The 261,193-nt window shown below is 38.6% G+C and overlaps 2 protein-coding genes, 1 non-coding gene and 3 pseudogenes across 3 annotated transcripts; 2 read left to right on the top strand and 4 right to left on the bottom strand.

The window, feature by feature from the left end:
- Nucleotides 1-5,596: 5,596 nt before the first annotated feature.
- On the top strand, nt 5,597-52,607 carry GTF2A1 (general transcription factor IIA subunit 1). The gene is made up of 9 exons (XM_012476897.3): nt 5,597-6,058; nt 10,207-10,308; nt 22,663-22,867; nt 25,045-25,109; nt 32,207-32,282; nt 33,454-33,587; nt 36,362-36,682; nt 42,323-42,412; nt 47,695-52,607. The coding sequence occupies exons 1-9, from the start codon at nt 6,029-6,031 to the stop codon at nt 47,800-47,802; spliced, it is 1,131 nt and encodes a 376-aa protein (XP_012332320.1). The 5' UTR covers nt 5,597-6,028; the 3' UTR covers nt 47,803-52,607.
- Nucleotides 24,282-24,425, top strand: LOC135274471 (small nucleolar RNA SNORA79). Its single transcript, XR_010342294.1, has one exon. It is a non-coding gene; the product is annotated as a small nucleolar RNA SNORA79 (small nucleolar RNA).
- A 9,066-nt stretch (nt 52,608-61,673) lies between the features above and the next one.
- Nucleotides 61,674-63,727, bottom strand: LOC105734110 (60 kDa heat shock protein, mitochondrial-like; annotated as a pseudogene).
- A 36,386-nt stretch (nt 63,728-100,113) lies between these two features.
- On the bottom strand, nt 100,114-260,835 carry TSHR (thyroid stimulating hormone receptor). Its single transcript, XM_012476909.3, has 10 exons — nt 260,619-260,835; nt 169,965-170,036; nt 166,091-166,165; nt 148,582-148,656; nt 145,091-145,165; nt 143,615-143,692; nt 139,533-139,601; nt 128,756-128,833; nt 107,027-107,215; nt 100,114-103,945 (listed from the first exon to the last, which is right to left on the bottom strand). Exons 1-10 carry the CDS (start codon nt 260,786-260,788, stop codon nt 102,532-102,534), a joined length of 2,295 nt encoding a protein of 764 aa, XP_012332332.2. The 5' UTR covers nt 260,789-260,835; the 3' UTR covers nt 100,114-102,531.
- Nucleotides 185,558-186,422, bottom strand: LOC105734089 (nicotinamide/nicotinic acid mononucleotide adenylyltransferase 1-like; annotated as a pseudogene).
- On the bottom strand, nt 231,628-233,227 carry LOC105734161 (G protein-coupled receptor associated sorting protein 3-like; annotated as a pseudogene).
- Nucleotides 260,836-261,193: the final 358 nt, after the last annotated feature.

Genomic DNA, 261,193 nt, shown 5'->3' with positions numbered 1-261,193 from the left:
TTGTATTTTTAGTAGAGACAGGGTTTTGCCATATTGGCCAGGCTGGTCTCAAACTCCTGACCTCGGGTGATCCACCCACCTCAACCTCCCAAAGTGCTGGGATTACAGGTGTGAGCCATTGTGCCTGGCCATATTTCCTTAAAAAAAAACAACAAAAAAAAAAGCAAGCAAATCTATTACAAACATTTTTGTATTTCCTCTTTTTTTAAATGGAGGCAAAGAATACTTTTCTGTACCTTGCTTTCATTCAGCATTATATTCCAAAGATCATTCTATAGTGGGTATATATATTCCTTATTTCTTCTTCCAGCTGCATAGTACTACCCTGTGTGCATGTACTATAGTATAGTCAACCAACCTCCTTATATGGACATGTGGGACATGGATATATTACATAATCTCCTTATATAAAATATTTACTTTTTTGGGGGTGGGATGATGGGTGTTAATGCAGTCCCACAATGAATAGTCTGAGGCATACATCTTTTTTTTTTTTTTTTTTTTTTTTTTTTTTTTTTTTTTTTTGCTACTATATCTGTGGGACAGAGTCCTAGATTCGGCATTGCTAGTTCAGTGGGCAAATCCATACATAACTTTTACTACATATAGTTGGGTACATGTGTAACTAAGTAATTTGATATATGTAATCAATAAATCAGCTTTCAGCTTAAGGAATCATCTCATTACATTAACACACAAAAATTATGCTGTATACTTAGAACCAGCTCAAGTCTGGCTGCTCATGGCTCAGAGGCGGAAAACATGAGAAGCGAGGTGTAGTGAAAGGAAAGCAACTGTATTCAAACATTAGCGGTTGGTGGATGGACAGGCTCGTGCATTTAACAGATCACTCCAACTTTCTGGGCTGAGTGAAGGGGTTTAAGAAGCAAAAAGGTGTGGGAAATATACAAGAGTAGTGCAGGAAGGTGTAGGTCTGTGTCCGTTCTGACGGCCATCTTCAGTAATTGCCCTGTTTGAAGGCCCGGTTTGAGTCATCCTGACTTAAGCTGGTAGTACTGGGCTAATGGTTCCTAATTCCCTTTGAGCAGGAGGATTCAGCAGCTGGGTCTCTCTCTCTGGTTTGTTTCAAAATTGGCCACTGGAATTTGTAAGCAAGCACATCATTAGATAAGTGAGCCCTGTTATCAGAGGAGGCTGGTGGGAAAGGGAGAAACAAAGTTTCAAAGTATGTTTCAAGGCTGAAAGCAAGAAAGAAAAAAAAAAAAAGTTTTAAAATGCATTGTGAGGCAGGGATACTGTTACATATTCACCACTTGGGGTATCAAAATTTGGTAAACTTCTTGTTGATAAAGAAGCTATCCATTGACCACTGGCATCATTAATTTTTTTTTTTTTTTTGAGATACGGTCTCGCTGTGTCACCTAGGCTGGAGTGCAGTGGTGCAGTCTTGGCTCACTACAGCCTCTCCGTCATCCTGGGTTCAAGTGATTCTCCTGCCTCAACCTCTTGAGTAGCTGGGATTACAGACATGCACCAGCACGCCCAACTAATTTTCATATTTTTTGCACAGATGGGGTTTCACCATGTTGGCCAGGCTGGTCTCGAATTTTTGACCCCAAGTGATCCATGCACCTGAGCCTCCAAAGTGCTGGGATTACAGACGTGAGCCACCGTGCCTGGATGTTATTGTTTTTTTGAGACAGTCTGTCTCCAGCTCTGGTGCCCAGGCTGGAGTGCAGTGCCACAATCTTGGTTCACTGCAACCTCTGCCTCTCATGTCTCAGCCTCCCAAGTAGCTGGGATTACAGGCACATGCTACCATACCTGACTAATTTTTGGCATTTTTAGTAGACGCAGGGTTTCGCCATGTTGGCCAGGCTGGTCTGGAGTGACCTCCTGGCCTCAAGTGACCTGCCTGCCTCAGCCTCCCAAAGTGCTGGGATTACAGGCATGAACCACAGCACCCAGCCATCATCATAAAAATCCCATGGTAGTGTTCTACAAAGTGAGTTAAGAACATCTTTCCCCAGCTTTGATAATACTGGTGTAGCTGTTACAGTTACCATTAATAAAACAGCCACCAAATACCTGTCAAAGCACTTCCTGGTGGTGGTGATTATTTCACCTTATTGATACAGAATCATGGCACAATGTTACATAGGAATTTAGTGGCAAGAGTCAAACCCGATTCCACCAAAACTCCAGACCAAATTAATTTCTTTTTGGTGAAAACTACAAACTGGTCTACACTTTGTTCTACAGAAAATAACTCAGAGCTTGTTGGTGTTTTAAGACATGAAGTAGCAATTTCAAACTAAGTTATAACAGAAGATAATTTAAAAAGATTAAAAAAAAAATCTCTTCCTCACGTGTATAGAACTAATTTGGGTGGTAATTTCTTCTTATAGTCACCACCAAAAATTTGTGCACGTGAAAATTGGCAGTTTCTTTGTAAATGCCAAAAACATAGATGAAATCTGAATGCAGTATAATTGTTTTTGGTAGGATTGAAATATCTACGCTCTCAATAGCTTAAATGAATGCTTATGACTATGCACTACATTTTAAAATAGGGGCTTTTAGATTAGTAAATCTGCTGGGTACGGTGGCTTATACCTGTAATCTCAGCACAGGCTGAGGCAGGTGGATCACCTGAGGTCAGGAGTTCAAGACCAGCCTGGCCAACATGGTGAAACCCCGTCTCTACCAAAACTACAAAAATTGGCTGGGCTTAGTGGCGTTCGTCTGTAATCCCAGCTACGTGGAGGGCTGAGGCAGGAGAATCACTTGGACATGAGGCGGAGGCTGCAGTAGGCAGAGACTGTGCCATTGCACTCCAGCCTTGATGACAGAGTGAGACTCCATTTTAAGAAAAAAAAAGAAATGATTAGTAAGCTTGAGGCATCTTTCTTCTTCAATTTTGTGTCCTTCCAAAATGCCCACTACTACCGAGCATATGAGGACATAAATGTGCCTCAAAACTGTTTTTTTTCTCTTTCTTCACTATTTAAGAAAATGAAGTTTGATAGGAAGTCATGAGATTTTAGTTTAAGCCAATTTCCACAATCTTTTTAGACTTTTCTTTCTTGGCATTGTTGCTAGAATAGTCATTTGGACTGCAAAACATTTAAATGTTTGGACATAAAAGGTTTGGTGTCATTTTGTTGATGGTATAGCGAAACTTATACATTGATTTTTTTTTTTCTTTTCTTCGCCTGTTTTACAGTTATCTAGTGTTTAGGCTGCATATTAAAAGAAAGATGCAACATTTTATCTCCCAATATAAATCATTTTGAAGTTAAAAAACACACAACACAAACATTCATCACAAAGAGAGTACTATTATGTATCTCTCTAAGTACATGGCTTTTAAAAAGTATGAGATCACAAATAGCAAATCCTATACAGTAGAAACCTCATTCAAGTTGTAGGAGACCAAGAATAAAAAGTTCAGATAGAAATAATTTAAATATGATGCTAAATGTAGCCTTACTTAGGAGAAGTTTTCTCTCACAAATTTTCAGTTTTGTGAATTAAAGGGCTGCAGCTTCCAAGTATTCAGTCCAACAATTTTGGTGCAAGATCAGAAAACATTTCTCTCTGAAACTAAACTGGATGGCACACGTATGTTACAATGAAGGCATGTAACACCTATTGAGGGCCTGGAAAACCAATATATTGGAATGGAATCCATGATGGCTGGATGCCAGACATACCATCTAATGCAAGTGCCTGGGTAAATATTAACCAAGTGCTTAGGTCTTTTTGTAATCTAGGTGTAAAGAGAGAAGCTAACTCAGAGCTTCCAGGGAGTCTGATGGTCTTAAGGAGGCCAGGATTGGGTTTTCTGCCACTTTAATCCAGTAACTACATTCCACTATTTCACAGATTAGTTCTGTGAAGAGCAAATCTCATAGCTTCTCTTCCATGTCCGGTCTGCAGTGGTTTTAACCTTAATTGATGGCAAAACTACTCAACCATTTAGTCAAGAATACGAAGTGGTAGGGGAAAAAACTAGGTGGAAGGTGAGGGATTCCATGTACAAAGCGTTTGGGAGTACGTATATATAGGGAGGTAACAAGAAGTCCTCTCAATATGCAGTAAAATTTACCAGGAATGGTACTGTTCAGTGTAACTTTACAATTTGGGCTGTCATCTGAATATTAAATAAATCACAAATGTTGATAGAATCACAATTTTACATTGCTAAGAACACTGATTTCCTGTGATTTTTTTTTTCTTTAAGCGTCCCAGACCATGCAGCTGTGCAGGTAACGGGAAGCAACTAAGTGTTAAGAAAGGAATGGACTTGGCGTGAAAATAAATCCCAAGGTTCATAGATATTCTCCACACCCATTCACAATCTCCCATTTTCTGCGTATTAAAGGCCCCTGCTTTCTCTAATCCCTTTCTTCAGGTCTTGGCAGGCTGCATTTTTTTTTTCCTCTTTGGTAAGACGCCTTTGATATTCTTCAAATCTAGTTTCACCAGCAAAGAATTTTTAACATTTAGTTTTGCTTTGTCTTTGGAAGACAAACTCCTTCACTCATCCAGATGACATTTCTCATCCCTCAAAATTCCAGGGACTCTGTTCTGCTTGTAATGTCGATATAAAGGCAGGATTTGTTTGGGCAGAGGAGGTCAAAAGCTTATTGGATTGCACTTCAAGATATGGGCACAGCTGCCTTGCTCTCTTATAGCTAGAGGCCAAGCGATTTGGGTCAAGAGCATGCGTTTCAGTGTGATCAGTCACTACACGTTGGCCATGTGGAGTAGTGGTATTCTGGCAGTATTTTTTAAAACCAGGGAAAGTCACTGTGCTGTTATAATCCAAAGGCTGGTGGGTGGGGTTTTCTCCCCTACTCCCTGCCCCGCATTTCCACCACCGTGACAAATTATTTAAAGTACGTGGGCTAGTAGGGAACTAATCTCTGGGTAACTTAAGTAAGCCTTGTCTTCGTAGCGGACCCCGTGTGGAAACAAACCAAATCAGAGGTTACTAACTCTGGAATGTGAAAGTGGGACCCAATCGGCTTTTACTCCCATTGGGAAATCCTACACATTCTGCGCGCGAAAAACCCACCCTCGGCGAGGCGCGAACGCTCCGAGGCTCACAGTCAAAGCCTCGCTGACAAATCAAGAGATGACTCCGCATTTAAAACCGTCCCGAATCGGAACCCGCTAGAGGCCGGAAGCCGCACCACGTGACCAATTCTCCGCGGCCATTCCTAGCGAGGCAGTCTCCACCGCTTCTGTCTCATTTCCTAGCTCCTCCAGCGCGGGATCGGGCGGAAACGTGCGACAGGAGGCGGTGACCTAGCTTTGGACTGGAATGTCACTAGAACTCGCACCTTTTCCAGCAACGCTTTGCAAGTTCTTCACCGCAAAGAACTGCGGCAGACTTCCGCCTGGGTGCCAACCACGTGATCACGCGAGAGTTGGAGAGGCGTAGGTCCGACTTCACTACTTCACTCCCCGGGCTCCGCCGGTCCAGCACCCTCTACCGCGCGTGACGACGCGGCTCGCGGCGGCCTCCGCCCCGGCGCGCCTGCGCACGCGGCTCTCGCGGTGTCTCGCGCTCAGCCCCGCCCACCTCTGCCCCCGCCCTTTCCGCCCCTCCCTCCCCCATCACCCTGTCTCTCGGCGGCGGCGGCGGCTGCGGCGGTCGCGCAGCTTGTTGGCTCGCTATATAAAGGAGAGAAGCGGGCGGACCGGACGGCTGGAGCTGCAGCCGGTGGCGGCAGCGGCGGCGCAGGGAGCGGTGACCGGTGGTGGTTTCCCTCCTTGGCGCAGGGTGGGGAGCGGGCAACGCCCCCGGACCCCTAAAGGGTCGTGGCTTTTTTTTTTAAAAGGCGATTCTCGAGGTTTTTAGCTGCTGGAGGAGTGCCCCCCTCCTCCTCCTCTCTCCGCTCTCCCCTACTCCTTCAGGATTGATTTTGTTTAAAATTTTTTCCCCAATCTTGCGGTGACTTGGGTCACCCTCGGGTGTTTTAGTATTTTTTTTTTTGGTTTTGTTTTTATCTTGTTTTCTTGGGGTTGCCCCCTCTTGTTTGTGTTGTGTGTGGAAATGGCGAACTCGGCAAATACAAACACCGTGGTAAGGACGTGGTTCGGTGGCCGGCGGGGGCTTCGTTCAGGCGGCAGCAACGGCCGGACCGGGCGGGGGCGGCGACGGCGGCGACTCCCGGCCTCGACTTTTCAGCCGCCCGCGCGGCCGCCGCCGCTTCCCGCCTCGGGCGGATCGGGCCGGGGCGGCGGGCGTGGGGGGGCGCCGAGGGCTCGCGGCGCGGGGAGGGCGGGGGCGCCGGCGGGGCCTGGGGCCGCCGCGGGCCGGGTCGGGCCGCGGAGGCGGTTGGGCCCGGACGGGCGCGCAGCCCCGGCCCCAGAACCCGGCCGCCGGGAGGGAGGGCGGGAGGGGAGCCGCCGCTTCCCCCCGAGGGGCCCGTCCGCGCTAGCTAGACGATGGCTCCCCGAGCGGCTTCAGAACAAAAACCGTGTCTGGGGAATCGGGCGAAACCCCGAGACCCACCGTGATCCACTTTAATGCAGTGGAGGATTAATGGCTACTTTGGGGGTTATTTAGGTTTTTTTCTGGCAGTTGTGCTTTGGGAACCTTCACTGGGGCCATTTTATGTTTAAAAAAAGGACGAAGGTTGTTTGAAAAGCACTTATCTCAGTTCCTTCCGAATGGGTAAAATGGCGAAGGGGAAGCAACCCCCCCCATCGTATCTTCGACTAGCAAAAGCACCAAAACAAACAAAAAAAGCCTACAGTGGTCCAAGTGTCCCTGCTTTCGCCTTGAAATTTGCCTACTTCTTCCCGTTGGTCCCTTTTTGGTTACTTGCGATCACGTAGGTTTGCAAAAAGCAGTCACATAAATAACCTTTTCAGTCACCAACGCAATGTGATCACTAGTCCCCCAACTCTTATTTTTATGATGACAATAAAACACGTTTTTTGCCCGGTCCCAAATGCCGCAGACCAGCCCGCGGCCGCCCGACACCGTACCGTTGGCGACTCGGGTCGATCCATCATGGCTGCGGCCGCTTACCCTGCTTTTCAGTCCCTGAGCTTTGTGGTCCTCCTCCCTTTGGCTGCCCTGTTTATATAGAGCCATTGCCGCTCTCTAATATAGACTCTGCCAGGATGGGTAGGTGCTTTTCAGGCCTACGTCACCGCCTCTCCATTTAAACACCAGATCCGGCTTTAAATAGTGAGAGCTGCTGAGAGCGGGGCTGGGAGGTGCGTGCTCCCGAGGCGAGAGCCAGGCGCGTGCAGAGCTCAGTTTATTTCTAGGTCCTTTTTTCACGCTGTAATTTCGCTGCTGTCGGGGGCTGCTTTCAGAGCCCCAAGTTTTTGTTTTGTTCCTAGCAGCAGCTAGGATTTACCTTCTGTTAGGGGGAAATATCCGAATCGCTGTCCGTTTTTATTTTATTTACAATTTTCAAAATGTATTATTGAAAACAAAGAATTTTTGATCAGATAGTCTAGTCATTTTCCTGTGTGCATTATTTTCAGGAATTTAAAAACCTGCTTTCTACAAAGTGTTAGCTGCAGAGGACTTGGTTTTGGTTGTATTTTGTTCAAGTATTCAGGAAACAGGTTAGAAATACAGCTCCTAATATTTCATTATGTTTTTCTATAGTAAATCTAAAAGACGTGAGGCCTTTCAGAGGAATAAAGTGCCTGAAGCTTCGGTATAGGACCATTTATGTGTAGGGGAATTGTAAGTAATTAGAGGGAAGAGACTTAGTGCAAACTGGATTTTAAAAAATTGTTAAGTAGAACTTTATCGCCTTGGATATTAACATGGTATCCAGTATAAAAATTATTCCAATTTATTTTTCAGCATTGCATCAGGGAATTAACATTTTTGAAGGAAACTTCCTAAGAAATCACTTAATAATGCCACTAGTGGCCCTCTGATTAACCAATTTTCAAGTTTGAAATATCTGTTTTTTTAAAAATCAGGACAAACCTAAACTGTTTCGTGAAAAACAAACTTTGACTCAATAGAGTGAAGAATTTTAGGTAATAGTTTAGAAATTGCTTATTTCAAATACTGCCTATGTGCCCACATAGTTTTTCGAAAATTAGTGTCTTGAGTGCTTTACAAATTGTGAACAATTCTAAATTATTCATTAGGCGTATACTTTGTGAAGAATACACGTTTCCCTTCTTTCAACTATAGTGCTTATGAAGCTGTTAAGTGATCAAGTTGTGAGTTGATTAAGGCACAAAAATAAAATCTTAAAGAATGATTCATTAAGTAGAGAGTACCAGAATAAAGCAGATTTATACCTATAAATGTCTGGATCTCCAAGCAAAAGGTTTTTAGAGGTAACTGACTTCAGGAACACCACATCACCATCTAGTTTATTGAAAAGCATTATGTATTGTCAATTTGAGATTTATGCTCCCAATTTAAAATACATTGCCCTTCTAATGCCTTGAGGAGTCATTATTGATTAAAAAACAAAACACTTTATAGAGATACTTTTGTAATTCAGCAGTTAAATCAGTTTAGTTAAGATGATGTCCATAGTCACATATACTTTCTTCTTATGTAGAATCAGAATGAATGTTAAAGCAGGGATGATAGAAATGTTCGTTTTGCAGATGAATAATTTAAGCTTCAAGAGGCAGATTGGGCAAAATAAAGAGGTTAGTGAGTGGAACAGTAAAGCAAGAACCCAGATATTTGAATTGGTTTTCTTTTAATGAGAAGGAGTGAATAGTTTTTAATGGTTGAGGTAAATTGTACTGACAAATTCATTATTTGTATTTTGTTTGTTTTGTTTTTTGGAGACAGGGTCTGGCCCTGTCACCCAGGCTGGAGTGCAATGGCGCAGTCTCGGCTCACTGCACCCTCTCCCTCCTGGGCTCAAGCCATCCACCTCAACCTCCCAAATAGCTGGGACTATATAGGCACGTGCCACCACTCCTGGCTAATTTTTTTTGTACATACAGGGTTTTTCACCATATTGTCCAGGCTAGTCTCGAACTCCTGAGCTCAAGCAGTCCTCCCAAAAAGCTGAATTGCTGGTGTTAACCATTGCACCTTCCCTCATTATTTCTAGTTTTGACAAGGCAAGGACACATTTTCTTAGCAGTTCCCCTGTGATCATAGTGTTGCTGATAGAGATGGTAGTGAAACATATTTCTGTTTGAAGTTTGCTTATGAGAACAAACCCTTGATTTTATTTGGTAGCCATTAACTTTTACCTTAAGCAAGGTATGAAACACAGAGCATCTAAAAAACTTGTTAACCATAACTCTGTAATAATGGGTAGGATTTATAACCGGGCAACTCTGGTTTTGTCAAGGCAATTCTAGTTTTGTCATCTGACGTGACTTCCTTTTTTCTAACAGGTTAAAAATAGGATGTGGGGAACAAAAAAAAAAAAAGGATGTGGATTGGGCTAATTGTTCTATCTCCCACCTTGTAGTTTTTTAAAAAATATTTTATACTCTTTGAAAGTTATTTCACATCTGTTCTCATTTTGCTCATTTTACCATTCAGCCGTCTAGAAGCCAGCTCCTTTACTTCCCCACTCTGCCTTCAAGTAATACCAACAATGCAAATTGTAATTATAATAAACATTTAGAGGATTCGTGTTCATTATAATGTTCCATTGCATTACCTGGGCAGTAGTAGAGGAGAAATCCTGGGAAGGAAATCTGTGTACCTTGTTCCTTGGGACTTTCAGACCTCTTATTGCGAGTGTATGAATAGTTTCATGATATAGCTTGAAAGGACAGATTGGGTCACTCAACAGAAGTTAGGTGATTTTTAAACCTGAATGTTCGTTAGGTTGCAGATTATTACCAGGTAGATGACTGCCATACATAAAGTTCTCCGAAGTCTAAGATTTAGTTGTGAGGTAGTGAGATACAGCAGAGTTCAAACCAAGCATGGAATAGTAGAAGCTAGACATAAGCAACCCATACAGCTATTTTTGAACATTACATTAGGTATTTTGACTACAACATAGGAAATTATAATTGGAAATTGTGTGGACCTTATAGTCGTAGGGACCTTCTGTGTATGAATTCCGTTAATCTTAAAATTTTTATCAAATCTAGTTTATGGCAAATGAGGTCTATTAGGGTAGTCATATCTTGAAAGTCATATATAGATAGTTGGCAAAATGACTTGTATTTGTTTTGAATTTGTGAAAATATGTTATACATTATAACCTGTGAAAAACTGTCTTTTTCAAGTCTTTTATTTTTCCTTTAAAGCCTAAATTATACAGATCTGTGATTGAAGATGTCATTAATGATGTGAGAGACATCTTTCTGGATGATGGAGTGGATGAACAAGTACTGATGGAACTAAAAACTGTGAGTTTGTCTTTTTTTAAATATTCCTACCTTTCCCTCCCAACATTCTCTTTGACTAGAAATGAATCTGTAATTTTTCTATAGGATGAATGTTTAACTTTGTTGAAGGAGGCAGTATAGTTTAGTGACGTGCTGGTTTTAAATTCCAACTCTACCATGCATTCTTCCTCTGACCTTAGGCAAGCTACTTTTATATTTCAGTTTCCTTATGTGTAAGATGGAAATTGGTAGTATTTATCTTATAGGTTTGTTTTGAGGGTTAAATGGAATAACCATATAAAATCTTAGCACAATGTCTGATAGTGGCATTAGCTGTTATTATTGGACAGTTAGTATTCTACATTTTATGGTCTGATTACTTGACATGCCTGTAAGAATTTTTTGCTCTCTTTTTGCTTTCTTTCTTTTTTTTTTTTTTTGACACAGGGTCTGGCTCTGTTGCCCAGGCTGGAGTGTAGTGGTGCCATCTGGGCTTACTGCAACCTCCCACTCCCAGGCTCAAATCATCCTCCCATCTCTGGGACTACAGGCACATGCCACCATGCCTGGCTAATTTTTGTATTTTTGGTGGAGATGGTTTTCAGCATATTGCCGAGGCTGCTTTCCAACTCCTGGCTGCAAGTGATCCTCCTGCCTCAGCCTCCCAAAGTGCTAGGATTATGGGTGTGAGCCACGGCACGTGGCCTTAATCTTGCGTTTTTTTTTTGTTTTTTTTTTGAGACGGAGTCTCGTTCTGTTGCCAGCCTGGAGTGCAGTACCACCATCTTGGCTCACTGCAACCTCCGCCTCCTGGATTCAAATGATTCTTGTACCTCAGCTTCCAGAGTAGCTGGGACCACAGGCACGCACCACCACACCCAGCTAATTTTTGTATTTTTGATAGAGACGCGGTTTCACAGTGTTAGCCCAGGATGGTCTTGATCTCCTGACCTTGTGATCCGTCCACCTTGGCCTCCCAAAGTGCTGGGATTACAGAAGTCTTAATATACCTGTATTCTAAAGTGTGTTTAAGTTGTAGGGATTAAGTGCTTGATAAAATAGTTTTAGTTTCTTGGCCAGGCATGGTATCTCAAACCTGTAATCCCAGCACTTTGGGAGGCCAAGCCTGGCCAAAATAGTGAAACCTTGTCTCTACTTAAAAAAAAAAAAAAAGAATTTTAGGTTCTTGAAGTAGACCCTTTACACAGGCTAAATGTTTTAAATACATTTTTTTTTTTTTTTTTGAGACGGAGTTTTGCTGTTGTCACCCAGACTGGAGTGCAATGGCGCGATCTCGGCTCACGGCAACCTCCGCCTCCTGGGTTCAAGCAATTCTGCCTCAGCCTCCCGAGTAGCTGGGACTACAGGCGCGTGCCACCATACCCAGCTAATTTTTGTATTTTTAGTAGAGACGGGGTTTCACCTTGTTGACCAAGATGGTCTTGATCTCTTGACCTCGTGATCCACCCACCTTGGCCTCCCAAAGTGCTGTGATTATAGGCGTGAGCCACCACTCCCGGCCTAAATATATTCTACTTTAAGAGCGGATTTTCTGTATTTTGGATTTAAGCAGAAATATTTAGATTTTTTTTTTTATTAGCAGTTGTGTTTTCCTTGTGTTGTAATGACTCATAAAATTGTGGAATGTTTTTGTCCTGTTGATTAGAATAGTGTTTCTCAAAGTATATTTCATGGAGTCCTGGGCTCTCCCCTTGGGTTCTTTCAAGGGGTCCATAAGGTTGACTGAATGCTCAAGTCTGGAAAATCATAGTTTGCCTGTCATTCTTCCAACTAAAAATTGTATTCTGTGAGAAAAGTGACGCGTTCAATTCATAACTCAAGTGCACAAGTGCTTTTCCTTGAGATAACTGTAAATAGGCAGCAGAAATGCTTAATGTTAAAAAGATATGGACTCATTATTGATATTAAGATATTCTGTAATGAAGTGTGTTTACATTTGAAAGATCTGAATTCACTGAATTTGTATTTTCCAAATGTCCAATGCATAATGTTGGGAAACTCATTCAAAATGCAAGATAAATTAATGGACTTTCAGAGTATGAAAAGTTCATAGTTATATGGTTTCATATTCTGCATTGTACCTATCACTTAAACTAGAAACTGTCACTTAAAAATATCTTTGCTTTTCCCAACTACTTAACTGTAAGTAGGCAGATTTTCTTTGTTTACCTCAACCAAAACAACAAAGTGAAAACAGAGGCAGATATGAGAATCTGGCTATTTTCCTTTAAGTCATTTGTCATTCTCACTCAATTTTATTTACTAAAATATGGCTATTTTCAGAAAAAAATGTTATTTATGTTAACATATAATGGATCCATTATTTCTAAACAAATTAGTAAACATTAAAAAAACTTTGTTATAATTTCTATTGCTGTAAGTGTAGGTACATGCAATTCACTTACAGAAAAGCTCTTTGAGAGTCTCAGTGATTTTTGAAAGCAATAAAGGGTCCTGAGATGAAAGAGTTTTATAACTGCTGGTTTAGAAGTTGAATGCTAAGCGCTCCTTTAACTCTACGTACAAATATGTAATCACAGTTAATAATTGTTAAGGAACTTATGTTGTGGTCTCATTTATCCTTTCAACATAGGTGTGAAGGCTGCAACTTGGCAACCAGTTTATTTTATTTTATTTTTATTTTTTAGTAGAGATGGGGTTTCACCATGTTGGCCAATATGGTCTCGATTTCTTGACCTTGTGATTCACCTGCCTCGGCCTCTCAAAGTGCTGGGATTACAGGCATGAGCCACCGCGCCCAGCCCAGTTTATTTTAAATAAAGCAAATCTCACCTTGATTGTGGTGATGAAGTAGGTCTTAGTGTATTTATTAATAGGTATCTACAGGAGACTTCTCTAGAATTTTCAATAAGAATATTCCTGTGTGAGGTAGGAAAAATATATAGGTGTGAAACAGATGATCAAGTATTTATTTACCTTGAGAAGAATGTGTAAGGGTTACTAATAGTGAAGAGTAGGTATCTAAAAATACAAGTGTAAGAGTACTAACTCTGAGACATGAGTTGGCAGAAGAACAATATAAATTGTTCAAGTGGCATGAAATAACTGAAGGATGTGAATAATAAGAAAACAAGCTTATTTTGATTTCTTAGTGTAACGTGGAATGAGTTTTTTGAAATTTATGTTACACTCTTATAATGGTTGTCCTTGTAGTTTGTGACCTTGTATAGAAGATGCAGCATTTTTAGGTGTAGAAAATCAGTTCTAAAGATGTTAAGTAATTTTCTCTAGGTCAAAGTCTAGTGGTTAGTTTAGATTATTATCTACTCTTGGTTTTCACAATGAAAATCTGGAGAATTGATTTTCCTTACTGTTAACAGTAGAATCAAGACATTCTCTTAAAGAGAATGAGCTATCTTTGAGACCTCCATTTTTATTATATATAATTTTTTTAGTATGTATTTTACAGGTAACACACTGATTTTTAGTTTAACGGTTTTTTAATGACAAAAAAATGTGACCTATTCAACTTTGAATCCGCAGCCTTTACCACAATTTCTAGCATATGTGGTTGGCATTCAGTAAGTATTTGATTGAACTGTTTGATAACAAATATGGCAACTGAATCTTAACTGAACAAAATAGTGTAATATTCTTGTTGTTTTTAAATGGGCCATAATCTTCTATTTGGGTTATATTGGAGTTAAAAATAAAATGGTTAGACTAAAATGAGTTTGTTTTAATTTTAATTCTCTGGACTGAATTTCTTCAGGATCTCATTAGAATTTCTAGAATATGCCCTAGATTTAATAGTTAGCCAGCCAGCATTGTCCAATAGAACTTTCTGCATTGATGAAAGTATTCTATAGCTGTGCTCTTCGGTATGGTATCAACTAGCCACATGTGCTTATTAAGTACTCAGAATGTGGTTGGTAAAACTGAGAAACTGAATTTTTTATTAATCTAAACTTAAATCACTGCATATGGCTGCTTGCTGCCATATTGGACTGGTCAGGTTTAGACATCGTTGCTTAGTAAAACAAACTTTAATTTTGTATTTTATGGTTTAGAAAGACTGTCATTAGCTCTAGCCCCTCTCCCTACATTTTGGGGCTGTTTTACAAACTTATCAAGAGCTTGTATAAGGCTCTAAAGGAGGCAGTGGTGAATTAGATTGAGAACAAAGATGAGTGATGAGAATCCATGTAATTTGAGGGTTAATGAAGTAATGCAGAAAGGGAGATGATAAAAATATTTCAACCCCATCTTTGAGGTTATCTCTTTAACCACTGTGGGCCTACTTTAATGTGTGAACTATAAGAGGTAGAAAAAACACCATAAAATACAACCCTGGTTTTCAGTAAATCTGTATTGGAATGTAAATGTGTTTTGGATTGGTGAGTGACTATGGGTGGGAATGATACTGTAGAAATTCTCAACAACTCTCTAGAATTCAGCCTGATTTGTAGATTATCCAACCTACCTAAGTCCAAACATCAAGTACTGTGGGAGATATAAAACATTTCCTCTCTTTTTAATAAAACAAATAAAATGAGAAGAGTTGCCTCAATTGGAAGTATATCCGAAATTCATTTTATCTGCCTCTGGTTCAGATCTCTCAGCATTGGCTCTATTGACATTTTGCAGTGATTAATTCTTTGTTGCAGGGACTGTCGTATTGATTGTAGGATGTTAGCAGCATAACTGGCCTCTGCCCACTAGATGCCAGTAGCTCCCTTCAGTTGTAACGAAAGATGTCTCTAGACGTTGCCAGATGTTGCTGGGGGGCAGAATCACCTCTGGTTGAGAACCACTATTCTAAATATATTCTAGTTATGTATAGAAAGTACTTGATATACTCTAATCATATGTAAATACTTGGACCATAAGTTGAATAATAATCTATTTCATTTCGTTTACTCTTAGGAAAAGCTCTGTTTCTCCAGCATTATTTCTTGGGAGCCCAGAAATGTAATATATTTTATCTCCAGGATCTAGATGTTTTGTGAAAGTAGAAGAATCCTTCAGAATTTGTAGCCCACCATGTTGCCAGGGAGCAGTAGATCTCATCACATTTTATAGATGAGAAAGGAGACGGGGAATGTGCTTTGACAAGGTCATTTGGCTAATAAGCGATAGAGACATGAACCTAGCCCTTTTGCCTCCATGTAACATATATGGAACTTAGCAGTAAGAAGGAAGATAACAGAATTTTGACTAGAGCTTGGGTGGTTGTTGTGTGGCACCTGAGATGGTTTTGAGGGTCAGTGACCTGCTCTGATAGTAGCAATTTAGAGATTAGGAATTTGGACGAGTACTGGGATTAAAGTGAGGCAAGTGAGGGTCCTAGGGTGCAGAATGCAAAGAGACACTCACTCTCAGGGTCTAGCCCTGAGTGGGACCTTCAAGTCAGACCTCTTGGGTTGTGTCTCTATTCTGTCTGCCATTGGTTAGTGATCTTGGATGAGCTACCTAACTTCTTCAGGTTCTTTTTCTATAAAAAGGAGATAATAATGTCTATCTTACAGGATTTTTTGAAAAACTAGTCTGTAAATATATTTAGAAAGTACACAGAATTCAATAAATTTTAGTTACTGGTCTAGTTAACATGATATACAAAGTACATTTGAATCATTTTTGGAATAGAAGATGAATTTTCTCCATCTAATTTCAGATACCTGGCAAAGATTACTATTCCTGATTGTTTTCCTGGGTGTGGTGGCTCATGCCTGTAATCCCAGCACTTTGGGAGGCTGAGGCAGGTGGATCACTTGGGGTCAGGAGTTTGAGAACAGCCTGGCCAACATGGTGAAACCCTGTCTCTACTAAAAAATACAAAAATTAGCTGGGCATTGTGGCGCGTGCTTGTAATCCCAGCTACTTGGGAGGCTGAGGCAGGAGAATTGCTTGAATCCAGGAGGCGGAGGTTGCAGTGCGATTGTGCCATTGCACTCCAGCCTGGGCAACAAAGTGACACTCTGTCTCAAAAAAACAAAAAAAGTGTATTAGTATGATTACTGTTGCCAAAATAGTGTTTCATTGTTTATTTTAAACAGTTGATGTCTAATAATTTGATAAATAAAATTCAGACTGTGTGAAAATGAAATTGTAGAGAAACTATTAACATTCAATTAATTTGAACTTTATGTTAATTGACATTATAAGCTTAATACAAAATACTTATATGATACGCTTTATGTATGTCTGACATTACCTAGAACCAGTATTACAGTACTTGGTAAATACTGATTCTCAATAGGTTGCTTTACCCTCCTCTCCCAAAGCTGTTGGAAATGTATGAGGCTATGTTCAACATCTCATGAGGACTAGTAGACACTTTTGGCATTTATTACAGGAATCAGGAATGTTGCAATTCCTGCATATTTCTTGTGGGACCATTCCATATGATAAAGAATTATCCTGCCTAAAATGTTAGTAGCATCCTTATATAGGAACAGTATTCTAGAAGACGATGGTTTGTTTTCCCTTCTTTGAAATTAGATCTTGAATAAGATAGTTGCTACCCAGATGTTCATACTTTGATAGAAACAGTAGACTCTGTGTGGTAAGTTAGAAATATCTCCAATGCATGGAAGCAATGAGTGATGACTTTTATTTGAGGCTATTGTGACTTTGACATTCGTCTTGTGCAGGGAATTGTGGGAGAAAACTGCTGATCACAAGGAATAGTCTATTAAGGTTATTTATGTATGCTATATTCAGGGACCTGCAAGTAACTTGGTACTGTGAAAAATAGAGTACAAGTTATAGTAACAATTGGTATATGGTAACATACTATACTAAAAAGCTTGGTCTTTAGAGTGAGGATTATCTGGGTACTAGTTAAAATGCAGATTATTGGATTTTCCAGATAGTCTGACTTGATAGGGGTAGTAAAAAGAGACCTAGGAATCGTTTGCAAATAAGTATTCCAGGTTGTTAGAGATAATGTATTAGTTTGTTTTCACACTGCTGATAAAGACATAAACATGCCGCTGTTAAAGACATAGTCAAAACTAGGAACAAAAAAAGGTTTAGTTGGACTTGCAGTTCTGCATGGCTGGGGAGTCCTCAGAATCATGGTGGGAGGCAAAAGGCTCTTCTTACTTGGTGGTGGCAAGAGAAAAATGAGGAAGAAGCAAAAGTGGAAACTTCAGACAAATCCATGACATCTCATGAGACTTACACAAGAATAGCACGGGAAAGACGGGCCTCCATGATTCAATTACCTCCCACAGGGTCCCTCCCACAACATACGGGAATTCTGGGAGATACAAGTCAAGTTGAGATTTCAGTGGGGAAACAGCCAAACCGTATCATTCCGCTCCTGGCCCCCTCTAAATCTCATGTCCACACATTTCAAAACCAATCATACCTTCCCAGCAGTCCCCTAGAGTCTTAACTCTTTTCAGCATTAACATAAAAGTCTAAAGTGTCATCTGAAACAAGGCAAGTCCCTTCTGCCTATGAACCTGTAAAATCAAAAGCAAGCTAGTTACTTCCTAGCTATAGTGGGGGTACAGGTATTGGGTAAATACAGCCATTCCAAATGGGAGTAATTGGCCAAAACAAAGGGGTACAGGGCCCATGCAAGTCCGAAATCCAGCGGGGCAGTCATATGTTAAAACTCCAGAACAATCTCCTTTAATTCCAGGTCTCACAGCCAGGTCAGGCTGATGCAAGAGGTGAGTTTCCATGGTCTTGGGCAACTCTGCCCCTGTGGCTTTGCAGGGTACAGTCTCGCTCCTGGCTGCTTTCACAGGCTGTCATTGAGTGTGGCTTTTCCAGGAGCACAGTGCAAGTTGTCGGTGGGTCTGCCATTCTGGAATCTAGAGGACTGTGGCCCTCTTCTCACAGCTGCACTAGGCAGTGCCCCCATAGGGACTCAGTGTGGAGGCTTTGACCCCAAATTTCTCTGTTCTCCATGAGGGCCCTACCCTGCAGCAAACTTTTGCCTGGACATCCAGGCATTTCCATATATCTTCTGAAATCTAGATGGAGGTTCCCAAACCTCAATTCTTGACTTGTGCACCCACAGGGTCAACACCACATGGAAGCTGCCAAGGCTTGGGGCTTCCACCTTCTAAAGCCACAGCCTGAGCTCTACATTGGCCCCTTTCAGCCCCTTTCAGCTGGAGCGGCTGGGACACCAGGCACCAAGTCCCTAGGCTGCACACAGCATGGGGACACTGGGCCTGGCCAATGAAACCACTTTTTCCTCCTGGGCCCCTGGGCTTGTGATGGAAGGGGCTGCCATGAAGGCCTCTGACATGGCCTGGAGACATTTGCCACATGGTCTTGGGGATTAACATTTGCTGCTTATACAAATTTCTCTAGCCTGCTTGAATTTCTCCTCAAAAAATGACCTTTTCTTTTCTACCACATCATCAGGGTACAAATTTTCTGAACTTTATGCTCTATTTCCCTTTTAAAACAGAATAGCACCCAACTCACCTTTTGAATGCTTTGCTGCTTAGAAATTTCTTCTGCCAGATACCCTAAATCATGTGTCTCAAGTTCAGAGTTCCACAAATCTCTAGGACGGGCAAAATGCTGCCAGTCTCTGCTAAAACATAGTAAGGGTCACCTTTGCTCCAGTTCCTAACAAGTTCCCCATCTTCATCGGAGACCACCTCAGCCTGGACCTTACTGTTCATATCACTATCAGCATTTCCATCAAAGCCATTCAACAAGTCTCTAGTAAGTTCCAAACTTTCCCACATTGTCCTGTCTTCTTCTGAACCCTCCAGACCATTCAAACCTCTGCCTGTTACACAGTTCCAAAGTCGCTTCCACATTTTCAGGTATCTTTTCAGCAACGCCCTACTCTAGTGGTACCCATTTACTATATTAGTTTGTTTTCATGCTGCTGATAAAGACATAATACCCAAAACTGGGAACAAAAAAAAGGTTTCATTGGACTTACAGTTCCACATGGCTGGGGAGGCCTCAGAATCATGGTGGGAGGTAAAGGCTCTTCTTACATATCGGCAGCAAGAGAAAATGAGGAAGCAAAAGCGAAAACCCCTGATAAACCCATCAGATCTCATAAGACTTATTCACTATCAAGAGAATATCACCGGAAAAACTGGCCCCCATGATTCGGTTACCTCCTGCTGGGTCCCTCCTACAGCAAGTGGAAATTCTGGGAGATGGAATTCAAGTTGAGATTTCAGGTAGATAGATAGATTACTTTGCTTTGGTTCCAGTTTTTAAGCAGAGGATGTCATATTTATAATTTTTTAAAAATTCACCTTGATAACAGTGTAGAACAGTGTTTTTCAAACTTCTTGACTAGGACCCTCCTTAAGAATTAATGGTATTTAACATTTTGAATAAATATATGCACAAGTGTGTGTGTATAAGGAAAATCTGCAGAACTGTTCTTTCTTAGTGCAGTACAGTCTGACATTTTCCTTCAGTTCTATTTTATTTATAAAAAACATTGGTAGGGGAGAGAGGGAGGGAGGAAGGGAACAGAGGGACAGAGAAGGGGATGGAAGAGGAGAGAAAGGAGAGAGGGCTACAAAGAAAATTTTAAATTGACTTCTTTATGAATCACTAGTGGGCTGCAGTCCTCAGTTTGAAAAGCAGTGGTTTACATTTTAAAGCAGTTCTCACTTTAACATACATCAAACAGTTTGTTAAACTAAATTGCTGGTTTTACCCCCAGAGCTGCTGATTCAGTATTTTTAACAAGTACCCAGGTGATGCTGATGTTGGGTCTACAACCGCATTTTGAGGATCACTGGTTTATAGAGGATAGATTGGAAGGGCAAGTTTCCACTGGAATGTCTGCTCTGTAAGGTTGAGGGTTTTTATGAGGTTTGTTTACTGTATCTTCTCAATCCCTGTAACGGTATTTGTCATATAGGACATAATTATTTGTGGACTGCATGACTTGATGCAGGAAACTCAAGAGCTCAGTCACTACATCACTACTGTTTGCAGTACTGTTGGGCAGAAAGGACCAGGGCCATACGATAGAGATGTATTGAAAAAGTGAATCAGAGTAGACAGTAATGGTGGGCTGTTGGGGTGGATTTTGATTCCTAGGTCATTTACATGAGACTCTAGGTGAGTCATAGTGCCCAGTACTTAGCCACACACGATGTGTATTCATTAATATTTGCCATTATCATAGGAGCTTCATTGAGGTGCGTAATGGGTCCAGATTGCTGTGGGTAAACTGGTTGGAGATGATAAAAGTGAAACATAAAATTTAGAAAATTATGATTTAAAATACTTTTTAAACAAAGCATTAATCAATAGAACTTATTTTTTCACCTTGATTTTTGACTTACAAGAAACTAGGGTTTGCTTTGTTTTGGAAGAGAGGAGAAGATGTAGAAAGTTTGGATGATAACAGAGTGTTTGGAAGCTTTACTATATATAATACGTTAGTCATAATGTGTTTTATTTAGCATATGAGTATCTATTTTGATGGTGTGCTGTGCTAGATGCCCACTTTACAGAGATGAATCAGACACAACATGGGCTCTTAAAAAGTAGTTCTTGTTACTACGAGAAGCTTGCTGTCTTCCGTCTGGGATTAGACTTAAATTTATTCACTGGAAGTGAGTTCAGAAGTACTTTAACTCAGTTGGCTCCCCTTTTAGCTGAAGATGCCTAGGAAAGATAAATGATTTGGTTACATAAATGGCCAAACCAGGACTAACTGGGTTCCTGACTTCTGGTATAAGGCTCTGTTAAACAGTTAATGCCACCACCGTTGCCACCAATAATAATATATTTGGATCACTAACTTTATGTAAGACTCTGATAATTGTTTTACATGGATATGTCATTTAATCCTCTCAGCAACCAGTGAGATAGATATTGTTACCATCTAAGAATAGACTTCAGGTAAGTCTAAATACTGGGCCTGCCAGTAGGATTCTCTAGGAAATTGACCTTAACATATGCTTTTTCAGTAAGTCATTAGAGATTTAGTGGAATTGTTAACTAGCATCAAGACAACAAATCTAGAATGTCTGGAATGATTGGAAAGGTCAGGAGATTATAAAAAGTTTCTTACGAGTATGACCAGGCATGGTGGCTTACACCTGTAATCTCAGCTTTTTGGGAGGCTGAGGTGGGCAGATTGCTTGAGCCCAGGAGTTCAAGACCAGCCCAGGCAACATAGTGAGACCTTGTCTCTGTTTCTAAAATTAAAAATAAAATAAAATTAAAAAAACTCTGTGAGTATGGCAAAGGGGACTTCTGGAAGGACTGATAGAGGCCTCAGGTCAATTAGACAATATCCCAAAAGCAAATCCTGGAGGAAAAAACAAAGTAGATGTAGATCCTTGTGTGCAGAATGACTGAATGAAGTTTCATCCGTATTTTCAGGGAATAGTTTGTGACTTTTTGGGCAGCTTCTTGTAAGGTTGAGGCTCCAGATTGAACACTAAAGCTGGTAGAGAGGAAATGTTAGGTAGAGGAATGAAATCGTTGAACATCTTTTTGTTTTTGTCCATTATGATTTTTCTCGTCATAGAACCTAAGGTGAGATGAGAAAATAGAAATGGCTAAACATAAAAGGATTGCCAATTCTTGGCTTAATGGAAGAAGGAAGGAAATTTCAAGAAGTGTGGAAAGTTGGGATAACCAACCAAATTACCTTTGGGCATTGCTGGTTCTTTTTCTTTGTGTAGGTTTGGACAGATGGAAAGTTGGGCTTTTCTACTTCAGGCAATTGCCTCTTTGTTTCCATTGTTCTAAATGAATTTATGATTTGTATGTTATTTAAGAATTTATGTTTTGCATGTTGAGGCAGAACAGTTTATATTTTGTATTTTTATCAGGAAAAAGTTGTATATGAAAATAGTTTAGTAATGATTTTGATATTATAAAGGATAATCTTTGATTACTAAAGAAGTTGCTTATGTGAAACTCATTGCTCAATAATAGCTGATGATTAAGGATTTACTATAGAAAGTTTGGATGGGGGGATGGGGAGGGATAGCAGGGGGCGGGGGATACGGGAGAGATAGCATTAAGAGAAATACCTAATGTAGATGACGGGGTGATGGATGCAGCAAACCACCATGGCACGTGTATACCTTTGTAACAAACCTGCACGTTCTGCACATGTACCCCAGAACTTAAAGTATAATAAATAAATTTTTTTAAAAAAAGTAATAAAAGAAAATATTAAAAGAAACAAAATTCTCCAGTACTCTGATGTGGCAAAAATAAGGTTTGATGCTTTAAAATTTTGTTTTTGCTATTGTTTACATTTGGGTTAGAATTATAGATTGGTTGTATTTTTGTGTCTGTATAAGTTTTTAAAATGGAATAATTTTATAAATAGATTAATAAAATTGTGTGTTTGTCTGTCCAAAGTTATTTTATCTTCCACTTAGAAATCTTTAATGTTCTTTGCCTTAGTTATGGGAAAATAAACTAATGCAGTCCAGGGCAGTAGATGGATTTCATTCAGAAGAGCAGCAGCTTCTACTGCAAGTTCAACAGCAGCATCAACCCCAGCAGCAGCAGCATCACCACCATCACCACCATCAGCAAGCTCAGCCTCAGCAGACGGTACCTCAGCAAGCACAGACCCAGCAGGTCCTTATTCCTGCATCACAGCAAGGTGAGACTGGATTTGTTTTCCTACTTACGACTTGAAAATTAAGTTTGTCATTTTGAAAGAAGAGAAGTATTCTGCATTTCTTGGATCTTGTTTTTTAAGAGGGTCATGGAGAACCTAAGAATAAACAATAACAACAGAAAACCCTATGTCGATTTCGGGCTTTTTTCCCTTTTCTCTTGGCTGAGGGGTGTATGTATGTAAATGTATATAAATTTGTATAAAATATAGGTTCTATCATCTGTGGAGTAATGGTAGACAAGTAATTTATTAACTGAAAGCTTAAGATGACATTCAGAGAAGTTGTATTAATACTTTGTTTTGAAAAGGCTGTGTAATGATGGATTTCCTAAATTAAGTTAAATCTAAAAGGTTTATTTTTTAGATTTAAGGGCTTTATTATTTTATATGGTAAAATAGTTGTTTGCTTTCTTTAGAAAACATGTTGTTTCAAAGACATGTTTCAGATTAGTTTTTAAAATATATCTTAAACTCTGGGGTCTTGTATACTTTGGCAGTCTGAAAATTCAATTCCATAGTAATTTATGTCAGCCCAAATGTATTGAATTAGATTTACTTTAAGTGAAGAGTGGATATATAACATATCTTAATTTATATTACTTGGTTTAAAGCTAAGAAAAAGCAAATACTGGCCAGGCACGGTGACTTATGTCTGTAATCCCAGCACCTTGGGAGGCTGGATCATAAGGTCAGGAGTTTGAGACCAATCTGACCAACATGGTGAAACCCTGTCTCTACCAAAAATACAAAAATTAGCTGGGCATGGTGGCACACATCCATAATCCCAGCTACACAGGAGGCTGAGGCAGGAGAATCACTTGAACCCAGGAGATGGAGGTTGCAGTGAGCTGAGACTGCGCCACTGCACTCCAGCCTGTCTGACAAGAGCAAGGCTCCGTCTTAAAAAAAAAAAAGAGCAGATATTTATAGACTGTGTCCATAGTGCTTTATACTCTGCAAGTCATTTTATAGATGCTCTTTTATTGGCACCTTATGCGGGCTTTGTAAAATACCCCTTGGCTCAATTTCACAGCTCAGGAAAATCTGAGCCCAGAAAAGGCTAAGAAACTTGCTTTGTATTTTCTCTCATTTATAAAACTTGTATTTTCTCTCAGTTAAAGCTTTGCATTTTCTCTCAGTTATAAAACTTGCTGAGTGTTCTAATTCAGTGCATCTGGTTTTATGGGAGAGGAGACTAGAAGTAAACGGAAAGTTTATTTTAATGTAATCGTTTAGTTACTCATTTGCTTATATACATATGTGTCTTAAAATTAATAATGATAAACAGTAGAAACATGTATTTGGGTTATTTTACTGTTGATATAGAGTAGTACTTTTCATGCCTGATTTTAAATGTATACTTTATATCAAATAATTTTGTTCTTTTAATATTTTTTGATGACTGTTCCTCCTGTTGCCTTCAGATCTGGCATTAGGATTTTAGGTCATCATAAATTAAAATTTGATTTTATTCACTCAGAGAATATTAGGATAATGGGATTATCCATCTGTTCTCTGAAATTTGCAGAATCAAACATTTCGTTCCGTTTACACTTAAGTAACATTGCCATTATTTCTGATTTTTTTTTTTCCAACTTGGGCTGGTTCACCACTCCTCAGACAATCTGGTGGTCCCCTGCTTCTAGGAGGTCACCATATTGATGCCGAACTTAGTTGGACACCTGATGGGCATAGTACACTACAGCCCAGAACTCCTGGGCTCAAGTGATCCTCTCACTTCAGCCTCCCGAGTAGCTGGGACGATAGGTGTGTGCCCCCACATCCGGCTGATTTGTAGTTTTTAAACAGCTGATGAAAGTAGCATGAGTCTGTCAACTGTCATATTGGGAGAAAAGGACTGTGTAGATTTCAAAAAATTCCTGACCTCAGGTGATCCGCCCACCTTGGCCTCCCAAAGTGCTGTAATTACAAGTATGAGCCACCACATCTGGCCTTAAATATTTTTTAATTATTAGGTAGGTATATCACAGCTATTATTTGTCGTAGAATTTATAACGTCCTGAGATCAAATGATTGAAAGCATTTGAGTACAGAAAACATGGAAAACATGAAAAAAAATTTTATCATTGTATGTAAAGTGTTCTTGTGATTATGAAATAGCCTCATGGTTCCTTGTTTGCATGTGTGCTTTTTTGTAGCCACAGCACCACAAGTTATTGTTCCAGATTCTAAGTTGATACAGCATATGAATGCATCAAACATGGTAAGAGTCAGAATATAGCGCTTTGATTGGCTGTACTTAATTCTAACACAAATTGTGATTATGCCTGTGTATGTCATTATATATTAACAACTTGAAGTTTATTGAAGCAGTTTATTGAGCAAAACAGCTGTTTTAGTTTCCTGAATATTGGATATGAAGTTTATGGCTTGGTACTTAGACATTAAGGTTCATAAACTTGTGGAGTTCTTTGTTTAAACATACCAAAAGAATGGTCCTTTGTGAGAGTTACTCCATTCCTTACTATTTCTGAAAAAGTTTTACAGGACCTCCCAAACCTATAATGCCAAGTATGGTTCTGTTTCAGGAGACCTAGTAATTGCAAAAGGTCAGGAAGGCTAAGAATTGTGAACTTTTAAAAAATGAAGATGAATTGTTTGGATAGTTCAGTATAACTGTTTTTAAAATCAAGAGTTTAAAAATGTTGCTCTGATTTAACTATAGTATAGTTTAGCAAGGCATTATAGTGTGTAAATTACCAAAGAATACATTTTAACCAGTTGTGTTACATTAGAATTTTTATATTTCTGAAGACTATCCACTAAACTTCACAAATCCTCACTCATATTTTCAAATTACATTTCAGACATACAATATTTTTCATCAAATATAGTATAGTTTAACTGTAAAAATGAAAGAACCTCTTCTGATCCTTAGAAAATGTTTACCTATATCCTGGAAGTTATATTTCTTTAAATAAAACATTAAATACAGTCAGATTAGAGTAGTTCAGTACTACCTTATGAATGGTTTTTCTTTGTTTAAAATATACAGACTGTTAATTTCATAAAGTGGTGATTCACCTCTGACATTTCATTCTTCAGCCAAAACTTTTCTTTAAAGGTGAAAGAATCAGTATTTGTAAAAAGATCTTTTAGCCTATGTAACTAGTTAGTACTAGGAATGAGTTTGTTTCTTTTTTTTTCTTTTTTTTTGGTTTAAGTTTTTTTTTTTTGAGGTGGAGTCTTGCTCTGTCACCCAGGCTGGAGTGTAGTGGTGCAATCTCAGCTCATTGCAACCTCCGCCTCCCAGGTTCAAGTGATCCTCCCACCTGAATAGCTGGGAGTACAGGTGTGTGCCACCATACCCGGCTAATTTTTTGTATTTTTTAGTAGAGATGGGGTTTCACCATGTTGGCCAGGCAGGTCTTGAACTCCTGACCTCAAGTGATCCACCTACCTCAGCCTCCCACAGTGTTAAGGTTACAGGCGTGAGCTACCACACTCAACCTCAAGAATTTTTTTCTTTTAAGTCCTCTCAGCAAGGCAGTTTACTTCTGTAGAAGGATGCAGCGTATGGATGGAGTAATGGCGGCTACATGCTTGGACAAGTGGGGAATAGGTACTTATGCCTGACGGGGGTCGTCCCTGCTGCTGTGTCATCCCCTATTGTTTAGGGTTAGATCACACAAGCTAGAATAATCCCAATTGGCTATTTTAAAAAGATAAAATAGATAAAATATTTTTAAAAGATAAAATAGAGTAGGAGCTGGAATGGCAGGGTGGGTGTTTTGGCAAGAAGGATGGTTTTGGGCTTGTCAGAGCAGGTAGCCAGGGGTGATCAGGTGACCGAGATGAGTCAGGATGGAACTGGGGTTGGGGGGAGCAGATGTGAACTACTGATTAGAACCGGTGAAAAAAGTTGTTTACTGGAATTACAAGGTACTTAAACTTTAAAATAGAGTATTAAAGAATAAGAAAGCTAAACATGCTGAAATACTGATTCTTTGAAGAGAAACTTGGGATTCACTATAACAATCCTCCATGTTGAATTTTTACAGTTTCCCCCCGCCCCCCCCAAACTTCTTTAACATGTCTTGGCTTAGTTCTGTTTGTTCTTCTAAAAGAAGTAATCTATCTGAATAGGGTGGAGGAGGGGTTGGGGATATTTTAGTAAGAGTTGTGTCTACTAGACTCTGCACAAGTCCTTGGCTGCATGGTGTGACACAACATCTAACAAGAAGTATAATTATCTAATATCATATCTAGGGCTATTCTGTTTTCTTAGGCCATTTGGCTAGTGGGTCCTAATTGTTCAACTGTTCCTTTGACAGCATCTTTAGTATAGTTAACAAACCACTGTTGGTTGTAAAACATGTAGTTTATCTAATTTCCAATTTTTTTTATTAGTTGTTACCTACCAGAACAACATTGACTTAAATCTTGCAGCTATGTGATCTTGGGCTTTAAATTTATGTGGTACTCCTCAAAGAACTCCAGTTGCTTCTAAATAGACATAAGAATCAAAAGACCTATAAGGAGCTTCTCTTATTTGCCGTTGTAATTTCTTTTTCTTTGGTTGATGAAATGCCAGGGTAGAAGGGGGATAATCAGTTGGACTAGAGTGCGAGTGCCGCTCCAGTTATTTGGCGGAGTGTCCAGTAAAGGTCCTCTACATTACCACCATCCATCCGCTCGGGGATGAGTTAGGGTGGACTGATGCGCCAGCTCTTGGAAGTGCCTGACTTCACTGCATCCTGTTAAGTTTCCAAGGAACAGTAAGTTCGCCCCCATGTCGTGACAGACACTGTTGAACTTTGCCTCGGGAGATGGAGGCTGTATGGCCCTCGAGTTGACCCATGGGGTGTTGAACCTCAGGAAATAGCAGTGAAGGAACTTGGCACAATTTGTTATTCCAGTCATTGGAATTCTGAGAAAGTGCTACTATGCATCCCATGTCCACTCGATATGGGGATCATTCAAGTGGAAAGGGGACAACCTGGGCCTCTGGCCTGCTGTGCACACAAGCGTAACAGTCACAGGAATTAAACTTAATCCATTCTTCCCAGGGGTTTGCATCCTTATATCCTGTTTCAGTGGCTGTGGTTTGCCTTAGGTCATCTACCATTGAGACTTTTGGTTTTGTCATTGTATCTAGGAGGAGTGGTTGATAAAGAGGTTGAAGGAGCAATAAAATGCATTTCAAAAATTTCTTAAGGATTCTTTCCTGAAATGTCAGCTCCTCTACCATAAATACGACTTAATGAAGGGGAAGAGTTTCCAGATGTTGCAGTAACAACAGTAAGTGGTATAGGATTGCATTGGTTATATTGACTGCTAGAAGGAGTAATTCCTTTGGTGAAGTGGATATATAGTTTTGAGGACTGACAAAGACCTGTGGAAGCAGTCTGTCTTAAACCTTTAGTGTTCCATATGACGTTAGACTAAGCAGAACATAGAGATTCTGTTTTAGAGGAACAAGAGTCTGATTCCTACCAATTACAAATGCGGCTACTATTATTCTTTGGATTACTAGTATCCTTAGAGGAACTATCTTCCTAATGTGAGGAAGTATAAGAGGGACAGAGACATTCTTCCGGAAGCAGCAAGCTGTCCTTGGTTATGCACATCTCTACAAGGCATAACTAATCACACATTAAAGCAACATCTTGAGGTGAGCCAGATCTAATTACATTATAACAAGATGGGGAGTGAAGGGAAGAAAAGAAAAAAAATAGACTAAGTTTTTCCCAGCTTTAACTTGGTGGGGTCTGATCCTGGGACAATAGCCCATGATTCTAATGGTGATGGCACTTTCTTGACTCAAGTGTGAAAGCGCCATGATTCTAATGGTGATGTCGCTTTCTCTTCTGCTGTATGAATGGCAGTCTTGGTGGCTAGCAGCACAAGGTAGGGCGGTCTCCAGGCTGGTGCAGGTATACTGGAAACTTCAGGATGGCATCTTGGTCCTGACCACCAAGGAAATACTTTACCGGATCCCCGCAGTGTCTTGTTCTTGGTCTGTGCACTGAGTTGCTTAGTTGCCACAGTATTCGTAGGCCCCCACCACCCCTGCATTGCTGAGAGGCCGGGCTTGTTTGTCACATCGGGTAGGTCTCAACACTTTACCCACGAGGCTGCTGCAAACTGAAGCAGCAGGATACATCTCCTCATGAGAGAGGGTCCGAGACTGCCCAGAGGAGAACAGTGATTCTCGGACAAGCCCCTAGAATTGTTTTAAGTAAAATTTTGGTGCTGCAAAAGAAATAGCACTTGAAGATAAGTCCTCTGAGTAAGGTAGTTTACTTCTATAGAAGGGTGCAGTGTACAGGTGGAGCAATGGCGGCCGTACCAAGATTTTTTTTTTAAACCAAAAAACAGTATATGGAAAGATCAGCTCTACTTTGTGAGTGATAGTGAATCACAAAGCTCATTTGTGATTATAAGCTAGATAAGAAGGGCTCACCCACTAGACAAATGACTTCCTCCTGCACATTACCAGTCTCACAAATTCATACCTTGGCAAAATTGAAAGTTTCTACATGATGGTAGAAATTGCAGTTTTTAAATTCACAAATATAAGGATCTCTATTTGTACTTGTAGTTACAGTTACTAGAATCAATTCATTTACATGAAAATCAAAAAATTTCATGCCTGTTATTCTCACAAGATTTTTTATTAGAAAAAACTCCATTTTAAGTCTAAAGCCCCAGTTTTTTTTTAAACCTCCACCTTTAAAAATCAGTGGCCCATCTCTTACTGGTTAAGTCTCCTTTACTCTTAAAGCATATGTATTTAAACAAATCGTAGGTCAGTTATTCAGGAGAATTGATTTAACATTTCTGATTGATTTGCATTCTACTTTGTTGTTTTTAGTCAGTGTTTCCTTCATGTATTTCTAAAGCGTAATCAGTATAGGCTCTGTACCAATAAAAGCGTTCTAGGTTTTTGTGGGTTTACATTATTATTTCTGATTCAGAAATACTCAGCAAAAACATTTTTATTCTCTCTCATGGTTTACATTAGAAATGAACATATAATTCATAAAAATGTGAGATAGTAATAATATAGTAGAAGGCTGTTTCAGGGAACTTAAACCATTGTTTTTGGTTCTTTTTTGTGAAATGATTGGTGTAATGCATTATTCATGTTTGGGCTGTTTTGTGGAATACAAGAAGAAATTTTTTTTTTTTTTTTTTTTTTTGAGACGGAGTTTCACTCTTGCTGCCCAGGCTGGAGTGCAGTGGCACCATCTCGGCTCACTGCAACCTCCACCTCCTGGGTTCAAGCAATTCTCCTGCCTCAGCCTCCTGAGTAGCTAGGACTACAGGCGCGCGCCACCATGCCCAGCTAATTTTTGTATTTTTAGTAGAGACGGGGTTTCACCATGTTGACCAGGATGGTCTCGATCTCTTGACCTTGTGATCCACCCGCCTCGGCCTCCCAAAGTGCTGGGATTATAGGCGTGAGCCACCGTGCCCGGCCCAAGAAGAAATTTTAATAGTTATTAAGTATAAAGTGGTTTGCGTATGGTACATGACTCAGCAAATATCTGTTAGGCAACTTGAATTTGTGGAGGGTGTGCAGGTAGTTATTGGATCATGTATACTATATAGAAAGTACTATAGGTACTACTATGTCAGTTTGCTGGTAGAGGGAGAATTGTTATCTTACAAAATATGAATTATAGGCACTTAATATTTCTAAATAATATTTCTTTTTTTTCTTTTTAAATAATACTGCTTAATAGTATGTGGTTGTTAATATTTTCCTTAAACTTAGATAACCTTTAATTTGCTTATATAGACAAGATTTATCTTAAATTAGGTAATTGAGTATCCAGCTTAAACATGGATCAACCTGGTGGACTATAGTTAAATTCTGGAGATATCATGGGACTTTCAGACCCAAGATGTAGAAATCACTTACATTTGTCAAGTGGTAACAAGTGTATTTTCTTGGAAAGCTATATACCTAGAGCCCAGGCTAGACAGTAGAATTATTAACCCAGTTTAATAATTTTCCAAGTTTGTTGTCTTCCTCTGGCACTAGCATTTCCAAGGCAGTTGTATTTCTTTAAGCTTATCCAGATACGTGTAGTTCTAAAAATGTATAGGTTAGATTGAATGTGTGAATGATTGGTACCTAAAGAAGATTGAAAAGAGAGGGGAAAAAAAACTACCTAAATGTGTAGCTATAGTGGGATACAGGAAAATGCTTAAAACACAGAATAAAAAACCAGAGAATGGTGTAATTCTTTGTGGGAGGGCAGGAGGAGAAAACTCTCCAGAAGCAGGAAGTCAAGAATTTATCCTGGATTTAAAGAAACTCAGAATATAATGCCATCTATATCTTTATAACTTAGGTGTCACATACAAACTTCATTTTTAAATGTAGAAATTAAAGTTTGTGACTATTACCCAGGCTGGGTGTAATGGCGCAGTCTTGGCTCACTGTAACCTCCACCTTCCAGGCTCAAGCCATCCTCTCACCTCGGCCTCCCAAGCAGCTGGGACTACAGGTGTGCACCACCTTGCTCAGCTAATTTTTGTATTTTTTGTAGAGACAAGGTTTTGCCATATTGCCCAGGCTGGTCTCAAACTCCTGAGCTCAAGCAATCTGCCCACCTAGGCCTCCTAAATTACTGGAATTACAGGTGTGAGCCACTGCACCTGGTGTGACTTTTCTTAAGCTTTAAAGAGTTTTTTGTATTAATCTGTCATTAAGAAATGTTTCACCTAGAATATAATGCCAATATGTCCCTTTTTTCTTTGCTAATATGACATCTTAGAAGAATTGTCAGCTATACTCCCAGTGAAGTCTTCTGATACAATGTTCTCTGTAGATATCTGTTGATTTTACTAGAAATTTTAGAAGTTAAGAATTCTAGAAAGAAGGCAATTATACTTTTACCTCAAGGAAATATGGGGATAAGGGAACAATGAGAAAGAAAGCAACGATGAAATAGTTATTTCATATATTATACAGTATTGTTAATGTGAGTATTGTCTAAAAATGTATAGGTTAGATTGAGTATAGGAAGGGTAGTTACCTTAAAGAGTATTGATAGGGCAAGAAGGGAAAAAAAGCTACAGTACCTGTGAGGTTTCCTTAGAGCACCTTCTCTAGGGGAAATAAAACCCAATTGTTTTATTTAATTGCTTAAAATAATTTAATAGGTCATTTAGACTAGGTTGGTCTTTCTTGTACCATTTTATAAAATGGGATTTAGTTCTTACTAGATTTTTTAAAATTTTGGTATATTCTAAACAAAAATCATATACTAATAAAATATGCTTAACAGTATTATATATGTATGTGGTTTTGATATTTTTTTTTTGTCCCCCCTCTCCCCCCAGAGTGCTGCTGCTACAGCTGCTACCTTAGCACTCCCTGCAGGTGTGACTCCTGTTCAGCAGATATTAACAAATTCAGGTAATTAGGAATGATGGAACCATTTTAAAATATAATTTAGAAAATTGTACTCTCTAGCCCTTAGGTTTTATCTTCTTTGAAAGATGGAAAATACTAATATTTCTTTGACCATTTGGTTTAGATTATTAAAATAACTTTATTTGAGGGCTGTAACACAACTGTAATCATTGTTGAGGATACAGTAAAGAAGATGAAAATAGTACTTGAACCTTTGATCTGTACATAAGAACCCTATTATTGAAATATGATTATATAAAAATGCTTACTTAGGTTTTTACTAAACACATTTAACGTGCCAAGTGAGTATTAAACTTACTTGAACTTGTGATATCAAACTAATTACTAGAGTATATTAAGAGAAAATTTATTATATGCTGTTATTATACATAGTATCTCTTTATTGACAAAAGACCAATGTCTAGCTCGTGTGTTTTGTCATGTTAGTGTTTGAAAAATTTATTTTCATGGATTTTAAGTGTCTCCTGTAATCTTGATTATATAGTTACTATTTATTTTCTGTTCTATATATGTATGTTATTTTTGTTAATTTGTAAATTTGTGAAATTAGGGGCTTGTCTTGCTACATATTTTAATAAGATGTAATTTGCTTTTTAATCAATTCAGGATTCTGGGTCATCTAAAGGAACATATTGGGGGAATTTGATTCTGTGTGAATTGTATGACAATGATGATAACTGGTTCAGCAAACTTTTATTGCTTTTACCAATTTTGAAGCAAAGTATTGTGGTGCTTTGTTCAGTTCAAGATATGACATGAACTATTAAGCTTTTGTTCCTTTAAAGCTTTAAAAATGAACAGCTCCGGATGTGTCTGATCTTACTGCTCTTTCTTGACTCCTAAGGTTAGCAGAGATAATGTAAGCTTTTAGTCAAGTCTTATAATCTCTTGTTAAAACATTGTTGGAAATAGCTGAATGAGGATGTCAATATGAAAAATAAAACATTTTAAGGATGTATTTGAACATGGTGAGAAGTCAGAGAAGGGAAGGATCATAGCATACTGTGTATGGACAATAGCCTTTAATCAAATTGTTAGTTTTCCTACTTGATAATTCTTGTGCCTTTGGTGGTTTGAAATTAAATAGGAATTCATTTCTTTTGAGATGGTCACTGCTGAAATGATAACTTGGAATACATGCTTTTTGCTTTAGGCCAGCTTCTTCAGGTGGTCAGAGCAGCCAATGGTGCCCAGTATATCTTTCAGCCTCAGCAGTCAGTGGTTCTACAACAACAGGTTATACCACAAATGCAGCCTGGTGGAGTACAAGCTCCTGTTATACAGCAGGTAAAATAATCTTCTATTATGATTGGTAGGCGGTTCTGTTTTCTTCTATATATATTCCATGGGTAGTTCCCCTTCCCTTATATGCATGATTTCTTAGACTCTTCTTCAGTACTACAGACCCTGTTGTTTCAAATTTCTCCTGTATACAGCTTAATCTAGATTAAACATCTATTAAACAACAATTATTGTTGTGTCTGCCCATCCTTCATCATTCCCTTGAAGGTGGCAGCACTCTCCTTCCAGCCTCCTGAGCTGGTCATTCGGCTTTTATTCAATAAGCAGTTACTGAGTCTCAGGGTATTCATAAGGGTCAAGGAATTTAGGAGTGAATGAGGCAGACGTGGCTGTAGTTTGATGATGGTTATTCTGTATTCTGGAAATAGGTGTGTGGAATCTTCCTTTTCCTTATCTCTAATATCCAAGGTATCTGGCCCTTCCAATTCTTACTAATAGTTTTTCTTTCTTTCTTTTTTTTTAACTACAGTTTTGCCATGTTTTTGCAGTCCCTTACTATGTTTGACACTGTTTTTTCCTCAGACTCTCTTGTCATTTCCTTAGTTCATACTGTCCATAGTTTGTCACTAAAATACTATATTGTCTCTGCCTCTTATCTTGTGCCCTCCTAACCTGACTGATTTATAGTCATCTTTCTGTTTTTTATTTCTTTCTTTCTCTTTCTTTCTTCTTTCTTTTCTTTTCCTTTCCTTTCCTTTCTTTCTTCTTTCTTTTCCTTTTCTTTCTTTCTTTTTTTGTTTTCTTTCTTTCCTTTTTTTTTTTTTTTTTTTTTTGAGATAGAGTCTGTCTCTGTCGCCCAGGCTGGAGTGCAATGGCGCAATCTCAGCTCACTGCCACCTCTGCCTCCTGGGTTCAAGCATTATCCTGCCTCAGTCTTCCAAGTAGCTGGGATTACAGGCATGCACTACTGTGCCCAGCTAATTTTTGTATTTTTAATAGAGACGAAGTTTCACCATGTTGGCTAGGCTGGCCCTGAACTCCTGACTTCAGGTAATCTACCTGCCTCGGCCTCCCAAAGTGCTAGGATTATAGGCGTGAGCCACCGTGCCTGGCCTGTCTTTCTAAAAAAACCTTTTAACAACTTCCCATTGCTTTCTGGAAGAAGCCTTAAGAACTCAATGTTAATAAGATCTTTTTGTGGATCTTGTTTCTTTGTACTTTTCAAGTTTATTTCTTGCCGTGCTCCCAGGTATATTCTTTAGCTGCATTTACATCAAAATAAACACTTGGATCTACTTGCTTTATATTCTTGTGCTGTGAGCACTAAAATGAAAGAGGGATGGTGGTTTTCTTGAGGAACTTATGTACTTTATATGTTTATGTGTCGCCTCTTTTTTAAATGTCAATGAAATAGTATGATGATAGGGACAAGATTAGAGCAGTATTATTAATCCAGTTTATTTGCATCTTTCCAAAATGACATACTGCTGTCACTTCTGGGTTTCACTTGTTGTTACTCTTCTCCTAAGAATGCTGTCTGGCAACTCCCTGCACGTCCCCCAAACAAATAAAACAGAAAAACCCAGCTAATCTTCTTAGAGCATCGGTCCCCCAGCTTTTTGATACCAGGGACTGATTGTGTAGAAGGCAACTTTTCCACATATGGGGCAGCGGGGATGGTTTCAGGGTGAAACTTTTACTTCAGATCATCAAGCACAAGGAGTGCATAACCTCTATCCTCGCATGTGCAGTTCACAGTAGAGTTTGTGCTCCTATGAGAATCTCATGCTGCCGCTGATCTGACAGGAGGCAGAGCTCAGATGGTAATGCTTGCTCACCTCCTGCTGTGCAGCTGGTTTCTAACGGGTTGGGAACTGCTGCCATAAATCACAAACAGAAACTCAAGTATTATTTGCTAATGATATAAGTAATATTTGATCATGCCTTGTCCCCCAGGTAGAATTTCGTACCCTCTCTTGTGTTCCCATAACACCGTGTCATGTTTGTACTACGTCTCCTGTCTTTTTGAGTTGTTAGTGCTTTGTTTGCCTATTGTACCTTTTTTTTTGTCTTTTGTACTGTTACACCATGTGTAAGTGTTTCAAAGGAAATACTATGTCTTATGTTTGCATTCCTTGAACCTAATGGCAGATAACAAGCATCCAGTCCTCCTTCTTTATTATAATATATAGAATTAATATTTGTTAATAAGTTGTGGCTTACTTTAGAATTTTAGATGCAGAACCTGGGAAGGAACTTAAGAAATTGTCTGATCTGGTGGTTTTTAGAAAAATAATTAGCTTTTACCTCACACTGAGTTAGAATATTAGGGGTATGGCCAAGGTATTAGTACTTTTTAAGCTACCAGGTGGTTCTTATTTGAAGCCAGGGTTAAGAATGATTGATCCTAGTCTAACATTGAAATGACAGAGGCCAAAAGGAATTAAATGACTTGCCTCTGCTATATCTATGTTTGACCTTAGACAAAAGTAGACCCAGGTTTTCAGATTCTCAGTCCAGTGTTCCTCATATAAAGGCAGTGTACAACTCTTGGCCTGGTATCTGGCATGTACATACTACGTGCTGAATAAATGAGGTGAAGTAATTATCTTTAGAAAATCCTTATTTTCCAGAAGTTTGATAAAATAGAAATTTAGTGGGTCAGTACACTAGTTAAACATCGCTTTTGTACTTTGGTAGTTTTAACTGTGTATGCAATATGGCTATTTCTGGTGATTCTTCAGCATGTGGTCCTATTTCTATATACCATACTTGATCCTCTTAACTAGTTACTATTATGTGGTTTTCTTTTGCTTTAGGTACTGGCTCCTCTTCCTGGAGGGATTTCACCACAGACAGGTGTCATCATTCAGCCTCAGCAAATCTTATTTACAGGAAATAAGACTCAAGTTATACCCACGACAGTGGCAGCACCTACACCAGCCCAAGCACAGATAACTGCAACTGGCCAGCAGCAACCGCAGGCCCAGCCTGCTCAAACGCAAGCTCCATTGGTCTTACAAGTTGATGGAACTGGGGATACGTCATCTGAAGAAGATGAAGATGAAGAAGAAGACTATGATGATGATGAGGAGGAAGACAAAGAGAAAGATGGAGCTGAAGATGGGCAGGTGGAAGAAGTACGTTTCTAGTAAAATACTTAAAATGATAATCTACTCAATCATTTCCTTTTTTTTTTAGTTGGTGCCAAACTGATAAATTATATCCTGTATTTTCAGAGACTGTTAGGTGCTATGCAACATGAGATTTTAAAGATAAAGATGTTTTAACTTTAGTAAGGTTTTTGTATTCTGACTATATTTATTTCATGATTTCATATAGCTGGTAATAAAGATGTATACCAAATTAAATTGTATTAATATGTGTAGTAAAGAGTGCAAGTACTCTGGCTTGTGCATTTATAATGTAGCTTAAACATAAGACACTGATAGAAAAATAGATGTGGTTAATCTTTTGCTTCAGTAATTTAAAAAGCATGGCAACATTTGGGGAGAGCAAACTCAAGAAGAACTAAATGTCACAAATTTATTAAATATTTAAAACTTTATGGTGCACATTTTGTACCAGTTGCTTAAAAACCTATGTACCCTTAACGTCTGTGTTCTTCTAGAAGCATATAAATACGCCTTTGTTTTCCCCACTATTCTAGCTTACTTACTAGTCTCCAAAAAAAATTTGTCCCACCACAGTTTTCATTGTTAATTGCCTTGTTTGGCCTAAAATGCAGTCTTCTTGTTTCTTAGTACAAAGTTCTAAATTATCTAAGTAACTTAAAAAAAAAGGTTATTATTGAATATTGAATAGACACAAATTAATAGAAATGTTTCAAGATATAAATAATCCTGGTACCCACCATCTAGTTAAAACAAAATCTACTTTTATTTAACGTGCTTTAGGTGCCTTTCCCTAATCCCATCTTCTTTCCTAGGCCAGCAAAGTACCTTTGCTCATACATTTTGTATTGATCATTAATTGCTTTTTAATTTTACCATATATGTTTATGTTCCTAAATAGCACATTTAGTTTTACATGTTTAAAACATAAATGAAGTAATTATGTATTCTTCTGCAAGTGGTTTTTTCCCCTCAAAATGATATTCCTGAGGTTTATCCAAGTTGTTGCATATAGCTATAATTATTTTCATTGAAGGATATACCATAATCTTATTTGTCAGTGTTTCTTATCCAATGGACATCAGGATTGTTTCTAATTGGTTACTGTTACAAACAGTTATAAAATATTGTAGTGTATGTCTTCTGGGGTCACAAATGCAAGAGGTTCTCTAAATTTTATACCTTAACAGTGAAGTTCTGGCTCCCAAGGCATGCACATCTGCAACTTTACAATAAAATACCAGATCATTTCTGCCATTCATTACATAATTGTGCAGATGTCCATACATCCTTATCAATACCTGATAGTGTCAGGCTTCCTAATTTTTACTGGTCTGGTAGGTAGAAAATAGTATTTCATTTTGGTTTTAGTTTGCATTTCCTCACTTACTAAGGAGTAAAGGCTCTTTTTGTGTATTTATTTCATATCTGTATTTTACTGTGTGGAAGTGTTTATTCAGGTCTGCCCATTCTCCCCCGCTAAATTCTTTTTAGTTTCAATGCTACTCTAAGTAACATGTTTTTATTACACTTTCTAGTTGTTTATTGGTAGTATGGAAATGTAGAGTGCTTTTAATATTCATCCTTGAACCAGCCACCTTCCTAATGTCTTTTGTTAGTCCTCATAATATATCTGTAGATTCTTTTGTATCTTCTGTGTAGATATTAACATCTTATATGAAGAGTGGCAGTTTTTTTATGGCTTGTTGACTAAGCCTTCCAGAACAATATTGATTAGAAATGGTTATAGCAGGTACCCTTCTCTTATTCTTAAACTGAAAAATAATCTTTTCCATGCTTCACAGTTAAGTCTAATGTTTGTTGTGGTTTTTTTTTTTTAATGGATATCTTTATCAGATTAAGTAAATTCTCTTCTTTGCATTTCTTTGTTTTTTTAAACTGTAAGCTAATGTTGCATTTAATTCAACACTTTTTCTGCAATGATTGATTATACAATTTCTTACTGTAATATTATTTATAATGAGTTTCATTAATGGATTTTCTATTTGTAAACCAATCTTGTATTTCTGGGATAGCACAACTTGATCATTTTATATTTCTCTTTTTATAAATTACTGAATTCACTTTGTTCAGGACTTTTTTGTAGATATTCGTGAGTGATAGATACTGTCTTTGATTTTCTGTTCTCGTACTCTTCTTACCAGGTTTTCAGGTTATGGTAGCTTTGTAAAACGAATTTGGGGACATGTTTTCTCTATTTTGAGCTTTTTTTTTTTTTTTAAAGATTGTATTTAATTTTTTGTTGTTATTGTTAAAACATGCCACTACAGATACCTGGGTCTAGTAATCTCATGCTCTTCAAGTATTTTGTTTCTGTTTGAGACAGTTTTGGTAAGTTTTATTTTTCTAGGACTCTTTATATATTTATCTAAATTTTCAAGTTGATTAACATAAAGTTAATCATGATACTATCTTTTTGATGCCAGAATCATTTGTTGTCATTTCCCTTTTTCTTCATTCCTAATATAATTATTGTGCCATCTGTTTCTTTTTTTCTTGTTCAATCTTGCCAGGGGTGTGTTGTTTTCAGAGTAAACTTTTAGCTTTATTCTCTCTAGTGTGTTTTTTCCTATTCTATTAATTTCTATTACGACTTAACTGTTTTGTTTGTAAAGAATATGATCTGTGTGATGCGTGAATCCTTTGAAATTGCTTGAGACTTGCTTGATTTGGTCAGTTTTTGTATATGCTTTGAAAATAATTTTCTTTTCTGCACTTGTTTGGTACTTGTATGTGTTTGTTAGATTTACATTGTCAATAGGTTTGCTCAGATGCTCTTTTATGTATCTTTGATATTTTTTGTGTGCTTGATCCATTTTTTACTACCGAGTGAGATATGTTCACATCTCCTACTATGGTAGTTTATATGTTTCTTTTGTTCTTCTGCTATTTTTCTTTTTATATTTTGAGCCTCAAAATGGGTGCATGTAAGTTTAACATTCATTGTTTTTTCTCAGTGCATTGAACCATTTGTGATCATATAATGTCTTGCTTTATTGCTAGTAATTTTTTTTAACCATAAAGAGTGTTTGTGTGATACTAATAGAGGTGTACCAGTTTTGTTGTGGCTAGAATTTGCCTAGTACAGCTATTTTCATTCTTCTACTTTTCAAACATTTTGGATCTGTAAGCTTTAGGTTTATCTTTTTATATTACTATTTACGCTTTTTTTTTTTTTTTTTTTTTTTTTTGTAAAACTTTTATGTAAGCCAAGACTGTTGAGTAGGGACAGAATAGTCTTCAACAAATGATGCTTGGACAATTGAATATCCACATGCAAAAGAGTTAAGTTGGACCCCTACGGCATACCATATACAAAAATTAACTGAACATGGATTAGAGACCTATATCTAGGAGCAAAATTGTAAAACTCTTAGAAGAAAACATAGGGGTAAATCTTCATAGTTTTGGCAACAGTTTCTTAGACATGACATCCAGAGTACAAGCAATCAAAGAAAAAGTGGACTTCGTAGATTAAAAAGATGTTTTTTGTTTTTGTTTTTGGAGACAGAATCTCTGTTGCCCAGGCTGGAGTGCAGTGGTATGATCATGGCTCACTGCAGCCTCAGCATCTTGACCTCCTGGGCTGGAGCGATCCTTCTCCCCAGCCTCCTGAGTAGCTGGGAGCAAATGTTTGCAAATCATGTATTTTCTAAGGATGTACTATCCAGAATATATAAAGAACTCTTAAACAGTGTAACAACAAAAAGCCCAATTTAAAAGCTGGCAAAGGACTTGAGTAGACATTTCTCCAAAGGAGATACACAAATAGCCAACAGGCATCTGAAAAGATGCTCAGCATCAAATGAAAACCACAGTGAGATAACCACTTCACATCTACTAGGAGAGCTGTACTCAAATAAAACAAGAAAGAAAAAATAAATGCTGGTGAGGATTTGGAGAAATTGGAACCCTTCTTGTACATTGTTCGTGGAAATGTAAAATGGTACAGCTGCTGTGGAAAACAGTTTGATGGTCCTCAAAAGTTAAGTATGGAATTATCCATATGACCCAGCAGTTCCACTCTTAAGTATATACACAAGAGAACTGAAAACATGTTTTTCAACAAAAACCTGTATGTGATTGTTCATAGCAGCCCTATTTATGATATCCAAAATGGTATAAACAACCCACATGTTCATCAGCTGATAAATGCACTGATAACAATGGAACATTATTTAGCCATAAAAAGGAAGTATTCATATGTGCTACAACATGGATGAACCTTGAAAACATGCTGTGTGAAAGACGTCAGCCACACAAGGCCACATATATGATTCCATTTATATGAAATACCCAGAATAGGCAAATCCATACAGACAGCAGACTATTGATTGCCAGGGGACAGGGAGAATGGGGAGTGACAGCTTAATGGCAAAGAGTGATGAAATGTTCTGGAATTAGGTAGTGGTGAGTGTTAATACACATTATAAATGTTCATTACACCTGAATTGTACATTTACAAATGTTAAAATGTTGAATTTTATGTTACATAAAGTTTACCTCAAATTTTTTTTCACTTCACATTGATGATACCTATTTTAAATTAAAGAATATCTATACATCCCCACCTGTGTGTAAGTAGGCATAGGCCTAGATATAATCTTTTTTTTTTTGGAGATAAGAGTCTCAGGTTGTTGTCCAGGCTGGAGTGCAGTGGTGTGATCAAGGCTCATTATAGCTTTGACCTCCTGGGGTCAAGTAATCCTCCTACCTCATCCTCCTAAGTAGGTGGGACTATAGGCATATGCCACCATATCTTGCTAATTTTTTAATTTTCTGTAGAGATGGCATCTCACTATATTTTTCTGGCTGGTCTCAAACTCCTGGCTTGAAGTGATTGTCCCACCTAGGCCTCCCAAAGTGCTAGAATTACAAGCATGAGCCACTATGCCTTCTCATAATACCATCTTGATTATTGTTGTACTTTTGTTTTGTCTTCTCTTTCTCTGTTTATTAGAAATCAGTTACATCTTTTATCTTCTTTCACAATTGGAGCAAAGTTTAGCATGTTTGGTTATTTTATGCCCTAGTTACGTTTTATCTTGGCCCTTAATTCTCTTTAATGCTGAGATTTCCTACTCCCTACCTTTAAGAAAAAAAAAAAGGTCTGAATCTTAATTCTGCTTCATGCCTCTACCATAACCATCATAATGCTAAACATGCTGATTTGTATTCAGAGTCCAAGTTCTTTAATGTAACGACAATAGGGCAAACTGCTAGCCTATTGCATTGCCCTTCTTTTCTCCTCGAACTTCTCTACTGTTTTTCGTTTTATATTGTTTGTAGTACATAGTGCCATTAGCTCTTTTAAACCTTCATATTAGGTCCTCTTCTAGGCATCTTAAACAGTTATTATGGAGAATTATCTTTTACTGTTTTTAAAGAATAAAAAAACATCTTTTCAGACTTATAAGCTATATAGCTAAACTATTTTAATTATATTTAATTTCTTACATTTAAGTAATACTGGCAAACTGTTAACAGCTGATTTGACTATTCATGGCATACATATATGCATTTGGCATTTGGTTCTCAAAGAACATCAAGGTTATTATATTTCTTTTCAGTGAATATTAGGCCTTCTAATAGTAATACATAAATAAACTCTCCTTTTATTTGTAGGAGCCTCTCAATAGTGAAGATGATGTGAGTGATGAGGAAGGACAGGAACTTTTTGACACAGAAAATGTCGTCGTATGCCAGTATGATAAGGTAAGGATGTTATCTTCAGATTGCTGACGTTATTTGTGTTGTAATTTCTTCCCTACATCATTCTCTCTGCCTTATTGAGGCATTTGGGCAGCTGATTCATGTCTCTTAAATTCATTATGAACAGTACGAAAACACAGTTGTAGTTATGTGGATCATTTTAGTAGAATGAAAGTAATTTCTTAGCTCTACATTTGAAAAATAAGTTATGAATGAAATGAAAAGAGCTATGATCTTTTTTTCTATTTAGACTTTCAACTTGTAAGCAGAGTAAACAGCCACTTTGAGGTTGTCCTTTATGGTAATGGCTAACTCAATGAGATAATTCTATTTTCTGTTTAGCCTCAACTGTCTCAAAACTAGAAGGATTCAATTGAATCTCTATAACTATTTTTATTACTAAGGAGAAGACTAAGGCAATGAACAGTACTAAAAAAACAGTTAAGTTTTTACTGAAAATTACTAAAAATATTATTTAATTTTGCTGTATTTTGCTAACATTAAGGAATTTTTAAACCAGATATCGAAACAAATAAAAAGAAAAATAAAAAAATAAACCAGATACTGTGAAAACTAGCTATTTTATATTCTTAATTCCTAAACAGAGTGCTTCTTTCCAAGTATTTTTATTATATTTATTTGTATTATTTTTGAGATTTTTGTTTTCCAGACATTTAAATTGGAATACAGTTTGTTTTTACTGCAATCATTAAACTTATAATACATGCACATATTACATTGCATTTATAATTTTAGTAGTGGTCTTTACCAAATGCTGAAAATTCTAACAGAAGCTTATTTATTCAACAAACATTTATAGAGTGTGGAAATGCACCAGACACTATTTTCTAGGCACTGGAGATGTAGTTATGAACATGTAAAATTTATGCCCTGCATAAAGTTTCTTTATAGATGAAGAAAATCTTAACTCTGTTGATTTTATAGAAATGAATGTGATAAGTAGCTGTGTTTACTGCAAACAGATCTATAGGGAGAATGCCAATACTATGAATCTTATTTGCTAATAAAAAAGTGGAGTTAGGACAGTTTTATACCAGTAAAGTTATAGAATAAAGTCAGTAAGGTCATTGAGAGTTTCACAGCATTCATTTTTGTGCATTATGACTTCTGAGAGACTGTTCTTAATACCATATACCATGTGCATTATAACAAATGTAGTTTCCTGTTAGATACACATAGAGCAAGAGTATGAGGTTAAAACAAAAGATACCAATAAATCCTTATTGTTAAGAAGTCTCAAGGGATCTCCTTGCAACCAGATTATCCAGAACAGAATTTCATGTTGAGATGTCAGATTTATCAGGCAAGAGAGGATCTTTGTTTTAGCCTGACTGAAGAATATACTTCTAAGTGTCTTTCTGCTTTAAGAGAATGGTTGTATACTCCTTTGGCATAAACTGTACTCATAATATTTTAAATGTTAAAATTGGTTTGTTTTGCTCCCAGAGACATTACTTTAGTGTTTTAAATTAGTAAGTGGAAAATAGCTCTAAATAGTGTGCTGAATGATAAATAATTATAAAGTTTGCAGAGGTCTAATTTTAAGAATCAAGTGAGTTGCTTTAAAGATTGGAGGAGGGTGATGGCTTGATGTCATTAGCCAATAGAAAAGAATAGCAATGTTCTATAACTGCATAAAATGAAGTTGGATATTGTTTGAGCCACCTTGAATTTTAGGAATGTAGTTTTAAAGCCTAAACTGTAGAATGTCAACAATGAGTCAATTTTAGAAGAGATCATAGAAGGACTAATAAAGTTTGTATTGCCAATCAAATCAAAATCTTGGTTAAATGCTAATAATATGGCAGAGTTCTTGCTTACAAGTGGGTAGATAAGGGCTGATACAGCATTTGACGAAAATAGCATCAGATATAGGTAATCTTTCATTGCTAATTAGGAAATTTAAGAGGACTTTCTCCTGGCTTTAAGAACATTCCTTCATTAAGGGATTAGGACCAGTAAATGAATTGCTTTTTAAGTTGTAACAATGTACTTCTATTAGTATAAAAATATTTACCATTTGTTACTCAGTATGACTTGTGTTGATTGTATGGATTAATTGGCCCATGAAACTTTCCTACATTTATTTTTTGTAAATTGTGCTGTCCTATGACAGAATGCAGTCAGCTTCTTTACTTGTGTCTGTAGAATCCCTATTTCCTGGCTACTTATCACTTGTTTTTGTCTAGCTAAGCCCAGTGTCTTTCTGATTGCAGTCACTTGGTTCATGCTGGAAGTACATTTGTGTACACATTTGTAGGATAAATAATACTTTATAGGAAATCAAATGAAAGGGGAGACAGTGGTCTTTTCATGCAACAAATACTTACTGAGTCTCTATGATGTCTCTTGGCACTAATTCTTGTAGCTTGAGATACACTAGTGATCAAAACAGAACAGTCCCTGCCATTAGGAAGCTTACTGCAGTCAGGGGAGATAGATGCTAAAATATAATAAATTGGGATTGATTTATTTATTTAAAACATAATAAAAGATCAGTATATTATGTTAGAAGCTGATAATTGATATGGAAGAATAAAGAACAGGGAAAGAGGACAGGTTTGGTTTCAGTTTTATATACTTCTCCCTGTATATATAGTTCTCCCTATATACATACTTCTTCTGCTAACTCTCTTGGACAGAGTTAGCCCTGTCATCTGGTGGCAGAGTCTGTTGTATGTGAGTAACAATGAGGAGGCCTGTGTGGCTGGACTGGAATGAGGGAATAGGAGAGTACAGTAGTAGATAGAGAGGTAAGGGAAGGCTGATGGTATGGATTATATAAGGACATGGCTCTTAATCTGAGTCAGAAAGTTATTGAAAGGTTTCAGTGAGACAAATGGTATGATCTGATTTAAATTTTGAAAGGATTACTTTTCTTTCGTTGTAGAGAGCAGAATGTAAGAAGGAAGCAAAGGTTGCTGAAACAAGCATACTATTTAGGGGGATATTATAATAATTCACATGGGAGATAATGGTGACTCAGCCTATGGTGATGGTATTAAAGTTGGTGAGAAGTGGTTGGATCTTGGATTTGTTTTGAAGGAAGAGTCTCAACAGGATTTCCTGATTCTGAGATGTGTAGTAGAAAAGAAAAAGGAATCAAGAATGACTCACAAGATTTTTTGATGAGGATTCTGAAAGAAGAATGGTGATACGATCAATTCAGATGGGGAAAAAAAGCTGCATGTGGAGCTGGTTTGGGAGAAGACATCAGTTGGGTGTTGAACATGCCAAGTCCGGTATGCTTGATAGACATTCGAGTCATCAATCTTAAGATGCTACATTTAGCATTTACTTACTGTATTTAGACCAGAGAGATAATTAGTTCTTAATCCAACAGTCTTTGCCCTACCTGCTGTTTTAACTTTATTGTACTTTGTTTTGCTTTAATAAGAAAAGTTTGAATTCAGAAGAGCATGAGAGTGGTTTCCAAATAAGATGAAGGTTGAGTGATTTTTTTTGTTCTCTCTGTGTGTGTGTGTGTGTGTGTGTGTGTGTATGTGTGTGTGTGTGTGTTTGTTTTTTTGAAGTCTCAAAAGGCAGAGCTAGGATCAATGAATGAAAGTTGGAGAAGCAGATTTCAGTAAGGATAACTATGGAAGATTTTACAATAGAGCTGTTCCCCAAAGGAATAACTTAATTTGAAATTCTTTGCTCACTATTTCTAATTGTATTCAAGCAGACACTGCACAACCATTTGCTAGGAATATGTCATGGAGAATGTTTGCACTGGGAGGTTAGGCCATGGAATTTTAGGAATGAGATCTCAGAAAATATCTGTACCTGGACGGGACTGGTGGCTCACGCCTATAATCCTAGCACTTTGGGAGGCCGAGGTGGGCGGATCACCTGAGGTCAGGACTTCAAGACCAGCCTGGCCAACCTGGTGAAACCCATCTCCACAAAAGTACAAAAATTAGCCAGGCATGATGGTGGGTACCTGTAATCCCATCTACTCAGAAGGCTGAGGCAGGAGAATTGCTCGAACCTGGGAGGGGGAGGTTGCAATGAGCCGAGATCATGCCATTGCACTCCATCCTGGGCAACGGAGTGAGACTCTGTCTTAAAAAAAAAAATCTGCACCTGTCTAGCATTTCTACATTATTATATGAAACAGACTGATTTAGTAAAAAGAGTATTGGACCAAGACTTGAAAATCATGATTATCACTTAGTAGCAATGTACCCTTAGTCAAACCATTGAACCTTATCCAGGCTGTCATTTCTTCTTCTGAAAATGAAAGTCTGAACTAGTTGATTTTTTTTTTTTAGGTACCTTTAAATCATAGAATAGGGAGAACCATGGGGCCTTCTTTGCAGAAGATGTGGAACTTGAACTGAACATTAAATAATTAGTGCAAATTATTGGGAAAAGGAAGAAAGGTCACTTCAGTTCATTAAGTTTTACAATTCCTCTCCCCCACCAAATCCATGGCATTACAAACAACTAAGGACTATAAGTGAAGGCAAAGATGGGAGTTCCCAGAGCCTGCCCTTCAGCTCTTTTTGTTTAACTGTGGATGTACGTAGTTTTTTAAATCTGCTGTGTGACTGGATGATCAGCATCCTTTAGATGTATTTTTAAAATACTGCTATGTATAAGGTTCCATGTTAGGGCTTGAGATCACTATAAGGAGTTTTATTTTGGTAGAAGAAATGAGTCCATAATTATATTACCTACAAATAATGTAAAAAATGTCAATGAGAATACCATTGGAAAATAATAGTTTTAGCTGGTAAGATTTGGGAAGGCTTTGTGGAGGATACAGTCTATTTGAGGTAGAACTTGAAAATACATATGCAGACCTGATAGAGGGATAAGACATTTTGTAAAGAAACATTTTTTTCACTACTTTAATGAACACAAGTAGTGAAAGCTATGAAATAATACTAATTACAGGTACATTTATTTGTTTATTTTAAACCCACCTAATGAGTGAATTTTTTGTGGGGTGTTTTTTTGGTGAAATTAAACTTTATTAAGATACCAATTTTGAGGCCGTGTACCGTGGCTCACACCTGTAATTCCAGCACTTTGGGAGGCTGAGGCAGAAGGATCTCATGAGGCCAGGAGCTTGAGCCCAGCCTGCACTACATAGGGAGACTCTGTCTCTACAAAAACAAAAGAAACCAATTTGCAAATACAGTACTGTAAATACTGTTTTGTGGGTGTGTGTGGTGGGTGTGTATGGATTTTTTGTTACTTGTTTTCCCTGTTTTCTGATTGTATCTCTTAATTCTTTTAATTTTGTTTTTGTTTAGATACACAGAAGTAAAAACAAATGGAAGTTTCATCTCAAGGATGGCATTATGAATCTTAATGGAAGAGATTATATATTTTCCAAAGCCATTGGGGATGCAGAATGGTGAAGAGTTGCTTTTTTTCTTTTATAAATGAAAGAAACTTAAAAAAAATTTAAAGTGGACAGTTTGAAACTTGGGCATATGCCAACCAAAACTTCCATTTCTGCATGTCAGAAAATTGCAGTAGAAGCAAAGCTACTGGAACAAAGATAGACCTTGACAACATAGACACTACTTACTGGCAAGCCATGGAACTGTAGCACCTGGGGTTGTTGGGTGGGAGGGTTGGGGTTTTGTGTAGGTAAACCATAATTGTTGATTTTAAATACAGGTACCTGCCACCGGTAATTAGCATGTAAAGCTTTGTCTATATTCCTTCCTCCAACTTGGGTTCAGTCAGAAGATACTTGTTGGAATGAACTGACGAAACTTCCCTTTTGATAGATTGAACTGAAATTGCTTATTGTATGTGGGTATGTTTGGTAAAAGTTGTGTGTGAGCTTTTTACAAAAGGGTAAGAATTATGATGTTGAATTTTAATTCACTTGTATAAGAAAACAATTTAAAACTCTCATATTAGGTCTTAAATATTTTTACTTGCTATTCTCCCTCAGTGATATATACCTCTTCCTTTCCAGCTTTATGAAACATCTATTTAAGATTTAAAGGAAATTATCAGCGATCATAGTTTGGAGATAAAATTTGACCCAGGAATGGATATTTATTTTAATTAGATTTTCCTATTTATTAAATGTAATTAAAGACTTGGGTCTTGTTTGAGTTGAGTGGAATTGAAATAACAACTTTAATTTCCTTACAAAAAAATTTATTTGTTTTAGTGCCACACCTTAAAAAGAAACCCCAGACTAGCTCCTCAGGAATATAGTTTTATTTTGCAAGCGTATATTCTAGCTGAAATTGTATACATATGAATATACGTAGATTTTTCCTGTTGGGCTGAAGTGTGTGCTTATAAATGTGTTTAGTCTTTAAACTAAACATTCAGATAACAGTCTGTTCATTGATGAAAGTATAGGGCAGGTGGTGAGGACCTGGATTTTTATTAAACAATTTAGTAATTATAAAAGTTTCTTGTGTTTACTAGTAAAGAATTTTAAAAATCTATTATTCTAATTCAACAAGTTTTTAAAATCAACTTTGTAATTTGAGGGGAAAATTTTGGGGGAAGAGGTGGGTGGGCCTTTAAGTTACCTCTCTTTTATCTGGTGGCCCTTCCAGGCCATTGAGAAAATAAAGACGTTGGCTCCAGTTTGCACATTGGGAAGAAAGCATAGAAATTTGACTTGTATATTAAAAATAATAGAAATGTAATATGTATATTAAGAATGCGTAGGTCTGTATTCTGTAAGAGGCTCTGAAGAACAGTATGGCACTGCTGTGTTCAGTGTGAATTCGCTGTCTGGGAGAACTGCAGGAATGCTTGTCTTCACCATTGTGTTCTTATAACGAATTCAACTTTCCATGGTTTATCTTGACAAAATTTACATGTGTTTAGATTACTTGTATATTGATATATTTTTTTAGTCTTCAATTTTTGTCTTCCTTTTGCCTTTGTGTTTTCAGAAGTAACCCATCAACACTTTTTAAAGTACATTAACAAAGAAGAAACTGTGAGCTGTTATATAGTGTTTCTTTTTTAACACAGATCTTTAAACTTTAAAAAAAGGCAAAAATTGTTTTTCTACTTCCCACCCAGATTACCACCTTGATCTCTTTAACTTATGTTCTAAACTTTGATGTAAATGGTGGTGTCTAGCATGCTAGTAGTTAGATTTTATTTAGATACCATAAATGGTAATACAGTTTTTATTTTGACTGTATTAATTTAGTTTTTTGAGGGGAAGTTTGTTTATTCTGTGACTCTCAAAGCACACAGAAGTTTTAAAATATATATTATTATTAATAAGACTGAGAGAAGAGGAAATGGGAGGGAGTAACATCACAGAAGTCCTGTTGTTCAACTGTTTTTCAATACAGTTGCTAGTAGGTTTGTATTTACTCAATAAAGAAGTTGGTGACTGAACTACCTATAAAAATTCAGCAGTGCTGCAGTGTTGCTTAAGTGAAACCCTTTGGCTATCTAGTAGTTTTTATGCTACTGAAACTTGGATTACTGTATGATACTCAGCTCATCTTGGGGCCTCTATGTAGACAAGCATTCATATTCATAGTAGCATTGTATACTAGCCTGTTTTTATAACTTTATTTTTCAAACATGAACAACCACTGCTTTCATAGTGGTTATTTTGTTATTTTTGAAGCAGGAAATAACCATTTGTATTTGCACCTGTATATTGCATATTAATTATGGTATACTTGGCAGATGCTTTTCTTTTACCTGTGAAAATTCTGAAAGCTGGTCCAAGCTACATTGTGTACCAAATTGTGCTCTTATATATTATTTGCATCGTGTTCCTTTTTAATCAAATAGCATGTTTTAGTTTTATTATAGTAGCTTTTGCTGTAAGAATGTCACTTGCTTATCTTTTACTGTACTTGAATTCTTAATCATGCTTTTAACATTACATTTAACAAATCATTTCATATTAAGTTCCATTAAAATGTCATTCCTTTGAAAAGGCAAGGGATTCCCACTTCCAGAATTTTAAAATGAAAGTAGCATGTGTATCTAAAGGCAGAAAATAGTTTGGACTTGGTATTATGAAAATAAGTAATGGTTTCTGGAGATGATTTGTTTAGATTTGCACAGATGGTGATGGCACCTTTTACTTAAAAAACATTTATCAACAGTGCTAAGGAAAATTTACACAAAATTACAAGATAAAACATGGAAATGTGTGCCTTTCAGTATACAAACTCTTGCTTGGTGGTCATTTAGGTAATCAGACCATTTGAATGCCTGAGAGCATATTTAATTTCTGTGGAGTGCCACATATGGCTAAAACAACTCTTTGATGTGCAATTAATTTCTAGAGTAAAATGTCTGTTATATGAGGGGGATCTTTTTATTGGGATTTTGTATTTTTTACATGTTCACATTTCTTTCTGTTAATTAAAATGCCATCATAATGTCACATTTACACTGTTGCCTCTTTTAAAAGCAAACCCACTCTGATGTTATTCTAAGATTACATCAAGACTTTAGCAGTGTGTACTAATTAAATTGTGTTCTTGATGAGCATAATAGATTCTGATTTTAGAAAATAAGATAGCATATAGCTTTTATATGAATTATTTTCTTTTGCTATAATGAAAATCAAAGATTTTTTTTTCCTGGCTTTTATGGAGGAATGAAAAGAGTTGTCTCCCTCTAAGAGTAATTTTTGATTCTCATAGCAATAATGTCACCATTATTATCAGAGGGTAAATATGCCTTGTATAGGAAAATAGACATAGTTTCCTCTTGGGCGTTCTCTTTATGACTTAGCATTTCTTCCACCTGAGAAAATACCTATATTTTCAGATTATTTCATCTTGAACTTTTTTTTTTGAGCTTTTGTGCAATGCAATAGTTTATTGATCCATCTTTGTACATTTTCATTTTATTTCATGTCTTTCACCTACCTGTCTGACTCAGCCATAGCAGATTTTGAATTCTTTGATTAAAAAAATAGTTGCTTTATTTGTTTCCTCATGAGTTTATGTTAAATAGTTTTGCATTTTAGTCCTCTATTATGCTATGAAATTATTATGAAGTTTATATTCTTCCCTTTTTAAGCCTGCCTTACTCTGTCTTTTGTCATTGTCTATGGTTTAATGAAGAACACACCAAACTAACATTTTTGTTTATTTTGAGGAACAAAAAAAGTTTTCTCTTTTAAGGGAAAAACCATATTGAATTAGTAACTACTCTTTCAGTCAAGGTTCCTTAATCAGTCCAGTCTGCATCAGGGCTATGATTTGCGGGGGAGGGGGGTGGGGGGGCAGGGCTAATCCTTTTTGCTGTTCTGAGCTACTATTGTCAACTGCTGTTGTACATACTGTTATGTGTAATGGCGTAAATATATTTATTATGTTTGTAAAATTCATTGCAGATCAAGGTTGCTCTTCTGTGATATATGGGATATTATGTTTTAAAGACCATCTTGGAATACAATTAGAGAACTTAGTATTTTGATGTACTAAGACCTATTTTAAGTTTAATATTCTACCTTTGCAAAAACTTTAATTAAAGATGTTATTTAAAAAAAGTAATGTTGCTTGCTTTGCTTACCTAGTATATGACATTATTACAGATAATTGAATAAAATACAATTTAGAAAGGAAAATGCTTTACATTGTTAATGAGAATTCCACTTAACAACAACAAAAAGATATTAAATTCTGTACCTTAAAGATCAGTAGGTTGGGATATTAATTTGAATTAGTGAACTGTGTTACAAATTATTAATAGTAGCTTTAAAAAAGTTGTATTTTCCAGGCACTCAGGAATTTAGGTTGGGCAAATTCACACTAACAAATTATAACTAGAAATTGGTATAATTATAACATTGCTTTTTAAAATAAAGATTACTCCTTGTGGAATATTAATAACTAACATTGTATTAAATGAGTATTTCTACTCCAAAGTATAGATTACTTAGGATAAAAAACATTGTTATTTCTCTGTTTAGTCAAACCATTTCCTCTTAGTTCAGAGTTTATAAATAATTGCATATTAGGAGAATTGGATTATTGAGGATTGTATTGCATATTGAATATATTTTGTGTTATTTTAGAAGGTATTAAATAGCAGGTATTTTAATTTTATAGTTAGTTCAGCTGAATCATTAAGAAGCTCGCCTTTTTGTCTTTTTTTAATCCTGTTACAGACTAGAAAACATGCAAATTTTAACTATTAACATAATCATAATAAAGATATCTTATTTATTGCCAGCAAATCTTGTATTTTGCAGTTTAATTCAAGCTCCTACTTTGATGAAGCTTAAGCTTTTGGCTTCAGTTTCACCATCTATAAAATGACAAGATGTTGAGGATGAAGTGAGGTGTGATGCATGTAGACTTAGGTTGGTGCCTAGTACGCGGGTCAGCACTCATATATCACAATTATTTGCTTAATTTCATAATTATTTGCATAATTTAAAATTACTCGAGGACTTGAAAAAAAATTAATGGTCAAAAATAGCAAAAACGAATTGAGAGCCGGTGAAAGAGTTCATTACAACTGAACAAGCCTGGGAGGATAAGTTGGTGAAACAATACATCTGGCTACAGCAGAAAGTGCCAGAGGGAAGAAAATTGAGCGCTGAGTATAGGAGAAGGATAATCAAACAATGGGAGGGCTTTTAAGCTTCCCTTCCCCCCACTAAAAAAAAACAACCTAAATTGTATGTCTCAATAAGTTGAATTTTCTCAAAGTTAAAGCTATAATACTATATTTTAAAAATTGACTTTTCCAAATGTTAATGGAGTCTGTCCAGTTCATTTAAGGAGAAAAGCAGAGTTGTCAAACATTGAAGCTATGGTTACATCACTCTGATTCTCAAAATGTCTCCTCCACTTTGTAAAAGAGCACATTGACTTTTTTGATGCTCCATGCTAGTGATGCATAGGTTAGGGTGGCATTGCTGAGTGGGGCAAATAGGGCCGGAAAATTTCACCCAGGTTAGTTGCAAGAGTTGAAGAGAGTAAAGCTCTTTAGAGCTGTTTACTTTCAGCAGGGATGCAGAAGGGACATTTGTTGTTTTGGCTTCTTAGTGTCAGAATACCCTTCCTATTTTGCTTCATGCCGAGCAGGATGGAGTGCAATAAATATCCTTCTTTATGGAAGTAGAATAGCAAGTGAGAAGTCACCTGCCTCTGCAGCCAGAAACAGGGACCAAAATCTGTGAGGTGGTCAGACTGATGCTTGCACTCAGGATTTTGAGTCTTAACAGCATGAGACAAAGTTGCAGGATCAGTCAGAAGTCCTGTATACGTTCAGGTCTGGTGGTGTGATAGTGACTGGGGCAAGAGTGCTATTGGCAACCTCCTAAGCAGACTTTTGCCGCATACTACTGCTATTGCACCCTTCCAATCAATTCCTTTTCTGCTTGAAATAATCAGAGTGCGTTTCTATTGTTTGCAACCAAGAAAGAAAAGCATTTATGCAAAGTATGTCTTAAGAATCACCTTTCCTTTGTAAGAGTCTTTTACGTTCACAATTACCCCTTCTTCCCATTAGACATGTAGTATTCAAAAATCTTCAGTGAATTACCAAAGCAGTGATACTTGTAATATCAGCATCACAATTGTGGTTGGCTGATTATCTTTGAACATGAAAGAGTTTGTTACATTTAAGCCCATTACATACTGTGTCATTCATGTATTCTGCAAATACTTGAGTACCTACTATGTGTACCATGACAACTAGATCCATATTTTAAACCCAGCACAGTCTTGATGAAGTGCCTGGTTGGTAGAATTGGCAGAGTCCCTTCAAGATTCTTCATCCCTTGTATAGCCTCTCTCTGGAGGCCAATCTGGGGCTCAGTGGATGAGGCCACTGGAGGTCCATTTGTAGGAGATGAAAGAGCACAGAGATTCTGAAAGTCCTTGACATCTCCCTGAACTTGTTCTAGCACAAGTCTGCTTTGATGTACTTTCCAAGACTTCCTCTCCTTCTTGGTGTGAAATATACAAGGACCCTGTGCTCTATCTTGAGATGGCACTCAGTTTATAAGTTCTCCATTATAAAGAGTGTGTATGCTATATATACTCAGTGTTATTTTCATGTTCTTAAAGCCTCATTTTTGACATCCTCCATGTATTCTGGAGCCTTTCCATAGAATTCACCTGTCACAACCAAGAGACTATGTGGGGAGTCCCTGTTCTCAAGGAGGGCATTACAGGTGGAAGAAGGACACTGAAAGATTTTACAGACACAGTTTTTGTGGAGCAGAGAGAAGTGTTGGGAAATACTGGTTTTGGAGTATGCAGCAAGCATGAAGAAAAGAATGGGGAATCGGAATAAATACTTCTTGAGTGCAAAATACATTGCCTGGTTTTTCAAATACAGTAGGCTTGAGGGTGGTTATTTTTATCTTCATTTTACAGATGAGTTGATGGAGCTTTGTGGAGGCCAAGTGATTGGCCTAAGACCACACAGCGAGACCATTATTTGAAGATAGGGCAGATTAGCAGAGTGAGGTCAAGATACTGCATCCCTAGCTTAGAATGAGACGGGTCTTTCCGTCACCTCAGTTTCCAGGAACAAATGGTTTCCCTCTTAGCTAAACCTGTTAATAAGAGGCTGTGGCCTTGCAGCAACCTGGTCTCTTGTTTCTGTTCAGAGGAGATATTCTGGGGACAGTTCTTCACTCTCCACTGTCTGAACTCACCACTCTGAAAGAGAGACAAATAAAAACACTGTCCGGGACCATGACAACAAAGTCCTTCTGAAGAGTCATTCAGTGAAGACCTGGGGATTGGCAAAGTGGTCAGTTCTGTTTTTGTTCTCTCCTAATAGTTCAATGAGTTAAAGGAAAAGAGTGTTTTCCGGGGGAAAAAAATCAATATTTTTGTTTGCCTGAAGGAGAACTGTCTAACCTCACCTCATATCACTTCTATTCTGGTGAATCTGATGGTGAAAGTTTATTCCTAAGGGAGCTCCCTAATGCAATTAAAGTGGCTGTGGTTTCTGTGGTCCCATGACAGGGTGCATCAGAAATATAGGAACTTCGAGACGATTGCCCTGTGGTTATTATTATAATCTGAATGTTTCTACCCCCCAAATTCATATGCTTCAATTCTAACCCAAGGTGATGGTGCAGATTCATATGCTGCAATTCTAACCCAAGGTGATGGTGCAAATTCAAATGCTGCAATTCTAACCCAAAGGGGTATTTTTGGGCAGTGAGGACGTAATGCATGTATGAAGAAACTCAGCTAGCTAGCCCCTTCCACCGTATGAGAGTGCAACAGGGAACAGACTCTCACCAGACACCAAATCTGCTGGCTCCTTGATCTTGGACTTCTCAACCTCCAGAACTGTGAGAAATAAATGCTAATTGTTTAGAAACTACCTACTTCATGGTATTTTGTTACAGCAACCCGAACAGACTAATACAGTTATAGAAAAACCTCACTTTAATTTAAATACGTGAGCATGGGAGCCCACATTGCTGGATGGCGTTGTGGTAAAGCTGTCAAATCCTGCTCTTGGCATATTTTGCAGTAGTGTTGTGTCCAGGGAGGGGAGCAGTCAGTCCTGGAGGCTGGGCAAGAAGGAGGTGAACTGCTGGCCGAGAATATAAACATAATTATAATTAAATTGATTAAATTTGTGCCAACAATCCTAAACTATGTCAATGATAAAGCACCCTCCCATGAGAAATAATTTTTTGTTCTAATTGGTCTAGTTGCTATAGTTAGTGTTGAGAATTTCTTTCCTTTTTTTTTTTTTTTTTTGGGATGGAGTCTCACCCGGTCACCAGGCTGGAGAGCCGTGGTGTGATCTCAGCTCATTGCAACCTCCACCTCCTGGATTCAAGCGATTCTCCTGCCTCAGCCTCCTGAGTTGCTGGGACTACAGGTATGCACCACCACACCAAGCTAATTTTTGTATTTTTAGTAGAGACAGGGTTTCACTATGTTGGCCAGGATGGTCTTGATCTCTTGACCTTGTGATCTGCCCACCTCAGCCTCCCAAGGTTACAGGCATGAGCCACCACACCCAGTCTTCCATTTTTTTTTTTTTTACTGTGATAAAATATACCTAAAAGTTACTATTTTAGCTATTTTTAAGTGTACAGTTCAGTGGCATGAAACACATTAGTTTTAATAAAATATTTGTTGGCTTCAATTTTTTTTTTTTTTTTTTACATTTCACATATATGAAATAAACCAATCACAAAAAGATAAATGCTATATAATTCCACTTAAATGAGGTTATCTACAGTGGTCAAATTCTTAGAAACAAAAAGTAGAATGGTGGTTACCCAGGCTGGAGAAAGCAGGAAATGAGGAGTTGTTCAATGGATATAGAGACTGAGTTTTGCAAGAGGAAAAAGTTCTGGAGATCTGTTGTACATCTATGTGAATCTTTTTAACATTATTAAACTGTGCAGTTGAAATTGACTAAGATGGTAAATTGTGTGTGTGTGTGTGTGTGTAGTAAAAGAAACGTGTAGACTATGACGTTCAATCATTTGTTTGGTAAATGCAAATTTTAGTCCATACATGAAATGCATTCATTTCATTTTATGATTATTACTGAAAGTAATTGTGTCATTTAAGATAGGAAGAAGTGTTAAGAAATGAAATGTTCTGGATGTCAAATATGCTAGAAACTGGAAATCAGAGGAATCAGAAAGTCAGAATTAGATCCTGTTCTTTTTATTTTTCTGAGACAGAGTCTCTCTCTGTCACCCAGGCTGCAGTGCAGTGGAACCATCTAGGCTCACTGAAACCTCCATCTCCTGGGTTCAAGTGATTCTCCTGCCTTAGCTTCCCGAGTAGCTGGAATTACAGGTATCCACCACCACACTCAGCTAATTTTTGTATTTTCAGTAGAGACAGGGTTTCACCATGTTGGCCAGGCTGGTCTTGAACTCCTGACCTCAAGTGATCCGCCTGCCTCAGCCTCCCAAAGTGCTGGGATTACAGGCGTGAGCCACCATACCTGGCCAGATCCTATTCTTTAATTATTTGAAAACAAGCACTTTATTAAATACATAGTGGCATGGTGGAGAAAGCATGGGCTTCAGAATTGGTTAGACTTGAATTTGAATTCAGACTCCACTCTCTCCTCGGCAGACCTTGGACAAGGCATTTAGGCCCTTTGTCTGTTAAGCAAGAATAACAATATCTCCCTTGTAAGGGTGTTTTTGCCATGGATAAGGAGTGTAGAGCACACAGCACAGGTTTAAGCACAGAGCAGGCGTGACACAGGCTAGTTCATTAGTTTCCTATGGTTGCCATAACAAATGACGACAAACTGGGTGGCTTAAAACAACAGAATACATTTTGACTCTTTGTCTTCTCTTCACTACTGGGTTCTGAAAACTGGTTAGACTTTAGAAGCTCCTCAATTTCAGTATTTTCTTGGCCCTAAGTCTTAGCAACAGAAATAAAGTTTATGAACAGGAATGGCTTCACTGCATGTGAAGAGGCCTTTCTTTCTGATGAACCCTGGACTTAAAGGAAGACTTGGGGGAAAGATGAGAATTCTGGAGGGAGATATTGTCCCCAGGCGAGGAAGTTTAAAGGGAAGGAATATATCCCTGACAGGTTATAAGCATATTTAAGAAAAGGATGAATTAGAATGAGAAGCTAGGTGGCCCTGCTAAGTGGAGAGATAAGGGCTTCACCTCTCTCGTCTGGTTTTGGCTGAACATTTTGCTACCTTTTGCTTAGGTTTTCTTTTGAGCTTTAAAGTACCCATTGTGAATTGTTCTGACTCTCACCTTGGTAGAAAACATTTTGTTTTGCAACCATCCAGGCACAACCAACCCTACTGATATCATTGCTTTTTTCTTTTCATAAAGGAGTAGAAAAAGGAAGCCAGCCACAGCTCTGTGTTTTGGCATTAGATTTCAATTTGCCTCTCATCTCGACCTGGACATCGGGAAAGAGGAGTGGGGTTGGCGGAAAGGGAGGAAGGGTCATAGCCATTACCAGTGCCATTGATGATCTGATCTGGAACAAAGGATCTTTTTTTCAGTGTGGCTCTGAGGTGGGAGAAAGAAAAATTACCCTCCATTGATCACCAGCCCCGCTCCTTGTAGCTTACTGAGGAGTGAAAGAAAGGGAGCTGTGGTGGGACCTCTCAAATAGCACATATCTGCTCTGAAACAGGGAGTAGACTTGTAGCTGTCCTCTCTGAAGCTCAGTTTTCAAACTGCACTCCAGAATGGCAAAGCCAAATGCCATAGCTGTTTCTTGGTGTTGCTTTAGTCTTTCCCTTGGCAGAGAGGAGCAGAAAGGTTACCTGTGTGAAGCACCTACCCATAGTCAGGACTCTTAGTTGCATGGTATAGGAACTCAATACAATCTGGCTTGAGCAAAACCAGAAATGTAGTGACTCATTGAACTGGGATACTAGCTTCAAGCAAGCCTAGAAACCGGGTTTAACTGAAGTTAGCAAGGTGCTCTTTCTAGCTTCATCTCTTAGCCCAGCCTCACTTGAAGTTTAATCTCACGTTTGTCTACCCTTGACAGACTCTTTCTATTTCAAAAGAAGATGGTGGCTACCTGTGGCCCTGCATACATATCCTTAAAGTTTGTGAGCCAAGAGAATTTCTTATTTTAGCTTTCTATTTTGTGACTTTTGTTGAAGTGCACCAAATTGGTCTGGCTTGGACCTGTGCACAATCCTTGGACTAATCACTGTATCCAAAAGAATGTAGGTTCATAATTGTTTTAGTCCATTATCACACTGCTGTAAAGAAATACCTGATGCTGGGCAATTGATCAAGAAAATAGATTTAATTGACCCACAGTTCTGCATAGCTGGGGAGGCTTCAGGAAACTTACAATCAAGCAAGGTGCGTCTTACTGTGGCGGAGAAGGAGAGAACAAGAGCAAAGAGGGAAAGGCCACACTTACTTTATTTTATTATTTATTTTAGTCTTAATTTCTGAGGTATATGTGCAGGATGTGTAGGTTTGTTATATAAGTAAAAGTGTGCCATGGTGGTTTGCTGCACCTATCAACCCATTACCTCGGTATTAAGCCCAGCATGTATTAGCTCTTCTCCCTAATGCTCTCCCCTCTGCCCTCTCACAACAGGCCCCAGTGAGTGTTGTTCCCCTCCCCGTGTCCATGTGTTCTCATTGTTCAGCTCCCACTTTTTTTTTTTTTTTTTGAGACGGAGTTTCGCTCTTGTTACCCAGGCTGGAGTGCAATGGCGCGATCTCGGCTCACCGCAACCTCCGCCTCCTGGGTTCAGGCAATTCTCCTGCCTCAGCCTCCTGAGTAGCTGGGATTACAGGCACGTGCCACAGTGCCCAGCTAATTTTTTGTATTTTTAGTAGAGACAGGGTTTCACCATGTCAACCAGGATGGTCTCGATCTCTTGACCTCGTGATCCACCTGCCTTGGCCTCCCAAAGTGCTAGGATTACAGGCGTGAGCCACCGTGCCCGGCCTCAGCTCCCACTTTTAAGTGAGAATATTCGGAGTTTGGTTTTCTGTCCCTGCATCAGTTTGCTGAGGATAATGACTTTCAGCTTCATCTATGTACCTGCAAAGGACATGATCTCATTCCTTTTTGTGGCCGCATAATAATATTCTATGGTATATATGCACCACATTTGCTTTACCCAGTCTATTATTGATAGGCATTTGGGTTGATTGTGGCATGCTTTTAAACCACCAGATTTCATGAGAACTCACTCACTGTCACGAGAACAGTAAGGGGACAATCTGCCCCCATGATCCAATCACCTCCCACCAAGCCCCTTTCCTGACATGTGGGGATTACAAGTACACCTGAGATTTGGGTGGGGACGCACAGCCAAACCGTATCAAGAACTGTCCCAAGTTGGTTCACATGCTACCTCTTCCCAAAGACAGCAAGGTACACACCATTGTTGTCAGCTTGGCGAGGACCACAGCAGGGAAGGAACGCATCCTCAAGCAAAAGTAGTTACAGTTTCTTTTATTCACTCATTCATTTATTTGCTAATCCAGTGTATCCAAATTACCGAGAGCCTACAATGTGACCCTATTCCAGGTGCTAGGGATATGCTAGAGCATAACAGACCAAGTCTCTGCTCTCTCAGAGCTTACATTCTAATTGGGAAAGACAGATGATTAGTAAATAAAATTTTAAAATTAAATAAGTAGATAAATATGTAAATGATAAGTTCCATTGAGACCAGAGAGGGACAATGAAATACACAGTGTCCAAGGGAGTGAGTACTACTGTAGGAAATGTGACTGAGGAAGTCTTTTCCGAGGAGATAACACTTGAGCTGAAACTTGAAGGATGAGGAGGAGCCCGACTTTGCTAAACTCTGAGTAAGTGTGTTCCAGGAAGAGGAAATAGCAGCTGCAAAGTCCTTTGGGTGAGAAAGAGCTTGATTATTTTGTTCACTGATGCACCTTCAGAGTCTAAAACATGACCTGGCACATAGCTGATGCTCACTGTGTATTTCTGGAATTAACGAACTGAAGGGAGGCCAGGATGGCTGCAGTATTGTAAACTAGAGGGAGAGTGATAGGAGATGTGGGTGGAGAAGCAGGAAAGAGCTGGAAATTAGGGCTTGTAGGTTTTGGTGATAAAGACGTTGGATTATCTTCCAAGAGCTTAAAGCTCTCCTAAAGATAGAGGATTTACTTCAATTTTTTGTTTTTTAAAAAATCACTATTTCCAAAAGGAGGAAGGTGGGGTATAGTATCAGTCAGAAACAATAGCGACTACAATGACCTTCTGAGTTCAGGCCCAGCAGTTGGCATATTCTTATCCATGTGTGTCATCCTCACCTCAGCTGGAGAACAGAGGCTATTCCCTGCAGCAGGAGTGGAACACATTGCTAATTAAAACAAGCAGTGGATGGTCTTTTATTCTCCAAGAAGACAAGGAGAGGGTAGCATAATTCATATAGTGAGAGTGATGAGTCTTTTTTTAACTGTAAACAAATTTTTATTACACAAAGGTTGTCACATAATTGGGTATTTCCCTACTTTGTACATAATTATTCTCACTCTCCACAGAAAAGCTGCTTAACTTCTTATCTGGTGGTGGCAAGCACTAGAATCCTGATTTTAACAGAATAGTAGTGAAAATGCCTCAGTGATTTAAGCTGAAAGCAGTACATTAGTACACGGCTCTTGTACCCAGTATCAGGAATGTACAAATGTCTCTTTATTCAAAAATACAAAATAAACTATCTGTAGGCATGGACAACGACAGCAATAAACCATTATATAGTTTGTCAGCTGAAACCAGTAACTGATGGTTCTAGTGGTTTCTTGAACATCAGTCAGCCTTTTCTTCATTTTCTCCAACTGACTTCTCTGAAGTTATTGGTGAGGAACACTGCCTTGGGCTTCCTGTCACAGTTCATTAATAAAGGTAACGCACTATTCTAGGAGTTAGAACATGCCACCTCCCATACCACCCCAGGGTCCTTCTCTTCTTTAGGAATTTCTGTGACTACAACTTCTGCTGTAGTTAACCGAAAGACCACACCAGCAGCATCCAATAAAGCAGTTCTCACAGCCTTTGTTGGGTCAATAATTCCTTTTTCCACCATATTCACAAAATCTCCGACCATAGCGTCGCAACCAACTTCTGAGGAACTTTGTATAATTTTCTCAACTATCAAAGATCCTTCAACACCTGCATTCTTAGCAAAGGTCATTGCTGGAATTTTGAGTGTTCTTTAATAATTTCTCTACCAATTTTTTGAACTTCATTAGCTGGAGTCGATGAGTCCAAGACTGGAATGCACCAAAGCAGGGCACAACCCCCTCCCAAAACAATGCCTTCTTCAGCAGCAGCTCTTGCAGCATTAAGGGCATCTGTAACTCTGTCTTTCTTTTCATTCACTTCAGCATCACTTGTCCCACCAACCTTCAGCACAGCTACACCATCTGAAAGTTTTGCCAGCTGTTCATTCAGTTTTTCCTTTTCATATTCACTAGTTGTGACATCTAACTGCTCAATGACTTCTTGAATACGTTTTTCAATTTGAGCCTTGTCACCTTTTCCTTTTAAGCACATGGCATCATCTTTGGTCAGAATGACCTCTCCGGCTGGGCGTGGTGGCTCACGCCTGTAATCCCAGCACTTTGGGAGGCCGAGGCAGGTGGATCATGAGGTCAAGAGATCGAGACCATCCTGGCCAACATGGTGAAAACCCATCACTACTAAAAATACAAAAATTAGCTGGGTGTGGTGGCGTGCGCCTGTAGTCCTAGCTACCTGGGGGACTGAGGCAGGAGAATTGCTTGAATATGGGAGGCGGAGGTTGCAGTGAGCCAAGATTGTGCCACTGCACTCCAGCCTGGAGCCTGGCGACGGAGCGAGACTGTCTCAAAAAAGAAAAAAAAAAAAAATGACCTCTCCAGCTTTTCCTAAGTTATGAGGCTAAACATCTTCAAGATTTAGGGTCAGCCCTTCCTCTCCAAACACTGCACCACGAATAGCAATAGCCACATCTTTAAGCTGGTTCTTTCTATTGTCACCATACCCTGGAGCCTTAACTACCACAACCTGAAGACCAACCTTTAGCCTATTCAAGACGAGTGTACTTAGAGCTTCTGCATCAACATCTTCAGTGATTATGACCAAAGACGTATGGTGAGCATTGGCAATTTCAAAAGCAGGTACAAGGGACTAGACACTAGAAATTTTCTTTTCACTCAATAGAACATAGGCATCCTGGAATTCACATTTCTGACCTTTTGATGTGTTAATAAAGTATGGAGAAATATAGCCTCAACCAAACTTCATGCCTCCAATAATTTCTAGTTCATCATTCAGTGTTTTTTCATCCTTTACTGTGACGACACGCTTTCTTCCAACCTTTTTCGTTGCATCAGCGATGATATTGCCAATTCTCTTTGTCTCCGTTTGCAGAAATTGTAGCCACCTGGGCAACAGGTTTAGCCTGCCTTTTAAGTTCCGCAATTACAGCATCAACAGCTAACATCACACCTGTCCTGATTTCCACAGGATTAGCACCTGTGCTAATCTTCTCACAGGCTTCTTTGGCAATAGAGCATGCCAGTACAGTAGCAGTGGTAGTGTCATCCCCAGCCGCTTCATTTGTGTTATTGGCCACATTTGAACAAGTTTATCGCCAATATTTTTATATTTATTCTATACGTCAATTGACTTTGCAACAGTCACACCATCTTTTGTTACTGTAGGATTTCCCCAGCTCTATTCAATAATTACTCTTCTTCCCTTTGGCCCCATTAACAGCTACGGAATCGACTAAAAGGTCTACACCTTGAAGCACTAAGGCTCAGGCATCTGCACCAAATTTTACATCTTTGGCATAAGCCCGAGTGAGAGGAGGAGCCAGCACCCTGGACACCAGTCTCAGCTGGCAAAAGACTGTGGGTAACCGAAGCATTTCTGCGGGGCAGCGGCAGGGTACGGCGCGGTGAGGCAGGTCGTCAGCGGTGAGTGAGGGCGAGTAATGAGCCTTTATACTGCTCTCTTCTCCTTTAAGACATTGATGAGTGATGGAACTACTTCTAGAGATGTCATCCTGTAAAGACTGATGTCACAGCTTCTCCTGTGTTCAGGGTTAGGGCTAGGAAATAGGGGGAAATAGTTGGCCCTTTATTTTCAAAGCATGTTAGTGACTTTCTTTTGTTAGAATGTAAGTTTCAGAAAGTTCAGGGTAAGGGGTGGAGAGAAGAAACTGCTCTGTATGAAAATGACTAGAGACTGTGGGAACTTGAAGGCTGGGTGCAGAAGGAAGATAAATAGAGAGCTGGTTTTGAGCCACATGATGGAAGTGTAAGGGTACCCAAAGAGAAAAAACAGCCAGGGAGAACATTCCATGATCAAAGATGGTTGAGGGACTCTTGAGGACAGCAATGTCTAAAATTCAAATTTAGACCATGTGAAAGTGCACCCCAGCCCCCATCACCATAAGTCTCCTTTTTTTTCTTAAAAACCTTCAAAATATGGTTTGATATATTCAGAAGGCTGTCACTGTGGTGGTTTTGGGAAATTAAAAGAAAAAGGAGTTGCCGTATGTGTTGGGTTAGTGAGGATGAAGAGAAGGCAAAACTGCAGGAGGCAAGATGGGAGTGGGATTGAAGGGTCCGCGGATCACAGAAATCTGAGCAGGTCACCAGGAGAAGCATAAGGTCCCGGTTACCTTCGGAGCCATTTGGGGTGGGAGCCAGCATGCTGTATTCCTTGCTGTATTTGGGTGGGGGCTGAAACTATCTTAGTTTAGATATCGAGGATTACATTCCTGTAATCCCAGCACCTTGGGAGGCTGAGGCTGGTGGATTGCTTGAGCCCAGGAGTTCAAGACAAGTCTGAGCAACATAGGAAGACCCCATCTGTATAAAAAATACAAAAATTAGCCAGGTGTGGTGACATGTGCCTGTAGTCCCAGCTACTTGGGAGGCTGAGGCAAGAGTGTCACTTGAGCCCAGGAGGTCAAGGCTGCAGTGAGCCATGATTGAACCACTGCACTCCAGCCTGGGCAACAGAGCAAGACCCTGTCTCAAAAAAGAGGAATAAGGAGGAGAAGAAGAAGGAGAGGAAGGGGAAGGGGAGGAGGAATTGTGGCCTATTGCTGTAGGTGTACAAAGGTGGCTGACAAACACTTGGGTTAGCCCACAGTTCACAAGTGAGGAAGCTGAGGCCCATTAGGGTTGAACAACCTGCATCCTGACACAAAGAGGAAACAGAGGTCCCACATTTGGGTTCTGATTGGGGCAGTGGTTCTCAGTGGAGACGCCTTTTCTAACTGGAGACTCCTTCCCCTGCCCAGTCTGGCCTGTGTCTGCTGCTATGAACTTTTGTCACCAGGAGCTTGGGATGGGAGAATGCAGGGAAACCTTGGGCTGTGTCACAACCTGTCCTATTCACTATAGTTTTGCAGCTACCAGAGTAATGGTTTAGAAAATCATAGCAGATCGTATGATCAATTTTTAAATTCTATCAGTTTAAATAATAGATGGTTAAATTTTATGAACAATGATTTTCTTCCCAGTTATCTTTTTTATTTCCTTTTACATGCTATAGACCATAAAAACTGGATAGATAAGAAAAAACTTCCAGTTTGACTCATTTCTTTGAACTTCCAAGCAAAATATTTTTGATGAATACATTATAGTATTTTTTCCTCCCATAATATATAATAATTCTAGTGAACCTAAGAAGATTCTCTTTTTTTTTAATCATTAAGACAAGGTATTTGGGAAGAGACTCAGGGCTTCAGATGTGACTTGGGTTAACATGCCCACTTTTATCTGCTTTGATCACCTCATGTCTTACAGATTATAAGAGCTTTCAGCTGATTGTAGTGGTTTCTATTTTGATTAATTAAAAAAAAAGAGCTTTCAGCTCAGAGGGGTGATGTGCTGTAGAGACAGCCAGAGGCTGTCTATGAGCCTTTAAAAATTCGAGTACAATCTCAAAAGGCATCAGGGTAGAAAGAATGTGTGATGTTGCAAGATGAGCCTTTGCAATTAATGGCTGTTAGTGGACAGAGTGTTCAGAACTCAACTGCACACTTTGGATACTGATAACAGAGCAGACTGTACTAGGGTAAATTGCACCCCCTGCCCCACCTCCCCACTTACTACCTCCTGCCTCAACCATTCCCCCAGGCCTTTTCTGGTACAGAAAAAGAATACAGACACACACACACACACACACACACACACACACACACACACACACAGAATTGAATGTGGAAAAAACAGAAAGATAATCCACTAAACCTCAGGCACATTGTAAAAATAAAAAGTCAAAACAAAACAAAACAACCAAAACCCAAACTGCCCATGACTCAATTTCCTTATCTGTAAAATGAAATTAACAATTATACCTACTTTGTAAGATTTCATAAGGATTAAATGAGATAATATACGCAAAACTTTAGAACAGTATAGAGTGCATATTATGTGGTATATGTTTTAACTATTACTGCCATTTTTCTGTACTGGTATGTGGAATTTTCTGGTCCCTTTTCACTAAGAAGTTAATCTTGACAGGGTGACTGAGTCAGGAGATTTATTTTTTGTACACTATGCCTGAGGTTCAGTACTATTACTAAGTCAGGTGAAGATTGGAACCAGGCAGTCTTTAGGGTGGGTGCATTTGGTCTTTATGCTGTTCTTCAAGGAAGCATGCACCTGCCCAGGACTCCAACAAGGCAAAAAGCCACCCATAAGAACCCAAAGTTTCAAGCATAGGTATAGAATCTAAACTTACATTAAGCATGGACTCAAGAATCTAGAAGCTGAAAAGTAGTAATAAAAATTCAATCCCAGAAAAATACAAAGGATGGAGCAGAAGCAGAGCAAACATTTTTAATACTGGGGTACTTGGAACTCCCACAGAAAAAGTCAGAACTGGAGTTTCTCACTGGAAAAATTACAGATTACATAAGGAAGCAGTTTACTAAGAGGGAGCATCGGAAACAGGAGGAGAATTAACACCCTAAAACTTAAGATAATAGAATAATCCTCAAAAAGAGGGTTAGTATGTTTAAAATGATTAAACAGATAAATGAACTTCGGTACTCACAGGGAAATAACAGAATACTGAGAAAAGGACAGGCATATTTGAAAATAAAACAAATAGAATTTATAGGCCTTGTGAATGATTAATTGTGTGTGTCAATTTGACTGGGCCAAGGAATGCCCAGAAATCATGTCACCATGATTTCTAGGTGTGTCTGTGTGGGTGTTTCTGGGAGAGATTAGCATTTAAACCAGTAGACAAAGTAAAGAAGATTTGCTCTCTCCCATGTGGTCAGGGATTATTCAATCAATTGAGGGCTCATATAGAATAAAGAGACAGCCGGGTGTGGTGGCTCACGCCTGTAATCCCAGCATTATGGGAGGCCGAGGCTGGTGGATCACAAGGTCAGGAGTTTGAGACTAGCCTGGCCAACATGGTGAAACCCTGTCTCTACTAAAAATACAAAAATCCGGGTGTGATGGTACATGCCTGTAGTCCCAGCTACTCGGGAGGCTGAGGCAGGAGAATCCCTTGAATCCGGGAGGTGGAGGTTGCAGTGAGCCGAGATCATGCCACTGCACTCCAGCCTGGGCGACAGAGTGACACTCCATCTTAAAAGAAAAGGAAAAGAATAAAGAGACTGAGAGAGGAAGGGCGAATTAAATTCTCTCTCTCATCTTGAGTTAAAATATCCATCTTCTGTGCCTGAACATCAAAGCTCCTGGTTCGTGAGCCTTCAGACTCAGGGAATTATACCGTTGGTTTATCCAGTTCTCAAGCTCTGGACTCAGACTCAATTCCACCATTATCTTTCCTGGTCCTCCAGCTTGCAGAAAACAAATTGTGAGACTTCTCAGTCACCATAATTGCATGAATCAATTTTCATAATAAACCTCCTATTATCTCTCTTTCCCTTTTTCTGCCTATATATATAATTGATCCAGTGGCTGAACCAATTTACATTTCCCCCAACAGTGTATAAGTGTAGCTTTTCTCCACAGCTTCACCATCTGCTATTTTTTGACTTCTTAACAAAAGCCATTCTGAGTGCTGTGAGGTGGTATCTCATTGTGGTTTTGATTTGCATTTCTCTGCTGATTAGTGATGATGAGCACTTTAGCCTCTTGTGAATCTTTTGAGAAAAGTCTGTTCATGTCCTTTGCCCACATTTTAATGGGTTTTTTTTTTTTTGCTTGTTCAATTAAGTTCCATATGTGTATATATATGTATATGTATATTCTATTAGTTTTGATTCTCTGAGAACCCTGACTAATAAAGACCTGAAAATCTACATCTTTAAAATCATCAACAACAACAAAACTAATGGGGTAAGCCACAGATTACTCAAAACTGAAAAAATTAGTGAACTGAGAGTAGTCCTGAGGAAATTACCTAAAATACAGCACATAATAAGTAAAGACATAAAAAACAGGAGAGGTTGCTGCATGGTGATTGTAGTGAGGAAGGCAATCATACATTAATTAGGAGTTTCCATAGAAAAAAATGAAAGAAAGCCTATATTTGAAGAGGTGTTAATAATGATTTTTCTTTTTACTTTTTCAACTTTTATTTTAGCATCATCAGGTTCATGTATAGGATTGTTACAAAGGTATTATATTGTGTGATGCTGAGGTTTGTGGTATGACTGAAGCCACTACCCTGGTAATGAGCAGAGTATCCAATAGGTAGTTTTTCAACCCATGCCCCTATCCTTTTCTCCCCATTCTAGTAATCTCCAGTGTCTGTCGTTCCCATTTTATGTCTGTGTGTACCAATGCTTAGCTCCCACTTATAAGTGGAAAAACATGGTATTTGATTTTCTGTTTCTGCATTAGTTCACAGGATTTTATTCTTTTTTATCACTGCATTGTATATGTGCCACATTTTCTTAATCCAGTCCACGTTGATGGGCACCTGGGTTGATTCCATGTTTTTTCTATTGTGTGTAGTGCTGCAGTGAACATACAGGTGCATGTGTCCTTTTGGTAGAACGATTTATTTCCCTTTGAGTATATACCAAGTAATGGGATTGCTAGGTTTATCGGTAGCTCAACTTTTAGTTCTTTGAGAAATCTCCAAACCACTCTCCACAGTGGCTGAGCCAACTTACATTCCCTCCAACAGTGTATAAATGTTCCTTTTTTTCCCCACAGCTTCGCCAACATCTGTTATTTTTAGACTTTTTAACAAAAGCCATTCTGACTATTGTAAGATGGTATCTCATTGTGGTTTTGATTTGCATTTCTCTGATAATTAATGATGAACATTTTAAAATATGTTTCTTGGCTGCTTGTAAATCTTCTTTTGAGAAGTTTCTGTTCATGTCCTTGCCCACATTTTAAAGAGGTTATTTGTTTTTTGTTTGTTCAGTTGTTTAAGTTCCTTATAGATTCTGGATATTTGACCTTGGTTAGATGCATAATTTGCAAATATCTTCTCCCATTCAGTAGGTTGTTTGCTTATGTATTTGGTAGTTCCTCTTGTTGTGCAGAAGTTATTTAGTTTAATTAAGTCTCATTAACATTTGTTTTTGTTGCAATTGCTTTTGGAGACTTAGCCACACACTTCGTCAAAACCAATGTCGACAAGGGTATTTCCTAGGTTTTCTTGTAGGATTTTTTATAGGATTTTGAGGTCTTACATTTAAATCTTTAATCCATCTTGAGTTAATTTTTGTATATAGTGATAGGTAGGGGTCTAGTTTCATTCTTCTGCATATTGATAGCCAGTTATCCCAGCACTATTTATTGAAAGAGAGTCTTTTCCTCATTGCTTATTTTTGTTGAGTTTGTTGGAGATCAGGTGGTTGTAAGTGTGTGGGTTTATTTCTGGGTTCTCTATTCTGTTTCATTGGTTTATGTGCCATGCTGTTTTGGTTATGTATCCTTGTAGTATAGTTTGAAGTCAAGTAATGTGATGCCTCTGGTTTTGTTCTTTTTGCTTAGGATTGCTTTGGCTATTCAGGCTCTTTTTTGGTTCCATATAAATTTTAGGATAGCTTTTTCTAATTTTGAGAAAAATGATATTGGTAGTTTGATAATACTATTGAATCTATAAATTGCCTTGGGAAGTGTGGCCATTTTAATAATATTGATTGTTCCAATCCATGGACATGGAATATTTTTCCATTTATTTGTGTCATCTCTGATTTCTTTCAGCAGTATAGTTCTCCTTGTAGAGATCTTTCAGCTCTTTGGGTAGATTTATTCCTAGGTATTTCTTTTTCTGTGTGTGGCTATTGTAAATGAGACTGTGTTCTTGATTTGCCTCTCGGCTAGAATGTTATCGGTGTATAAATGCTACTGATTTTTGTGCATTGACTTTGTGTTCTGAAACTTTACTGAAGTTGTTTATCAGTTCCAGGAGCCTTTTGGCAGAGTCTTTAGGGTTTTCTAGGTATAGAATCGTATCTATATATGATTACATTTAAATCTTTAATAGTAGAAAGAGAATAATAGAGAAATAGTTTGGCTCCTTCTTCCCCTATTTGGATACGTTTTATTTCTTTCTGTTGTCTGATTGCTCTGCTTAGGATTTCCAAAACTATGTTGAATAGGTGTGTGGAGGGTGGGCATCCTTGTCTTGTGCTGGTTCTCAAGGGGAATGGCTTCAGCTTTTGCCTGTTCAGTATAATGTTGGCTGTGGATTATGTTCCTTTGATGCTAAGTTTGTCAAGGTATTTTTTTTTGTTGTTTGTTTGTTTTTGTTTTTTGTCATGAAGGGATATTGGATTTTGTCAGAAGCTTTGTTTCTATCTATTTAGATGATCATATCGTTTTATGTGGTAAATCACATAATGTTGAAACAGTCTTGCATCTCAGAAATAAAGCCTACTTTGTGGTGGTGAATTAACTTTTGATATGCTGCTGGATATGGTTTACTAGTATTTTGTTGAGAATTTTTGTTTTTTTTTTCCTCAGGAATATTGGACTGAAGTTGCTTTTTTTGTTGTTGGGTCTCTGCCAGATTTTGGTATCAGGATGATGCTGATTTTGTAGAATAAGTTAAGGAGGAGGCCCTTCTCAATTTTTTGGAATAGCTTCAATAGGATTGGTACCAGTTTGTCGTACATCCAGTAGGATTCAGTTGTGAATCCATCTAATCCAGGGCTTTGTTTTGGTTAGTAGGTATTTTTTTTAATTGCTAATTCAATTTTGGAACTTGTTATTGGTCTGTCCATGATTTTTGCTTTCTTCCTGGTTCACCTTGGGGTGTTGTGTGCTTCTAGGAATTTTTACATTTCCTCTAGATTTTCTAATTTGTGTACATAGAGGTGTTCATAATAATCTGAGGATCTTCTACATTTCTGTGGGATCAGTTGTAATGCCATCTTTATCATTTTGGATTGTGTTTCTTTGATTTTTTTTTTTAAATCTAATTAGCAGTCTATCAATCTTATTTATTCTTTTGAAAAACCAACTTTTGGTTTTATTGATCATTGGTATGCATTTTTGTGCCTCAATTTTGTTTAGTTCTTTTCTGATTTAGTTATTTTTTTTTTCTTCTGCTAGTTTTGGGGTTGGTGTGTTCTTTTTTTGTTCTAGTTTCTTCAGATACAATGTTAGGTTGTTAATTTGAGATCTTTCTAACTTACTGATGTAGGCATTTAGGACTATAAACTTTTATCTTAACACTGCTTTAGTCATAGCCTAAAGATTTTGGTAAGTCTTAATTAGTTTCAAATATATATTTTTTGATTTCTGCCTTAATTTCATCCTTCACCCAAGAGTCATTCAGAAACAAGTTGTTCAATTTCTGTGTAATCTGTGTGGTTATGAAAGATCTTGGTTGATTTCTATTTTTCTTGCCCTGTAGTTAGAGAGTGTGCTTGGTATGATTTCAATCTTTTTGAATTTATTGAGATTTGCTTAATGGCTGGGCACATGGTTGATCTTAGAATATATCATATGTGGAGATGAGAACACTTTATGTTGCATAGTTGTAGAGTGGAGCATTCTGTGGATGTCTTTTAGGTCCAATTGTTCAAGTGTTGAGTTTAAGTCCAGAATTTCTTGGTTAGTTTTCTGTGTTAATAATCTGTCAAATGCTGTCAGCGAGGTGTTGAAGCCTCCCACTATCATTGTGTGGCTATCTAAGCCTTTTTGTAGGTCAAGAAGATCTTGTTTTATGAATCTGTGTGCTCCAATGCTAGGTGCATATATGTTTAGGATAGTTAAGTCTTCTTGTTGAATTGAACCCTTCGTCATTATGTAATGCTATTCTTTATTCTTCTTCTTGATTGTTGTTGTTTTAAAGTCTGTTTTATCTGATATAAGAATAGCAACTCCTGCCCTTTTTTGTTTTCCATTTGCATGATAAATCTTTTTCCATCTCTTTACTTTGAGCCTCTCAACAAGACAACAGACATTTGAGTCTTCCCTTTTTTCCAACTTGCCAGTCCATGCCTTTTGAATGGGGCATTTAGAGCATTTACGTTCAGTGTTAGCACTGATATGTTAGATTTTGATCCTGTCATTGTGTTGTTAGCTGGGTGTTTTGTAGACTTGATTGTGTAGTGGCTTTATAGTGTCTTTGGGTTATATGCTTAAGTGTGTTTTTGTGGTAGCAGGTGTTGTTTTTTCATTTCCATGTTTACCACTCCCTTAAAGACCTCTTTTAAGGCTGGCCTAGTGCTAATGCATTCCTTTAGCTTTTGCTTATCTGGAAATAATTTTATTTCTCTTTTGCTCATGAAGCTTAGTTTAACAGGATAGGAAATTCATGGTCAGAATTTATTTTGTTTATGGATGATAAAAATAGGTCCCCAATTTTTTCTAGCTTGTGATGTTTCTGCTGAGAGGTCCACTGCTAGCCTGATGGGGTTCCCTTTGTAAGTAACCTGACTCTTCTCTAGCTGCCTTTAAGATTGTTTCTTTAATGGTGACCTTGGTGAATATGATAGCATGCCTTAGGGATCTTGTATTTCACAGAGTGTCTCTGTGTTTCTTGAATTTGCATCTCAACCTCTCTAGTGAGATTAGGAAACTTCCCATGGACTCTGTCTTCGAATGTGTTTTCCAAGCTGGTTACTGTCTCTTTTTCTCTCCAGGAATGCCAGTGAGTCCTACATTATGCTATACTTCTCTAAAGATTTGTATACTTTTTAAAATTTTTCTTTAGTTTTGTCTGATTAATTGATTTGAAGAATCAGTTTTTGAGCTCTGAGATTCCACAGCCTGATCTATTCCTCTGTTAATGCTTCCAACTGCCTTATGAAAAAATTTTTAGTGAAGTTTTCAACTCCAGTTCAGTTTGGTTCTTTTTAAAAATGGCTATTTTGTCTTTCAACTCTTGAGTTGTTTTACTAGATTCCTTGGATTGGGTTTCTACTGTATCTTGAATCGTGATGAGCTTTTTTGCTGTCAAGACTCTGAATTCTATGCCTGTCATTTCAGACATTTCTGGGGAGCTAGCGTGCTTGTTTGAAGGTAAGGGGACATTCTGACTTTTTGAATTGCCATAGTTCTTATGCTGACTCTTCTGAGTGGGCTGGTGTTCCTTTGTCTTTTTGTTTTTATATTATTCATTTCCCTTGAGGGTTTAACCTTGGTATATGTTGAGTATGGTCAATTGGCTTCATTTCTGGTACTTTCAGAGGGCCAAGGCTCTGTATGGGATGTTTATTTGTGGCGAGATTCTTGCTCTGGGTTTTATAGGTGCTGTGTAGTGGCAGAATATTTTTGGCATTGTAATTTTGACTGCAAACCAGTAGATGGCGCTTGAGTAATGGCGACTAAGAGTAAGGCTCTTAGCGCTGACTCTTTTGTCTTTTGTATTCCCAGCCATGCTCCATAGTTCAGAGGAGAGAGATGATCCTTTCGCCAAGTCCTCTTCTGGGCCTTAGGGAAACCCCCTCCAATCACTGGAGCTGCTTATGTTTCCTTTGTTAGATGTTCGGAGCTGTGGGACTCTCTTCCACAGAGGCTAAGGCTTGCAGACAGACCACACCCTCCCCTGAAAGGGCCTGTGGAGAGAGGCATGCCTCATCCCGTGCTGGCCCGGAACTGCATCTCACTCTTCTCCGTGTTCTCAGAGTGGAGGCTCCTCCCCTGCTTGCGCACCAGCCACGGATCTCGGCTTAGCGCTCCTGAGCTGCGTGCTGCAGCCGTGGGGCATTGGGCTCTGTCTTTCGGCCCCTCGGAGTCAGACACCAGCTGTGCTGGGGGATCCGAAGTACTCCCAAGCTGCCTGGAAAGCATTCAGGCGGGGTCGCTAGCAAAAAACTCAGTCTGGGCAGCGGAGGCAGCACTGTGCACACACTCCTGCAGGAACAACTAGAGAGGGGCCCTGGGAGGGGCTGCGTGCAGGGGGTCCTGCAGAACATGTGCGCCCCAGTCCCTCAGGAAGGATAGTCCTGCTCTCTCTCGGCCCACTGGTAAGCTGAGGTCAGATGGGGAGCCCTGGGGGATGGGCGCCTATAGTCACCTTCCTCTGCAACTGTCATGCACACAAACCCCCCTGGGTTCTCTGCAAACTGGGGTTCTGTCTCTGCCTACTCTGTGGGCAGATCCTCCTGCCAATTCAACTTTCTATGGGGGGTCATAGGATCTCTTATAGCTGGGATCCCAGAAATATGTGAGGAGAGGGGGCCGCCCCATTGTCACTTTATTCACCCCTTCCCTAGGAGATGTTCTGGCCAGGAACTAGTCCCGGCACTCAGCCTGCGCGGGGTTCCCAGCTTCCTTCCTCTTCAGCCTCGTGTCTGTGTTGCTGCTCAGTGGACTCAGTGTTTTCACTGCGAAGATCTGCTCACAATATGTTGGTTTATGGGACATTTTGGTGTCTCGGTGGGAACAGTACTTATTGGCTGCATCTATTCAGATCTAATCAATATTTTTCTGGGAAAAATCATCTAATCAAGATGATCAAATGAAGATGTTTCTGGGAGCAATGTAACAACAATTCAAACACAAGAAGGCATCTCATCCTGAGTGAATAAATAGGAATAATGCCAAATGCTTTTTATGTCTGAGACACTACACATGTATGACTCTTTAACTCAATGCACTATGCTTTAGATTTCTACCCATTTTACAGATAGGAAAACTGAGTCACAGAAAGATTGTAGACTTTGCTCAAAGTCACACAGCAAGTGAGTGGTGGAATCAGGTTGGACCCAGTCTGACTTTGGAGGTGACTACTTACCCACTAAGAGCAGGTTCCTCATTAAAAACAAGGATAATGGCCTTGTTAGTGTATTCAGAGTGCTAAGGGCAATTATTCAATCTAGGAACCTATACCCAGCTAAAAATCGATTTCAGTCAGGATGAAATAAAGATATTTTAAAATAAAAACTGAAAGTGTTTGCTATTTACAAGTCCTAGCCAGGCAGAAAAACCTAGTAAACAATGAACTTTAGAAAAAAAGATTATGGAAATTCAAAAGGGGACTAAAGAAGAAATGGAAAACAAAGAAATTGGCAAGCATGAATAAGTCAAAATATTGACTGTAAGAGAAAAATTAGCATGGGGAGTTTTAAAAGAAAATGAAACAAATATAACGTATAACAACATTAAATATCTTCATGACTTATAGACAATAAGGACCTCTGTGGGAAAAAACACACTCGAACTGAAAGTGCTTTTTCTATTCTCTCTCTCAACAACAATCAACACAGAAGATGTCTGTGACCAAGCTGGGGTGGAGGCGTTCTTTCTGCCACTAAGCAAGCAGTAAATTCTACAGTTCTGCTGGGGTTTACCTGGAGATAGTATCAGATCCCACAGGTTGGAGATTTATTCCCACAAGACTGCCCCTACTTCAGAGGTCAGTTGCAACTCCAGGCCTCCAGAATTTCTGACCAACCAACTTCCAGTTGAGGTTTCCATATCTCCCTCTTTGGTTCAATTAATTTGCTGAAGTGGGTCGAATAACCCAGGAAAACACTTACTTTCACTGGTTTATTATAAAAGATGTTAGAAATGATACAGATGAGGAGAGACAAAGACAAGGTAGGGGGAGAAGAGGCATGGAGCGTCCATGTCCTCCCTGGATAGCCCACCTTTTAGGAACCTCCATGCATTCAGCTATCCAGAAGCTCTCTGAACCCTGGTCTCTTGCTTGGACCTTTCATGGAGACGTCATTGAATAGGCATGACTGACAACTGTGTAGAAATGTGACTGGACAAAAAAGTTGTGGTCTAATACTCATAGTCTGAGAGGGGAAGCCCAGTAAGGCCTGTCTGTCCAGATTCCTTTTGGCCCCTCTGTGTAGGACTCATTCTTTCAGGGTATGGAACAAGATTGCTTCTGAAATGAGAGTCTTATGTCCCACAATCAGACAAGATAGGTCAGAGAATTCCTTTATGGCCAGCGCCAAGATAGAAAGACAGAGGAAGATTTGATTCCTCACTTGAGGAAAAAAAAAGTAGGTGCAAGGAGGGCAGGAGAGGATCAGAGAGAGATTCTGTTTTCGCAGGCCTGCTTCTGAGCCCTAAAGCGCTCCAACATTGCACCAAGAGCTATCGGAGTTATGATCCAGGAACATGGATGGAAACGTATATGTAAAACCACGAACACACAATAATAATATTATTACAGGACCCTTTAAATAAACAAAGATATCTTTAAGCTTTTATTTCAGTTTAGTTGTCTCTCTTCAGGGGGATGGTCCAATAAAACTTCCTTACATATAAAGATAGAACAAAAACTCAAAGAAAAAAATAATGATGCCAGAAATGTTTTTTGTTGATGCCACTATTATTACCCTCTTAGACCAAGCTGATTCTTGGAAAATGCACACTTTGCTTATTTCATTTTTGTTTTTTTGCTTTGCATTGGTGGAAGTCTGTAGATGACAAAGACTGTGTTCCTTTCTCTTTATGCATTTTGACTTGTATTCATTGATTTAGTCCAGGTAATTGGACTTGATTTAGTCCAGGTAATTCTTTTTTTTATTTTTTATTTTCCTGAGACAGAGTCTTGCTCTCTCTTGCCCAGGCTGAGGTGCAGTGACTCGACCTCGGCTCACTGCAACCTCTGCCTCCTGGGTTCAAGCGATTCTTCTGTCTCAACCTCCCAAGTAGCTAGGACTGCAGGTGTGTGCCATCACACCCGGCTAATTTTGTATTTTTGTATTTTTAGTAGAGGCAGAGTTTCATCGTGTTGGCCAGGCTGGTCTTCTGACCTCAGGTGATCCACCTGCTTCAGCCTCCCAAAATGCTGGGATTACAGGCGTGAGCCACCATGCCCATCCTAGTTCACATAATTCTCATAATTTTATTAGTCACATAGCATTAAGACAGGTGTCAAAATGTCAAAACTATTTCTTTTAAGAAAAAAGTGTTTTGAAGGTTTCTTTAGTTTCTTTACTTATACATCAGGCATTAACAATGATTTCTTGTGTGCAAATTTGGGAATGTTTATTGACAGTAATATGTATTACAGGAAGACAAATTCTTTTTTTTTTTTCATGAAATGGCCATCGTAGAATTATAAGTATTATTATTTTGTTGTTGTTGTTGTTTTGAGACAGAGTCTTGCTCTGTCATCCAGGCTGGAGTGCAGTGGCGCAATCTTGGCTCACTGCAACCTCTGCCTTCTGGGTTCAAGCAATTCTCCCAACTCAGCCTCCTGAGTAGCTGGGATTACAGCCACACAGGACCACACCAGGCTAATTTTTGCATCTTTAGTAGAGATGAAGTTTCGGCGAGTTGGCCAGGCTGATCTCTAACTCCTGGCCTCAAGTGATCCACCCTCGTTGGCCTCCCAAAGTGCTAGGATTACAGGGTGTGTGTGCCACCATACCCGGCCACTGTGGAATTATTAAAAAGAAGGAATCTAAGACTATTTTAAAAATTTTCCTTAACAAATTAATATTTGGGTTTTATGTGTTTTATTCCATTTTAGCACTGTGAGATAGCATGATTGTCTAAAGGACTGTATAAAAGGTGATTGCACAGTTCTGGCTTATTGATCTGCTGTCAAGTTGTTTTGACACAAAAGAAAGTCATGTAACATTGACAAAGAGTTAAAGTATGTTCTAACTATGGAAAAAATAAATATAAATTGTTCATAGTTGCTCAATTTCTGAAGTAAAAGGAAAGAATACAGTGTAAGACTGTGAATTAGTTCAGGAAAGTGAACTTAAGTCATGTTTATTTAACTTCAAGATTTCAGTGGCTTAAATCAACAAAGGCCCGCTTCTGTGTGTCACAGGACAATGCAGGTTGGTGTGGCTGGCTCTTCCCCCTGCAGTAATTAAGAGTCACAGGCTTCTCCCATGTAGTGATTTATTTTTCCCTGAGGCTTCAGATACTCTTTTCCCCTCTCTCTGGGATCCTTCGCATCTGTCTGGCAGATATAGAAGACAGAAACACAAGAGGATTTTGTGAAAAGTCTTAAGGGCCTGGATATGAGACTCCTTGAAAAGGAAGCTGGGGAATGAATACGTAGGTGTGTGCCCAGGATGAAGGGAAAATGGGTTTGATGATACCCATGCTGGTGTTTGCTATCAGAGAGCTAATCATGACTTTATCTTGCACATATGAAAAGTATGAAAAGGATACCGTGAATGATAAAACTAGGCATGGTCACGTTTATAATTGATCACTGATGTTTTTTCCAAGTTAATTACTTCTGTGATTTCTTGATAGCTATCAGCATGAGCCCTATTGCCTAAACATTATCTCATTTATTTATGTGTTTGAACAATTCATATGTATTTTATATTTTGTAGAAATGGGGTCTCCCCGTGCTGTCCAGGCTGGTCTCGAACTCCTGGCCTCAAGTGATCCTTCTATGTTGGTCTCCCAAAGCGCTGGGATGACAGGCCTCTGTGAGCCACTGTGCCTGGCCTCATATATATGTATTTTTAATATGCAGCTTGCTTCTTATTTATGTGATGAGAAGAGAATAAAGGTTGCATTATTTTAGTTGAAGAAGTCTGTTGACATTTTGTCTTCTAAATTTAATTCACCTATAAGTTTTTATCATCTTCAACTCTGTATTGAAACACATAACGTTCCTTAATAGAGACCTAACAATTTAGAAACACTTTATGCTCCTCCCTGTGGCCTGGGGAGTGCCCTTTGATGCTGGGCAGCACTAAGTTCTTCCACCTATGAACTTAGAACTCTGACTTTGAACTTTCACAAATGAAGAAAGCTATGCAGCAAAGCAGATGTACAGTGACTCTTCATGTCTGCCTACTCTCACAGGTGGTGACAGCACTTCCTGGAATAATGTTGCTTTGGAGTTAGCAATGGTTGGGCAAAGGAGGTCAGTATACAGATGGGGGACAAGAAGGATGGTGTCAAAGGGAGTCTAAATCATTGGTTCTGGCTTCTTCTAAGGAATTCTTTTTTTTTTTTTTTTTTTTGAGACAGAGTTTCACTCTTGTTACCCAGGCTGGAGTGCAATGGCACGATCTCAGCTCACCGCAACCTCCGCCTCCTGGGTTCAGGCAATTCTCCTGCCTCAGCCTCCTGAGTAGCTGGGATTACAGGCACACGCCACCATGCCCAGCTAATTTTTTGTATTTTTTAATAGAGACGGGGTTTCACCATGTTGACCAGGATGGTCTCGATCTCTTGACCTCATGATCCACCCGCCTCGGCCTCCCAAAGTGCTGGGATTACAGGCGTGAGCCACCGCCCCGGCCAGGAATTCTAATGAGAAATTGAGGGAGAGACTGTCCTGGGAAGTCTGCTGAAACATGTAAGTTTCAGCAGTGGCACAATCTCAGGTCACTGCAACCTCTGCCTCCCAGGTTTAAGTGATCCTCCTACCTCAGCCTTCTGAGTAGCTGGGACTACAGGTATGTGCCACCATGCTCAGCTAATTTTTAAATTTTTAGTAGAGACAAGGTTTCACCATGTTGGCCAGGCTGGTGTCTAAATCCTGACCTCAGGTAATCCACCCACCTCGGCCTCCCAAAGTGTAAGGCATGAGCCACTGTGCCTGGCATACCACTTTCCAACTTAACCATCATCAAACGGGACAAGCAATCTTGGAGAGTTTTAACTAAAACAAGAGGATGCTTACAGAGTCCCATAGAATGTGGAAAATCTCATTCGCTGGTGTTTTCTGGTTGTGTTGGGGCCACACTAACATGGATGTGTAAGACATGATACCTATATTAGAGACAACGCAAAAAGGTAAAGAAAGATGAACAGGTTCCAGGCCCACACATTGTCTGGCAGTGGCTTTGTATTCCCTGGCCTGTGAATGAATCAGCAGCAGAGCAATGAGTCATTATCACAATGTGCTGGCTGAGAGGCACAGGGAAATGTCAGCTACAGGGGCACTGCTGTGGAGTGGGGCCTTCCTTGTGTTTCTGCTGTGCTGCCTGTAGAGGGAGACACTGCTCCCAGGTGAGGATTTAGAGTGTGGCGTCAGTCAATTGTGAATATGTCAAATGGCCCTTAAGTCTCTGGCAAGAGGAAAAGGGAGAAAGGTTTCCAAGCAGCTCTAGGAAGGAGGCTGTGCCGCATGTCTCAGATCAAAACTACTGAACTTTCTTCCTCCTTTTGTTTCGTTCCATTGGTTGACAATGACCCTTCAGTTTGGCAGGTTCTTGCCCTCACTCACTGACCTAACAGACTTACTAAGTGTCCGTAATACGCATCGAATGACGCAGGTGTGTTTCATTCAGATTCTCTTTTTAAAAAAACTCCTCACAGGCAGGTCATTCGTATCTGGCAAAGAACAGAAGAGCTTTGGTTTTAAATCGTGTTAGCCTTCCTCATATTTGAAAGAAACGTTCGTCCTTTGCCATGTTTTGACTTTGAGGATGAGTCTGCTCTGTCTGTTTTGGGCCATTACTGCAGAACTCAACTGCCCAACAACTGGACTTATCAAGGTCACAGGGGAGAACATAGATATATGTAAATGAAACATGTAACGGGTCAACATTCATGTTAACAACTTCAATCCTAGTGTGAAGGCATGTGTATTTGACTCACGGGAGAACCTCTTATGGTTACTTCACACAAAGTAAAAACTAAAACTCTCTGTTGACTTACTAACAAAATCAGGCCCAGATGCAGGTTGGCCAAGAAGCTAGACATTCATTCCATAAAGACAGCGGTGCCTAGACGTTAAAACTTGAACTTCTAGTCTTCTCCTTCTAGTCTTCTTCTATTGCCAGTCTTTGAAGGCAAGGGATTGATACTGATAAGGGCACCGATACTATACATTGTGGTTAGTGGGTTGTGCTGTTGGATTAATGGGATTAACCTCGCTACTGACTGATGGCGGCCCAGATACAGAAGTAAGAGTAGAAACTTCGAGAGAGAAAAATAAAAAAACTGGTCAAACTTCCATGAGATATTGGGTGTCACCAAGATAGATGTGAAGTCTCAGTACAACATTGGAGGTTGGAAACATATCACCATAGGACACGATGGTCACTTTCCTAATGGGAGAGCTAGAAAGGTTCCCAGCAAGGTAAGGAGGCAGCCTTGATGTGGGCCCCAATGCCCCAAGTGTGGCTAAGAGCATGTTGTAAGACCAAGTATTGAGTGATGTCACTTCCTCTTTATTCTATAATCCCATGAGTTTTTGAATATTCTTAATGATGGCCGGTGGCTGTCGTACTCTGGTGCTGGGCAATGTCCATCTAGGGCAAGGTCACATTTCTCTAATTTGTGCAAAGGGTCAATACGGGCTAGCTGTGACCCTAGCTGTGACTTCAGAGAATCAAGAGAGGAGTTACATGCCTGTAATTGGGTCAAACGGTTTAAATTTCTTTTTTAAGACATGGGGATCTCCCTATGTGGCCCAGGCTGGAGTGTAGCGGCACAATGACAGTTCACTGCAGCCTCAAACTCCTGGGCTCAAGTGCTCCTCCTGCCTTAGTCTCCCTAGTAGCTGAGACTACAGGGGCATGCCACCACAGCTGGCTAATTTTTAAATTAATTCTTTTTTTTTTTTGTAGAGACAGGATCTTACTCTTTTGTTCAGGCTGGTCCTTGAACTCCTGGCCTCAAGTGATCCTCCCATCTCAGCCTCCCAAAGCATTAGGATTCAGGCATGAGCCACCACAACGGCTTTGAGTCAAACGTTAAAGGGGACCAGGGCCTGCCTGAGGTCATTGATAGTTCATGAGAGAGTCCCACGAGGATGAGACTCTTGTGCAGATGGAGTTGGAGCTCTAAGTGTCAAGTGTGTGGCCAATGTGCCTTAAGGAAGCTGACCAAGGTCTGGGGCAGCCAGAGCCTCTGTACTGGTCACCTCTGGCTGGGAGTACCTTTGTTCATTTACCTAGTGTGTGTGCAATATGATTATATTCTCGGAATACCATGATGTGAACAAATTTGGGGAGCACTGCTATATGATATGACTTTACAGAGGACTTGGGTTTGATATTTTGAAGGAAATGTGTGGTCTTTCTTATACTTGGTTATCTGGTTTCCAGAACCAGCACACACTAATATTAGAAAATGATAAAGTGTAAAAATGTTTGCTGAAGAACTTTGAGCTACAACTGGCTTCTAAGCCACAAGTCATGGAGGATCCTGCAGCGAAGAGGCACTGTTTGCTGCGAAGAGTGGCTCTGGAACATAGGACAGAATGTGAGCTGTTTAACTCAGAGCTAAGTAGCTGTGATAGTCTCTAAAATGGACCAGACCACTCTTACTCTTCCTAGTGCTGGTACTGTGTGCCTATGACATACTCCTAACTGCTGATGACATGGTTATGCCGATTCTCTCCTTGAACCGCCTCCCAAGCCCTCTTCCTTTTTATTTTCTTTAATCATCTCTCTCTCTCTTTATTTAGAACCAGCACTTCCATGTATAGTTGTGCAATGCACAACCCGTACAACTGTACGCTAACAGCCTTGATGCTCTGTACTGTCTACTGAATGCAGGTCAACTTTATAGCCTGGCATGTAAGACCCTCGATGATGTGGCTTCAATCTATCGGAGTCAGTGAGAGGCTAGCAGAAAACAAATGGTCTCCTCCAAGCGTTTAACTGAAGAGAATTTACAGATTATTTACAAAGTGGTGGGTGGGGTGAGAGGAACCAATCAGGGATGGTGAAACACTTAGGAATTACCGCTCCTAAGGCTGAAAGGACAGGAAAGGCAGGGGGTGAAACTGAACCCTGGAGGGAACCTGGAGTCATAGAAGACAGGAGCTATCACTATGGAGCTGTCACTGCCAGAACAGCCAAGAAGCAGAGAGAGAACTGGGGATAAATTCCCACCTGTCTCTGCTCTTGTACTCTGATCTCAAGCCAGAGTCCCTGTGGCCAAACCCTTTGGAACACAGAGGACAAAAGAGCATGCAGATGCCTCTATAGTGGTCAGTCCCTGCAGGGCAGAAAAGTTGGAGAATGCCCCTGGGAGAATAGCCCATGGCCTTCCCTCCTTCCAGCCCCCTCATCCTGCTTGCTGATTCCATTGCCTAGCAGTACCATAGTTGTTCACACTCCTGTCATTTTGCCCATGCTTAGGTGTCTGTGTGGAATGCCCTTTCCTGCACGCTCCTATATTTATACATTTGAAATCCTACTCATCTTTAAAATCCCAGCTTAGAGGTGACCTTCTTAAAGATTTGTTTGATCTCTCAAGCAGAATCCTCTTGGGCAGGGACATCTATGGCTTGCAAAGCCTAAAATATTTGCTCTTTAGCCCTTTACAGAAAAGAGTTGACAGTCTTTGTTCTAAACTTGTGCTGCCCATTGTGGTAGCCATGAGTCACTTGTGGCTATTGTACGTTTGCAATGTGGGTAGTGAGGCAAAGAAACTGAGTTGTAAATTCAACTTCACTTTTATGAATTGAATTTCAAGTTAAAAAAAACACAACACTCCATTCAGTTATGAAAAACTTTTAAGTCTGTTTAGAACAACTTGGGTTTGTAAGTCTTTTTTTTTTAAGTGTAAATTTTACAAACTTTGAATATGGCTCAAGTATTTCTGAAGAAAATTTAGTTTCCAAATTGCCATGTGTTTTAAATATACACTGAATTTTCAAGACTGAGTAAGAAGAAAAGAGAATGTAAACTATCTCATTAATAATTTTCATATTGATATCACATCAAAATGATATTATTTTATATACAGTGGGTTAAAGTATATTATTATTAGCATTTTTTTTTTGAAAAGGAATTTCACTCTGTCACCTAGGCTAGAGTGCAGTGGTGTGATCTCGACTCACTGCAACCTCTGTTTTCTGGGTTCAAGCGATTATCCTGCCTCAGCCTCTTGAGTAGCTGGGATTACAGGCACCTGCCACCATGTCCAGCTAATTTTTTGTAGTTTTGATAGAGACGGGGTTTCACCATGTTGGCCAGGCTGGTCTTGAACTCCTGACCTCAGGTGATCCACCCACCTCGGCCTCCCAAAAAGCTGGGATTACAGGTATGAGCCACCGTGCCCAGCCTAAAGTGTATTATTAAAACAAATTTCACTTTTTTCTTTTAACCTTAAATTTGTTTTATTCTTATAGATTCAGGAGGTACATGTGGAGGTTTGTTACATGGATATATTGTGTAATGGTGAGGTGTACACTTCTAGTCTACCCATCACCTGAACAATGAACATTGTACCCAATGGGTAATTTTTCTACTTTTGCCCCCTCCAACCCTCCCCAGTATCTATTATTTCCCTCTTTATGTTCATGTTTACCCCTTGTTTAGCTAGCTCCCACTTATAGATGAGAACATGTAATATTTGACTTTCTCTTTCTGAATTATTTCACTTAGGTTGGTGGCTTCTAGCCATCCATATTGCTGCAAAAGACTTGATTTCATTCTGTTTTTAGGGCTGCATCGTATTCCATGATGTATATGTACCATATTTTCTTTCTCCAATCATTTGTTGATGGACAGTTAGGGTGATTCCATGCCTTCGCTATTGTGTATAGTTCTGTGATAAACAGAGTGCAGGCGTCTTTTTGATAGCACGATTTCTATTCCTTTGAATAGGTACTCAGTGGGATTGATGGGTCAAATAGTAGTTCTACTTTTAGTTCTTTGAGACATCTCCATACTGTTTTCCATAGTGTTGGTACTAATTTGTATTCCTACCAACAGTGTATAAGCTTTGTTTTTCAATACATCCTCACCAACATCAGCTGTTGGCTATAATGATAGTCGTTATAACTGGTGTGAGATGGTACTCATTGTGGCTTTAATTTGCATTTCTCAGATGATTACAGTTGATTAGTGTTGTTGAGCATTTTTCATGTTTGCTGGATGCTTGTAAGTCTGAAGAAATATCTGTTTGTTGTTCATGTCCTTTGCCCCCCCGATTTTTTTTTTGACAGAGTTTCCCTTTGTTTCCCAGGCTGGAGTGCAGTGGCGTGATCTCGGCTGACTGCAACCTCTGCCTCCCAGGTTCTGAGCAATTCTCCTGCCTCAGTTTCCAGAGTATCTGGGATTACAGGCAAGCACCACCACGTCCAGCCAATTTTGTGTTTTTAGTAGAGATAGGGCTTTACCATGTTGGCCAGGCTGGTCTCAAACTCCTGACCTCAGTTGATCCACCCACCTCAGCCTCCCAAAGTGCTGGGATTACAGGTGTGAGCTACTGCGCCCGGCCGTCCGTTACCCACTTTTTAATGAAATTATTATTTTTTTCTTGTTGAGTTGAGCCAAACAAAAGCTCAATTCAGGCAGGCAGTGGTATCTCACACCGGTAATTCCAGCAGTTTTGGAGGCTGTGGCGGGCAGATCGCTTGAGTCCGGTTCTGAGACCAGCCTGGGCGAAACCCCATTCTACAAAAAAGTACAAAAATTAGCCGGGCATGGTGGTGCTCTCCTCCAGTCCCAGCTACTCAGGAGGTTGAGGTGGGAGGATTGCTTGAGCTTGGGAAGCAGAGGTTGCAGTGGGTGACAGAGCGAGATCATGTCTCAGAAAAAAAAAAAAAGCTTAATTCAACAGTTTTTCTTGCATATGAATGGCCTCTGAGCTTTTAAATGGAAAGTTGACATTGAGTTTTGGTGAATGGCAGGGGTTTTGGGTTTGTAATACAAGTGCTTTTTTGCTTATTAAGTTTTTCCTTGCAGATTCTGGATATCAGTCCTTTGTTGGATACATAATTTGCAAATATTTTCTCCCTTTCTGTAGACTGTCTGTTTACTCTGTTGATTATTTCTTTTGTTGTGCAGAAGCTTTTTAGTTTAATTAAGTTTCGTTCGTCTATTTTTGTTACATTTGCTTTTGAGGTCTTAGTCATAAATTCTTTGCATAGGCCAATATCTAGAAGAGTTTTTCTTAGGTGTTCTTCTAGGATTTTTATAGTTTCAGGTCTTATGTTTAAGTCTTTAATCCTTTTTGAGTTAATTTTTTTCATAGGGTGAGAGATAGAGGTCAAGTTTCATTCTTCTGCATGTGGTTATCCAATTTTTCCGGCACCAATTATTGAAAAGAGTGTCCTTTGCCCAGTGTAATTTCTTGTTAGCATTATTGAAGATAAGTTGGTTGTTGGTATGTGGCTTTATTTCTGGATTCTGTATTCTGTTCCTTTGATCCATGTGTCTATGTACGTACCAGTACCATGCTGTTTTGGTTATAATAGCCTTGCAGTGTAATTTGAAGTCAGGTAGTGTGATACTTCCAGCTTTGTTCTTTTTGCTTAGGATTGCTTTCCACTATTCTCTTTTTGCCTTTTTTTTTAAAAATGTGGCTTCTAGAAAATTTACAATTACACCATGAATTGCATTGTATTTTTATGGAGTAACACTGCTCTCTAGTTACATTCAGAAACTGCAATAGTTTTTATACTGTGGTGACACATCTATCTTTCTCTCTAGGTTCTAAGTTTTCTTTTTTAAAGGCTGGGACACAGTTAAAAAAAAATCTGATGTCCATGCTCTGCTTGTTGAAGGTACTCAATAAATGCATAATAAGTCAAACAAACACTCGATTCAAACCTTTCTTGCATGTAGATGACTAGTTCTCTGGGCTTTTAAATGGGAAGTCGAGATTGAGTTTTATTGAATTGCAGGACTTTTTAGTTTGTAATCACAATTGCTTCCTTACTGTAAAATTGATGATTCAATGAATAGGCTTCTTACAGAGAAAATGATGGATGGTGGATTCTTTTTTATGATCTCTAAGAATTTGTATAAAACCATGTCTAATTTTTAACTACAGAGGATGAGTATATTATAGAACAGAAAATTGCCAAATGTTCATGCTCTACTGGGGATATGCTATTACATTTGAGAGGATACATTTTTTAAAAAATTTCTATAATTTTTGGGGAACAGATAGTGTTTGGTTGCATGGAAAAGTTGTTTAGTGGTTATTTCTGAGATCTTGGTGTACCCATCACCCAAACAATGTACACTGTACCCAGTGTGTAATCTTTAATCCCTCACCTACCTCCCAATCCTTCCCTCTGAGTCCGTAAAGTTCATTATATCATTCTTATGCCTTTCATCCTCATAGCTTAGCTCCCACTTATAAGTGAGAACATATGATGTTTAGTTTTGGGGAGGATACATTTTTAAGAGTTCAGCATCAATTAAACATATTATAAACATAAAAAAATCAGGAATTCAATTCAAATTCAGCATGTATTTTTTGAGCACCTGCTATGTGCCAGGGATTGTTCTAGGCTCTTGGGACGCACCAGTAAATAACGATGACAAAAATGTCTGCCATTGTGGAGCACATGACCTATTATGTTTATTATAACATGATAAATAAATAAACCATGTAGTACATTAGGAAGTGATAAGTACAGTAGAAAAAAGAGGAAAAGAGAGCCGAGTGGACCAGGAATACAGCATGAAACAAGTAACAAATTTCAGTATGGTGGTCAGGAGAGGACTCACTAAAAGGTGCCATTTGGACAAAGGCTTGATGGAGGTGAGGGATTTATCTATACAGCTAACCAGGGGAAAAGCATTCCAGACAGTGATGAGCCAATGTCATGGGTCTGGTTGGGGAGTTCGTAGGTACGACCAAGGAAGAGCAGGAAGGCAGAGCAGCAAGAAGAAGTCAGCAGGGAGAAGATTTGTAGGAAATGAAAGAAGAGAGGCAACTGGGACCAGATCATATGGGTCTTGTTCAAAGACTTTGGCTTTTTTTTTTTTTTAGACAGTCTTGCTCTGTCACCAGGCACCAGGCTGGAGTGCAGTGGTGCGATCTCGGCTCACTGCAACCTCCGCCTCCAGGGTTCAAGTGATTCTCCTGCCTCAGCCTCCTGAGTAGCTGGGACTATAGGTGCAAGCCACCACGCCCAGCTAAGTTTTGTAATTGTAGTAGAGATGGGGTTTTGCCCTGTTGGCCAGGCTGGTGTTGATCTCCCGACTTCAAGTGATCCACCTGTCTTGACCTTCCAAAGTCCTGGGATTATAGGCATGAGCCACCATGCCCGGCTGACTTTGACTTTTGATATGAGAGAACTGGACAGCAGAGGAATGACTTGATCTGAGTTAAGTTTTAAGAGAACCACTGTGGCCGGGCGCGGTGGCTCACGCCTGTAATCCCAGCACTTTGGGAGGCCGAGGCGGGTGGATCACGAGGTCAAGAGATCGAGACCATCCTGGTCAACATGGTGAAACCCCGTCTCTACTAAAAATACAAAAAATTAGCTGGGCATGGTGGCACGTGCCTGTAATCCCAGCTACTCAGGAGGCTGAGGCAGGAGAATTGCCTGAACCCAGGAGGCGGAGGTTGCGGTCAGCCGAGATCGCGCCATTGCAGCTGGGTAACGAGCGAAACTCCGTCTAAAAAAAAAGAGAACCACTGTAACTAATCTGTTGAGAATACAGCAGAGGTTGGCAAACTGTTCTGTAAAGGGCCAGAGCGTTTAGGCTCTGTGGGCTATAAAGTTTCTGGCACAACTATTCAACAATCGTAGCACAAAAGTAGCCATGTACAATACGTAAATGAATGAGTGTGGTTGAGTTCCATTAAAACTTTATTTATGAGCACTGAAATTTGAATTTTATATAATCGTCATGTTCCTCAAAAGATTTTTTATTTTGTTTTTTTTCCCAACTGGTTTAAAAATATAAAATCATTCTTAGCTTTTAGGATGTACAAAAGCAAGCAGTGAACCCAATTTGGCCACTGGGGAGTAGTTTGTCAACCCCTTGAATAGATTGTAGGGGACAGGAAAACAATGGAGACTATTTAGTAATCCAAGAAGAGAGATGGTGGTAATCCAGACCAGGGTAATGGCAGCGATTGTGATGGGTCATATTCTACATATATGTTGAAGGTTAAGCCAAAAGGATTTGTTGGTGGTTTGGATGTGGAGTGTGAGAGAAAGACGAGAAACAAGGAAGACTTCAAGATTTTTGGTCTGAGCCCTTTGAAGGATGTATTGCCATTGACCAAGATGGAGAAGGCTGTAGATGAAGTGGGTTTTGGAGTAGAAGATTAGGAGTTTGGTTTTGGACATGCTGACCTTGAGATTCGCATTAGATATCAAAGTGGAGCTGGTGAGGAGGCAGACGGATGTACAAGCCTAGAGTTTGGAGAAAGCTCTGGTCTGGAGATAAGACTTTGGGAAGCATTGCATGTAGACAGCATTCAAAGTCTTGTGATTGCCTGAGATTACCTAGGGAATAAGTGTTGGTAGGAAAGGTAAAAGAGAACCAAGGACTCAAACCCAGAGTATTTTAGGAGGTCGATGCAAAGAGAAGAAAGCAGCAAAGGCCATTGAGAAGGAGTGGTCAGGGAGGTAACTAGAGAGCCAGGATACTGTGGTGTCCTCAAAGCCGAGGGAAGAAAGGGTGTCAATGAGGAGGGAGTGAACCATTGGATCAAGTACTGCTGATAAGTAAGATGAAGCCTGAAAGTTGACCATTAGATTTACCCATATGATTCACAGATGCCCTTCACAAGATCACTTTCCATGAGCTATAGGATTGAATAATTAGGTAGAGTGGGTTTAACAGAGGATGGGAGGGAAGTACTTGACAAAAGTGGGTAAAGATAACTCCATTTTTTTTTTCTAGTTTTGTTGAATAGGTGCCAAAGAAATAATGGGGGAAGAGTGAAATTAAGCCAAGATTTTCTTTTTCTAAACGTGAGAAAACATTTGTATCCTGATTGGGGGTACCCACAAAAAAGGGGAATCCAAGTACAGTAACTTTATTATTTTACAATAACTCAAAGAGGAAAAGCTATACTCCATTTACTAGGAAATGGGCATCACTGTATACAATAGTCACACCTGGTGTATTCTGTACACATTGGAAGGGTAGCCGAGAGAAAGGAGAATAGACCCAATGTCAGGCAAGCGAGTTTTATTAACCTGCCAGGCTGCCCGGTAACAATCAGAGGAGGCAGCCCCGAGCTTACAAAACAAATGGTTTATATGGGGTGAGAGGGGAAAAAGGGAGTTTCAGGACTGAGATAATCTCTCAGCTTGTAATAGGCACAGAGATAGGTTGTTAACTTGTGACAGACTTACAGTACATCATCCTGTGACTTTTGTGGCCGCAGTTTTTAAAAAAACAACAGGATTTTACAGGTGTGTGTAAAACAGGAATTTACAAGTATGGATAGCAAACATTTGTTTTCCCTGTCCTCCCTCCCACCCCCAGCTGCCCAGATGGCTGTAATCAGGCTTTGCTTAATTGTAGCACCTAGATAGGAGTTCAGGAATGCAGCTGCAAAGCAATCAGAGTGAGGGGGTTGGGGGGGCCTGGGAGGGTAACAACGGGGGTGGGGGGCTATGGCAAATGCTCCAATCCAGTTAGACTGACTAGCGGTAAAACGTTTTTAATGTTTAATTTACAGTTTTGCTTGCCACCTTAGAATTTACAAGGCCTTTTTGGGGATAGATTGTATGACCCATATCTGTTAAAGAAGCTGAGCTGATAACTCGATTTTTCTTTTTATTAAACTTCCCCCTAACAGAGGCATTCAGTATCATTTTACTGACTGTAAGGCTATCATCATTAGTCTTATTTATCAATAATTTTATTAGCAACAAAGTCATTGATGGTTCTTCCCTTAAAAATAATTTCTGTATGTAAGGCCAATACCAGTTTCTCCATTTTGTCCTCCTTTTCCTTCCTAGTTTATTTAGAGCAAACATATTTAGAGGAAGTATAGGTTACTATGAAACAAATCAGTAGTTTTTTTTTTAGAGACAGAGTCTTGCTTTGTTGACCAGGCTGGAGTGCAGTGGTGCCATCTTGGCTCACTGCAATCTCTGCTTCCCCTCCTGCCTCAGCCTCCTGAGTAGCTGGGACTACAGGTGAGTGCCACTACACCTGGCTTTTTATTTATTTATTTATTTTGTAGAAACGGGGTTTTGCCACGTTGCCTGTGCTGTTCTTGAACTCCTGGACTCAAGCAATCTGCCCGATTCAGCCTCCCAAAGTGCTGGGATTACAGGTATGAGCCACCACACCCAGTCAAATCAGTGGTTGATAAGTCATTCAGCTTACAAGTTTCCATTTAAACTTTTGATGACAGCTCTTAGAGGACTTTGTAATTGAAAAGACAGAATCATAGAAACAGTAATCAGGGTCTCAGCAGACTCTTCAAAAGAAGTTTCCAAACATCCCTGTGGTATTAAGACAAACATTAGACAATCTACTGATTTTCCAGCCTACCGGTGCTCAGATTTTGAATAAATGAATGAATTGAGCTTTGTTTTTCAATTAATTGTTATTTAATTTAGCACATCTTAAGAGATGTACCTGAGTACTTTGCATAAGACAAAGATGAAGATTGCCTTAGGCATATTTGAGAAGGTTTGTTCAATAAAAACTTCAAGAAAATAAGTAAATTAGTTGTTTCTGGACATTTCTTTCAACCACTGATTTTGTTGTAGTGGTTGTTAACTTATCAAAAAGTTATAGCACCTTTCTCTAGAACTTGTGGATAATAGTAAGCAATTGCTCTAAGGGTTGGCTATGTAAGTATGACATTCTTAGCCCCTACTTTTCCTTTTCAGCTGACTAGACCAGATGAAAAGCAGCAGCACCCACTGGTTTCTTTCTCATTCTGTGTATTTACCATCTCTAATCCGGGACCACTCACACTTTCCTACCACTATACGCTGTATTTTTTCTCTGTTTCATAGCCTAGCTACATGATGATTCTTGAGAAGTTTCTCAATATATCCCAGATGCAGCATCAAGCACCTCTGACCCTTTCCCCTCTTTTGATGGTGGCAATGGGGGCATAGAAAGTGTACTTTTTAGGAGTTGGACAGAGACAAAATGGAATAGGTTGGACAAGGTGTATTGAGACTAGGATAGGATGGAGGGGTTGGTGTAGGTTGAGGGTCTTCCAGATGCAATACAGGGCATGGCTGCAGGGTGAGTGGGTTTGAAGAGAATTTATGGGTACCAAAGAGGCTGGATGGGCAAATAAAGAAGTAGAAGAAAATACTTTAGCTTTCTGCACATACTGCTCCCATGAGTGGCTCAACTGTACTAATTAAAATGAAATCAAGTAGCAACTTGGATGTCTGGGAGGACCTCTGAGTGCCAAAGGTGTGTGCTCACTCTTTCCCTTTCACCAGAGCCGGCCTGCAGATGATGAAAACAGGTATGATGTCAGGCATCTCCTCTTTCATCTGGACCATGGCATTGATTGGTCAGGGAATCTCATTTCTCCAACATTTGCTGAATCTATTAATACTTCCCCTAGTTTCTCTCCTGTTGGAGTGCTTAAAGAACACTTTGAGAAATCAGAAAAATATTTGAGAGCAAATGATGTGAAGTGGTTCTCTTAGTTATTAATAACAAATCCTAGTAGTCCCATATTCCCACAGATCTACAAACCATGTGTCAATATCTGGTTTGTAAGTATCTCCATTTGTCCTCTATCATTCCAGAAGTCTTCTTCATATGATGTCAGGGGAACTGAAATGGAATGTAATAAAATTTAAATCTGGGATTTGCTAAAAAGAAACAGAGGTGGTATTAGTTTTGTTTTTCTCAAACTTTACCTCATTCCTTTAATATAGCTCTTGCTGAGCAACTTGAAAATTCTCCTAGAGAATTGAGGCTAGATTTTTTGCAGCTGCCTTTGGGGTCAATCTTTAAATTGCAGTGTCTATAGTGAAAGAGAAAACTAAGTCACAGGAAGGAATAAGTTATGCAGAGATTTTTATCAAAATATTTCCCTTCTAATAGGCAGATAGATAGTGCTGCTTTTGACAGCAGATTTCTTTTTATTTTTTATTTATTTATTTTTTTTCAGATGGAATCTCACTCTGTCGGCCAGGCTGGAGTGCAGTGGCACCATCTTGGCTCACTGCAACCTCTGCCTTTCGGGTTCAAGCAATTCTCCAGCCTCAGCCTCCTGAGTAGGTGGGATTACAGGCCCATGCTACTATGCTTGGCTAATTTTTTGTATGTTTTAGTAGAGATCGATTTTACAATGTTGGTCAGGCTGGTCTTAAACTCCTGACCTCAAGTGATCTGCCTGCCTCAGCCTCCCAAAGTGCTGGCATTATAGGTGTGAGCCACCACGTCCAGCCTTGACAGCATTTTTTTTTTTTGAGATGAAGTTTCACTCGTCACCCAGGCTGGAGTGTAATGACGTGATCTCCACTCACTGCAATCTCCGCCTCCTGGGTTCAAGTAATTCTCCAGCCTCAGCCTCCCGAGTAGCTGGGATTACAGGCATGCACCACCACCATGCCTGGTTAATTTTTTTACTTTTAGTAGAGACGAAGTTTCACCATGTTGGCCAGGCTGGTCTTGAACTCCTGACCTCAAGTGATCCACCCGCCTCAGCCTCCCAAAGTGCTGGGATTACAGGCATGAGCCACCATGCCTGGCCCTTGACAGCAAATTTCTTAATGACTAGAATTCTGTATTTAAACCTCATTATTGTAAATAATGCTGCAATGAACATAGGATACCCCTTTGACATGCTGATTTCAAGTCCTTCAAATATATTTTAGAAACGGGATTCCTGGATCATATGGTAGTTTTAGTTTTAGTTTTTTGAGGAACCTCCATACTGTTTTCCATAATGACTGTACTAATTTACATTCCTACCAACAGTGTACTAGGGTTCCTTTTTCTCTGTATACTCACCAATACTTGCTATCATTAAACTTTACACAATGGAATACTATTCAGGCTTAAAAAAGAGCAAAATCTGGTCATTTGAGACAAAATGGGTAAATCTAGAAGACATTATGCTAAGTGAAATAAGCCAGGAACAGAAAGACAAATAGTACATGATCTCACTTATATGTGGAATCTGAAAAAAGTTGGACTGATACAGGTAAGATTAGAATGACGGTTACCAGAGGCTAGGGGAAGCAGGAATGTGGAGTTACTGGTCAAAGGGTACAAAGTTTCAGCTAGGCGGGAGAAATAAGTTTTGTTATCTGTTGCACAGTAGGGTGAATATAGTCAATGATAAGGCATTGTATATTTCAAAATAAGAGAGTAAATTTCAAATGTATCAACACAAAAAAATGTCAAGTAAGTGAAGTGATGAATATGTTAATTAGCTTGATTTAACCACTCCGCATCTATACATACATCAAAACATCACATTGTTCTGTGTAAATCTAAGATGATTTTTCACTTAAAATAACATAAAATTAAGACAAATCCCATTACAGGCTAGGCAGGGTGGCTCATGCCTGTAATCCCAGCATTTTGGGAGGCCGAGGCAGGCAGACCACTTGAACCCAGGGACACATGGTGAAACCCTGTCTCTACAAAAATTAGCCAGGAGTGGTGATGTGCACCTGTATTCTCAGATACTTGGGAGGCCAAGGTGAGAGGACTGCTTGAGCCAGGAAAGTTGAGGCTGCAGTAGGCCGAGATGGCACCACTGCACTCCAGCCTGGGCGAGAGAGTGAGACTCTGTCTCAAAAATAAATAAATAAGTAAATAAAATAGAAAATAAAAATCCCATTATGGTGAATTATTAATATATCATTACATGGTTTCCATATCATGGAGCTATTTCTATAGTGCTTTGTGAATTGAATCCCCCCAAAATGGGGTATAAAAAAATCATGTTATTGGTTTTTTTTTGTTTGTTTTGTTTTTGAGACAGAAGTTTTGCTCTTGTTGCCCAAGCTGGAGTGCAATGGCATGATATTGGCTCACTGCAACCTCTGCCTCCCAGATTCAAGTGATTCTTCTGCCTCAGCTTCCCAAGTAGCTGGGATTACAGGCATGCACTGTCATGCCTGGTTAATTTTTTTGTTTTTTTAGTAGAGACGGGGTTTCTCCATGTTGGTCTGGCTGGTCTCAAACTCCTGACCTCAGGTGATCCACCTGCCTCGGCCTCCTGAAGTGTTGGGATTACAGGCGTGAGCCACCACGCCCAGCCCCATGTTATTGTTTTTTAAGACTAACAGGCACAGGACTGACACACACACACACACACACACACACACACACACACAATCTAACTCAATTGATATATATATACATATTTTATGTATATACATACTATATATATGTATATATGTGTATATATATCAAGTTTATATATATCAATTAGATTATATATATGTGTGTATATATATCTCACAAATCACCACATATTATATATTATATATATATGTGTATATATATATAAATCTCACAAATCACTAAAGAACTAAAATCACTAAAGAACTAAAAGTATATATATACTTTTAATTGTATGTTGTGAAATAATGATGGCTATTACCTTCTTAAACCCTCTCCATCTAAAATATTTCAACAAATAAAACAGAATACTCCAAAATATTTCTAAATTCCCAGGAGAAATTTCAAAATTATATTAAATGATTGAGGGTGACAGATTTGAAGTTGCTTATACAAACAACTTTTTCTCTATTCTGTTGAAAGCTTTTTACTTATTAAATTCATATGAAGAACAACAATTAGTTGCTTAATTTTCCTTATGCAACTTATAGCTATGCATTTATGGGAAACAAGAGTTCTGACGGAATATGATTATGCTGCCCAATGGAATAAATTGTACAGGGGTTTCATCTTCTCAGTGTTCAGCTTAGCAGCTGTTGCTACAAGGTAGGCACTTTAAAACTCACTGGCTTAAGCACAATTCAAAATTGCAAAATTGTGGAAACAAAGCAAACCAACGAATGGATAAAGAAACTGTGGTATACATATATATGACAGAATACTATGCAGCCGTAAAAAGGAATGAATAAACAGCATTTGCAGTGACCTGGATGGGATTGGAGAGTCTTATTCTAAGTGATGTGACTCAGGAATGGAAAGCCAAATATCATATGTTGTCACTGATATGTGGGAGCTGAACTGTGAGGACGCAGATGCATGAGTGATACAATGGACTTTGGGGACTTGAGGGGAAGAGTGGGAGGGGAGCTGGGGATAAAAGACTACAAATATGCAGTTGGTTGGGTGGTGGGTGTACCAAAATCTCACAGATCACCATTAAAGAGCTTACGCATGTAAGCAGAGACCACCTCTACTTCGATAACTTACAGAAAAAAAAACCCCAACTCACTGGCTTAGATTTATCACATCCTACAAAAATCTAAATTTTATAATAGCTAGAGAGGCATTCAAGTCACATCACTGTGATATCTGTCTCTCCTAGGATAGCTCGATAACTCAATTAGTCATTCTGCAAATTTCTTTAAATGCCACATCTTTTATTTTTAATTATTTAAAACATTATATTATTATAATAATTTCCAATCCAGTATTTAAAATGTATTTTCATATTAAAAAATCAGCAGTACAGAAGAATACCAGCTGAAAAGTTTCTACTTGTCTTAGTTTGCTTGGGCTGCCATGACAAAATACCACAGACTGAGTAACTTAACAGAAATTAATTTTCTTACAGTTTTGGAAGTTAGAAGTTCAAGATCAATGTCCTGTGAGGGTTGATTTCTGGGGAGACATCTCTTCTTGATTTGTAGACCTCTGCCTTCTTGCTGTGTAGGGACAGCTCTTCTTTCTTTTTCTTTTTCTTTTTTTTTTTTTTGAGATGGAGTCTTATTCTGTAGCCCAGGCTGGAGTGCAGTGGTGCAATCTCAGCTCACTGTAACCTCTGCCTCCTGGGTCCTGGTTCAAGCACTTCTCCTATCTTAGCCTCCCAAGTAGCTGGGATTACAAGCATGAGCCACCACGCCCAGCTAATTTTTTTGTTTATTTTAGTAGAGACGGGGTTTCATCATGTTGGCCAGTGTCGTCTTTAACCTCATGATCTGCCCTCTTCAGCCTCCCAAAGTGCTGGGATTACTGGTGTGAGCCACCACACCCGGCCTCTTCTTTCTTTTTTTTTAAAATTTTATTTTCAATTGTTGTGGGTACATAACGGGTATATATACGGGGTACATGTGATGTTTTCATGCAAGCATGCGATGTGTAGTAATCACATCAGGGTAATTGGGATGTTCATCCTCTTAAGAACAATAATTCTGCTAGTTTAAAGTCCCACCCTTGTGACATCATTTAACCTTAATTGCTCTCCTAAAGGCCCTACCTCCAAATACAGTCATATTTCCCAGTATATGGGATTCCCAATATTAGGGCTTCAACGTATAAATTTAGGGGCGACATAACTCTGTCCTAATATCACTCAACCCCTAGTCCAAATTCCAGAGAAAACCACTTCAAGCCATTTTCTGATTTTAGTCACTGTAATTGTATTACCTACTTACGTACTCTTTTTTGAACTATAAATATTTAGACGTATCTTTTGGTTGCACATAATGAAGATTAGGAAATTACAACTGACCTTTGTACAATATGGGTTTGAACTATGTGGGTCTACTTACAGGCAGATATTTTTCTGCCTCTGCTACCCTTGAGACAGCAAGACCAGCCCCTCCTTGTCCTCCTCCTCCTCAGCCTACTCAGTGTGAAGATAAGGGTGAAGACCTTTATGATGATCCACTTCCACTTAATGAATAGGAAACATATTTTCTCTCCTTGTGATATACTTAATGGTATTTTCTTTTCTCTAACTCACTTGATTGTAAGAACATAGTATATTATACATATACAAAACATGGGTTAATCAACTGTTTATGTTATTGGTAAGGCTTCTAGTGAACAGAAGGCTGTTAGTGGTCAAGATGTTGCTCTATTATTGTCTTCTAGTTTATACAGTTATTAATATCTTTTCCATGGTCTACCTTTCTTTCTTGATTTTCCCTCAAGCGTTTTAGGTTTGCCCTTTACTGTGTTCTGATATTATATAAGTACCATTCTGCACATGTGCCTTTTCATTCATCCCCTTTCACACTAAGTGGACACTATCAATCTTCACCAGCTTAGGAAAATGTTCTCCTTCTGTTCCTTCTACGTCTTCTTTGGTACTCCTCTTGGACAGATGTTGGGCTTGGAGACTGAGCCTCTGCAGCTTTTAACTTTCGTCTTATATTTCACACCTTTGTTACCTGTTGAACATTCCAAGAAATTTCCTCAACTTTAACTTCCACTCCTTTTGGCAAAGCTCTTGCTTTGGAAATTTCATTTACAATTTGCCAAAACTGTTTCTAATTTTTGTTTACTACTATTGTCTTAATAGTAATTTTTTATTGTTTTCTGGTCTGATATTCTCTCTGATTTCTCTGATGCTATTAAGTGGAATTAAACAACAATATTCTGTTTTTGGATGATCTCTTTTCTCTGGAGAAATGTTCTTTTGTTCATTCTGGCTTTGTGTGCATGTGTGTGTGCTTGTGTGTGTGTGTGTGCGCGCTATTGATGTGCAGTTTATTTCTCTCAAATATCTGGCAATTTTTTGGTCTCGTTTATATTTTTGACTAAAGAATGAGAACAGCTAATGTCAGCAGATTGTATAGATCTTTTCCCCCAAGATGCCTCTCCCTGACTTCAGGTGGGGGTAGTGGGGGGTGCTGATGGTAACGCCTCAATAATCAGGCTTTACTTATGTGTGAGGGCAGGAAGTGGGCCAGTGGGCTGGGATCCCTGTTTACAGGAATGATTCACTTTCTTTGAGATATTAATGGCAGCAAACACTGCATATGTCAGTTATTCTAGCTGAATGGAGTGATAGCAGATGGGAGGATCCAAGTGACACAGACTTTCACTTAATTGCTCTAATTAACCCTCAGTCCTGTGACCTTCAGGCTTGAGAGGCTCACTGGGACTCTGCAGGGAAGCACATCCTTCTGCACCTGCAGTCTTATCCTGTCACTGTGTTCTAGGCTTCAGCCTCCTCTACTCCTAGTTACCATCAACTCAAGGCCATAGACCTTCCATCTTTCAGAAAGCTATCAACATCTTTGCTTTGCTGGTGATTCCATTTCTCCTGTTTCCCATGCAGTTTTGGCTTGATCTCATTTTAAATTTCTTCTCCATCATGTCAGTGGGATTTGAAAGAAAGTTGATAGGTGCTGGGACTCAGTCTACCACTTGGAGCTGGAATCTTTATAGCTTTTAAAACAGAATGCATTGCTGCCAACAAGTTTCTATGGCATCCTCTAGGCACTCAGAATGAATGAGAATCACTCAGCTATGTTATAAAACAGTTTTCCCCCAAAGTAGGAGCATTTGTTCTCAAACTTTTATGGCAGATCACCTGAGGTTGAGAGTTCAAGACCAGCCTGACCAACATGGAGAAACCCCGTCTTTACTAAAAATATAAAATTAGCCAGGTGTGGTGGTGTATGCCTGTAATCCCACCTACCTGGGAGGCTGGGGCAGGAGAATCACTTGAACCTGGGAGGCAGAGGTTGCAGTGAGCTGAAATTGTGCCATTGCACTCCAGTCTTAGCAACAAGAGCAAAACTCCTTCTCAAAAAAAAAAAAAAAAATTATCGCAGTTATAGTTCTCTTTTTTTGCCCTCACTTTTACCTTATTGTCACTCTTGTGGTGCTGCACTGTAGTACCCTCTTCTTATTGACTGCTTCTTTGATGCAGTAGATTATCCTTAAAGAAAGAGTCAATGAACTTTGGGAGTATTTAAAGAGACACTCTTTTGAGAAACATGCATGAGCTTTAGAGAATGAATTGTGTAACCTCCTCTGTGACTAGCCTGTGGCCATCTATCCTCACTGATTTGACTTTATCTTCAGAAAACTGAAAGGCGCTCGATAACATGAACTCTGAACAGGACTTAAAGGTTTATTGTCTTCATTAGTGCACTATTTAAATTCCTAGTGTCAATACCAATCATTTGCTGGATATATTTGGTTTTGTTGTTTTTTCCTCTTAGTGATCCCTGTCAATTAATCATAATTCAGTTCATCAGGAGTAAGTTTTCCACGTAAAGGCCATTTATGATCAAGATACAATGTTATACTTAAATTATCGACAGTCAACAATTTATTTATTAATATGGATTCATTAGCAAATGTGCCAATTATTTTTCTTGTCTTTAGTTTTAACACATATAATACTAACTCCCCAAAGAAACTCGCAGATTAAAAAAAAATACTCTAGGACTTTGCACCATTGTTTCATAGGAAGAAAATTTATTTCATGTCTTGAGTGCAAATTTTAGTAACAATTCTGTTGAAGTCACTTTTCTAGGATTCTGTTTCCAAAGCATTAGTTCAGCTATTCAAGATGAAACACATTATTTATCAAGATGTGATATTTCAAAATGTCACAGGAGAGAGACACATGACAAAAGGCAACACATTTGTCTAATTTCATTAGTTACAAGCGACCTTCTAGGTCAGTCATGATTTTAGATGTTCATAATATTTCTTTTAAGATGTGCAAGTCTCAAGGATAGTGATGAATGGGTATGACTAGGGAGAGATTCCAGGTGAGTCCAGCAGCGGCCATCTGTGGGGATCCATTAACCACACTCCACAGACTTAAAACAACAAAGAGCTTTTATTTCATGGTGTGGTTCATGAGCGCTCAGAAGTAATGTCATCTCTGCTTGGAGACTTTTCTAGCAGGACATTAGGGGGCTATCATGACAGGTAACCTGGAGCGTATGGCTGTAGATAAAGATCCTGACTATTGTAGGTAAAGAAGAATCATTGGGAAAAAGAGTTTTTATGTCCAGTGATCAACAGGGCTGGAAAGAGCTGGCAGTTTTAGAAAAGAAGAAACCTCTCTTGACAGCTTTAGTATCACACTGTAATAACCTACCCTGGGCTAGCATAACTGACTGCATTTTAGCTGTAAAGTCCAACCTGGCTTCCCCCTCCTTACCACAGCCCCTTTGGGTGCCTAACTGGGTCATGCTGCACTTAGAGGCATTGAAGCATACTGTTCTTAACACGTGTAACCATCGTAACCATGTCCTGCTTGGCATACCTCCCCACTGCTATTGTAAGAAAAAAGTTTCCCTTTTATCATTGTGTAGAAGGAGCCTGATCACCCTGCTTTTTGGTAATTGGAAACCACCTGTGCCTGCAGCCTCTTCCTCTAACCTGCTTTTCTTCTTCTGTAAAATTTCACTTCAGCCAGGTACTCCCCTGCCTAAATCAAGGTATAAAACATAATCAGGCCCCTTCCTCAGGGCCGAGAGATTTTGAGTGTGAGCTGACTCTCGGTCGCCGGCAATAAAAGGACTCCTGAATTCGAACTCAGAGCATGGTGCTTTCCTTCTAACTCACCTGGATACAACAATACTGTGGGCTGGAAATGGCAAAACCCATCCCTAAAGACAAGTGAAGTGTTTTGAAGTGACTCTTCATAATGAAGTAGCAACTCTAAATAACCGAAATTTGTAACCATCATTTATTCTTTTCTATAAACACACATCTGTTTGTGGCCTGATAATTATAGCTGGTTAGATCTAATAATTAAATGAGTGATTCAGATCCAGCTGAATATGGTCACTCAATTGAATTTTTGGTTCGGACGTTACAACCAAAAATGAAACAAAGGAAAAATTTCTAGGGTCATATGTCTAGGCTCCAAGGAGAAGGAGACAGCAGCCCTAAAAAACAGGAAAAACAGATTCTACTTACGTAGTGCTCTTCTTTCTCTTTCTCTTAGAAATATATGTTTCAAGGGAAAAGGATATACTAGAGTTTTAAATTGGAAGAAGCTATTGGACTCCTTCATTTCTACAGATTTCTGAGGCCAAGTGATTTGCCTGAAGTACCATAGTTAGTGTCCAGCTTGTTTTATTAATCAACAGGGGATTGAGTGTGCTCTGCCTATAATTCCCACTTATTGTTACTTAGAAAGACTTTCTAAAGTTCACATCTTTTATGCTATGAGGTTGGCCAAGAAGAGCAATTCCTAGTTTGCTAGACCACATTAGCTGAAATCTTGCCAGTTTTTCCAGGCAACACATAATACCTGGATCACATCAGGTGGATTCTTGAGAAGAGATGATTAATAGGTTGATTTAAAAAACAAACAAAGCAAAATAAAACTCAAAGCTAATTCTTTCCCTCCTTAATGTCTCATAATAGCTGTTGCTTGTATGACAGCTCATTGTGTTTGGCTTTTCAGTTTTAAGAAAATCAAATTCTCTTTGTATCAGAGAACATCAAGTCAAACTGACCCAACATGGGACTGATTTTATCTTGTGGTCACCAACCAAATTAATAGCATTTTCCATTTGCTGAATCTTTAGTATGAAATGCTATACAAAACTGAGAAGCTCTATATTGACATGGCTCAGTTAATAGTTACTGAACATCCTACACAATGCCATCTCTGGACTTAACATCAAGAAAATCTTCTAGAAAGATTATTTTGATTTCACCTGGGATTCAAATATTCTGGTAGCCTAACTTTCTTCTTGGAGGCAATGATTAGGTTAATACTAATCACTCTCCAGAGATAAACTCTTGCCCCATGAAACATTGAAACATCGCCTGCACAAGAGTGAGGGCAGCTAGGTGTTGGGGGTGTCATGAGATTGGAATGCATATTTAAAAAACGATTCTTTTTTAAGTTCCCCCACCATTGTGTGTAGCGTAGTATCAACTTACAAAACTGTTTGCATATACTCTTCCGAGATTTGGCCCCGTTTCTTTGGGGTTAGATGGGAGTTTTCAAGCAGTTCATAGACATCTTGCATGTTGGGGAGACTCTGCCTCATGTCCTGGGTAACATTTTGAACCCGAACATCAGTGTTGTTCTTTGGAGGAACCCTCTGCCCCCGGTATGCCTGAGCCTGGCGTTTACAGATGCCAAACTTGCTGAGTAGGATGAACACATCCCTCTGGAAGGTCTTGGTGAAAATAGCATAGAGGAATGGATTGGCACAGGAGTTAAGTGGATAGAAGAGGACCAGCAAGATTTTGGAGTTGCTAACAGTGATGAGAGGCTTGTTCAGAATTGCTGACAGAGCGTAGAACGAGATTGGGGCCATGCACATGAAGTCAGTGAAGATTAACACAGCCATCCTCTTGGCAATTTTGGTATCTTTGTCCACTGGGTTGTACTGCGGATTTCGGACTGTGATGTAGATCTTCACGTAACAGGAGCAGACAATGACGAAGGCAACTATGTTGAGTGTAAGAACAAAAACAATATATGCCAGAGCCAGAGGGGTCTCCGTGTCCATGGGCAGGCAGATGCTGACTTTGGCATAGCTACTTATTCCCACCAAAGGGAGCAGGGCAAGAAGGAAGCAGCAAACCCAGCCCCCAAACATGATGGCACATGCGTGCCTGAGACGGATCTTCCGATCCAGGCGCATGGCGAAGGTGATGGCATACCAGCGCTCCAGGGTGATGACCGTCAGTGTATACACAGACAACTCGCTTGCAAAGACAGTGAAGAAACCAGCTGTGTTGCACCCAGGGCCTGTCTGCCAGTCAATGGCATGGTTGTAGTACTCAGAGTGAGTGTAGAGGTCTACAGAGGCGATGAGGAGTAGGTACATCCCCATGCAGAAATCTGCAAAGGCCAGGTTGCACATGAGAAAGCGGGGGACATTCAGTTTGTAGTGGCTGGTGAGGAGAATAAGCAGAACAAAGACATTGCCCAGGAGAGCCAGCAGACTAACAAACCACACCACAATTCTCAGGAAGCTGTAGCCCATTATGTCTTCACACGGGTTGAACTCATCCGACTTGGGGGTACACACAATGTCTTCATTGTTCCCACACACGGTGTAGTCATAATGGCTATCAAAAGCTTGTAGGGTCTCTTCCTGGGGGTTTTTGAGTTCCTGGCCAAAACCAATGATCTCATCCTCTTGTTCTTCAAAGAAGACATAATAATGAGCGTTGCTAGGAGTATCCTGGAACTTGGACTTTTCCTTGTACCCAACACTGCTGTCACCCAGATTCTCCTCATATTCCTGGTAGAAGGGGCTATTCAAGGCATTCACAGATTTTCTCTGGCGCAAGCTCTGCATATTGCTCTCATTACACATCAAAGACTCAAGGATTCTGCAAGGCAACAGAAAACAGTTAGTACCTGGCTGGGCACAGTGGCTCATTACTATAATCCCAGCACTTTGTGAGGCCAAGGTGGGTAGATTGCTTGAACCTAGGAGTTTGAGACCAGCCTGGGAAACATGGTGAAACCCCATCTCTATGAAAAATGCAAACATTAGCCAGGCATGGTGGTATGTGCCTGTGGTCCCAGCTACTTGGGGGGATGAGGTGGGAAAATCACCCAAGCGTGGGGAGGTCAGAGCTGCAATGAGGCGAGACTGGGCCACTACACTGTAGCCTGGGTGACAGAGTAAGACTTTGTCTCAAATAAAAAAAAAAAAGTCAGTGCTTGCTTAAAATCCATGAATGATTCCTACATTTACAAAAACATGCAAACTGCTTACTATGATGTACATAATTCTACAAGGTTCTACAGGATCTGGGCAGGCCTGTTTCTATTACATCATTCCTATGACCTCCCCTCCCCTACTGTGTTCTAGTGACATTGGTCTTATTTCTTTTCTGCAACCACTTCAAGAAGAGTGATTAAAAAAATTAAGTGGCTGGGCATGTTGACTCAGGCCTGTAATTGGCTGGGCACGGTGGCTCAATTCCAGCACTTTGGAAGGCCTAGGTGGGTAGATCATTTGAGGTCAGGAGTTCGAGACCAGCCTGGTCAACATGGCGAAACCCCATCTCTACTGAAAACACAAAAATTAGCTGGGCGTGGTGACACGTACCTGTAATCCCAGCTACTTGGGAGGTTGAGGTAGGAGAATTGCTTGAACCCAGGAGGTGGAGGTTGCAGTGAGCTGAGATTGTCTCACTGCACTCTAACCTGGATGGTGACAGAGCAAGATTCTGTCCAATAAATAAATAATAAATAAATGAATAAAGTGTGGATGCTAGAGTCAGTCACCTTGGTGGGAACCTGGCTCTATTATTGACTAGCTTGGGCAGGACCATGAAAGTTGGTGAATTCATTCGTAACATGGGACAATGGGAGTGGCTATTTCATATAGGGCTGTTAAAGGATTTGATGGATTTATCTCTTTAAGGCTCTTAAAATAGCACCTGTAGCTTTGTGAGTGCCATATGGTATTATTGTTCTTATTATTATTCCTATTCAGAGCTCTAGAACCCTATGTTCCCATTGCCTGGAAAACCCATGGCTGCCTCTACTCATCATTATTTAGTTTCAAACTCAATATTACAAAAATTTAAAAAAATTTATGTATTTTTAGTAGATAGAGGGTTTCATCTTGTTGGCCAGGCTGGGCTCAATCTCCTGACCTCAAGTGATCCGCCCATTTTGGCCTCCCAAAGTGCTGGGATTACAGGCGTGAACCACTGTGTCCACCCAGCCTGTTTATTTTCTGACTTCCTCCACTAGACAGTAAGCAAAATACAAGAGGGAATTCTTGCCTGTCCTATTCACAACAGCCAAGCAAATCAGTGTTTAGTAAGTATCTGTTTAACAAATGAATGAATGGACACTACCATACAGGCAGGCTTGTGGAAATAAGATTTAGTTTTTTCCTTGCTCACCAGACTCACAACAAAAGGGATTCTTTAACTTGGATGGAAGGGCAGATTTTGATTGATCTCTTGGGTTCTGGTTAAAATACTCCTCTTCTAAACTATTTGGAGGCTAAGGAGAAATCCAGACACTGCCCCTGAGGTCCACTTTAGTCTCCCACCCAGCCCTGGCCCAGTCCTCAGTGATGCATGACGTCAGTGCAAATCCACTAATCACCATCCTCTACTCCCCTCCTGGCTTTTTGCCCAGTTATGATGCCCATATTGGCTGTGTGTGTGTGTGTGTGTGTGTGTGTGTGTGTGTGTGTGATGGAATGTCACCCTGTCACCCAGGCTGGAGTACAGTGGCACAATCTCAGCTCACTGCAACCTCTGCCTCCTGGGTTCAAGTGATTCTCCTGCCTCAGCCTCCCTAGTAGCTGGTATTACAGGCACCTGCCACCATGCCCAGCTAATTTTTTTTTCTTTCATTTTTAGTAGAGACGGGTTTCATTGTGTTGGCCAGGCTAGCCTTGAATTCCTGACCTCAGGTGATGTGCCCGCCTCAGCCTCCCGAAGTGCTGGAATTACAGACATGAGCCGCCACGCCTGGCTGCCATACTGGCCTTCTTTATATGGCTGTTTTAGTTTCTGCCCTCACACCAGGATCTGATATTTTCTGACTCCAATTACGCGTGTAGAAAGCCAATCAGTAAATATGTAGAAGCTGAGGGGGACCGAATAGACATAATGAAGGTGGATTAGGAGAACAGGAGACTGTACAATACACAACGGGGGAAATAATGCAGAGTAAAAGTGGAAAAGTAAAAGAATCAAAGCCTGGAGAGAAAATGAAGGCCATTCCTCCTTTGCAGGCTTATAAGCAGCCTGATGTGCACAAAATATATTATTGTTAATATTAATGAAGATCTTATACTATTCCATTCCATTCCATTCCAGTGTTTTCCATTTAGTTTCTCATTTAATCTTCTCAAAACTCCTATGAGTGATAGCATTACGATCTCCATTCCCAAAGACTCAGAGTGGTTAAGTAAACTAGGCTTGGGATAACACGGCTTGAGAAATGGCAGAGCTGCGGTATGAACCCAGCTGACTTCAAAGCCCGCAGGCATATAACCAGTGAGCTGTGACATTTGCAAGGCCCAAACCGATCAGGTAACCCAACTGTTTGTGTTGTTTATAAGTCTGTTCTCATGGTTGTGGCATCTGGCAATATGTGTTGCAGTATCTACTTATGAATTGTACCTGGAAACCAGAAATCATGTCTGCATAACCTCTACAAGATTCTATGAGACCTGGTGTGTTTCTCTCTCCTGTGCCATCTATTGTCCCCTCTGCTCTACAGTTATCCAATGACATTGGCCTTGTTTCTCTGCTGCACCCACTTTGGGTCCACAGGGTCATTGTGTCCCATGGATTTCCTGTTTCATATGGATGCTTCCAATTTCCTCTCCACCTGGATTTCAAACCATGAAGCGTCTTCCCCAAAACAAAGAAATGAATTCCACTTCCACCGAGGTCTTTTGTCATTTATGCCAGGTCCCTGCCACTTACCCTCTGATTTTCTTCCGATTCTTAAAAGCACAGCAGTGGCTTGGATAAGAAAGGTCAGCCCGTGTAAGGTGAAGGAAACTCAAGGAAAGTGGAAGTTTCTTAAGAGTCCAAGTGTTTCTTGCTATCAGTTCCTTCAGGTGCTCCAGGCCTTTGGATGGAAGGGCAGTGACACTGGTATGAGACACGTCCCTGGGAGGCAGAGAACAGAGAAATGCAGAGAGACAGTGAGCAGCCAGGGCCTTCTCAGCCTTGGCCAGAAAGTCAAACAGGTCCGAGGTTAATGGAGAGATGACATGCTCCTTTCTTCTACTAAGTACATAAGCTGAGCTCCTGGTCTAAGGAGGGATATTAGGCTTCTAAGTCTGTGTTACAGAACTCCTTGGAATTCCAGTATCTAGCAATACAAACGCTATTTCCACGGTCGTTTTATTCTATTCATCGCAATACATGCAAACTCTTGGAATCAGAGAGAGAAGCCAATTTTACTCTGCAACGTGCCACCATATTAACTATGAAAGGGTCTCATGAGGCAAGAGAAATAAAACAGAACAAAGACGAAGGGGTCTATTTGCTATCAGTCTCTGTGGAGACTAGAGTTTGGGGACTGATAAACTGCTCACTGATACAAATCAACACCAGTATCATGAAAACCTGATAATGAGGCAGACCTCGGAGTCATAACAAGTTATATTGGGAATTCAGGACTGACCACAATTCCCCCGCCCTTATCACTCCAGTATCTTTAGAAGACTGTAAATCCACTCTTGGAAGGAAAACTCAAGTATTTATATTAACAATGTGAAATCAGATTCAAATCACTTCTGAGAACAGTGGGGCTGGGGGCTGGTGGTCAGACTAGGAACAATGTAGACATCAGTGTTAGTTACTAAAATAGAATTAATTCATAGCATGAGTGTGGCATTCTCTGCTCTTTTCTGAATCCTAGAGATTCCGGGCTCCATGTCTTGCTCCATCATTTTTATTGGCACCATTAGCAGCCTGAATAAGGCCATCAATATTTAACCTAACATCCCTCCTATTTTATATTTTGTCAATTAAAGTATTCCTTATAGAAGATAATTCCATTAAACATATTTAATACAATTAATAGTATCCGATTAGCGAGTGAATTCCATCATTTACAATTTCTTCCCCCATATCATTGTAAGTGGACTTAGCTGGGATTTACATTCTCCAGGTTGAAGGCCGTCAGAACTTGCTACTGTTTTTTTGCAAACATGAAGTTCATGTATTAACCCCATTCTTGCCACAAGACTGTGACTCTTGTGAGGAAAGGGTTGGTGCGGTTACTATTTTGTTTTGTATTTAATTTAAAAAATTATATAATCTAGCATTTCTCAAACTTGCCTGGTGGTAAGAATTACCCTTGGCACTTGTTCCTATATTTTCCCCAGGTGATTTTTAACACTAGGCAAGTGCATTTGTAAACTGGCATAAACAAACACCTTTGTAGTTAGTGAGAGAGTGGAGGGACTTTTGAGCCGGACCTAAGCACAGTTGTGAAGCAAATGAAACTGGGTTTTGCTCTCCTGCCTCATCTGTCCTTCTGAGGCTTGTCTTTCTCTTTTAGCGCTGTCTTCAAGGTGTGGCCATCTTTCAATTCCAGCTTTCTGGAAGCAATTTAGGTTGCTCTTCCCAGCGATGTTTTCATGTCAGTGAAACGGGAGAGCATCTCATGGGCTCATTTCCCTGCTTTGTTGTCTGCTAGATACACTGATTGTGCATCTTCATCTGAAAGAGTTGATCCAAGCAATGTCACTGCATTTTAATACGTATTTCTTGAGAAAACATGATAGTGATGATTTTAGTTACTGCTTGACAAAATACCCCAAAACTAAGCGGCACAAATCAACAATCTTTTTATTATGAGCATAGGTTTTATGGATCATGAATCAGAACAGGGAATGGTGGGAATAGGTTGTCTCTGTTCTGTGATGTCTGGGGCTTCAGCTGGGAAGATCTGGAGTCTGGGGTGACTCAATGCCTCAGGGGTGGGATTATCTGCAGTTTCCTTCACTGGCATATCTGGTGCCGGGGCTGATGTGACTCAAAGACTGAGCTCAGCTGAGACTATTGCTGTGGCCACTCCATGTGGCTTGGCCTTCCCACATTACGTTAGCCAGATTCTGAGAGAAATAGCAAATTCAAGGGCAGAGGATGTAGAGTCCACCTCTTAATGGGAAGAGTGTCAAATAATTCGGTGCCTTCTTTTAAAACTGCCGTAATGATCTAAGTGATGGAGAGACCATTGAGGCAGATGATCTGGGGGAAAATTGTCAGTCCATCACTCTGCAAATGAGCATTTCTAGTCTAAGGATCGCTCTGGACCAGCATCAGAATCACGTGTAATACAGATCGATACACATCCCAGACCAAATGAATTATAATCCCTGTTGGTGGAGCCTGGGAATCGGCATTACTTAAGATGCTCTCCAGGTGATTCAGGTGATTCAGAAGCTGGTTTCCATCCTCAAAGCATTTTTATGAAGCAGGCAGATACTAAAATTCAGACAAAGAAATAAGGGATGTTGTGTCCAAAGAGATACAGTGAACGAAGGGTGGAGTCGTAACTCTTATTTGGGTCTAGAGCTCTCAGCTTCAGTGTCCTAGGAGCTAGCCTTCACTTTCAGGTCTTTGGAGTCTTTGAACACAGATCCAGGTGCAGTAACTCTCCAGGGACTCGTTAGGAATCTGGGAGGGAAGATTTGATTCCAAAGTCTGTCTGAGTATGTGTAATGAGCGGATCCCAGGTGTCCTCTAAGTTGGGTCCCAGTCGGGCTGAACTGGGAGGGTGCTTTGACAGGCAAGGAGAAAGTAGGCGCTGGGAAATGTGGATAAACCTTATGACAAAAACATTTGTCACATAACGGGTGCTTGGCATATGGTAGGTGCTCAGTAATTGTTAATTCCCTCCTTGTCTTAGTTTGAAGTTTATCTGAGCTCAAGCCAAAAGCAATGAAGCTGGCAAATACAGCTCCAGTCCAGACCTCAACTTGTATATGCAACTGCTTATTTGATATCTCCACCTGGATGCCTCACAGGCGTCTCCAACTTAACAGGTCCTTTCAAAATGGAGCTTTTTATCCCTTGCCCTCAGCTCAACCTGCTCCTCCTCTATTTTACCCCAGCAAGGCAATTGACACTCTCATCCACTTGACTGCTCAAATTAGTAACCCTGGAATCACTACAACATGTTGGATTTCCTCAAGACCACTGTCTCCCCCAACATTTAATCTAGCAATACATCTATGATTCTGAACACCAAAGGAATCTCAAATCCATGTATTTGCATCTCCAATGTAAGCTTTCTAGTTCAAGCTAACAATTATCTCTTTCTGTAATATCTTTCCTGTCTACTTTTATTCTTTTTCAATCCATTCCCCACATAGTAGCCAGATAATTATAACATATGAACTGAGTAATGCCACTTTCCTGCCTAAAGGCCTACAGTGACTTCCCAATGTACCGTGAATAACATCCACGCTTCCTACCACGCCCTTTAAGGTTTTGCAGATCTAGCACTGGACTACCTTTCTAATCTCATCTCAGAGCTCTAAGGCCACTTACAGACAAAATTAGAATCTATTATCTTGAAGACATCTTAATCCCTACTTCTCACAGTTGTAAGTGTCCATTAGGAACGCTGCACCTGAAGTGCTCCAGTGGCACTCCACCCACACTACCTCTGTACTTACAGGGTCAAGCAGGGGGCACAACTGCCTTTTTTCTTTTTTGATTAACCACCCTTGCAGTGATCTGCAGTTTTAATCAGTCTTGTTGTTATCAGACAGAAAGGTAGGAGCTCCTGTAAACTTCCCTATGGATCTAGCATTGCCTCTCCACTCAAAATAGCTCAAATGATTCTTGCCTTAAAGCTTACTGGAATTTCTTTATTTCTTGTCTTCCACCTACGATTTTCCAGGGCTTGAGGCTTTAATGTCCTTGTGGAGTCTCTCTTGCCCTTGCTCTACGTTCATGCCATGAATATTTACACAACATGAAATTGTTCTGAAACCACCACACCCCCACCCTCCAATCAGATGTCGGCCCAGCTATTTGCACATCTACAAATACTTGTTGAATAGTGAGTCACATTTGATAGTCTTCCAATTCTGGAGTTGATGGGAGAATAAATCTCAGGCTGAAGAGATTCTCAAACTCAAAAAGTCAGGAATCATTTTGAGTTATTTAAGGCTGTATTTTTTTCCCACTCACCCAAAGTTTTATTTGATTACTTCAAATCCAGGAATTTAAATAGTGTACCTTCTTTCCTAAAATAAACCCATCAACATGTAATATTTTTTTCTATGTGAGAAGAATATAAAGAGTTGTTATGGGTGATGAAGGGGTCTGAAATCATTTGTGGGTATAGCCATATGGTTAGAAACCTACAAACTGGAGGGCTTCCCTCTGTTTTGTTGACTCTGGCACTCTGTTCAAAGAGCTCATCAGCAATGGGCACTGAACTCCATGAGAATTTGTCTCTAGCAAGTATTTACTCGCAAATCAGAATGCAGCCGAGCTGAATCTGGCAGATGGCTTGAAGTCTAATTGCCTAGGTCGTGGGAATAATCTCGAGGTAAGTGTCTAATGAAAGTAGTAAGACCTAAATTTGGAGAGAGTGAGTCCTGCAGTGTTACATACAGAGAAGAATTTCATGAGATTTTAATGATGTCAGGAAAGAAAAGAGCTAACTATGTTTAATGCCATAGGAAGAGCAAATTGCACCTCAAAAGCAATTACGTACTCTCGTATCCCCAAACATTGGAACAATTTTTATTTTTTGACAGATATTTTGTCATTATTATTTAAGAATAACTTTTGATGAATTCAATTGCAAATTAAAGAAGCACTAATTGGCTTGCCAGTGTTCCAACAGCAATTGCAAGTGTCTTTTCCGTTTGCTTGTCATGAAAGTAGCTTTTCCCCAAGGTCAACATGTGGAAATTGTTCTATTATAAATGTGCAGTTCCATTTGTAAATTGGTAGATGAAATGCATCTAAGAGCAGGAAGATTAGTTTACTGCTTAAAATACAATGTAATTAATTTATTAATACTGAATTTAAAAATCAGTTAAAGGTTTAAAAGGTATAAATTCAAGACAGCAAGCTTGTCTATGAATATATTTAAATAATTTAGAAATGCAATCTGCATTTATTTAGCAAGTACAGAATGTATTGATTGCTGTCTGTGTCTCAAGTATAGTTCTAGAAGCTAGGCCTATAGCAGTAAACAGGCTCTCCTCATGCTTATATTCTAGTGGAGAAAAAGGGAATTACAATGAGAGATGAAGGGACAGAGTCAGGGGAGGCCTCATCGAGGAGATAGTTGAGGAAATGTCTAAAGGAGGTGAGGGAGACAGCCAAGATTGGGAGATGGCAATCTGGGGCAAGAGCATTGCAGACCAAGGGACCAGCAGTATAAAGACTGTGAGGAGTGCACCTGGTATGTTTGAGGAAGCAAGGAGGCCAATGTTGCTGGTGCTGAGACATTGAGGGCATAGAACATGTGAGAGAAGTCAGTGAGGTGTTAGGAGCCAGATCGCGAGTGGTCCTGTAGGCTGTCAAAAGAACATTGCATTTTCATCAAAGTGTGATCAAAAGGATGCAGAGGAATGGCATAATCTGACTTATTTTAAAAGGATCATGCTGGCTGCTGCTTTGAAAGTAACCAAAGTAAGCAAGGGGCAGAAACAGGGAGACCAAAAATAGAGAGGATGGTGCCTTGGACCAGGGTGGTAGCAGTGGAGATACTGAAAATGGTTGGAGTTTGTATACATTTGAAAAGTAGAGCCATTGGGACTTTCCGATGGATTAGATATGGGGTGTGTGAGAAAGAGAAGAGGTGAGAATGACTCCAAGATTCCTAGTCTGCGGCTGGGAGAATGGAGTTGCCATTTCCTGAGATGGGGAAGGCTGCAGGTGAGGCAGGTTTGGAGGGAATGATCAGAAGTTCAGTTTTGGGCATGTCAAGTTTGAGATGCCCATTAGACATCCAGATGGTGATGTCAGGCAAGCAGGGTTTTGTGAGTCTGGAATTTGGGAGAGTTGTCTGGACTGGAGATTTCTACTTGGGTACCATAGGTATTAGGTAAAATCATACAAGTAGATGAGGTCACCAAGGAAGTGAATGAAGATATAGATAAAAAGAATATCAAAGATGGATCCCTGGGGCACACCAACATTAAGAGATCAGGAAGAAGAGGAAGAGCTAGAAAAAGAGAGTAGGAAGGAGAAATCAGAGGTATGGAGAAAAACCAAGAGAGAGTAGTGCCTTGGAAGCCAAAAGAAGAATACATTCCAAGGAGGATGGAGTCAGCAACTGAGTCAAATGCTTCTGAAATGAGTACTAATTGGCCATTTGATTTAGCAACTGTGAAAGTCACTGTTGACCTTGCAGAGAGTTATAGTGGCATGGTGGAAAGTGAAAACCTGATTGGAGTGAGAATAACAGAAATGGGGACGGTTCCTGCAAAATGGCACAGATAAATAGGGCAGTAGGTGGAAGCAGATATGAAGGAAGGGATATTTTAAAATTAAAAATATTTTAATCTTTTCCTAAAAAGTAAGGAATCTTTTAAAAATAAATAACATCTAAAACAATAACTTTTTAAGGCCATATAATATTCTATCAGTTTTCCAAGAAAGGCAAGGTAGTTCTTACCTTGTTTAAATCAGATCCAAATAAACCCAAATATGGCATCTGATTGATGCCTCTTAGGTTCCTTTTAATCCATATTTAAGAAATACTGTTTTAAGATGGAAGAAACTACAGCATGTTTACACACTGATAGGAGATAATCCAGTAGGGAGGGAAATACAGATGACTAGGGAAGAAAGGAGTGGATTGCTGAAGTGATGCCCTTGAGTTTTTGAGAGGGGATGGGATCTAGGGCCCCGGTGAAGGGGCCAGCCTTAAATAGTGACTTAAAATACAGAAGAGAGGAGAAGGGATGTAGGTGTAGATGCAGGAAGATGGGCAGATGTGGTAGTGGGACATGAGGAGTTCTCTTTGGATTGATTTTATTCTCAATGAAATGAAAATCAAGGTGATCAAGTGGACATGAGAATGAGGGAGAGGACTAGAGAACTGAAGAGAGGGGAGGCCGTAGGACATGGTCATCCAAGAGAGCGGGAGATGGAATGGGGAAGTGGGATGTGATTACTGTGCAGCATGTACAGCCAGCTTGGCGTGAATGATTTAAAGTGAAACCACTTGCCATGCTCAGCTGCAGAAGCCCAGGCCTGCAGCAGGTGGGTAGTTAGACCTAACCAGGGTTGGGCTTGGCCAGGAGAGGCTGATGAGACGGAGAGACTGATGAGACGGAGAGGCAAGGTCATTAATTGGCTGCACGTACTAGTTGGTGTTTATAATGATGGAACATGGCATTTAAGCTGCATAAGGAGAGTGAGGATATGAGGGAGGTGAGAGACAGTAAAATGTTAGTAATGGACTGTAGATCTTGGCAGAACCAAAAAAATGGAATGATTAATGTATCCCAAGGCAAGAGACAGAAAGAGAACAGGATGTTTAAGATTAAGGTTATGGAGGCTTTGTAGTCACTGGTCATGACAGGCCTAGTGAAGTCTGGAGGTACAGTGGAGGGCAGGCTTGTTGGAGGAGTGGAGCTCAGAGGTCAAGGTATAGGAAAGATAATCCATGTGGATATTGAAATAACCAAAGTTACGACAACAGTTTTGGAGGGGAAAAAAAAACAGTTTATAAATGGTTTGGGACTGACCTCTGTTTCAGTCATCCTCTGGGGGTCTTGGAGCATATCCCCCATGGGTAAAGGGCATACTACTGAGGCAAATGTCTAGAATGTCAGATGGTAATAAGCATCATGGGGAAAAATAAAACAGGAAAGTGGGATGAAGAGTGGTGGGCAGCTTGCAAACTTAAATAGGGCATTCAGGGAAGACCTCAATGAGAAGCTTACAATTAAGTAAAGACTTGAATCAGGTGGAGGAGTCCACTGTGGCTATCTGGAGAGAGAGCTCTCTGGCAGAGGAAACTACTAGTGGCCAACCCATGAGATGGGAACATGCCGTGTGTCCTATTCAGAGTGGCTGGGGTAGAACCACGAGGAGGAAAGAAATAGGAGGTAGGATGAGGGACTACGTGGCATGCGTGGGAGACGCGTGGCATCATAGGCCTTTGAAGGTTACTTGTGAGGACTTTGTTTTTTTAAAAATGAAGATGATAAACCACTGGAGGCTTTTAAGCAGAAACTTAAGAAACGATCAAGTCAAGTTGCAGAATTACAAGAGGTACAAGAATAATCCTACATAAAAGGGGTTGTTGACCTGATGTACTGGGAAGAGATCGTGTTTTGGAGTTAGTTAATATTGAATTTCTATGCTAGTATTTCCCTTATGGCCAAGTGACCTCTGGGGACTTACCTGATATCTCTGCACCAGTTTCCTTATTTGTTGAATAGGAATAATAATACTTTCTATTGAATAGTTAGGCCCAAAGTGATAGACTCTCTGTAAAGAACCTAGCACAAAGCTAATGCTCAAAGCTGACTTATTATTAATAAGAAAAATTGTGTCTGACTATTCAGATGATTGATTGGAAATTATGAATCTTTTCTCAAAGTCTGTGTGTACAAACAAAAAAATTGCTTTATAACTCAGATATTACTGTTATCATTTCTTTTAAGCCTATATTTTCCATGATCGATGAAATCTTTTGAAGTTTGCTATTGCAACATAATGGATTCTGCAGTGGAAAATTGCCATATCCTGTAATTTGGTGAGTCAGCATTTTACCACACAGTGACAAGAGGAAACCAGGGCAATTTTTAGTCCATTTTCACACTGCTGATAAAGGCATACCAGAGACTGAGTAATTTATAAAGAAAAAGAGGTTTAACAAACTCACAGTTCCACATGACTGTGGAGGCCTCCTAACCATGGGGGAAGACAAAGGGCATGTCTTACATGGTGGCAGGCAAGAGAGGGAATGAGAGCCAAGTCAAAGAAGGAACCCTTTATAAAATCATCAGATCTTGTGAGACTTATTAACTACCATGAGAACAGCATTGGGGAACTGCCCCCATGATTCAGTGATCTCCCACTGGGTCCCTCCCACAACATGTGGGAATTGTGGGAGCTACAATTCAAGATGAGATTTGGGTGGGACACAGCCAAACCATATCAACTGCCAATAGTCAGATGCTGAAACACAAGCATAGCCTTCTTCTCAATGTTGCATTCCCTCCCTTTTCAACCTCACAACCCCTACACACACTCAAAATGATCATCACCATAGTGACAAAAGGGTCGGGCTCAATGCTACTTGTGAAGGATAAAAGGTTCACTTTTTTTTTTAAGTGTTTATTTCTTTTAGACTCAGAGACAGAATGTAATTAACAAAATGGATTTCCATGTCCTGGCAGAGATAGTGTGTCAGATGGCAATGCTTCATTATTTCCTCCCACCTGTTCCAGGAGTAAACTCCCGGAAGAGTGAAAACATTTAGTACTCATCCATATTTACTTGGGAGGAATTGTGTGCTAATTCTATATGCTAAAAACTGCTTTTTGTGTTTCTGTTTGTAGGTTATTTATTCAAAAATTTAATCCAAGGTTGATTTACACCTCTCATTATTTAGCCTGTTGCCAGCGTCCTCTAATTAATTGTAAAATCACAAGTAAAACCTGCTACAGAACATAGTACACCTGGCTTTTGCCTTTGCTATTTGGTCCTATACAATCTTGTTTCTCTTCTTTCATTATACAGATAATTGAGACGATATGGGCAAAATCATCAAAAATTGAGAAAGTAGTGTGGAGAAGTCAGAATCTTGTGGGGTTTGAAAGGTTGAAATCAAATTTATGTAAAAATAGCACAGAGCCTAGCAGGCACTCACTAAAAGGTAGAGTTATTTATACATAAATTGCAAAGAAGGAGCAGTAGAGAAGTAATTATGGTCCTACTTGCTCAACAAAGAACAAACTTCAGATTCTTTACCGTTAAGAGCTCTTGGCTAAGGAGGGATAATTGGTTAACAAAATGGTTCAGAATTTACAAGGTTTAGAGCATTCTGGCAGCATTGTTTTTCTAGGATTCATTCTCAGCAAAAATTCTTTTATGTTCTACAAGTTTTTAACAAGGTAAAAAGCCCTTGCTTAAGTAACTTTGGCAAAACCATACTAAAGAAATAGTTCATGAATTTGTGAATTATTTTTAGAGAAGAAAAGCTACTTAGTTTACTGTTTGGCCAGGCATAGATAGGAAACATTTACTCGGACTGAATCCCCTGATGTAAAATGTATGACCATTTGAGGCCATTGCGCTAGAGAGTGGCTCCCGGTGTTTTGGAGAACTTTTATTTCGGGGATGATAGTAGTTGCACTTTCAGTTGGTTGAAGAAGTACAAAGGTGCATAGGATTTTGAGGATCTCTGCTCTAACTGCTTTATCCCTCTCCCACCAGCAGGCAGCCCACTAACTGGGGACTGCTCTATAAGTGATTTCTTAATAGTTATGAAAGTAACCCCGCCAAAATAGATTTCTGTGATTTAAAGTATTAATTCTTTTTTCTCATATTAGTGGCTATGGTACTAGGAGATGCTACAGATCAGTAAATTAGGATTTTGGGGGAAACCAAGTATCCTGAGTTGTCAATGTGACTCTTCTGTTCTGAAAATTCCTAGGGCTGAAGCAGACCATTCCCTGTTCTTGTCAAGAAGTCAGCATGCACACTATTCTAGAAAGATCATTGCCTACTTTCTCTCTTCAGATTCTTTCATGATCTTCTCGTGGTCCCTTTGCTGTGCCTCTGGAGATGTGGGTGTGTGATTTAGGAGGGATGACCTACTTTTGTTGCTTCCCCAACAGTTCAGCTCCTCCAGCATGGGTCTGGCTCGGTGCACAAGCTAGGTAGTGCAAGACGTCAGTTTGTCTTGTGTTTGCAATTCATTTCACAGTCGGTGAGCAGGGCAGCCTAGCATGCAAGCCTCTCTGGGTTTGCATCTGCAGGAGGTTCCCTTCTTATCCAAGACAGCTGCACCAACAGCTCCATTTGGTAAGCACAGAAAGAAAGTCAAGGAGCTCCAGGCTGATGAGGTATTTGGGTCTTGATTTCCCTCCCCTGAGAGGGGGAGATCCAGTCCCTGTCAAATTACCAGGAGGTTCAGATCAGCAGTCCCAGCTCAGTGGCTGTGACAGAGGTATCTAGGAATAATATAGTCAGGGCTGAGGTGAGTTGAGGGCCACAAACTTTAATAGGTTATGCAACTATTACTACTACTTCCACGGGGGCCATCCTTACCTGCTGAGTCAGATTAGGTAGTCCATAATATGATTTCAACACACCATTCCAACACTATCCTTTGGCTCAAATTATGTTATTTTTTTCCCCTCTCGACACATCCCATGTTTTCCTGTACACTTACCTTTATTTTCTCTCATAACTCTATCACTGTCTGTTACAATTCTGCCCCTCACCTGAAGCCCATCTCAAATACTATCTCCTTTAATAAAGCTTTCACTGATCACCCTAACTAGAAATGGCATGTTGAATCTCTAAATATCTCCTATGGCTCCTTTTAAATTAATCTTATGTTACAGTTACTTATTCACATTTCTCCTAAATTGATTGCACCTTTTTAAAGCAGAGGCTGTGTCTTATCCTTATAAGTACTGGAGCTCAGTAGGAGCATAGAAAAATGCCTGTGGAATAAGGGAGTAAATGGACCATTTGCACCAGGGTTGGCAGACAGTTGGTGGCCAGGACCAAAACTGATTTTATTTAGGTCAACAGTTTTATTCTGGAACACAATTGAATGATAAAAAGATAAAAATCCAATAAAAATGGGCAAAAGATTTGAACACTGGGTAAAAGAAAATACACAAATAGCTGACAAGTGCATGAAAAGATGCTCAACATCCTTAATAATCAGGGAAATATGAATTAAAACTGCAATGAGAGGTCCACTAGAATGACTAGAATTAAAAAATGACAATTACAAGCACTGGCCAGTATGAAATGCTCATACCCTGCTGGCAAGAATAGAAAATGAGACAACCATTTTGGAAAACACTGTAGTAGTATTTCCTATAAAGTATACATAAAGATGTATATATAGTAATAGAAATCTATCCTATGACCTGTCAATTTTACTATGAGATTTTTATATTAGAAAAATAGCATGCCTATGGGAGGTAGGGTGAGGCATGAGGGAACTTTCTGGGTGATGAAAATGTTCTAAGTCTTAACCAGGCTAGAGTAATATAGTTTTGTCAAAACACATCAACCTGTACACTTAAAAAACTGTATGTTATTATAGGTAAGTTATATTTAAAAAATAAGTTTGCTCAGGATAATCCTAGAAAATCATGTATTCAGCTGTGTTCTTCAGGCATGCTGGAAAGGACCCTGCCACAGATTTTCAGCCTCTTAATAGTATTATCTTGTGAGGGTCATAAAGAGTTTAAAACAAAAGAAAAAAAAAACCCAAGAAATATGACAGTGCCACGTCCCTTGAATTAATTTGATTAGCTAAAAGCAAGAAAAGTTTATTTTTGAAGTTAATACCTGTAATGCAAACCCAAGGATGTTGTTACAAAGATTTGCTCTTCTTAGGAGGTACTTACTCAACAATATGCTAAATGCTATATTAAAGTGGGTTATATAATTTAGAATTTAGAGAACTCTGATTATCATGAAAGGCATTGCATTTCAGTGTGTTCTTTCCTTTGAGATTAAAAACACCAAGAGCTTCTCTTTCAAAATAAGGTAAAGAGAAAACAAGGTAATCAAAACTGGAAAATATAAAAATGGAAAATGAGATTGCATCTCTTGATTAAAAATCAATCAGTAAAAAACATTATTATACTTCCAGGCTAAATTTAAAAGTCTTTTTTTAAAATCAGCAAATATTGGATAATAGATCTTTTGACTCTAGATATCGCACCTGTTTTAAATTAGATTATCTTTTGAGAAGTGACCTTGAAAAACACCGATTAATTAAGTGGGTAAGTTCGAATTTTTTTTGGTTGACTGTTAGAGATGACTGTATTCTCCCACAAAAACCTTTATGAGGCAGAAATATATATGGCATCTGATTCTCTTTTCTTTAGATGGAGTTTAAGATTTTCCAAGTTTGGCTTTTACAACAAATGGCAATGAAATCATGGCTATTTGATATTTAGTTACGACTCATCAAATATTTATTGAGCACTTACTGTCTTCTCTTTTGAGGCGGGAGGGTTATAAAAAGTGTAAGACACTGCTTATTTCCTCTGGGATCTTAAAATCTAATTATGGGAAGAAGATATGTGGGAAAAAATAATGAAGATTTTGACAAAAGATCAAGACAAGAATTAAAGAGATGTCACAAGTGCATGCATGATTAGTTAACAAATTCATTTTAAGACAAAAACTGTGCTTGGAAGTTCAGGAATGAGACTGGGCTCTCCTTTGCTCCTTCCTGACTTTCCTTCTATTGATCTCTTACATGCTGATTTCTCCATTGTCGTCTCTTCTTATGCTTTGTGGCTTTGTTTTAAAATTAAGTTTTAATTATTATTAAAATAATGCATGCACCTATTTTTAAAAAGCAAATTATACTGGAAGTTTGATAATATAAGAGGCAGCCCTCCCCTGTAGTCTGGTGTCTGATGTCTCAGAAGTAACCCCTTTTAACTTCTGATATTTTCTTCCATAAGTATAGGTATTTCTTGATTTATTGGTTTTAGATTGTATCCACTGACTCTCTACTAGAGAAGATGAGGATTTGCCTCTCTTTTATCATCCCTCACCCCCGCACATTTCCTCTCCTGACACACTCCTCTACTCTCCTGAAATAGTTTTATGACATGTTTGGTTAAACCCATATTCAGTATTTCGGTTATTGCAACTTTGCATACTGCACTTTCATTTCCTTTGTCATGCAACTTTTTTTTTTTTTTTATTTCCTATAAGATGTCCATCTGTCTCTCTCTTTTTATTTCGAAGTCTTGGTTTGAACAAACCTCTTGCTAAGTTTTCTACATGCTCCAATATTTTGTAAAACACCTCTAAAACCAGTTTTTCACACAATGAATTCCATCAAATAATCTATCAATCCTTTTTTTTGAGACGGGGTCCTGCTCCATCGCCCAGGCTATAGTGCAATGGTGCGATCTTGGCTCACTGCAGCCTTTGTCTCCTGGGTTCAAGCAATTCTCCCACCTCAGCCTCCTGAGTAGCTGGGACTACAGTCATGCGCCATCATGCCTGGCTAATTTTTGTATTTTTAGTAGAGACAGAGTTTCACCATGTTGACCAGGCTGGTCTCAAACTCCTGACTTTGAGGGGTCTGTCTGCCTCCGCCTGCCTCCACCCTTCAAAGTGCTGGGATTACAGGCAGGAGCCACCGTACCTGGCCAATCCTCTTTTATTTCTAGAAGACCTTCCTCTTGGAGCTGTTCTTTCTTCGGCTCTGATGTAGTTGTCATGTTCTCAAGACCCCTAGGATCTCCCTTTGTGATCATCCTGGGAATTCTATTTGCTTCTTTTCTGTGTTGATCACTGTTTTAACAAAGTTCGCATTTTTCTCTTTCCTGGTTTATGCTCCAAGAAAAGTAGAAGAGGAAATCAAGGTTTTGAGACTTTGCATGTCAGAAAATGACTTTATTTAATCAATCACGCTTGATTGGTAGTTTTTAAAAGACTTTCCCTTCAGAATTCAAAGGTGTATTCTTTCTGTGCTCTTCTTTCAATGTTGCCATTGAGAAGGTTGATGGCATTCCAGTTCTCCAGCCTGCATAGGTCACATGATTTATCTGTCTAGACGCCTTTAGTTTATTCTTTTCATCTCACTGATTTCATGTGTTATGATGTACCTTCATGCTCTCCCACTTTTTCTTTTGCCATATGGGTTCTCTGTGGGTCTTTTTATTCTGAAAACTCATTTTCTTTATTAATGAGAAATCTGCAACATTATTTTCTGTTTTAGTTTTTGTTTTATCTTCCTAAAACTTTTGTTAGTTGGGTTTTGGATCTCCTGGCTTAAATTTCTAATTTTCATATTTTTTCTTTCCTCTATTTCATATTTTTTTTTTTTTGCTCTCTTTACTGAGTGCTGTTTTTCACTTTATCTTTAACAACTTCATTTTTTGGCTTTGGCTTTCATATTTTTAATTTTCAAAAGCTCTTTTATTGTTTTCTGAATATTCCTGTATAAGGAAGTATTTTGTGCATGTTAAACACTGTCTCTCTGAGGATATTTGTTATAACTTTTATGAACGTTTTCTTGTGATTCTTGCATTGTCTCTGTTCCTTCCAAGTTCATTTTTCTGTTTATTCTAGTCCTTGTTTTTATGTCACCACTTCTATTCAACATAGTCCTGGAAGTCCTAGTTAGAGCAATTAGGCAATAAAAGTAAAAGGCATCAAAATCATAAAGAAAGAGGAAAAACTGTCTCTGAGTTCAGATGACATTATATCTAGAAAACCCTAAAGCCTCCACCAAAAAAACTCTTTGAACTAAGAAACAAATTTAGTTAAGTTACAGGATACAAAGTCAACCTACAAAAATCAGTGGTGTTTCTATAAATAAACAATAAACTATCAGAAAAATAAATAACGAAAACAATCCCATTTATAGTGGCATCAAAACAAAACAAAAAATAGAAATGAATTTAAACCCAGGAGGTGAAAGATCTATACACTGAAAACTACAAGACATTAATGTTTCTCATGTCAATGGCTTTCCTCAAAGGTCTGCTGGTTCCTGGCTGTCTGTTCTTGTTTGTGAGGGAGGCCTATGGGAAGCTCTGTGTATGGAAGCTTATTGGCTGGTGGGCATTACTATGGTGACTTTGGGAGACTATCAGTGATTCTTTTTGTAGTTTTTTTTTTCTTTCTTTTCCTTGGGCCTGTCAGCTTCTTCAGTACTCTCATCTCCTACTTGGAGGGTATACATTCTGAGGCCAATATTGTATGAGTTGAGTGGATAAGAGGATTGCTTTCTTACATTTGAGAATGTACATTTTCATATAATCCTGTTTTCAAAACAGTACCTGCCTTCTGACCCCAACTGTGCTTGTTATCCTTGAGTCTTGGTGATGACATTTTAACAGAAAGCAAATTCAAGTTTTCTTCTGGGATGAGTAAGAAGTAGTGCTTGACTGTGCAGAATGAGACTGACCAGCTTCAATGTCACCTATATTCTTATTTGCAGAACACTTAAGATTAAATTGATAAAATATTTCCTAGATTTTGTGATTTGAATTAGTTTGCATTTTATTGGTTTCATCCACGCAAGTACTTAGTGTGCAGCTCTCTCTTGGTTTCTGAAGACACTCGTCACTTACTCACATGATTGCCTCTCCTAGTCTTTGTCATTGAAAATTCACACTGTTTATTTATATTGTCTCAGAAGTACTGTCATTTTAATGTTTAAAAAAGGATCAGGGAAAATCACTTCGGTGGGGAGACTTCAGGAGTCTTAGTTCTATTCATTTTTTGAGATTTCCTCTGTACCTGTATCCCCTTATCAGCACCTACATGCCAAAGAGTCTCAAATATGTCTCTAGCCCTGACCTCTAGTGTGATTTTTACACTCACTTGTATCACTGCCTGCTTGCCCATATCACAGGACCTCAAACCACCTTTCCCTATCTCAGGAAATGGTGAGCTCATTCTCCTAACTGCTCAGTCAAAAATTGTTACAGTTCTCCTTGATTCCTTCCTTTCTCTTACCCCCATGTCGGATCCATCAGCATGTCATGTTGGCTTTACCTTAAAAAATACAGTCAGAGCCAGGCGCGGTGGCTCACGCCTGTAATCCCAGCACTTTGGGAGGCCGAGGCGGGTGGATCACGAGGTCAAGAGATCGAGACCATCCTGGTCAACATGGTGAAACCCCGTCTCTACTAATACAAAAAATTAGCTGGGCATGGTGGCGCGTGCCTGTAATCCCAGCTACTCAGGAGGCTGAGGCAGGAGAATTGCCTGAACCCAGGAGACGGAGGTTGCAGTGAGCCAAGATCGCGCCATTGCACTCCAGCCTGGGTAACAAGAACGAAACTCCGTCTCAAAAAAAAAAAAAAAAAAAAAAAAAAAAAATATATATATATATATATATATATATATATATATATATATATATATAGTCAGAATCAGATTATTTCTCATCATCTCCACTGCTACTGCCTTATTGCAAGCTGCCTTCATCTCATGCCTATATTATTTTGGCATACTCTAAGTGGTCTTCTTTCTTCCGTACTTGGTCTCCTACAGTTTATTTTCAACACAACAGCCGGCATGTTCCTGTGAAAATATGAGTCAGACTGACACGTCTGTGCTCAAAATGCTCCGATGGCTTCCCCTCCATCTAAAGAGCAAATCAAAAGACCTTCTGACGGCCTCTGAGGCCATCTGCAAGTTGATCTTTAACCCTGTCATCTTTTTGATCACAGCTTCTACTTTTTTCCCTGTGTTTACTTTATCCTGAGTGGAAATGGTCCCCCTGCTCTTCCTCAAACATGCCGGGTATATTCTCACCTGGGGGGTCTTTGCACTTGTCTAAAATGCTCTTTCTTCAGATTATCCCCAGGCCTGTCCCTTTGTTTCTTTCAGGTATTTTCTGGATTGCCACCTTCTTGATGAGAACTTTCACTCACTGTCCTTGAACATAGTGACCCTCCCCTATTGACAGCTCCCAATAAAGAGTCCCAAGCATCGCAAGTCCTCAGAAAATGCTTATTGTACATTTTCAAAGGTTGGCTAAGGAGAGTTTAAGCAGATTGATGGGAGTGGATAGGAATGACAGGGAGCAAGGGGGGAATTCCAGCTGGGTGAATGGCCAAATAAGAGCTAAGATATGATACCCAAAACTTAGAAATAATTCAAATTCTCATGATGAGCAGATTCATATCTCATGATGAGCAAATTGGCATGTGAGCAGATGATTTAACCAAAGGAGAAGATATATAGGACCCAGGACAGAACCCAATTTTGAGGAATGGTACAGTGAGCTAAAAAGAGAAATGGGGAAGGAGTGATCAGAGAGATTAGAACAGATCAGAATAATGAATATCAAAGTTCAGGAAAAAGTGAAAATAATCATAATGTCTAACATCATTGAGGATATGTTTATTTCCTTTATTATCTTATTTAAATTTTATTAGTTTATGTTATTCTGTTTTGACATGTGAGCAACTTGAGACTTGGGTCTTAAAGTTAGTAAGGGATGGGGCTGGGAGTCAACTCCAGGTATAACTCTGCATCTTTGTCACTTTCTACAACCTGGAATGCCACAAAAAGGCAGGGAAAGCATTTTAAAGCAGTTGCACAAATACTATTAACTTGGTGGGAGAGTCTTGTAGAAAATCTTGCCATAAATATAAAAAACAACTTCTAGGCAGTAGAAGTAGGTAGTTTAATTGACCGCTTCCAAAGAAGTAGAAATGGACACATTCCCCTGAGGACAACATGCTAAAATATCTTTAAAATATGATTGCTCTGTAAATGCCATAGTGTTTACAGAAGAATGCGTTAATTATTTGTTGGGTACCATATGAATTTCACAAATATTTATTAAGCTCATACTGTGTTTCAGGCATTATAATATGAATTAGAATTGTAGAAATATAATTCTGCCCTCTAGGATCTCTTGGAGAGATAAAGACATGTTACTGGTGCATTTTATATACATACATACGTAGATAGGTAGGTAGGTAGGTAAATAGATAGACATAGTGTAATGGTGTACAAAAAAGTAGTTATTTTTCCCCAAGAAGAAGGAGGTCCAAGAATGACTGCAGAGAGATCTTTACTTGAATATTAAAATGCCAGTAGGTGTTCATCAGACAGGTAAGATTACGGCAAGGTTTTCCAGACAGTAGGAAGAGTAAGAGTTTGGCATAACAGTATATGTAGGTTGGAGAATTAAGGGAGCTAAGAGGTTCAATATGGATGGACCACTGGTTAGAGGTGTAAAGTGGTATAAAAGACAAAGCCGAAGTTTGTAGCAGGGTCTTGAATGTCACACCAAGACCTCTATCCTGAGGGGAATGGGAGGCTGGTATGGGGTTTAAGATCCTATTGGCGTATAAACCCAAAGGGGTTTGGGGAGGGTGGATTTTAGAGGAACCAAGACTAAATAAAGGCAGGGGCCAGATTTGGAGACTCTAATCATCCAGACTACTGCTACTCAAAGTATGGTGCCCACTGGCCAATAGCTTCTTACCATCCAAGTACAAGAAGCATATGCTAGATGTAAGCCAACTACTTCAACTAAGTACACTGTTAAGTTTGGTTGACTTCATTTTCATGACAAGACTTTCTCCAAAAAAGAAGCTGTGCTTTGATGTACATCCTGGACAGCCACTTACCTTGTAATGAACTCACTTTGAGTGGTTCTGCTCTATACTATTGGTCTTCAAATTCTTTCAATCTCACATATCAATAAGTGAAAAATATTTGAGTGTGTATTTCTAACATATGAATAGTCATGAACCCTACACATGTATTCCTGTAATATTATATTATATATACTATAACACAATAGACATACATTTAAAAATAATGCAATGAGGATAAGCAATGTATTTTTTTAAAGTTTCATTAAAGCAAAAGCAATGTTATCAAATATGCTTAATTAGTTCTGAAAATTATTTTTAACCCTTTTGGCTATGGCTGTTCAAAGTCTGCTTCTGGTTTAGTTTATTTTGATTTTGGTTTAAATGGCTGTCCTAGTTGAAAAAATTTCCAAAGATGGGTATTTCGCCAAGAGTAGAGTAGGCTTGACTGAGTTTATTAAACTAAGATTCTCATTTTTCAGTCTAATTCGGTAATTAAATACATGTTTTTAATGAAATTTTATATTTTCTGATGTCAATCAGTTGTTTTTGCAAAGTGATCTGAAGGTGTTTCATTTGCACATTTTATACACATGGATTTTAAACCTTTTGCAACTCTGTATTATTTTCCTAGAGCCATGGTAACAAAATGCCACCGATTGGCTGATTTAAACAACAGAAATGTATTTTCTTACAGTTCTGGAGGCTTCAAGTCCAAAATCAAAGTGTCAGCAAGTTTGGTTTCTCGTGAGGCCTCTCTCCCTAGCTTTCAGGTGGCCGCCTTCTTGCTGTGTCTTCACGTGGCCTTTCCTCTGTGAGCACCCATGCCTGGTGTCTGTCTGTATATCCTAATCTCCTTGTCTTATGAGGCCACCTGTCAGATTGGCTTAGGGCTCACCTAAACTCATTTTAATTTAATTACCTCTTTACGGACCCTACCTTTAAATATAGTCACATACTAAAGTGCTAGAGGGTAAGGCTTCAGCATTTGAATTTAGGAAGATGGATACATAATCATAACAAACAATTTGAAAGATTTAAAAACAGGTTAAAATTCTATTTCTGATTTGAACCAAACAGAATTTTTATGGCATTCATCATTTTTATCAGGAAATCCACATAATATGTGAATGTTTCCAAATACTTGTTTCTAAAGCCTTTCTCTAAAGCATACATTTCTTTAAAAGAGCAATGACTTTTCTTATTATCTGGTGAAATAGTACCTTAATCTTGAAGAAGCAGATACAAAAGTGTTATTGAAAAATATCTTCCAGGTTAAAAATTACTGACAGGGACTTTATCACACAGAAAAGGTTAATACTTTTTTTCCCCCCACTTGTCTCCTTATAAAAAGAAAAACATATAATGCTTTTAAGTACTTTGCCATGAATTAACAGTGAACCCCACGTGGCACAGCAGATTTTCAAGATCACTCTGAGTCTATATGTTAAGAGAATAGGACCATAAACACACTTAACTGGGTGGATTCAATCTGAAAGTGAAATAAAATTGTCAAAGGTAAAAGAGTGAAGGTATCCAGTGCTTAGGACTGTGGATCACTCCCTTTTCTAGGAGGCATCCACCCCCTACCTGGCCCCTGAGGGACAGTGGCCATCTATAATTGAAAGATTAATACAACTTAATTTGTTCTTATTAAAAAATATAAGTATAAATAGAACCTCTAATGTTTCCTCTCACCCCTAACAGATTATCTTGTGCATCTCCAGGGTGCTGTGTTCCACTTTGGCAAGGGCTAGAGTGGATGCTCAATGATGAGATTCCAAACTGAGGCAAAACCAAGGGAATGAGAAAGGTTGTGATGATACAGACGCTCGAGGGAAGCAGAATCAATAGAACCTGATCACTGATTGGATGTGGGGATGTAAATCAAAGGAAATGCACAAATATGTATGTTTTCATGCTGTTTAAAAATGTCGTTATCCCATCATTCCCCATGATTGTAAATTCTTCCAGAAATGAGTTGAACTATCCTTTATATTCTTCCTTCTTTGTGCCAGGCATTGTGCAATGTGCATTCAGGCACATTTTCTCTGCAAAGACTAGTGTGCCTTCCATCTATTTGTGGACCTTGCATTTCAAAATGTTTCAAACAGCAGCTGTTCCATGAACAGAGCCTCTATGAGCACATACACCAAGGTGGCTGCCTGCTCAGGGATCAGGATGGCATACTGGAGCTTGGGGCCTTCTGAGTCTCAAAGGACAAGGACTTTCTTCTAAGACATAGCTTATACAGCCAGGAAAAGGGAACTTGCAGAAGCCTTTACCTGAGACAGCAACATTCTCTACCCCTGAACATAAGCTTCTCCCCTTAATATCTCCATCTGTTCCAAAAAAGTAAAACAAACAAACAAAAAGACTGAAATATTCTTTTGTATGTCTTACTCACAGCAAGGTTGGTCCACTGTATACTCCTCCAAATGCATCTTTGTCAATAACTGTCAGGTATTTATTCTTGTTTAGGTAACTAGAGACAGATGGCGGGCGGCGGGGAGAGAGAGAGAGAGAGAATGAATGAATTAGGTGATTTTAAGAAATCACACCAAATTAGTACAAATACCAGAATAAATGTGACCATAGTATTGACTGATTTCAAGAATTTAGAGGATATCTTGTCTTCTTCTGGCTTAAGCACTAGGAAATTCTAGGTTTCAACTGTAAAAAGTTTATGCACATTAATTACGGCAGAAGTTTTTGAAAATGAGGATGTTTATGATCTAGTTTGCATACCTAAATTTCTTAAAAGTTGCTTTAATTCCCTATTTTCCAGGCCAGTGGCAATTGTATTTTTTAATCTCTGTAATGCCAGTCCTCTTTTATACCAAATTTTGTTTCTTAGTATTAATTAATATTCCCATTTAATTTTGAAGACTAGGCTTAAATCAGGAATGGAATGAAGATGGTGAGGGTGGTGAGTGATGCTTAGAACTGTCAGAGATTCAGATCTTTTCTTTGGGTAAGATTATCAGATTTAACAAATAAAAATACAAGATGCCAGTTAAATTTGAGTTTCAGATAAACAATGAATAATTTTTTAGTAAAAACATTCCCCATTCAATTAAAAAATATTTATATTATAAGTTATCTGTTGTTGATCTGAAATTCAGATTTTATTGGGTGGCCTGTATTTTATCTGACAACCCTATTGTGTGTGTGAGGAGTGTTTAGGCAGATGAGATTACAGAGTATATCTTCCATGGAAGAGGTTTGATGGACACATTGGTCTTTCCATTTTAAAAACACACTGGATATTAGAGGGTAAAATATTTTTGGAGCATTCTAAGTTACAAAGTGATTTTAAAATAAAATTCCCTCCAAATGGATAAAAGCTTCCAAGGGTTTTGAAACTGGCCTTTTCCCCATAACTTTATTACAAAACAAAATTATCTAAAAAGAAGCATAGCATGTATATATCCTTGTTACAAATGCTCCCAATTTACACGTTTAGAATAACTCACAACATAACCTCATCGACTTAAACATTAGCAAGTGGCCACCTGTCGATGCAAAAAGAATATAGCAGAAACCCTTAGAAGGTCTGCTTAGATGTGGCAAATGCTTCCATTATTCTGCTTATGGGGTTTGCTCTTCATGTTGGAACATTTTTAAGGGCAATGGTTAACAATAATATTAAACATTTGGTCAGAAGGATTTCTTCTCCAGAGCCCTCACAGAGAAACTTCCCTCCTGGTTAACTGGACCCAGGCATGAGTCTTCATCAGAGCAGTGAGAGGAAGAAGAGTTTTACCAATCCCCAGTGCTGAAGTCTCTCCCTCTGGGCAACATGAGGGAATCACTAAATGATGAGTAAGTGCTGGGACTCCACACAATGACATGTCATAAATTGGCATATATTTTTGGGTCTTTCAATTTTCTTCTTTTTTTAAGATGGAGTCTCACTCTGTCACCCAGTCTGGAGTACAGTGGGATGACCTCTGCTCACTGCAAGCTCCCGAATTCAAGTGATTGTCCTGCCTCAGCCTCCTTAGTAACTGGGACTACAGGTACTTGCCACCAGGCCCAGCTAATTTTTGTATTTTTAGTAGAGATAGGGTTTCACCATGTTGGCTAGGCTGGTCTCGAACTCCTGACCTCAACTGATCTGCCCAACTCGGCCTCCCAAAGTACTAGGATTACAGACATGAGCCACTGCACCAGCCCAATTTTCTTCTTAAACAGAGATTGAGAACTACCTAATCTAAAGTAGCCATTACCATTTTTCCCCTATACGCTATTTCTTTCACAGCATTATCACAATCTATAATTATTACCTTATTTATTTACTTCCTTATTGTCTATCTCCCCAACCAGAATGAAAGTTCTGTGTCTACCCAGTGCCAAGTTCAGTATCTGTAACTAATTGTTGGATGAATGTGTGAATGAGTGAGAAAATAAATCAATATACTTTTTCATCAAGACAGTAAAGTGGGCAGTGTTAAACTCTTAGGGTGACACAGATGATTGCTTTAAAGAAAAAATAATGAAGAGTGAAAGAATAGAAGACTTGGTTTATGGTGTGGTGGCATTTGACTAACTGTTCTTCTTGAGGTAGTGATTTTTGAGGCATCTGGTTTACACACACCTCAAGGGTAGAGTCCAAACTTGGCCTCTTCTGGTAGTGGCTGAACACCCAGTGTTCAGGGCATCGTTAAGTGTGACACAGGGAGAGTCAGTAAGTCTCAAATACATTCAGAGACCTGGCTAAGATGCTGAAGCAGCCAATCTGTGCCTTCCCAATGGCTTCAATCATAGTCCCCACTTAATCATTGTTGGACTCTCCTTTAACCCACTAAGTCTTCAGAGTTCTTTTTGTCAGTGACACCTGGAGTGGGCAAAATCCACTTTGGAAGAAAACCAACAACTGCAGAGAAGATACTGAACGGCACGATTTTGTAAAAGGACAACTAAGCTCAGTATAAGGGCCGCACTGGCTTGCATCTCTTTTTGTATTCTCTGGGCAATGCAGCTTACAAATCACATTCTGTTCCCAGACTGTTGAAAATCAAGTGAGAGCCGGTGAGCTCATCTCAGTTTTTCCTCTTAATCTCTAACTGCTGCAAGTGAAATTCGGCTTGCTCTAATCATTAGAAATTATTGTAAAACCAAATTATTGCTTGTCCAATTCTGCAGTGTTTTCATCTGATATTTAATATACTCCTGAGGATAAGAAGCTTGGTTGATAAGCATTGCAGTTTACCAGAAACTCTGCAGAAGACTTCAGACTGGAAAAGCCAGCCAGAGTCCAGGAGGAGAGGAGGATGCAGAGGAGCCCTGGCCAAGCTGAACGGAGATGAACTGACCCTTCAGGAGGCTGTGTTCTCTAAAACCAATGCGGCTTTTGGGTACTTTACCTCTTAGAGATAATTAGATGCTTACAAGTGAAACCATCATTCTGCCTTCAGCAGATTTGAGAGCTGGCTCATTTTGCTTTTTAACCTTGCTACAGCAGCAAGCTGCTCTTGCCTTCCATCTGAAGTCAAGAGAGTCAGGAGGGAAAATACATATACAGAAGCCTTGATATCCAGGAAGAAAGTGCTTCCATCAACCTCATCTATCACGTGACATTTTCTGGGATTATCAGTCTAGTTAAACTGCTTCCTTGACCATGACTTACCTTGATTCTTCTAAAATCCATATTTGTAACCAGCTTGGATAAATCAGTCACAAATCTTGGTAGGCTATCTGGTTAACCTGCTCTAGACAATGATTATTTTAAAGGGGAGTGATAATTTAAACATCCCTTGCAAAGAGAAGATGAACATAAAGGAGCTTAAAAGAGAGTCGAAAGGCTTGTAGTAAGAGATGAAAGGAAATACTTCTTGAAAGTCAGGGTTTCTAAATATCTACACTGGGAAGGGCTTATAAGAAAAGAACTGATATTTCCTTTAAAAATAAGATAGACATGGCTCCATCTCTATGTGTTCAACAGCTTTTCACTGCTTGGGGGCTTATTCCTCTTTGAGAACCTGGTGGAAGAAATGAAGGTCTGAGAAAAGAGATGTCCACTTTTCCATACAGTGAGTTAAGAAGCCGTGCCCTGACTTAAGATTGTGACTAGTTCATAGTTAGGGAAGACCAATGTAGTCAGGAAAATGAAGGTGGACAGGAATGAGCTGAGGAAAATATTCAATTGACAAACTCAGCATTGTGTGTACAATATGTGTGTGTATGTACGCCCTTATCTGTTGGACTCACTCTTGGCACATAGCAGCCATTCAATAAAGACTTGCTGGAGGAATGAATGAAAGCTCGGTTGTTGGGTGACTCCTAGAAAGAGGCACCCTCTACACCAGGTTTAGAAAGAAGTGATCTATGCCAGAGAGAGGAGTGTGATGCTGTGGCAAGAAAATTTGCTATTGCTGCTGAACTTTGCTCTCTGCGGAGTTTCGGGATACATTTCTGCTCCAAGACGGAATTTCAGCCCGTACCTCCACAATCCCTTTAGGGGAAGCTTGAACTGGTCCGTGCTTATGTTGTGAGTCTCCAATGGGAATACTTCCGTGGGGAACCCTGTTTTCCTCCCACAGCTTTGATAACTCAGAAAATTAAAAGGAACCCCTGCCCATCTCTCATGTTAGTTTTAAGAGAAGCTGGATTGCTCTATGGAAACCCTTTTGTAGCATAAATCAGGACACCTGTTTGTAAATAGTAATATGTGAGAAAATACTCAAGCTTTCAACAGGCAGAGGGAAAAGTAAACCTTAGGGTATATCCTACAAGCTGTTCAAACACGTAGCCCATGATAAATAATAGCCTTCTTAATCCTATAGTCTTCTCTATCATTGTCTTTTCCCAGGGCTCCAAGATGTGGTGTTTTACTTCGAATCAACTGATGCGTGATGCTAATTAGTGCATTAATTGTGTTGACTCTGTTTATAATAATTAGTGTATTGGTAGGCTCTTAGCACATCCAAATGGTATTTTTATTCCTGCCTAAATGTTTACTGTCAGATAGTAGCTAGTTACTAGAGTCTGACAATAGGGAATGTGATACAGAGAATCAGACATTCTGTGAGAAGTAGCATATCCCCACGCAGATTGTGTGCAAAGAGAATGGAAAAGAGATTCCAAACAATGAGTGTGTGACTTAACTTGTGACGAGTACAGTTCCACTCCTGTTGAGCAAGGGATGCTTTTATTATTGTTAATTTCACCTCTCAGGGATGACAATGTTTTTGGCATCATAGGAAGTCATAGGACAACGTGCTTTTACACATCTGCCATCGTTTTCATGAAATCCTAACTAATTACTCGACTGCTGCTGAGGCATCAGCACTTGCACTCAATGTGGAATTTGTCCAACTTGGCTGTAATTGTATTATTCAGTTACATTTTAAAAAATGGGTGTAAATGAGGTCAATCTGCTAATTTCAGTAAATTGTCATGAGGTGGAATGATAGGGGATGATTGCTCTCTTGGATGACACATCGTTTAAATTAGAACCTAGTGATATTTACACAAACTTCTGGAGAAATTACCAAATTGCTAACATACCATGTGCAATCCTTGAACACTATTAAGATAATATAGGAGATCGATGTATTTGCCTTAGTTTAAAATCACAATTAGCATTGAGACCAAAAGCAACATCCCTCTATTAAAAACACAATGTGAATACTCTTTCATTATTACTATGGAACCTTAACTTTCTTTCCTTCACCTATAGCTCAATCCTTGTCTTCCTCCAGTCCCAGGACCCCTTATCACAACCATCATTTTGATTTTACATTGGATTTCCATGATACCTTTTACTGAAGTACTTAAATCTAGGAAAGAATAAATTTCTATTGACTAGGAATCAGAAACTTAGGGTACAATGATAGAGCATTGTTTTATAACAGGAGCAGTTTCCAGCTTGGATTCAAAATACTGATTAAAAGAAAGTCTTTGTTTTCTATTATGATTGGATCTGCCCTTTCTATGGCCAAATATTTTAATCCAGATACTTTTTAATCTTTATCCCATGCTTGCCCTTTAATCTTTACCAGAAATTCAGAGAAACAGACTACATATTTTGCCACACAATGGTCATCCTCACTGAATTCTTTTATCCAGAGGTCTACAAACTATGACCCTCCAGTCAAATCCTGCCTTGCCCCTGTTTTTGTAAATAAAGTTTTATTGGAACATAACCACGCTCATTTGTTTATATATTGTCTCTGGCTGCTTTCACACTACAAAGGCAGACTTAAGTAGCACAACTAAGACCATGTGTCCCATAAAGCCCCAAATATTTGCTATCTGGGCTCTTCCCAGAAAAAGTTTGCTGACCCCTGATCTAGACTTGTAGAAACCAAGAAACAAAAGATTCTTAACCAAGAAATAGTTTCCACATTTGTTAAACTCTTCCAAATAACTTTAATACTTAACATAAAAATGTCAAGGAAGTATTGCGAAATAGTACCCTGATTTCTTTCCTATGTTTCAAGGGATAGTTAGATGGCAAGTCATGGCACCAGCGAATTGAAATCCATTGCCACTGACAGAATAATTCTGCCATCAGCCACTCCTCCCACAGAATCCGTGATATGGTGTGAGGAGAAAGCCGGTGTGAAAGTAGAGAGAGAGTCTCTCTCTATATACAGCAGGTCCGCTAATAATATTGTTTCATTCTATATTGTTCTTGTTTGTTTGTTTGTTTGTTTGTTGAGATGGAGTCTCCAGCCTGGGCTGGAGTGCAATGGCGTGATCTTGGCTCACTGCAGTCTCCGCCTCCCAGGTTCAAGCGATTCTCCTGCCTCAGCCTCCCAAATAGCTGAGACTACAGGTGCCTGCCACCATGCCTGGCTAATTTTTTGTGTTTTTAGTAGAGATGGGGTTTCACTATGTTGGTCAGGCTGATCTTGAAAGCCTGACCTCGTGATCCACCTGCTTTGGTCTCCCAAAATGCTCGGATTACTGGTGTGAGCCATCATGTCCTGCCCAAAGTGTTTAGTTTTAATAAGAAAAAAAATCCATTCCAGGCTGGGGCTACTGTTAGTGTGAAGTGTGCACACCCTCCCCATGTCTGTGTGGGTTTTCTCTAGGTATTCCAATTTCCTCCCACATCTCAAAGATGTGCATGTCAGGTTCTTTGGTGTGTCTAGATGGTGCCAGTCCGAGTGAGTGTGGCAGTGTGTGTGATCGCGTCCCATAATGGGCTGACGTCCTGTTCAAGGCTGGTTCCTACCTTGTGCCCTGAACCTGATTTATAATTGGTCAGTCAGAAGCATAGGACACAACCTGGGACCTGTGACTGGCATCTGAAGTAGCAGGCAGTCTCGTGGGACAGAGCCCTTAACCTGTGGATCTGATGCTACCTCCAGGTAGATAGTATCAGAACTGAGTTAAATTGTAGGACACCCAGCTGGTGTGTATAGGAGAGGTGATTACTTGCTGTGTTGCGGGGCGGTGTGGGGGGAACCTTCAAACATTTGCTGTCAAAGTGTTGTATTCAGTGCGTGATGGTAGGAAAACACCTTGGTTTTTTTCCTATCTCTCAGAGGCAGTATGTCCTCCAAAAGTCTGTAACACCAGACCAGAGAGATGCTCCTGTAACTGAGAATTGCTTGGGAAGCTCTGCAAACTAAGGCTCCCTCTTGGATATGAATAATTCACATGATTTTATTAGAAGATCTGAAAAGTCCACCTATATACCTTGTTTAACTTTATAAGATCATAAATTTCTTTTAAAAAGTAATACCCATTAATTTACTAAGGAAAGAAAGTTGAAGAAATGCAGCTTAAAAACGAAGCTCCCCCTCTCCCATCCTTTCTCTTACCACAAAGGCTCAGGAGAAGCTCAAAGAGAAATTATTGTTCACTTGTTAGTTTTTCCATCCTTTCAATAGAAAATGTCTCTAAACTCCTTTGATATTCTGTGGCTAATTTTATGGCTGGGCATAAGATAATAAGCTGCTAGACTTACACTGAGATCCACTTAGCACACTTAACACTTCTTGATTACAGAAGACCTCTTGAAAATCTCTTGAAGTCTTTGCAGTGTTCTCTAAATGTGACCAGGAGGCCAATCATGAGGGGAGAGTGAGACGTTTTGCGGCAAAATAGTCAATATACATAAACTAAGTTCAACACCAATTGTTTGACTTGAATAATGTTTTACCATCCCAGCCTTTTTGTCAGGTTATCCCTGACTTAGACTTCATCTGGAAGCTCACGAGCGGCCTTGCTGCACTGGTAAAGTCAGGTTCTCATGGACTAATGGTGCTGTTGCTTGATGTGATTGTCCTCTGAAACTTCTGATTATGCCTTGAGTCGCCTCCTTTCTCTCACATGATCCCATTCTTTTCAGGAGCAAGATATTTTAACTTCTGTATTTAGTGCCTTTAATAGATTGAGCTAAGAAACCTAAGCAATCTTCAGGGCTAAGAAACAAGCGGCACTTGCCAGAGCTGGGTGTCCACACCTTGGTGGTGGCTGGTAAGTCAGCCATGATGAATCCCAGCAGACAGCAGGGAAAAGAGTCCTGAATCAGGGGACCCAGGTCTCAGTTTTGACTTGGCCGCTAGGCAGTTCTATCAAATTTAAACAGCCATGGGAAAAAAAAAAAGCCATGTGTTCCTGTTGGGCTTCATTCCCTTCATATGTAAAATATGACAATTGGACAAGAAGATAGAGCATGTATTTTGCAGCAATAGTTCTCGACTTTTCTCTGTATTGGACTCACTTGGAGAGAGTTTTAAATCCCCACGATCCTGGCTACATCCAGAATGTCTGAGGACAAAACCCAGGCATTAGTGCTTTCAAAATTTCCCCATGTTGAGCACTATTGCTCTGTAGACCTTAAGGTCTGAATTTTACACTCTGTCTTTAATAAATGATAACTCATAGTGTTTGAGGGTCATATCTTCCAATGGCTAAATATGGCAGGAAAAGTAGGCAGATAATTTGAAACACAGATTCTTATTTTGGGCTTCAAAATCTTTTGCTTGTGGAAAAATGAATGTTTTAGAAATAAATTACCCTATATCCCAGGTTTTGGGTTCTTTTTCTAATCCACCATTCTGGAAAGGCAGTTTTAGTTCAGGCAAGAGTCAGCTGGACACACTGAATTCAGGAGCCATATTGACAGCTCTGGTTTCCTTGGTTGAAGATTTCCTGTCTCATATCCCTGCCCTTGCTAATGTGAGTCTTTGTGCTAACTGACATTTTGATGCACTCTATGTCTAGAACTGTGTTTAACAGTCATCTGAAATCTTTATACCCTAAGTACCTACAAACTATCTTCATTCTTGCAAGAAGTCTCCATACTCCATTCACAGAAAATTTGAATTTGGAAGATCATTACCCTAAGGGTCATAGCTTTCTAAGAATAGTTGAATCAAAGAGGAAAATATTTGGTGAAATTCATATAATATTAAAATTAAATGCCACCTTTCCAGAATGCTGGATTAGAAAAAGAACTTGAAACCTGGAATATAGGGCAATTCACTTCTAAAACATTAATTTTAATAATGATTTAAAAAAACGATGAGCTAAATCTAGAGAAAATCTGGCTTGTATCTCCAGAGAAGGAAGGCAATGTTATTCGATATTTAGGCTTCATATTTTCTCCCTGAGATGCATATTTTGGGTTGGGTACACTTCTCCCTAATGTACTTTGACCTTTGATATTGCTGCCCTTGAGCTGACCCCTACAGAATGTATGCTCAGTGTGGGCAGGGAGCACATGGATCCTGTTCATCTTTGTTTCTTTGTTTTCCCAGCAAATAGCACAGGCCCTGGTACATTGTAAGTGTCTAATAAATATGTGGAAAAGTAGATGAAAGATTGTAAGAGGTTAGTATCATGAGGTTAAGATGGAATGAGGGTCCTTCCAATTCTGTAAATAAACTAGAGAGGTAAGTATCACTTTATTGAGTCGTTTTGGACTTCGCCTATAATTATTGATTTTAAAAAATAATGGAAATGAACCATTATGACTCCACAACCAGACAATTGAGAGAATGGTACTGCCACTCTTCATTTCATAAAGACTGGTAGGAAGCACAAAAGTCGGCAAGGAGTGAGGCTTTATTTCAAACAGAACTCAGGGAGCCTTGCCTCAGCGTAATGACTTCAAACACTTGTTTACCATTTACCATTTCAAAATGGAATTGTTCCAGAACCTATCACCTAACCCCTAAACCAGAACATCAACCAAAATCACTTAATCTACATGCGTGTTCTTCTCTATCCAGAGCCACTGCATAGCGTTCCACAGCTTATTGACCTCACCCTTGCTTCTTAAGGTGTGTTCTATGAACAGCAGTGTGAGCATCAGCTGGGAATTTGTTAGAAATACAGAATCCTGAGGCCAAATCCAGAACTACGGATTCAGAGGATGTATTTTGATAACACCCCTCAGATGGTCTGCATGCCCAGGAAAGTTTGAGAAGCCCTGTACACAACAGATTTTGAGTTATAATAAGGCCTTCGGATTTTGCAGGGATCATTTCTGGAATATAAAATTAGTATGTATGAAAAATTACTATGTAAAGTACTATGTACTTTTAACATTTCATATAGTAATTTTATATTATATTTAAAGTGAAAAAATAATCGATTTGCAAAAATGAGTACATAACAAGACACTACCAAAAATGAGCAGGTAAATTTGAAAAAACAACAAATAGAAAAAATATATCATTTGTAAAGAAATACTCAAAAAGTGTTATCAAACACATCAAACGCAAAGTCCATTGTTTGCTGTTTCAGCTGTTCCCAGCACTATTTATTTTTTGAAAAGGCAAAAGTTGGATATGATTTTTCAGCTATTTCTGAGTGAATCAAATATAAACTGACATCTTTCCCAAAAACATGTTCAGAAAGGACTAAAAGAAGAACCACCTTATTTTATGAACAGCTTTGGGCTTCATTAAAGATAACTTTTACTTCATGTACATAATAGATGAACATTTGCATACACATGCGCGCGCGCGCACACACACACACACACATACACACATCAGGGATAAAAGCTTTGGGACTTAACGATTGGAGCCAATGTTAAGTGTCCACTAAAGTGGGCCCCTGCCAAGTTCCTTGACCTCATTTCCATGTTGGTCACACAAACTCTGGGTGGAAGATGCTCTGATAGAACCAATCTCTCAACCGAATTCTGCCCATAGGATGGTTCTTCTTAGGGTGAGGGGAAGTGACAGTTTTCATGGCTACCCTTGACTTACACAGCATCCAGCTTTGTCCCATTGAAAGTGTGTCCTTGGATTGAAGTGATGCCATTGTTGTATAGCTTCCTACAACCAACAGAGAGAAGAGAAATCAGTGACTGGTGAGCAGTGGTGCTGGCCTGTTTCTGAAGAGTTGGACTTTATTTTTTCAGTGTCATCAATGTGCATAAAGGTTTTTCAGGTCCCACATATGTACCCCACAAGAAAACTTTCCCATACAACTTGTTGGAAACAAGTAAGTAAGATAATATTTCTCAGTTTGAATGCCCATTCTCCTGACCTAGCTCCTAGTACATTTAGGCTGTTTCTCAGAATCATATTTACTTTGAGTAACAAAGCTCATTGCCATTGAATATTTTAAAAGAATATTTCACATACATCCAGAAAAAGGGATTTCAGGTAATAGTTAACCCAATATCAATAGTGGAGGAGCAACTGCAGTCTCTTAAGATAAACATTGTGAAGACATTCATCTAAATGCATATGTTTTTAATTTTCTATTAATATTTAAAATATTATTTCACCTTTGTATTTTATTCATCTTTTTGTCCTTAGAGCTTATCATAGATTAAATGTTTAAGGGTTATGGGCTGAATTAAATTAAACCTTATAAATGAATCTAAGAAAGTAGATAGACCATAACCTCTTATGGATTTTTTTGGTTTTGTTTTTGAGACAGTGTCTCTCACTCTGTTACCCAGGCTGGAGTGCAGTGGCTCAATGACGGCTCACTGCATCCTCGAATCCCTGGGCTTAAGCAATCCTCCCACTGCAGCCTCTCAAACAGCTGGGACTACAGGCATGTGCCACTGTGCCTGGCTAATTTTTGTATTTTTTGTAGAGATGAGGTTTCACTACATTGCCCAGGCTAGTCTTGAACTCCTGGGTTCAAGTGATCAGCCTGCCTCAGTCTCTCAAAGTGCTGGATATTACAGGTGTGAGCCACTGGTCTGGAAATGTTAATGTTTTTTAACTTGTTGCTATGTTTCTGTGACTAATTAATTCATACAATGATTCAGGGAGCCAGTCTGAAATGTTATTACTTCTATTTCCTATTGAAGTTACTGAGACATAAAGGTAACTTGTCAAAAACACAGTGGTCTAGGACTGTTGAGACTCAGAATCCCCGACCTCAAATATTATTTTTTTTTGAAACAGAGTCTGGCACTGTTGCCTGGGATGGAGTGCAGTGGCATGATCTCTGCTCACTGCAACCTTTGCTCCTGGATTCAAGTGATTCTCCTGCCTCAGCCTCCTGAGTAGCTGAGATTACAGGTGCCTGTCACCATGCCTGGCTGATTTTTGTATTTTTTAGTAGAGATGGGGTTTCACCATGTAGGCCAGGCTGGTCTCAAACTCCTGACCTCAGGTGATCTGCCTGCCTTGGCTTCTCAAAGTGTTGGGATTACAGGCATGAGCCACCGTGCCTGGCTGACCTCAAATATAATTATTTCCACCTACAAAAAGCAGCCTCCCTTTCTGCAGGAGATGGGCCCCAGCCTTGGGATCTCTGAGCTATATAGGAATGCATAGAGGTTATTGGTGGTTATTGGGATGAAAAGAAGAGAAGATGGCCATGACCACACTCAGGCACTGCCAGTGGGAACTCTTAGTGGCAGTTGTAAGGGAACTTTGAAAACTACAGTAATCTACCACATGTGAACTTTGGGAATACATTAAGAAGCATACAGGAAAGTTCAAATTTGGAATTAGACCTGGCTCTGCCACTTAATAGTTGGATGATCCTGAGAATTTCTCAACCTGTCTTATCCTCAGCTTCTTTATTTCTAAAAATATAAGTAAGGACATAAACGTAATACCCAATAAAAAGGTTGCTGAGAGGATCAAATAACTATATATTTAACAAAGTGAGGAACACTTATGAGATGACCATGTTAAAAGGAGTTGACGTGGCCTGTAATCTCAGCTACTTGGGAGGTTGAGGCAGAAGAATTGCTTGAACCCAGGAGGTGGAGGTTGCAGTGAGCCAAGATCACACCATTGTACTCCAGCTCTGGGCAACAGAGCAAGACTCCATCTCAGAAAAAATAATATAAATAAATAAATAAAGTATCCTAAAACTTGGATTTATCCTATATAGTTGTGGAAACCTGAGAAAGATTCTCACAGCTTTGTTGTTGTTGTTGATGTGTTTATTTTTGTTTAGTCTTAAATGATTACATAGTGAGTTTAATTACAGCTACTAACATGTCCTGGGTGAGGATTGCAATATCCCAGGAATATAAGCACAATGGCTGAGAAAACTACGGTAAATTAACTTTTTCTGAACTAGAACTCTTTTATGACGATGTGAGATTATTTTGGCATTTTTATTTTTCTAAATATGTTGAGAGTCCTGGACATTAAAAATACTTGTTTGAGTTGCATTTCAGATATTAAATAGAGGTCTTAATGAACAATTTGGCCTTGAAAGGGAATCTGGTGAAGAAAGATCAAAGAAGTACAAACTTTGATTGAAACTTTCTTCTACCAGGAATATACATACAAAGTCAGCTGTTGGAACATGCATTGTTTCATGTTGATAGTTTTTTGAGCCTGAACTTCAAAGAAGCAAGGACTTTTGCAGAAATGTAGAAATAATCATCTGAAAGGATCATGAATCATCTATGCCATCTGCTCCTCTACATTTTAGGAAATATGGGCTTCCTTCACTCAGATGTTTATAGAATGCATCCTGGGCTCCATGCTTGATGTGGGATAATGAGTTTCACTTGAGAGGGGTGCTCAAGATATGGGGTTTTTAGAAAAATGGTGTCAAGAGACAGTAAAGAAGTTTAGCATGTAGGCATTTCGTTATGATGAGCACCGTAGGGCACAATGGAAGGCTTTACTGAAGAAGTAAATGGCTTTGAGGTTTGAGGCTGAGCAGCCTAAGAGCCTGGGTCTTTTATGCATGATAGGAAGAAATTATGATCGAGAAGGAGCCTCCTTTTTCTTTAAAAGAGACCTCTCACCATGTTGTGATGAGGAGGATCAGCTGAAATGCTCCATTGCTCCCAGAAGTTGAGGTAACTTCATTGGGCCCAAATTGATAAACTAGGCAGGGCTCAGAAGATAGTCCCTTAGAAAAACTGCGTGAAGCTTGGATCCATGTTTCTGGGGAGTAATTTCATCAGGTTTGTATCTGTGAAGAGCCCTCCACCCCAACTTTAGTGTGAGCAGAGAAATGAAACTGGCTTGAACTGAATCAGGCTTGAACTTGGGCTGTGGTCCTGAAAATAGAGAGGAGATCCTGCAGAGGTAGCTCCAACTCTATGTTGTGGCTTATACAATGAGAGAGGAATTTTCTAACAGCTTAGAGAATTAACTTATCCTTTATCTCTCTATTAGATCTTCTCCATTAGAACATTTTTGTGAATATCCCTAATTAAACATCTACTTTTGACCATCTAAAGAGTGTTACCCCCATTCAAGCTCTGGAAAAATGCTGACCTCCAGCAGCATTATGCTTTCTACTTAATATCCCCTCACAGGAGCTTAATAACAAACAGTGTGTGATTACTGAGTAAAAGTGTGAGTGCAGAATTTATAAAGCCCTTAATGGCACCACTTTTTAAACTCAGTGATCTTGGGAAAGTCACTTCAATTTGCTTAAACCCCAGTTCTTCTTCTGTAAAATGGGGATACTTGGATACAGATGATTATTCCATAATAATAATTGCAGGCCAAATCAAGTCCATTGCCTGTTTCTATAAATAAAGTTTTATTGGAACACAGACATGCTCATTAGTGTATGTATTGAGTATGGCTGTTTTTGCCATACAATGCCAGAATTGGCCTGTTCCTACATAGGTTGCATGGTCTGTAATGCCTCTCCAGTCCTTTATGTGAAAAATGTTACCAACCACACTGCCATAATAGAATCCTCTTGTTTCCTAAACTCTTTTGTAGTCTACAGAGTAACATCCCGTAAAACAATACTCTAATTATGTAAAACACACTGTACTCTATAGAGTATATATGGTAGGATAGTATCGCTCTTGGATGGTCTGTATACATATGAAAATGACTCAGAATAGAATTTAGTTGCTGGAGGGAGTAGAACTGGTAATACTCACACTGTCAAAGTTTCATTGCATAGTCCCTGAAAAGCATTCACAGGGATTGATGTCATGTAAGGGTTGTCTGTGATTTCACTGCAAGAGAGAGGGACAAAAACACTTAATGAAAAAATGCTTCCTTCTGGAGCAGGGGTCTTGCTGCACATATGCACTTTAATAAATAACAGACACAATATAGCTTAATCTTACTTCTTTTTGAGTTTTACTGACCCTTCTTAACCACTAGTGGCTCAGAGGTCTGGTGAGGTGGTGAGAGCTGTCCTAGATGACATGCACCTAGAGTCCAAGTGTGGGGTAAGTGAGAGAGCTTTAGGTGGGGGCGGAGGTCCCTGACTTAATCCTCATCTCGAGGGAGGCAGATGGATCTCAGAGGCTTCTCTTGAATCTGCAACCCTTTGTCCATAACAACTAGAGTTTTCTACATGCATGGACCTTTAAGAAGGTCGGAATAAAAGGATTAATGGATTCCATTTAATGAGTATTTCTAAAATGCCTTTCACTTGCCAAACTTTGCCAGGCTCCCGGAGAACCTTTCTACACCATTCAAGTTCCTGGAAGACTGCTTATATTTTGAACTGAGCTCTTTTGCAGCAAAGAAGTATGATCAATTTTTTTTTTTCTAGCAAAACCCCAAGAGTTTGAAGCTTATCATTCTATCTTTTGCTGACTCTTTAATGCAAACTCAACTTGTAATTCTGTCTGCTATATGTCCTTTCATTCCTATACAATTAGGTAAGACAACTGACTTCTGTCACAAGTTTTGAAAAAGAGCACATGGCTGCCAATCAGAGGTCACAGGCAGTAATTTGAGTACCACTCCTGACTTCCTTGAGACACTGCTCAGACAAAATCACTTGAGGTTTCTATTCCTCAGTTTCCTCATTCATAAATGGAAGAGGAATAACTTTGTTTTATACCTCATAAGGTGGCTGAGAGGAGCAAATGTCATGTATGGGAAAGTGTTTAAAGACCTATTAAAACTAGGTGAAAAATAGGGTATCATAGTTATCATCAGACGCTCCTTCTATTCAACCATTTCCATCGGCAAAGTAGTATTGCATAATTTCTTCCATTTAAAACAAAAACACGCAAACAAAATCTTTTCTCCTGACTCTATATCCTCCAATTACTGGGATATTTTCTGCTCCCTTTTAATAGTAAAACTTCTCAAAAGAGTTAATTATGGTGACTCTTGCTAATTCTCTCTACCCAAATCTCTCTTGAGCCCACTCTGACCAGACTTCCTCACCCCCAACACCCCACTGGAATGGCTTTTGGCAGAGTCACCAACAACCCACGTTGCTGAAGCCAATGGTTATTTCTCAGTCCTTGCCTTACTTCATGCCACAGCTGATCACTGCTTTTCCTTGAAACAATTGCTTTGCTTGGCTTCAACCAACCCCCATGACTGTATTTTAGTTCTTGTCAGTGACAAACAAAATACTGTCAAACATGGCATGTGTGCGTACTTACAGTATAAAGAATATGTCAATGGAATAAACTTTGGTCAGGTCAGGGAACATTTTAAGTCCAGTGTTGAAAATGCCACTAAATTAATGAAAAAAAGAAAAAGAAAAGGATAGAATTTAGGTAAGAAAATCAACACATAGGAAGGAGAATAAGGTAATAGCTGAAAGCATGGGTTCTGAAGTCAGCCTGGAATCAAAATCCCAACTCCTTCACTAAATATCTGAGTGACTGTGGGCAAGTTTTGATGGTTGGATGAGATGATGTTTCCTCAAGGCACAATAATTAAATCCAGTCCACCGGTGTCAATGCATCTGCTTGGCTTAGAATACTCTGGAGATTGTTTTAACCAAGTGGGATTACTAAAAATATAAATTCAGTTTTCGTGTGTGTGTGTGTGTGTGTGTGTGTGTGTGTGTGTGTGTATGGGTGAGAGAGAGAGATTTTCTTGTTTATTTGGAGAAAATTACATATGTGTTAGTGAAGGGCTAAGCAAAGGATGGGACAGGAAGATATGATGACATTAAGCCAGCCTCTTCTTTCAAGCTCTACATTATATTGTGCTGCTATTTTGCCAAGAATAGCTTTCCTACAGCAGTGACCTGAGAGTACCATTATATCAGTACCATTAAAAAAAATATGTCCAGAGGGGCTGAGCATGGTGGCTCATGCCTGTAATCCCAGCACTTTGGTAGGCCTGAGGCTGGGGGATCACCTGAGGTCAGGAGTTCAAGACCAGCCTGGCCCACATGGTGAAACCCCGTCTTTACTATAAATACAAAAATCAGCCAGATGTGGTGGTGCATACCTGTAATCCCAGGCTACTTGGGAGGCTGAGCCAGGAGAATCGCTTGAACCCAGGAGGTGAAGGTTGTGGTGAGCCGAGATTGTGCCATTGCACTCCAGCCTGGGTAACAAGAGCAAAACTCTGCCTCACACACACACACACACAAATGTCCGAGGGTCGGGCATGGTGGCTCATACCTGTAATTCCAACATTTTGGGAGGCCAGGGTAGGTGGATCACTTAAGGCCAGGAATTCAAGACTAGTCTGGCCAACATGGCAAAACCCTGACTCTACAAAAAATACAAAAATTAGCTGCGTATGTTGGCATGTGCCTGTAATCCCAGCTACTTGGGAGACTGAGGCATGAGAATCACTTGAACCTGGGAGGCAGAGGCTGCAGTGAGCCGAGATCATGTCACTGCACTCCAGCCTGTGTGACAGAGCGAGACTGTCTCAAAAAAAAAAAGTGCCCAGAAGAGGAAGGAAACCAATCAAAGGCAATGTCTTCACCTTCTGAAGTTTATATCATTTAGGGAAAAATGTTAAGATTAAAAGAATTGCATAAAACAGCATGAGCACAAGAATTCTCAGGCTCCCGATGCCTCCCAGATTTAGTTGGCTTAACATTCGTTGCAGCTACTAGAATGTAGTTAGAATTTTTTTTGAGAATTTGGCACGGCATAGAGTGAGACCTAGACACTACCCAGTAAAGCTTTAGAGAAAGTCTTCTGGTAGAGAAACTATATACACCTTCTGAGGCAAATTCAGACTTGACTCCTTCTAGAGAAGAAGGCATAGGATTTGAAGAGGCAGCAGGAGCGAGAGGTCTCAAAACGAGCAAATGGGAGAGACATTTCAAATAACAAAGGAGAGAGGTGAGATTCCATAAGGTATATTTGAAATACAGTAAATAAACTAGTTCAATTGCAATAAGGTTCATGACGAATAGTAGGAGGCAAAAAGGTCCAAGAGTCAAGTATTTAGACCAAGACCTTTCTATTCTTCAAAAATCTCAAACAAATCCCCTAAAACCATCCTATGGGTCTTCTTTCTGATGTCTTCTCTAATTACCTGAACCCCCAAACACTGTATATGTCTCTCCTTTGTCACTTTCCTTTATTCTTCTGTAGGAGAGGCACTATTCAATTTCATACACATCTCCACAACTAGATTTTAAGCTTCTTGCAGGCAAGGACAGTGTCTAAGAAACCTGTGTGTACCCCACAGAGCATATACTGGGGGATCATCACATCAAAGGGTTATTATGTTATTTGAAACTCAGAGTCCACAAGAAGAGTGGCTGTCTTGTTCTGTAAGTTTTCATGGCTTTCCAGATATTTCATCTTCATATCCCATCAGTGTCTTTTATTCTCCTGGCATCTCTCACACCCACCTCTTCAATATGCAACTAATGGCCGTGTGTGGTGGCTCATGCCTGTAGTCTCAGCACTTTGGGAGGCTGAGGCAGGTGGGTCACCTGAGGTCAGGAGTTCAAGACCAGCCTGGCCAATATGGTGAAACCCTGTCTGTACTAAAAATACAAAAATTAGTTGGACATGGTGCTGCACACCTGTAATCCTAGCTTCTCAGGAGGCTGAGGCAGGACAATCACTTGAACCCAGGAGGCAGAGGTTGCAGTGAGCCAAGATTGCACCACTACACTCCAGCCTGGGTAACAGCGTGAGACTCTATCTCCAAAAAAAAAAAAAAAAAAAAAAAATATATATATATATATATATATATATACAACTATTTTTAGTTCCCCAGAGAAGCTGTGTGGTTCCCTACCTTTGTGTCTTTATCATGCTATTCCACCAGCTATATTTCTTTTCTATCTCTCCCCATTCTTGTTCAGGTTACCCTCTATTCATCCTTAAAGGCTTATCTCAGAAAATATCTATGGTTACATAAGTTTGTTTTAAAGGTCTGAATGAAGATGAACTGAAATGTTAATAGTCCTTATTTTGGGGTATTGAGGTTAAGTTTTTTAAAAAGTTTCTTCTTCATACTGTTTTTGTTTTCTGATTTTTTTAATGCATGCAAGCAGAAAAAAGGACTCTTCCACCTGGTGTCCAGAGGGCCTGAGGTCATGCAGACACGTGCACTGAACACATTTTTACTGAGCACCTACTCTGTACTAGGCAGTAAAGATTCAACAGAGAAAAAAAATGTTGTGGTCCCTGGATTCGTGGAGCTTATGGTCAGCTCAGAAGATGTTACCAAAGCCAAGCAGTGAGTGCTGGACAGTCGAGTGCTGGAGTAGGAGGTTGAAACTGTTATCCCTTCTGTTTTCCCTCCACCCCCCACAAAAGTGCATTTTACCCTTTGTGGGATTTGTTTTTTCCTGTGTAACAGTCAACTCTTATATTGTTGTGATACCCATTTTCAAACAAAATTGACCAACCGGCTCTCAGAATTTTGTTTTGTTTTGTTCTGAGATACTACATTTAAGGACCACATATGCATGATAGCATTTCCTCCCTCCTGCTTCTTGGAGCAGGTCTCTGGTCCCAGCACTATGTGCTGACTTTTGAATAGGTTTTAAAAAACGTCAATGATTTCACCAGATACCTTGCCCTGACCCAGGATATACACCATTAAAGTGAACCTGGACCACATCATCCTAGGGAGATTCCCGGAAGACAACAGCATTAAAATCTGACCCCCTCCCTCCACAAAAAAGTAGGAAAGGAGAGGATTTAATACTTACAGGAACTTTAGGAGGGGGAGCTCTTTGAGGGCATCAGGGTCTACGTAAGTTAAGCTCCTGGTGTTCCGAATTTCTCTGTGTAAGTTACAAGGAACACAGACAATATAATACAGCCGTATCTGTTCTTATCAAAGACAAAACAACATAAATCAGGTTTAACAAATGTTCATGAGAAAAATATACGTTTATGTGGTACCACAGGGACTGTAGTTGCCGGGAGTCCCATCAACAACAAACTAATCCTGTCTCCTCACCGGGACCCAATGGCTGGTCAGTTCTCATGTTGTTGGCTTGGTTTTCATCCATTTGAACGTATGAGCTACATTTCTCTTAATTGTAGTATCAGAGTTTTTTTTTCTTTTAGATTTAGAGAAAAAAGAAAAAACCCTCTAATGATTTGGTGAGCAGTTGAAGACAATATCTTTATTATTTATAAGTATTTTGTCCAAGACAATGAGTGTTGGAGTGGGAGGTTGAGGGAATTTTATGATGAACGACAGCATAGCAAGATGGGCAGTGAGGTTCTGTCATTGCTATACTAGATGTACAGAAGTAGTAAGTCTTCACAGTTCACTTGGGTTTATTTTGTCATGTCAGCAATTTAAGACTCTTCTGCATGTATGGTGTGATATCGTGTGTCAGTAACTTACATTCTTAGGTTTATATAAATGCTGATCAAGAATGCACAGTTAGAGAAATAAGTGATTGTTAGATATGAACTCTCACTGGTTAAATTAAACATATTCGACATAGGTAAATTGAATAAAAGAGTTTAAAGGCATTCCCTGTGCTTACATGAAAAATATATAAGAACCCAGTAAACCTTTAGTATTTCTCCTTAGGAATGACACCTAAAGGAACCAGCATCCAGTCACTGGTGGTGCCAATCAGAAAGCTGAGAATGTGACCTCTGTAATTGTTTAAAGGTTTTATTGGAAAATAATTTACATTCCATAAATTTCAAACATTGTATGTAGGCATATAGTTCGATGATTTTTAGTAACGTAACTGTGAAACCATCACCACAGTTTAGAACATTTCTATCAATGATAAAAGTAACCATGGGCTCATTTGCCATCAGTCTCCACTAGCTCCTTTACGCCTACAAACCACTGATCGGTTTCCTTTCTTTATAAATTTGCCTTATCTGGACATTTTACATAAATGGAATCGTGTAACAGGCAGTCTTTTGTGTCTGCCTTCTTTCATTTAGCGTAATGTCTGTGAGGTTCATCCATGTTGTAATGTGAATTAGGAGTTCACTCAGTTTTATTTCTGAATAGTCAGATGGACTTGAGATAGAATCTTGGCTCTGCCACTTCTAATTACATGAACTTGGACAAGTTTTTTGGCCTCTTTGAGCCATAGTTTCTTTGTCTGCAAAATAGGAACAATTAACAGCATCTCTTTCATGGGGCTCTTGTGAGGATTGAATGATATTCACGAGGGATTTTATGTGTGGCCTTCACATAGTGAGGGCTCTATAAATAATGTTTTTATTATTGTTATTTTCATAAGTGCAGTGAAAGCTAGAACAGACATCAGGGACTTGGGGTTGGTGATATTGCGACATTCTTGCAAAATTAGAAGAAACCTTCTGGGTTAGGTATTTCAATTAAGGACACTGAATATGAAATAGCTCGGAAAAAAGAGGATGGAGTTAACTCTGAGAACAGAAATCAGCTACCTCTATCCTCCCTACACACACAGCTTACTGTCTATAATAATATACCCTTACTGGTCCATTGTCTTCATTAACATAACTACTATTCCAGAAGACTCTTGCCCAGGCAAATTGCTTTATTGTTCATTACAGAGAGTTTTTGAAACAAAGAACCATCAATGTTTCAAGAGAAAGCATCAACAGTTTATTCCCCAAGATCTTAGAACTCCTCATTTCAAAATCCTCACTATGCTAATCTTAAACTATTATGTCATGATTTTTACCCAACCAAGACCCTGCATGGAAAGACCCTCTTTATACAATCTTTCCTGTTTTGTCCTGGCTTTAAAATGCAAAGCCCATATCCTTGGAATTCCCTCTGTCCTGGGCAAAGTGTGGCAGCTGGCTACCCTACTCCAAAATCTCATGATTTTCCCACCTTGCCCCTCTGGAGACTATCAGTCTCTGTTGAGGTGGTCCTCTCTTTCCAGGGTGAGCAATAAACTCCTTGCCGGAGCTTTCCATTGGGGGAGGAGGGTTTGAGCTTCTGTCAGAGACAAACAAAGGTAAACCAGGTTCAGGAGTTTGGAAATTGAGTGGGGTCTGCGTCTGGAAAACTGCTCCACAGGAGACGATTGTTGAACAAGTAGTCTTGAGTGAGTGGTCTGAGAGAACGTCACAGTGAAAAAAATGCAGCCCACCTGGGTCAGCTGAAAAGGTAGCGAATAAAAGGAAAATGAAATGCGGCTGCTAGTAACAGTTGATTAAATGAAGCTGGTAACTTACACGGAGGCTGGAAGAGGAGAAATGTGAGAGAGGCCGCAGGAAGAGAGAAGGAAACAAGGAAGAGGAGACGGCTTTCTGGAAGGAAAGGTAAGAGCTAGAAAGGAGAAAGATGAATGAGAGCTCCCACAAAAAAACAACAGGGAAAAGAAGCTGCTTTCTGAGGTAAGGCAACAGCTCACCACTTGCTCACAATGGTCTATGACTATTTAGCTAAACTACTGACTTTTGAAAAGTCTCTCCGGAAGTAGAGGTGGAGGGGTGGAGTGGTTGTAGACCGCCAGTAGTTTAGCTAAATGGGGAGAGATAACAGCCAGGCACCTGGTGGCTCATGCTTGTCGGCACTCTGGGAGGCTGAGGCGGGTGGATCACTTGAGGTCTGGAGTTCAACATGGTGAAACCCCATCTCTACTAAAAATGCAAAAATTATCCAGGCGTGGTGGTGTATGTCTGTAATGCCAGCTATTCGGGTGGCTGAGACGTGAGAATCACTTGAACACAGGAGGCGGAGGTTGCAGTGAGCTGAGGATTTGTCACTGCACTCCAGCTTGGGCGACAGAGCAAGACTGTCTCAATCAATCAGTCAATAGACGGAGGTAACACAAGAAGCAAATGCAGCTAGTAAAATCTTTTCAAAGATAGGAAGAAAGGATGGGCAGCAAAAGTGAGTACAAAAAACATCTAATCAGAGAAGGGTGAAAGTGGCGTCCAAATTTGAATGTCTTCAATCATGCCTATGAAGGTGAATTTGAGTCACACTGCTTTGAGTTAAGCAGTCATTTATGGCCTGAATGTGCAGGAGGCTAACTATGCTGCCAGAAAGCTGGAGACATTGTAAGAAAGAAAAGCTGTATGTCATTCAGCACACTAGGAATGGAGATGCCCTTCAGAGCTGATGATGGCTGTGCCTCCAGCAGCCTGGGGCCCTGAGTGACTGCCTGAATGTGGCTGCTCTGTGCTCCCACTCATCCATCCAGTACTGTCCCATGAGGAAGAAGTAAACCTCACTCACTTAGGGCTGTTACATGTCTGTATTTTTGTCTGTTTCTTATAGTAATTCACCTATCCAAACTAATAAGCATAAGTACAATTCTGAAAATAAAGAGTGCTCAGTTCACAGTGGTCACGTCTAGTAGATAGGTTTAAAAAAAAGAATGTGCAGTTTTCACTATTTTATCTCAATCAAAAAAAGTAATAAAGAGAATGCAAAAAATCTCAAACTTTAAAAACAAAAAAAAGTAAAGCTTATATATTCCATATAAAAAATAACATTAAAATATGTACTGGATAGGCTGCTTAAGTATGCTCTTTTATGGAGGTAGGCTGTTTTATGGAGCTAGGCTCTTTTGTTGGGGAAATATGCAAGGTTCTTAACACATATTGATTAGAAAAATTCAGCTTTGGTGGATGGTCTGGCTCTGTATCCCCACCCAAATCTCATATTGAATTGTAGTCCAAATTGTAATCCCCACATGTTGGAGGAGGGACCTCATAGGAGGTGATTACATCATAGGGTGGTTCCTTCATGCTGTTCTTGTGATCGTGAATGAGTTCTCATGAGTCTGATGGTTTTATAAGGAGTTCTTCCCCACTTTGCTCTACATGTCTTTCCTGCTGCCATGTGAGAAAGGATGTATTTGCTTTCCCTTCCACCATGATTGTAAGTTTCTTGAAGCCTCCCCAGCCATGCAGAACTGTGAGTCAATTAAGCCTCTTTCCTTTATAAATTACCCCGTCTCAGGTATTTCTTCCTAGCAGTATGAATACAAACAAATTCAGAAGATTAAAGGGTTAAAAAGAAACAGTGTGCTTTTTTTCACCTGGGGAGGATGTGAATTCCCTCCTAGTGAGGTAATGACATAACTGACTCCTGTGATGCAGGTAAGGACCATCTTGATTTTGCAGACAAAACTATGGAGACATGTTTTGAAAGGGCAAGTGAATAATCTCCTCCTATACACTTAGAGGCAACACTGGGCCTTTAGGATTTATAACTTCAAATACAGCCCTTATTTTTTTTGAATGATTTTTCAAGGAGATCATCCACCAGAACTAAAAATATATGTAAATATTCATTGTCTAATTCCCCTTCATTAGATTTCAAATAAAATAAACATTTAGATGAAAAAATGTAACATTGATGTCCAATGTGCAGTTTTCACAAATCAGCAGCTCAATAACTCAGCATGCATTAGATTCACTTAATTACATACCTATATTCTGGATTTTTTTTTTCCTCCTCTGAGAAACATTTATTAATTCTCAATAACAGCCTAGCACAGGACAATTGGCTTGCCGGTTACAACCAGCATTGTGGCAGGCAGTCAGCACCTGTGTCCATACCTCAAACAGTATGAGAAATCAGCAGGGTGAGAGAGGGGAGTTTTCAGGCGAGGGAATGAAGAACAGAAGAAGGGGAAAAGAAGACTTAAAGTCTTCTGTTAAGGGACTTTCCAACCACTGATTTCCTTCCATTTTCCTAGTGTCCCCCATCCTACCGCAGTTATTCAACAGGCATTGGATCGTGGCGTTTGACTGTGCTCTTCACCCTTGGAGATAATTTCCCCACACCCTAAACTGCCCCAGTTCATGAGTGAGAAGCAGGCCAAGCCAGGAAACAAATTGGAGGGCAATCAAAAAACCCACTTTGCATTTCATCTGCAAAATTAGAAGGGGCAAAATTAGATTACAAGGGAGATGAGAAAGCTTCAGACTAACATAAACCAAGAAGACTGAGTTAGACTCAGATGTCAGAAGAGAAGCTGCCACAGCCAATTTATTATTACCTAAAACAATAAATTGAACAAGAATATTAGCCAAAAACCTAGCTCGCCACCAGCCCCCAGCTTCTTTTTAACTCTTGTTTCTATTTGATTTTCAATATTTTTCTCATTTGCTTTTAAGTGCCTGTAGTTCAAAAAAATGGAAGACAGTCTAGGTTTGCTCACTCAAGTGAGTAGAGTGGGAAGAGATTAAAATTAAGTGAATAATTACTGGACATCTATTAGGTGCGCTTTACTGCATACTCTGGGTGGTACAAGGAAATAATTACTATTTATTTTAAAAACAAGATGTGTACACATTTCCCAAGCCGTCAGTTACTATAAATTCTTTAAGAGCTATACAATCCCCAGGTGAAAACTGAGACTAATAAATAGGTAAATTAATTTTAAAGTAACATTTTAGGATAGGGTTTTATCACATAATACATTACTGATGTATCTTAACATCAAGTATTAATTTCAAGTTTAATGCATATTGATTTTTTAAAAAGTTTATTTTGTCTGACTATAGAGGTAATATACATCCATTGTAAAAATTTTCAAACACATTCACACAAAAAGGAAATGAACTTTCGGACAGCTGACCTTTCTCCTGGAGGGTGTGGAAGTTCTGCGCCACTCCCCCACACCTCACCCTATGCAAATCTTCATCTCTAGCTTTTGTAATATCCTTTATAATAAGCTAGCAAATGTGAAAAAAAAACCTCCCATCATTTGATAATACAGAGAAAAACTTTTTTCTGTCTGTTAAGTATATATATATATATATATATATATGCACATGCATTTTTCTTTCTTTCTTTTTCTTTTTTTTTGGAGACAGAATCTCGCACTGTCACCTGGGCTGGAGTGCTCACTGTAACCTCCGCCTCCTGGGTTCAAGCAATTCTCCTGAGTAGCTGGGATTACAGGTGCCCGCCACCAAGCCCAGCTAATTTTTTGTATTTTTAGTAGAGACAGGATTTCACCATGTTGGCCAGGCTGGTCTCGATCTCCTGACCTCAGATGATCCACCCACCTTGGACTCCCAAAGTGCTGGGATTATAAGGGTGAGCCACTGCGCCTGGCCAAAAGCTTTTCTTATGTGATTACATTCTCTAGAACAAGAGATTTTTTTCTTTACAAGACAGGGTCATGCTATACTGCCCAGGCTAGAGCACAGTGGCTATTCACAGGCAGGGTCATAGTGCACTACAGCCTCAAATTTCTGGCCTCAACCAATCCTCTCACCTCAGTCTCCCAAGTAGCTGGGACTAAAGGCTCGTGCCACCGCACCTGGCCATTATTTCATACTTGACCATTCTCTTAGCTAAGCATTTAAGTCCTTTCCAAATTCTATTACAAATAATTAACTCTGAAATGAATGGCTTTTTACATTAATTTTTTTTCACTATTTTCTTAGGGAAAACTTATAGAAGTGGAATTACTAGGTCAAATGTTAAAAATGTCAAAGCTCACGGTACACATTAGATCCTTGCTTCTAAAGCCCTGAATGTTAGACTAGCACTTACTTTTCATATTAATCTATACTATGAAAGCTCACAGAATAAATTATTTTCCACATTATCAAGGATTTTCAATGAGAGAAGTCTTAATTATTCTTTGATAATTATTAATGAATTATTATTAATATTCCACATGTAACTGGAGGAAAAAAATCTATAACCAAAAGGCGATAGTCATGATTTGATGTATCTTTTAATTTATTAAGAAATTTAAAAATAAGAGAGATTCAGGAGAACTTGTAAGTATTCAGATTTTTGAAGCAGATTGAAGAAAATTTAAATTTGTCAGCAGATTTTCCACTAAAAATAGAACATTATAGAAGTGATTCTCTAAATTGCCTGGCAGATGCATACAGCTACTTTCACAATTATTTAAAAATAGGGGCTAAAGCTGGTGATTGGGAAACCTCTGATGAATCCACTTGATTCAACTTAGTGAATCAGCAGAATAAAGTTTTATACTATAAGGCGTAAGTCACACATTTTACCCATCCGAGTTGTAAAGTTTCTAACTTATTTTTCATTTAATAAACTCACATAAAAGTTAAAACATTCTTCTGAGGGCAGCATTTCTTTTTCTTTTCTCTTTCTTTCTTCTTTTCTTTTTTTGAGATAGGGGTCTCATTCTGTTACCCAGGCTGGAATGTAGTGGCATGATCATGGCTCACTGCAGCCTTGACCTCGTAGGCTCAAGTGATCCTCCTGCCTCAACTTTCTGAGCAGCTGGGACTATAGGCAAGTGCCACTGTGGCCAGCTAAATTTTAAAGTATTTTTCATAAAGATGAGGTCTCACACTCTGTTGCCCAGGCTGGTCTCAAACTCCTGGGCTCAAGCTGTCCTCCCACTTCAGTCTCCAGAATGCTGGGATTATAGGTGTGGGTCACCACTCCTGGCCAACATTTTCTTTAATTACTGCAGATATTTTAATTAAAGAGATTTTATGGCATTGCAGTGGTTTTGGAGGCAGACACTTTGCATTCAAATTCTCACTCTGAAATGTCTTAGCTAAGAAAACCTTGGCAAGAGCTCCTCAATGTCAATCTTCATTTGACATAGAAGAAACTAAGGCTTGGTACAACTAATGAGACAGTGTATGTGAAGTACTTTTAGTGGAGTGCTGGAAGGCATTTAGAACTTTGTAAATATTACTACTGGGAGTAAGAACAGCAGCAATCTGTATGTTACTGACTTTCTTATAGAGAAAATATAATAGAAAATGGAAGTGCGCAGTGTTTCATCATTTCACAGATATAAATCTTTATCACATGCATATTATTTGGTCCAAACAGTATCTTTGTTGAAGCTTAAAACCCAGAAGAAGTTATTTGTATCCACTTAGGATCCTGAATAACTCACAGAGATCCTGCCATTCTCCTATTTTTTTTCTTACAAATCCTCAATGCCTTTAGCCATTGTTAACTGATACATAATTGCTACTTCCTCTGGCTACCTATTGTTGCATAACAAATTACCCCAAATTAAGTGATTAAAATAACAATCATTTTATTATAGCTAGCCATTTTGTGGATCAGGATGTAGGCAGTGCTAAGCTGGGTGATTCTTCTGCTCTATGTAGCATCCACCAGGATCACTGGGCATTATTCGGCTGGTGTCTGGAACAATTGGAGGTGTCCAAAAGAGTGTACTTCTATGCCTGGCTTTTTGATGGGAATTGCTAGAAGGTTAGGCTCAGCCAGGCTCTTATCCATCTCCCACATGGTCTCTCCATCAGTGTAGTTGGACATCTTACATGATTGCTCAGAGCTCCAACAATATAAAATGAAAGCTGCCAGTTCTCTTAAAAAGTGGGACTGGAACTGGCATTGTATTACTTCTAACACACTCTATTGAAATATTAGACAAAAATGTCCAAATTTAAACAAAACCAGTAACCCATAAATCCATGAAGTTCAGCAAACCTTAAGCAGATTAAATATAAAAAAAACCCTCACCTAGGCATATTATGATTAAACAGTTGAAAAGTAAAGATATAGAAAAGTTTTACAAGTAACCAGTGAGGAAAAAACACATTGCCTACAGGAGAAAAATAACACGGATATAACTACTCATCAGAAAAGAAGCAGGCTAGAATACACTGAAGGATATCTTGAAAGGGCTGAAACAAAAATGGCTTTGCTAGAATTCTATACCCAGCAAAAGTGTTTTTCAAATATTAAGGTAAAACATGTTTTCAGTAAATGAAACCTCAGAAAATTTGCAGCCAGTAGAACCACACTGAAATACTACAAGTTTTTTGAGCTGAAGGGAAATAATTGGACCCACAGAAGGGCATGAACCCTGGAAATATTAAATATGTTAAGTGCACATAAATGACAATTATTTTCTTTACTCAAATTATGTAAAAGTCAGTTGAATCTTTAAAGTAAAAATAATGTATTATGAGGTTTATAACACAAATCAGAATAAAATATAATGACAGCAATAGCATGACAGATGGAAGAAGGTAAATGGAATTTTAATTTCAAAAGTTTCTTACATGTATAAAGTAATATAATATTCTTTCTAAGTAGACTGTGATAAGTGAAGGATGCATATTGTAATTTCTTGAGTAATCACAAAAAATTTGAAAAGGACTAAAAAGCCAGTAGAGAAGATGGAATAGAATACTAATAAACAAAAGCAAAAACAACTAGATTAATCCAAAAGAAGACAAAGGAGAAATAAAGGAACAAAGATCAGAGAAGACAAAGCAAATAGGAAAATGATAGACTGAAACCCAACAATATTAATAATTACAATAAATGTAATGATTAAACACTCCAATTAAAAAGGCTGAGATTTTCAGGCTGGATATAAAAGCAAGATCCAATTTTGTGATGTTTACATGAAATGCATTTTAAATATAAAGACGTGGTTATTGAATCTCAGTTGTTTTAGCTGTAAAATGATAGTAACTACTTTAGAGAATTGTGAGGATTAAATGAGTACATCTGTGTTGAGCAATTAGTGTAGTCCTTGGGATATGGTAAATGCTCAATTAAGGTTGGCTAAACATATATGTGTGCGTATGTGTGTGTACACACACATACTAAATGTTCATCAACCAGATTTTTCATTAATTCCGACGAGCCTACTCTTCCAATTCATTATTTTTAAAATGAATGTTCCAAATACCTTGTTACACTTTTTGGTTTGTTTTAGTTTGATTTCTTCACAGCTTGTTGTAGGTAAATGGCACACAAAGCACACTGCCTTATCAAGACTTATTATTATCAAACATCTGCATTGTTATAATGAATTTTAGTAAGTTCTAAACCAAGAAGCTTTCAAGGATAGATTCAAACGGGGATCCAACTTAGATGCAGGAGTGGGCTGAAGGGTATATGTCTATGTTTAGGTAATAATTAGGCTGAAAAAATAATCAATAGAGTTAACTAGGCAAAGCGAGAGAAAAATAACTTTCTAGGCAGAGACAAAAGCGTGTGAATGCCCTGAGGTGAGAAAGATCTTGGACTGTTCAAAAAACTAATGATCATGGGTGTGCAAGAGTGGAGCATATGAGAATGCAGAGCTGGGTAGGAACCAGCTAAACTTGTGGGCCTGGATGTTTATGTTAAGATATTTGGAATTTATTCAAGAAAAATCATTCCGGCTGCTGTGAAGATACTGAATTAGAGAAGATCAATTGGAAATACCAGTTAAGATATAAAATTATTCTAGTTCAAGCAAGAGATGATGGTGGCTTAAATAAGGGTGGTGGCAGTGGAGAGGAAGAGGATACATTTTATGTGTATTAGGGTAGTAGAATCAACAGGACATGGTGAAGGATTAGAAGTGGGTGAGGAGGAAAGAAGGTATAGTAGTACCTCTCAGGTATCTTGGATTTGCATCAGGATGAAGGAAGTTGCCATTTATTGGCTCAAAACACACAGGAGTAGTAGATTTCAGGAGAACAATCAAGATTTCAGTTTTGGATATAAAATGTGAGATATGCATAATGTGGGAAGAGAGGTCAAGTAGACCTATAGGTATATACCAACACTAAGAAGGAGGGCCTGAACTAGATATGTAAATTTGGGAATTGTTAGATAAGATCACATATCAGGAGAAGACAGAGTGAAGAGAAGAGGACACAGGATTGGGCCATATGAAAGCCCAATAATTGTAAGTGGGAAAGGGGAAGCAGTCAGCAAAAGATGGTAGGAAAGACTGACCAGCATGGTGGGAGTCCAGCCAGGACTATCACAGAGGCCAAGGGAAGAGGGTATGAATAAGAATAGCATGATTCACATTTTGAATCTTGCATAAAGCCTTTTAAGATGGAATGGTCAAAGGTTTAACAGTGTTAAACATACTGTATTTATTGAATGAATAGTTTTTTTTTTGTTTTTGGAATGCCAGTTCTAGGTCACAGACCCAACTTCAGTACTGTTAAGAGGAAAATGTTAGATAAATTTAACAGTTTAATTGAACAAAGACTAATTCATGAATTGGGCATCCCCCTAACCAGAATAGGTTCAGAGAGACTCTGGTGCTGCTGTGTGATACAGAATTTCTGGGGGGTGGGAGGGAAGGAAAGCGATACAGAATACAGAGTGAGGTGTAGAAGCAGCTGGATTGGTTATAGCTCAGCATTTCCCTTGTTTGAACACTGTTTGAACAGTTGGTTGCCTGTGATTGGCTGAAACTCGGTGATTGGTAGAAGAGTAAGTTATGGTCTGTGGTCTGTTCACATATTCCGTTAGGTTGTAGTATACTGCGTACAGGGAGGCCTTTAGACCAAATTTACAAGGAGGCAGCTTTAGACTAAATAGTGCTTATGTTCTAATACTCTAATTCATATCACAGAACAAAATCTAAATGTGAATTGGGAAGCCATCTCAGAGGATGTATATAGAGTTTTGTAAGGTTGGACAAGTACTGGCAGGGATAATTAGAAGTGGCAATGGTAAACTAACTGCTCAGCTTTCTATTTACCAAATCACAGGACCAAAAAAAAGTCAGAGTTTCAAAGGGCAGCTTAGAAAGAAAACACGCTTATGAAATGGAATAACGTTATGTTATTTTACTGCTGATGTAGTCCTCATTGAAGCTTTTCAATAAATGCTGGCAAGATGCATTGGCATTTGAAACGTGTATTCGTAAGTTTAGTATCTACATATCTATCCTTGCAGCAAATCCAACACGATGAAGAGCTCTTTCCTAAATAAATCAAAGGGCTTTAATTCTATACTCAGGAATCCCAGGAAAGTTTGATTGATGGTGCTTGTGTGGTGTATAAATTAAACAAATCATTCCATGCTGATATTCAGTTTCATGGCTTATACCCACAAAACCATTCTCAGTTCCATGTGCAAAGGTGCGTGATCTTTCAGCTCTATTTTTCTCATGCAAGTTATAATGCTTTGTATAGTTACTGCTTAATAAATGATTTCAAAATAAATGTATAAAACATTTGGGTGGCATGGATGCAAAAATCTTCGCTAAATTATTTTCTGCTGACCAAAACCATTTGCAGACAATAATGTCAGATACATATTAGAAAAATTTGAAGAATATAAGGTAAATTTTTAAGGTATTAGACTCCCAGTATCTCAAGTATTTAAGCAAATAGTCCTTAATGATTTATTTCAAACTCATTCTCTTTTTAATTACTGTATTTAATAATTTCCTTTGGTCTAGGAATTTAATACTTTTCTCAGAGTAGAGAACTGAATATTTACTTTAAAAAACTTATAAATAACAACGGGAATCTTTGTGAGAAAAAGATCATAATAAAAACAAAACGACTGTTTTTAAGATCAATAGGGTTTATGTAGAACTTCACTTCAGATTAGTTGCTTTTATTTTTGGTGAGGGGGCAAAGAAACCAAATGGTTTGATAAATGGATATCACATTTGGAGTCAGAAGATTTGGTTTTCAATTTTGCAGACTGTTGTCTTTACTATACTGCATCCTCAGCCTTCCTGGGCCTCAGTACTATTTTACTTTCTTTGGTTTTAATGTACTGCTCTATTATGAACTTCATATGAAGGATACATAAATGATTTATTTTTAGTCTTCTTTTCTAATATATGTTGTCTTAAGGCTATATATTTTCTTCTGAGCATGACTTTAACTGCATCCCACAGGTTTTGACATGTCGTATTTTTATTATCATTTAGTTAAAATTATTTACTAAGGTCTATTGAGATTTCTTTCTTAATCCTATGGTTAATTAGAAGTCAGAGTTACTTAGAAGTTAGGTTATTTACTAGTTAGAGAACATTCTGATTTTAATTTTTTTTGTAATCTATTGAGACATGCTTTCATGGCCCCACATATGGCCAATTTTAGTAAATGTTCCATGCGTTCTTGAAAAGAATATATATTCTGCAATTGCTGGATATAATATTTTTTATAAGTCAATATGATCAAGTTTGTAAATTATTTTCAAATCTTTTTATTAACTTTTATCAGCATATTTACTATTTTGATATGCTTGTTATGTCAATTATTGATAAAACTATATTAAAATAAGCTCCCACTATGATTGGAAATTATTGTTTGTCTTTTTAGTTCTACCAATTTCTGCTTTATATGGTTTGAAGCTATGCTCTTATAGACATTAAATTTAGAATGTCTATATCTTACATAGTAATTGCTTTTATCATTCTGAAGTGCCACTTATAGTAAGGCTTTATGCTTTATGTATGTGTATGTTTATATTAGTTTTCTCTTAGTTACTGTTTGCACATTTTGTATCTTTGTATCCTTTCACTTTCAACCTTTCTGTACAATGTTTAAAATGTCTGCTGTAAGCAGCATACAGTGAGTATTAAAAATTGACCAATCAACCTTTATATTGTACTTAAGAGTAGTCCTTTTACATTTAATGCAGTTAATGTAAATGCTGATAATTTGGAGTTAAATCTATTTATTCTAGAAACTCTCTATTTATTCCAGTTTCTTGCTCTTTTTGTATTAATTAATTTTTAAATTCTGTTTCCCACTATTAGCCTGTTAGTTATCCAGTCTTCTACAAGCATTTTAGTAGCTGCCCTTTGAGTTAAAACATTTATGATTTATAAAAGTTTAATTTCAGTTAGTATTTTTACCACTTCTCAGATAATTCAAAGACCTTTAGAACACTTTATAATGTCCTACTACTTAAAAAAAATCTATTGCATATTTTAATTCTATGCATACAAGCAGTTCTACTTTGCATGGCTCCAGTACACATGAAGTTCAGTTACCATGATTTAATTAAATGTAAGGAATAACTGTCCTCAACATCCCTCAAGTTTCAGTTACTGTAGTATATTAACTATTAATCATTGAATAAAGTACAAACGTTGTTGCCAGCCCGTCAGTCCACAAATCACTATGTAAATAACAGGTGCACATCATAAGAGGTGACTAACTACATTGCTTCTTTCAAAGTCTTTGATGGTTGCTCACTGGGCATCTTTTGCTCAGTTCATTCACAAACAATAAAACATGTAGTTGCGTTCCATATGTTTTTCCCAGTAATCAACTCATATGGCATCTCCTAAAAATGGCTAATTTAAAGAGTGAATTGATCAATAAAGATGAAAAAGCAAAGAAATGAAATGTAATGTTACCGAAAGGGAAATTGAAACAAAATATAAATGGAGTTATAGAAGAAATAACTTGTATGGGAATGTTGATACCACCACCATCTGAGACTACTTACTTATTTTAGAGACAGGGTCTTGGTCTGTCACCTAAGCTGGAGTGCAGTGGTATGATGATAGCTCACTGCAGCCTTGAATACCTGGGCTCAATTAATCCTCTTACTTCAGCCTCCCATGTAGCTGGGAGGTGTGCACTACCATGCCCAGCTTTTTTTTTTTTTTTTTTTTTTTTTAGTAGATACAGGATCTCACTATGTTGTCCAGGCTGGCTGAGAAACTCTAGATATTTAATCAGGGGAACTTGATGATGGGAGAAAAGTGGTTGCAAAGGATGAAGATGTCTCAAAAGAAATAATGATGGTAAAAAATTTTACATTAAACACTTGAAAATATTTAATAATATTTATAAATAAAGGATAAAATGGTGGAAGATAATCTAGACTTAAAAAGAAGTATGACAATTTGCCATAATATTGAAAAGATATTCTCTTGTACCTTATATAATAAAGATAAAAGGACAAGCATTGTCTAAGCTACTCTTGATAAGTTTTTACAAAGAAATAAAGCATTCTACTTCTAAGTGTTTATAATGTTTTTAATTACAGTATGTGAAATATTAGTTTTTATTACTTTTTCCTTTCCATTTATAACTAAGAAATTTTAATGTTTTCATAAAAGCTTTTAGAAGTCACAACACAATTTTTCTTATTGATTATTAAGATTGCTTGATACAGTTTCAGTCTGTACAATTTTATGATTCCACACTATTATGCAGAGCAAAGAATAGTATTTTAAATCCCATAAGACATTATTTCATTTTATGCAGTCAAGGTTCATTTATATTTACTCATATATTTACCTTTTCTGTTGCTTTTCATTTCTTTCTGCACAGAAATGTGTTATGTGGAATCACTTCCCTTTTGTCTTACTAATTCCCATTAGTAGTTCCTTTAATATGAGCCTAATGATAATAAATTCTCTCAATTTTTGTTTGCTTGAAGTATCTATCTTTTTCTCATTTTAAGTAATCTTTTGGTTGGTTTGGCAGATATTAGCTGTTTTGCAGTTCACAAATACCTTTCTATTGTTTTATAAGTTTCATGGTTTCTGTTGAAAAGTCAGCTATCAGTCTTGTTACATCCTTGAAAGTATTATTTATTATTTTCTTGCTGCTTTTATAATTTTCTTTTTGTCTTTGGTTTTTAGCAATTTTACTATGATGTGCCTTGTTGTGGCTCTCTTTGTATTTATTCTTTTGGAGTTTGCAGTACTTCTAACATCAGTGATTTGGTGTCTTTTAAGAGTTTTGGAAAGTTTCTTTCAAGTATTGCTTCTCTCATTCTTTCTCTCTTTTCTTGGGATCTAATCATAGGTATGCTAGACTTTTTATTGTGCTATGTATTTCTTATTTTCTCTTTCTCTCCATGCTTTAGACTGGTTATAGTCTTCTGATCTATCTTCCAGATTACGAATTCTCCTTTGAGCTATGTCTAATCTCCTGTTAAACTCATTTATTTAGATTTTTATTTGTTATTGACTTTTTAGATCCTAGAGTTTACAACTGATCCTTTGTATCATTTTGTTTTATTCTGAAATTCTCTCGTCATTTAAATTTTTGAACATGTTAGTTATTTTAAAGTCTGTGTCTGATAACTCCAATATTTGAACTTCCTGTGGATCATTTTCTGTTGTCTATTTTCTTCTCTTGATTTTTTCCCCCCACAAACTTTTGAGTTATTTTTTATTGATTCAAAGCTAGGCTTTAGTCTTTGCGAGGGCTGATCTGTTCACAGTTTTCCTATAAATTTTCCTATCCTTTTTCTAGGATAAAGCTCTTTAGAGATCTCAGCTAAAATCCTGGAGTGTTTACTAGGAACAGTCTTTCTTAGTGAACCCTGAACTCAAATTTTTATTTTCCTAGCCTTAATGGATGCCTAAACCTCCGGTCAGCCTCTTAGCCCTTAAGCTACTGCTTACAATTCAGGAAATACCTCAAGGGGAAAATAACCAAATGATGTTTTTGGGATTTGCTTATTGTCCATCAAGTTATTGCTGTCTTCATAACACTCCAATACTTTCAAAAAATTTTTAAAAAATTCAGCTCAAGTTATTCTCAGACTAATAGTTGATCTGATGAAAGGTAGCCTACTATACTTGGAAGCGATATCTTAGGCCTTAGTATTTTTGAAAGCAGCATAATGTAGTGGCTAGAGAAGAATTTTTAAATCATACATTTATGGTATGAAGATTCTGGCCCTGTCCCTTAGTAACTGTGTGACCAAGGAAAATATATTTAGCCTCTCTGCATTTATATTTTTCTTATATAAATAATGTAAATAATTGTATCTACTTCATAAGGTTGTTTTAAGGGTTAAATAATAATGTTCATACAATGTTTACTGTAATGTTTAGAATATACTAAATATTTATAGATAAACATTTTTATTTCTTCAAGAAAATAGAGTTAATGTTTAGTAATGCATAACTGCTTAAAATAATGTAATCTGGATGTTTATGTAACACTTTTTGTAGATTGCACTCTACTAGAGAAATATAAAAATTATTCTGAGGTTTACTGTCTGGTTTTCATGTGCTAGATATTATATCATTCAATATTTATGATAAACATAAAGTTGGAGCTCTTATTACACTTATTTTGCTAATGAGGCTAGGAAAGATTACATGACTTGTCCAATGATAATGAGTAGGCAGAGATGCCAGTGTTCAAATCCAACTCTGACCAACTCCAGAACTAGGGAGTTAAATTCCCTACTCTTCTAAGGTCACTAAGCAACTCTTCTCTTTCTGAATTAAGGAAAATATGCCAGCTTTGTAGAATCTTGCACAGACCATAGAATCAAGTAGGAACTCAGTAAATACTTGCTGTCTCACTGACATTCACATCAATAAAATATGCTGACACAGTAGTAATAGAACAGATAGCAGTTCAAGAACAGACCTTTTAATGTTGTCTTTAACTTCCAACCATGGAATTGAGGTGTAATGTGGATGAATTAACATAAACTAAGAATGAGAACAGGTTGATGATTTAATCATAAACAGAAGTTTTGACTCATAATCTAGAAACCAGCTCCCGTTGCCATCTGGAGCCCCAAGGTTATCAGTCAAGAGTGGTTGTGGCTTAGGTCTATGCTGCACTTTTCCTTGTACTTACATGTGAGTCACTTTACTCAAATTGTAGAAGGAGTGTGATTCCAGCTGCTGCAGAGTTGCATCTATAGATACATAGCTGAATGTCAGAAAAAGATAAGACAAAGTAGAAAGTTAGTAGGGTTGTAAACTTCAAACATACTATTTTTGGCATAACTCATTGTTATGGATTTCCCAGATCATGAAACTTGTACAACCCTCATGGATTCTGCCAAATTATGTTAAAATTACTTACTACTTTTTATTTCAGATCTTATGATACCTGAATTCTTTCTGTATATCAACTCTTATTTATCTTAAATTCTCATATATACTTAATCTCATATATATTAAGTATATATATATATAGGGATATATATATATATGCATATGGTGTCACCCTGTGGAATGTTCCACTAGAGAATTGCAATTTTCTCTTCATCTTCCTTGAAACTATGTGTCTAATTCCATGTTATTAGACATTCCATTAAAAATGCTTCTTATTCACTCTAATGTTCTTTTCTGATGCTTGCATTTTTTGCTATTTTGAGGAACTTTTTAAACTCTTCAATTTTAAAGGAACTCGTCTATTTCCTTTAAAATACACAGATATGGCTGGGCGCGGTGGCTCACATCTGTAATCCTAGCACTTTGGGAAGCCGAGGTGGGTGGATCACAAGGTCAAGAGATCAAGACCATCCTGGCCAACATGGTGAAATCCTGTCTTTACTAAATATACAAAAATTAGCTGGGCATGGTGGCACGCTTCTTGGGAGGCTGAGACAGGAGAATCACTTGAACCCAGGAGGCAGAGGTTGCAGTGAGCCAAGATCACGCCACTGCACTCCAGCCTGGCAACAGAGCTAGACTCCATCTCAATAAATAAATCAATAAATAAAAATAAAATGCACAGATGTCCAAGACCTTGTCTAGGATAATTAATCAGAGTGAAAAATGAGTCAAGTACTTTTATTTTTCAAAAGCTTCTTAGGTGATTTTAATGTGTAGGCAATATTGAGAACTACTGACCTATAGTTTGAATTGAATCTGCCGTGCATATGTATATATGTAAACTCCTTTCACTAATTATCACAGTGCAGATTTCCAGTTCTTTGGGTGATATTTATGTTGTCTCACTGATGTAAGTTCTCGGAAATGAAGAACTGTATCTGTTTTTGGCCATTGAAACTTGAGTGCCTTTCAGAGTGCTTGACATGTAGTAGACTCTTATTAAATGACTGAATGAACAGAAGACTTTCTCAAAATAGCAGAAAAACACAAGCATTAGAAAAGAACACTAGAGTGAATAAGAAGCATTTTTAATGGAATGTTTGATAACATGGAATTAGACATGTAGTTTCAAAGAAGATGAAAACCACAATGGAACATTCCACAGGGTGACTACATATTCTCTTAAGACTTCTCTTCTTGATTTTAAATGAAGCTGAAAATTCAAGCTCTGTCTTAAACTTTGTAAGCAAAAAAAGTAATTCAAATAAAAGCTTCTAGTACTAAAAAAGGAAAACAGAGACGTTCCTAAATATAATTTATCAAGAACATATAAGGAATGTTTCAAATAGTTTCCTCAAATTCCATCTTGTAATGAGAATGACTAATGCAGCCAAATTCAATGACCACTTTCTATTGAGAGGTATTTCTGTGACATTTGGGAAAATGAACAATTGACAGATGGTTTCCAGCCATAGCAATAGCAGAAATTCTCAACCCTGGTCATGCAATTAAACTACCTGAAGGGCTTTAAAAATACACAGATGTCTAAGACCTGGTTTAGGATAACTGAATCAGAGTTTATGAGGGATGAGTCAAGTACTTTTCTTTTTCAAAAGCTTCTTAGCTGATTCTAATGTGGAGGCAATGTTGAGAACCACTGGCCTATAGTTTGAATTGAATCTGCCGGTAGAATATCATCATCGATGCAATGTTTATGAGATGAGGTCTGATTGTTCCATTCTGAGTTTTTATCTTGGCTATTGCGAGTATTCTAATGGCCCTGTACTTTCTATTTTGAATTACATATTCTTTATACAATTATCCTTTGATTTACCCAGTCTCTTAACCCTTTGGATCACAACATTATATAAATTGTTTTGATACAAATATATTTCTAACATAAAACAATGGAACAGATAGAAAAGAATTAATTTATTGTATAGAGACTGTGAGGATTTATCACGGATGAAACTGAACCAGCTATCAGAGTGAGATTTATTTTTGAAGGCTGCCAACTTGTTTCCCTAAGCATCTTTTCCATTGCTCCAAATCTTCTACTGAATTTCTTAGTTAAGAAGTATGAGTCTTAAAGTTCCAGAAGGATCATCACTCAACCCATATTATCAAATGGAAGTTCCAGTTTCTCCAACATAATGACACCTCTTTTAAGGGCTGCGTAGCTTGGTTGTGAAGATAACTGGTAGAAATTGTCTATTCAGTGAGATAAAAATTGTGATTGCCTGCTTACTTATCCCATTTTTATAACTAGGAAAAATCAGATCCTAGTTCTTTTTTGCATGTAAATATCATCATCATTACAGGCACCATATGACTTATTTCAAACTGGGATATTTTTGTGAGTTAAAGCAAGGATCTATTAACAATTATGCCAGAATACCAAGTGGGAATTTGAACCATCCCAGACAAACCTAGCATCATCTTATTTATCTCTTTCTTTTTCCCAAGATATATCAAATCTTTAATTATTATGCAGGTATGTGTATGTGCTTTTATTCCACAAATATGTATTGAGCATTCATTATATGACAGACATCATTCTGGACAATGACAAAACAGACCTGTTCCCCAGCTTCAAGGAACTCACAGTACTCAGAGATATAGATTAACACACAAGGTGAATGAGATTAACACAGGTGTTAATACAAAATGTCTCCTATATCTCAGTCAACCTCACAGAGGTTCAGTTTTATTTCTAAGAGAGCAATGAGTGTCATGATGGGGTCAGTTATTGGGTGATGTGAAAACTCACATAAGACATCCAGGATAATTCTGTTGTGGGACTGTCCTATGAACTGTAGAATGTTTAGCAGCAACCTTCACTTTCACCCACTAGGTGCCAGTAGCAACCCCCTCTCCAGTGATGACAACCAAAAATGCTAAATGCTTCTAGGGGTAGAATTGCCTGTGGTTGAGAACTACTGAAATGACACAAACACTCAAAAAATGGCCATGGAATGAGTACATTTAGCCAAAAGCTGTACAGGTTGCTCCTGGTTATATTAATATTATTTTGCATGCCTGAATTATCTGGATTGCCTGTCAAAATCAATGAAATGAAATAAAGACCTGCTTCATTTCATTCACTCTTTGTGAACCCAGTATGGAAAAGCCCCTTTTCTCCTCACTCTGAGTGGACAGCAATTCAGTTTTTAAGATTTAGAATTATTTTTAATTCTCTTTTAACGTGACAGAGATCTGAAACCATTGGCTACATTTATAACAAAGTGTAAGTATTTGTATTAGTAGTGAAAGATGATTCGAAAATTGGTGACTAGGACAGATGGATATTTGTCTATCTGTATGTATGTTTATCTTGTAAACGATGGGATGTTTATAGGAGAGATTTACAGCTAAGGTTTTGCCACATCCCAAGATATATTGAAATACATCAAGAATTATGAACTTCTCAAAACCAAATGAATTTAAATTTGATTTAGGTTTTAAAAAATCATTTAGGCAAAAGGGAGTAGAGATATAGCAAAATCAATGAAAAATTATGTACACAAAATTGTCATATACGTTGAAAATGTAACTGCCATTGATTTATGCAAGTATAATACCAAGTATTTTTCTTGATAGAACACATTTAGAGAATAACATATCAAATGCAAACTTCAAACTTCTCTTTATATTAAAAAAACACTTACATTCTGGAAATATTGGGCAGATTAGAAAATGCGTGACTTGGAATGGTTCTCAGGTGAGTCTCAGTAAGCCTCCTATGAAAATAACAGTTACACAATTAGAGTTTTAATCATTGGGCTTTTCTAAGAATTCACATTAACTATAAAAACACATTATTAAAAGGCATGACAGTTTTACAATATATGTTTCCTTACACATAGTCAACAAAAATAATATTCAACAAACATAGTAAAGAACCATACGTACACTTTTTTTTCCCAATAAGAATTGAGTGTGAGAGTCAGCTGCAGAAAATAAATCATCAAACTTCATCTACGAATTAGCAGTAAACTAATATGTCTTGCCTCGCATCACACTGTTAACTGAGGGGCAACATTTTTTTTTGGTCTTTTTATTAAATTTTAAAAATGTAATGTTTTACCTTTTATTTTAGGTTTGGGGGTACATGTGCAGGTTTCTTACATAGGTAAACTCGTGTCACAGGGTTTTTTTGTACTGATCATTACCCAGGTACTAAGCTTAGTACCCAAGAGTATTTTTTTCTGCTTCTTTCCCTCCTCCCACCCTCCACCTTCGAGTAGGCCCCAGTGTCTGTCTGTTCTCTTTGTGTTCCTGAGTTCTCATCACTTAGCTCTCACTTATAAGCTAGAACTTGTGGTATTTGGTTTTCTGTTCCCTGGTTAGTTTGCTGAGGATAATGGTTCCAGCTCTACCCAAGTTTCTGCAAAGGACATAATCTTGTTCTTTTTTTATGACTGTATAATATTCCATGGTGCATATGTACCACATTTTCTTTATCCAATCTGTCACTGATGGACATTTAGGTTGATTCCATGTTTTTGCTGTTGTGAATAGTGCTGCAATGAACATCCGTATGTACAACATGATATATTCATAAGTATATTAAGACTTCTGAATTCATAGCATGTACTTGTCAATGGAAATATCTTGGAATGCTATCAGAATATGCATTAAGTACATATTAAAGAGAATTAAATGCATGTTTTTAAGGTCAAGGATTAAAAACTGTGGCATGGTTACTATCATCTTGCACAAGCAAAAGTCTCTTCAGTCATATCTTGATCTTGTTATCTACCTGCTGCAGTCTGGAAATAACTGACGGACAAGGAGCAGATTCTTCCTCAGAATATTAAGATAGCTTAATTGGATTTGCACCTTAAAGGTGTGGCTTTTCCTCCAGTCTGCTTTTTTGGATACTCTTCAGAAGGTGGAGACTGTTCTCATACAAAATGAAACACCTTCATGCATTCCAGTATGCCTCTCCACCTAAGCATTCAATTTTTTGAGTTACCTTCTTTACTATAGTTATTACTTGAGAATCTTGTATGGAAAACAGTGTGCATAGTATATTAACTTGGTAAAAAGACAATGCCTCAGCATGCTACTCAGCTTCTCCATGTGTCTGTTTTTGCCATTTAATCACACTGGTAATCACACATCATCCATTTAGTACCTCATTTATAGGTATTAGAATAACATTGTTTATTTTTTTCTTCTTTAAGCTAAGGGGTTCTCAACAATCTATTTCCTTGGTCTATGCTTTCTTTGAACTATTCATTTTTTCAACGATTAAAATATATCTGTAACTTGCCTTATCAAAGCATCAGTGAGACCAATCTAGTTTGTAAAAGGACCTATTAAAATGGAGGTGGGGGGAGATGATGTGAATGACAAAAGAGTAAATCTTCAGCTCTTTTCAACCTCTGATGTTTCGCCATGAAGCCCAATGTTGCCTTAATATGTTTCAGAAATTCCAGTCCCATAAATTACTTGTTCTCCTTTGAAGATCTCCCACTTATATTTCCTTAATTGAATTAACCGGATTCTGAAGCTAAAAGATATGAGAAGGACAAGTTGTTCTACCAAAATCTCGGTGTAAAATTGGGCCATGCTGAAGGAAAACAAAAGATCCACACCTGTTGAGTATCACCCAGGGTGACTGAGTTTAAGCCCAAAGATAGTCTTACTTATAGAGCTGTCCTAAGGCAAACATTTTGTGAGCATATTTATGGTAAGATTGTAGGTAATATAGGTCTAAACTATAACTTTTTTTTTGGTTCTTGCTTCCTGTTCCTGCAGATTTTTTTTCTTTTTTTTTTAACTACAACTTTCACTGACTAAAATTTTTTGAGGTTAGCCTGTGTTGAAAACTAAATAATGTATATAAAATTAAATAGGAAACTAGAATGAGATTACAATAGCCTCTAAGAAATTGACTTGGAATAGAAATAGCATCTAAGTGCAATTTAATCACCTTTGGGCTAAAGGTTCAAATAATGTTTATATTCTTTCCCAAAGTTTCTGAAATATGTAATATCTGTTTTTTGAATTATCTCTCTCTTTCACATACATACACTTTAAGTCTAAACAAAGATCTTTTTCTTAATATTGAGTTAGTTGTGGCAGAAGGTGTTTTCAAAGGCAAAACTATTTGAAATGCTAATGTTTTGCTTAATTCCACAAACAAGATATTTTTCCCAGCCAGATTTCTTTCCAAACAAAGCTCACCAATATATATATATAGACCAATAAGGATTATGTGTCTCAGAGCAGCTGTCTTAGTAATAATACAATATGCACAGTAAATCAACAAAATTAAAGTTGAGGATGCTAGCAATCCTAGCCTGAGTAAAAATAAGTTGTCTCTTTGTTGAATAAATTCTGTTAATATCATGATTATAACATACCCTGGGACAAAATACTGATTTCAATAATGTTAAATGAAGTATTAGAATGGGAACTAGTTGTATAGATTGCCAAATTCTATCGCAGTTTAACAGTTCATACATTTTGCCTAGATATTTTCATAGTAATGGGCACATAGTCTTAAAAAAAAAAAGACACAATTGAGTTTGTATACATTTTGTTTACCTTTGGTATAAACTGTTTTTTTGCCTCTCTAAAATTCACCATGTTAGCTTAAGCTCTCCTTTAATTTCTTTCCTATCTTTTAAAATGTGATTTGTCTTATGTGACAAATCACATTATGATTTGAAAACATTAAAAGTAGTTTTCTTCTAAGACATCTATTTCCCTTCAAATAAAGAACAAAAATAATTAGTGAGGGCATGGCTTCTAGGAAATTAACTAAAGACACCATATTTATTTAGAGAGCATTTGCTTCATTTTTCTCTAATAGTTCAACCTTACAATAAGCGTTGTGGGGAATAAATTTATTGTGATATGTGGATGCCTCATGACCCCCAGATACATGTGCTACTGCATTCACGTAACCTTTGTGGAGGTTTTGGGGTTGTTTTGATTTGCAGCAGATTTGTAGCTAGAGTTAATTTATAGAATGTTTGTCATCAATCTGTTTTTATCCCTCCCTCTAGGGGCAAGCAGCTGGATATTCTTTCTATTATCTACCTTTTCAAAAGAAGACCTTTTATTCAAAGAATCTTGTGATATTGTGATTACTGCTTTAAATGCAAATGAAAGAAAAAAGACCAAGTGAATGTGTTTATTTTATCAAAATACTTTATTTTAATTTCAAAATACATTTTGAATATTTATGGAAAAGGCAAAGTACACATCCAAGTGTATATTCGTTTGACAAAAATATTAGAAAATCTTTAAGTTGCTTGACTATTGTCCAAAGACTTTGTGTCACATAGTGTTTGTTTCTAATGAAAATATGCTAGGTATTGAAGAGGCTGTTTTTTATTTGCCTTTGAAGATTCACAGTAAGAAGACAATGATGATTCTTTTGAAAATATGACAAAAAACCTCACTTATGCAAATAGTACATCTATTTGCTATTAATGATTAAGGCATCATATGTAACTCAGAAAGAAAAAAATTCACAGCTATAGTCTTCTATCCTATGTGGAGAATGCATGTTTATTTAATAGTTAAAGAAGTTGGATTCAAGATACAGGAATTATGTGAGAGAATAGATGTAAGCTGAGTTTGTGATTTCATTCTGTTTTTCTGTGATTTATTTAACCAAGAATGATCATTGGAGGTATGACAAATGTTTCCTTTGGGTCTTGCTGAGGCAAGATTTACATCTGTCAAATGTCTGTCTTTGGAAGACATAATGTAGAAATTAATGTGCATGTGAACCATCACTGATTGACTTGTAGATTTTGCAGGTAGGACACGCCTTTTTTTTTTTTGAGACACAGTTTTGCTCTGTCACTAGGCACCAGGCTGGAGTGCAGTGGCGCGATCTCGGCTCACTGCAACCTCCACCTCCTGGCTTCAAGCAATTCTCCTGCTTCGGCCTCCCGAGTAACTGGGACTATAGGTGCGCGCCACCATGCCCAGCTAATTTTGTGTTTTAGTAGAGAAGGGGTTTCACCATGTTGGCCAGGATGGTCTTGATCTCTTGATCTCGTGATCTGCCCGCCTTGGCCTCCCAAAGTGCTGGGATTACAGGCGTCAGCCACCGCGCCTGGCCCACCACGCCCGGCCAGGACCTCCTTTTTAAATACTATCTTTCTTGTTCTTGCAGTAGCACTTGGGGAGAGAAATATGGTTAATGTAAAGAAAGCAGACAGCTCTCTGTTCCAAACAAAAGGAGTTGGTGCAATTAAATTTTTCACAGTAATCTTGCAGGATACTAGGCTCATTTCACTGAAATTTCATCAACATGTAAATCCAATCAACATTCCAACATCGTATTTCTTACACAGTTTCTGGAATCTTAAACACATAGCTTGTATTGCATATGTGCATATGTAAGTGTGGGTTTTAACACATTTCTCACTATAGCCCCTACCTGATGGCCATGTCTGAATTGTACTGAGTTGAGGAGGCTGACTGATCTTCTTTGCCATGGCTGAGACTGTGATCCAGAAACACCAAATTTCCCACTTGTGTGTCCTAATTTGCTCCTGGCAAACAACCTAAGAATATTTTGTGATTCTGCATGTTTGTTTAATATCAATATCATCTTCATCTTAAGGGCCTTTTGTATTAAACACCTGTGTCAACCAATCAGCCAGTATTTCACTGAGGTGTGCCAAGTATATTTCACAGAACTAGTCTATGTGAGTATAGAAAGTATTCATGGTAGAAAAAGAGGGAATTGGTACAAATAATCCAGATGTTTTTATATTATGAAGTTGTGGATTACAAATTAGGCAATATTAATACAATTTAATATGACATAATTTGCCTGGGGTTCTTATTTTGGTCAGAATAAATTTTCTTTTATTTTTTTCTTTGAGATGGAGTTTCACTCTTGTCACCCAGGCTGGAGTGCGATGGTGTGTTTGGCTCACTGCAACCTGTGCCTCCAGGGTTCAAGTGATTCTCCTGCCTCAGCCTCCCAAGTAGCTGCCATTATGGGCACCCACCACCACACCCAGCTAATTTTTGTATTTTTGGTAGAGATAGGGCTTCACCATGTTGGCCAGGCTGGTCTCGATCTCCTGACCTCATGTGATCCACCTGCCTTGGCCTCCCAAAGTTCTGAGATTACAGGTATGAGCAACCGTGCCTGGCCAAGAATAAATTTTCATTGGTGAATTTGTTTTACTGTTGTGCATTAAAAAAATACTCTGTGGCAAGCTGTGAAAGAATACAGCAAGCATAGGATTTAAAATCAGGGATGTAAACTCACAAGGATCGTGCAGTTAAACACATGGGACTATTTGCATATAGACTTTTATTTTTTTTTTTGAGATGGAGTCTCACTCTATTGCCAGGCTGCAGTGCAGTGGTGCGATCGTGGCTCACTGCAACTTCCATTTTCCAGTTTCAAGCAATTCTCCTGCCTCAGCCTCCTGAGTAGCTGGGACTATAGGCACGCACCACCACACCTGGCTAATTTCTTGTATTTATAGTAGAGACAGGGTTTCACCATGTTGGCCAGGATGATCTCAATCTCTTGACCTCATGATTTGCCTGTCTTGGCCTCCAAAAGTGCTGGGATTACAGGTGACTTTTTAAAAAATAAAGTAATTTTAACTCTGTATTCTCTCGTGTTTTCTATTTTGGGTGATATAGTGAATTTTAGTCAGTGTTGCTACTGAATTATTTACAAATAATACAAAAATATCAGGTGTTGTGATGTCTACAATGCAAGGTGTGACCCTGTAGCTGAAATAGAATGGCATACTGCTCAGAATCCAAGTCCACTTGTGAATTATTATTGAGGGTTAAGTAGAGTTTCTATTTGGGTTTTATTTTCTTTTGTGTGATCTGAACCCTAGAAAATCAAGCAATAGTCTGACAAATTTGACTTATGGAAATTGCTCAGCTTAGGCTATCTGAGAGAGAGTTGTCTGCTTACAAGTATTGGTTTAGATATCCAAATTGTTGAAAATATTAAAATTGGTTTTATTTCATTATTTGGCATAATTTTTTGTATTGAAACTATTTTTCACAGTTCTTTATTAAGGCATACTTTACATCCAGTGAGATGCACACATCTACAATGCATATTTATATACTTCAGTGTATATAAGTATACTTATACTTTACATATATGTATACATATATGGTACTTATACTTTACATATATGCAAACATATATGAGTATTTATGTACACATAAACCTATGAGACCAGTGCCTGGATCAAAATATAGAATATCTACATCACCCCAGAAAGTTCCCTGTGTACTTTTCCAATCAGTAATTGTATTAGTCCATTTTCATGCTACTGTTAAAGACATACCTGAGACTGAGAAGAAAAGGAGGTTTAATGGACTTAGAGTTCCATGTGGCTGGGGAAGCCTCACAGTCATGGTGGAAGTCAAGGAAGACTTGTCTTCCTTGGATGGCAGGAAGTCATGTTTTACATGGATGGCAGCAGGCAAAAAGAGTGAGCTTGTCCAGGGAAATTCCCATCTTTAAAACCATCAGATCTCATGAGACTTATTCCCTATCACAAGAACAGCACAGGAAAGACCTGCTCCCATGATTCAGTTGCCTCCCACTGGGTCTCTCCCACAACATGTGGAAACTCAATATGAGATTTGGGTGGGGACATAATCAAACCATATTATTCTGCCCCTGGCCCCTGCAAAATCTCATGTCCTTAACATTTCGAAACCAATCATGCCTTTCCAACAGTCTCCCAAAGTTTTAACTCATATCAGCATCAAAGTCCATAGTCTAAAGTCTCATCTGAGACAAGGCAAATCCCTTCAACCTGTGAGCCTGTAAAATTAAAAGCAAGCTAGTTACTTCCTAGATACAATGCAGGTACAAGTATTGGGTAAATACAGCCATTCCAAATGGGAGAAATTGGCCAAAACAAAGGGGCTACAAGTCCAAAAAGCCAGCAAATCTGAAATACAGCAGGGCAGTTAAATCTTAAAGCTCCAAAATTATCTCCTTTGACTGCATGTCTCACATCCAGGTCACGCTGATGCAAGGGTTGGGTTCCCACAAACTTGGGCAACTCTGCCCTCATGGCTTTGCACGGTACAGCCTCCCTTTCAGCTGCTTTCATGGGCTAGTGTTGAGTGTCTGCAGCTTTTCCAGGTGCATGGTGCAAGCTGTCAGTGAATCTACCATTCTGGTGTCTGGAGGATGGTGGCCCTCTTCTCACAGTTCCACTAGGCAGGACCCTAGTGAGGACTCTGTGTTGGGGTGCCCACCTCAAATTTTCCTTCTGCACAGCCTTAGCAGAGGTTCTCCATGAGCGCTCCACCCCTACAACAAACTTCTGCCTGAACATCCAGGCATTTCCATACATCCTCTGAAATCTAGGCAGAGGTTCCTAAACCACAATCTTGACTTCTGTGAACCTGCAGACTCTACACCATGTGGAAACTGCCAAGGCTTGGGGCTTGCACCCTCTGAAGCTATGGCCTGAGCTGTACCCCGGCCCCTTTTAGTCACAGCTGGAGCAGCTGGGATGCAGGGCACCAAGTTCCTAGACTGCACACAGCAGAAGGACCCAGGGACCAGCCCACAGGACCATTTTTTCCTCCTAGGCCTCTGTGTCTGTGATGGGAGGGGCTGCTGCAAAGGTCTCTGACATGCCCTGGAGATATTTTCCCCATTGTCTTGGGGATTAAAACTCCTTGCTACTTATGCGAATTTCTGCAGCTGGCTTGAATTTCTCCTCAGAAAATGAGATTTCCTTTTCTATCACATAGTCAGGCTGCGAATGTTTTGAACTTTAATGCTCTATTTCCTTTTTAAAACTAAATGCCTTTAACAGTACCCAAGTCACATCTTGAATGCTTTGCTGCTTAGAAATTTCTTCCATCAGATAGCCTAAATCATCTCTCTCAAGTTCAAAGTTCCAGAAGTCTCTAGAGCAGGGGCAAAGTGCTGCCAGTCTCTTTGCTAAAACATAACAAGAGTTGCCTTTGCTCCAGTTCGCAACAAGTTCCTCATTTCCATCTGAGACCACCTCAGTCTAGATTTCATTATCCATATCATTATCAGCATTTTGGTATAGATGCTGGATATTAGACCTTTGTTGGATATATAATTTGCAAAAGTTTTCTCCCATTTTATAGGTTGTCTGTTTACTCTGTTGATAGTTACTTTTGCTGTGCAGAAGCTCTTTATTTAGATCCCATTTATCATTGACCAAAATATTATGTGGAACATGACTGTATTTCTTTGCTATTGAGTTGTTTGGGTTTCTTTTATATTCTGTATATTAACCCTTTATCAGATGTATACTTTGCAAATATTTTCTCCCATTCTATATGTTGTCTCATCAGTTTGTTAATTGTTGACTTTGCTGTGCAGAAGTTTTTAGTTTGATGTGATCCCTTTTGTCTATTTTTTCTTTTGTTGCCTATGCTTTTCAGATTTTGCAAAAAAAATTTTGTCTAGGCCAATGTCATGAAGGAATTTCTCTATGTTTTATTCTAGTAATTTTATCATTTGGGTTGATTTAAGCTTTTAGTCAATATTGAGTTGATTTTTGTAAATGATGAGAGATGGTGTCTAGTTTGATTCTTCTGCATGTGGATATCCAGTTTTCCCAGCACTGTTTTTTGAAGAAACTATTCTTTCCCCATTGTGTGTTCATGGCATGTTTGTTGAAAAGCAATTGGCTTTAAGTGCCTGGATTTATGTCTCTTTTAATGTTAGTATCATGCTGTTTTGATTACTATAGTTTTGCAGTTTACCTTGGAGTCAGCTAGTGTGATGCCTTCAGCTTTGTTCTTTTACTGAGAATTATTTTGGCTATTCAGGATGTTTTTTGCTTCCATATGAATAGGATTGTTTTTTCTATTTCTTTGAAAAATGCCATTGGTATTTTGATAAGGATTTCATTGAATCTGTAGATCCTTTGGGGGTAGTATGGACATTTTAATATTAATTATTCTAATCAATGAACTCACAATATCTTTATCTATTTATTTGTGTCCTCTTCAATTTCATCATCAACATTTTATAATTTCCATTGTAGAATTTTTCCACCTTCTTGGTTAAATTTATTCCTAAGTATCTTTTTTCTTGTAACTATTGTAAATGGGATTGCTTTTTTGGTTTATTTTTCAGATAGTTTGTCATTGGCATATAGAAGTGCTACTGATTTTTATATGTTGATTTTGTATCCTGCAGATTTACTAAATTTATTAGTTTTAATAATTTTGTGGTGGATTCTTTAGGTTTTTTTTATATTTAAGATTATGTTATGTGAAAACAGAGACAGTTTGATTTCCTTCTTTTCCATTTAGATATCCTTTATTTCTTTCTCTTGTCTAATTGCTCTGGGTAAAACTTTAACTACTATGTTGAATGAAGGTGTTGAAAGTGGGCATGGTTGTCTTGTTCCAGATCTTAGAGGAGAAGCTTTTAACTTTTCCATGTTCAGTGTGAAGTTAGCTATGGAATGATCATATTTGGCCTTTATCGTGTTAAGGTATGCTGCTTCTCTCCTAATTTGTTGAGAGATTTTATCCTGAAGGAATGTTAAATTTTATCATATGCTTTTTCTGCATCCATTTTGTCATTGATTTTATTAATGTGATGTATCATGCTTATTGATTTGCCTATGGTGAATCATCCTTCCATCGCCCAGTTGATCATGGTGAACTATCTTTTTAATTTGCTGTTGAATTTGGTTTGCTTGTATTTTGTTGAAGATTTTTGCATCTACATTCATCAGGGAGATAGCCTGTAGTTACCTTTCTTTGTTGTGTCCTTGTCTTGTTTTTTGTATCAGGGTAATGCTGGCTTTATGGAATGAATTTAGATGAATTATTTCCTCTTCAATTTTTTGGAAGAGTTTGAAAAGAATTGGTATTAATTATCCTTTAAATATTCAGTAGAATTCAGCAAGGAAACCATCAGGTCCTGAGCTTTTCATCGATTGGAAACTTTTTATTATTGACTGAATCTTGTTACTCATTATTGGTCTGTTCACATTTTCTGTTATCAATTTTAGTAGGTTACATGGGTCTAGGAATTTAACCATTTCTTCTCGATTTTCTAATTTATTGTTTATAATTGTTTCTTATGATTCTCTGTATTTCTGTGGTATCAGGTGTAATGTCTTCTTTTTAACCTCTGATTTTATTTATTTGTGTCTTCTCTTTTTTTTCTTTGTCTAGGTAAAAAGTTTGTCAATTTAGTTTATCTTTTAAAAACTTTTTTTTGTTTCATTTATGTTTTGTATTTTTTAGTTTCTATTTCACTTATTTCTGCTCTGATCTTTATTATTCCCTTCCTTCCTAATTTTAAGTTTAGTTTGTTTTTGTTTTTTCCTTTTTTTAGTTCCTTGAGGTACAATGTTAGGTTGTTTATTTGATATCTTTCAATTTTTTGGATGTAGGCATTTATTGCCATAAACCTCACTCTTAGAACTGCTTTTGCTATATCCCATAGATTGAGGTATGTTGTGTTTCCATTTTCATTTGTTTCAAGAAATTTTGAATTTTCCTTTTAAATGTTTTGATTGGCCATTGGTTGTTCCAGGAACATGTTGTTTAATTTCCATGTATTTGCATGGTTTCCAAAATTCTTCCTGTTATCAACTTCTAGTTTTATTTCATTGTGATCAGAAAAATACTTAATATGCTTTTGATTTTTAAAAATTTGTTGAGAATTGTTTTGTGGCCTAACATATAATCTATCCTGGAGAAAATTCCATGTGCTTTTGAGAAAAATCTGTATTCTGTAGCTGGTGGGTGAAATGTTCTACAAATGTCTGTTAGGTCTGTTTGGTCTAGAGTGCAGTATAAATCCAGTGGTTTTTGTTGTTGTTGATTATTGATTTTCTGTCTGGATAATCTATCCATTGCTGAAGGTAGGGTGTTGAAGTTTCCTACTATAATAGTATTGCAGTCTATATCACTCTTTAGATGTTATAATATTTGCTTTATAGAGTTGAATGCCCCAGTGTTGGGTGCATATCTATTTAGAATTGTTAAAATCTGTTACTGAATTGACCCGTTTATTATAGAATTACCTTCTTTGTCTCCTCTTTCAATTTTTGACTTATCTGTTATCTAAGTATAGCTACTCTTGTAGTCTTTTGGTTTCCATTTGCATTGAATATCATTTTTCATCCCTTCATTTTTGGTCTACGTGTGTCCTTATAGGTAAAGTAAATCTCTTGTAGGTAGCAGATAGTTGGTTTCATTTTCTACCCATTCAGCCACTCTATGAAAAATTTAATTCATTTACCTTTAAGGTTATTATTGATAGGTAAGAATTTACTCTTGTCATTTTGTTAAATCATTTTCTGGTTGTTTTGTATTTCCTTTGTTTCTGTTTTCCTCTCTTATAGTTTGCCTGTATGGTTTGGTGATTTTTTTGTAGTGATAAGCTTTGATTTTTAAAAAAAATCTTTTTCACTTGTGTATCTGCTGTAATATTTTTCTTTGTGGCTACCATGGGGCTTACATTTTAAAAATTATGTAGTTATAATAGACAATTTAAGTTGATAATAACTTAACTTTGGCTTCATACAAATATAATATTCTAGACTTACCTTCTCCCCTCAACATTTATTTTTTATTTTTACATTATTATTATTATTTTTTTTTCTGAGACAGAGTTTTGCTCTTGTTACCCAGGCTGGAGTGCAATGGTGCGATCTCGGCTCACTGCAACCTCTGCCTCCTGGGTTCAGGCAAGTCTCCTGCCTCAGCCTCCTGAGTAGCTGGGACTGCAGGCACACACCACCACAACCAGCTAATTTTTGTATTTTTAGTAGAGATGGGGTTTCATCATTTTAGCCAGACTGGTCTCAAACTCCTGACCTCAGGTGATCCACCTACCTTGGCCTCCCAGAGTGCTGGGATTACAGGTGTGAGCCACCATGCCTAGCCTCCCCGACCCCAAAATTTATAACTTTGTTGATTACCTTATATCTTTTCATATTGTGTACATGTTTTAACAACTCGTTGTAGCTATAGTAATCATTGACCATTTTGACTTTTAATCTTCAAACTAGAAAACTGAAAGTTTATATACTACCATTACAGTAATGGAGTATTCTAAATTTGATAATAAATTTACTCCTACCAATAAAATTATACTTTCTTTTTTTTCCATGCTAGTAATTATTTTCCTATTGCTTTCAGTTGAAGCATTCTCTCTAGCATTTCTTATATGGCTGATCTAGCAGTGATGGATTCCCTCAGCTTTCTCTTGCCTAGAAACACTATTTCTCCTTCATTTCTGAAATATAAATTTGCTGGGTATAGTATTCCAGGTAGATAGTTTTTCCCCTCTTTAAGCACTTTAAATCTATTATCTGGTTGTCTCCTGGCCTGCATGGTTTTGTTGAGAAATCTGTTGATAGTCTATTGGAGATTCCCTTATACGTAACTTGATTCTCTTCTCTTGCTGCTTTTGGAATTCTGTCTTTAACTTTTGATGGTCTGATTATAATATGCCTTGGAGAGAACCTGTTTGGGTTGAATCTGTTTGGAATCCTTTGTGCTTCATGGAGCTGGATGTACATATCTCTTCAAAGACTTGAGATGATTTCAACTATTCTTTTATGAAGTAACTTTTCTCTGTCTCTCTTCATCTTTTGTCCCTATGGAAATCCCATAATGCAGATATTTATTTGCTTAATTGGTGTCCCAGAAGTCCAGGTGGCTTTGGTTGCTCTTTTTATCCTTTTTTCTTTTTGTTCTCTGACTAGGTTATTTGAAAAGACCTGTCTTTAAGTTCACAGATTTTTGTCTTCTGCATAATTTAGTCTGCTGTTGAAGCTCTGAATTGTATTTCTTCATTTTTTTATTTAAATTTTTCAGCTCCAAGATTTTTGTTTGGTTCTTTTTCTTTTTCTTTTTTTTAAATTTTTTTGACACTACCACAAAGGCTCTCCATTCATCTGAATGAAGATGCCAATAAAGGACTTTTATTGCAGGTTTGTTTGTTGCATTCAAATTACACAGTGGAAGGGGTAAAGTGTGCAACATATAAAAACCTCAGCATCAAACAAACAAGCAAAACAAAACACCAGCATTACACATTTCCTCTAAATTCACAGTACGACAGCCAATTATGGAAATGATGTGGTAGGGAATAAACAATGGCATATTTTCTTCACATCATACATTTATATTTATTCCCCTGTGAAGTTCATTGTTCTAATTTCTGTTATTCAAAGGGGAAGTTCTATCCTTGAGGACACCCAGAATATGTTATTACATGGTGGCATTAGCAGCATCCTTGGCATTGGAAGAATAAGCCAAGCAGCTTATTCTCTTCACAAAGTTGTTGTTCCATAAATAGTATAACAGTAGAATCATTTCACCATCATCAGATCTGCTTCAAGGGTCACCACATGCCATGTCCAGTGAGGTCCTGAGGTCAGTAGAGTCACAGCTAGGCAGGCAGGGAATGGGCACTTCTAAGGCATGACAGTATGAGAGAAGTTTCCAGCATTGGAACCTTTCTGCAGTTCACACACACTTCAGATAAATTAAGTATAATTTCCTAGAAGAAATAAAAGTTCAATTTGTAAAGCTTCTTCTTGCTCAATCAATACTTTTCAAGGCTGCTTCAACTCTAAACTCCAAGAAGCTAAGGAGGAGAAAAATGACTCTCATCTGTAAGATTTGAGATTCCAGCCTTTTATTCTTGGCAGATGGATCCTGAAACCTGGTAAGTGTCAGGCTTTGCACCCTCCCTCCTTTTGAGAATTGGCCCGATGGCTTTAGTAAGAGTAGGGTGGGAGCTGTAGCACATATATTTGCTTAACTTTATCTAACATCTTTCTTTTTTAAACTGTAGATTCAGATCTGACTATACAATTGCATGTATCTAAGTATATTTTTTCTTTTGCAGTTACAAATACTTCATCTGGGGTGGTGTAAGTATGAAACAGAAATTGCAAAAAGGCAAATTGTTCTATTTTCACTAGAAATATAACTTTGTTCCTGTTTCTATCATAGGACAATTTTCACAAATCTCAAAACTATTCTACAAAAGCTATTTCTGGTCTTTCTGCTTTAGCAATTGGTAAAACTTCCACAAAATTTTAATCAGTAGAAAACCATTTAACAAGCATGTGTCTTAAACATCAATCTATGACTAATTATTTGAGAATACTACTTTGGGTAAACTTCATACAAAAGGACAAGAAGAAAAAAGTATGAGAAAACAGATTTTTCTGCTTAAATTTATAAATGACAGATTCACAGTGGATTAGACAGAAACAGCAGGGCTCTTCAGAAACTTCAGAGTTTTTAAAAATGAGTTCTCACTATTTTGCCTAGGCTGGTCTCAAACTTCTGGGCTCAAGCGATCCTTCTGCTCCAGCCTCTCAAGTAGATGGGACTGCAGAGCATGCACCATTGCACCCCACTCAGGTCTTCTGATTAAGCTCTCAATAAAGGCTAAGAGCATTCAGACATAAAATCCTTGAATAGACTCCTCATTCTCTGTGGCTCTCTCAATTCAAGGTAGCATGATGTCATCTCTGAAGCTGTGCCTTAAGATAAAGAGAGGGCAGATGGCCAAGGCTAGAGCATGATCCACAAGGCAAAGTGAATATATACAAAGTATAAGGCAGGAGCTCTCTGCCTCTGGTGGGCATCAGAAACACCTGCGTACCTTTCTAAATGTATGAGGGCTTGGACTTCACTCCCTACTTCCAAAGATGGAGCTTCAGGCAGACAGTTCTTGCCAAACTTTAGTTGGCAATTGTGATGTGTGCCACAGAGAACAAACTGTTGGTACAATGTTTCTGCCATGTGTATGCACAACCTTTATTTTGTGTAACTGGAGATAATTTATGAATGGTGCATTTTATAGGCTCACCACTGTAAGAATTCATTCATCTATGCTGGCTGTAGAACCTGCAGCAGGTATGCACAAAATGTCAATTTTCTTCAAAACCTAAGTTAGATTTTAAATGAACTTTTGCTTTTCACACTTTGCTTCTTTTATGTGGTAGAGCTAGGCTGTACTTTTTGACTTCTTATTTGTAGCTAGTTTCACTGAAAATTCTTCTGGTTTTAGTGTGCTGCTAATCTCTTGTTTTAAAGATAAAGAGATTTATACTTTTTTTTTTTTAAAAAACGATATGAAAAAAGTCATCTTAGCAACTTCTGATAAAAAGAAAAAAGCCCCCTAATTTTAACTTACCACTGATTTTTACTAAACTTTTAAGCTTTAGTTTATGCAACAGGATCGCACTTTCTTTTCCCAGTTACTAACATCCAGATTGCAAATCCCTCAGAGGGAAGTGCAAAACATCATGCTGTAGAATTTCCATGACTTAGCTTCTGTAGTGTTTCTCTGTAAAGGGGCCAGGATGACCCCAACATTCCTGTCTTCATTCTTGGAGCTGTACAAATTATGCTTTTCAATGTATTCTTGGACAAGATCTAATACCAAGTAGTGAATGCTCTGGCCCCTTCTGAAGGCTCTCTGGATTTTTGTGGATGAGATATCATTAGTGATCCATTCATTCACCACATGAATGTTGCTCCAATGTTTCCATAGCACATCAGATTCAGCATCTCCAGCTTGAGTAATACATATGAGCCCATAATGTCACGGGCCATGATTTGGATGATGTCTTCACTTTTCCACAAATTGGAAACACCAAAGGACTCCAGTAAATCTGCCCACACAGGAGCTTGACCTTTGGCGCACCTTTTGTTTTTGGCTCTAAGGATTTCTTTTTACTAGAATCTTGTCTTTGTTCAGCTCACAGAATTCCTCTTCTGTCCAGGCCTTTCTAGTGTAGGTGAGTTCTGCAGGTGATCACAGTTACTAGCCTTCAATTCCTATCGATGGTGTCTCAGCACCTTAATAGTTTCCGCGACTTCTGAAGACTTTTCCATGTATCAACTTCCACCGATTTGGAATTCTTGGTGGCAAGTTCTGCCTTGATGACCCAGTGATGGGCAGGAATGAGTCCTTTCTTCTTGCATGCATCACCAGCAGGAGAGATTATGCCTTTGCCAACTCTATGTCTCCCTGTTCAATTCGTGTAGTCCTTGGCCAGCTCAAACAACCTGAGGTGTATGTTGGTGATAGGACTGAAGGAGCCACAAGCAAGGAGAATCACTTCAGTCTCCTATGAATTTTCCATGGTAAGAACTTGAATTTGTTGATCTAAATGGAAAATTGTGACACCTCCCTTGTTTTTACAAAGAAAATTCTTTGAATTTGAAGTGTCTTGCAAGGTAGGCTATTGGAACAATTTCAACTAGTGTGTCAACAGTCTTCTCTAAGGTGGGCTAGAAAAATGGTTTCATATCCAAATGGTAACTCTTTTCCATGCTTCTGCATTTGACACCTTCCCTCAAGGCACGTCCAGATGTAGTTTTCCTCAAAGACCCTCTTGGCCTCGCTAGGAAAACCCTCAGAAAGGCTGTGGTAGAAGTAGCTGAGGGAGAAAATACCCCGACTCGTGACATCTCAGGCTGCTCAAGTGGAAGTTTGTTTGGTTCTTTTTATTGATATCTATCTCTTGGTTCAATTTCTCATACAGATTATAAATTATTTTCCCAATGTATTTGACATGTCCATCTGTGCTCTCTTTATCTTTCTGAGTACCCTTAAGATTCATAATTTTCTATTTCTTTGTGTTAAGTTACTGGAGAATCGCTGTGCTTATTTGGCAGTGTCATGTTTCTTGTATCCCTCTGTTGATATCTGTGCGTCTGGTGGAAGAGCTGCCTCTTCCAATTTTATATGGTAGCTTCCAGAGGGAAAGACTTTCAAGTGAACCTGTGTCCTAGGGAGTCATATGGGTAGAGTGCATTGGCTTTCATTCCGGGTGGGGACGGTAGTGTAGTCTCTCTGAAATTTCTGTAGTCAATGTCAGTGATGCTTTTAAGTGCCTCTGTGACTTAGGCTGCTAGGGTTTGTGTGGCTAGTTTACTGGCTCTGGCACTGGTTCCCTGTGGGCAAAGTGCCAGGCTGGTTCATGCAAGGGAGCATGGGATAGATCCACTGGTTCTGTGGTTGCTCTTCTGGGGCAGGGTGCTAAGCTAGTTTGCACATGAAGGGATCACAGGGTTAATACCTACTTTTAAAATCTGAAACAAGACATCCTAATGGTGTTCTATAGTACCAAAGTGCAAATAAATAAGAAACAACATACATTTGCCCTGAAAATATATTTATTTGTTCAAGTTAAAGCCTCATTTTTTTTCTAAATATTAAACAATAATTCACAGACAATACACAATATTTTTACCATGCCTCCAATTATTATTCAATTAAAATTAAGTTTTTCCATAAACTTCTTTATCAAAATATAAACAAAAATACCTAGTCAGAGCCTAGGGTCACGCTGTCTCCTATATGTGTAGTTCCTCCTAATATATAACGGTAGGGTCACAAACTGGATTATGATTTCATCCCAAGAGTAGGAGGGTAGCATGGAAGAAACCCCTGCTCTTCTAAGCATAATACTGCGTATGTCACCAACAGGTCAGCTTTCATCTCCCCTTGGCCTGGTGCAAGAGGGTGAATGGGTTTATAAGAACTAGGGTTTATGCAGATCATAAAGGGATATTCAAGTCTATGGAAGGAAACCCCAGAGATTTCCTGCTTGTTTTATTAACTGAGGCAACCAGTCAAAGCATCCTAGTTCCCGTTATACCTCAGCTTTTACAGAGAGGTCTGAAGTCTTACCATGTTGTAATTTTATATGTAAAAGGCATTAAAACATGGGACATACCCTGGAAAATCTCCAATATAACGGAAAAATGTCATGACCAAAAAGGAACATTTGCTCCTTGTAAGCTGTATTCAGAATGCATTTCCTACTGACAAGCTTGTTGATTAAAATAAAAATAAAGCCACATACACATTTTCTCCTAACAATCCTCTCAATTAAAAAAATAGTAAAAGAAGCTACATGATTTTCCAGTTTGAATGAAAAAGATTAAGTGGATAAGAAGTCCAAATGCATCTGTATCTGGGAGGTCATACTCAATTTCATTCAGCATCATCAAAAACACTCTTCAGTGAAGTCTATCTGATTTAGAAAAGTTTGTTTCATAAAATGAAAGACCACAGGTAAGATAATTTAATTAGCATTTATTTCCCTGCCTGATTTTTAAAAGGTGCTTGTATTTGTCTTAATTCATCAAGAGAGAGAGAAAAGGATTGATACTCAAATATTTCATCCCATATAATCATTCAACTAGAATTTACTTTAAAATTCAAGCCAAAATTTCAGATTTTTAAAGAAAATATATTTCAATGTAATAACCTTGAGTTCAATATTTGAGGTAAAAAATGGATTTCACCAAAAGCAATACAATTTTTGCTTGAAATTAAGTGAAGGATCAGTTTTCTGTGGTCTTTTAAGCCAAGAGACAAGGAAAAAAAATGAACTTGGTTCATTTTTTCAATTCTGTTTTAGTATCAGAGAGCAGGCAATTGAAAGTTCTTTGCGAAAGTAATTTCTTTGTTTTCCCTAAGGACTCTCTAATGTTCATACTGGAACATCAGTGACCTTATTTTTACCAACGTTGTATCAGCCACCATCAACTTCCTTCTGTGCTGCAATAACTATGGTCCAGTAACTGTAGGTCCTAAGTTTCTAGAGCCTATCAACACAATTTCTTAAACATCAAGAGCCTGGCAGTTATGACAAAAGAGGCTTTGTGCAGAACTCTCACTGAACCCATCATAATTCCTAGCACATCCATCCCATACTGTAGTCCAAGGTGCAGTGTTAAGTAATTACACAATATAAATTATTTTGAGGCAGTTCTAGTGAATTATTTTTATAGTGCTGAGGCTTGGAAATTCCAGACAATGTTGGGCAGTCTCAACAAACTATGTAATAGACAACTGGCAAGGATGCAGAATCCATGGGTATATTTTTTTAAGAAAGGCCAAGTTATTATTTCACCCTCTTTTCTTCAGAAAAAAATGTCAAATGCTTTGATTAACTGATAGGTCACCAGGTAGTCTTAAGAACAGTTTCCCAGAATGGCTCACACTCCTTTCTACCATACTGTACAGAAAATTTTTATTTCCATAAAGTAAGCATGAAGAACTAGGTTGATTTGGTTTTTTTCTCATTAACACATTTTAAAACTGAAAATCAAGTCACATGTATTTTTACTTATTTTCTCTCCATTATAAATAAACTGCTGAGGGTGCAGATACAGAACTGTAACAATCCAAATCAGGATAGCTCTCTTTTCGCTCTCCTTCCCTGTCTCCCTCTTTTCTCCCAGTCTCCCTTCACTATAATGCTATTTGGTCTGAACTCCTAGGGTATGAAATACAGATGAGAAACTAATATATATAATCCTCAAAAGTAAATCACAGAACAGTTTTATAACACTGAGTTAAATAAGATGAAGAAGGGAAAATATGTCCTCATAATAATAATGAAAAAAAAAAAACCCCAAAGACTCCTATTGGTGAAATAAGGAATGCTTTCTCAAAGATTTTGAAGTAAGTTTTACACAGGAAAAGGGAGTGAAATAACTGGGGAAATCACGATGGCCTTTGTAATGGTTTTTAATTCCTTTAAAGGTTACAGAATGATTCATATTTTCTATTTCTTCATGTGTCAGTTTTGGTAAATTGTATTTTTATAGGAATTTGTCCATTTTGTTAAAATTTCAAATTTAGAGACATAAAGTTAATATCTTTAAATAACATAATTTGAAAATGTCCATAAACTCTGTGATAATAGACATCTTTTTTTATTTCTGATTCTTTTTTTCCTTGATCAACCTTACCAGAGGTTTATCAATTTTATTAGTCGTTTCAAATAATCCATTTTGAGTTTTAAAAAAATTTTCTCAATTAAAAATTATAAAATGTCTGATAATTCATATTCTGAATCTCCTGTGCATTCATTTCTGTTGCTGATGTTTCTCTTAATTTTTTATTACATCATCTTCTCTTCTTATTTGTCTGGTTACTTTTTATTGTGTGCAAGATGTTGTACATAAAAAGTGTTGAAATCATTTGAAGCCTAAAATTATAGTTCCTGGGAGGATTTTCATTTGCTCATGGCAGTTGGTTAGAGGCACTAGCAATCTTATGTTACTGTAATCCAATTAGAGAAACTAAGATGGTTGAAAACTGAACTTCAGTCCCAGGTTTTTTCTCAGCTACCCCTTACTACTAGATGGAGCCCTTTGGGATCCCAACTCAATGTAGGGGATTTATCAGAGATCCCTTCTTGATAGATTTTTTTTTTCTGACTATCTAGCCCTATAGCACTGCCAAACCTCTGCTCAACTCTTCCTTTAATTACCTCCTCTAGAATCACATTCCTAGGATTTACTTTTCTGACTTACCTTTTTCTCCTCTAATTCTTTACTACTGTGAGATAAAAAAAGTTTTTTTTTACCTTGCTTTGCTCATTTTTCTTACCAGGAGTGGTTTATGTGATGTAAACCAACATTCCTGAAAGGATAAGTTCATTACACTTTGTTTTTAATATTTTACCATTGGTCTGTGATTTCTAAGGTCAGTTTTTTATACTATGAAAGGCTTACAATCCACATGAGTTCCTCTAGTAATTTCTTTGTTACTTTGTAAGATACAACTGTCTGTAATATCGTAAGGTCTCCCTTTCTTTAAACAGTACCTATTAATCTCCCACTCTGAATGATGCTTTTAGAATATGTCCAGTTACTTCCATCTTCTTGCTTTTCTTTTCTGCTACACTCATTTTGGTTAGCTGTGTGCTTAATCTTAGATCAGCCTTAAACAATATATTTTAAAAAATTAGAAGATCGGTACTTAAACTACCTCCCATTTTGATTTTCCTCTTACTCCTGATTTTTGTTAGTTATATTATTTTTATAAAGTGATAACTTATTACATTTCTATTCTGTTCTATAAACCCTAATTTCCTGACGTCATTTTAACCTTAGTTTTAAATAAAAATAACTTAATGCTCATAGCTCATCATTTATATCTTGGTTGACCTAGTTGGCTAACAGCTTTTTTAAAGCTCATGTAGGTTTTTTCCCCTACATTTTACACATTTGAAAAAGTTATTGGATATAAGAACAGAATAAATAAGAACAGAAAGAAAGTTATTGGATATAAGAACAGTTATTGGAAAGAACAGAAAAAGTTATTGGATATAAGAACAAGATAAAAAGTTATTGGATATAAGAACAGAATAAATAAAAAAAGTTATTGGATATAAGAACAGAGTAAATATAAATATATACCCAGTGTGTCTGGGTATATAATTTAGGGGTCACACTTTATTTCCCTGAGAACTTGGTGATTTCATTATTCCTAGCACTGAATGTAGAGAAATTTGAAGCTAGCTTAATTCTCTTGCTTTTCAGATAAGATATTTATTCTCTCACCTTTTTTGGATATTCTTGGGTTCTTTATTTTTCTTTGAAGTTCCTTAACTTTACTAGATTATGCATGGATATTAATGAATATGTCGGCTGGAATATTGTGTGTCCTTTAATTCTACAGATTCAAATCTTTTACTTCAGGAGGTTTTTTTGATATAACTGTGGATATTTTTGTTCTCCATTTGTTCTGTTCTTGTCTTTAAAAACAAGAATGCTGAATGTTTCACATATAATTTCTAATAAAAACCCAATGTGTTATACCTGTACAATTTCCTCTTTGTTCTAGATCTCCAATATTTTCCTACTATAAGCTTTATTCTTTCTATTTCATTTTGCTCCATTTTCTAAAGATGTCGTGAATGTTTTGACTTATATTTTCAACATAGGCAACATTGTCATTTACATCAAAGCTTTTATTTCCTTCCTTCCTTCCTTCCTTCCTTCCTTCCTTCCTTCCTTCCTTCCTTCTTCCTCCCTCCCTCCCTTCCTTCTTTCCTTCCTTTCTTTTTTGAGATGGAGTTTCACTCCAGCCAGGCTGGAGTGCAATGGTGGAATCTCAGCTCATTGCAACCTCTGCCTCCTGGGTTCAAGCAATTCTCCTGCCTCAGTCTCCAAAATAGCTGGGATTATAGGTGTCCACTGCCATGCCCAGCTAATTTTTGTATTTTTAGTAGAGACTGGGGTTTCACCATGTTGGCCAGGCTGATCTCGAGCTTCTGACCTCAGGTGATCCACCAGCCTCAGCCTCCCAAAGTACTGAGATTACAGGCATGAGCCACCACGCCTGACCCAAAGCCTTTATTTCTTAGATGCTTTTATTTTGCTCTTTTACTTCTATCCCAAGATCTGCCAAGTAATTTTTAAAAAAAATTTATTATCTTTTTTTAACTTCAGATTTTGTATATTAGCTTTGGAGTCTTAATTCAGAAAGATCACCTTATTCATTAAGTTTTATGAACTCACAGATAACTTTGGTCACAAGTTTTATCTACTCTAGGGCAATAAAAAAATTTTGGTGGTTGTCCTTTATATGATTTTTATTTATTCTGTTGCTTTTCTTCTTTATGTAAATAGGGCTATTTTTACATAAATCCTATGTTAATTCCTTTTTGATAATGAGGGGATTTTTCTCTGGAGGTGACATCATAATGTATGAGAATATGGAAGGGGCAGAGAAGTGCTCTGTGATAGTAGAAAGACTTTTTAGCTCGTAGCAAACACACATACAAGCATGTCAATTGTGTGGTTTAGCTGTAAACTCTCTTTACTCATCCATCCATCATATAAATATTTATTGTGCACCTACTTTGTGCCAGGTACTGCTCTAGGTTTGGAGAATATAGCAATAGATACATCAGAAAAAAGTCTCTGCCTCCATGGAGTTTACATTCAATGGAGAATAAAGATTGACAGCCTCAAGCTGCTTATCATTCAGTTTCTCATCTGGTCTTCCAAACAGATAGTTTCTTGGAGAGTTAGCTTGTCTGCATTTGTTTTCATTTGTCATCACATCCCCTGCAATGGAGGGGTATCTTGTGGGGTTTTAGGAGCTCCTTGGGGCCATCCATCTTGTTCTATCATGTCTTACCTTGATGTGTATCACCTACGTCAAAGAACTCGGCACTGTCATCCTTTGAGCTCCAGTAACCATCTCCTTTCAGTGTCTTCCCTCTCTCTGGTCCAATTTCACTATACTTGCCAGCCTTTCTATGTATATATTATGGTTGACGTTAATGAGATTTTCTAATAATTACAAATGGGAGTGTGTATTGCTAAATTTCCTTGTTGCTTTTGGCTTATTTCCAGAAAGCATTTTAGCGATCAAGATGTCTTTAGTATACTGAAACTAAGTATTTCATCCTTTCACTTTCAAAGTGAGGGAACTCAAGTCCAGAAGGTTCAGTGATTTGTTGAATGTCTCACATACAATTTTTAATAAAAATTTAATCCTAGAACCAAAGTTTCTGGGCTCCTAGTTTAATGTACTGTCTATTATATTTTATTTTTATGTGATATACAAGTATCAAGGAAACAAATCAATATTATAGATTTAGTTAGAAACAGCTTCAGATTTGTCCAAAATCAACTTCCCACCTCTTCTCATGTTAAAAAAAGATAACTACATATTTATACTGATTTACCTATTGGAATAGTTAGGGTTCAAGTCAATCCTTGAATTGCAAGTTTAATTATACACAATTAAGAAAAATAAACATACGGAAATCTGCTTTGGAGATTTGTAACAATTTTTTAAAACTTGCAGTTGAACCACAAGGCCTGAAAATATTTAAAAAAATTTTTTAAAAAGCTAGGTAGACATGACTCTATTTTATCATCTGTTATGGCAAAATACAAATCTATTATAAAAAGTTAAAATTTACTAAAACTTTCAAACACAAATACAGACTGTACATGGTGCCATTCAGTCAAGAGAAATGCGATCAAAGTATTAAATCATTACTGCATAAAATTAACTGTAGTACATACTGTACTACTGCAAAAATTTCATAGCCACCTCTTGTTGCTATTGTGGTATGCTCAGGTGTTGCAAGTATCTGCTTAAAATTTCATGTTACCAATTATCTCTGTAGAAGCACTTTGTGTCTCCAGTAAATTGCATATAACAGTAAAAAGTGACCTCTCATGGTTCTTACATATTTTTCATTGTATTTAGGGAAATATTGTAAACCTTGAATAACACCATGGGATCTATACAAAGTGTCATTAGTGTTGCTGAAAGTGCTCCCAAGAAGTAGAGAAAAATCATGACAAGAAAAAGTTGAATTGCTTGATATTTACTATAGATTGAGGTCTGCAGCTGTGATTGCCTGCTGTTTCAAGATAAATGAATCTAGTATAAGGACCATTGTTTAAAAAGAAAGAAAATTCATGAGGCTGTCACTGCAGCCACACCAGCAGGTATAAAAAGCTTATACTTTTTACAAAATACATTTTATCTCGTATTGAAAATGGAGCTTTTATGTGGGTGCAGAATTGCTATAAAAAAGGCATACCTGGCCGGGTCCAGTGGCTCACGCCTGTAATATCAGCCCTTTGGGAGGCCAAGGGGGTAGATCACAAGGTCAGGAGATCAAGACCATCCTGGCCAACACAGCAAAATCCCGTCTTTACTAAAATACAAAAAATTAGCCAGGCATGATGGTGTATACTTGTAGTCCCAGCTACTTGGGAGGCTGAGGCAGGAGAATTGCTTGAACCTGAAAGGTGGAGGTTGCAGTGAGCCAAGATCACACCACTGCACTCTAGCCTGGCGACAGAGGAAGACTGTCTCAAAAAAAAAAAAGAAAAGAAAAAGAAAAAAAAAAAGAAAGGCATACATAAAGACTATTATTATTTGAAAAAAAATGAAGTCATATAACAAAGCAAAGCAAAAGGAAGATAAAGAAACTAAAGCTGGAGAATTTAATGCCAGCAAAAGATGGTGTCATAGTTTTAGAAAGATGTTTAGTTTTAAAAATGAAAAGATAACAGGAGAATCAGCCTTTGCCGTCCAAGAGGCAGCAGATGAGTTCCCGGGCACCATTAAGAAAATCACTGAGAAGAAAGAACATCTGCCTAAATCGATTTTAATTTTTTAAAATTTTGGGGGTACATAGTAGGTGTACCAAATAGTTTTTTAATGCAAATAAAGGTGCCCTATTCTGAAAAAAAAATTCCATGAAGGACATTTATTAGTAAGAAAAAGAAGTGAACACCAGGATTGAAGGCAGGAAGAGATGGGCTACCTCTATGGTTTTTGGCAAATGCAGTTAGGTTTATGATAAGGACTGCCCTTATCTATAAAGCAGCTAACCCCGGAGCCTTGAAAGGAAAAGTTAAACATCACCTGCCAATCTATTGGTTCTACAGGAAGGCCTGCACAATGAGAACCCTTTTTCTAGATTGACTCCATTTTATGCTTTGTCCCTCAAGTCAGAAAGTACCTTGATGGTAAAAGATTGCCATTTAAGATTCTTTTGATATTGAACGATGCCCCTGGCCACCCAGAACTCTATGAATTAAACACTGAAGGTGCTAAAGTGGTCTACTTGTCCCCAAACACACGTCTTTAATTTACTCTCTATATCAGGGTCCTAAGGCTCATTAAACACAGTACCCTGGCAAGGATTATCAACACTGCGTGAGAGAACCCTGATGGTATGATTTGGCTGTGTCTTCACCAAAATCTCACCTTGAATTCCCATGTGTTGGGACTCAGTGGGAGGTAATTGAATGATGGGGGTAGGTCTTTCCCATGTTGTTCTCATGATAGCGAATCAGTCTCACAAGATCTGATGGTTTTAAAAATAAAAGTTTCCCTGCACAAGCTCTCTTTGTCTGCCATCATCCATGTAAGACGTGACTTGCTCCTTGTTGCCTTCCACCATGATTGTGAGGCTTCCCCAGCCACATGGAACTGTAAGTCTATTAAGGTTTTTTCTTTTGTAAATTGCCTAGTCTTGGGTATGTCTTTATCAGCAGCATGAAAACAGACTAGTATACTTGATAAAGAGAACATCATGAAAGTATAGAAGGACTACATCATTGAATATGCTATCATGGTTACAGAAAAAGCTGTGAAAACCATCAAGCCAAAAACGATACATTCCTGCTGAAGAAAACCTTGTCCAAACAAATTGTGCATGACTTCACAAGATTTACGACAGAGCCAATTAAGAAAATCATAAAAGAGATTATGAGTATGGCAAAAAACAAAAAAATAGGAGAGGAATGTGTGAAGAATGTCAAGATAGGGATGTTGGAGAAATTCAAGAAATAATAGACACACCAGAGGAATTAACAGATGACTTGATGGAGATGAGTGCTTCCAAACCAGTGCCAGATGATGATGAAGAAGTTATAGAAGAAACAGTGCCAGAAAATAAATTAACATTAGACAATCTGGCAGAAGGGTTCTGAGTATTCAAGATTGCTTTATGCCATGGAACCTTCTGTGATATGGTCACTGAAACTAAAGTAAATGGTGGAAGGATTGGTGCTATATAGAAACATTTTTAGGGAAATGCAAAAGCAAAAAAGTCAGACAAATTACAATTTTTTTGTAGAGTTACACCAATTGTATCTGTCTCTGCTACCTCCCCTTCCACCTCCTCTACCTCTTCTGCCTCTGCTACCCCTGAGACAGCAAGGTTAATCCCTCTTCTTTCTCCTTCTTCTCAGCCTACTCAATGTGAAGACAACAAGGATGAAGGTCTTTGCAATGATCCATTTCCACTTAATGAATAGTAAATGTATTTTCTCTTCCTTTTCTTTATAACATTTCTTTTCTCTGTCTCATTTTATTGTAAGAATACACTGTATAATACATATAACACACAAAATATGTATTAATTGACTATTTATGTTACTGGCAAGGCTTCTGGTTAACAGTAGGCTGCTAGTAGTTAAATTTGTGGGAAGCCAAAAGTTTATGTGAATTTTTAGCTGCAAGAGCAGTCGGCACCCCTAACCCCTGCATTGTTCAAAGGTCACGTGTGTGTGTGTATGTGTAGGTCTCTCCCTTTCTCTCTAGAGATAGTAGACTAATAGATCCCAGGATTGATCTATATATCATTTATCTATCTATCTATCTATCTATCTACCTATCTATGTCTGCAGAGATTTATTATAGGGAATTAACTCACATAATTTTGGTGGTGGAGAAGTCTCAAAATCTGCACTCAGCAAGCTAGAGACAAAGAAGAAACAATGGTGTGAGTTGCAGTCTGAAAGCCAGTAGGCTTGAGACCTCCAAAGGGCTGATGTTTAGTTTGAGTCAGAAGACAGAAAAAGACTGATGTCTCAGATCGCGCAGTCAGGCAGGAAGAGTTTCCCTTTCCATTTGTAGCCTATTCAGGTCAATCTGCTTTACTCAGTGTCTTAGTCAATTGAGCTGCTATAACAGAATACCTTAAACTGGGTAATTTATGGACAATAGAAATGTATTTCTCACTTTCTAAAAGCTGGGAAGCCCAAGATCAAGGCAACAAGAGATCTCCACATACGCACAGCAAATTCAGTTTCGGGTGAGGACTCGCTCTTTTGTGCCTTCTAGCTGTGTCCTTAGATAGCAGGAGGGGCACATAGGCTTCTTGTGCTCTTTTCTAAGGGCAGTAATCTCCTTAATAACTTCATTAATGAGGGCTCCACCCTCATGGCCCAATCATCTCCCAAATGCCCCACATCTTAATACCACCATATTAAGGGTTAGTTTCAATATATGAATTTTGGGAAGAGGAGGACACAAACATTCAGATCATAGCACTCAGTCTGCTAATGCAAATGTTAATCTCATTGAAGACAACCCCTTAGCCACACCCACAATACTCTGACCAAGTATCTGGACACTCTGTGGCACACAACACAAGTTGACACATAAAATTATCATGCCCACAGTAATTACTGTAATTTTAAAGCCTACTTTCAGGTCCATGCATTGGATGCCATATGCTAACTATTGAGTAATGTCAGTTGTTGATAACTGAGGTTGTAAACTCTGAAAAGAATAAAAGTAGGTCATGGCTGAAAGTGCAGACACGTATTTACTGATACTGTTACCTATAAAATTTCTTTTTTATCATGACTCAGATCATACATTTCACATATTTAAAAGTATGCTGAGTGGTTTCAATGTGCTCTAAGAAATGTCGTAAAAATAAAGAATTGATCTAAAACATTTTAAATTTATACGTTTCTTTCCAGAGTTGTAAAGCAATACATGTAATTAAACAATGTCCATTAATGTAATGTAGAATCAGGGTCTCAGTTATCTAACAACAAACCTACCGTGCAATATAGTTTCCTTGGGGTAAAAGAACATGATTTACCTCGCTTTACTCTCCTTTCCCTGCTTCCTATCCTCTCTTCTCCTTCTTAAACCGTTCCTTTCTCCCTTTTCCTAATACAAGCAGATTTGGAGAAAACAAATACGGAACAAACCCAGAATCTTTTTTCCCCTTATCCTAGTGATGAAGATGAGCAGGTAAAACATCTAACCAGTGTAAGATGGTGTAATGAGCTCTTCAGTGGAATAGTAATTAATTAGGGTGATAGTAGAGTTTACAGGGGAGGGAACACTGAAGCTGAGCCTCGGTGGTTGACTCATCAGCAAAGTGGCACATTCTAAGCAGTGGTTCTCAGTTTCTTTGGTACCAGGGACCAGTTTCATGGAAGACAATTTTCCACAGGGTTGGGGGGATGGTTCTGGGATGATTCAAGCATATTACATTGAGTGCATTTTATTTCTATTATGATTGCATGGTAATATGTAATGAAATAATTAAGCAACTCACCATAACGTAGAGTCAGCAGGATCCCTGAGCTTGTTTTCCTACAACTAGATGGTCCCATCTGTGGGTGATGGGAGACAGTGATACCTGAAGTGTGTCGCTTGTGTCCAGTCTATTCTGTAGTATCCTTTTGGTTGCTGTCACAGCAGAAAACCCTGCTTCACAAAGATAGGATGCTGGAAACGGAAGCAGGCTTTCCAGTGCTTTTGTGGCAACCACAGAATACTCTGCCTTGACTTCAACCCAGAACGTAGGGAGATTTGAGATTGTTTCAAACATACCTTTAAGGATACCAGATGCAGCTGTACAATTGAAGCACATCAACTCACTTGCCACTATAAAGCCTGCCACCAGATACATCTTATTTGTCACTTGCCACTCACTTTTAGGGTTTTTGATATGAGTCTCTAAGCAATAGATTTATTATGGTCTCTGCATTCAGACCTCTCTGCCAGTGTTAATTTGTGTTTGCAGCAGCTCCCGAGTGCTAGCATCACTGCCTCAGTTCCACGTCAGATCATCAGGTATTGGATTCTCATAAGGAACACACAGTCTAGATCCCTTGCATGTGCAGTTCACAATTGGGTTCCTGTCCCTATGAGAATCTAATGCCACTGCTGATATGACAGGAGGCAGGGCTCAGGTAGTAATGTGAGTGATGGGAGCAGCTGTAAATACAGATGAAGCTTCACTCACTCACCTACCACTCACTTCCTCTGTGTGGCCTGGTTTCTAACAGACCATGGACAGGTACTGGTTCATGTCCCCAGGCTTGGGGACCCCTGTTCTAAAGGGAATTACTAATTCCCCATAGTCTTTTAGAACATTTTAGCTATTTCTAGCATCTGACACATAGTAGCTGCTCGTTCAGTCATTTATCCATTCAAGAATGTTTATTAAATATCTTTTATGTGACTAAGTATAACACACGCACACGAGACACATGTTTAATAAATGTTATTTTATTTGAGAATTGATGATTGGCTTGCACCAACCCATCCACATTTTCTTGCCTGTTCAATGTTGCTTTTATCTTGGCAAAACTGGAGTCACCATCACTATATATAGCTCATGCCACCAAATTTTTTTTTTTAAAGATAGAGTCTTGCTCTGTCACCCAGGCTGAAGCGCAGTGGTACAATCTCAGCTCACTGTAACCTCTGTCTCCTGGGTTTAAGCAATTCTCCTGTCTCAGCCTCCTGAGTAGTTGGGACTACAGGCACCCACCACCATGCCCAGCTGATTTTTGTATCTTTAGTAGAGACAGGTTTCGCCATGTTGCATGCCACCAATTTGGAGTGAGCCTATTTGTGTTATATGATTTATCATATGTTTGGGGTTTGGGAAATTTGGTCATTCTGTTACAATTGCTTAAAAAGTCCATGTGCCTTTTCTTTTCATTTTGTCTGCCTTTCAATCCACATCTAGTTTCCTTCTCATGAAATATCTCTTGTTATGTCTCTAGCGTCCTGACCTTTGTCTTCACGACTAACATCTGCTTTCACTAAGTTGATTTGTAAGACAAATCTAATCTTGGCTTTGCTCAATTTCTGAGTTGCTTGGATTCTAAAAGTTTTGAAATGTTTTCTGGGATTTTGCGTGCATTTTTTCATGGGGTGATCAAATTCTCAGACCAGTTCCTCAAAGCGTATTTCACTTATTCATGTAGTAGGACTAGGAGCAGCTTGAGCTCTGTGTTCAGGATATGAGGAGGTCACAGCCATCAAAGGAGGAGGAGTATTTTCTCCCACCATGACCCTGAGTGCAGGTTCATTTCCTGGTAAAACTTTCAGATAAGTAGGTTACATCTTCCTTTTCTTCCCTGTCCCCTGTACCCCCTTTCATAACTCTCTGGGGCCTTCCCTCCAAATCCTCGGTGCTGGTGTCCCCCACACAGCACTTACCCATTTATAGTTTGCCTGCACCCAGAACCAATTTAACTCTAAAAATTGTGTTTCAAAATTACCTCCGTCACTGCTTCCTCATTCTCTATGGATAGTTGTTCTACAACCTTTGCAAAAGTGAAGGTTCTACAACCTTTGCAAAAGCACTGAAAAGGAATTAATTGACCCCATTGGATAACTGTCTTATTTCATTATTTAAACTAAAATTCTCAGATATACCAAATGAAATCACAGGCAAGGTGAAGTGAGAGTATTCAGGCAGGTTAAGGAGTATATTTTGGAACAGTAAGACATGAAGTCATTTATTAATTTAAAGAACATTTATCGGGCAGCTTTTATGAACTAAGCTCTGTGTTAAGCAGGGGAGATGAATGACAGTGGATTACATGGACTAAAGAGAAAGAAAAGCCAGCAATTCAATAGAGTGTGTTAAGTACTATTGTAATTCCTGTACTTTGGGAGGCCAAGGTGGATGGATCACTTGAGGTCAGGAGTTCGAAACCTGCCTGGCCAACATGGTAAAACCTAATCTCTACTAAAAATACAAAAAATTAGCTGGGCGAGGTGGCAGGTGCCTGTAATCCCAGCCACTAGGGAGGCTGAGGCAGGAGAAATGCTTGAACCAAAGAGGCGGAGGTTGCAGTGAGTGGAGATTGTGCCATTGCAATCCAGCCTGGGTGACAGAGCGACACTCTGGCTCAAAAAAAAGAATCATACAATATGGCATTTGGGGTGATCAGGCTTCCCAGGGGAAGTGACACCGCAAATGAGATGTAGAGGCCTGAGCACTGGCTATTTTTGTGTGTGGTACATATAAATTCTTTTCTAACTTATACTTTCCACTCTTTGGTGCAGAGGTTCAATCATGAGACTACCTAACAATTACCTGGGCTATTTGTTTGAAATGCATCTTCTCGGAACCCATTCCCATTGTTATGACTCCACTGGGAATGGATTCTGAGAATGGGTTCTGTTTAGAGTGTCTTCTGGGAACTTACATTTTTAACAGACCCACAGGGAATTTGGGTGCAAGCTGTTCTGGAGTCACGTTTTGAGAAATAAAACTCTGAAGTGCCAGGCAGGATTGACTTTAGCTGAAATTGTGAAGTGGGTCAGGTTTTACTTTGTGCACTCTCTCCACTCCTTACATACTCCTGGTGCTCTTAGGTTACTGGGAGCTCTACTGAGCTCCCTGGGTCCATTATCCTGGTGCCCAATCTCATCTTCCACCATGCAAATTTACCATTCTTTAATCACAGAATGTTAGAAGAACATCAGAATTAGTTGAAATTTTTAAAATGAGAAAAAGCTCTATGTTCCTGTGTTGAAAATTATAAATTAAAAAAAAGTAAAAAAATAAAAGAAAAAGAAAATGAGCAAAAGCAAGGCATTACCCTCATTTAATTCCCTTCTTAGCTTATATCTGTGACCTCAAGTGCCCTTAAACCCATTTATGCCTAGTGTTCTATTATTGGAACGCTAAGCGTGTGGGAGTTATTTATAGCCTACTGCTCAAAGTCATTGCCAAGGTCTGATTGCAAAAATTCAAATAAATTGCAACCTCAGGCATAAATATGTTAATATCCCATTGATTGTTAAATCCTACATTCTGTTTATTTCCTCATCCCCTTACCGTTCCCATCCCTCTGTTATTAAAATTTGTTGAGGTGACATTCACATGCTGGTTTCCAACACACATCTAACATTGTACCTGTGTTTGGATAAAACAAATCAAAACTTTTCTTTAATACATTGATAGTCTTTTCAATAAGTGCTGTTAGGAAAACTGTATATCCACATGCCAAAAAAAGAAACTAGACCCCTATACCATATATAAAAATCAACTCAAAATGGATTTAAAAATCCAAACATAAGACCTCAAACTAGAAGAAAACAGAGGGAAAATCTCTTTGACATTAATCTTGAAGAAAACAAAGGGGAAAGCTCCTTGACAATAATTTTTTAAATATGACCCCCAAAGCACAGACAGTAAAAGGAAGCAAATAAACAAAAGGTGGAATTACATCAAATTAAAAAGCTTTTACATAACAAGGGAAAAAACAAAATGAAAAGGCAGCCTATGAACAAGGAGAAAATATTTGTAAACTGTATATCTAGTGAGGGGTTAATAGCCAATATATATGAGAAACAAACAAAATAGCAAGAAAACAGATAATCGAATAAAAATGGGTAAAGGATCTGGAGACACTCCTCAAAAGAAGACATACAGAAATACAAATGGCCAATAGAAATATTTGAAAATGCTCAACGTCATTAATCAACAGGGAAATACAAATCAAAACCATAGTGAGAGATCACCTTAAATCTGTTAGGGTGGTTATCAACACAAAGAAAAGAAATAAATGTTGGTGAAGGTGTGGAGAAAATGGAACACTTGGGGAGATTTGGTAGGATTGCAAATTGGGACAGCCACTATGGAAAACAGTATGGAAGCTCCTGAAAAACTTAAAAATAGAACTACCATATGATTCAGCAATCCCTCTTCTGGGTATATATTCAAAGAAATGAAATCAGTATGTGGAAGAGATATCTGCATTCCCATTTTTATTGCAGCATTATTCACAGTAGACAAGATTTGGAATCAGCTGAACTGTCTATCTACAGATGAATGGATTTTTTTAAAAAAGTGGCATATATACACAATGGAATACTATTCAGCCTTAAAAAAGAAAGAAATCCTGGCAGTTGCAACAACATGGATGAAACTAGAGTATGTTATGTTAAGTGAAACTGGCCAGGACAACAAAGAGAGATACCACATGATCTCGCTAATATGCAGAATCTAAAAACACTGAACTATAGAAGCAGAGTAGGATGATGATTACTGGTTGGGAATGGGGGAATGAGGAGTCGAGGAAATGTTGGTGAAAGGATACAAAATTTCGGTTACAGAGGAGGACTAAGTTTAAGATATCTATTGTACAACATGGTAACTATAGTTAATAACATTGTGCACTTGTAAATTTCCAGGACAGCAGATTCGAAGTGCTCTCACCACAAAAAATGATATGTAAGGTAATACATATGTAAATTAGCATCATTTAGCCATTCCACAATATATTCATATTCCGAAGCATCATGTACACCATAAATACATATATTTATCAGTTTAAAATTTTTAAAAATTTTTAAAGAGGTGATATTCACATACTGGATTTAGAGCGTGTATCTAATATTGTAACTATATTTGGTTAAAACAACCCAAAACTCTTGCCAGTCTTGAAAATTGTGCATTAGAAATTTAATATAAAATGTTAAATGGACAATAATTACTTTTCCCCTTCCTTTTATTCCCCCTTGCCACAAAACATAATTACCATTTTTCCCTTTCACTAGCCAACTTCTTAGTCAGCCTTAGGTTTACAGAGCAATTTTTCAAAGAAACTTTCTAGATACAGTGTAAAACTTCATGGCAAGAAACTCAATACTTAAAATTTCTCAAACAAAAGGATTTAGATTGTTTGCAAAGTCCAATTTCTATGCTTCAAAAAATAACACGTGGCTTAGCGAGGTTTTGACTTTGTATCAAAACTCTGATCATGATCCTAAAACTCGGAATCAGACCGTTTCTGTATTCACACCACATAAACAGATTCTAAGAACTCGATCCCTGACACTGAAATCACCAGCCCATGGAATTAAAATGAAAATAAGAATCAGGTGAAGGTTTATTTTTAAGGAACATTCAATCCAAACCAAAGTTAAACTTAAAGGATAAATTCTGGTTCTTCTGGAAATTCTTTAGTTTCATTCTTTCACCGTCATTACAGTTGGCGAAAATTATCTGCATGAAGAACCAAGACTTTGGAAGGCATTTAGGGAATAACTTTCTGAGATTGTGTTCTACTAACACACCATGACTAATAGCTGCAGGAACTATCATCAGGTCTCTAAGTTATTTCATGCTTCCTACTTGATGTGGGAATTCTAGGACAAAGTCTGTTAGCCTTGGTTTGGTTGCCATTCTGCTCCCATTCAATGAAATTGTGGCAAACAAGGCATGTTAAAGAGTCTGGTGGCACCGACCATACAGTGCCATTGTTCAATCCAACTCTCAGGGTTTGTACTGACAGGTCCAGCGGAAAGCCAAACATGAGATGGAGAGGAGGTCAAATTGGAGAAGGTATCTGCTGAAGGATATTACTATATTTCAGGCATTCTACTCAGCTGTTTGCATATATTATCTCATTTTTTCTTTTATATCCCCTAGATACAAATTTCCCACCATTCTTGATTCTGACACCCAACAGAAATATTGTTATTTGGCATTATGTGAGTTAGCCAAGAGACCTCTAATTTCCAGCTGTTTCCTCTGGTCTGACCCCTAAACTCAGCTCATCTTGTTTCTCATTTCTGAGGGGACAAACACATCCTTAAAGGTAGACCCTCTAGGGTTTTGAGGAGATCATCCCCGACATTGTTTTTACTTCTTTTCAAGACGACAAGCAAGTGAAAAACAGCTCCCTCTCACAAGAGGGCTGAAGCCATGGATATAGAACAGATTTCCAACTGGCTTTTGGACTAAAATAACTGAACCAACAAGATATTTTAGAAGTGATTATTTGTTGCATTTCTCAAATTATGATGGATTTTATAGACCAATATCTCATGGGTATATCTGTCTTAATCCTAAATTAGGGATTAGTACACATTTCTTTTTCACAAATCATTTTAAGGGTGGAAATAATCCCATAAATACCATCACCCCATAAGATTAACTCATCAAAATTCTTTCATCGAGGACTAGGATTATACTCTATCCCAAATCAAATCAAGTAAATATAGATGATGCCAGACCACTAAACAATGTTTTCTCGAGCTCTAAAAGGGCAGAGTAAATATCCCTCCTTGGGCCACATGTGTGGTCTGGAATGAAGAAAGAGCTTTGCAGGATGGCATATCACCTCTCATGCTCACTGGCTGTGGGGTCCAGGTGAGTCACTTACTTACCCTGGAAGCCAGTGCCCAATGTCACGAGACCTTACTAAAGCCCATGGCTCATAACAGAATATAGCGGACAATGAAGAATAGCTGTAAATTTTTATTGGCTGGAAAACTCTTAGAGAACAGAGCATGTGTGTTTATCTTTGTAGTTTATCACAATGGCACTTACAAATCCTTTATAAACATCTGTTTATTGGGGAAAAAAACCTACTTATATGTCTCAAAAATTGTGTACATCTGTTAAGATTTTCCTTATAAAAGCTACATAGGAAAAAAATTTAATTCATATTTTCCAGGGGACTTTTTGATGTCATTAAAACAGAAAAATAAACTTTTTCCTAGTAGTTACGACACGACTAAAAAATTCTAATTACTATTCCTTTTAGGTCACAAATATTGTACCATAATTTTAAAAACCTGATGAACTAGTATAAAAACTGGGTTTGAAAAAACTAATAAAATAGATAAACATCTAGCAAAATTGATCAGGCAAAAGGAAAGAGGAAGCACAATACAAAATTGTATTGGGAATGTAAAAAGTTATAACTGTAAATACTGTACAAATTTGGAAAAATAACTTAAAGAATATTATGAATAGCTTTATCTTCAAAGCTTTCAAAAATTAAAAGAAATTGATGTGTCCAGAAAAAATAAATGACCAAAACAGAAACAGCAAAACCTGAGCAGACAACTAATAATTGAATAAATTATTTATTTTTGTCTATTTTTACCTTGTCCCTGAAAAAGCACCAGTCAGAATGGTTTTACAATTTACCAAACTTTCAAAAAACTGATACTCTTCTTCTTGAGCAATTTCAGAAAAAAAGAAGAAAAGAAAAAAAAGGAAGGAAGGGAAGGAAAAAGAATTCATTTTACGAAGCTAGTACGATCTTGACACCAAAACTGGGCCTGAATAGTACAAGAAAGGAAAAACCAACTCAAGTCATGTTAGTTCCTAGCGCCAGCTAACTGAATGCTGTCATCTAGGCCTTGGACTCTCAAGAGAGTGACAACAAGATGTGAGAACAGTGGAGAAGTTTTTCTGGTAGCTATGGAAGTGAGAACATGATGGAATTAGTGCTGAGTACTAAGAAGCAGTGATACCCGTAATGGAATTCTCAGCAGTGTTCTAAAGAATCAAATTTTCCCAACTTCAGTTTAAGATAGTTGGGATGAGCTTCTGTTACCCCCAACTCTAAATCTTGACTGATATATCTTACGTGTACATCTTTTGGGCATATACCAAAAATATAGGAAATTTCATATTTAATAGGGAAACTGTAGAAGCATTGTCTTTAAGGTTAAGAAGACAGAATGTTGCTATTCAATATTATAGTGGAGTTTCTAATGAATGCAATATGACAGAAAATAGGAATTAATTTTGAAAAGGGAGAAAAAATTGTTATTTTTATATATTTTCCTGTAGGGAAAAGCAAGAGAGTTCAGCAGTGTTGCTGCATATAAAGACTAATGTCCAACCATCCATAGTGCTCATATATACCAGCAAAAAATCATTTAGAAAATGTAGATTTTAAAAACTCATTAAAAAATAAAAACAAAAACTATAATATAGTTAAAAATAAATGGAACTCATACAAGATCTCAACTGAGAAAATTATTAGAGTTGATTGAAAGACAAAATGAAAAGAAATTAGAGATATACATGGCTGTTCCAAAATTTATCCATAGAATAATAGATTACATAAACAAAGTTAAATGGCTAGTATATAACTTCTTCGTCAACACATATTTTAAAAATTAAATTAAAAGGCAAGTGACAAACTGGGAAAAGATATTTACTAGTTGCATACCAAAGCATGAATACCCAAGATATATAAAGAACTCTCATGAAGCAATAAAAAGATAAGGCAATAAATAATTTACAGAAAAAGAAGGAAAAGTGAAACAAGAAAAAGCATGAAAAATGCTAAATCTCAGTAGTCATCAGGAAAATGAGAGCAAGAAGAATATTTATCAGATTGGTAAATATTTAAAATGTCTGAGGATATGGTGAGGATATTTGGAAATGGAAATTCTCATTTACTTGAGAGTGAATTCTGCTACAATCACTCCAAAGAGTAATTTGGAAATATCTGGTAAAATTGAAGTTAACTATGTCTTCCAACCCAAGTCCTCATCTAGATATGTACTCTCCAAAAAACTGCCACAAGTGACATATACAGGAATACACAAGGATGTTCACTCTGGCAGCCTTTTCAAGAGTCAACTTTGTGGAACAACTTAAAGCTCATTATAGGGGAAGTAGATAAGCAAATTCTGTTTTATTTACATGACAAAATACTAAATAGTCAAAAATATAAACTAGACTACATGCAGCAACATTAATTTCTTTTGAATTCACATATGGAGTCAAGAAAGTAAGCTATAGAATTATACACAAAATATGATACTATTTAAATAAAATGTTAAAATACAAAACACAATCCTCTGGTATTTGTGGTTGTGGGTAGATGTGATAAAGAGAGTAAGATGCACATCAACTGCAGCACACTGATAACTTCTGAGGAAGAACGGGAATGACCATGAAACAAAGAGGAACTCAAGTATGATGTTTTATTTTTAAAAAACACAATTGTGGCCAGACACGGTGGCTCACTCCTGTAATCCCAGCACTTTGGGAAGCCAAGGTGGGCAGATCACAAAGTCAAGAGATCAAGACTATCCTGGCCAAAATGGTGAAACCCCGTCTCTACTAAAAATACAAAAATTAGCCAGGTGTGGTGGTACATGTCTGTAGTCCCAGCTACTTGGGAGGCTGAGGCAGGAAAATTGCTTGAACCCAGAAGACGGAGGTTGCAGTGAGCTGAGATGGCGCCACTACACTCCAACCTGGGGATAGAGTGAGGCTCTGTCTCAAAAAACAAAACAAAACAAAAACACACAATTGTTACTATTCTTGGAGGTGGACATGTAGGGGTATTTATTATAGTACACTATGTGTCTTTGTGCATTTTAAATATTTCATAATAAAGAAACTACAATTAATATGTAATGTAGGCGGTATATGAATCAATGTGGCCTATAAACCAAATGATGCTACTGACAAACATTTTGCCAACTTGGAAACCCTAGAAACGTCATCATTTAAAAAAATCATTTTATTTATAGGACACATCATTTGTTTCCTTTTCCACAAATGACAAATGATGGGGACATAAAAGCATGATTACATTGACATGATTAAAAAATCTGAGACTACTGAAGCTATTTTTAGCTGAAGTTACTATCAGTAATGAAGCTATTATTAGCTGAAGAGTAAAGTATCACTCTTTCTGAATTAACATTGTAGGCCTCCCCTTTAAAATGTGGGTATTTTGACAACATAATCAAGTTTAATGTGTGTTTAAATTTTATTTTAATTAGCATATAAGCAAGAAAACTGTGTGTCTTGTTTGAAGACTGTTTATGGGTAAAATACAATTTCATATTGTATGGGTACATTGCTGTCTATCACAGACAGATAAGGTTTTGTAATCATTAAAAAGGAAGTCCTGTTAAAGAACAACAAATTAATGTTCTGGTTATTTAAATAGAAAATTTTCCATAATTCACACAGTAGTTGGAAACTCTTAAGAATTTCTTAAGGACAGTATATTTAAAGCTGGTGCAGGAAATAAGAAGTTAGATATAAAAGGGCTAGCAATTCTTCACATTTTAAGAATAATTCACATAGATAAAGGTTAAAGACCTCAATTTCCATTCAGCATTCATTTATTTTGCCTTATTTTACATCTTTATGTTGGTAGAATCTCAATGCATGCACTCTGTGCTAAAATAATAAATGTATACTACATAGATTTTGTGTTCAAGACAAAATTTCTAGGAAATTTTACCTGTTGGTTCTAGAAAATGGTCTAAGAGTTTCTTGTGTTTGATGTAACTGATCGGCAATCAACAAAATTATTGAGTATTGCTTTATGACCAACCATGTCATCAGTGTGAAGAACAGACATACCCTTCCTCTCCAACCGTCCACAAGTTTTCAGAATTGAGTCTGGACACAGTGATCTGTCCAAGGCTGATCAATACATAATATGAGTGCCAACTTACAAAAAAGTAGATCATTAAATTGCTACTTTCACAATGGTTTTTTTGGAGTCCCTCTGTTCAGAATGAGTGCTAAGAAAGTTAAAACTAAAGATTTGAACCTAAGTGATCCTGCTCTCTCACCCTGTTCTGTGAATACAGATTTCCTTTTTAATCAGGACGGTACTTCTCATTGATTATAAGGAACAAACTAGAGATGACTTAGAAATGGACTAATCCAGTCCTGCTGTTTTACAGATAACATATGTAAAGTTCTATAACTTCTCATTCTGTAAGTGAGAATACAGTATGGAAAGGAGGGGACAAGAGAGAAAGTGGAGAAACCTGATAAACCGTTTGTCAGTCAGGTGATCAATGTCAGCAACATCAGTGATAAGACATGTTGATAGTATGAACCCTTGATAGGACGTGATGAGAATGACATTTTACCTTGCTGGTCTTCCTCCCAAAAACTCATAACCCCAGTCTATTAAAGAGAAAAAAAAAAAAGACAAATCCCAATTGAGGGACATTCTACAAAATATCTGGCCAGTACTCTTCAAAACTCTTGGGGTAATCAAAAAAAGGAAACTTTTAAGACTGTCAGAGTCAAGAGTTGCTCAGGGAGACATGATAACTGTCTTAGTCCACTGCCACAACAAAGTACCACAGACTGAATGCCTTAAACAGCAGACTTTTATTTCTTACAGTTTTGAAGGCTGGAGAGTCCAAGATCAAGGTGCCAGTATATATCAAGCTCTGGTTTCTCTTCCTTTTCATAAAGGACACTAATCCTATCACAGGGGTTCTACCCTCATGACCTCATATCAATCCAATCCCTCCAAAGATGTCATCTCCAGATAGCATCACATTAGGGTTAGAACTTCAACATGAATTTTGGAAGGACACAAACATTTAAATACAAAACAACGGCAAAATGGAATGTGGTATCCTGGATGGCATCTGGGACAAAAAAAGGTTGTTAGGTGAAAATGAAGGAATTCTAAATAAGATATGAACTTCCATTAACAATACTGTATCAATACTGGTTTATTGATTGTGACAAATATATTAATATAAAACATCAATAATAAGGTGTTAGGGGCTAACTTGTGTCCCCATCCAAATTTATATATTGAAGTCCTAACCCCAGTACCTCGGAAAGTGACTATATTTTGAAATAGAGCCTTTAAAGAGGTAATTAAGTTAAGTGAGGTCATCGGGGTGGGCCCTAATCCAATATGACTGGTGTCCTTGATAAGAAGAGTTGATTAGGACAGAGACAAAACACAGACACGAGACAACCATGTGAGAACGCAGCAAGAAGGAGGCCATCTGCAAGACAAGGAGAGAGGCCCCAGAAGGGCGTCTTGATCTTGAACCTCTAGCCTCCAGAACTGATAGAAAATGAACTGTTGTTTAAGCCACCCAGTCTGTGGGACTTTGTGACGGCAAGGGGAAAATGGGTGTCAAGTATTTGGGAACCACCTGGACCATCTTCACAACTTTTTTTAAAATCTAAGACTGTTCTAAAACAGGAAGTTTATTTTAAAGGAGTGAAGCCCAAAAAGGTTAAGCAAGGTAAGATAATATATGAGTCAAAAATACCATTGTGAAGCTCAGTTAGCCTCTTACCATGTGGGCAAGCCATTTACTCTCTTTAAGATTTTGTTCATTTATTAAATAAAATTAAGGGCTAGTACCAGCCATGCTTATTTCATAGGGTTAGTATCATATCAGTGGAATTAATATTAAATACATGCAAAAGCAATTTAATCAAAGGACCCGTTATTATTAAATGTTTTGTTCAAGGCCCGTTGCTATTTTAGGCAGAGGTCAAATTATTTAGAACTTTTGTTTATTTATTTTTTATTTAGAACTTTTATCTGCTGTTAATCCAGTCATCCTTTCATCACTCCTTACTGACATCATACCCGAAAACTTCAGTAGCTTCGCGGTTCCAAGAACACATTAGTCAGATTACAACCTGTGGTGGCAGTCCGCTTTCCTAATGAGAATTAGCCATCTCAAAACTGCAAATGCTTGTCTTGAATGGCATCCTGGGGGATATGACATTCAGACAACACCACAGTTTGAGAAGCAACCCAGTAAACAATATTGACTGTGGATCAATAATTTTCCTGTGTATGAAAGAAAATATGTTTTTCTATAAAGTATGATACTTTATGGTCTCCAAAATACAAAATACAATGTCCAGGGTAATATGCTGGGTGTGGGGTGCAGAAAAAATGTTAGAACTTTTTCTTATAATTTAAAAATTCATGCTTTTTGAATTTATGTTTTTGTGTGTTTGTTTTATAATTTACATGGTATATTATACAGTAATACATGCCTATAAAACGTGCATACATACACATATATTTTAGAATGCCAATATATTTGAGAGTGCTGATTGAGAGTACACACACACACACACACACACACACACACACACGTTTTAGTCCCCTTTGTGAGAAGGCAGGAGAAACAGGAGGAGTGCATAGACAAGTACAAATTGGATTCGTAGTCTTTTCCCCCTTAAAATGATAGGAGAGAAAAGTAGCATATTTTCATCTCCAGAGAAGTTTTCAAACTATAGGCTCTGCTACATATCGGTTAAGTGCCTTGCAATAATTATTCAATCTGTTTATACTCCTGTTTCCTTACCCTTAAGGTTGGGATCCTAACCGTGCCTTCCTCATATTGTATTTCCCAGGTAGGAGAGAAATGAGGAGAAAAACATGAGTACCCAAGGATGAAAACTTTCTTAATTGGAAGGCCACGTGGTTGTAAATGCTGTGGGTCATCCTGCTCAGACCTATCTTTTCCCTTGTTTAAATAAATCATGAACCTGACTTCCAGTGTTTCTGAGTGAGAACAAATCAAAGAGTGAGGGCCAAGCTACTGTGCCAGAGTTTGTGGGGAGAGCTGGCAGCAATGACCATGGTGGTTGCTGGGACCATCATGACCAGGAAACAGAGTAACTGGAGAGGCACATAAACTGGTCCCAGTATCACTACTACCCAAGTGCTACCTGACTGTCTTTGGTATATGTATATATTTTTATATACATGGCTACAAGTGGGCATTTGCCTGATGAAAGGGTGTATGGAGGACACTCCAAGCAAGGGGAGTAGTGTGTGCAATGTCATGGAGGTGTGAAAATACATGAAGTGTTAAGGGCTTTTGAGGGTTCCAAGTTAATGTAAATATGAGTACCAAATCAGTGAGCTATGCTTATTTGAGCCACGGCTGTGTGCTTTATGTATAGTACATGTCTAATAAATATCCAGTATTGTTTTAATAACTGAGTAGAACATATAGGAGATATCAGAATCACCTTTGTGGGAGCATTTTCTTTTGCAAATTACAACTCCTGCCCTTAAGGGTTTTGGTACATAACCTCTGAAGTGTTACCTATTGACCCACTGTTACAGACTTAGTGAGGTCGGGAGTGGGGAGACAAGTAAACTGCTATTATTCTACGTCAGGGTGTGTTAAACTGTAAATTGTAACTCATTGGTAGATTGTAAAATCAATTTAGGGTAGTATAACCATAATTTTGGAGAAATGAAATAAAATAGAACACAGATGTACATAAACATGTCTGTATCCCAGGGCACAATATTAAATATATTTTAAACCATGGGTCACAGGCGAAAAGATCAAGTCACTGGTCTACATGATAGTTGGTACAAGCCCTGGCTAAATCAGTAGGCATGTTCTGGTGATGTCACTAAAAACAAATTGGCAGGATTTGGTGACGGATTTGGTGATTGAATGTGGAAGACGAATGAGAATGCAACATTTCTTGCCTAAGCTAGTAAGAGAAGTGTGCAATGCCATTAAAATTGAGATTAAGAGAAAATATACATGTTGTGAGATTCTTTTGGGGGCTGGAATGGGGATTAGGGGCAGGATGTTAGGGAGAAGATAATACATTCTGTTGGGATATGTTAAATTTGAGATTCCTGCAGGTCATCCAAGTGGAGATGTCCAGGAGGTAAATAGGAAATGTAGTCTGAAGCACAAGGCAGAAGTCAGGGCTGATGATGAAATCTGGCAGTCATTATTATCCACCTGATCGCTGACATTTAAATTGGAGGAGATTTTCTCCAAGGAGCATGTGTACTGTGCAAAAAGGACAAAAGATGAAATACTCGGGAAGGTCAATCTTTAATGAACAAGTCACTGGAGCAGTAGAATGAAAATGAAGTAGGAGAACTGAGTCTATTTGTCACAGAAATATTCTATGTAGCAGAAATATCAGCGTGAAAGAAACTAAACAGCAGTCTTTTAAACTGGCAGTTAAGAGGCATTAGGGACCGTAATGAAATGGGATAACAAGAATTACTGGGATAGCAAACCAGATTTCAGTGGGTTGAAGAGTAGTCAGTGGTAACTAATGACAAGTGGTTTTCTGTTTACGGCATGAGTGGAAGAAAATGGATAGAGGGTTGACTATGGAGGAAATAGGGTAAAGAGCAGGGATTTTATAATTGGGAAGTTAGGTAACATTTTTGGGTAGGGTGAAAGATTATGGTTGATGATAGTAGCAAACCTATAGTGCTTATTATGTGCTAGAGATTATTCTAAGCACTTTACATAGATGAACTCAATTAAATCTTGACAACAACATTGAAATAGGTAATATTATTATCCCTATTTTACAAATGGGGAAACTGTGTTACAGATAGGTTAAGTAACAGAGCAAAACCACACACAACTGATATTAGAGACAGGATTTGAATTCAGTTCGGGGTACCAGAGTCTATGCTCTTTTACACATAGCTGGAAAGAGAAAGATGTAGGAAAACAGGAAATAAAGGGCTATAATCCTTGACCCAGAAACTTTTGGGGCCAGATGTATTTCAGAATTCAGAAATTTTCAGATTTTAGAAAGGTAATATACATACGTTTGATTATACCCAAGCAGGATCAGGGGCTGTACTTTGAAACAGGCACGTTGATAATTGATATTTTTGTAGTAAACGTATGAGTAAATAAAGATGATATTCACCTCATGTCAGGTTGGGCCAAATTCTGCTGCAATGTAGGTTGCCAAAATTTTCAATGTTCAGAGCTGTTTGAATTTTGGACTTGTGTTTAAGGAACTGTGCTTCTGCAATAGTCACGTGGCTCTTAGAAGGGGAGGAAGAAAAATGAATGATGGTGACGGAATGGCCTTGAGAACATCTGTTCCTCTGTGAAAAGAGAAGGCAGGCAAAAGCAAAATCAAGAAAGTTAATTCCACTCTACCCCTAAGTGGCCTGAGGCGATCTGTGAAAATGGTTTGCTATTCACTCAACCCAGAAAACCCCTCAAAATCAGGCAAACCAAGAATTTCAAATATTTGTGTTCCCTTTAAGAACACTCGTGAAACTGCCCAGGCCATCAAGGGTATGCATATACAAAAAGCCACCAAGTATCTGAAAGATATTGCTTCACAGAAACAGCGTGTATCATTTCGATGTTACGATGAGGGAGTTGGTAGTGTCCAGGCCAAGCAGTGGGGCTGGACACAGGGTTGGTGGCCCAAAGAGAGTGCTGAATGTTTGCTGCACATGTTTAAAAATGCTGAGAGAAATGCAGAACTTAAAGGTGTAGATGTCGATTCTCTGGTCATTGAGCATATCCAGATGAATAAAGCACCTAAGAGTCGCCACTGTATTTATGGAGCTCGTGGTTGGCTTGACCCATACATGCGGTCTTCCCGCCACATCAAGATGATCCTTATTGAAGAGGAGGAACAAATTATTCCTAAACCAGAAGAAGAGGTTGCTTCTCTTCAGGTTTAGGAACAATTTGTTTCTTTACAGTAAAAATTCAGTAAGTTTCTTTTGTGCTGATATTTCTGCAAACTATGATATTTCTGTTGCACAGAAGGAAAAAAAATATCTCAGAAGAAACTGAAGAAACAAAAACTTATGGCATGGGAATCAATTCAGCATAAAATAAATGCAGTGAACAGTTAAAAAAAAGAAAAGTTAGTTTCCAACTTCTCATTCCCAGCTCCCACAAAGAAGCCCTGTTCTGTGGTCTCGTCAAAGGTCAGATGTCAGACCTACCTCACCATCTTTCCCTTAAGTCCTAGAATAGCCCGTCCTTGCTTTTCCTTGAAAAGTTGGTGCGTTTTACTCAGCCCACAAGTACCCTCTGCAGGTGATTCTGCCTCTCCCTGCCAGCTGTGAGACAGAGAGTGCGAGAGAGACTGAGAGACAGAGGCTGCCACTGGAGAGATCCTTTATAGACTCCACTTCTCTTTTGCAACTAGCAATATTCCCTTCTTAATTAATTCATTAGCTACTCAGCAGGGGAAAAACAAAACTTAGAAAATGTTAAATCCTTGCAGCGTGCTTAAGGGATAAGTGAAACAAAACTGAAAGATTTTGTCATGGCTCCGGAGGAAGAGAGGATAGGAAGAGAGAGAGAGAGAGAGAGAGAGAGAATGAGTATGAAGAGGCTGTGAATCAGGCTGACATGGAAGGAAAGAAAGAATGGAAGTCTGATTGGGACCCATGAAGACTGAGAAGTATCCCCAGATGGTAGGTAGGCTTTCTTCCAGAAAGTCTATAGCATCTATCACTGCATCTCATCTTCCAAGCCACCGCCAGATTCAGGCCACAAGGATCCCAAGTTTCTTTATTCAGCAGATGTGGGGCTGGGGGTCCTTAAATCAATTGGATAGGAGAGTAAAAGCATGAAAATATTCTTGGTGTTCCCAACAGTGATCCTGGTCATCCGAATCCAGAAAAACATTGTTAAACATAGCACTAGATGTCAAAATATTTCTGGTGGTGTTTATGGTACGTGTTAAGTTAAAGAACCTGAAATGACATTCTGGTTTGCAGCTGATTTCTGGGATGGGATTACAATGTCAGTTGTCTTACGAGTTAAAAAGTTTTTGGTGGGCTGGCTTGAAAATTTAATACTCATGTAAAATACGTTCCAAACAACTGACTTCTGCACTGCAAACCTATAAGTTGGAGATTGCTTGTTTTTACATTTTTTTTTTTTTTTTTTTTTGCCGAAGTTACTAAAATTAGTGGTACAACAGAAATAAAAAATAATATATTCTTTTGACTCAACAGCATCTTCAAATCCAGAGCTTAATTTTAGAGTCATTATGACTTCTTTGGGCACTTTCTAGACCCAAAGAGAATGAGTTGGCAAGTCACCCTATCTCGTAATGTTAATGGAAAAAAAAATCTACTTTTAGCTTTATAATAAAAGTAGCCCTGTATAGTTTAATTATCAATGTGAATTACAGCACAGGTGAAATACTGATCAAACCTATGGAAATGTTACAAAACTGAGAGAAATAGCAAATATGTTAGATAACACACATAAACATTTTGATTTTCCACCTCCTCAATCTCCACCACCAAAAAGGTAGCAACTTGGAGAATCATGTTGTATATAGAATGGAGGAAAATCCTGGAATGTTTAGCCTAGAAGAGAAAAGACTTGTTAGTGGTGAACAGGAAGAAAGTCATTAAGTACAAATGATTCCTTCGGATTTGGTCCGTGAGGGCTCTGGTGAACATATCTAAGACTAATGGTGGTAGATTTTCTCCAATATAAAAAAGAACAATAGAATTCTTAAAAAATGAGATAGTAAGCTCTTTTTACCCTATGGATTCAAAAGATGAGTATCATGAATAAGGTATAGGAGATTCTTACATTGGGTGGGAGGTTAAAGTACACGATATCCAAGTCTCTAAAACTCTGTAAGTCCATGAAAATTATAATAACTACTGCCTCTTTCTTCTCCAAGCAATACGATATCCTCAAAATTGGATGCCAATGAGAAAATGCAAGTTGATGCTAAGACCCCAGTTAGTTTTACAATTGTGCAATCAAGTTTTAAGTGTTCTTGATGGAACCAGCCAACCTGAGACAGCCCATTTCCTTAGTCATAGAGATGTACTTTTGGAAACAAAAATCTGTAGTAGGCATAAATCAGTCCAACCCAGTGGCTTTCCAAGAGGGTATGATTACAAAAAAGACAAAAAGTATTATAGCCCAGAAGGGGAAAAGAAAGCAGAACTCATTATCCTCATAAAATATGTCCTTTGATTCTTCCTTATACTTTTTTGCACACAATGTTTCTTGGGTTATCTAGTGGTCAGCGATAATGTTGTGTATCACTTATTTTTTTTTTAATATATTGGCTTTAGAGAGAGAGCCAAGATTAGCCATTTCGGTTTCTTTTCATAATAACTACTAAAGAAATTCAAGTTTTTCGATGTTGGATATCATTTAATGTTCTCTAGTATGCAGCAATAGCTTCTGTTTGATGTTTATAAGTAATGGCTTCAAAACATTGCAGTGTGATTCTATATGAAGTCACAATGGAAGTCTGTTTTTCTCCTGTGTAACACCCACCAAACATGTAATTGTTTGTTCATTGTTGGCTGTCTGTCTAAAATGCAAATTCCATGAAAATGTGGGCGACTTATCTGTCCTGTTCAGCGTTCCATTTCCAGCACCTGGCACAGTGTTAACACTCAAACAATATTGAATTGAATGAATAAATCTAGCATGTGAATAATTGCCTGCCCTTCCAATACTCTTCTTATTTCCTACATAAGACACACACTCTTACTTTTCTGAGGCAGTTTCAGAAAGAATAGAAGCAACCAACATTTTTTTCCTCAAATTTCAGAAAGAAACTTTTTTTGTCCTCTTGTCTTGGATCAGGGCAAGGATTCTGTTTCTTCCTTTTACATTACTTCATTAATCCTTGTTATTAACTATATCAAATGAGCCCTGGGATGGTTCATAGTGATGTAATAACAACTCATCTGGCATTCCAGCTCTCACTGTTGTACAATGAGAATGCTTCCAAGTCCTAAATGGGAAAATGAGCTTGCCAAGTAGGTAAATATCACCTCATGGAACAGTCCAGAAAAATAGCCTCATCAAAAAAAATTAGGTAAATATGATCAATCTTCTATCTCTTAAGTATCTTCTGATGCCTTTTCAGGCAACAGCTACTTGGGGATTGGGAGGTAACCTGCCCTGTCCTGTAATTTTGGCAGAAGTCAGACATAACTTAGTTTCTAACCCAGGATAATCTTTCAATAGAATTATATTTGTTTGTATATTATTTACTTATTTCACAAATGTCTCCATATTTCATTTGATCTTTGTGAATACCATGAAGTGGTTAACATAAGTATTAATTTTTATTATTCCCATCTATTTTGTATATGCAAGAACTCCAGGGTTTAAATGATCATTTTAGGGTAAAAGAGCTAGTTGGAGGCAAAGCTGCGTCTCTTCCTCTCTATGTGGCAAAGCAGTGTGATGTGGCAATTACAGGACTAAAACCCATTTAATCCCAAATGCATTTTTCATCTATGTGACCTTAGAAAAATCCTTTGCATTTCATAAGCTTTCGTTTCCTTAATTACTTTTTTTTTTTTTAAATGTGAGTTAAAGAGGTAGAGAGAGATAGGGAGGGGTGGATGTTACTATTTGTCCATGTTTAGCTCAAAGAATTATCTTGAGGTAGGGATGATAAGGGTGAAAGTGCTTTGTGATGTATAATGCAACTGTAATACGGTATTATTCTTTTTATTACCAACACAGATGAAGAGCATGGAGCTTTGCAATCAGAGATACTTTGTTCAAGTTTCCGGCCAGTTGCTTGAAGTTGGTTGAGTTCTTCAACCTCTTTAGGCCTCAAGTTCTTCATCTGTAAATGGGAGCAATAAAATCTGCCTCTTAGGGCTGAAATGCTGATTAAGTAAGATTTAAGTATAGAAAACAGAAGTTACTAAATGGATAGTAATGGTGCTGGTGGTGGTGGTGGTAGTAATAGTAATAGTAATAATAATAATAATAATAATAATAATGTGTCTTCTTTAAGGTTGAAGAAACTGACATTCAGTAGCTTAGTGATTTCGTATTAGGTTTCCTAGAGACTTCATATACCACTGCTAAGTCTTGTATTTGCTCTGGAAGAAACAGATTTGGAGTGGAAGCTAGATGAAAAGAAATTTTTGTTTTCTCTCCATCCCATCATCCCCACCCACCTCAGTCCACAGGGTCAATTTCTTTAAAACTGGGGAAACAGGAGCCACTGGAGGTTCAGGAGGCGCTAGTACAAAAGAGAGTCCCCCCTTCCCCACTACTGTGGGAATTCCAAATAAACTGAGGCAAGAGAATAAATTCATAGTGGTACCATTGCTTAAAGCCCCTGTTTCCCTGATTACTAGAACAGTGCTTCTTCGTTGAGGACCAGATCTGAATGTGCTGGAGTTCTTTGTCCACTTAATAACAAAACGCCCTGTACGCTGAGATGAAACCAGTGTGTCTCTTTGTGCTCCCTCTGCTGGTTAACTGAAAGCTTAATGTGACAGAGGAAGGTGATTCAGAAAATTTTGCAGTAAGCCAATCATAGTGACTTACCTAGATCATAGACGAAAGTTTTTAAAAAATGAATATGAATCATGGGAACTGTGGCATCATATTAAATAATAGCTCATTTAAAGGTAATCCAAATCCAGGGGGAAAGAGGGAGGATATTGGTAAAGCAAAAGGCATCTAGATAGTCCAACAAGCTGCTGCTAGGTTTGTGTTGAGACCCTGAAATGCAATTGAAAGCTTGACATAATCATGCAGGGTCAACAAAAAACTGACATTTGAAAATATTTTTTTGAAACAAGACTTACAAAACCATATACAGTTCACCCTTGACAATGCAGAGGTTTAGGAGTGTCGGCAACCGCAAGAATTTGCATATAACTTTCGACTCCTCCAAAACTTTACTACCAATAGCCTACTTTGTTTTTTTTCTTTTGTAGCAAGAAGGTGTGTTGGCTACTCTTTATTCATTTTTTTTTTTACTTTTAGGTTCAAGGATACAAGTGTAGGTTCGTTACACAGGTAAACTTGTGTCATGGGCGTTTGTGGTACAGATTATTTCATCATCCAGGTATTAAGCCTCGTACTCATTAGTTGTTTTTCCTAATCCTCTCCCACCTCCCATCCTTCAGCCTCTAAAAGGCCCCAATGTGTGTTGTTCTCCTCTATGTGTCCATGTGTTCTCATCATTTAACTCCCACTTCTGTTCCTCTGTTAGTTTGCTGAGAATAATGGCCTCCAGCTCCATCCATATCCCAGTAAAGAACATGAGCTCACTCTTTTTTATGGCTGCATAGTATACCATGGTGTATATGTATCACATTCTCTTTTCTTTTTTCTTTATATATATATTTTATTGCATTTTAGGTTCTGGGGTACATGTGAAGAACATGCAGGATTGTTGCATAGGTACACACACGGCAATGTGGTTTGCTGCCTCCATCCCCCCGTCACCTATATCTGGCATTTCTCCCCATGTTATCCCTCCCCAACTCCCTAACCCCCACTGTCCCTCCCCTAGTCCCTCCCAACAGACCCCAGTGTGTAGTGCTCCCCTCCCTGTGTCCATGTGTTCTCAGTGTTCAACACCCACCTATGAGTGGGAACATGTGGTGTTTGATTTTCTGTTCTTGTGTCAGTTTGCTGAGAATGATGATTTCCAGGTTCATCCATGTCCCTACAAAGGACACCAACTCATCATTTGTTATGGCTGCATAGTATTCCGTGGTATATATGTGCCACATTTTCCCTGTCTAGTCTATCATCAATGGGCATTTGGGTTGGTTCCAGGTCTTTGCTATTGTAAACAGTGCCACGATGAACATACACATGCATGTGTCTTTATAATAGAATGATTTCTAATCCTTTGGATATATACCCAGTAATGGGATTGCTGGGTCAAATGGAATTTCTATTTCTAGATCCGGGGAAGGGAATAGGAGAGGGACAGCAGGGGGCGGAGAGGTTGAGGAGGCATAACATGGGGAGAAATGCCAGATATAGGTGACAGGGGGATGGAGGCAGCAAACCACCTTGCCATGTATGTACCTATGCAACAATCCTATATGATCTGCACATGTACCCTAGATCCTAAAGTACAATAATTTTTTTAAAAATCCTGTTTCTGACTACATGGGAAAAGAGAAATGAAAAAATTAAGATTAATATGTAGATCATTCAGAACCAGAAGGGTCTAAAGTATCCAGGTATTTAAGGAGATGGATGTTAAGCTCCTTAATTACAGACCAGTGCTCTGCAAAGTGGGGTGGCATGATGATCCATTGGGGTGCAGAAAGAAAACACATTAACGTTTATTTTTCTTTATCTCATATTTTCACCTTTACATTATTCATGTGTTTTATAAATATTTATTAAATGTGACGATTAGTAGAGAAGTATAGTGTAGAATTTATAAATAAATGTATATATTAGGAGTACCTGTTCAAAAACTTTACTGATAGGAGTACACAATGAATTAAATCTAGAGATCACTAATTTAGATCTCTGGTTCAATTCTAAACATTACTGGGCAGAGTAGGTGTATACTCATAGTGAGATATTATTATTTTCCCTGGCATCAATCTCTGAAAAATATTTAGTGAATATGGATTGCATGTCCAGAGTTACGCTAGGCACAGACAGGACTACCAGAAATGTCTAAGCCACGGGCATCGTATGACACAATCTCTCTACCAGCCAGAGGAGCCCATTCCATTGCTGAACAGCTGTGATCTTTCCAACAGTTTTTCTTACTGAATCCAAATCTGATACGTGACAATCAAATTTGGGAGTGCAATTTTTATTGGTCTAAGTTTTGCCTACTGGGACAACACTGGATCACCTTTAAATAACTGAAGACAGCTCAGATCTATATTTTATTTTTCTCTTTCCCAGAGCCCTACTTGGGCTCATTTAACTCTTTTTAGTATAGCATGAGATACTCTCTATCCTATTAGATGGCAGTCACCTGAATTTACTCTAGTTTACCAATTCCTCACACAGTGAGGTCACCACTTCTTTTGGTTCCCATCATTTCCCATGGTTCCATGCTACTATTAATAATATTCACATTTTTGGAAACCTCATCTGTCTCTTGTCTCCTTTTATAGTCAACTACAGCTCCCAGATGTTTTTGCCATGACCTCTGGACTAGGACTTTACAATCCAATAATTGTGCAATTTATTATTTAGAGTCAAATGTAGGGTTTACGTTTATCTTAGTTAGGTATCATCTTGCAATTCTGTTTTGCAGCACAGTCTGCTGGGATTATTTTTTTAATCTTGCTGCATTCAGCAAGTATTTATTAAGCACTCATTAAATGCTAATCTTTGTTTTGGGTTTGGAGGGTCATATGAAAAATAAGTTGCAGTCTGTCCTCTTGAGTATCTCCCATTCCAGTTGGGAAACTGGACATAAACCTCTCCCTCATGCAACACAGTGAGATCCGTAACAGTAGTATGTGTAAAGTGCCATGAAAATGCAAAGAAGAAAGATTTAAATAATCACTGTCATTTTTATATTGATTTAGAATTTATGATTAGTTTGCATATGTATTATTTTTAATTATCAAAAAACTCTGGTAGATACACGGGGCTAGTAAATAGTCCCTAATTTATAGGAGAACCAGAGGGTTAGAGCGTTTGAGTGACCTGGCAAATGAAAAGAACTTTTTATCCTTTTTAAGAAAACCAGAACAGGGAGCCACAGTGGCTCATGCCAGTTGTCCTGGCGCTTGAGGAGATGAGACGTATTTGATGCCAGCCTGGGTAACATAGAAAGCTCTCTTCCACTAGAAAAAAAAAAAACAAAGAAAACCAGAATAAAGTGATCCTATTTTTCTGGTCCTACACTTATTTTCCATGATTCTCCAGAAATTTCACCTAGTGCCCTCAGATATGTATGACTGAATCACTTCAGCATCAAGAGACATCGCCCCTCCAGGCTTGTTGGTGTGAGTTCATTTAAAGCAACTTTGCCACTACTAGGTCAGCAGGTCTTGGTCTGCGGGACACCTTTCTACATTTGAAGTTTGAACAGAACTTCCCTAGGCCTTCTATTGTCACTTGTTGTTATCCGGTAACTTTGCGATGTCTTCCGTCTGTCAGCTTAGCCTTCACTCTTCCTTTCCTCTTGACTGGGCTTTAAAATGTCCCCTTTATGTTGAATTTTATCTCTAATCCCCAGACTTCTTTTTCCCTCTCTTCTCCAATATCTGACAATAAAATCTTGAAGGAACGGTTGTGTTAATAAGAAAATGAAGCAAAATTCTTGGACGTGTCACCATTAATTGCTTTCAAATTTTGGCCTTACTTTACAAAAATTTGTTTCTTTATTTCCTCTTTCAAAACAAACCTGAGTTATTGAACATCTGCGCTGGAATTTCTGCTGAAGAAAAATATTAAGAGGCTCTTGAAGGGTGTCCAAGTTTTCAAGGCTTTTTTGTAAGTAGGTAAAACCACTTGTCCGAAAGAAAGAATTCTTCCCTCCACTTAGGTGTTTTTTGTCATGTGCACTGGGGAGCAACTTGCATTAAGGGGATGAATTATATCTGAGGACAAGGAGTCAGGGATTCTTTTGCACTATGTTGAGTAATTTAATGAGAAGAGTTTATAGGTCTTTTAATGTAGAATCATAACATCATATGAGAAAACACTGAAATCTAATAATTTTTAATAGTCATATATGGATTTGCACATTATTCTTAAGAGAGAAAAATCACAATTTATTCAATATGTACTTTAATCATTCTCTTCATGAATGTCACTGTTTACTTGCACAAAACATCTAAAAATTATCTGTTTTGGCTGGGTGTAGTGGCTCATGCCTGTAATTCAGCACTTTGGGAGGTCGAGGAGAGCGTTATCACCCGAGGTCAGAAGTTCAAGACCAGCATGGCCAACATGGTGAAACCCCGTCTCTACTAAAAATACAAAAATTAGCTGAGCGTGGTGGTGGGCTAAATAGCTGGGTAATCCCAACTATTTGGGAATCTGAGGCAGGAGAATTGCTTGAACCCAGGAGGCGGAGGTTGCAGTGAGCTGAGACTGTGCCATTGCACTCTAGCCTGTGCAACAAGAGTGAAACTCCACCTCACACACACACAAAACAATCTGTTTCAGCCTGTCTCTTAAAGAAAGCTACCACCAGTTTTGTGTTTCCAACATCAATGGATTTCAAAAACCAACACGGTAACAATCTGAAATAACAGGGTTAAGCAATAGGTATAGGCTCCGAGCTGCTGATTAGACATATCTTATTTGCATTCTCTTCTACTGTGGACTCAACTCAGGAACCTTCCCACAGGGCATGGAATCTGGCTTTCCAAAGAGCCAGATAACAGAACTGGAAGTGCAGGTGACTAACTTTGATCAGTGGGAAAAAAGAGATTTGAAGATATGGGAACAGTAAGTTGCTTCTTATGCCCAAGGCATGGATCCATACAGCTTGTCCACAGATCCCTTGCTCGGATGTGCAGATCCACTTGCCACATTACCTGCTGGGTTTCCAGATTCCCTGGGAAGCAGCAGCCACTGCATTGCCCCTTAGCCCTTCCTGACTTCTTTCTCCTTACCTCACCTCAGCAAGTAATCTTAGCCTCACACTCTGTTTTCCAGGAACTCTGGCTGAAAAGATCTATATTAACCGTACATTAAATGTTCATTTCAATACAGTGTAGCTCTTGTGAACCTACTATATGAAAGGCGCTGTACTGGATATTATAAGGGAATTAGAGCCAAATAACATTTAATCCTTCGTCTTTGGCATTAATGGTCTAGAAGAGAAGCGAAAACAATTGCATAGGCAGCGTAGCTCTGGAAAAAAATTCAGAAGAGTTGGGTTCTAGGTCTGGCTCCATTGGTCACTGGCTGATATTTAATCTTAAGCAAGACATTTACTCTTTCTGGATCTCAGTTCCTTTAGTTATAAAATACAGGGTTGTCTTAAATAACTTCTAAAATGTCTTCCACAACTAAAACCCTATAATTTTATAAATTTAGTCAAATAGAAGTAAGACTAAAGTGCAATCCACATGCTGTGGGAACCCAGGACTTAGAGATCTGGGAAGCTTTTGGGAAGAACGAGGCTTTTGCTGTGAGACTTGGAGGATTTATAGGATTTCGATACGCAGGGAGCAGATGAGCATTTCAAGCAGAAAGAGTTGGGGGATTGCAGAGGGCTAACATTAGGAGAAATACCTAATGTAGATGACAGGGGGATGGATGCAGCAAACCACCATGGCACGTGTATACTATATAACCAACCTGCACGTTCTGCACATGTACCTCAGAACTTAAAGTATAAAAACAAAAACAAAAAATAAACAAAAAACAAGTGGAAAAGGAAGATTGCAATGTGCATTCAGGAGAGCTGTGAATAGTCCAGTTTGGTTGAAGCAAGGGGTAAATTAAGCTATCTAAATTAAAGAGGTTGGTAAAGTAGAAATGGAAGATGTTGTCTGCCATGTTAAAAATTTGAGCTTTAATGAGCATTCATTGACCCAACGTATCTATGGAACACCTACTGTTAGAGAGTAAGCAAGGTGCTCAGAACATAAAGAAATAAAGAAACATAGAGAAATAAGGAAAATATAGTTGCTGCCCTCAAGAATCCTCAAGGGGCTTATGAGTAGTAGGCAGGGAAATGGGAATCACGAGTGAAACTAGTGTAAAAAATGTTGTAACAAATGCAACTGAACTGGAGGGAAGGGAAGTGTGGGGCGTTCAAGGTGCAATCAACATAAAACGGGGAGAGGAGGAGTCAATGATGACAGGAGACTGTAAGTACGAGAAAGAGAGAAGCACAAGCAGTTTTGTTAACAGAAAGGTGAGTTTGTTTTGGATGCTGAGTCTGAGGTGCTCCCAGACACCTAGGCAGAAATGTCTAACCAGTAGAAAAAGTACTGGCATGTGGCTAGCTTGAGATGTTGGAGCAAGTGATTGAGATATGAGTATATTCTGTGAGTAACTCATAGGTCTGGAGGGATGTGTCAAGAAAGAAAATATAAACAGAAAAGAAGATCAAGGGGAGTGTTTTGGGGGAATTACCACACTAAACAGTCAGGAAAAGCAGGAGGCATGGGCCAAGAAGACAGAGTCAAACTATCAGAGATATTTGACAAACAGTATAAAGGATGTCAAGGGATGAAAGAATTTCAAGGAAGATGAGAGGGTTAAATCAAATCAGAGACTCCTCAAGCTTAGTGGACCAAATGCATTGAAATCAGTTGAGACATGTATTTAAAATACAGAATTTGTTTCTACATGTATTGTCAGGAAACTGTTAACAATAATTGCCTTAGGAGAGGAAATTTAAGGAAATTAAGGGTAAGTGATATGATTTGGATCTGTGTCCCTGCCTAAATCTCAGGTCAAATTGCAATCCTCATTGTTGGAGGTGGGGCCTAGTGGGAGGTGATTAGATCATGGGATGCAGATGTCCTATGTGTCATATGCAGTGCTGTTCTCATGATAGTGAGTGAGCTCTCATGAGATCTGGTCATTTAAAAGTTTGTGCCCTCTTCCTGCAGGCCTACTTCCCCTTCCCCTTCTACCACAATTGTAAGTTTCTGAGGCTTCCTCAGAAGCCAAGTAGATGCTGGCATCATGCTTTCCGTACAGGTTGCAGAAATCTGTGCCAAATAAACCTCTTTTCTTTATAAATTACCCAGTCTCAGGTATTTCTCTATAGCTTGTAAGAACAGACTTATACAGAAAGAGTGGATTGAAGTATTGTTTAAATTTTTACCCAATGCGTGATTTACCTACCTAACTGAATAAATACATTTAAATTAAAGTTTAAATGGGAGTTTGTATTTTAATGCTGACAATAGGTCAGAAGAGACCTCTATCTCAGACCTAAAAGGTGAGAATTTTCAGGAATGGGGCCCAGGAAACAATATTGTTAAGTTCTCCCAGTAATTTTAATCTATTGTCAAATTTGAAGACTCCTAGAGTAGATAACTTCTAATGGAACTTCAAGTTCTTAGAATAAAGGTGTTATGGCTAAGTAGGAAAGGGAAGGGCAATATTTTTATATACAGAGATCATGCCATCGATGGCAAGTTTTGATAGAAGGCTGAGGCAGCAGAATTCAGTCTGAAAGGAATGAGGAATAAATAGATGATGAAGAAACAGGGTCAATGAAGAATATAAGAAAGAAAGGACGATACTAGTATATGAGGCATAGCAACATCAAGCAACAAGGTTAGCCTTGATAATGTAAGCTAATTGAGGTACTAGTCTGCCAGCTACCAGAAGGGGGCAATAGAGAGCTTTCAGAGCTGTATGACCTGGTGGAGGAATCCCAAGTGAACTGAGCTGTCAATTAAAAGCATGGAATGCAATAACAAGGTTTTATTTTTTAATTTTTTAAAAAGTGTGGGATGCAGCATAAGACTTGAATGAAGCTTAAAACATAATTAATGCCTAAAACATAATTAATGTAAGAAAATTGAACTAGGGTCGAAGGACAGAAAGAAGCAAAGGGTTCAGGGAGTCACCAGGAAATAATCAAATCAGCCAGGAGTCATAAATGCAGACATCAGGTAAGAGCCAGAGTGCTTTAGGAAATTGCCTCATGGGGGACCAATATTCCTATGGAACTGGCATCTAGGAAGCATCAGGATTGCTTTGCCTGGCTTTTAAAAAAAAACCTTTAAGTGCAGGAATGGCAAATTGTAATATTTGACAGAAAGAGATATAGAATGCAATCTTTAGATCCAGGAAACTAGGGGAGGTGTTACTGTTTCCTTCTTTTTCTTTGTTTTTAAGGATAGAGGAGGCTTGAGAGAATTTACATACAGAGAAGAACAAACTTGAGAAAAAGGAAAGGTGGATAGTGCATGAATGTTGGGAAAAACAGGCTTATAATTGAATTTTCTTAAAAGACACTGAAAATTCTCAAGTACTTTCTGAAACAACTGTGTTCGGCAATAATAATCTTGTTTCTGCAGTGTGGTGGACTTTGTACAAGGCACTGTGAAATAACTAATCAGAAGGACATGCTTTGCCATTTTCTCAGAGCTTATAATCTTGAAGGTGATACTGACAAATTAACATATAATTAAAATAGTGTGATAGAATGATAGAATGAGGCCGGGAGTGGTGGCTCACGCCTGTAATCCCAGCACTTTGGGAGGCCGAGGAGGGGGGATCACCTGAGGTTAAGTATTTGAGACATGCCTGGCTAACATGGTGAAACTTCATCTCTACTAAAAATGAAAAAATTAGCCTGGAGTGGTGGTGGGTGCCTGTAGTCCCAGCTACCTGAAAGCCTGAGGCAGGAGAATTGCTTGAACCCAGGAGGCAGAGGTTACAGTGAGCCAAGACTGCACCATTACACTTCAGCCTGGGCAACAAGAGCGAAACTCTGCCTCAAAAAAAAAAAAAAAAAGATAGAATGAGGAAATATACAGTGAGTTAGCTATGTATAATAGCTAATTTTGAGGTTTGAGAAAAGTTAGAGAAATCCTCCTGGAGAAACTGATGTCTAATTTATATTGTGAAGTTAATAGTGTAGGATCTATCTATCTATCTATATTTATGTTTTACCAACCCTCTTCAGTACCCAATATAGTCCTCAAAACAATAAATATCTGGAACTGGAAGATGAAGACTTCCTGGAAGTCTACATCATCCCCAAACCTTCCCACTCTGACCACTTATAAATGTTAGATAAAACATAACAATTATTTCAAACGAATAGCTGAACTCTCTAGAAATATACGAACACCCCAGATATTGCAAAAGAACTGAAAACAGAGTAACAAGCTCTGTGAGTGCTCAAGAAGTAGAAAGATGATGATGGAGAAGGAATCACCAGTCTCAGGATCCTGGGAGTTTGGATTTTAATGCTGATACTAGGTAAGAAGAGATGTTAGCCCATGTGACAGGCAGAGTTGGAATTAAGATATTGCTACAAAATTAGGAATGTCAAAATGCTATACATTTAGTGAGAATGTGAGTCAGCAAAGATCTTCCCACTAACCAAAGCTTGTATATCACTTGTAAACATTCTATTTTGTAGTTGTTGTTGTTGTAGAGGCATATTTTTTGACATGCAAAGATGTTTACAATATACAACTGGGGGGGATGCAAGTTACACTCATATTTATAGTATGATCTTGTTTTAGTTTCTTAACTGTCAGAAAACCTCAAAACATATTACTATGTATTTTCACACATAGAAACTTTCATTTCAGCTCAGACCAGGGATTACAATTCCCACCATCAGTCTTAGAGAACTAATCCACAGCCTAAACGTCCTGGGAATGCTTTCTGGTCCATACCAACACCCACGAATCACTATCTTGTAGCTTGACACAACAGCCTCTTCTAGCTTTCCTGTTTTGTATTGTTGAAGCTGCAATTCTGGGTCTCAATTTCTCCAATTAAGTTTATTCTGTCGTGCTAGCTGGTACAGATGCAGAAATGCCTAGGCTTGCCCACTAGTAAAAGACAAAGCCCTTTGGCCTTTCATATGACACATAGGAGAGTAAGTCATAAATAGTACCAAAAAAAAAATCAAGGCATGATTTTGCAAGGAGGAAGAAAGCAATTAAATTCAGGGTATAAAACAATGTGCAGAATGATTTCAGCTCCTTGGGAAATAAAAAATACAAATGGGTAGAAAAAGATACAAAGGACATCTAAAAGTTCCCCTTGCTGATGACTCCGATTCTCCATCTTACTCACTGAACAGAGTTTGGAGCAGCTACTATTTCTGACACTGTCAGATAAAATCCATCTATTCATCTCAGACTTTTCTCCTGACCTTTAGCCAGATGTAGCCAAATGTCTAATGGACACATGCATTTGGAGGAAGTTAAGGATTGTAACACCTGGCATGAACATCATCAATTGCAAAATTAAACCATTAAAAGCAGTCTCTGATATTTAAAGGGCAACACTCAAAATGTCCTTCAGGAGGACTGTAAAGTAGTGTGGTGAGATGGGTTCTGGTGTCAGACAAAACAGCTATGCCACCTGCCTGCTGTGGTGGAATCTAGGAAAAAGGATTTACCCCCTCATCCTCATTGGAGGGTACCCAGAATAATGAGTTCTAATAAAAACACAAGTACCTAGCTCACAGGATCACTGTGAGAAGACGGAAAAAATAACCTTGTGAAATATGGTGGCAACACAGTGTCTGACATACAATAGGCACTCACAAAATGTTTCCCCGTTTCTCTTTTGTGAGATGACTTTGACAAATAAAACAGCCTGACAATTTAAGAGTTATAAATGTAGAAACAAAATTAAAATTGAACAAATAATTTTTTTCTGAGATTCTGGGTCATTTCTGTGTTGTGGAATGAGTATCTGATACAGCTGGAATAGGAGAAAAATACTAGTTTCTCTTACATTAAACAGCCTATAAAAACCCCTGCCTCCTTTATGTAGAGAGTACACATTTGGCCATAAGCGTGCACGTGCACACACACACACACACACGTTCTCTCTCTCTCTCTTTCTCTCTCTCTCTCTCTAGGTACTGTTAGTTATCTTTGTATGTGTGTATGACTTACTTCTATAACTAGATTACAAATTCAAGGATGTTTTCTTTTTTGCTATTTTAAGCCATAGATGAATCTAAGCAGATACTAATGAACAAGTTAGCCTTCTTACAATGAACTGGCTCACTATCTTAAATAAAATGTTAAAAATATGCAAATCTAGTTAAGATAAAAATCAACAAACATTTTCAGCCCAAGATTTAATATTCATCTGATACCCCCAAAATAGTTTAGCTCAAACCTAGAGCCTGTCACAGGTAATTTTGTGTTAAAGATGCAATGTACAACTTGTACACTGTAGTAACCAAAACATGATGCAAAGCTCTTTGAGAACGTATAGCCTGCTACAATTTGGAGATGGTTCAAAGTGTTCTATCTCTGGCTCATTTACATTGTTTCAATAATCCCTTTAAATTCCCTGAAAATGCCCATGAGTGTATCGACAACTACAATTGAGCCCTCTCTGATACACGCCTTTATAAATATGGCCACACCACTAACAAGATTGGCCTTTGCCTCTTTATGGTTAAAGATGAATTTTGACGCTGCCAATGCCTTCATATTGATCGTAGTTGGATGTTCAGACATATTTAAAAGTACTTTCACAACAAGATTCCTGGTTTTGCTCTTTCCTGAGGATGGCAAATGAAAAAGCTCTGAAATGTCCCTGGCAACAATGTAGTGATGGACAAAATCAGTAGTCACCTGTCCTAGTAACTTTAATCTGGTGAGTTCAAAGGAAATGACATGGTGTCTTTACACATATGCTTAACATGTAATTCAATTTTGTATTGTCCTTCATCCCCAGAAGGAGGATTCAGAGTAATTACTAATAAGAAAATTAATAGTTTTCTCATTTCTGGGGAAGGAAAACTGAGCAAGCTTTCAATAAGTGTCACTACACCATTTTATTAATAAATTCTAGGGCAAATGGGTGAACAGTATGATACCCATGGCAATCTGTGCTATTTTATGAAGAAAAGGATCAGTAGTTGACTTAAGTAAGATAATAAGTTTTTCAAATTCCTCAGGATCCATATAGCATTGCATTTTGCAAGGGCAAGCTAATGGCTTAATCCCATTTACCTCCCTGATCCTGATTTAGTGTCTAATCTCATCTCTGGTCTGCATGCAAGGGTCAGAACCAGGGACACCCAGGGATAGGCTGTGAGCATGAGTATGTGTTCTTAGAAGGGCAGGCTGTTGCCGCAGGCAAAAAATAGGCATTTTCTTCAGCTGAGGCCAGAACAATATATGGAGGAGGGCTCGCCTCAGATGGTGCCTGGGATCTAGTCCTAACACCGCTGGAGTTACAGCAGGGGCTTTGGGCCAGATAGTTACCTCAGACCAGTTCTTGGGCCTATATTTTTTTCCATTAATTTCATCCACAGGCTGAGGCCTGACTGTCCTGCTCACAGGTTTAGGATTAGAGTCAAAACTAGCATCATCTCCTTCCCAAAACCAGTTCCCAATAACATTCTCTTCCTCAGACCCTGACCTAGGTTTGCAACTGGCCCCAGCCACAGGCTCCAACTTTTCAGCACAGACCTGGGCACCAATTTCAAGTTTATCATTCTTAGCACTGAAATGATTACCAGCCTCTTGTCCATTCCAGAACCGGGAGTTGATAGTGGCCTCTTCCACAGCCCAGACCCAGGCATCAATACCAGCCTCATTTTTACATAATGAGCTGGCGGACTCGTTCCCAGCCTTGAGACTGAAAACTCCAGTGACTTTGCCCAGGGCCTTAGGCTTTCACAAAGCTCCTTCCTTCATCACAGCAACAACCTTGTTCTTAGACACTGCCTTCATCTCTGCCACAGCATCGGTCTGAGACCCTGCCTCATCTTTTGTTTTGGCCTGGGTCTTGGCTATAAGCCTAACCACACCAGTAGACTCCCTGTCTGCTCCAGCTTTAGCTTGTACAATAGCCTTTTTTTTTTCCAGTTTTGTCTTGGGCTCTTGTCTTATTCTTAGTCCCAGTCATGGTTGAAGCCCGGTTATATGGCCCTGTCCCATCTTGGCTTTGGTTCTCAATGTATCCTAGGTTGATGTCTTAACACTCTTTCACTGGGTCAGAGAAAAACTTGGTAGCAAGAGTTAGAGCCAACTGTCAGTTCAGTAGTTACTGCGTTCTCTTTCCAAACATACAGCCTCTGTCAATAATACAGAGGGCAGAAGCGTACTCGGGCTAGGGAAGGATGATTGTTCCTAAGTGCAGACCTGTTGAAGGTGATGGTCTTCCAACAATCCAAAGCCACCACAGCCACCAGTGGAGACAGACCTTAGATCCAAATGAATAGTTTTTGTTCTCTTTCTTAATTAACTTCTTAGTGAACAACTACCTACAGATCTCTACAGGAACCTAGAAAGGAACAGACTTCATCATCACCTATGTTAGCCTGCTCATACAGCAGTGGCCTCAAGAGATGCTATCCTTCCCGCAAAAGAAGAGTCCTTGCCACTAGAGAAGAGTCACACCCTTCACAAGCTCAGGGCCCAGCTCGTCAGCCTCCCCATCCTCTCCTCTGCTCCCCTTTGGCTGCTTCTCACTTGGATTCCCACTGCTTTCCCCACAATCTGAATGGCAAAGAGGCAACCCGCCCCTGCCCCTGCCACTGCATCAAACTCAATACTCTATTTTTTTTTTTTTTAAAAAGCTTCTTGAGAATCTGGAACCATGCACCTGCCCATAAACTGTGTTTTGGTTGGCATTTAAACTACTGGATGGCTGAGACACCTCCCAAGCTGAGAAACTATATCATAAAATATGTTCCTGAGTAGTGAAATCCCTGATGGCATTGCTGGAAACAAATGTGGAACACCCTACAAACCATTTTTTCCAATGATAAATGAGTTTATAATCCAAAATTATAAAAGGGTAACAATTTGCCATGAAAGAGGCAGTAAGATCTCACAATTAGCAAACTGACACCCCCAAGAATTACAGAAAATAGAATAATTTCACAGTGACTATAAAATAAGTTTATTTGAAATAATTTAAGACATAAAAGACATGATCAAAACCACAAAAATGAACAGATACATGAAACAGAGTAGACAACTGAAATATAACAGAAATTGAATAGACAGATGAGTAGTTAGCTGAAGAACAGAGACCTGGAAATGTACATAAAGCTAAGAAATTAGATAAAATGTAGCACAGAGAGATATCATATTAGAAAACACAAAAGAGAAGTTGAATGATAAGAATGAAGGATAGATGATCCAAGCTATATCTAATAATTGGACTCACATGAGAAAAGAACAGAGAAAATTAGGAGAGACAGTTTTAAAGATATAATGGCTAAGAACTTCTCATTCAAAATAGAACAATGAGTTCAAAGCAAGGTAAATAAAAATTCGTCAGTATCTACACACATTACAGTAAAACTGTTAAACATTAAAGACAAAGAGACCTTAAAAGCAAATAAAAGTCAAAGATGAAAGCATCAAGAGAAAGATAACTTAGCTGGTGGCAGATTTCTTAACAGCAAGAGAGCGTAGAAAACAATAGAATTATATCTTAATCCCTGCATGGGGAGAAAAGGAAAAAGCGGATAGTGGCCGAGCTGTAGCTGTTTCAGTAACATTTTATTTATTTAAAAAATAAAAGAGAAAGCTAAGTTAAATAAAGCAAATTGTTAACTTCTGGTTAATTTTTATGGTAGCACATAGTTATCTGTATTGCTATTTTTTTGCTTTCATATGTACTATAATTTTGAAAAGTCAAGGACGGGAAAGGGTTAATTATGGGGGAAAAAAAAAAAAAAAGACTGAAAATAAAGAATGTTCCCATAAAAAGGAATAGCTTGTGCAAGCAATAAGAGCAGCCCAGAGTGAATGGCACATTCTAGAATATAAAAATAGTTCAGTGGCTGAAATAATAGAAGTGACTGAAGTGGAGGGACCAGTAAAAGATCTGCCTGAAAAGAGAAGCAAGCAGGGCCAGGTCATGGGACCTGCATAAACCATGTGAAGAGTCTGAAATTTTCCGAAGAGCAATGGAAGCCAGTAATGTATTTTCCTCAGGAGATCAAGACCCCATCTGCAGTACAGGCTGATCACCCTGATCGCTGTGTTTAGCGAGAACAAAAGAAACTCCATTTCCATGCAAGTGGAAAAAAAATGTTAGTGGCGAGAACTCAGAGGGCAGTAAAACAAATGAAACGGAGACAGATTCCAGAGCTATTTAGACTAGTCATAGTTGATAATGGATTTGATATTAGGGATGAGTGAGAAGAAAGTATCAAGAATGATCCTATGTGTCTGTTTTTCTTTGTCTTGAAATACTGATTTTACATTTTTAGTTTTCTCTTATTTTTAGTTAGCGCAGTACAGTATACTGTTTTGATATATGTATACATTGTGTAATGATCAAATCAGAGTAATTTGCAAATCCATTACCCCAAACATTTATCATTTCTTTGTGGCGATAACATTCAATGTTCTCTCTTCTAGCTATTTGGAAATACACAAAACATTATTGTTAACATAGTCACCCTACTGTGCAATAGAACATCAGAATTTATTCCTCCTACCTAACTGTAACTTTATACCTGTTGACCGACCTCTCCCCATTTCTTCCTCCTCTTACTCTCCATACAGCCTTTGGTAACCACTCAATAATAAAGAATGTTCCCATAAAAAGGAATAGCTTGTGCAAGCAATAAGAGCAGCAGAGTGAATGGCACATTCTAGAATACAAAAATAGTTCAAGGTGGCTGAAATAATAGAATTGACTGAAGTGGAGGGAAACTAGCAAAACCAGAAGATTCTGATAAATTTTTACCGAAATTCATCCAAACCAAATTTAACTTCTGGTTAATTTTGATGGTAGCACATAGGTATCTGTATTGCTATTTTTGTGCTTTCATATGTATTATAATTTTGAAAAGTCAAGGATGGGAAAGGGTTAATTATAGAAAAAAAAGATTGGAAATAAAGAATGTTCCCATAAAAAGGACGAGCTTGTGCTACTACTACTCTCTGCTTCTATGAGATCAATGTTTTTAGACTCCATATTTGAGTGAAATCATGCAGTATTTGTCTTTCTGTGTCTGGCCGATTTCACATAACATGATGTCCTCCAGGTTCATCCATGTTGTTACAGATGACTATGCTGTCTGTTTTGAGCATCTGGGTAATTGGTGGATCCATTCACTGAGGTGGGTATGCAGATAGTTTTGGCCAAGAAGATAATAAGGTCAGCTTTGGAAATGTTAAATGTAAGGAGTCTGTATGATATTTAACTGGGCAATTGGATGAAATAAGTTTAGTGCTCAGAAAAGAGACCTGGCTTAGAGATCTGAAATTCAAATTTGTTAGAATCGCATTAGATGTATGAATGGGAGTAGGTGAGGCTGGGGAAGTGTGGCATGAGATAAGAACCTAAAAACCATCCAGCATCATTTAAATGATAGGTAGAGAAAGAAGAGAAGCTGGTGCAGAAAGGCTAAGATGTGCAGACAGAGAAGATGAAAAAGAAAATGGGTATGGCAGCCACAGAGATGCAATACTCAGATCTCCCTCCAGGAAACAGCTTTCTGTGTAACTGTCAGGAGGCAGCTGGCTGCCAGCCTCCATCTGCACCACCTGTAGGAACTGTCACCATGTTTTAAGCAAGGCTGTACTCTTCCTGGGAAGCCTACAGCTCAGGGATGAGCGTGGCAGCAGTGCTATAGCCTGGCTTCTATGCCCAATGTGGGTTCCTCTAACAGGCAGTCTTTGCTCTAGAGATCCCCATTGGTTTAGCCAAGACTCTGTCAGATCTGTAGCACAGTCTGGGGCTCTCCCCCTTTATTTTTCACAGATGTTATCTTTCAATGAACCACTTGTACTCCTAACTCTGTCTCAGCATCTGCTCCCCAGAATAACTGAACTGATACAGTTGGTACTGGAATTGGTCTGAGAAAGCAGGAGGTAAAATGGGGTTTGGGGAGCAGATCACTTCCTGTCAGCTGGTAATGAGGATCTCATTCTGGGTGGCCCAGGGGGCGCAGATAGTCCCTGGCACAAAGTGGCAGCCCAATAAGTAAAAACTTTAATCAATTGTGGCTTGGAAGAAAGCTCTGTGAGAGAACTTCCCTGGCTTATGCAATGTTCATGCTTTAGAAAAGTGTGTTAGAGAGAGAGAGAGAGAGAGAGAGAGAGAGAGTGTGTGTGTGTGTGTGTGTGTGTGTGTGTGTGTGTGTTTTGTGTTGGAGGGTTGTTGCTGAGGAAGAGGCAAGGAAGAAGAAGGAAACCTATGAATATAAGGATGAAGGAATTAGCTGAAGTTTATTAAGCTTGAAGCTACTACAGACAGCTAATGCTGAGATAAAGTTGAGAGCAACTGACAAACAATTGAACACTGAGTGAGAAGGCCTGTATCTGGTCCAGAGGGATATTAGAAAGAGCTGAAGACTGAACTCAGAAGTTACAGTTAAGAGTTATGCTTTTGTTTATATCTAAGAAAATGGACAAATAAGCTGTGATTTATTCATTGAATAGAATACTGTATAAAGATTGCTTTGCCTATGTATCAGTTTACATGGAAGTCTGACAACTTGGAATAGGACCTGAGCAGGACTTTGCAGCTCCAGGCTGTGGTACAAGCAGCCTTGTCTCTTGGGCCATATGATCTAATAGACTCTACTGTGTTGGAGGAGTGAATAGTGAAAAAAGAGATAGTGTGGTATGGAGTTTATGGCAAACCTTCATAGAAGAATCAAAATCCAGTGACCTGGAGTTCTAGAGTGAGGCCACACTATCTGCAGTGCAGAAAAACATCTCTTGGTATGCTACTGAGCCCTGTTTGAGACTGAATATTTGACCATAGAAACTAGTAACTATGCATTCTAAACTGCCCCTTGTGAGCTGAGCTCTGTAGAACACATTAAGTCAGAATGTCAGGCAGACTCAGCAGCAATTTGTCTAGTGGAAAGTGATATACCAGGGATCAAACCTGAGCAGTGCAACAAAGCACAAGTCAACTCCATGAGCAGGTAGCCCAGATCCCCAACCCACCTACTAAGATTGCAGCGGTGCCTCTCCCTTGGTCCACACCTATGATATGAGGTGTCCCAGAGCAGCAGCTAAAAGGAGAGAAAAAATCTAGAGCTTGGTTAAGGGATCAGTTGGATTAGTATGTGGATTTCAGTTATATTCGCCAAAAACAGACATCAGCTGCACTTAGAAGTGGCCTTACATGACAGTGGCAAGGGAAAAGTCTTCCCAATAGGTAGATATCAAGGAAAAGTGTCTCAAGGTAAGAATATATATGAACCTGTGAGCAAATGGAGTGGCCAGCTAGCTGGTTGAAGGCCTGGGAAGAAAAAGTCTAGAAGATTTCATAGAAGGAAGTCTGGAATAGACACTGGAGGATGTATATATAGAAGTAGGCATGAAATGTGAAGATCTTTGTATCACATATTAGTGACCACCAGAAAGCAGTCACCATAGAAAAGGCATTGACTAACCAAGACAAAATGATTTGATCAGTTGACATTAGCCAATATTTGTCATTGGCCACCACAGAACTAGCACAATTAGTATATTAACAGGGTGGCCACAGTGGCAGAGATATAGGCTACACATGGGCCAAAAGCATGGACTCACACTTACAAAGGCTGATCTGGCCACCACCACCCCCATTGAAAGCCCAGCTGGTTAGCAGCAGACATCAATGTGGCACTTTCTTCAGGAGATCATGTGGCCACTTCATGACACGTTGAGCAATTTCTTCCTGGAAGGGCCAGTGGCTTATTGTCATGGTAGTAAACATTTATTCTAGGTAACTGTTTGTCTTTCTTACCTACAAAGTCCCAGGCAGCACTACTAGCTGGAGGACTTGAAAGTGACCCACAGACATAGAATTCCATATAACATAGCATCTGACCAGGAGAGACACATTTCACAGAGGAGGAGATGAGTGAGCTTGTGACCATGGGATCCTATGGTTATATCACATACCACATAATCCGGAGGCAGGTAGCTCTGTGGAGCAATGGAATAGCCCATCAAAGGCACAAGTGGAGTGCCAATTTGAAGGCGATTGCCTAAATCATGGCATCTGCCATGGTGGGGTATCATCATGCAGGCTAGTCACTGAATTACAAAACTCTACATGGATGTTTTGGTCTGGGAACCTCTGGGCAGAAGCAGGAGAGAGTCCACTTGTCAAATTTAATGATTCACTGAAAGAGTCTGTGTTTCCTCTTCCTATAACACTAGGCTCTGTGGAGAACTCAAGCTATGACTGCCACTTGGACATTCAGGACTTCTTGTATACAGAGACCAGCAGGCTGAAGGAGGAGTCAGTATGTTGTTAGGAGTAACTGCCCCTGATCAGGAGGAAGAGGTAGGGCTGCTGTTTCACAATGAGGACAGGGAGAAATATATGTGGAACTCAGATGATCCAGTTGGACATACTTGCTCAATTGTGACTGCAGATGAACAAGTGCAATAATCCCAGCCTAAGAAAAGTATGGTTACTATGAGTTCAAAGCCCTCAAAACTGAAAGCTTTGATTATATCAGCAGATAAGTCATCAAGACCAGGAGAGGTGAAAGCTGAGGGGGAATTTAAAATGAATAGTAGAAAAGAGATGATAAGTACCAGTTGTGGTCCAAGATAGACCAGCTGCAGCAACAGGGGTCAGACTACTCCCTAAGTTTCCTCCTCCTCCTCCTCCTCCTCCTCCTCCTCTTCCTCTTCTTCTTCTTCCTTCTCCTTCTCCTTCTCCTTCTTGATGGAGTTTTGCTGTTTGTTGCCCAGACTGGAGCACAGTGGCATGATCTCAGCTCACTGCAACCTCCGCCTCCCAGCTTCGAGCAATTCTCCTGTCTCAGCCTCCTGAGTACCTGAGATTAAAGGTGTCCACCACCACACCCAGCTAATTTTTGTATTTTTAGTAGAGATGGGGTTTCACCGTGTTGGCCAGGCTGGTCTCGAACTCCTGACCTCAGGTGATCCTCCCATCTTGGCCTCCCAAAGTGATGGGGACTAGGCCTATTCTAAGCTTCCCCTCAGGAAGACAGGCCCACTGGAATCCTGGATAATCTGTTCCCCAAATGTGTGTGGAGAAGCAGATCTATATCGTGCAAGAGATGGGCTGTGACTGTTATGGAAGTGAGGGCTCCCTTACAGAATGCACTTGCTGTTAAGCTGAGAGGAGTGCAGTTGGCACACCTCACCAACTCAGTGTCCTCCCCACTGTGTGACAGTGGCCCTGCCTCCTGTGCTGCTCAGAAGACCTGAACTAAGGCACCAGGCAATCAGGGAGTGTGATGTGCAGAAAACCAAGGGAAGCATTCAGCAGTGACAAAAGCTTCCGAGCAGTCAACTTAGGAAAGGATCTAAAAATGTCCTTTGGATTTTGCAACAAAGGTTGTTAACTTGACTTTGGCAAGACCTTTTTCAATTGAGTAATGGGGGCAAAAGCCAGATTGCACTAAGCTAAATGGTGAATGGGAAGTAAAAAAGAAAATCAGAAGAGCAACATGAGAAAACTCCTTATGAACATTTAGCTGTGAAGGGAAGGATAAAAGCAGGGAAGGAGTGGTAGGTGGACGCAGATGTGAGAACTATGGAGTGAAATTTTTTTTAGAGGAAAGACACTTGAGCGTGTTTAGATAGCTGTGAAAAAGCATCTGAGAGAGTAGGAGAGGGAGGAAAAAGTAAAGTAGGGTGAGGAAACCACAAGAACATGGATGCAGGTGGAGGACTCGTATTGCTACAAAATAGAAGAAGAAAAGGATGGGTGTAGGTACGTTTAAATTAAATATTTCATTTGCGTTGCTTTGTTTTCATAGCCAAATTCTTTCAAAATCCCTGCATAATAAATTTGTGTCCTTCAAAATATCTGACAAACGATAACCTCCCATAGTCTTGCTCTGCTGAATGGGGAAGATTGTCCCTGAATAAGGAAGAGTTCCATGAACATTCGAGCAATGATGTCCTTGGTCTTCCCAACAGTTTCTGAAATAGGACAGGACCATCTTAAGGTTTTCCTTTAATTGGTGCAAAAGGTAAGGCATGGAATGATTAAGTGCCTTGCTAAGATGCTTAGGACTTCTGGAAGGTCTCCTGACTTCCACTGTCCATTTCTACTTACCACTGTTACTGTATGAATAGTCCTTTCACATAGACACACAACAATTTCCCTGAATTTGGTGGAAAACTGTCCTCTGCTCTTCATCATGACTTTTAGCTGACATAGCTTTATACCAGATATTTTTTCTCTCTATTTTGCTACTGCTGATATTGAAGATATTGGATACAACACAAAAAGATCACAATCCCTCCAAGCAACCCTATTTTTTGGTCATGAAATACATAGTTTCTGCAAAGTGCCAAACGTCTTATGAGTAAAAGGAATCCTTCATAATTACATTAGGCCTTCTATCATCACACAGAACTGAATCAGACAGAGCCTTAAAAGATTCTTTCATGCTTCGTAAAGCACATTTCAGAACTTCTGGCTTTGTTGTTTTAAATTCCAGGGATTGAGGATGGTTGTGAAATGGCAATTTGGTTATGCTACATAAGGCCAACCAAGCATTAAATACGGGCATCTGGAGGGTTTGGAAATACTAACAGGCTTTTCAGCCAAACTCTGGCACAGAACAGACAAATTCGTCTTACAGATTGATGGGCTCCATTGGGACAGAGACCCCCTAGTTAGAATTTCAGTCCCTTTACCCTAGTAGTGGTGTCTCCCTGGGGTGGAATATAACTGGAAGAAGATAAGAACTCTTGGAAGTCTTTAAAATGTCCCCTTTGAAAAGTAGACAAGTGTTGCTCTTCCTAATAGAGCTGTCCAAGCCTGATGCCAAACAGCTGCTGGATGGTCCCCATATGGAAGCTTGCCCTCCACAAATTGATATAATGCTCGCACTGAGGGTTAAATCAGGCCACATCTGACAGGCTGTCAGACCTACTACCGCATTAGTGATAATAGCTAACCTATGATCAAGGCATATTCTGTTACATCATGCTACCAGCACTAGCTCATGAGCTCCTTATAATCACTCAATGTGGGGAGAGCAGATTCTACAAATCTTACTAGATTGTTCATCCTGTGAATTGAGTAGATAGATAGAATCTCCCACACAGGGAGATGGTGGGAGATAAGAATTAGACCACACCTCTTTTGTCTCCACATCTAAAGCAGATTGGGAAAAAATAACTGAAGAGCAAGCTTTGGTAAACATAAGGTGAAGAATAATTTATGTCTCTCATTTAAACATTCTCCAATTCACAGCAAATTTTCTTCCTTGGCACGTCGGTTAAATTTGTTAATGGAGACTTAAAAAATAAGATATAGAAGCCAATATTATGATAGGAAACGTCGATAGAAATAGAATATTGTTGGAATTGTTCTTCAGCTTCCTTTGCATGGATATTGACTCATAAAACGGTTATGAATAATGGCTTCATGCATTGCTATTAAGTCACCGCTTTCTAGAAATGTTGCCTAAGATTACTGTGAGATGCAGAAAGGATAAATGCATAGTGTTCCTCTGCCAACTGGCTAGGAACAGCCTCCTTCACAAGATGGGAACTCTTAAAACCTTTCGACACAGGAAAGTAGTTTTGTAGCTCTAAGCCCCTGAGAATAAGTACACAGATTTTTTGATGTTCAGATTTTTATAGCTAAGGTATAAGGTATTGGAGCATGGAATGGGGCTACTAGCTACATTGGTGTGTCAGAAATGAAGCTGTCCAAAATTGCTGCAAGCTTTAGCCAGGCCTGTTTACATTTGTTTTCCCTTCCGGTCACTTGTCTAATTGCCCATACTCTTTCTCACTCTATGATGTGGATTAAACTTGAAAACATTATGCTAAGTGAAAGAAGTCAGATACAAAGGTCACCTATGGTAGGATTCCATTTCTCTAATATATCCAGAATAGGTAAACCCATAGAGACAGGGAGCAGATTCATGGTTTCCAGGGCTGGGAGGAGTGGGGAATGGGGAATGACTGCTTAATCAGCATGGGCTTCCCTTTGAGATGATGAAAATATTTTGGAACTAGATAGAGGTGATAGCTGTGCACTACTGTGAATATGCTAAATGCCGCTGGATGGTAGGTGCACTTGAAAATGGTGGATTTTATGTTGTGTGTATTTCATATCAACAGAGAGAGGAGGAGGGGAGGGCAAGGGAGAGAGAGAGAAAACAGACCAGATTTAGGAAGATAGCTATGGAATACAGAAGGAGCTTCAGATTTAGAGTTAGGAGACACGAATTTGAATTCTGACTCTTTCTCTTACTGGCTGTGACATAAAAGTCAAAGGAAGATGACCTTTCTGGGTCTCAGTTTCTGCATCTAAATTAGAGTCAAATACCTCTTAAGGAAGACCATGGCGAGCACTGAGATACTGTATGTGGAGACATATAGCATGGGTCTGGGCACAACCACATAACTGAGCACAAACCCCCCCACAGAACAATGATAGGATTTTCAAAGGTGCTACAAAAAACAAAAACCTGTGTAATTTATGTTATAGCTAAAATTGTTACAATGTAATAAAAGTAACTTGGATTAATAACTCACAATAGATAAAAATCATGGCAATTTTCATAAATCCAAACACTGAAGAACTAGGTGTTTTGTAATTATAGTTTATACTCTATTTATCTGGCCTCAGGGCATTAATTTAAATCTAAAAATTTGTGTTATAGAAAATTCTTCCCTCTAGTACTATGTATAGTAATCACATCAAGTTACTATATTTCATAAACTTAAGAGCCAGATATTTTAAACCTTTAATGTCTCAGGAATCAGGAATCCATTGATTAAAAGTGTTGCTGGATCTCCCTGGGGAAGTGCCCACAATGTCACCACAAGCATTATTGGTTAATGTCCCCCCATCATTCCTAAAAGGGACCTCTGGCCATTTGCCAAAGTAACTGTCACCTGGTCAACAGACATCCAAGATTTCTTAAAGATGATTGGATACAAGGTTTGAGCTTATATTGATAGGACTATGTCCCAAGATAAATTGCAGATATTAGTGTCAACTTTAAAGATTTAAAGGATGCAGAATAGTGGCCACTTCATATCCTCGTTCAATTCACCTATCTGCTGCCTGTAAGAAACAAAACAAACAAAAACCCCAAACAAATAGATTGAGGCGAGTGACAATGGACTTTAACAAACTTAACCAACAGGTAGGTGCTATCATAGCTGCTGTGCCAGATATGTCTTCACTGGAACACATCGGCACAGCTTCTAGCACTTTATATGTGATTATCAATCTGGTGCATGTGTTCTCTTCTTGATTCCTATCAATAGAGAGAATCAAAAGTAGTAAACCTTTATACAGGAAGAATAGCAATACCTATTCACTGTTTTGCCCCAGGGGCTCCATTTCATAGGAGTTTGCAGGGATGGGTAGTCTCAACACCGCACACATCATCATACTAGTCTGCTACCTGATGATATGCTAATTAGAGTTGATGGGCAAAAAGTAGAAGAAAGCTGAACGTCAGGGAGTAGCAGATAAATCCCAGAAAGATTCAGGGACCTCTTCCATTGGCAATGTGCTTTGTCTGGGGCATTGTAAAAAATCCCTTCTGGCTGGGTGTGGTGGCTCATGCCTGGGTAATCCCAGCACTTTGGGAGGCCAAGACGGGTGGATCATTTGAGGTCAGGAGTTCAAGACCAGCCTGGCCAACATGGTGAAACCCCCTCTCTACTAAAAATACAAAAATTAGTCGGGCAGTAGTGGCTTGTGCCTGTAATCCCAGCTACTTGGGAGGCTGAGGCAAGAGAATCACTTGAGCCCGAGAGGCGGAGGTTGCATGAGCCGAGATCGCATCACTGCACTGCAGTCTGGGTGACAGAGTGAGACCCTGTCTCAAAAAAAAATCCCTTCTAAAGTGCAGGACACATAGTTATATCTTGCCCTTTCTGCCTTTTACAAAGAAGTACAGCACTTGCTGGGCCTCTTGGCTTTTGGCAGCAGTGTAACCCATTTTCTCATTGGTCAGATAACTCAGAAGGCTGCCAGTTTCAGGTAGGACCTAAAACAAGAGTCTATAACAGATTTAGGCTGAGATATCAGCTGCCCTGCCATGTGGGCCACACAGCCCAGCAGATCTTACAACACTACAGATATCCATCCTGGGCAAGGATGTTCTGTGGATTCTCCAGCAGGTCCCAACAAGAGAATGAAAGCTCAGGCTCTTAAGGTTTTGGAGCAAGGATCTGCCTTCTGAAGGACAGAAATGCCCTTTATGGGTAAGATAATTCCTGGCATGCTATTCTGCCTTAGTAGAGACTGAGATCTCTTCCATGGGACAAGTGACTCTCTGACTGCAGCTGTCCATTGTGAATTGGGTATTGTCAGTTTTACTGAGTCGTAAAGTAAGGTGAGTACACCAGCAATTGATTTTATGATAGAAATTTTACATTTTGGATCAAGCAACTCTAGAAAGGGAAGGTAAATTCATGAATAGGTGGCCTAGACTCCCACTTCCCTTATCTCTGCTGCACTCTCACTGAAATTGGCTTCATGGAGAGCTCCCGAGGACCACTTGATGGAGTTCATAGGTTGGTGCCTGCTTTACAGATTGGCACAATAAATGAATGCCAGCCAAAAAAAGTACAGTACAACCCCACTCAAGGGTGACCTTAAAAAACAATGGTGAAAGGAAATGTTCACAGTCAGTTGATCTGTGAGCATTAGAGCAATCATTCTCTTTGTATGAAGGGAGAAAGAACCATGACAAGGGTATATGTGGAATGCCAAAAGTAGCAAGTAATTTAGCTGGTTGACCACTGGCCTGGAAAGAATATTATTGGAAAATAGAGAACAAGAAAGTCTAGGAAACAAATATGGATGTACCTTTGGGAGTGGGAACCAAAATTCTGTGGACCTTTGTGTCTCACATTAATGCTTGTCAGAGTAGCCACTGGTTACTCCGGTTTGTGGTGAATCTCAAAACCCAGGTAGACGAGATGACTCATTTTATAGATGTCATCCAGTTTTGGTGAAATGAACATGAATGAAGTGGCCACGGTGACAGGAATGGAAGCCAAGCATGGACCCAACAGCTTGGGCTCCTTTTCATAAAATCTAATCAAGATATTTCTGTAAATGATCAACCTGTCAGCAGTATAGTCCAATGCTGCACCCTTGACAAGGCACATTTCCTTAAAGAGAACAGCCAGACATTTGGTGGCAGTTTGATTGCACTGGACCCTTCCCACCCTGTAAGAAATAGTAACTCATTTAAAACATCATGGTTACTTTGGATTGGCCTTCTCTGACTTCAGTGCCTCTACCGGCACCAGCATTCAAGGGTTTATAAACTGCCTGATCTACCAATATGAAAACCTGTACAGCATTGCCTCATCAAGGGATGCATTTCATGGCAGAGAAGGTACAACAAAGGGCATATGAACACTATATCTGCTAGTCTCACTATGTACCCTGTCACGACGAAGCAGACTACCTACAAGAATGGTGGAATGAATTAAAGACCCAGCTAAGGTGCCAACTTGGGGACAAACCCCTGCAGGTTTGGGGATCTGACCTAAGGAAGGATATGAGCTGAATCAGTAGCCAACATATGCCATTGTGTTCTATGTAGCTAGGATACATGCGTCTGAAGGAAGACCCAGGGGCAATGGTAGAATTGGCCCATCTCACCATCACCCCAGTAACCTAACATTCAAATTTTGAGCTTCCTGTCTCAATTCCTGCCCGATTAAAGGTACTAGTTCCTGAGTAGAAAGATTACTTCTCCCAAGTGAAAAATACAGGGAGCTTGATACTATAATGACCACCTGGTCATTTGGGCTCCTCATGCTAGTGGACAAATAGGTAAATAAAGGAGTTTCTCTATTGAGGAATATTAGGCCCTCTTTACCACGAGAAGCTACTACACATTGGGAACAGTGAGGAGTGTCTAGAATGCAGGGAATTCACTGGGGTATCTCTTGGTTCTTTTGAGCCCACGGATAATGGTGATGGAGAAAATACAGCAACAATATCTGACAAGAACAAGGAACTAAGCTTTTGGAGCTGAAGTCTGGGTCTTCCATCAGGCAATTAACTCAACCAGTCAGAGTGCTGGGCAAGGGTGAGACAAATCTAGAATTGGAGTCAAAGAGAGATGAGGACTATCAATAGCATCCTTCAGATCAACTGCAACAGAGCAGACTAGTTTATTTCACAAACCCTCTTGTATTATGTCTTTGCAAAGATTGCATCTTGAAGGAATCTCTGTGGAAGACTGGGCTTGTATTCCCCTTTCTTGTAAAAAAAAAGAAAAATAAGGAAATCTCATTCTTACATAATCAGAGGCGCTGTATTTTATTATGGGAGCCAGATATAATGAAAAGCTTGGGCAAATCTGAGTTGTGCAAAAAGGCTAACCAGCCCTGGATACCTGCTATATATCATTTTAGATTCTCTCAGGATTGCCTCTTATACTGGCCCTGCTGCAGCTACCAGTTCTGTATGATCTCTGACTAGCTTCACGCAGGTACGACTCGACAGTACTGCACCTCAGCCCTGCACCACACACCTCTCATCTCCCACCTGGAGACTTTTTAATTAATATCAGGAAATAGCTCATCACCCAGGCACAAGAAACCTGGAAGGTCAGTAGGATTAACTCCCTGACTCATGGGAGCCAAGAACGGATGGATAGACATTTTACCTTTCCTCTCTCCTAAAACAAGTGTCCTGAGATGCATGTCATCTGAATTCTCAGGTGGCCTCAGGGGTTTCAGCAACCATTTGTTTCTAGCAGCAGGAAACTCTCCCACTCTCCCTGCTTCACTTGCCCATCCTACCTTCTCTTCCTGGAATCACACTCCCCAACAAAAATTCTCACACAGGCTCTGCTTTCTGGAGAATTCAGGCTAAGATATCGCTGACTCCCCTCTTTTGCTTGAAGTCCACATAATCTGTTAGAAAATCCTGTTGGAGTTACCTCTAAAATAAGCCCAGGCAATTTCTTACTACATTTCCTGCAAAAAAGCTGGTTCAAGCCAGTACCATCTTTTACCTGATTAAGAAACATAGTAGCCAGGGTGATCCTACTAAAATGTAAGTCAGGTCAGGGCGAGGCACAGTGGCTCACGTCAGCATTTTGGGAGGCCGAGGTGGCTAGATCCCCTGAGGTCAGGAGTTTAAGACCAGCCAGACCAACATGGTGAAAACCTGTCTCTGCTAAAAATACAAAAATTAGCCAGGCATGGTGGCACATGCCTGTAATCCCAGCTTCTAGGGAGGCTGAGGTAGGAGAATTGCTTGAACCCGGAAGGAGCAGCTTGCTGTGAATCAAGATTGCACCATTGCACTCTAGCCTGGGCAACAGGGCAAGACCCCATCTCAAAAAAAAAGTAAGTCAGGTCTTGCTTTTTTGCGTATGTGGCTCAAAATCCTTAATATCTTCTTATCTCATTCCAAAAATAAGCATATATATATATATATATATATAGTTTGCTTGTTTGTTTCTCCTCCAGATATTAGCCTGGATTCCTTTTTTAGCTCCTTCAGGTCCCTATTCAAATGTCATTTTCTCAGTGATGTCTTCTGTTATGGACTGAATATTTGTGTGTTCCCCAAATTCATATGTCCTAACCCCTGATGTGATAGCATTAGAAGATGGGGCTTTGGGGAGGAAATTTGTTTATAAGGGTGGAACCCTTATGGTTGAATGAGTGCCCTTATAATAAAAAACACAAGAGAGATGATCTTGGCTTTTTGCTATGTGAGGATACAAGGAGAAGATGGTCAAGTGCAGACCAGAAAGCAGCCCTCACAAGGCAACAGATCAGTCAGCACCCTGATCTCAGACTTCCAGTGTCCAGAACTGTGAGAAGTAAATGGTGGTTGTGTAAGCAAGCCACCCAGTCTACGATGTTCTGTTAAAGCAGCCCAAACGAAGACACCTTACTGACCATTTAAAATGCAACGTCCAGCATTCCTTCTCCCTCTTCCTTCCTTTATATTTCTCCATTATACTTTTCACCATCTGACATTCTCTGTTTTACTTTTTTTTCTTTTTGGATATTTTCTCCTGTTAGGATGTAAGCTCAGTGGAGTCATTTATTATATATCAATGCCTAGAATAGTACTAGTATATGATACATGAGCAATAAATACTTATTTAAAAAACAAAGAAGGAAAGAAGGAAGAAAAATTTATAATAAAATGCCACCAATCTAGAGGTAGTATTTCTGGTCACCTCAAATCTTTGGACCATGTCCATAAACCAGAAATAACTGCAAAGGGTATTGATTTGGAAACACTGCCATTGTAAAGCCCACTAAAGACTTTCTCATGGTAGAGTATTTCATTTATGCCTGTCCTTAGATCCTCTTTATTCTCATGCACAGAGCCCTTCCCTGAAAGTAGCCTTCTAGTTTCTTGGCTTAAGAAAAGATTGAAATAACAAAATATAAAGTGACAGTACCTGGCAATAAGAGGAGACAATTTCAGTCTCCTCTCTGGAGTTGCATAATTATGAGAACGCACAGGCATGGGTAAGATTAAGTTAATGCCTGGAAAATATAAGCCAGAAGGTTCATGTATCATGTAAATACAGAGATCGTGTTTTCTAAAAGAAAAATTTGGACATAAGGAAGCTCTTTCCAGGTGCACAAGTGATGTGGAAAGTTTAGATTAAAATGATGATGAAGTATTTGAATTTCTGAAATAGTCTGATGGCAGTCTTTTTGATGAGACTGTACCATAAACATCCAGGACACCTGTCACCACATGTAAGAGAACAATATTTATAAGCTGTCTTAAAAATCACAAGTGCCAGCTTTGTAATTAAAAAATTGTTTGAAAATTTCTGAAATACCCGAAATGTTCTTAAAGATTCACACAGAAAGGAAGCAAAGTAGGTAGGGTCTGATATATAAATGGAAGACTTTAAAACCCAGTCTGTAATTTTGAACAAACGGGGCCATTTTGCCCATTCTTAAAATTTTCAAATGCTATTTTTTAATTAATGTAATGAAAGGCAGAGAGTAATTAAGTATGTTGACCAGATTCAGTAAAAATGACAACAGAGTCAGTATGAAGAATTTCACATCATGTAGGAAGCATTAGAAACTTGTGAAATCTGTTTTTAAACTATTGACTTGAAAAGGTTGCAATGTTTAGTGAATTTCTGTGTGAAGAGCCTATCAAGGGACAGGCTAAGTGCAAGCCATAAAGAAAGTAATCACCATAATAATATATTCAAAGAAAAACCATCACATTCAAAAGTCAGGTAGTTTTCACTTATTTAAAAAATCTATCTGTTAGGGTTGTTTGCAATATAATAAAAAGATTGAGTCATAGTGAATACACTTACAAAATACCAAATTATTCCTAAGCAGAATTTCTTCACTTGTGAGTGGTCAAGGATGTCTTTGAAGATCTAAGGAAAGTTATAGAGTCTCAGAAAGGCACTGATTGAGACAAACTTTCACATAACCACAGATTCCTAAGAGCACAGCCACGAACTCCTCAGAGGCCCATGAACTTTTGTCTGATAAACCTTAATCCAAAGGGTAACAAACACATTTTGTACAACCAGAAAACACTAAAATAATCAAATAGATCAATTTAACCGAATTTCTCAGCTCTGGACAAAAAATGACAACTATTCTAATAAATTGACTGATGAATTCAGACAAACCTAATTCATTCAACAATATGTTTTATGCATTATGAATGAGTTTTCTATGCTTACTACTTCATCAGAGGTGATTTAAGAAAATAGACTTAGGCCCCAGGATAGCTAGTTTGTTCACACAGATGAAAACTGGATATTCTGGATCTAAGCCTCTGATATCATGTCTGAATGAGCTTGATCTCATCAAAACTGATCTGATTGTTAAGGTTGGACTTTTAAACACACACAATGCTGCCTCCCAAAAACATCTTCTCTGGCCTATGGTGCCTGCCATGTGGGTCTTCAAGTCATCCCTTTGGGTCAAGTTACTGAGATATGCAACTTCATTCCTTTACCAGGAAGGCAGAAAAATACTTCAGGAAGGTATATATGAAGCTGCGTGAAAAACACTTATATGATACAAAATAATTTGTAATTTTCTTGGTAAAAATTCTTTGTGATTTTTTTGGAAGTTACATTAAAAAAAACAAAAACAAAAACTGGAGATTTCAAGGGAAGGCATGCTTGTTCTGGAATGCTTCTAGGTGCCCCAGCTGTCCCAGGGAACTCTTCTCCTTTCCTCTTGCCTAGGAGTACTACATTTGGAAAGCTTAGGAAACACTGGTAAAGTTAATATTCCTTAAAGGTGGCTGTTAGAGTAATGCCTTTCACATAGTTTTAGTAACATAAGCATAGGGCCAGACAAGCAGTGAGAGAAGGGAACTCCATCAAATGTCATTTTAGTATCTGAAAAACTAGCATCCCAGATAATCAGGAAAAATATTAAGGCAGAATTCCATCTATCCTAATATAGCAATAAAACTCAAGGACTTTTTGAAAAAGAATCCTAAAAGGGTGTGAGGGATCCAATGGAACGACCCTAAAGTGCCTCCAGAGCCATTCATTCACTCATTCATTCATTCATTCATTCCTCTATTAGACAAATATTTATTGACTACCTATTACATATCAAACTCTTTTTGGGCACTTGGAGCATATAAACTGAAGAAAATAGACAAATGACAACAGAACAAACTAAAAAGCTTCCTTTTTATTATAGAGGAATGCACAAAGACTCTTGTGGAAAACAAATTTAAAAATAAGAATAAATTTTGTGGTCTATTAGAAGGTGACAGTGCTATGGGATAATTTTGTTTTGAAAGCAGGAGTGTTCAGTTTTAAACAAAGTGATTAGTAAAGGCTTAATTGAGAAGAAAACAATTAAACAGAAACTTGAAGGAGGTGAGGAAGTTAGCCATGAGGACGTCTGGGAAAGCGATGGTCCAGGGAGAGGGAAGAATGGAATGTGAGAAGCCCGACATGTTTGAGGCCAGCAGAGAGGATGAAATGAAAGCTGAATTACCAAGAGAGAATAATAAAAAAAAATAGCATCAGAAAAATAAAGATCTGGATCATGTAAGGCCTTTGGGGCCACCATAAGGACTTTGATTTTTATTTTGAGATAGCCAGGAGGGTTCTGAGAAGAGGCAGGATACCACCTGATTTATATTTTTAAAGATCTCTCTGGTTGCTGTGTGAAGAATAGATTGACAATAAAAGTGAAAGCAAACCAGCTAAGAGGCTCCTTCCATAAACTAGAAGGCAAGGCATTTCAGGTCCCTTAAGAGAGCCAAAGAATTGCAAATCTTAACTGAAGGAGTAAAGGAGCTTTGCTACTATCTATGTGGCGGTTGCAGATTTTGAGGTGGTACTGAGAGACCAACCCTCTTTTTAAGTGATAGACTCCCACCTATGGCAATAAAAAAGGCTAAGCGTGTCCCATGGGCCTCTGGACTTCATGGTCCAATAGGAAGATCTATTAATGTTAGTAATTCATCCTCAAAATTGGGACATCTTTGAGAGTGAAAGGAATGCTATTAATCACACTTGAATGACAGATGTAATGGGGTTCAAGACATTCTATCCCCAAATGTGACACCTTGGCATTTGAGAAAACAGCAGAAGCAGAAGGTCTCCAACTTTTCCCTGCCCTTCTCCCCTGAAGCAGGTCACACAGTAATTCTCTGGCCTTCCTCTAAAGTAGGTCATAAGACCCTCATTTCAGAGGGGCTCTCCCTACACCAAGAGAAAAAGAATGAAGACACAGAGACACCAAGATGAATTTGAACAAACAGGACTTGCTAAGATCCCCCCACCAACCACAGTTTATTACAATTCAGCGATATCCTTTTGTCCTCCAATCTGCATGACTGTCCATAAAAATATATAGTTTTCTCTGTTCCTTTGGGTCTTCATTACTGAAGGCTCCAGTGTCATGTAAAACTTGTATTTAATAATTGTTTAATTTTTTTTCTTGTCAATCTGTTTTTTTGTTGTTGTTATTGTATGGTCTCAGCCATGCATCATGTGATAGGTAAAGAAAAGATATTTTCTGCCCTCCAAGAGGAGGGTCCATTTGGATAGGGATGGAACCTGGCAACCAGTGGATGCTTCCATAAAGAACCTGGAGTTCATTAGGGGAGGAAGATCAATTTGTTTAATTAATAAACATTTTTTAGCTTGGGAAAATTTAGAGTTAACAATCTAAATGAGACTCTAAATCAGACTCAAAGTATTAATATGTTTGTGTTGAGTTTAAGAATAATCTCTCTCTCTCTCTCTCTCTCTCTCTCTCTATATATATATATATATATATATATATATGGTATTTTGAGTATTTGTATTAACAGAAGTTGTTGACCTCGTTGCGATATCTAATAGATTGGTCTTGCTATTTCAATTTAAAACGTATAATTGAGTAATTTATTTTGACTTGTGATTTAAGTTGAAAAGGAAATTAGAGGTTTTAATAAGTTTACCTGTATAGTGTTCACTGGGAGGCGGTAAATTTTCTATAATTTTGCATGTATTACTGGGAGAAAAATGTGTTTCAATGAAAAGGTGTGTATTGACTAGAGTATACCCTTTCAAGTTTCTCAGTCTGATTCTAAGGGAATTATTTTACAATGTTGTAGATTGTAGATAATTGTAGCAATGCAAAACAATTTTGTGATGGTCAATTCTGTCCTGTATGGAAAAGCTTCTATGAACTTTCCTCCCTCACTGGGGAAGAAGCTAGTTTTGCCTCCATCTACATTGTCACTCTGATATTCCTAATCTATAAATATGTCTAGTTTGTGGGCCATCCTTTATACCAGTTGTAATATCTTACCAGGTTCCTCATTATGGTGGGTTAAAGCATCCCCCTCTAAATTCATATCTGTCTGGAACCATGGAATGTACCTTTACTTGGAAATATGGTCTTTGTAGATGAATTAGGGTGGGCCTAAAACCTATAATTGGAATGATGCAGGGAAGGCCATGGATTGCCAGCAGCAACTGGCACCTAGGAAGAACCAGGAGGATTTGTCCCAAGAGTCTTCAGAGAAAGCGTGGCCCTGCCAATACCTTGATTTCTGACTTTTAGCTTCTAGAACTGTGAGAGAGTCAACTTCTGTTGTTTTAAGCCACCCAGTTTGTGTTACGTTGTTATGGCAACCTTAGGTAGCTTATATACACTCATCAGTGAGTTAATTAAAATCTTTGGCATGTGTTCAATTTGTAGCTGTGTGAGAGTTACAATTTTACCTTTCTGTGAAAATGTTGACAGTATTAACTCATTCATACCACCCAGGAATCTGGTGAGTCAGGGACTATTACCCTTTTTTTATAGATGGAGTAACTGAGACCCAGAGGAACTAAGCAATGTTCCCCAGAGCATATTTAGGAAATAGCAGACCAAGGCATTCAACCCAGAGGATCTCACTCCAGAGTTTGGCTGTCTAAAAACTTAGCATTCCTGGTACTTACAAAGTTTAATATAATAGATGCTACAGAATTTTCTAAGGATTGGGAAAGTTTCATCAAGCATTCAAGTACTTTAAAACAAAATACATTAAATTTGTTTTCATTTAAATGATTTATTATTTTACTAAACTTTATAGGAAATCAGTTATTAAAATATTATTAAGTGACAAAATACTCCTCACAGTAATTATTACAATTAGATTTCCAAACAAAATAATAAATATATAGAAAACTCAATAAAGAACTAGGTTTTACATTTATTTCTTTAACAAATCAAATATTAATTTACAAAGCCAGTTACCCCCATTAACTTTTTTTTGTGCACAGAAACTCCTCCCAAGGTCATCAGAATTCACCTCCCAAGGACATCAGAATTCACCTCGACTGAGTTATGAAGGGAGGAGTATCAAATTTTATTGTCTATTAATATGTTCATCCCAAGGGAATAAATCAAACTCTTTCAGCTTTCAGGTCAGAATTCTTCAAAGCTCTTGGAATACCATGTCTCCACCCTCCCCCTCCTCCCCTGAAACTTCTTACACCCAACTCCTACTGGTTCTTCAGGAGGTAGTTCAAAGCCTTCTCTGAACCCCATTTTAAGCGAGTATCGCTCATCCCTACTAAAAGCCTACTCAACGCACTTACACAATTATAACTCTGTGTTTATGTAATTATTTGATTAGTATGCAGCTCCCACACTAGACTGTAAGATCCCTGCAGACAGGAACATGTTGGTGGTGTTCTCCATTAAATCCAGAGTGTGACACAGTGTCTGGAATGTAGTCAGTCCTTAATAAAGATTTGCAGAATGAAGAAAGTGATAAGCAATGGAGAGGGCATATGGCCTGTCTTCAGTGGGGAATTCCCCATTGTGTGTAATATTAGAAGGACCCAGTTCTGTGTCTCCTACTTCAGACACCAAAAGTGGGCGGGGGACCTCCTTCCTCTGTCTACCTCCAGCAGCTATGACTTGCCAGCCAATCAAATGTTCCCATACAGGATACCACTCTCAAGTAGGTGATTTAAAGACACAGGGACAGTTGGGAAATTATTGATGACAGCACATAGACAGTCTGGCAGCTACAGGACCGCAGATGTCCAGTGGCTGTGGTTTCTATATTGTCTGTGGAATTGTCCTAAACAAATGATTCACTGTGGCTCCAGCTCCTTGCCCACTATAAGCCTTGGCCTATTTTCAAAGCCTGGTCCTAAAATAATTCTGTAAATGACATGTTCTTTCAAAATACTTTTTTCTTCCTTAAGCTAAACAGAGTGGGTTTTCTGTTACTTACCATCAGAAATCTTGATTTAAATGCATATATATATATATGTCTAAATATATCTATGTACAGGTATATAGATATATTCCCTCTCTATATAAATTCTCTCTCATATATATGTGTATATATATGATAGACAAATTTTATTGTCTATTATTATGTTCATCCCAAGTGAATAAATCAAATCCCTTTAACTTTTAGGTCAGAATTCTTCAATCTGCTTAGAACACTGTTTCATATGTATGGGAAAGGAGAGAGAGAATGGAAGAGAATAATTCACAGATCCTGGAAATATGAAATGAAATCACCTTTACAAGTGTGGGGCCATGTTTGGGGAGCACGTGGGTGTGGAAGCAGAGGGCTTCTCTTTAGGTTGGAAACAATTGTTATTCAAGTTACAACCACCGATTGTGACTAAAACCATTGTGAAATATACAAAACATCCACCCTTCTTTAAGTGTGGAACAAAGATAACTTGGAGATACACGGGATTATTTTAGGTGGAGTGCCCACTCGGCATTAAATAACACCGAATCACACAGTGAGAAAGTAATTCCTTTTTCTGTTGTCTTTCCATCCTTTCAATATGACCAGGGACACCATGCCAGATTGCTACCTCTTTACTACTTATTAACACTTCGTTGGCTTCCTTTTTAACAAAGAGAAGGCAGCTGTAGGTTCAGTATATTCAGACAATAGTCTCTAGCTAGAATTTAATTATATTTTTGTTGTTGCTGTCTTTAGTTTTCTATTACCTCTTATTTATACCAAGTCATGCTAATTTTCCACTTGTAACCATTCTAAATTTATTTCAGTTAGAGGAGTGAGTCAACTTAAAAATACTGAGTAAATAACAGCACAGATGGAATACAGGGCACAAAAGACAAAGATGGTGAATGATTATCTTCAGTTTAGTAAACATTGAGAGAGTCCATGAATCAGAGCCACAGACTCAGTATGCAAATGACTAAAAACAGAACCTGAAAACAACAACTCCTTCAGAAACATTTCTGAAGGCATGCATGTGAACAAACCACTTACTTCATTGAAACTCAAGACCAAAGATGGCAGTGGGGTTGGAGAAGGCAGAGGTGGAAATTATCATCATGATGAAACTGAAAGCAGGTAGGTTAAATGAACACAGTAAGGCATGTCAGCACTCTCTTGAGGAAGAATCCACACATACCAAGAATGGTTGTCAAATCCTATCTACCTCCTCCTTCAGAGAAGGAAGGATCTTCTCATGCACAGAAGCAAGAAATGGCAACTTTCTGAGTAAGAGAGGGTGATGGGTCAATCTTGTTATCCTTGGTTTTGAGATAATACGATCTATAATTATATGCCAACATTTAAATTTAAAATTTTATTCTCTTCATTTAAGTTTTCTTAAATCAGTAATTTTCAATTGAAGAGAGTGATTTTTTTTTTCAAACTACCTACATAGCAAAGATTCTAGAATGTTCCACTGGTGGAGGGGGAAGCAGGCATCCCAGCTCTCCCTCACCTTCCACTCAGGTAAAGCCAATGAAAGTGCATCATGCCCTTCTGGAGGGGAGGAGAGAGGAAAAGACACAGCATCACTTCTTCAGTGAGGGCCACAGTCCGTAACTGTCTCCCCTCCATCCATAAGACCACACGGGGCTGGGATATGGGTAGTAGGACAAGAGAGCTGTTTACCTTTCAGAACAATAGTCTATGAGTAGAAGATAAGCTTTAGAAAGAGTTGCTCCCGGCACCATAATAATTTGTAAAATGTCTAAGAAGTGGTTACACAGCAATCTCGATGAAGGTTGCAGAAGTAATGCAAGTAACTCTACAAGAACAAAATACCTTACATTTAAACCCTGCGTGAGCTCTTCAAAAACTTTAAAAAGAGGTACACTCTGAATAATATAAAACTTGTGAGGGAACATGCCTCAGTAGTAGATCCTGTATAATTTAAGTAGACCAAAAAGGGGTCGCCACCCAGAATGGCTTTTTAATGACAAAGATTTAGTTTGTTTCAGCAGGGAATACCTTCCATAACTTAGATACAGTCTTTCTTTTCCTCTTCCCTCTCTTTCTTCCTTCCTTCTTTCCTTTCACTACTAACCTCCTGCTTTTTGAGTTCTTGCATCTGATGAATAGCCCCCAAGGTTATCTATTGGTTTATTGGACATGCCTTGTTTTCAGACTTTTTTCTCCAGAGCTTATGACCATCAGGGGAAAACTGGGACGGTGAGACACACTTTTCATCTGCAAGTGGTGGCTTATGGGTGCAGGCTCCGTGGTTGATGATATGATATTTCAAATTCTGACTTTACTACTTACGAGCTGTGCAACATTGAGCAGATTACTTCATTTTTATTTTTTTGCCTCAATGTCTTTATCTATAAATGAGGATAATAACATCACCTACTTAACTGGATTTGGTAAGGATTCATTGGGTGAGTTCTTGAAACATGCTGAGAACAGGACCCCCCCATAAGTAAATACAATATAATTGTTAGCTTTACATGTTTTGCTTCTCTCATATGCTTTTTTGGGGGGGGCAAGAGTTCTACCACCCCCAAAAGAGCTGAAAATTTTTCTACTGTTGCAGATGGTTGTAGCCATTGTTCAAAAGAGACTACCATATTGTTTTACCCATACTTTTCATCAAGTTTCTCTTTCCATCTCAGAATAACTTTATTCTTCAGAACATACTACCTCACTCCCCATTATTCTCAAGGTCAGATCCTCCTTGCCGCTCTTTTACCAATAGTCTGTCCTTCCCTCAGACTATTCTCATCAGTATCATGTCATCACCTACAAAGTACATAGTTGAACCTTCTCTTTTACCCAGAAGGAAATTTGGCTCCTTCCAATCAGTCATCTTACACAGTTTCACAGTTAGTAAAGAAGAACTGAGGGGATTGCTGGTTTCCTGACTCTTGTTCCATTGCTCATTTTCCATTACCCTTTCTTTCTCAACTTTTGGTTGGCGTTTTAAACAGGATGTCTCTGAGTTTCTTTGCACTGTCAGAGCTACATCGCTCTTCAATGACTTGAATTTCTGCTCCTGTTAAGTCTCTGAAGAAGGGATGTCTTTGGATTTCTTTCTCCCCAACACACAGTGGACATTCAGAGACCTGGCATATTCATGTGTTCATTCATTCACTTAAGCTTTTTTTTGCGTGTCTAAGTAGTTTCAGGGTTTCAGGAATTCAGGGTTGAATGACAGTGTCCCCGTGTTAGAGAAGTTGTGTCCTGGTTGTGTGGGCATGCAAATAAATAACAAGTTACAAGAAAGCAAACAATGCCTAAGGGATAAGCAGAGAACCCTTTTGGGAAGGAGGGTATACCTCACCCAGCCTGAGGGTCATAGGTCAGGAGAAGCTTCCTGCAGTGTTGATCCAGAATCTGGATCTGGGACTAGGCATTAGCCAGACGAAGACAAGGGTCAAATGTGCTTTAGGCAGAGGGGCCGGAACGTGGGAAGGACAGCAAGGGCAGCAGTAATAGCAGGGACCTTTGGGGAAGTCCCAGAAGTTCTTTTCAGTCAGAGGGTGAAGTTAGAGAAATTAGGAGCAATGAGATTGGAAAGACTTGACTAGGTCTTGAAAGATTTGGTAGGCTGCACAAAAAACATTTTATTCTAGTGGTGACAAGCAACCCATGTGGAGGTGTAATCAAGAGGGTATTACATCTTTTACACGTTTTATTCTGTGGTAGCAGCAGGGAGAATGACTACCACACTGTTTGGAGGTTACTGAACTAATTAATTCAGGTGTGCTAAGAAAGGAGGGTATCTCAGAGCAAAGAAATACATCTCTGAGCTGAAATAGTCACCATCTACCGTTAAATAGTCTTAATAAGCTAAATTCTTGAGAAAATCTAGAAGTGCAACTTTCCCATTTCTTTTCGTCTATCAACATTTTCTTTAATAACCTGCACTTTCTTACCTTACTGGATTTAACTAGCCCAGGTTGTTTTACTATCTTTTCTTTCTGTTCTATTTTTAACCAATCAAGAGAGACTTTATTCCCTTGGTTTTGTCTACAATTTCAATGGTCACTGATTTAAATTACTGTTAAGAAACAGATTATGTATGTACAATCTTATTTAACATCAGGTTTCTAATTTGGTAACATTTAACATGCAGATAAATGTACTATGCTTTTATGAAATTTCATGTCTTTATACCTCTACCATGCCTATCGCAAAGCAGGGTTCTGGATGCACTATTTCACTGGCAGTTCACATTTGAGTAAGTAACTTACACATACTGTACAGACAGTTGATTTTAAAAAGGGGCCCTGATTAAACTTTTGTCAACAATTTGATGAATCAGCAGAACTGCCAAGATAACCTCCCATCTAGAAAAACAAAAAGAAGAAATACATATTTTTGCAATTTTTGATTACCCAAGATAAGCTCAAAAGGGTCCATTCCTGAGTTGCCATTATCCTTATTAATTCAAATAAAACATTTAACCAGGGTTAGGTAAAGTGCAGAATAGCAGCTTTTTGGAAAGAACAACTCTTGCTGTCATTGTACACCAAAGTTTTGTAACCTTTTCGTGTGTGTGTGTGTGCGCGCACACACACACACACCCCCTTTCGGGCTGTTTTTGAGCTGCTTTTGTGCACGTCGGTCCACCTCTGCAGGTGCCCTGTGTCTCTGGGTCCTACCCTGACCTCTCCCGGGTACTCACAGAGTCTGCGTACTGGGCGGTAAGCTGGGGATGCGTTGAATATTCTTGCAGGTGACTCTGAAGTCCTCCTCCTGATGGCACTCGCAGGGTGGAGACGAACACCCCTTTCTGCCCAGGGCCCTGGGCAGGGCGAGCAGCAGCACCAGCTGCAGCAGGTCCACCGGCCTCATTTTCCACGGGACCCGGGGCTATTTCTCCATCCTCCGCAATCGCCTCATTCCCGGTCCTCTGCACCTCGGGTTACCCCAGGCCAAAGGAGACCTGGGAGCGGGAGGCGTGGGAAGAGGGAGGGCTCCAAGGGGTGTGACCTCACCACTGTAGAGGAGGCTGGAGAAGGGGAAGAAGAGGCACTTAAGTGCTCCGCTTCCCTAGGCAACCTCGACCCAAACAAGCCTGCTTGCTGCACTCTCCTTGGCTGGACCCACGCAGTCCGCTCCGTCTGTTCCCTGACACCCAACACCCGTCCTGGCTGTCCCCTCTGTTTTCCAGCCCGCTCCCCCGCGCTCCTCCCATTAGTTCTCTCCAAAGCCTAGTTTAGATGCTCCCTCCTTTCCTCGTCTTTAATTCCAAGAAGC

Source organism: Aotus nancymaae, unplaced genomic scaffold, assembly GCF_030222135.1.
Source record: "Aotus nancymaae isolate 86718 unplaced genomic scaffold, 86718_ANA_hifiasm-v0.15.2.pri h1tg000011l, whole genome shotgun sequence".
NCBI lineage: Eukaryota > Metazoa > Chordata > Mammalia > Primates > Aotidae > Aotus > Aotus nancymaae.
The sequence above is the reverse complement of the archived record's forward strand: the minus strand, read 5'-3'. Positions and strand labels throughout refer to the sequence as shown.

Bases quoted from the DNA above. Each gene is read 5' to 3' on its own strand.
- GTF2A1 (XM_012476897.3), top strand. From the start codon at position 6,029: ATGGCGAACTCGGCAAATACAAACACCGTG. The intron at 22,868-25,044 runs GTGAGACTGGAT...GCTTTTTTGTAG, and splicing joins TATTCCTGCATCACAGCAAG to CCACAGCACCACAAGTTATT. The intron at 25,110-32,206 runs GTAAGAGTCAGA...CTCTCCCCCCAG, and splicing joins ATATGAATGCATCAAACATG to AGTGCTGCTGCTACAGCTGC.
- TSHR (XM_012476909.3), bottom strand. From the start codon at position 260,788: ATGAGGCCGGTGGACCTGCTGCAGCTGGTGCTGCTGCTCGCCCTGCCC. The intron at 166,166-169,964 runs GTAAGTGTTTTT...TCTGACATTCAG, and splicing joins CTGCCCAATATTTCCAGAAT to CTATGTATCTATAGATGCAA. The intron at 128,834-139,532 runs GTAAGTCAAGGG...ATCTGTCTCTAG, and splicing joins GGGACAAAGCTGGATGCTGT to TTACCTAAACAAGAATAAAT.